The 288,358-nt window shown below is 37.5% G+C and overlaps 6 protein-coding genes, 2 long non-coding RNA genes and 3 pseudogenes across 38 annotated transcripts; 7 read left to right on the plus strand and 4 right to left on the minus strand.

The window, feature by feature from the left end:
• Positions 1-12,328: 12,328 nt before the first annotated feature.
• LOC125776948 (small nucleolar RNA U3) lies at positions 12,329-12,531 on the plus strand (annotated as a pseudogene).
• A 5,011-nt stretch (positions 12,532-17,542) lies between these two features.
• Positions 17,543-17,745, plus strand: LOC125776949 (small nucleolar RNA U3; annotated as a pseudogene).
• Positions 17,746-22,754: 5,009 nt separating this feature from the next.
• On the plus strand, positions 22,755-22,957 carry LOC125776950 (small nucleolar RNA U3; annotated as a pseudogene).
• A 64,502-nt stretch (positions 22,958-87,459) lies between these two features.
• LOC125776644 (uncharacterized) lies at positions 87,460-89,435 on the plus strand. 2 transcript variants are annotated; one of them, XM_049450106.1, is made up of 4 exons: positions 87,460-87,988; positions 88,048-88,415; positions 88,472-88,746; positions 88,850-88,987. In XM_049450106.1, the coding sequence occupies exons 1-4, from the start codon at positions 87,693-87,695 to the stop codon at positions 88,859-88,861; spliced, it is 951 nt and encodes a 316-aa protein (XP_049306063.1). In that variant the 5' UTR covers positions 87,460-87,692; the 3' UTR covers positions 88,862-88,987. The 2 variants fall into 2 exon arrangements, with proteins under 2 accessions (XP_049306063.1, XP_049306062.1); XM_049450105.1 differs by having other exon boundaries at positions 87,461-87,988; positions 88,472-89,435.
• A 935-nt stretch (positions 89,436-90,370) lies between these two features.
• Positions 90,371-127,253, minus strand: LOC109579428 (uncharacterized). Of its 2 annotated transcripts, none has more exons than XR_007421947.1 (6): positions 127,095-127,253; positions 126,871-127,033; positions 126,645-126,812; positions 126,430-126,556; positions 126,237-126,363; positions 90,371-90,383 (listed from the first exon to the last, which is right to left on the minus strand). It is a non-coding gene; the product is annotated as an uncharacterized LOC109579428 (long non-coding RNA). The 2 variants fall into 2 exon arrangements; XR_007421946.1 differs by lacking the exon at positions 90,371-90,383 and adding an exon at positions 121,885-126,151.
• On the minus strand, positions 90,564-93,504 carry LOC125776821 (uncharacterized). Its single transcript, XR_007421997.1, has 2 exons — positions 91,098-93,504; positions 90,564-90,741 (listed from the first exon to the last, which is right to left on the minus strand). It is a non-coding gene; the product is annotated as an uncharacterized LOC125776821 (long non-coding RNA).
• Positions 127,254-132,820: 5,567 nt separating the features above from the next.
• On the plus strand, positions 132,821-134,836 carry LOC125776726 (putative nuclease HARBI1). Its single transcript, XM_049450277.1, has 3 exons — positions 132,821-134,048; positions 134,104-134,251; positions 134,331-134,836. Exons 1-3 carry the CDS (start codon positions 133,636-133,638, stop codon positions 134,403-134,405), a joined length of 636 nt encoding a protein of 211 aa, XP_049306234.1. The 5' UTR covers positions 132,821-133,635; the 3' UTR covers positions 134,406-134,836.
• A 1,213-nt stretch (positions 134,837-136,049) lies between these two features.
• Positions 136,050-137,736, minus strand: LOC125776755 (uncharacterized). The gene is made up of 3 exons (XM_049450309.1): positions 136,900-137,736; positions 136,658-136,837; positions 136,050-136,573 (listed from the first exon to the last, which is right to left on the minus strand). The coding sequence occupies exons 1-3, from the start codon at positions 137,041-137,043 to the stop codon at positions 136,442-136,444; spliced, it is 456 nt and encodes a 151-aa protein (XP_049306266.1). The 5' UTR covers positions 137,044-137,736; the 3' UTR covers positions 136,050-136,441.
• Positions 137,737-148,828: 11,092 nt separating this feature from the next.
• LOC105227453 (putative hydroxypyruvate isomerase) lies at positions 148,829-215,220 on the plus strand. Its single transcript, XM_049450242.1, has 4 exons — positions 148,829-149,099; positions 149,174-149,276; positions 189,406-189,578; positions 214,786-215,220. The coding sequence occupies exons 1-4, from the start codon at positions 148,910-148,912 to the stop codon at positions 215,091-215,093; spliced, it is 774 nt and encodes a 257-aa protein (XP_049306199.1). The 5' UTR covers positions 148,829-148,909; the 3' UTR covers positions 215,094-215,220.
• A 20,172-nt stretch (positions 215,221-235,392) lies between these two features.
• Positions 235,393-240,989, plus strand: LOC125776681 (zinc finger MYM-type protein 1-like). Its single transcript, XM_049450204.1, has 2 exons — positions 235,393-236,939; positions 237,344-240,989. Exon 2 carries the CDS (start codon positions 237,711-237,713, stop codon positions 238,692-238,694), a length of 984 nt encoding a protein of 327 aa, XP_049306161.1. The 5' UTR covers positions 235,393-236,939; positions 237,344-237,710; the 3' UTR covers positions 238,695-240,989.
• A 4,384-nt stretch (positions 240,990-245,373) lies between these two features.
• Positions 245,374-256,635, minus strand: LOC105227464 (uncharacterized protein PF3D7_1120000). 29 transcript variants are annotated; one of them, XM_049449851.1, is made up of 10 exons: positions 255,171-256,634; positions 254,939-255,079; positions 254,695-254,847; positions 249,052-249,192; positions 248,808-248,960; positions 248,564-248,716; positions 248,320-248,472; positions 248,076-248,228; positions 247,765-247,984; positions 245,374-247,660 (listed from the first exon to the last, which is right to left on the minus strand). In XM_049449851.1, the coding sequence occupies exons 1-10, from the start codon at positions 255,176-255,178 to the stop codon at positions 247,439-247,441; spliced, it is 1,497 nt and encodes a 498-aa protein (XP_049305808.1). In that variant the 5' UTR covers positions 255,179-256,634; the 3' UTR covers positions 245,374-247,438. The 29 variants fall into 29 exon arrangements, with proteins under 29 accessions (XP_049305808.1, XP_049305786.1, XP_049305785.1 ...); XM_049449829.1 differs by lacking the exons at positions 254,695-254,847; positions 255,171-256,634 and adding exons at positions 249,284-254,279; positions 254,384-254,603; XM_049449828.1 differs by lacking the exons at positions 254,939-255,079; positions 255,171-256,634 and adding exons at positions 249,284-254,279; positions 254,384-254,603 and having other exon boundaries at positions 254,695-254,835.
• Between the last annotated feature and the right edge of the window lie 31,723 nt (positions 256,636-288,358).

Here is a 288,358-nt window from a genome sequence, read left to right on the forward strand (position 1 = left end):
TTTCTTATGTACACCCTCCAAACAGACCCCAATCACCCCTGAAAATTTCATTGAAATCGGGCAAGCCGTCTAGGAGGAGTATGCGAACAGGAAGTTTTGCCACTTAATTTTATATATATAGATAGCGCGCTGTTGTTGACTCGGCTATAATCGCGTAAGCGGTGTCTACGCCAGTAAAGAAGAAGAGAAGATAGGTATATATATATTAGGGCGGGTCGATTTAAAAATCGCTCATTTTTCTCGGAAAATCGTATTCTAGGGATCAAAATAAGAAACTTTGCCGGAGGAACCATACCTCTAAAACTTACTTTCAAGTCTGGGCAATTTCGCACGGCTCTCTAATGTCGTCGCCATAACAGCCTCTACATTTTCCGGTATAACCCGTTTGGAAACGCTAGCTAGCAATTGAACATGTCGTTCCGTTCCTTGTATGTGTGATGGAATTTTTGGATCATTAAACGGTGGATCATCTTGATTTAAATATTCTTTCAATGTATCGTACGGAATGCTTCGCGTGAATGGTGGTTCAAATACGATATTTATATCATTCAAATTGATCATTTCCGTATAACTTGTGCAATTAAAGTTTATATCTGGTTATTTATAAACTCTAAGTTCCATTGGCTCGTCAACATCGGTTCGATAGCGTAGAATTTTCTTGATGGCACAGTCGCGCTTTTCTTTCCTATCATCAAACAACATTGATAACAAGATATTTTCCGAATGCGCATAATATGAATTATCTTTAATTACTTGATTGACAATTTTGCGTAAACGAGGTTCTAGAAATCGTGACCAACCAATGTACTTGAAAAATAATGCACTGCCGTACACGACAGAGCTGTAATACTTGATATTGAAGTGCATTGGCACATAACATTTAATTATAAATTCAACCAGAATTCTTAAATTTGCATCTGGATTTTCCGTTGTCACATATAATCGCAATAATCTAGCGGCCTTGGTGAGCCACCGAGAATGTACAATTTTCCCTGGTTTGATGTTAGCCAGATCCACCGGAACCACGCCGCTAGAAATTGCATGGGCCATGCCGTATAAGTACTTCGAATCGGTGGAAAATTTGTTTTTTTCTGGAGCAGGGGGCATATTTTGCAACTCAATTTTCTGGAAGCCGTCCACCACCTAAAAATATATAATAATAAAATAATTAAAAATGGTTGACAATTATAATAAATGAGTGATAGCAATAACTTACCGGAAGAGTTTCACAAGTTTCGATTTGACGGCTCAGTTTTCCGGTTGCCCATCTTAGTCCAGTGCTGGTTGATTTATCCAAAGCTTCAAACAAATGCCGAAACGGCAAACAAACCAATGCAATGGTCTTTTTAACAGCAATTCGAATCGTCGTATAATAACACCGTGTGGGCCAGTGTTTGTTGGCTCACCGTTAGTGCATATTCCAATTAATGTATCCAGTGATATGTTTTTATCGTTGAAAAAACCATTTAATTTGGTTGTTTTGTATTCAGCGGTTTCATGTTCCAGTCTTACGTAACCAATCAATTCAGAATTGGTTCTCTCAAAATAACAAGATGAGGTTCTTTTACCATCCTAGTATGATACTTCTCATCAATTTTATCTATCGCTAAAGTATCATCTTTTCTACCATCAAATGAAAACGCTAACAAATTGGTATCATCTAACCGTTTGCGAAGCACTTCTTGTCTGCATTTCTCTTTTTCTCTGCGAACTTTCGATATATCCATGATGAGACGTTTCCCATGCTTATCTTTAATTTTAAAATTTTGCATAGGAGCGGTTCCCAATGCTGATGCTACTCTGTCAGGCACACCAAATCTGTCACATACCAAGGCAAAGTTAAAACAATCCTATCTCTCTGTGTATTGTGAACTTGTGCTTCTATCCATACCTTCTTGAACCGGTGGCGGTGCGTATGTTGAATCATCTGGATCTTGGTATGTTGGCATTGATGACAAAGACGTTGCTTCTTGCTCTTCAGTTTCCATCATAAATGCATTCATTGTTAGTCTTCTCTGATTATGTTGATCGTGCATGCCGCATGCACATGGAGCTGCCTTCAAATCGCATTTACATGTTCCAATGTAAAAAATTGTTTCCAGAGATTTTACATACTCTGTAAATTGTTGGGTGTTGTTTCTTCTCTTGATTTCCTCTTGATACTTGTCAAGCAATTTATTTAATTTATTACATACACTTTTTTTTTCAGCATTATTTCCTTACCAAGTTTTTCCCAAATTCCAATAAACTTATCTTGTACTTGCATAGTGAATGATTTATGGGAAAACTTTTTTTGTTCTGTTTTAGCACGTTCGCTTATGTAAAAATAATATCTCAAGATATCCAGATGGGTTAGTAAATTAAGATCAGTCAAATCAGTAGACACACCAACAACAGTAACATCATGCTTGGGTATATGACTCATTGGGTTTTCGATAGTTGTTGATGTAGTTGCATCATCTTGCGGTGTAGAGGATGTTAATATTATCATTAAGAACAGGACCAAGGCCTGTAATAATTTTCCATAGAAAATACACTACAATCGTGAGTTTTTATCTTTATATTCCTACAGCTCAGAGGTATTTTATGGCATCGCTTTTTTTAAATTCCTGATTTTTTTTTTTAAATATTAAAAACAAAAATTTTGGCACGATGCTGGTAGGAACGATAAAGGATTATATAAAGAAGGTTCACACAAAATTTCAAGTAAATCGGTTGTATAGAACTTGAGATAATGCCGGTACCGTGTGGAAAAAAGTAGTTTCGAGAAAAACGCGTTTAAAAAAGTGAATCCGGCCGGACCGGGCTAGGTACTGCGTCACTAAAGTAACTGTAGCTCTTAAAATAATTTTAATTTTTAAAAATCCTTTGGAGGATATGTTCTTAAGGGTCTAAACTTTAAATATATGAAAAAAATCGAATTTTTCAAAATTCTAGAGTAGAATACCCCCTCAATAAAACATTTAATTTTTAAGCAAAATACGAACTACCGCAACAGCATAACTCCTGCGGAAAGATTAATTATAACACTACGGAAAGTAAAAACAAATAGCTTTTTAAACTTAATATCAATGTATTTTTAATTCAAATAAGGGATGGTAAAATTTTATAATTATCAATATGAAAATATAAATTATTAATTACACAAATAATTCATATACTATATTAAATAATACCATGACCGACGATGACATTGAAGTAAATACTTAAATATTCATTTTCCTCTTCTTCTAGAAATTGATTCATTTTATTTATCATATACATCCTGAATATTCTTTGCCTTTTGCTGGAGAGTTTTTCATAATCAGACAGCAAACTTTTAAAAAATAATCCATTTCCATTTTCTTTTGGTTTCTCCTTCGTTTTGGAGTTTAGGAACTCAAGCATTGGTCCTGCTATCATCTCAGATATAGATATCTTACTCTTTTTTGCAGGTATTGGACTGCTTTTGTCAGTACTTACTGCATCGGTAAAATTATTTTGCGACATTTCGGTAGTTTGTTCTTCGACATCAGGGCTATTTACAGGTAAATTACTGCTCATTTCACGATGCTGATGTACAAATTCCTTTAACAAACACATTGCATCAGCCAAGTACCACTTCCGCTTCTGCTTACCACTCGATCCAGATGGTTTGTTTTTTTTTCTTCCCTCAAATACCTCGAATATGAGTTCCGTAAATTTGTCCATTTATTTTTGCATGTTGCTACTGCAAGATATACAATTTGGAATTTTTAAATTGTGATGGGTATACAAAAATTTTAATTAAATAAAATAATATTTTATATGTATTATATTTTATATAAATTATATTATAATTTCAGGTATTTGGCAACTGAGGAATCATTTAAGTCGCTTTCGTATTTTTTTCGATGTGGGGCTTCTACAATTGAAAACATTGTAATGGAAACCTGCAAAGCTGTCTGAGAAATATTATCACCGATTTACCTTCCAAAACTCGATGTTGCGAAATGGCTTTCTATAGCGGATGCGTTTGAAAAAATGTGAAACTTTCCTTATTGTGCAGGAGCTATAGATGGAAAACACATAAGAATAAAGTGCCCTCCAAACGCAAGATCAGATTATTTTAATTATAAAAAATTTCATTCAATACATTTACAAGCTGACGAAATTGCGATAATGGTGTTTTCAAACACTCTAATTTTTAAAAAAGACTTATTCAAAAACAATTGAATTTACCATATAACCAAAAGCTATATCCAGAAATCTGCGAATTAATACCTTTTTTTTTGTCGCCAATGAAGGCTATCCACTGCTTACGAATGTTCTAAGACCTTTTGCCGTTTATCAAGAGCAAAACGATTAGTGGAATGCGCATTTGTATGCTTGCAAACAAGTTTCGAACTTTTCATACAGAATTCTGTTGTCGTCTAATAAAGTAGAAACTATTATATTAGCTGCTTGTGCTTTACATAATATGATTCGGGAACGAGAACATTTGCTTCATGAAATACATAATGAACGCGATGCTTTGGAATATACTATGTATATAGTCCAAGAGCCTACAAATGAAAATATTGAAAACACAAGTCCATCAAATGGTGCGCGTTACATACGTGACCAGTTTCTATCATATTTTAACTCTACCACTGGATCAGTTTTTAGGCAAAATAAGTACGCTATCTAATTTTGCTTAGTTTTGTACTGTATATCTACAATTGATTTTCACATTTGGTGTGCGTTGGCGTTTGAAAATACATAAGAAGTTCGACAACAGCTCTTCAAACATGTCAAAGCAAAAACATGCGTTTTCGCTTCGTTTTGTTCGGTGTGGGTTGTCACATATGAAGCTATGGGCAGTTGCGTATGAGACAAGAAAAATTGTTTTGACTAACCCGGTGTAGGTTCAGCCTTATTTGTCTGTCAAATTCGTAAAATGACATTGGAGCAATTTTTTTTTTCATACCTAAGCCTTTCCCGCTGCATCTGAAGTTTCGTCAAAAATTATAGCGTAGAAGCCCGACTCATTAACACGTTTGAGAATTTTATTGACTATTACCATTCCACAACAGTCGATTATCTTATCTTGAATAATCTTACTTATAACGGGTGGGCCATCTAACGTTTTAAATTTGAATTATCTATATTTCGACATTGGAAACGTCAAATACCATTCGGAAAGTGACAGATTTTCTATAAAAAGTCGAAAATTTACGAAATGGGTCGCTATTCACTATTCTACAGTTCGCAGATTGGGCAGAAGATTGTTTGACCCAGGATGGTCAATTTTACCGAAAAATCATCTTTTCGGACGAGGTTCATTTCTACCTCGATGGTTACGTTAACAAGCAGAATTGTCGCATTTGGGGCACAGAATACCCGCACGTAATCGTCGAGAAGCCAATGCACCCAGCACGAATCACTGTATGGTGCGGATTTTGGTCTGGTGGAATCATTTTTCTTCAAAAATGAAGAAGGAACCGTAACCATCTATGGTGAGCGATATGGCGCAATGTTAACCGAATTTTTCTTCAAGCAAATTGAAGAGGAAGACTTGGACAACATTTGGTTCCAGCAGGACGGCGCTACATGCCATACAACAAACGCTACACTCAATCCTATCTTCGAAATTTAAAATTTGATATGGCCCACCATATATAAGTTGCTGGTGAACTTGAAGTTTTCAAAAGATTTTTCAAGACTTCATCGCCAGAATCTACTCTAAATCTAAGAAATCTTCTAAAATTGCCATCATTATTGTCTGGATAATTTTCGCTTGAAATTGGCCCATCGACTCGATGCCATCGTAGTGGAATATTTTGTTTGCCGAGGAAAATGGTAGTTTGGACTATATATGTACATCAATCTTTCTCTGCTTTCTTTTATACGGGATCGATAATTGTCATCTATGATACTTTGTACTTGCTTTTGAAGGTTGTCTTTTCCTGCAGCTATTGCATTTTTTGATTCAAGTTATTAGAATGTTTTTCCAGATCTCAACAACTTCCCGTCAGGTTCTTGAAAGTTTTTAATTGCTGTGTCACCAAAACACCTAAGGGAAGCCATTCTTTATGAGCTTCCAAAGTTCCTTTTTCGTGTAGTCATCAATTTTTTCCCACATAATTACCAGTATCAGTAGAAAGCTCCAAAGTGACAAATTCATTATAAAACGTTTCAGACTTCGGAACATTAGAGCTGTCAAGCATTGTAAAACTGGAATCAACCGATGTCACAGTTTCTTTCAATCCACTGTTTCAAATTGTTTGTCGGTTCTATCGACACAATATTCTTACAGATAATTGGGACTTCATTCTGGTAAATATATGAACAGCTGCATTACCAAAAAATCGTTACTTTTGTGGGAGCAATCGCTCTCATCGCGAAGAAAGTGCCCAACGTGACAACAAATGAAAGAATTTCTTACTACCCAATTTGCAGAAAAGGTACATAGATAAAAAACTGGTCAGAACAAAAACGTTCGAAACGACCTCAATAGAAGTTTCAATAGATTCCAAGCAACTAGCCACAGTAATTTAACCCTTTCGACCCCAATGTTGCCTGAGGGCAATTTCGCTAGTTCATAGGACTACCACCAGCGTTATTTTTGTTTTTGTTTATTGAACCGATATGATAACGGTAGTCTTATGAGTCAGCATGTAGTGTGATCAAAAAAAAAATCACTAGTAAATCATTTAGCAAAGCAATTTGATAAAGACTGCAGCAGTGTCGGCGAAAATTTATTTCTGCATGAAGGAGAACATTTTTAAAAGTGAGAGTTTTTAAAATAATTGAAACAAAAATTATCAATCTGTAAATGAACTACTTTTCAGCGATTGTTAACTGAAATATTTTTGCAAGAAAATTTCTTTAGTTTTAAACCAACATCAGGTGAGTAATTTTTACATATGCGAAGTTGCTTGTGAGCAACTTTGGGCAATTTTGGTATAAAATTTCTATGACTTTAGTTATGAGGCCTCAAGATAAAGGGTTGTCAAATGAGGAGGTACAACGAATTTTAAACTTCTATTGGGATGTTTCACTGATGAAGAAAGTGGTGATGAGATAGAGGATGTGTCTGCAGTGCTGGAGCAGAATTTGGAAGGGATTATGGAAAGAGGGGAAAGTATAGAAATCGGACTTCTTGACAATATAATTACGGAAGACAACGAGCATGAATCTTGTTCTAGTGAAGAGTTTTACATCGAAAAAATTGATTCGAAGGCATTAAAATGGAGATCAAAGCCATTTGAAGTTCCTAAAAGTGTGTGGAAGGCAGATGTCGACATTGTATGTGTAAGGTGGTTTGACAATAAGCCGGTTCAACTTATATCATCGCATATAAATCATCAACCAGTTGGCATTTGCAAACGTTGGAACCCAAAAGAAAAATCACACGTAGATGTCCAAAGACCTGCAATAGTTTCTAACTACAACAAAGGTATGGGAGGTGTGGATCTAGCGGACATGTTGATGGAACTTTACAAAGTTAACCACCGCTCAAGGAAGTGGTATATACGAATTTTTTATTGGTGTCTGGGAACGTCTGTTACAAATGCAAGGCTGCTTTATAGAAAACATTTAAATTTGCTTCATCCGAAACAGAAATACATTCCCCTAATAAAATTTCAACTGCAAATTGCTGATGCCCTTTTGCAACCTACGTCTTCTGCAGCGCCCTTTGTGCAAGACAGGAACTCCAATGTCCAAATGTCTTAAATGTAAGGTCCATCTTTGCTGCAATAACAATAAAAACTGTTTTTTGTTTTTTCATACCTAATTTTTCGTCAATAAATAAAATAAAATGCGATTAGAAAAAAAAATATTAATAAATTTTATACCACCATTGCCCAACGTTGCTCACAGGCAACATTCAGTTGCGCTCAAACGGGTGGGAGTGGCGAGTTGAATATTTGACTATACCTTTCTAGAATAAATGTAATGAGATTAAAACTAAAAAAAAAATTATAAGATTACAGGAACAAAATCGGGGTCGAAAGGGTTATATAGAAGGTTTTTTAAGAATCAATCGTTCGCATCCGAAAAATATAAACAAACGTCATGCGAACTTTGGAGAGGGGGTGACAAACTCAAATCGTGCGAGAAATTCAAAAAAAAAAAACGAATATTAGCGATCGAAACAATTTCGTAAAAACGAAAAAATTATGTACCAACTCTTTGTCACATGCGCGTACGCTTAAAGATTGCGAAAGCAAATTTAATTGCGTTTACTGCCATAAAAGACATCATTCAATGTTACATATAACAACTTATTCCAGCTCACCCCCAAACAGCGCAAACGTGAAAAGAGCAACAGGTTTAGTTGCAACAACAAATTCATGCTGCTCAAGTCGTTAATAACCCAAACGCTACATAGCGAAGATCAAAGTAGGGTACTACTACCCACAGCAGTCGTCTCCATCGAACATCGAGGAGAACTGTTTAAACTCAGGGCCTTAATAGACCAAAGATCACAACGATCATTTATAGCGTCTAGAGCACAAAACAGGCTACAGTTGCCAACAAAACTAGCCAATTATGAAATCACGGGAATGGGCGGAAGAGTTGTTCAAAACTCAAATAAAATCTGCTAAGCGCATACAAGCAGAAGCTATTTTATTACCGCAATTAACAAACATGCTACCCAGCTATCATATAAATAGCAAGCATTGGTATTGAGAAAATTACAAATACACATTCTGGCGCAAAATACCATTTTCGGAGGTGTCCTAACTGGCATAGTTGCGGAACCAGTCACAACAATGACTACTCAAGTTGAGGAAAGTCCAACGAGTGCCTCAATTCACAATTGAAAAAATTTTGGGAATTACAAGAAATCCGCCCCATTTCAGTCACATGATTATGTGTTAAAATAGTACCTTCATTTACATCACATGGAGGAAATAAACTCAGAGGAAAAATTGTCAACGGCAAATACTACTCCTTTTACTTGCCGCATCATGGAGTAGTAAAGCCAGACATAAAAACAACAAAAGTATGAGTTGTCTCCAATGGGTATCACACTCCAACCGGATTTAATGCACCTCATATTAAATTGGCGTTCATTCAAATACGTATTCAATGTTGACACAAACAATGTATCGGCAAACAGTCGTACATAAAGACGACAAAGATTTTCAACAAATTATGTTCCGAAGATCCCCCACCAGTCCACTACGCGACTACAAATTAAAAACAGTTACCTTTGGCGTTAACTGTGTACAATATCTAGCCACTCCACGATTTGGCAGAAAACACAAAGTCAGAATTTCCTGTGGCAACTGAAGTGTTAAAAACTGAAACTCATGTAGACGATATTCTGTCTGGAAGTCACACTCTTCCACAAGCATACGACGCCTTATCGCAGGTAATAAACGCCCGCAGGATTTCCATTAAAAAAGATTACGGCTAACCACCCAAATATACTCAAAAATATACCAAACGAAAATTTGTTGGACACTAATTTCCTTACATTCGAAAAGGAATGTACAACAAAAAATCTGGGCGGTCCAATAGAATGCGATATCCGACCAGTTTTCATACACGCCTGAGTCCATATCCGTATTATCTGCCATAACAAAAGGACAGATTTTATCCTAGGTTGCAAAACTTTTCGATCCAGCAGTATTGCTTTCGCCAATTACGATACAAACGAAGATCTTAATACAAGAATTATGGCTAGATGGAACCAACTGGGACGAACAAGTGAAACCTCTTCGCTTAGAAAAATGGTCCCAGTTCGCAAACAATCTGACATTTCTCAGATAAAAATTCCACGATGGGTAAACTACTCCCCCGAACACGAAGTTGAATTACGTACTGCATACTGCACGGTATGTGGTCACACCACGACCACAAGTCACTTATTGGTAGCAAAAGCAAAAGTGGCTCCTTTAAAATCGCTAAGTCTACCACGACTTGAGCTATGTGGCGCACTACTACTTTCTAAATTAGTAACCATGGTGCAAATGCATTTGAACATGACAAAATGCAAATTACATCTGTGGTCCGATTCCGAAATTATACCAGCCTGGTTGGAAAAACCACCACATGCATGGAAGACGTATATTTCTAATCGAACGTCTCAAATACGTGACCTAGTGGGATCAGCTAATTGGCGACACGTAGCCAGTGCTGATAATCCTGGCGATCAAAGTACAAGAGGGTGCAAGCCACTGCACCTTGCACCACCACTCTCTGCTGGAATGGCCCCCGATGGTTAACAGAATCTCTTGATTCTTGGCCACAATCGCTCATGCGCGAAATAATTGGCCCAGAAAGTCGAAAAATCGACACTTATCATACAACCCTGGATTATACTGACATCCTTGAACGATTTTCATCGTTCCCCCGAGCGCTCAGAGTAGTCGCCTATATGCTCAGATTCGTAGAACAACTCAGGCAACAAATTTCAGGGAGCGACCTATCCCCAATGCTACACTTTTACGCACCAAGATTTGCAAAAGGCAAAAGTCGCTCTTATTGCAGCAACCCAAATGCGCTACTTCAACCGCGACACATCATTATTAAGAGTACTGAAGCCGGTTGATTAAAGGAGCTCAGTCTTAGTTCTAAACACATTTCCGGATACGAAAGGTCCGCCTCGTGCCAATGGTCGGCTTGCTAATTCGAACCTGAACCTAACATACAATGAACGCCACCTCATAATAATACCTGAGAAGTCTCCATTTGCCACATTATTCCTGCATTCATATTAATGCCACACGCCGAACATCGCCGTATGCAATATATAGTACGCCAGGAGTATTATATCCCCCATTATGGCAGCACTTCCACCTGAACGCACGCAATATAGTACACCTTGAGCTATGTAGTAATCTGACGACGGAGGCAATTCTCGCGGCATTTGCTCACTTCGTCGCTCGACGTGGCTACCCATCAAAAATCATGAGCGACAATGGCAAAACATTCATTGAAGCTCAACAAGCCACAGAAAATTTTTTGTGCATTTTCTCAAAGAAGTGTCACCCGACATCGAACAAAACTACACCCTTCAAGGTATCAAGAGGCAATTTATACCCCCAAGCGCTCCTCATATGGGCGGTTTATTGAAGTCAACTGTAAAAAGCTCAAAATTCCATTTCAAACGGGTAGCTGGAAATTACAAATTCAATTACGAAGAGTTCACGGCGTTATTAAATTGAATTAAAGCCGTTCTCACTCAAGGCCACTCATAGTACTCTTGCAAGACCCCTGAGATTTCACCGTCTTAACTCCAGGGCATTTTCTAAGAGGAGCACCCATTTTGGCCATTCTTGAGAAAGGCGTAGAGTCGCTATCCCTATTAAACCGATGGGAAACAATTAATAATAAATAATAATAATAAATTAATTCTCGAGTACTAAAAGTAGTAAAGTTACGGTGGAGTTGGAGTACCACAAGGATCGGTGCTAGGCCCACTCCTAAGGAACATCCTCTATGATGGAATCCTTCGACTTCCAACACGGAAGGAAGTGGAAATATTAGGGTATGCCGGTGACATAGTGGTGACAATCGTGGCAAAAGAGCTGCACCAAATCGAGGACTTATGCAGCAATATTGCACAAAAAATAAAGAGATGGCTAACAACAGCGAAGGTTCAACTGGCAGGACAAAAGCTGAACTGAAGCAGTGATCACATCTACACGGGCATAAAATAACGTCACAGTCATTCCTAAAATACTTAGGCGTAATAATTGATAAGATGATGAACAACAAGATAAACATAGAGAAAGCTTGCAAAAAAGCGGCGTGAGTTAACATGGCTTTAAGTCGAATAATGGCTATGTAATACAGGCGGGCCAAGTCATGTAATAAGTCTGTACTTTAATTAAAACAATGTATTGAATAATCGACGCTTTATTTTATAAGTCCCAACACACGTCTTTCTTATTAAGCAGTTAACGCTGAATTGAAAAATGTGACAGCCAACAACCATTACAGGGTTGCCATAATGTGGCGTTTATTCTCACATTACATGCTCTTTTTTTTTTTTTTGAAGTTATACTTCTTATCCGAGTTCCGAAAAGGTTGCGTTAAATGCAAGTTGCGCCACCTTGTCTGCGAAGATGTTCGAGCAGCAAGCGAAGCGGTGACAATCGGCGATCGTTTGTTCGTTTCTTTTGGCACAGCTCGGCTTTTCTACCAACAACACAACGTTGCCATGCTTATGCTGTTGTTGTTTTTGTAGAACAATATTTCAATTTTTGGCTGGTGACATATTTACATGAGTGCGCATATGTACGTTTGTATGTTTGTGCATTATTGAAGTTATACTTCTTTTTCTTTCGTTTGTCTTTCATTTCTGCGAATTCTCAACTATTTTGTGTAACTTTTGGTTGAAATACTCTGCGTTGGCCGTTGAAAAATTAAGGCTATACTTTACAGGATCATTTCTGTAGTTAGACTTCATTTACATTTTTTGGAAATCGACCCGCGATGACGAGGTATATCGTTTTATCTGACATCGTGAGGTTTATGAACTTCATTTCTAATTTTGTCTTGTGGCATATTAGAAATGATGTTTCTTCGTAAATCGCTCACTTACAACGGATAAAACGACTTCTGAGTGGTGATTTTCATGAATAGATTCCAAGGTTTTACACAAAAAAAAAAAGGCGCGTGGAGTCCCTACGCGCGGAAGAAGTTATACTTCTTAGAGATATTCAGAAATGCATGTCATTTTGTATGAAAGAAAACACACAAAACACAAAAAAAAAGGCGCGTGGGGTCCCTAGGCGCGGAAGAAGTTATACTTCTTAGTGATATTCAGAAATGCATATCATTTTGTATGAAAGAAAACTAGAAAACTTAAATTCACATTTTATAAATTTATTATGCACATAAAATGAAGAATAAAGCAAAGTCTAATGAAGGAATTTTGACTCGGAAAGTAGTTTTGTCTCTTCGTTGCGGAAGAGAATATGCAGCGTAATCATCTCTCTTTTGTTCTTCGCCAATTTGGCTGCCTTGTGAAGATCAATTTTTTGTTGGTGACATATTCATATGTGTACGCATATGTATGTTTGTATGCTTATGCATTATTTGTTCGGCAATGTATGCAAATGTATGTACATATAGTATATTGATAAGTGATGAAAATATGATTTCAATTTCTGACCGCGCACATGCGTATACATACACTTACATGAGCATGTGCAGATACACAAGATAGGATAGAAGACGTATGCCTTTTAACATCGTATACTATACAAATAAATATTTTTCTTACTAATAGAAATTAAATTTATGACAGCAATATACATATACATAATATTGCTGTGATAAAATTAATTTCTATTAGTAAGAAAAATATTTATTTGTATTGTATACGATGTTAAAAGCAAAAAATTAAAAATTTATTCTGTCGAGATTCGAACCTGCGGTACTCGTATCATCTTGACTTTCCAAGCGCTTGCCACCAACACCACCATTGACGCGTAGGTTGCACTGACTTAAGTATGATTTGGTTATGCATGTAAGAAACATACGATGGTTCTAATAATTTTGTTTAAGTATAGAAATATGCTTTTGTAGAACATTTGCTTTTTGCAAACATACAGACAAATGTGCAAACGACAGAATATATGTATGTATGATTGTTTCACATTTTGCTTCTGAATATCAATAAGAAGTATAACTTCTTCCGCGCGTAGGGACTCCACCCACCTTATTAAAAAAAAAAAACAAAATAACAATAATCAATAAAGTAAATTAGACCGGGAACCACTAATAAGTGTTACAATTTTACCAGTCATACCGTTGCGGTAGTATAACAGCACGACCACTACGCGTTCTATGAGTATAAGGTTCTGGAATTGCCTCTACAGCGCTACTATCATTTGAATCTGAATCATCACTTTCAGCGGTTTCATATTCTGATGATGAATTATGATAATTCTCAATTTCACGCTCCACTGGAAGTACAGATTCGTCTGCAATTACATTGTTCATGGGTATTTTCCCATTTTGACTATTTTCTATAATCATTGGCCCTGCGATTTGTATTTCTGGAAAATTATCTAGCTGTCCGCTAGCTTGCTTTGTGGATATCTTGGACTTGAGTATTTAAATTTAACATTAAAATCCCGTAAAAAATTTTTAAATTCCGACGAGTTGAACGGAACATTGTCACTTTTAATGATCGATGGATATTCGATCGTGTTAAATATGGTACCAAATAGTTCAATTAAATGTCCAGAAGTTTTGCTGTTGACCCTGGTCGATACCAAAAAATTGGAAAATGCGTCCACTATTGAGATGCAGTCCCTACCGGCATGTTCAAATAAATCCACGGATGCAATATGATATGGATATTTGGGATTTATTTCCTGAACCAATGGTTCTTTTTGATTGTTACGTTTGAATTTCTCACAATTGTTGCATGATGCAATCATTTCTTTAATTTGAGTGCTCATTCCTGGCCAAAAGTATAACGTTCTAGCTCTCGCAAGTGTTTTTTTAATCCCGAGATGTGGTTCATGCAACCACTTGACTATTTTTCCCCGCAAACTAGTTGGAATCACCAATTTATGGTTCTTAAACAATAAACCAGTTTCAAAGTGTAGTTCCGATTTCACCTTATGAAACTTTCGACAAAAATCATTCAGGATTCGATATTCTGGTCATTCGTTTGTTACATATTTACACATTTGTTTGAGGTTTTCATACGAATTTAATGACCGCTTTAAGCATTCGTAATTGTCTTTTGACACGCAAGCCGATTTTGTAATCCGGTGAATAGCCGCACTCATTTCATCTCTAATCTCATCATCCTCCTCCCCTCCTGAGATCACGTCCAACTGTGCACGAGAAAGACAATCAGCTAACAACATAATTTTTCCGGGTTTATAAATGATTTTCATTTTCGGATATCTTAATAATACCATGAACATTCTTTGCAATCTTGGTGTGACACTATCGATATCACGCAAGTCTAATGTTTCAAGTGGTTTGTGATCACTTTCAATTATGAACTCGCGCCCATAAATAAAATTTTTAAAACGTGTGCATGCAAAAACCACGGCCAAAAGTTCCTTTTCAATTTGTGCCCACCTCTGTTCGCTTTTGCTTAGGGTCCTAGATGCAAAAGCAATTGGGTGACTGTCTTGCAATAGGGACGATCCAAGTCCATCTTTTGACGCATCTGTCTGAATGACAATCGGTTTCTCTGAATCAAATGTTTTTAAAACCGGGTCTGATGTGATAATCAATAATAACTTATCGAATTCGCGTCGGACTAAAAACTCAAACACAACATCTTTTCCAGTTAATTTTCTCAATTCTGCCGTGAGTTTTGATAGATTCGGAATAAACTTTGCCAAATACTTGCATAGGCCCAGCAAACGCATTACACCATGTTTATCAATTGGTTTCTTCATTTTAAGTATAGCTTCAATGTGCTTGTGAACCGGTTGAATCTTACCACTCGATAAAATGTGGCCCATAAATTTTACTTCAGATTTACGATACTGAATTTTTTTCGGGTTGAGTTTAACATTATATATACGTGCACGCCCAAGAACAATTGCCAAGGTTTTATCATGTTCCCCCTTATCTGACGCCATGACTCCAATATCATCAAAATAAACTAAGACTCCAGGAATATCACCAAAAATTTGAATTATGCGTCTTTAGAAAATTTCCGGAGAAATGTTCAACCCAAAAGGAAGTCTTTTGAATTTGTATCGACCAAAAGGTGTCATGAATGTTGTTAACTTTGAACTCCTTTCATCCAACTCTAATTGCCAAAACCCGTTTGAGCAATCCAAAACAGTGAATATTTCTTTATTTGCTAATTCCGAGGTGAGATTGTTAATAGTTGGAATCAAAAAATGTTCGCGCCTAAGGCACTTATTAAGTGGTTTTGGATCTATACAAATCCGCAAATCGCCGTTTGATTTTTCTACCACTTGCAAATTATTGACCCAGTCAGTTGGGTGAGATACCGGTGAAATGATTCCTTTGTCACCATCTCATCAAGCTTTGGTTTAAGTTTTTAACGATTGTATCCGGAAAACGCTTTCTATAATGAACAACAGGTTTTGAATTTTCCTGCAAATGTATCGTTATTTGCCCAGGAATTTTTCCCAGCCCAGTGAAAACATCGTTATGTTTACTCATAAACTGGTCCCTTTCATTCGCGAATCGAATCGATTCGATATCCAGTCTTTTAATTAATCCAAGTTCAATGCATGTTTCAAGACCCAGTATCGGTGCAAATGTACTATCAACAACAACAAACTCTACTATTCGCTCAAAATGAGATTTTACAGCCATAAGTTTAATCTTGACAATACCAAAAATTTTAACTTTATTTTTACTATAATCGAATACAGGGAAGTCATTTTGTTCATTGTTCATTTTGATTTTCATTTCATTGGCAATATTTAATGGAACGCAGTTGACATACGCTCCCGTATCAATTTTAAATTTAACTAGACTACTTCCTATTTGGTATGTCTTAGTCCATTTTTTTTATTTCCTCCAAATGAATTTATCCTAAAATTTGTATTTTTATTACTAAGAAACTTATTTTCTATATTTTGGAGTCTTGTTGACGCCTTACATGATAAATCAGCCCAACTAATATTGTCAACCCGTTGTTTTTCCTTTGATTTGGATTCCGATGTACTTGCCTCCGATCTGGCTCCCTTTTTACGTCACATCTTGCGAAAATTACCCTTTTTAACGCATTGGCTGAACATTTACTTTTGTGACCCGGCTTCCAATCACCACCACAGTTGAAACAAAATCGCCGATTGTAATTGACTGCCTTGACTGAGTTACGATAGTCTCACCATCTACCACAGCTGAAATCGACTGCTTTGACGTTAAAATACCCTTGTTCACTTTCTCTGCTTCAAATGTCTTGAACACATCAATTACGCGATCCAATTTTTCATCCCGTCCATCGAACAATTTTAGCTGAAGTTTCTTGTCAGAAACCCCAGTTATGATACGGTCACGTGAGTTAACATGGCTTTAAGTCGAATAATGGCTATGTAATACAGGCGGGCCAAGTCATGTAATAAGTCTGTACTTTAATTAAAACAATGTATTGAATAATCGACGCTTTATTTTATAAGTCCCAACACACGTCTTTCTTATTAAGCAGTTAACGCTGAATTGAAAAATGTGACAGCCAACAACCATTACAGGGTTGCCATAATGTGGCGTTTATTCTCACATTACATGCTCTTTTTTTTTTTTGAAGTTATACTTCTTATCCGAGTTCGGAAAAGGTTGCGTTAAATGCAAGTTGCGCCACCTTGTCTGCGAAGATGTTCGAGCAGCAAGCGAAGCGGTGACAATCGGCGATCGTTTGTTCGTTTCTTTCGGCACAGCTCGGCTTTTCTACCAACAACACAACGTTGCCATGCTTATGCTGTTGTTGTTTTTGTAGAACAATATTTCAATTTTTGGCTGGTGACATATTTACATGAGTGCGCATATGTACGTTTGTATGTTTGTGCATTATTGAAGTTATACTTCTTTTTCTTTCGTTTGTCTTTCATTTCTGCGAATTCTCAACTATTTTGTGTAACTTTTGGTTGAAATACTCTGCGTTGGCCGTTGAAAAATTAAGGCTATACTTTACAGGATCATTTCTGTAGTTAGACTTCATTTACATTTTTTGGAAATCGACCCGCGATGACGAGGTATATCGTTTTATCTGACATCGTGAGGTTTATGAACTTCATTTCTAATTTTGTCTTGTGGCATATTAGAAATGATGTTTCTTCGTAAATCGCTCACTTACAACGGATAAAACGACTTCTGAGTGGTGATTTTCATGAATAGATTCCAAGGTTTTACACAAAAAAAAAAAGGCGCGTGGAGTCCCTACGCGCGGAAGAAGTTATACTTCTTAGAGATATTCAGAAATGCATGTCATTTTGTATGAAAGAAAACACACAAAACACAAAAAAAAGGCGCGTGGAGTCCCTACGCGCGGAAGAAGTTATACTTCTTAGTGATATTCAGAAATGCATATCATTTTGTATGAAAGAAAACTAGAAAACTTAAATTCACATTTTATAAATTTATTATGCACATAAAATGAAGAATAAAGCAAAGTCTAATGAAGGAATTTTGACTCGGAAAGTAGTTTTGTCTCTTCGTTGCGGAAGAGAATATGCAGCGTAATCATCTCTCTTTTGTTCTTCGCCAATTTGGCTGCCTTGTGAAGATCAATTTTTTGTTGGTGACATATTCATATGTGTACGCATATGTATGTTTGTATGCTTATGCATTATTTGTTCGGCAATGTATGCAAATGTATGTACATATAGTATATTGATAAGTGATGAAAATATGATTTCAATTTCTGACCGCGCACATGCGTATACATACACTTACATGAGCATGTGCAGATACACAAGATAGGATAAAAGACGTATGCCTTTTAACATCGTATACTATACAAATAAATATTTTTCTTACTAATAGAAATTAAATTTATGACAGCAATATACATATACATAATATTGCTGTGATAAAATTAATTTCTATTAGTAAGAAAAATATTTATTTGTATTGTATACGATGTTAAAAGCAAAAAATTAAAAATTTATTCTGTCGAGATTCGAACCTGCGGTACTCGTATCATCTTGACTTTCCAAGCGCTTGCCACCAACACCACCATTGACGCGTAGGTTGCACTGACTTAAGTATGATTTGGTTATGCATGTAAGAAACATACGATGGTTCTAATAATTTTGTTTAAGTATAGAAATATGCTTTTGTAGAACATTTGCTTTTTGCAAACATACAGACAAATGTGCAAACGACAGAATATATGGATGTATGATTGTTTCACATTTTGCTTCTGAATATCAATAAGAAGTATAACTTCTTCCGCGCGTAGGGACTCCACCCACCTTATTAAAAAAAAAAAACAAAATAACAATAATCAATAAAGTAAATTAGACCGGGAACCACTAATAAGTGTTACAATTTTACCAGTCATACCGTTGCGGTAGTATAACAGCACGACCACTACGCGTTCTATGAGTATAAGGTTCTGGAATTGCCTCTACAGCGCTACTATCATTTGAATCTGAATCATCACTTTCAGCGGTTTCATATTCTGATGATGAATTATGATAATTCTCAATTTCACGCTCCACTGGAAGTACAGATTCGTCTGCAATTACATTGTTCATGGGTATTTTCCCATTTTGACTATTTTCTATAATCATTGGCCCTGCGATTTGTATTTCTGGAAAATTATCTAGCTGTCCGCTAGCTTGCTTTGTGGATATCTTGGACTTGAGTATTTAAATTTAACATTAAAATCCCGTAAAAAATTTTTAAATTCCGACGAGTTGAACGGAACATTGTCACTTTTAATGATCGATGGATATTCGATCGTGTTAAATATGGTACAAAATAGTTCAATTAAATGTCCAGAAGTTTTGCTGTTGACCCTGGTCGATACCAAAAAATTGGAAAATGCGTCCACTATTGAGATGTAGTCCCTACCGGCATGTTCAAATAAATCCACGGATGCAATATGATATGGATATTTGGGATTTATTTCCTGAACCAATGGTTCTTTTTGATTGTTACGTTTGAATTTCTCACAATTGTTGCATGATGCAATCATTTCTTTAATTTGAGTGCTCATTCCTGGCCAAAAGTATAACATTCTAGCTCTCGCAAGTGTTTTTTTAATCCCGAGATGTGGTTCATGCAACCACTTGACTATTTTTCCCCGCAAACTAGTTGGAATCACCAATTTATGGTTCTTAAACAATAAACCAGTTTCAAAGTGTAGTTCCGATTTCACCTTATGAAACTTTCGACAAAAATCATTCAGGATTCGATATTCTGGTCATTCGTTTGTTACATATTTACACATTTGTTTGAGGTTTTCGTACGAATTTAATGACCGCTTTAAGCATTCGTAATTGTCTTTTGACACGCAAGCCGATTTTGTAATCCGGTGAATAGCCGCACTCATTTCATCTCTAATCTCATCATCCTCCTCCCCTCCTGAGATCACGTCCAACTGTGCACGAGAAAGACAATCAGCTAACAACATAATTTTTCCGGGTTTATAAATGATTTTCATTTTCGGATATCTTAATAATACCATGAACATTCTTTGCAATCTTGGTGTGACACTATCGATATCACGCAAGTCTAATGTTTCAAGTGGTTTGTGATCACTTTCAATTATGAACTCGCGCCCATAAATAAAATTTTTAAAACGTGTGCATGCAAAAACCACGGCCAAAAGTTCCTTTTCAATTTGTGCCCACCTCTGTTCGCTTTTGCTTAGGGTCCTAGATGCAAAAGCAATTGGGTGACTGTCTTGCAATAGGGACGATCCAAGTCCATCTTTTGACGCATCTGTCTGAATGACAATCGGTTTCTCTGAATCAAATGTTTTTAAAACCGGGTCTGATGTGATAATCAATAATAACTTATCGAATTCGCGTCGGACTAAAAACTCAAACACAACATCTTTTCCAGTTAATTTTCTCAATTCTGCCGTGAGTTTTGATAGATTCGGAATAAACTTTGCCAAATACTTGCATAGGCCCAGCAAACGCATTACACCATGTTTATCAATTGGTTTCTTCATTTTAAGTATAGCTTCAATGTGCTTGTGAACCGGTTGAATCTTACCACTCGATAAAATGTGGCCCATAAATTTTACTTCAGATTTACGATACTGAATTTTTTTCGGGTTGAGTTTAACATTATATATACGTGCACGCCCAAGAACAATTGCCAAGGTTTTATCATGTTCCCCCTTATCTGACGCCATGACTCCAATATCATCAAAATAAACTAAGACTCCAGGAATATCACCAAAAATTTGAATTATGCGTCTTTAGAAAATTTCCGGAGAAATGTTCAACCCAAAAGGAAGTCTTTTGAATTTGTATCGACCAAAAGGTGTCATGAATGTTGTTAACTTTGAACTCCTTTCATCCAACTCTAATTGCCAAAACCCGTTTGAGCAATCCAAAACAGTGAATATTTCTTTATTTGCTAATTCCGAGGTGAGATTGTTAATAGTTGGAATCAAAAAATGTTCGCGCCTAAGGCACTTATTAAGTGGTTTTGGATCTATACAAATCCGCAAATCGCCGTTTGATTTTTCTACCACTTGCAAATTATTGACCCAGTCAGTTGGGTGAGATACCGGTGAAATGATTCCTTTGTCACCATCTCATCAAGCTTTGGTTTAAGTTTTTAACGATTGTATCCGGAAAACGCTTTCTATAATGAACAACAGGTTTTGAATTTTCCTGCAAATGTATCGTTATTTGCCCAGGAATTTTTCCCAGCCCAGTGAAAACATCGTTATGTTTACTCATAAACTGGTCCCTTTCATTCGCGAATCGAATCGATTCGATATCCAGTCTTTTAATTAATCCAAGTTCAATGCATGTTTCAAGACCCAGTATCGGTGCAAATGTACTATCAACAACAACAAACTCTACTATTCGCTCAAAATGAGATTTTACAGCCATAAGTTTAATCTTGACAATACCAAAAATTTTAACTTTATTTTTACTATAATCGAATACAGGGAAGTCATTTTGTTCATTGTTCATTTTGATTTTCATTTCATTGGCAATATTTAATGGAACGCAGTTGACATACGCTCCCGTATCAATTTTAAATTTAACTAGACTACTTCCTATTTGGTATGTCTTAGTCCATTTTTTTTATTTCCTCCAAATGAATTTATCCTAAAATTTGTATTTTTATTACTAAGAAACTTATTTTCTATATTTTGGAGTCTTGTTGACGCCTTACATGATAAATCAGCCCAACTAATATTGTCAACCCGTTGTTTTTCCTTTGATTTGGATTCCGATGTACTTGCCTCCGATCTGGCTCCCTTTTTACGTCACATCTTGCGAAAATTACCCTTTTTAACGCATTGGCTGAACATTTACTTTTGTGACCCGGCTTCCAATCACCACCACAGTTGAAACAAAATCGCCGATTGTAATTGACTGCCTTGACTGAGTTACGATAGTCTCACCATCTACCACAGCTGAAATCGACTGCTTTGACGTTAAAATACCCTTGTTCACTTTCTCTGCTTCAAATGTCTTGAACACATCAATTACGCGATCCAATTTTTCATCCCGTCCATCGAACAATTTTAGCTGAAGTTTCTTGTCAGAAACCCCAGTTATGATACGGTCACGTGAGTTAACATGGCTTTAAGTCGAATAATGGCTATGTAATACAGGCGGGCCAAGTCATGTAATAAGTCTGTACTTTAATTAAAACAATGTATTGAATAATCGACGCTTTATTTTATAAGTCCCAACACACGTCTTTCTTATTAAGCAGTTAACGCTGAATTGAAAAATGTGACAGCCAACAACCATTACAGGGTTGCCATAATGTGGCGTTTATACTCAAATTACAGGAACTTTTTTTTTTTGAAGTTATACTTCTTATCCGAGTTCGGAAAAGGTTGCGTTAAATGCAAGTTGCGCCACCTTGTCTGCGAAGATGTTCGAGCAGCAAGCGAAGCGGTGACAATCGGCGATCGTTTGTTCGTTTCTTTCGGCACAGCTCGGCTTTTCTACCAACAACACAACGTTGCCATGCTTATGCTGTTGTTGTTTTTGTAGAACAATATTTCAATTTTTGGCTGGTGACATATTTACATGAGTGCGCATATGTACGTTTGTATGTTTGTGCATTATTGAAGTTATACTTCTTTTTCTTTCGTTTGTCTTTCATTTCTGCGAATTCTCAACTATTTTGTGTAACTTTTGGTTGAAATACTCTGCGTTGGCCGTTGAAAAATTAAGGCTATACTTTACAGGATCATTTCTGTAGTTAGACTTCATTTACATTTTTTGGAAATCGACCCGCGATGACGAGGTATATCGTTTTATCTGACATCGTGAGGTTTATGAACTTCATTTCTAATTTTGTCTTGTGGCATATTAGAAATGATGTTTCTTCGTAAATCGCTCACTTACAACGGATAAAACGACTTCTGAGTGGTGATTTTCATGAATAGATTCCAAGGTTTTACACAAAAAAAAAAAGGCGCGTGGAGTCCCTACGCGCGGAAGAAGTTATACTTCTTAGAGATATTCAGAAATGCATGTCATTTTGTATGAAAGAAAACACACAAAACACAAAAAAAAGGCGCGTGGAGTCCCTACGCGCGGAAGAAGTTATACTTCTTAGTGATATTCAGAAATGCATATCATTTTGTATGAAAGAAAACTAGAAAACTTAAATTCACATTTTATAAATTTATTATGCACATAAAATGAAGAATAAAGCAAAGTCTAATGAAGGAATTTTGACTCGGAAAGTAGTTTTGTCTCTTCGTTGCGGAAGAGAATATGCAGCGTAATCATCTCTCTTTTGTTCTTCGCCAATTTGGCTGCCTTGTGAAGATCAATTTTTTGTTGGTGACATATTCATATGTGTACGCATATGTATGTTTGTATGCTTATGCATTATTTGTTCGGCAATGTATGCAAATGTATGTACATATAGTATATTGATAAGTGATGAAAATATGATTTCAATTTCTGACCGCGCACATGCGTATACATACACTTACATGAGCATGTGCAGATACACAAGATAGGATAGAAGACGTATGCCTTTTAACATCGTATACTATACAAATAAATATTTTTCTTACTAATAGAAATTAAATTTATGACAGCAATATACATATACATAATATTGCTGTGATAAAATTAATTTCTATTAGTAAGAAAAATATTTATTTGTATTGTATACGATGTTAAAAGCAAAAAATTAAAAATTTATTCTGTCGAGATTCGAACCTGCGGTACTCGTATCATCTTGACTTTCCAAGCGCTTGCCACCAACACCACCATTGACGCGTAGGTTGCACTGACTTAAGTATGATTTGGTTATGCATGTAAGAAACATACGATGGTTCTAATAATTTTGTTTAAGTATAGAAATATGCTTTTGTAGAACATTTGCTTTTTGCAAACATACAGACAAATGTGCAAACGACAGAATATATGTATGTATGATTGTTTCACATTTTGCTTCTGAATATCAATAAGAAGTATAACTTCTTCCGCGCGTAGGGACTCCACCCACCTTATTAAAAAAAAAAAACAAAATAACAATAATCAATAAAGTAAATTAGACCGGGAACCACTAATAAGTGTTACAATTTTACCAGTCATACCGTTGCGGTAGTATAACAGCACGACCACTACGCGTTCTATGAGTATAAGGTTCTGGAATTGCCTCTACAGCGCTACTATCATTTGAATCTGAATCATCACTTTCAGCGGTTTCATATTCTGATGATGAATTATGATAATTCTCAATTTCACGCTCCACTGGAAGTACAGATTCGTCTGCAATTACATTGTTCATGGGTATTTTCCCATTTTGACTATTTTCTATAATCATTGGCCCTGCGATTTGTATTTCTGGAAAATTATCTAGCTGTCCGCTAGCTTGCTTTGTGGATATCTTGGACTTGAGTATTTAAATTTAACATTAAAATCCCGTAAAAAATTTTTAAATTCCGACGAGTTGAACGGAACATTGTCACTTTTAATGATCGATGGATATTCGATCGTGTTAAATATGGTACAAAATAGTTCAATTAAATGTCCAGAAGTTTTGCTGTTGACCCTGGTCGATACCAAAAAATTGGAAAATGCGTCCACTATTGAGATGTAGTCCCTACCGGCATGTTCAAATAAATCCACGGATGCAATATGATATGGATATTTGGGATTTATTTCCTGAACCAATGGTTCTTTTTGATTGTTACGTTTGAATTTCTCACAATTGTTGCATGATGCAATCATTTCTTTAATTTGAGTGCTCATTCCTGGCCAAAAGTATAACATTCTAGCTCTCGCAAGTGTTTTTTTAATCCCGAGATGTGGTTCATGCAACCACTTGACTATTTTTCCCCGCAAACTAGTTGGAATCACCAATTTATGGTTCTTAAACAATAAACCAGTTTCAAAGTGTAGTTCCGATTTCACCTTATGAAACTTTCGACAAAAATCAGGATTCGATATTCTGGTCATTCGTTTGTTACATATTTACACATTTGTTTGAGGTTTTCATACGAATTTAATGACCGCTTTAAGCATTCGTAATTGTCTTTTGACACGCAAGCCGATTTTGTAATCCGGTGAATAGCCGCACTCATTTCATCTCTAATCTCATCATCCTCCTCCCCTCCTGAGATCACGTCCAACTGTGCACGAGAAAGACAATCAGCTAACAACATAATTTTTCCGGGTTTATAAATGATTTTCATTTTCGGATATCTTAATAATACCATGAACATTCTTTGCAATCTTGGTGTGACACTATCGATATCACGCAAGTCTAATGTTTCAAGTGGTTTGTGATCACTTTCAATTATGAACTCGCGCCCATAAATAAAATTTTTAAAACGTGTGCATGCAAAAACCACGGCCAAAAGTTCCTTTTCAATTTGTGCCCACCTCTGTTCGCTTTTGCTTAGGGTCCTAGATGCAAAAGCAATTGGGTGACTGTCTTGCAATAGGGACGATCCAAGTCCATCTTTTGACGCATCTGTCTGAATGACAATCGGTTTCTCTGAATCAAATGTTTTTAAAACCGGGTCTGATGTGATAATCAATAATAACTTATCGAATTCGCGTCGGACTAAAAACTCAAACACAACATCTTTTCCAGTTAATTTTCTCAATTCTGCCGTGAGTTTTGATAGATTCGGAATAAACTTTGCCAAATACTTGCATAGGCCCAGCAAACGCATTACACCATGTTTATCAATTGGTTTCTTCATTTTAAGTATAGCTTCAATGTGCTTGTGAACCGGTTGAATCTTACCACTCGATAAAATGTGGCCCATAAATTTTACTTCAGATTTACGATACTGAATTTTTTTCGGGTTGAGTTTAACATTATATATACGTGCACGCCCAAGAACAATTGCCAAGGTTTTATCATGTTCCCCCTTATCTGACGCCATGACTCCAATATCATCAAAATAAACTAAGACTCCAGGAATATCACCAAAAATTTGAATTATGCGTCTTTAGAAAATTTCCGGAGAAATGTTCAACCCAAAAGGAAGTCTTTTGAATTTGTATCGACCAAAAGGTGTCATGAATGTTGTTAACTTTGAACTCCTTTCATCCAACTCTAATTGCCAAAACCCGTTTGAGCAATCCAAAACAGTGAATATTTCTTTATTTGCTAATTCCGAGGTGAGATTGTTAATAGTTGGAATCAAAAAATGTTCGCGCCTAAGGCACTTATTAAGTGGTTTTGGATCTATACAAATCCGCAAATCGCCGTTTGATTTTTCTACCACTTGCAAATTATTGACCCAGTCAGTTGGGTGAGATACCGGTGAAATGATTCCTTTGTCACCATCTCATCAAGCTTTGGTTTAAGTTTTTAACGATTGTATCCGGAAAACGCTTTCTATAATGAACAACAGGTTTTGAATTTTCCTGCAAATGTATCGTTATTTGCCCAGGAATTTTTCCCAGCCCAGTGAAAACATCGTTATGTTTACTCATAAACTGGTCCCTTTCATTCGCGAATCGAATCGATTCGATATCCAGTCTTTTAATTAATCCAAGTTCAATGCATGTTTCAAGACCCAGTATCGGTGCAAATGTACTATCAACAACAACAAACTCTACTATTCGCTCAAAATGAGATTTTACAGCCATAAGTTTAATCTTGACAATACCAAAAATTTTAACTTTATTTTTACTATAATCGAATACAGGGAAGTCATTTTGTTCATTGTTCATTTTGATTTTCATTTCATTGGCAATATTTAATGGAACGCAGTTGACATACGCTCCCGTATCAATTTTAAATTTAACTAGACTACTTCCTATTTGGTATGTCTTAGTCCATTTTTTTTATTTCCTCCAAATGAATTTATCCTAAAATTTGTATTTTTAATACTAAGTAACTTATTTTCTATATTTTGGAGTCTTGTTGACGCCTTACATGATAAATCAGCCCAACTAATATTGTCAACCCGTTGTTTTTCCTTTGATTTGGATTCCGATGTACTTGCCTCCGATCTGGCTCCCTTTTTACGTCACATCTTGCGAAAATTACCCTTTTTAACGCATTGGCTGAACATTTACTTTTGTGACCCGGCTTCCAATCACCACCACAGTTGAAACAAAATCGCCGATTGTAATTGACTGCCTTGACTGAGTTACGATAGTCTCACCATCTACCACAGCTGAAATCGACTGCTTTGACGTTAAAATACCCTTGTTCACTTTCGCTGCTTCAAATGTCTTGCACACATCAATTACGCGATCCAATTTTTCATCCCGTCCATCGAACAATTTTAGCTGAAGTTTCTTGTCAGAAACCCCAGTTATGATACGGTCACGTAACATTCGATCTTCGTACGATAATTTGCAAGTGCAATTGAATTCACAAGGATCGACTTGAGTTCGCAGTTCGGTTAAGAATTCACTGAACGGTTGATGTTCTTTTTGCACCATGTTGTTAAATTTGTACGATTCCATTGTCAAATTCTTTTGCGGCAGACAATGTTCATCGAATGCTTTCATCACTTCACACAATGTGCGTTGCTTTATTTCATTGCCTGCTGCTGGTACATGTCTTTTTGTCGTGATTGTACCCAACAATGCCTTTTGAGACCCATCATTTCGAAACAAAGTGTCGTAGATGTTAGCACCTTTGGTCCCAATCAACCACAGAAAAATTTATATTTTTTTGTTCAGCTACGCTGTCCTTGTTGTTTGCCATCATGTAGGAAATCACGTTTCCAGTTCTTCCAATCCGATGATATATTTGCACAATCCAACTTTCGCAATGGTTTTCGTATATCCGCCATGCTCAATTTTTTTTTCCGATGAAATTGTTGTTTGCTTGACAACGCTAACTGTATATTCCAATGCACGCCGCAATGCAATGGCCCGATGATGAAATTCATAAAGTTTTAGAATTATTTCCAAATTCCAATTAAGTTTTTTTTTTTTCAGAAACAAAATAGATTTTTTTACTTCTGACACCATGTAACAAGTCTGTACTTGAATTAAAACAATGTATTTTGTAGAAAATGAATAATCGACGCTTTATTTTATAGGTCCCAATACACGTGTTTCTTATTAAGCAGTTAACGCTGAATTGAGTAAATGTGACAGCCAACAACCATTACAGGGTTGCCATAGTGTGGCGTTTATTCTCACATTTCAAGTCAGAGACGAAGGCTATTATTAGCAAAAGTGACTCAGTCAATAGTCATGCACCAGTGTGGGCTAATGCGCTAAAGCAAAAAACGTATGCGAAACCAGTAAGGTCTTTATTTCGATTAAGTTACCTGTCCTTTCCGTACGGTGCCGCAGGAGTTATTTCAAACATAATGCCACCTGAAATAATGGATCGTGAATTAAAAAAAGTGAACAGTAAAAGCAAAAGTAACGGAAAACCTCTAACAGCTAGAGAGCGCGAGGAAAAAAGACAGTACAGTCTAAAAGAATGTCAATCAATGTGGGATTCAACGCCCAAAGGACGAGGACAGGTTGATTGAAAATGTGGAAACCTGGGTTAGCAGAAAGCATGGCGACGTTGATTTTTACTTGACGCAGTTATTAAGTGGTCATGGCAGTTTTAGGGAATCATTTTCTTCTTCTTTACTGGCGTAGACACCGCTTACGCGATTATAGCCGAGTTAACAACAGCGCGCCAGTCGTTTCTTCTCTTCGCTACGTGGCGCCAATTGGATATTCCAAGCGAAGCCAGGCCCTTCTGCACTTGGTCCTTCCAACGGAGTGGAGGTCTTCCTCTTCCTCTGCTTCCCGCGGTGGGTACTGTGTCAAATACTTTCAGAACTGGAGTGTTTTCATCCATCCGGACAACATGACCTAGCCAGCGTAGCCGCTGTCTTTTAATTCACTGAACTATGTCAATCGAATCGAATCGAACGCGATATTCGCCGTGGCCAATGCGCAAAGGACCATAAATCTTTCGAAGAACCTTTCTCTCGAAAACTCGTAACGTCGACTCATCGGTTGTTGTCATCGTCCAAGCCTCTGCACCATAGAGCGGGACGGGAATTATGAGTGACTTATAGAGTTTGGATTTGTTTGTCGAGAGAGGACTTTATTTTCAATTGCCTACTTAATCCGAAGTAGTGGCTGTTAGCAAGAGATATTCTGCGTTGGATTTCTAGGCTGACATTGTTGTTGTTGTTAATGCTGGTTCCTAAATATACGAAATTATCCACAACTTCAAAGTTATGACTGTCAACAGTGACGTGAGAGCGACTGTTTGTTTGATGACAGGAGATATTTCGTCTTGCCCTCGTTCACTGCCGACCTATCTACTCTGCTTCCTTGTCCAGTATGGAGAAAGCAGAACTAACGGCGTGGGTGTTGAGGCCGATGATATCAATATCATCGGGATACGCCACCAGCTGTACACTCTTTTAAAAGATTGTACCTGCTCGATTAAGTTCTGCAGCTCGCCACACTGATAAGGTCCAATCAGTTTGTTGGCGGTAGACTTTAATCTTTCACATCTTTTAGGGAATACCTCCACAAATATGGCCATGATGAGGTAGAAATATGCTCATCTTGTGGTTATGGAAAAGAGAATGCTGAACATATCTTTTTCCATTGCACAAAATATGAGAAAGATAGGACGATCTTAGAAACGGAAATTTCTGAAAGAATAATGGCAGATAACATAGTGCCACACATGCTGCGGTCAAAGCAGGTGTGGAACCATGCTAAGCACTGGGCCGCTAAGGTTATTCAAGAGCAGCGAAGACTAGAGCGACTGCGATATAGCGAGGCAAACACCCAAAACCAGTTCGAAAATCCCCGAGACGTTATAGTGAATAGGTTTAGCTTGCTCTGCGATATAATACTTAATCGGTAGTTCCGCAAGGCAATTTATTACAGCTATGAGTCGTTATTGAGATGTTTTTTTTAGTGCGTTAAAATCCCACACAATTGTTGTAAGGGCAACAGTGTCTTTTGTTGAGTGTTTTACATCTCGCCGTAAAAAAAAAACTACAAAAAAAACATATGTTATGTAATATGTATCATTATGTATGTTATAAACATGCATTTGTTGTATACATACAACAAATGTATGTATAAATGTATGTACGTACTCGATGAAGTTTCCATTGTTTACGCATCGAAAATTTATAACATGCTCATATTTTCGAAGCGGAACCGCAATTTCACATCGATTCAAACAATCGTCGCAACGCTATGAACTTTCATGTCATAATACAATTTTAACCGAAGCCAGCCATACCGTTTACTTGATAGTAATTGCCGAAGAACACATTGTTCATGTTGCATCAAATCAGTTGACGCTGGCGGGTACTCGAATTGATCAACAATGTTGTCTATGATGAACTGAATTGATTTTATTGTGTTTTTGGCACGAGTGTTTGTTCTAATTTAATCATACTCGTCGCAGCTCTCTGGGGGGCATGTCAACAAAAAGAACAAAACGCATAATGTTTGTAAATTTGTCTACACACAACTTTGTATGTAAATATGAACACTTATTGTTTCATGCGAAATATCCCTTTTCACGAGCAATGAATGAAAATGTTGTTTTTGCTGGTTTGACTCTAAATTTGGCTATTTGGCTGCCATATTGACTTGTGACGCTACTGATGCTATATGAGACGATTGTTGTTTTTGTAGAACAATGTTTCCAGTTCTTGTGGATGACATATTTACATATGTACGCATATGTGTATGTAGGTACGTGTATACCATACACTACCATACATACACATTAGGGTGTCCGTTATTTACCAAATTGATTATTTTTGATGAGACGCCCCCTAAACTTTTAGTTTTCCATCTAAAAAAAAATATCAGACCATAAAAAGCCCTTAATTTTCATAATAAACCTTGCCCCAAACACGATACATTTCCCATGGAAATTACATGGGATTTTGCCACATTTTACAAATATTTTTTTTTCTCTGGAACTTTCTTGTTTGTAGGAATAAAAAAGTCATATTCTTATACAGAATTGAATGCTTTACAAAAACCGTCCGGACAATTTTTCGATATACTCACCCCTTTAAAAGTTATTCAAGGTTAAACTTCTGGGTAATTTCTGGAATTTTCGAGCTTTTACGGAAAATTGAAATTTTTTTTGTAAAATTCAATTGTTTTGTTCGACGTTTTTTGTAGAGCATTCAATTCTGTATAAGAATATGATTTTTTTATTCCTACAAACGAGAAAGTTCCAGAGAAAAAAAATATTTGTAAGAAGTGGCAAAATCCCATGTAATTTCCATGGGAAATGTATCGTGTTTGGTGCAAGGTTTATTATGAAATTTAAGGGCTTTTTATGGTCTGATATTTTTCTTTAGATGGAAAACTAAAAGTTTAGGGGGCGTCTCGTCAAAAATAATCAATTTGGTAAATAACGGACACCCTAATACACATGTACACATATCCCCGGTGGGCCTTTAAATTTCCCGTGGGAATAGTCACCGTCGCTGAGCTTTAAGAGACCGGGGGAGTCGGCAGGTCACGGATAGCCGGACAGCCTGTAGTAACAGATTAGTTGCGAAATAAATTTAAACGAATAAGCAATCCCTGACGAGAAGCGGAGGAAGTGGAGTTTGCGACAGCGGGCGAATCGACACCGCCCCTTTGAAGTATGTGTCCCCCGCAACACACAAGGGCACGTTGTGTAATAAAAAAATCCAGGCGCGACGGACCCATAATGGGCGGTTTCCTGGTTAGTGTCTGTTCACCATGTTAGGTGCGGCTGATATTACAACGTAACCGGTAAACAGCGCGGCGCACTGGGAGTCTCTGGATATCTTGACAGCAATGTCTCCGCTGGTAGGATGGAAAGGGAGATGTAAGCATGCTCTGCCGAGGTGTTAGCCGCGTGGTGTATCAGTAAACAGCCATTTCGGTCCCTGATCAGGGAGTGTGCATTCGACGCAGGAGTAGTAGCCTGCGTTGCCCCGGGTGAGCGCCGGGCCGTCTATGTCTTCCGGGACTGGTAAAGCGAAGGACAGGCCTCAGGGAACTGGGGTAGGAGCATAGTCTCCGATTGTATACCCATTCCTGTCTATTTTGGCCCGCCCCCCTACTCACGATGCGCTTGTTTGTGAAAATACACCAAAACCAATAGCATAGTGTACCTGACTGCATGATAAGCAACGGCACTCAAAGCCCTGGCAGCATGTTTTTAGAAACGGATTTATTCAGGAAAACGACGACCATTAAGGGATCTAGCGAAGCTGACCACTTCAACCGTGCACCAAGATTGATGCGATCACCAAAACTGGCGCTAGTTGTTGAAAAGCCTGTAAGAGCGAGGTCGTCACCACCTACGCTGCAAGACAGCACGCCTCAGTCGAAACCATCGCAACCGAAGGGTGACATTATGTCCGAACTAGGGGACACGATCAAGAGGCTAACAGAAGCAATAAAGCTGCCTCAACGATCGATTAATAATCAGATCCGTGACCTACTTACTTCTGTCACAAGACTCCACGCACGCGCCCAAAGTGAATACAACAGAGTCAAGGAAAGCAGACGAAATTCCCCCCTAAGGCTCACAGGAACAGACTCAACGCCGAAGAGACATCGCGAGGATGTGCAGCTATCCCGAAAGACGCCGCCTAAAAAAATTCTGCCAAGAGGAAGCCCAAAAGAGGAGCACCACGTGCAAGAGGAATGAAGGAAACATTCCTACAAAAGAACGGAAGGAAGAGGAAAAGGCAAATGAATGGAAGCAGGTGAAACGAAAACCACAAAACCCGATTAAAAGGGCTGGTTTTGTTCCACGTCCGAGGCCCGATGCAATTATCATTGCGCGCACTGGAAACATGTCGTACAGCGATATGCTTAGAGCCGTTAAAAAAGAAGATGCTCTGAAAGGGCTTGGCGAGAACGTTTGGCGGATTCGAAAAACGGTAAAAATCGAAATACTGCTTGAAATGAAGAACGCCCAGATGAAAAACACGGGAGCATATGAAAGGGAGATATGCAAAGAGACCTAGACGAAATAACCACCAAAGAAGACATTGCGGTGGCAATACGCTCACAAATTAAAGAGCTGAAATGCCATCAAAACCATCAGACAGGCGTACGCAGGCACGCAGACGGCAGTCATCAGCCTTCCCGCAGCGGACTCAAAACGGCTGCTTGATGCTCATAAGTTCAAGACTGGTTGGGTGGTCTGAAGAATAAGGGAAAACCCGTACCTCAGAAAATGTTTCAGTTGCCTGCAATACGGCCATCTGGCGAGGGCATGTACGAGTGAGGAAGATCGAAACACATGTTGTGCTAAATGTGGTGAAAAGGGACATTTCGCAAAGGAATGTGATAAAAGCCCATCGTGTGCAGCAAGCAAAAGCAGCGGGAAAAAGGAGACAGAACACCGGATCAGAATTTGGAAGTGTCTTCTATATCAAGCGGCGTGTAAAAAGCGTTGTCCAAATTAACCTAAACAACTGTGAAGCGGCTCAAGAGCTGCTGAAACAAACAATATTCGAAGAAAAGATGGATGTGGCGATATTGTGTGAGCACTATAAAAAATATAAACGCTGGCACGTGGATCTCCAACAAGGAACAACAAGGAAAGCAAAGCTGCCATATGGGCCTGTGGGGGGGCAACGCTTTCCAAGATAAGCCGCTTCTTGGAAGATCTTACTATACACGAGCGAAAATAGGTGGCATTTATTTCTACAGCTGCTATATTCCCCCGAGTGTGTTGCAAGGAAACTACGAAATAATTCTCGATGTACTAGTCCAAGACGCCCTCACTACCACGCCAAATGTGATAGTAGGCATGGGCAATTGAATGGGGTAGTAGCTACACAAACAGACGGGGTAAGGCTCTACTCAAAGCGTTTTCTGTGTTAGAGGCCGTGCTGCTCAATACCGGCGGTAGAAATACTTTTGAAAAGGATAGACGTGGATCGATAATATTTATATATCAAATTCGCTAGCAGCAGGCTGGTTCGATCTGCAAATTCTAAGGTGTGCGACTTTTACACACACAGCGATCACCTAGCAATCTTGCTAGAAATCCGTAAACAAATACAAACTCGAACCAGCGTAAAAAAACTGCTGAAAAAAGAATGGAAGGTGGAAACGTTCGATGAAGAAATTTTCAAACTTATGTTGGATGGGAATCTAGATGGTGCGATCAGCGTTGACCGACAGGCTGAAAAACTGGTGAAGCACATAAGTAAATCCTTTGATGCTGCTATGTGTAGGAAAAGGCACAACATAACCCAAAGCCCCGCATACTGGTGGAACGAGGATATCAGCAAATTGAGAAGCGAATGCCATAAAGCGAGATGCCTCTTCCAAAGAAGCCAAGGTACGCCACACCATACAAGATTACGAGAAAGTTTCGAAGGAAAACGTAAAGAACTCAAGAAGGCTATCAAAAGAAGTAAGTCTTCGAGTTTTAAAGAATGTTGTGAAAAGGTGGACGAGAATCCGTGGGGTGACGCGTATAAAATAGTGATGGCGAAAATCAGAGGGGGTAAAAGTCAAGCACCAACCTGTCCGACCCTCCTAAAAAAGGTGGTGAAAACACTTTTCCCAACGCAAGAACCACAATCGAGTAGAACGATACCAACCATGATAGAATCTCCAATTGTGGACGAGAAGGAGGTAATTGAAGTGGCAGAAAGATTTGGCAACGCAAAGGCTCCAGGACTTGATGGCATCCCGAACAAGGCACTGAAAATTTCCATCAGGCATAGCTAGAGGGCATTCGCCGAACTCTACACACGATGTCTGAATGATGGAGTTTTCCCGAAAGCACGGAAGAAACAGCGGCTGGTTCTTCTTCAAAACGCCGTGCTGCTCAATGCCGGCGCATCGCTCACTCTGCATAATCGACACGATAGCCAAAATACTGGAAAGACAGATTTGCACACGCCTAGAACGCCACCTAGAAGAAGAATCTCTTGGGTTATCGAAAACCAATTTGGATTCAAAAGACATCACTTCCCTTCAGACGCAGTTGGAAAAGTCGTTACGCTGGACGTGAAAAACGCTTTCAACTCGACATACTGGCCACATATACTGAGAGCATTAGAGGCAAGAAACACCCCGAAGTATCTTCTGAGGACAATTAGCAGCTATGTGTCTGACAGACTACTGCTGTACGATACCGATGCAGGTCCAAAAACCTACACGGTGACAGGTGGAGTACCACAAGGCTCCGTACTAGGTCCACTACCTTGAAATGTGCTGTACGACGGAGTGTTACGATTACCGCTGCCAAAAGAAGCACAGATAATTGGCTATGCAGACGACATTGCCGTAACGATCGTAGCTAAAGAAATCTTGCAGATACAGAACATATGCAATAAGACCGTGGCGAAAATTAAAGACTCTTTGAGGTACCTTGGCGTTATGATCGATACGAGACTCAATTTCAAGGCGCACATTGAAAAGGCCTGTGGTAAGATGGCTAAAGTGACTGCGGCCCTGTCGAGGATCATGGCAAATATTGGTGGCCCAAGTCAAAGTAGGAGAGCTCTATTGGCCAAAGTTAGCCAGTCAATGCTTATGTACGCAGCTCCCATATGGGGGACAGCCCTGTGTCAAAAAACTTGTGCCAGTGTTCAGGTTATGTGCCCTGAGAGTTGCCTATGCGTTTAGAACGGTGTCGCACGAGGCGAGTGCTATCATATCTGATCATATACCACCGGATATAATGGCCTCTGAGTTAAGTAGAGTCTACTGTAAAACAAAAGCCATGCATTGGCGCCTTACGGTCGACCAGCGCAAAAAGGAGAGGAAGACAAGTCTCGATGAGTGGCAAAAGCAATGGGATGCGGCACATAAAGGAAGATGGACCCATAGATTAATTAAGAATGTATCAGCCTGGATTGACAGACAACGCGGGTAGACAGATTTCTACTTAACGCAGATCTTATCGGGCCATGACTGTTTCAGGGAATACCTACACAAATTTGGCCACGATGACAAAACACAATGTTCCTTCTGCGGAAATGCCGCAGAAAACGCAAAGCACGTCTTTTGCTCCTGCTCGAAGTATATAGTAGAGAGAGACACCATAGAAAAGCTGACAAATGAAAGGATAACGCCCGACAACATAGGAAGTCACATGCTGCGATCACAGCTCGGCTAAAGTGAAAGAGTGGGCCGCAATAGCGCTCCTAAAACTCAGAACGAAATAAAGGCAGCGAAGAAGCATAAGAATGAATAACCCGAGAGATAGGCCGTGAAGAGGCGGTTATAGCCCAGCTTGGTCATGCGAAGTAGTGCTTAACGGTGGTCCCTCAGGTCCGAATACAAACTGCAGCAGCCGGAGTTATAGGCTTAGTACGTGCGTACGGGCGTGGTCCCGAAAACTGATTGTACTCTAGCGGACAATATGAATCGCTACCAGTCTCACTCTGGTACTATCGTTAGAAGATTCTCCCTTTGGAAACAAAAAAAAAATGTACGTATTGAGCAGTGGGCGGACATTAGATAAACGATAACATCCCTGCCAGCCACGGCTAACTACTTTTCTCAAATATTTCAATACACCTCCACATTTTTACTCTATACACTAACACCAACACACCTTTTCGGGTTATCTTTTGTTTACCTAAATGCGATGAAAAAAAGTTTCTTTCATTTCTTGATTTATTTGAATGAAAGCGAAGGAGAAAACATAATATTCAATAGTTCCAAAAGAAAATCCCAAAAAGGGTAATAAAAAACGATTGAAAGACGCATGTCATTCGTGCTCTTTCAACAAGAAGTAAGTGAATGAATTGTATGTAATTTTTTAACAATATTTTGCAAATAATTATAATTACTTCATTTGGTTTTTTAGTATTGGAAATCAGGAGAACAGTATTGGAAATAGCAGCAGCAGCAAATATAAATTGTTAAGTATGTGAAAATAAGTGTGTGGTTTGAAATTTGATTGCGCAGTCCAATATATTCTCTTCTTTACTGGCGTAGACACCGCTTACGCGATTATAGCCGAGTCAACAACAGCGCGCCAGTCGTTTCATCTCTTCGCTACGTGGCGCCAATTGGATATACCAAGCGAAGCAAGGTCCTTCTCCACTTGGTCCTTCCAACGGAGTGGAGGTCTTCCTCTTCCTCTGCTTCCCCCGGCGGGTACAGCGTCGAATACTTTCAGAGCTGGAGTGTTTTCGTCCATTCGGACAACATGACCTAGCCAGCGTAGCCGCTGTCTTTTAATTCGCTGAACTAAGTCAATGTCGTCGTATATCTCGTACAGCTCATCGTTCCATCGAATGCGATCGCAGAACTTTTCTCTCGAAAACTCGTAACGTCGACTCATCGGTTGTTGTCATCGTCCAAGCCTCTGCACCATAGAGCAGGACGGGTATTATGAGTGACTTATAGAGTTTGGTTTTTGTTCGTCAAGAGAGGACTTTGCTTCTCAATTGCCTACTCAGTCCGAAGTAGCACCTGTTGGCAAGAGTAATCCTGCGTTGGATATCCAGGCTGACATTGTTGGTGGTGTTTACGCTGGTTCCAAGATAGACGAAATTATCTACAACTTCGAAGTTATGACTGTCAACAGTGACGTGGGAGCCAAGTCGCGAGTGCGACGACTGTTTGTTTCATGACAGGAGATATTTCGTCTTGCCCTCGTTCACTGCCAGACCCACTTGTTTTGCTTCCTTATTCAGTCTGGAGAAAGCAGAACTAACGGCGCGGGTGTTGAGACCGATGATATCAACATCATCGGCATACGCCAGCAACTGTACACTCTTATAAAAGATTGTACCTGCTCGGTTAAGTTCTGCAGCTCGAACTATTTTCTCCAGCAGCAGATTGACGAAATCGCACGATAGGGAGTCGCCTTGTCTGAAACCTCGTTTGGTATCGAACGGCTCGGAGAGGTCCTTCCCGATCCTGACGGAGCTTTTCGTGTTGCTCAACGTCAGTTTACACAGCCGTATTAGTTTTGCGAATTCAGTCATCGCGGCAGCTCCTTTTCGTACTGTCGAAAGCAGCTTTGAAATCGACGAAGAGGTGATGTGTGTCGATTCTCCTTTCACGGGTCTTTTCCAAGATTTGGCGCATGGTGAATATCTGGTCAGTTGTTGATTTACCAGGTCTAAAGCCACACTGATAAGGTCCAATCAGTTTGTTGATGGTGGGCTTTAATCCTTCACACAATACGCTCGATAGAACCTTATACGCGATATTAAGGAGGCTAATCCAACGGTAGTTGGCGCAGATTATGGGGTCTCCTTTTTTATGGATTGGGCATAGCACACTTAAATTCCAATCGTTGGGCATGCTTTCGTCCGACCATATTTTACAAAGAAGCTGATGCATGCTCCTTATCAGTTCTTCGCCGCCGTGTTTGAATAGCTCGGCCGGCAATCCATCGGCCCCCGCCGCTTTGTTGTTCTTCAGGCGGGTAATTGCTATTCGAACTTCTTCTTGGTCGGGCAATGGAACGTCTTCTCCATCGTCATCGATTGGGGAATCGGGTTCGTCTTCTCCTGGCATTGTGTGTTCACTGCCATTCAGCAGGCTGGAGAAGTGTTCCCTCCATAATTTAAGTATGCTCTGGGCATCGGTGACTAGATCCCCTTGAGGGGTTCTACATGAGTATGCTCCGGTCTTGAAACCTTCTGTAAGCCGCCGCATCTTTTCGTAGAATTTTCGAGCATTACCCCTGTCGGCCAGCTTATCAAGCTGTTCATACTCACGCATTTCGGCCTCTTTCTTCTTCTGTCTGCAAATGCGTCTCACTTCCCTCTTCAACTCTCGGTATCTATCCCGTCCCGCACGTGTTGTGGTCGATCGTAACGTTGCGAGGTAGGCAGCCTGTTTCCTCTCCACTGCGACACGGCACCCCTCGTCGTACCAGCTGTTCTTTTGCACTTTCCGAAAACCAGCTGCAACCGCTGTACGTAAGGAGTTTGAAATGCCGTCCCACAGTTCCCTTATACCGAGTTGTTGACGAGTGCTCTCAGGGAGCAGGAGTGCAAGCCGAGTAGAAAATCTTTGGGCTGTCTGTTGTGGATGCAGCTTCTCGAATTCGAACCTTCCTTGTGTTTGTTGGCGTGCCTTTTTTGCTGCACAGAGGCGGGTGCGAATTTTGGCTGCAACAATATAGTGGTCCGAGTCGATGTTAGGACCTCGGAGCGCACGCACATCTAAAACACTGGAGACGTGTCTTCCGTCTATCACAACATGATCGATCTGGTTGGTGGTTTTTCGATCCGGAGACAGCCAGGTAGCTTGATGTATCTTCTTATGCTGGAATCTAGTACTACAGATAACCATATTTCGGGCCCCGGCGAAGTCGATCAGCCTCAGTCCATTTGGGGATGTTTCGTCGTGGAGGCTGAATTTACCGACCGCAGTGCCAAAGATACCTTCTTTGCCCACCCTGGCGTTAAAGTCGCCAAGCACGATTTTGACATCGTGGCGGGGGCATCTCTCATAAGTGCGCTCCAAGCACTCATAAAAGGCATCTTTGGTCACATCGTCCTTCTCTTCCGTCGGGGCGTGGGCGCAAATCAGCGATATGTTGAAGAACCTCGCTTTGATGCGGATTGTGGCTAGACGTTCATTCACCGCAGTGAATGATAGTTCTCGGCGACGGAGTCTCTCTCCTACCACGAATCTCACACCAAACTTGCGCTCCTTTATATGGCCACTGTAGTAAATGTCACAAGGACCTACTTGTCTCTGTCCTTGTCCCGTCCATCGCATTTCTTGGACGGCGGTGATGTCAGCCTTTATTTTCACGAGGACATCAACCAGCTGGGCAGCGGCACCTTCCCAATTAAGGGACCGGACATTCCAGGTGCATGCCCTCAATTCGTAGTCCTTATTTCGTTTTCCATGGTCGTCATCAAAAGGGGGGTCTCTCATCCGAGGCTGGTTGTTGCTATTCGCTGGGGTTGTTTTTTTTACGTGGCGGGTCCCAAACCCAGCGCACAACCCTATGTAGGGGATATTTCGCCTTCTCACCTTAGCTCGCCTTCAAACGAATGTTCTTAGGATATCCAGAGAATACTTGGTCAAAGACCGAAAGTCGTGAGCTGCTTGAGTCATATGTAAAAGAATCGTTTCTGGCCACTTCCAAGTGAATGGCGATCAGAGAACTTTCCTCACTTGCGTGAACTTCTACACATGACTCCATCCTCCAATATATTACGCAAAAATAATTACATATGTAAGCCGTAAGCCCTGGCAGCTAGTGCTTCTTACTCTGTAAGATAATAATTGTATTATTATTTTTCTTTTAATAAATAAATAAACATAAATAAATTACATATGTACATAAGTATGTATTTTACGCGTTTAAGGCGGTTTGCACAATCCAATATAATATGTGAAAACAATTGTTTGTTTTATATTTTAAATAATTAGATAATATTATTCTTTTCTTTTAGATATTATTATAATTTTTATATAAATAATCTTTCTTTCAGAGTCAATAAGATACAAATAGATGTATATATATTAAATGTTGTTTTTTCAGATAATAATAATCTTTTCTTTCAGGCATTATTATCATTTTAGGTAATTAATCTTTATTTTCAGATATTAATAATTTTTTATTGACCATATGTACATATTTGTAATTTTGTAAAAAATATTGTTACAAAAAGTAGTATTAAGTTGTATTTGTATTGCTATATGCATCCCTTATTATGAACAATAGCTGTAGGTATATGGAATAGCATTTGTCTTGTTGTAGACATCTGGCGCCACGGCTGTCTGCTTGTCGAAATAATAGACATCTGGCGCCGCACTGTCTGCTTGTCTACTTCAACAATTGCTGAGTCTGGCGCCGCGGCTGTCTGCTTGCGTCTGCCGCCGTATAGCATTATGTTCTGGTAATTTCCAGACGCAATATTCTAGAAGGACACGTCGGCATCAGCGAGAAGTGCGTGGCTATATAAGCCGTGGCAGCGCCAACGTAATCAATCAGTGCTAAGAGTAAACTGTTATAGTTTAACGAGTTGTAAAATAAAGAGTTGTTGAATTGAATTAAACAGTAAACGATTTTATTTGTCAATCCAGATATACGAACCTAGTAAAGTGAAACTAGCAAGGAGTAAATTCACAACAATATTTATTAATAAAGAAAAATAAAAAAAATAAATTTAAAGTGTATTGAATATTAAAAATATTTTAAAATTCTCAGTCTTAACAAGTTGGTGAAGAAATTTGTATATCTTACTTGGGTGAGTGCCAGCTGGAGCGTACAGTATTAAATAGTATATTATTAGCAGTATATTATTAGTATTTATTTTTAAAATTTAACCTTAACAAATACAAACTGAAAACAGTTAAGGAAGCACCAAGTTCGGGTGCAACCGAACATTTTATACTCTTGCAACTTACAAGAATCAAAGCCAGGGAAATACATTATGGTGTAAAACGTCAACCTGGGGATCGAAATCCAAGCAATTTTGGGTTTAGTAGATAAGTGAAGTTTTAGCTCTAATTTATCTCTTTTAAGAAAACAGTTACACAGTTGTTGGTATAACACGCTTCCTAATTTTCAGTGGTATAACTGATACATTGGCCGATATATGGGTACAAAATAACCTGGAAATTCGAAAATCTTTATATGAGGTATACGGGGTCTACAGAAAGTATTTTTGAAATACAGACATACCATTGTCAGAGGAGCACCATCGCTGCATTTCAACTATATACTTCAGACAATGACCGGTATTTTCGAATAAAAGACAACTATAGATATTGGGGTGCACATATTCGGTACTTAGGGCGTGAACAGTTTTTTGGAACAATGGATGGAGTCAATGGATGGAGTCATGTGTAGAAGTTCACGAAAGTGAGGAAAGTTCTCTGATCGCCATTCACTTGGGAGTGGCTAGAAACGATTCTTTTACATATGACTCAAGCAGCTCACGACTTCCGGTCTTTGACCAAGTATCCTCTGGGTAGCCTAAGAACATCCGTTTGAAGGCGAGCTAAAGTGAGAAGGCGAAACACCCCCTGCATAGGGTTGTGCGCTGGGCTTGGGACCCGCCACGTAAAAAACACTCCCAATGAAAAATAGACACCAGCCTCGGATGAGAGACGCCCCTTTTGATGACGACCATGACAAAGGAATTAAAGACTATGATTTGAGGGCATGCACCTGAAATGTCCGGTCCCTTAATTGGGAAGGTGCCGCTGCCCAGCTGGTTGATGTCCTCGTGAAAATAAAGGCTGACATCACCGCCGTCCAAGAAATACGATAGACGGGACAAGGACAGATACAAGTCCCACCTAAAGGAGTGCAAGTTTGGTGTGGGATTCGTGGTGGGAGAACGTCCAGCCACAATCCAAATCAAAGCGAGGTTCTTCAACATATCGCTGATTTGCGCCCACGCCCCGACGGAAGAGAAGGACGCTGTGACCAAAGATGCCTTTTATGAGTGCTTGGAGCGCACTTATGAGAGATTCCCCGCCACGATGTCAAAATCGACTTTAACGCCAGGGTGGGCAAAGAACTTATCTTTGGCACTTCGGTCGGTAAATTCAGCCTCCACGAGGAAACATTCCCAAATGGGTTGAGGCTGATAGACTTCGACGGGGCCCGAAATATGGTTATCTGTAGTACTAGATTCCAGCATAAGAAAAATCATCAACATCATCGAAAAACCACCAACCAGATCGATCATGTTGTGATAGACGGAAGACACGTCCCCAGTGTTCTAGACGTGCGTGTGCTTCGAGGTTATAACATCGACTTGGACCACTACCCTGTTGCAGCCAATATTTGCACCCGCCTCTGTGCAGCAAAAAACGCACGTCAAAGAACAGAAGGAAGGTTCGACTTCGAGAAGCTGCTTTCACAACGGAGAGCAGAACGATTTACTATTCGACAACTTGATATAAGGGAACTGTGGGACGGCATTTTAAACTCCTTACGTTCAGCTGCTACTGAAACCATTGGTTTTCGGAAAATGCAAAAGAACAGCTAGTACGACGAGGAGTGCCCTGTCGCAGCGGAGAGAAAACAGGCTGCCTACCTCGCGGCTTACAGAAGGTTTCAAGACCGGAGCATACTCTTTTAGAACCCCCCAAGGTGATCTAGTCACCGATGCCCAGAGCATACTTAAATTATGGAGGGAACACTTTTCCAGCCTGCTGAATAGCAGGGAGCGTACAACGCCAGGAGAAGGCGAACCCGATTCCCTAATCCATGACGACGGAGCAGACGTTCTATTTCCCGACCATGAAGAAGTTCTAACAGCAATTATCCGCCTGAAAAACAACAAAGCGGCGGGGGCCGTAGGATTGCCAGCCGAGCTTTTCAAACACGGCGGCGGAGCTGATAAAGAGCATGAATCAGCTTCTTTTTTAAACATGGTCGGTCGAAAGCATGCCCAACGATTTAAGTTAAAATGTGCTATGGCCAATCTATAAAAAGGAGACCCCACAATCTGCGCCAACTACCGTGGGATAAGCCTCCTCAACATCGCGTATAAGGTTCTATCTAGCGTATTGTGTGAAAGATTAAAGCCCACCGTCAACAGACTGATTGGATCTTATAAGGCTTTAGACCTGGAAAATCAACACTCGACCAGATATTCACCATGCGAGAGAATCGACATACACCACCTCTTCGTCTATTTCAAAGCTGTTTTCGACAGCACGAAAAGGAGCTGCCTTTATGCCGCGATGTCTGAATTTGGTTTCCCCGCAAAACAAATACGACTGTGTAAACTGACGTTGAGCAACACCAAAAAGTCCGTCAGGATCGGGAAGGACCTCTCCAGACGTCCGATACCAAACGAGGTTTCAGACAAGGCGACTCCCTATCGTGCGACTTCTTCAACCTGCTGCTGGAGAAAATTATTCGAGCTGCAGAACTTAATCGAGCAGGTGCAATCTTTTATAAGAGTGTACAGTTGCTGTCGTATGTCGATGATATTGATATCCTCGGTCTCAACACCTCAACACCCGCGCCGTTAGTTCTGTTTTCTCCAGACTGGACAAGGAAGCAAGGCAAATGGGTCTGGCAGTGAACGAGGGCAAGACGAAATATCTTATGTCATCACACAAACAGTCTTCGCACTTGCGACTTGGCTCTCACGTCTCACGCCGTTAGTTCTGTTTTCTCCAGACTGGACAAGGAAGCAAGGCAAATTGGTCTGGCAGTGAACGAGGGCAAGACGAAATATCTCATGTCATCACACAAACAGTCTTCGCACTTGCGACTTGGCTCTGACGTTTATAGTCATAACTTTGAAGTTGTAGATAATTTCGTCTATCTTGGAACCAGTGCAAACACCATCAACAATGTCAGCCTGGAAATCCAACGCAGGATAACTCGTGTCAACAGTTGCTACTTCGGATTGAGCAGGCAATTGAGAAGTAAAGTCCTCGAACAAAAAGCAAACTCTATAAGTCACTCATTATTCCAGTCCTGCTATATGGTGCAGAGGATTGGACAATTAAAACAACTGATGACGATACGAGTTTTCGAGAGAAAAGTTTGCGGAAGATTTATAGTCCTTTGACCACGGCAAATATCGCATTCGATGGAACGATTAGCGGTATGCGATATACGACGACATTGACATAGTTCAGCGAATTAAAAGCCGGCTACGCTGGCTAGGTCATGTTGTCTGAATGGACGAAAACACTCCGGTTCTGAAAGTATTCGACGCAGTACCCGCCGGGGGAAGCAGAGGAAGAAGAATAACTCCACTCCGTTGGAAGAACCGGGTGGAGAAGGACATGGCTTCGCTTAGAATATCCAATTGGCGCCACGTAGCGAAAAAAGAAACGACTGGCGCGCTGTTGTTAACTCGGCTATAATCGCGTAAGCAGTGTCTACGCCAGTAAAGAAGAAGATCTGTTGAGTTTAATATCTCCACCTTCACGTTTGATGACAATACTAAGGCTAAAGGACATTAGGTTTGCTTACAACTATTTGTACTATCGATAAAACATTCATGTTGTCCTGTTGTGCTCTTATTTAATGCTGATAAATATATTTGGATAATATGTGTAGGAATTTTATCTTTCTTAACTAGCTGGTGCGTCACAAACAAAAAGGCTAACACTAAACTCTTTTAAATTCTGCCTAGATCCTACTTCAACTCTGTTTTCTTGCAAGAACTTTATTTCTTCACAAAATCCCTAATAAAGTCTTTTACAATCGCTGGCTTACTCTTTCCTGAAAAGCAAGCGATTGTAAAGGTTTTGTATTAGGGAAGTCTACTGCATGACCTAAAATTGGCCGTAATGTCCTATTGGAATTTTATAAAATTTAAGTCCATATTTTCCTACATCTATAGAAACTCTTTCTACACCGTCTAGAAAATCAAAATCGGGAAATTTAAAATTATACTGTATTCCCACCCTCAACTACTATCTGCCGATTAGTACCTAAAAGAGTCCTTGCACTTAACGACAGTCCTTTAATACCTGCTCTATGTAAGGTTTGTAAAAGGTCCTTTAAACTATTTTGGGATTTGTTATTCTTAACAGTCTATATCTTCAATTCCTTGAGGAGTTTTTAAATAACATCTTTGCCCTTTGTTTCTACACCAACGTTAACCCCGTCATCATCAAACAAAAATCTGTCATTTTCCCTATCTCTACTATACTTTAGTTTCTCATCAATATCTAAACTACCTAATGTTTCCCTACAACTATCTGTTACTTCACAGAATCTGTCAGAAACTGCTTTCTTGCTTGTGGATGGTATGTATATCATCGCTTTCTAAAATACCACTATCTTCATTCAATTTGCGAAACTTCGCAACTGTAGCTCTAAAATTTGGCTTCTCCATACTCAAAAGATTCGAAAATGTTATTTTTTTTTATTTTAAGATTTAAAAATATGTCTATATGTATATGTATATGTGCATATATATAATATGATATAATATAGTATACCAATAATATAATATGATATAATATAAAATATGAATAATGAAATATATAATATAAAATTTTTGTCGGTTAGAATTATGAACACAAAATCTGAAAAACAAAATTAAATTAATTAATCAAAAAATTCACACGCGGCAAAATTTATTTATAATTTTACTAACACTAGAATTAACGAAAGCGACAAATTTCATTAAAAAAAATATTTGCAGGCCGCTTTAATAAAAATTGTCAACCGCCCGCACTGGTCATTTAATTTATTAACTACAATATGTATACATATATAGCAGGTTGTCGACTGAACACTAATTTCAAAATTCCCTGACTTTTCCCTGACCGAAAATAAAATTCCAGAACCCACAAAAAAATAATTGTCATTCAAAAACTCGTTATAATTGTAAATGATTTATTTTAAAAATAATTTTAGTTTGCTATAATTTACACCTAATACCCGGAATTGTGTAAGAATTTGGAACTATCAATTACAGTAGAACTCCAATTATCCGAACTCCGACTATCCGAATCGCCGATTATCCGAATCACAAAAAATTGTCCAAAAAAAGTCTGAGTGCGCTATTATTCTGAATGCTGAAGATGAAGAATTGGTTTTGACAAATCATAGCAAAATAAATTTAAAGGACTTTTTACATGGTAGCGGAAGCTTGAAGTTTGGTTACGCCAGTGACGTTAAGACGTGCGTGGAATAAACTGAAAGGCCTACCGTTGTACAGAAGTAAGTGCTGAAGATGTAGGAGAGTGGATGGCTTGTGACACGTCTGACCCTGGTTTTCAAATTCTCAATGACGATGAAATTGTTGTAAGTGTGAGAGAAGATGTTGAAGTGGAAGTGGAAGAAAAACTTTCTGCTGATGTTGAAGTAGACGGACCATCAGCTAGTGAAGCATTTGCCGGCCTCGAGACTGCTTTGAAGTGGATGGAGCGTCAGCCCGAGTGTGACCACTTGCAACTGCTCACCGTCAAGCGAATGCGTGACCTGGCTGCCCGAAAACGGTTGAAGACCGCAAAACAGCTTACATTGACGGAGATGTTTAAAAAACAATGATTTTTATTTCTAAACTTGTACATAAGTACATTTTATTCATATTTAAAACATGTGAAAACATGTTTCTTTCATTTAATTCAATAAAAAAATAGTGCAATATCAAAACGTAGCTCTTATTCTCTCCAATGGGTATTTAAAAAATAAAAATCCGATTATCCGAATATTTGATTATCCGAATGGGTCCCGGTCCCCATTAATTCGGATAATTGGAGTTCTACTGTATTTTATACTTTTTCTCAGATTACCAACTAGCCATAAAAGATCAGTTTCTTTCGATCAAATGTTTATAACTTTTGAAAATCCAATAATTACTATTATTATCAATTAGTTAGAAGTTAAACTTCTTTTTTGTTATTAATTCTCCATACAGTCAGTTTTTTCAATAATATTGATCACAAAAAAGAAGAAACATAAATTAAGAAATTAAATAACATCAAATAATATAATATTAAGCACTGTCTACAGTACGATTGACTAGCTTTCGAATGACTAAATTAGAGATAAATTACTGATGTTTGATTATTTTCATTTCCTCATCAACTTATCAACTTGTTCTATATTATATCATATTTTCAAGGATACCCTTTTTTTTTGCTTCCAATTCTTGTGCTTGAACCGTAGTTAATTTTCTTTTCTTCTCTAATAATTTCGTAGTCTTCTCATTTTTTTTTACTTTTCGCTGTTTTACTGTTTCAATATAACAAGCATGTGCGTTACGAGCTTCGAGAATAAGTTTTTTGGTAACCTCAACATTTTCAATTCCTCCACGGACAGCATCATATATACTTTTACATCTTTTAGCCGCTAAAGAATCTTCTTTAACATTTTCCATCAAGCATTCCTTATTTACTAAAAAACCTCTTTCCACATTAGCATTGTCGTGAGAAAGAGTAGTTACGATTTTCATTACTTTTTCAACATTTTCAGGTGGTGGAAAATCTTCAAAATATTTTAATCCAAAATCGATCCAGTCGTTCTTTTGGTGTTTTTTTTTTTCACGATTGACTTTATTGGCATTAACACTATCAATGTTAATAATACATTTTATCGTTATACAATATATCAATTTAGTAAAATTTGTTTATTAAACATCAGCTCTAAGTTAAAAAGTGTCGTTGTCGTAGATCTGAAAGTATAAGATGAAGAAAATGACACAATATTTATTTGAGTATTGGAAATCTTAGTAAAAAGGTTTATTTAACCTTTACATAAAAAACTATTACCAAATCGACGAATGAAGATAATTTAATAACTATAATAATTAAAAGATGACAATTAAATTAAACTATCTAATATAGCCACTTCAATCTGTCTGTTTACTTTGCATACATTTGCGAAGTATGTATAGAAATAATATCCGGTATTCAACGAAATTTCATGAGAACTTCGGTTTTTTAGTTCTTAGTCAGCTGTTTGGCAGCAGTGTAGCTGGTTTAAATAACGAGAGAATTTAAAACACCATCTCAATTTCGAATTGAAAAATTTTTAAAATGCTGCAGACATAACAAAAAATAAATTTTAAATTTCCCTGACCCAAGTTAAAATTCCCTGACTTTTCTCTGACTATTCCAGAAATTTCAAATTCCCTGACATTTCCAGGTTTTCCAGGTCAATCGCCAACCTGTATGGAATAATATTAAATTCACAAAACTCACCAATCAAAATTGCTGCTTTTGCTGCTGTATGAATTGAAGAGCAAAATGTTCCTTACTTTTTTAGATATTGATATTAAATGCTACAATGGAATAAAATTATTAATTTAAAATATATTTAGAATTTTTAAATTTAAAATATATTTAGAATATTTCTGCACTTACCTTTCTTTTTGCTAGAATTGCAATTGGCTCGCAATTTTCCCTCAATTTCCATTTCCCTTTTTGGGATATTCATTAGCACTATTAACACTTATATTTTATCTTTCGCACTCATTCAATAAGAACAACAAATGAAATGATAACTGCATTTTATTCTAAAGGGTGATTTTTTAAGAGCTTGATAACTTTTAAAAAAAAAAAACGCATAAAATTTGCAAAATCTCATCGGTTCTTTATTTGAAACGTTAGATTGGTTCATGACATTTACTTTTTGAAGATAATTTCATTTAAATGTTGACCGCGGCTGCGTCTTAGGTGATCCATTCGGAAAGTCCAATTTTGGGCAACTTTTTCGAGCATTTCGGCCGGAATAGCCCGAATTTCTTCGGAAATGTTGTCTTCCAAAGCTGGAATAGTTGCTGGCTTATTTCTGTAGACTTTAGACTTGACGTAGCCCCACAAAAAATAGTCTAAAGGCGTTAAATCGCATGATCTTGGTGGCCAACTTACGGGTCCATTTCTTGAGATGAATTGTTGTCCGAAGTTTTCCCTCAAAATGGCCATAGAATCGCGAGCTGTGTGGCATGTAGCGCCATCTTGTTGAAACCACATGTCAACCAAGTTCAGTTCTTCCATTTTTGGCAACAAAAAGTTTGTTAGCATCGAACGATAGCGATCGCCATTCACCGTAACGTTGCGTCCAACAGCATCTTTGAAAAAATACGGTCCAATGATTCCACCAGCGTACAAACCACACCAAACAGTGCATTTTTCGGGATGCATGGGCAGTTCTTGAACGGCTTCTGGTTGCTCTTCACCCCAAATGCGGCAATTTTGCTTATTTACGTAGCCATTCAACCAGAAATGAGCCTCATCGCTGAACAAAATTTGTCGATAAACACATTTCGAACCGAACACTGATTTTGGTAATAAAATTCAATGATTTGCAAGCGTTGCTCGTTAGTAAGTCTATTCATGATGAAATGTCAAAGCATACTGAGCATCTTTCTCTTTGACACCATGTCTGAAATCCCACGTGATCTGTCAAATACTAATGCATGAAAATCCTAACCTCAAAAAAATCACCCGTTATTTGGAAAATTCGAAATGAATTAACCCTAATATGACATGGTATGACTATTTCGACTATGGTGTAACACATTTTTTAATAATTTTAGACGATTCTTTCCCTTCGCGTAAAGGGTGAAACTTTACAAATTACTTGTCGATAAGTTATTTGTTTGGTTATTCATTGGTTACCACTGTCTATCGTATCGGTCACCTTTATCCTTATATATAAAACAATTGTAATTTTTTATTTTATTTCTTTTTATTTCATTTTTTTCTGTTTCATGTTTATACATAACAGTTAAATTTGTATTCTATTTTTTCAAATTTTCAGTAATTATTTAGGATTAGCTTTAAAATATTACCAACACCGCCACTCTTTTCGGAGTTAATTGTAATTGCAATTAACATGGTAACTCTACCTGCTACTTTGACATTCCGCTACGTATGATTTTATTTTCTTTTTATGTCGAACCTTTATGTCAAATAAAGTTCGAAGATCGTTCTCTTTTTTTTTGGAAACTCGTTGTATAAGGACGTGCCCACACGAACGCGCTACATTGGTGACGCCGCACTTTTTACTTTTTAATTATAAATTTTCTTAATTTTTGTTATGTGTCTCGACGAAAATCAATTGGTTTCTGAAGGAGGGAACATCTTAGAAAATGCTACAACACAGCATTTTGTAGCACGACTGCCGTTGCCCCAGATGCGAGAGGATAATATTGAGGCATATTTTTATTCTTTAAACTTTTGGTTCGATGCAGCGGGTATCGTGACTGACATAACAAAGTTTAATATCGTTTTGGCAAGCGTTCCTCCTTCAAAGTTAATGGAACTGCGCACCATAGTTGATGCTGGTCCGCGCACGAATAAATACGGCTACATTCTGACAAAACTGTCGGAAAACTTTACTGAAAGCGACACCTGCAGCGTGTACTTCGCGAGATGCCCTTGGGCGAACAGCGGGCCGCGGGAACCATGTTAAGCGAGAGCATTCTTCACGACTTATGGATCACTCGGTTACCTACATAAACCCAAGCGGCAATCATTGCTACAAATGTGCCAATCATCGAGAAGTTGAAAATCGCCGATTCCATTACAGAGTCCATTAAATTGCGCCAATGAGACTGCAACGAATTGTGCACCGTACAACATTCTACCGACAAAGATCTGAGAGCCGAAATAGCAGCGCTCAAGCAATGACTCGACCACGTACTAGGCAAAGACATCGACTTCGGCCTGGATCTAGGATCCCGGTAATTCACACAACAGCTCCAAAGAAACCAATTTCACCGTGCAAAATGGCTCATCCGCAGCCACCAACCTACCGAAATTAGGCCTGCTCAGCCAACTGTTTTTCAGAATCAGGCAAACGTTCTGAAAAACTTACGAACAAACGCCTTCACATATTTGACAATACTGCAAAAATGCGTTTCCTCGTCGACTCCGGCGCAGAGGTGTCGACTTTACCGAAGTGTTAAAGTTTGGCATCTAAATCGGATAGCAAATTGCTTGCTGCTAACTGTTCACCAATTCAATTGTTTGGTGAAGTCCTACTTAAATTAAATCTCAACTTACGTAGAGAGTTCGTGTGGAAGTTTGTAATTGCCGATGTTTCTCAGGCGACTATAGGCGCAGACTTCTTATCATTTTTCGATTTACTACCAGACCTCAATCGACATCGACTACTTGACCACCGCACCGCGATAAAAACAATGTGCTCGATAAAGTCAATTAATACACCGAATATTTCAACCATCCACGTAAATATGCCATTTATTTTGTTAAAATTTCCAGAAATAACTCATTAACCTCCTCTAGAAGTTTCAAGAAAATCTATAGTTGCCCACCGTATCGTTACGTCCGGACAACCAGTATTTAGCATACCAAGGCGGTTATCACCTCAAAAGCTTGCTGCAGCACGTGCTGAATTCGAGCTCTTAATGAAACTTGGCATACGTATGTCGACCGTCTTGTAGCGACTAGGCGAGCCCCTGCATATGATACGCAAAGAAGATGGTTATTGAAGACCGTGTGGTGATTACCGTGCCTTGAATGCTGTCACTGTACCGGACAAGTACCCAATTCCGTTTCTCCACGACTTCACGCACATAATATCAGGAAAAACTATTTTTTCAAAAATCGACCGTAAGCTTTTCACCAAATCACCACGACTTTATCGCCCAAATCACCACAGACATCCGCCACGTGTCTGCTCAACAAAATGTTGTTGCCGATATGATGTCTCGCATCGAAGAAATAACCTCGGAAACAACTCTCCAATCAATCAACTATGACGGCTTAGCCAGCGTACAAGCGACAGACGCAGAGCCCTATCTCATTCATTAAAACTAATTTCGTATGCTCTTCCCTTTAGCACAAAAAAGGTGTACTGTGATATTTCGACCGATCGCATCCGACCGTTCATCATCAAACGATTTCGCCAAGCAGTACTTCGAACAATCCACAACATTTCGCACCCCAGTACACGTACAACATAAAAGATGATGAGCGAACATTTCACCTGTCCCGAAATCCGTTCCATCGAATGCGATATTCGCCGTGGCGAACGCGCAAAGGACCATAAATCTTTCGCAGAACTTTTCTCTCGAAAACTCGCAACGTCGACTCATCCGTTGTTGACATCGTTTAAGCCTCTGCACCATATAGGCGGACGGGAATTATGAGCGACTTAAAGAGTTTTGTTTTTGTTCGTCGAGAGAGGACTTTGCTTCTCAATTGCCTACTCAGTCCGAAGTAGCACCTGTTGGCAAGAGTTATCCTGCGTTGGATTTCCAGGCTGACGTTGTTGGTGGTGTTATTACTGGTTTCTAAATAGACGAATGCGACGACTGTTTGTTTGAAGACAGGAAATATTTCGTCTTGCCATCGTTCACTGCCAGGCCCATTTAATTTGCTTCCTTGTCCAGTCTGGAGAAAGCAGAACTAACGGCGCGGGTGTTGAGGCCGATGATATCAATATCATCGGCATACGCCAGCAGTTGTACACTTTTATAGAAGATTGTTCCTTCTCTATTTAGTTCTGCAGCTTGAACTATTTTCTCCAGAAGCAGGTTGAAAAAGTCGCACGAAAGGAAATCGCCTTGTCTGAAACCTCGTTTGGTATCGAACGGCTCGGAGAGGTCCTTCCCGATTCTGACGGAGCTTTTGTTGTTCCTCAACGTCAGCTTACACAGCCGTATTAGTTTTGCGGGGATACCAAATTCAGACATCGCGGCATAAAGGTGGCTCCTTTTCGTGCTGTCGAAAGTAGCTTTGAAATCGACGAAGAGGTAGTGTGTGTCGATTCTCCTTTCACGGATCTTTTCCAAGATTTGGCGCATGGTGAATATCTGGTCGGTTGTTGATTTGCCATGTCTAAAGCCACACTGATAAGGTCCAATCAGTTTGTTGACAGTGGACTTTAATCTTTCACACAATAAGTTAAGGAGGCTAATCCCACGGAAGTTGGCGCAGATTGTGGGGTCTCCTTTTTTATGGATTCGCTATAACACACTTAAATTCCAATCGTTGGGCATGCTTTCGTCCGACCATATTTTACAAAAAAGCTGATGCATGCTCCTTATCAGTTCTTCGCCGCCGTGTTTGAATAGTTCGGCCGGCTATTCATCGGCTCCCGCCGCTTTGTTGTTCTCCAGACGGTTAATTGCTATTCGAACTTTTTCATGGTCGGGCAATGGAACGACTGCTCCATCGTCATCGATTGGGGAATCGGGATCGCCTTCTTCTGGCGTTGTGCGTTCACTGCCATTCAGCAGGCTGGAGAAGTGTTCCCTCCATAATTTAAGTATGCTCTGGGCATCGGTGACAAGATCTCCTTTGGGGTCAACTCTCGGTATCTATCCCTTCCCACACGTGTTGTGGTCGATCGTAATGATGCGAGGTAGGCAGCCTGTTGTCTCTCCGCTGCGACACGGCACTCCTCGGCATACCAGCTGTTCTTTTGCACTTTCCGAAAACAAATGGTTTCGGTTGCAGCTGTACGTAAGGAGTTTGAAATGCCGTGTGACGTGTCTTCCGTCTATCACAACATGATCGATCTGGTTGGTGGTTTTTCGATCCGGAGACAGCCAGGTAGCTTGATGAATTTTCTTATGCTGGAATCTAGTACTACAGGTAACCATATTTCGGGCCCCGATGAAGTCGATCAGCCTCGATCTATTTTGAGATTTTTTTCGTGAAAGCTGAATTTACTGGCCGTAGTGTCAAAGGTACTTTCTTTGCCCACCCTGCCGTTAAAGTTGCCAAGCACGATTTTGACATCGTGGCGGGGGAAGCTCTCAAAGGTGCTCTCCAAGCGCTCATAGAAAGCATCTTTAATAATATGGTCCTACTCTTCCCTGAGGGGGGTGAGTCCGGCGCGGGGTCGTAAATCAGCGATATGTTGAAAAACTTCCCTTTGATGCGGATTGTGGCTAGACGTTCATTCACTGAAGTGAATGATAGTACTCGGCGACGGAGTCTCTCTCCCACCACGAATTCCACACCAAACTTACGCTCCTGGGCAGCTGGGCAGCGGTACCTTCCGAATTTAGGGACCGGAAATTCCAGGTGCATGCCCTCAATTCGTAGTCCTTATTTCGTTTGCCATGGTCATCATCAAAAGGGAGGTCTCTCATCTGAGGCTGTTGGAAATTTTTTTATTTTACGTGGCGGGTCCAAAACCCAGCGCATAACCCTGTGGAGGGGATGTTTCGCCTTCAAACGGATGTTTTTTGGCTACCCATAGGATACTTGGTCAAAGACCAGAAGTCTTGAACTGCTTGAGCCATATGTAAAGGAATCGTTTCTGGCCACTCTCAAGTGAACGGCGATCAGAGATCTTTTTCTACACATGGCTCCATCCTCCCAACTCAAAAAATTGATAAGGTTATAAACATAATATTATTATTATTTAACTGGGGGCTCAACTGGGATCGCAACTTAACTTGCTTTCCAGCCAGTATTTGAAATATAAGACCTAACAAACCACGGTGTTAAAGAAACTTGCCTTTGAACAATTTGAACAAAAACGTAGTTCTGAGGAACCATTGAAAACTGGATCACATCAAAAACTTTCGGAAGGAAAAAAGGGCAAAAATCCACAGCAGTTCTAGAAAATCAGAAGCCATTACGATGGCATCAGAAATGGCTCAACTACTAACTGAAACTTTGCAGCAGCAAAGCAGTGAGAGCAGCAAAGCCTTGAGATGCAGTGGATTTAGCGATTGAATCAAACTAATCGTTTAAAGGAGTATCAATCAACACGAAGCAATACGCTTGCATGTTAATCACCCCTTGGAAATTAACCTGGAATTATTCAAGGCACTTCCACGGTTCGATGGAAACAAAGATCAACATAGATCCTGGAGATCGCAAGTATCGACCTTTATGAATGGTATAAAAGGATTTACCAACCACCCTAAATACTACAGTGCTCTTTTTATAGTACGCACAAAAATAACAGGAGTGGCAGCAGATATTCTTACACACCAAAACACGAAAAGGAATTTTTATTCCATAATAAATAGATTGGATTACACGTTTGCGGACCAAAGGCCACTCGACCTTTTAGAGGAAATGAAAAAGATCGTAAAGGAAGGAAAACCTTAGCAGAATTCCACAGTGAAATGAGCAAAGCGCATAATTTGGCATTATCAAAAATTGAGATGTCCGAAAATCAAAACAGTGGTTCTATGAAAGACTATGAGAATGAGGAAACTGTAATGACCTTCATCCTAGGGTTAAATAGCAAATATACAATTGGGACATTGTATAGTCATAACCCTAAAGATTTGTAAACAGCTTATGCAGTAGCTAGTACTATTTACCACGACAATGTGTATCGCCAATTCGAGGTACATTCTAACCTCCCAAGGGGGAACGAGCAATAAAGATTCCAGCAACCTGATGATAAAAGGAAATTTAATCCTCGCTTCAAAGAAGGCCAAGTTCATTCACATAGAGAGGACAGACAACATCATCAATACAGACCTCACTTTAGAATACAGAGGAGTTATCAGCCTAGAAATTATAATCAACCGCAACAACAACTTGCACCAGAACCAATGGAAGTGGACAATTCGCAACAGTACCGAAGGCCAACACATTATCAACCAACAAAAGAATCCGCCTCACCAACCAAATCCATTTAAAAAGGATGGGAACGTCTCGTCGCAAAATTTCAATCAACCAAAAATGCAGCGCATCAATCAAACCGCCCAAGTAGACTACGATGGACATTTTGAGACACGGAGTACTTTTTTAGGAGAGTAAACGGGTTGCCTTCTATCGAAAACACAATGTGATTAACTGGCACACCGGTTACAATTTTAGTGGACACAGGATCAACCAATAATATCAGCAACAAATGTGAAATCGGTAAGTCAACACAAATTATTCCTTTTAAAACAAAAACTTTACATGGCTTTTCAGTTCTTAATTCGAAAAAAGTGATTGGGACATATGGATATGATTTGGTATATTTTGAAATAGATAAGCTAATTGAATTCGATATGATATTAGAAGAACAAGAACTTAGAATTTTTAAAGCAGAAGTGAATTTATTTGAATATATGTAGTTTAAAGTACCACAGTACCATAACGGGGAGCAAAAAATTAATTTTACTATCAATAACTCTCAATGCGAAGAAAACATTAGAAAACTAATGCTAGAAAACGTTCAAATAAGTGAAACTCTTCTTTTCTCTACAACTATTCAGACGACAATTCGGACCCAGAGGATTCAATATGGACTAAACAATACCCATATCCCCTTGCAGATAACGACTTTGTGAATAAAGAAATTAGCAATTTATAAAAAAATAAAATTATTAAATCAAGTAAAAGCCCATACAATTCACTCATATGGACTGTTCCAAAAAAAAAAGGTACTGACGAACAAGATAAGCCAAAAAGGAGAATGGTAGTTGATTTAAAAAAATTAAAGCTCAGACAATCACATATAGATATCCAATACCTGATGTAAATATGACTATCCAAAATTTAGGAAAAGCAAAAATATTTTCAACTATAGGTTTAGAATCAGGATTCCATCAAATTTTAATAAAGGAATCCGATAGAGAAAATACCGCTGTTGCAGTCAATGGAACAAAGTATGAGTTTGATAGGATGCCGTTTGGGTTGAAAAACGCACCCTCAATCTTTCAACGATGCGTAGACTATATCTTACGAGAATATATTGGTAAATTTGCATATGTATATATAGACGATGTATTAATATTCTCTTCCTCACCCGAAGAACATACTGAACTTATTTCCATTCCATTTCCATTAAGATTCAACTATAATAAATCCACTACATAAAGCCAATATGAAAATTTCAGACGAAAAGTCACATTTTTTTCAAGACCCAGTCGAGTATCCTGGCCACATCATTAAGCATAGTAGGATTACTGTGAATTCAAACAAGATTGAAACAATAAAAAATTTCCCACTTCCAAAAACACGTAAAGAGCTAAGGTCATTTTTAGGATTAGCTAGTTATTATAGAAAATTTATTAGGAATTTTGCATCTATCACTAAACCCTTAACTATTCATTTAAGAGGAGATCAAGGAATGATAAGAAAAAATCAGAGCGCCAAAGTCGACATAAAATTAAACGAGGCAGCACTGGGTGCACTGCAAAAATAAAAATTGCACTTGGCAGCAAACAGAACTCCTTCAACCAGATTTCTCGAAACCATTTGATTTAACTACTGATGCAAGTAATTTGCTATTGGAGCAGTCCTAACTCAAAATACTTAAACAACCAATTGCCTTCATTTCAAGAACATTAAATCAGAGATAAAGAGATGTCCAACTCCTCTCTCACTGGAAGTGAGCGAGCAATTGCTAAACGTCAAAACCTACTGAACTTTGACAGCTAAACGAGTTCAGTAGGTTTTGACGTTTAGCAATTGGAAACGATCGATGGCCAGATTGAAAACTTTCCAAAAAAATATGTAAACGGAGAGATTTGTTGCACTTACAAAATATGTAAAACAATGAAAATTAAATAAATTTATCGAATCTAAATGTATTTGATGAAACATTTTGTAACATCAAGCATCATAGTATTATTTTCAATGGAAAATTATTAAAAACATTTATTGATTAAGAGCTTAAAAGCTTAAAACCTTTTATTGGGTATTGAAAAGTCAAAAGTCAGTTGTTTTAACATGCCATACAAAGATTTAAATAGATTCTCTATGTATTAAATAACCACTAAATAGTAATTTTTATTCTTACTAAATGTTGGGTGTTTTAATTTAAATGTCCAAATATTTGTATTTTGTCCAATCTGGCCATAATGGAAAATGTTATAAAAAACGCTTATTTTGAAGCGCTCTCACACTGGAATAAGTTTGACATCCCTTTATTCCTGATTAAATGATACTGAACAGAGTTATAGCACAAATGAAAAAGAACTATTAGCCATAGTTTGGTCACTTCAAACGTTACGAAACTACAGTCAGTAAAATTCGTATTCATACACCCTATTTTTTCAGTAAAAATATACATTTTCAAGCCAATTTTGAAATGAAAAACAAGATTTGGATGAAAAATTACAGCAGAAAGCGAAACGTATTGATTTTTATATAAAAGTAAATAATATTTCCATAAAAAGTAAAAGTATAATATTAACAATCGCAAAAATCGTACTCATACATCCCTAACTGAAACATATAGTCAATAGCATAAATTTAAATTAGTATTTAGTGGAATATCCTTTTTGTTTAATAACTGCGTGCAATCGTCGTTGCATTGATTTCACCAATTTTTTCGTTAGTTTTGGAGATATCTTATTCCACTCCTTTTGCAATGCTTCTTTTAGTTGTTTCTCATTCCTAATATTGTAATTTTTCAACCCTTTTTAACGATAGACCATAAATTTTCGATGGGGTTTATATCTGGGCTTTGCGGTGGTGTTTTTTAGGTAAAATGGACAATTGTACAAGATCCAAAGACGAGTATCAAGCGCAGTATGTTTGGAGTCATTACTTTGTTGAAACAGGTATCGACCCCCTAACTCAAGTTTATCAGCACTTTGATTCAAATTTTCTTTTAAAATATCAATGTACATATTTCTTGGCATTCATTATTCCTGTGATGGGGACAACTTTTCCTACTGCAGCTGCAGCAAAACATCCCCAGAACATGACGGAACCTCCACCGTGCTTAAATGTGGGCAAAAGGTTCTTGTAATGAAGACGTTTATTTTTCTCGCGCCATACTTTTACCCTTCCATCACTAGATATACATATTTAATATTAAATTTGGATTCATCTGTGAATATTACACGTCTCCAGAATCGAAAATCTTTATTTTTGTACATTCTGGCAAATTTTAAACGCTTCATTCTGTTCGTTGCATTTATGTAAGGTTTTCTTGCAGCGGATCTGCTGCTTATTTTTCATTTTCGAAGAGTGTTACGAACGGTCTGCGCTGTTACAGTCACGCCTTGGAATTCAGTTAATATTTTGCTAACTTTGGTGCCGAAATTGTTGGATCTTTACGTACCTCTCTCACTAAAAATTACACATTTCTACGTGAAAGTTTGTTTTTTACATTCATTTCGGCGCCTTTTTTTCACTGTTTTATACTTTTTAAATATATTAATTATATACTGAACTGTTGCATGGCTTCGGTTTATTACTTTTCCAATTTCTTGTAAAGATTTTCCGTTTTGATGCAAATTTAAAGCCAATTGTCGAATATCATTTGGAACTTCCGAACCTTTTCTGCCCATTTTAGAAAAACACTTTTCAGTTGACGATCAGATTCAAAATGATGCATAATTTATGACAAAAGAATACGGCCTATATTTCGGGGAACTGAAATATTTGCTCTAGCTAACGGTAATTTCTACGAATAGTGAGTTTGCAGACTATCGTTTAGTGTATGAATACGAATTTTGCGTTCACGCCAACTGAATTCTTCGAATGTATTGTTACAAAAGTAGTATTAAGTTGTATTTGTATTACTATATGCATCCCTGATTATGAACAATAGCTGTAGGTATATGGAATAGCATTTGTCTTGTTGTAGACATCTGGCGCCACGGCTGTCTGCTTGTCTAGTTAAACAATTGCTGAGTCTGGCGCCGCGACTGTCTGCTTGCGTCTGGCGCCGTATAGCCGTATGTTCTGGTAATTTCCAGACGCGATATTCTAAAAGGACACGTCGGCATCAGCGAGAAGTGCGTGGCTATATAAGCCGTGGCAGCGCCAACGTAATCAATCAGTGCTAAGAGTAAACTGCTATAGTGTAGACGAGTTGTGAAATAAAGAGTTGTTGAATTAAATTAAACAGTGTTGATTTTATTTGTCAATCCAGAGATACGAACCTAACAAAGTAAACTAGCAAGAGTAAATTCGTAACAATTGGTGTCAGAAGTGGGATTGTCAAATAATCCAAATTCAAGATGGTTAAATTCGGAGAATTGAGAATTCAGCAATTAAAAAAGGAACTGGAGGAGCGTAATTTGCCGATAAGCGGGCAAAAGGCGGATCTGCAGGCACGATTACGTGAAACAATGGAAGCGGATGGAATTAATGTGGACGAGTTCGAATTTGTTGGGCCAGAAACTCCTACAAAGGTAGAAGAGAAAGTAGAAGAACAACGAACATCATCAAGTGTAGACATGAACACGTTGTTAGTGGCTATTAAGCAAATGGAAGAAAATGTAGTGCAAACAGAAAATCGTCTGGCACAGCAAATAGCCGAAAATGCAGAAAATGCAGTGCAGGCAGAAAATCGTCTGGCACAGCAAATAACGGAAATAGCTGAAAATACATCACAGTTAGAGTCTCGTCTTACACAACAAATAACTGAAAATAATACGCAGTTAGAAAAGCGTTTGGTACAACAGATTACAGAAAATAATACACAAGTGCAAGAGAAATTTTCAAAATTTGAAGACGAATTAAGCACAATAAAAAATGACGAAGAAAATTTAAGATCAGAATTTCTTCAACTGAGTAATCGTGTGCGAGAACTGCAACTACATGGAACTGCACCATCAACAAATAATCAAAGATTGAAGGCACCCACATTCGATGGAAGTATTCCATTTCAAATTTTCAAACTTCAGTTTGAAAAGACAGCAATGGCCAATAACTGGAATGCAGCGGACAAAGTGGCGTCCTTGTTTGTATCATTGAAAGGACCTGCGGCAGAAATCCTTCAGACTATTCCAGACTGTGAACGGGACAACTATGAGGCATTGATGAGTGCGATAGAAAGACGATATGGTAGAGAGCACCGGAAACAAATATACCAGATCGAACTGCAAAATAGGGGTCAGAAGATGAACGAGTCATTGCAAGAGTTCGCAACTGAAATCGAACGACTGGCTCATTTGGCAAATGCAGATGCACCTGTGGATTACATTGAGAGGGTAAAAATTCAATGTTTCATAAATGGAATTCGTGATGTGGACACCAAACGCGCCACATATGCATTGCCAAAAAGAACGTTTGCTGAAACGGTTTCGCACGCCCTCACACAGGAAACAGCTTCGCTACTATGTAAACCAGCACACAAAGTACAAAGAGTTGAAATGGAACAACCAGCGCTGATGGAAGAAATATTGAAGACTCTGAAGACAATTGCTGCACAGCGAGTAAATACAACAGGCAGATGTTTCAACTGTGGAAAAGCGGGTGACTTTGCCCGAAATTGCAATATAAAGGTAAACCCATCAAAACGGAACCAACCAACAGAACACCGAAAGAGGATTCACCACAAAAATGCGGATGCATTATCGCGTCGCCCTTGTCCACCCGAACGTAAACATTGCTCCAAATCAGAGAGAAAAGAAGGTATAATCGACGTGCGATTACTAAATATAGAACCTGAAGATGATTGGACTCCTCACCGCATCAGAATCAATCAGCTGGAGGACCCTGATCTTGCAAAGCTGGTAATGGCCAAAGAAAATGGGGTACGACCACCAAAGGAACAAATAAGTAACGAGAGTCCAACGGCAAAAGCATATTGGGCCCAATGGAACAGCATAAACCTCGTTAATGGATACCTTCATCGTACCTGGGAAAGCGAAGATGGCAAACAGTCTCGTCTGCTGATCATAGTACCGAAGTCCATGCTCCCGAAAGTATTGAAAGAATATCACAGTGGACCTAGTGGAGGGCACCTTGGAATTACAAAAACTATAGAGAAGATTAAACAACGGTTCTACTGGATCGGTTGTCGAGATTCCATAGCAGAATGGATAAGTAATTGCGTAGAGTGCATGGCAGCTAAGGGCCCTAAAGCCAAAAGTCGCGGTAGGCTACAACAGTACAACGTGGGATCACCATTTGAACGAGTCGCAATGGATGTTGCAGGTCCGTTCCCAACCAGTACGGCCGGAAACAAATATCTACTGGTTGTCATGGCCTATTTCAGTAAATGGCCAGAAGTATATGCCTTACCAAACCAAGAAGCGAAGACAGTAGCCGAAGCGTTTGTAGAAAATTGGATAACAAGGTTCGGAGTGCCCGTCGAATTACACTCAGATCAAGGCAGGAATTTCGAATCTACCATTTTCCAAGAAGTCTGTACATTATTGGGCATCCACAAGACACGGACAACAGCGTTACACCCACAATCAGATGGGATGGTAGAGAGATTCAACCGAACGCTCGAAGAACATCTGCGGAAAATCGTTGATAAAGATCAACGGAATTGGGACAAGTGCATCCAGATGTTCCTGCTGGCGTATCGTTCAGCGAAGCACGAGACAACTGGTTACATGCCAGAAAAGATTATTTTTGGATCTGATCTGCGACTCCCTGCTGATCTTAAGTTTGGAACGAATCCTACAGCTGTAAGAAATGATGGAGATTATTGTTCTGCCTTAAAGGAAGAAATGAATGAATTGCATCTAATGGTAAGACAGCATACGCATCTGATGAGCAATAAGATGAAGGACCGGTTCGATCAAGCGGCAAATTCAAAAGGTTTTGAAGAAGGTGATCTGGTCCTGTTGTACAATCCACTTCGAAAGAAAGGCTTGTCCCCGAAACTGCAGACAGCCTGGGAAGGACCCTATACGGTGATGAAACGACTTAATGACGTGGTATACCGCATACAAAGAAATGGGAAAGCACGATGTAAAATGAAAGTAGTACATTTGGAGAGGCTCGCCCCATTTGGTTCAAGAGGATTTGTGCCTAATCGGGACGATTAGGCTTTAGTGGAGGGCAGTGTTACAAAAGTAGTATTAAGTTGTATTTGTATTACTATATGCATCCCTGATTATGAACAATAGCTGTAGGTATATGGAATAGCATTTGTCTTGTTGTAGACATCTGGCGCCACGGCTGTCTGCTTGCCTAGTTAAACAATTGCTGAGTCTGGCGCCGCGACTGTCTGCTTGCGTCTGGCGCCGTATAGCCGTATGTTCTGGTAATTTCCAGACGCGATATTCTAGAAGGACACGTCGGCATCAGCGAGAAGTGCGTGGCTATATAAGCCGTGGCAGCGCCAACGTAATCAATCAGTGCTAAGAGTAAACTGCTATAGTGTAGACGAGTTGTGAAATAAAGAGTTGTTGAATTAAATTAAACAGTGTTGATTTTATTTGTCAATCCAGAGATACGAACCTAACAAAGTAAACTAGCAAGAGTAAATTCGTAACAGTATGAATGTAAAACAGTTATATTCTATTGCTTCATATTTGTTTAAGTACAATTGGCGGATAAATTCAAATTTTTAGTTTTGATAATCTAATAGAAAAAAATATTTTACATGTAAAAATGGGATGTATGAATATGAATTTTGTTGACTGTATCTATATGGGGGAGCAAATTTAACTATTTGCGCAGACCATCCACTCCCTCATTATTCAATATCAGCCAAGAATCCGAATACGAAATTAAAAAGGTGGAAAAATTTAATTGAAGAATATGGAAAAAAACATGTTTATAAACCAGGACACCAATTTGTTGTAGAATAAGCTTTATCAAGGCAACAAATATATGCGACTACTGATTGTTCTCAACACTAAGCAGAAAGATCACCTGTAGAACACTTCAAAAGGGTAAAACAACCATTGAATTCATTTAAAAATAACATTGTATCTATTTATGACCCAGCAAACGTAGGCGTATCTACGATTTTAAATTTTTCCAAATACACTACGTCATACAATCCACCACAAAGACAAGAATGACTTAATAGAAAAATGAAAAGAAGAAGCAAGATCAACTGTCACGAAAGTTTTAAAAATAGATGAGAAAATATTATTTCATGTCAAAGATGACATTATTGCTAATTTTCCAACTTGGATATTTGTAATATCACAAAATCTATTGATGAATTGAATTTATATTATTATTATAATTATAAAAATACCACAGAGGAAGTTTTACTTACATATTTTGGCCCAAAGTGAAGGAAATGTATAGAACAGAAACAATAAAATGTGAAATTTATTTACAACACATGTATGAAAAACATTCAAACAAACAACCTATAGGAAAACTCCAATTCCAACAAAAGTAGGGGAATACATACAAATGAATATATTTTACATGAACAATAATATATGCATCAGCTCCATTGGTAAGTACTCAAAATATTGTTACTTACGAAAACTGGAAAACAAACTAAATTGTCATGAGTACATAAAGGAAATATTATCTCACTAGTACCAAACATCTTATGACTGATAACGAAAATGTGTTCGTAGGCAACGTAGTGAAGGCAGTGTGCTCGTATAACAGACTTCAAATTACACATGCAATGACTCTAATACACCATTCAACAACGGTCAAGTTAAATGGGTTCACAGTACGCAAACCGAAATTTCGACAAGCTTAGCTTACGACAACAAAACTATCCATTCAACTACAGAATACAAAACGGAAGACGTATTCTTCAATCGGGAAAACTATCCGGAAATAGAAGATATTTTACTCAAAAATTAAGGAAGAGTATTAAATTATCTCAATAAAGATAGAAAGACAATCACGAAATAGAAATTTAATGTATAAATACCTAATTCCTGTCGAGAAACGCCCTTTACCAGTTTTAAGCTATGCTATGCCTCAGTAAAGGCATGTAAATGTTACCAGATTAAACAAGATGCCACGAGCTGAAATGGAAGTACAGCGACTCTAAACACAGCGCTTTTGATATGAGAACATTTCATTTTAACAGAGGGGAGAGTTCAGGAAGATAAAAATCTTTATCATACTCAGGAACCCTAATATACACGTACAATATCAAAAAATCCTTATCAGCTGTAAACACAAAAACATGTATCATGACACATAATAATGTATTGTAATTATCAGTTATAGATAAGAACTTATCCAAATATATTTATCAGCTTAAAATAAAAACACAACAGAACAGCATTAATGTTCTGTCGAAAGTACAAATATTTGTAATCAAACCTGATGTCCTTAAGTCTTAGTATTGCCATCAAACGTGAAGGTGGAGATATTAAACTCAACAAATAGATAAAATAATAAACACAATATTATTATTATTTAACTAACTCGCGCATTTGTTACTGATGTAAAGTTACACGCCGGGAAGAATAGCTGCCCTAAATGCGTTCAGGAAGAAATTTTTAAAGTTTAGAGAGTTTAAAGTTTCTCACAAACCGTAGGAGTAAGAGTAGATGTAAGTCATCATTTAGACGAATTTAAACAGGAATCTGTAAATATTGGCATGGTTTCTCAATTTCGGTTAGATCCTATTCATTTAGTTGATTTAAATGTTACTAAGAAACTTCGTCAGTTGTTTTTTGAGAGATGGAACGTAACAAAAATGAAGACGTAGTAGAGATCTGGACGAAATAAGAAACTGGAAGCCTATAGAATACCGTCAATTTTACGGATTCTAGCAAAATTCCTCAAATAGATAAGTTTATTATTAATTACAAAAAAGATAGTTTATTTTTTAGCAATAAAATTGAGTATTTGAAAATTGTCAACCAACCAAACCAACCAGATACTTTTGGTTGTGCTATTTTGACAAAAGTTGGTCATGTTTTCAGAGAGGGTTTGGCATCCTCATCTGGTTTAGGTATTCTAGTAGGTGAAATTATAGATGAAGACATTCAAAATGTTAAAAAAAGTAGATTTAGAATTTAAGTATTTTTTCTATTCTAATAGGGAATAAATTTATTTTAATTCCTCTATTGCATAATTTATTTTATAATTTATATGCATAAATGGATTTTTCTTTTCTGGTTGACTCCTCTTCATCGGAGAGCATTAGTACAAGGCAGCGAAATGGTAAAATGACTTTATTTATAATTGTGACTTTCCTTATAGGAGAAGAAATGAGCCGTTTTCGTATCGCCGAACCCAAGCGCATGGCCACCCATGCGTTGGTACTGCAGAACATTCTTGAGAACCTTGGTAAAATAGAATCTCGGCAAGAAGATATATAAATCGGCTATCAGCTGTAGAAAGTGCTCTTGCTGAGAAGGTATTTATTGAAATAAAATTATTTCAATTATTTATTATTTTAAATTTCAGATGTCCGAACGTGCGGAGATGCAAGCACAAAGTTAATTGTTGCGGGAGTGTAAGGTACTCTCTGTAAAAACCCACCGCAGTGCAAGCCGCATTACTGGCAACGTGGTGAGTGAGGAGTAGCTTATGTTGCAAAGCTTGCTCCCCATGTCGTCAGAGGAAACAGTGCTGAAGAGGAGCACCTTTCACACCAAGCCTACACTGTGATAAGTTTGTCTTTCTTTCCATTTACATATACATATATAAATATTTATAGGCGGCCATAATCCTAAACCTAAAATCTACCAAGGGGTCGATAGAGAAGATAATGCAGTCATTATTTTGCGACGAATTGGTGTGGCTTTACACTGCGATGGGAAAGCTGGCAAAAGGCTTTAACAAAATAAAAATAGTGGATATCACTCTCGGTAAATATTAAACTATTTATATACGTTCATTATTAATATTAAATTATCAATATTTTTTATATAGCTTATTTTAGCTATAAGACATAATGTTACTTTAAGCCAGGGGTGGGCATATTAGCCGCATTTTGCACCGTTCGGGCACGCGTGCACACTTTGAGGGCTAGATGAGGGGATAATTAAAGTGTACGGTCAAAGTGAACGGTCAACAGTTGGGTGTGCTCCTTAAATTACCTTAATTAACGCGTAATCCAGGCTGTGAAAATTTGCAGACAGATTCGCCTGAGGTCCTCGACATCGTTGACATCACGGGGTACATTAACTATCTGCATTAAAGTTTGAAAACCATAAATAATTTAACACAAAATCATAAAAATTTAAAACAATAAAAAATAATAATAACAAAATAAAAAGCACTCAATCAGTTCCCGCGCTACGATTCTCCTTCGCACATCTCAAGTAGTTATCAGCTGTTCCTGTCACACGGCAAACCAGCTGTCTACGCAGAGTTGTAGGTGGCCAGGGACACTACATTATCTGCACAGTCGGTAAAGCAGTGGATAAGGCAGTTTATATTACGTAACGTAACCGCATTTCCATTAGATCGTAATGGACATACAAACCTCCTGGTGGGGGATCACCACGTAACCAATTAGGTATGTTGCTCGAACGTATCAAAAAAATAGAAGCATTGAACAATGAGCTAAAAAATGAAAATGCGACACTTTAAATCCAAAATGAAAATTTGAGGAAGTCGCTAATCAAATATACCAATGAAACGCCTTCTTCTTCACCAAAATCGACTTTTGTAGCCGAAACAGACGAAGAAGAGCTTAAAAATGAAACAAATTGGTTATTAAAAAAGAAAAAAAGTAGGGAGACTAAGAAACGCAAAGCGAATTATTCACCGGAAGTAACGCTGAAGTCTCCGAGTCCGGATAATACAACAAAAGATATAAAAGTAAGTCATCGCCCTCCGCCAATCATAATATCAGAAATTTTTAATCAACCCTTAGTGCGTTCTTTGATAAACGCAGAAGTTAAAAATTCTTACACACTTAAGCTCATTGGCCAAAGTTCATGCAAAATAAACCTTTCTGACAGTTCAGATTATAGAATACTTACAAGTAAATTAAACGAATCGCAAATTTCCTGGAACTCGTACGAGGACAAGCAATCGCGGGATATACGCGTAATGGTTAAAGACCTTCATCACTCATGTGAGCCGGAAAGCATTGTCTCAGATCTTCAAAGGCAGGGATTTAAAGTTACAAAAGTCATAAATAAACTTCAATACAAAACAAAAAATCCATTAAATATGTTTATCGTATGCTTCGAATCCACAGAGAACATAAAGAAAATTTATGAAATCAAACATATTTTAAACTCTGTCGTCAAACTCGAACCCATTAAGCCATCGAATCTGGTACCGCAGTGTAAGTCTTGTCAGGCATTCGATCACACCAGAAATTACTGTTGTAAACCGCCAAGGTGTGTGAAGTGCGCTGGAAATCATACAACTCTTAGTTGCACAAAACCTGCCGAACTACCGCCAAAATGCTGCAACTGCAATCAGAATCACCCTGCGAACTATAGGGGATGTGAAGTGGCAAAAGAACCTCAAAAAATTAAAAACGCGACCGAGAAAAATAAAGAGCATCAACAACCAAAACGTTTACTAATGAAACATTCGTTAAATTCAAAAACTACAAGACATATTGCTCAAACCACCCAAATAACAATGCAAGAGGGGGGAGTGCCGTAATTGTCAGAGACAATATTCCCCACGACGAAGAAATTAATATAAGTGTCCCAGAATTCCAAGCCACGACCATATCGGTCGAATCTAGTTTCGGAAGAATAAGTATTACCGCGATATATAGCCCACCTAGACACAATATCAAAATGGACTTGTACAAGGAACTTATACTAAAACACCATGGAAAATTCATCATGGGTGGTGACTTTAACGCAAAGCACTCCCAATGGGGTTCAAGAGTTACGACACCGAAGGGAAGAGAGCTATTTAAAGCTGCTATGGCTACTGGATGCGACTTTATGTCTACTGGCAAGCCGACTTACTGGCCTTCCGACACACGAAAACTACCTGACCTGATCGACTTTTTCATCACTCGACAAATATCTAAGAAATTCATTACCATGGAAAATAGCTTGGACTTAAATTCGGACCACTCGCCAGTATATCTAATCTTAAATGGTCATCTACAAGAAATCGACATACCACCTTATCTCTCTAATAGGCATACGGACTGGGAGTATTTCAAAGTTATGCTCGACAAAAATATTGATTGTAAAGTAAATATAACCACTAAAAATATATTAGAAGATGAAGTTCATACATTTACAAAAACTATTCAAGAATCGGCTTGGAAAAGTACTCCTCTTCCTAAACAAAAAAACTTTTATACTAAATATCCTTCCGATATTTTGGAACTCATAAAGAAAAAGAGAAAACTACGTAAAAAATGGCAAATCACGCGATTTCCTCAGTATAAAACAGAACTAAACAATTTAACTAAGACTCTCAGCACCAAAATAAAGTTATTTACAAATCAAAATATTTATAATTATATTGAAAAATTAACGCCAAACAAACATACGGATTATTCCCTTTGGAAAGCTATAAAAAATGATAGGAAACCAATATTGTCGAATGCACCCGTCAGGAAGCCAAACGGATCCTGGGCCAGAAGCGACGAAGAAATAGCGAAAGTTTTCTCACAGAAGCTAACTAAAACATTTAGTCCTTTTGCGCTACCACAGCTGGAAGAATCGCAATACGTGGGTGAAATCCAACCAACAACAAATAAAGAAGTTGAAAATATTATTAAAAGTAGATTTAAACCAAAAAAGGCTCCCGGCTTCGACTTGGTTATACTAAAAAACCTAACGCGAAAAGCAATAGCAAAGCTTACGGTGATAATAAACGCTTGCTAAAATCTCAGTCATGGAAAGTATCTGAAATTATTATGGTACAAAAACCTTGCAAAAGTGCACATGAAGCCTCGTCATATCGTCCAATTTCACTGTTGCCTATTTTATCCAAACTACTTGAAGCTGTAATCATAAGAAGACTTCAGAACGTAATTGAAGAAAAGGAACTTATACCCATTCATCAATTTGGATTTAGATCTCAACATTCCACAATCGATCAAGTTCATCGAATAACGAGCATAATTTAAGATGCGATGGAAAAAAGCACAATTGCACAGCTGTTTTTCTTGACGTATCGCAGGCGTTCGATAGAGTATGGCACCATGGCTTACTTCATAAATTAAGACTTCACTTTCCTCAGTATCTAACCGAACTAGTTGACTCTTACCTGAGCAACCGCTACTTTAGGATCAAGTAGGGTCAAGCATATACTACGTTACAGCCGATAAAAACAGGTGTACCCCAAGGAAGTGTCCTGGGACCAATCTTATATATTTTGTTTACTAGCGACATGCCTACGCCGCCAAACTGCGCAATCGCCACATTTGCAGATTGTACCTGCATCATTACGACCGGCAAAAATGTAGTTGAGTCATCGCACAGGATGCAATCTTCACTAAATCAAATCGTAGAATGGACACAGAAGTGGTACATTACTTTAAACGAGTTGAAGTCTATCCATGTAAACTTCACTAACAAAAGTGCTACATACGTCCCCTTACATATTGGAAACGAAGTAATCCCGTATTCCACCTCGGTGAAATATCTTGGTATGACGTTGGATGCAAAGTTGAATTGGAAGGAGCATATACAAAAAAAAAGTTTCAGAACTAAAACTAAAATACCACAAAATAAACTGGTTAATCGGCAAGAAATCACCCTTAACAACATCAAATAAACTCCTAGTCTACAACCAAACTTTGAAACCTATTTGGACATATGGAATTCAGCTATGGGGATGCGCTGCCCCGTTATACATCGAAGCGGTTCAAAGATTCCAAAACAAAGTTCTGCGAAAAATTGTAAATGCGCCGTGGTATATACGCAATTCTGATCTGCACCGTGATCTTCATTTAACCCTCTCATGCCCGAATTAAAATGGGCGGGGCTAAAAAATATTTGAGTACAGATATGTTTTAATCGCGACCTGAATATGAACTGACCAAAATTTCATAGTCCTAGTTGTCCTGGTTTGGGAGTTACAGGATGTTGCCTATAGGCAACACTGGGCAACAGTGTATAATAATTTTTTTTTAATTGACTTCTTTTATTGAAAACTGCGTATGACAGTACACAAACACATTACAAATTATGTATGGTATAATACGAAGCAATTTTTTTGTAGACTGCAGCACAAATATACGTTGCATTTGCTACAGTTAGATCTGGGAAATCCAGTGTGGCATAGCCTGCATCTGTCTTTTGATCCCCGTTGCTCTTGAAGGTTCTGCAACACACGCTCTTTTAGATGGGGTTTCTTCAGAGGCCATTGAAAGAGCCGGCGAGGACTGAGACGATGACATAGGTGATGAGGTTGTTGAGCTCATTGTTGCAAGAAGTGAAGGGCGTCCTCTTTTCCTTGGTACAACTGCTGTTTGACTTGCATTCAAAAGTTCAATCGCAATATTCAACTATAATAAAATGCCAACAAACTTTTTCACTTCTTCCACAGTATATTTCAATTCGGTGCTTTTTTTTTTTTGCAACGCATATAAATTCGTTTCGTCTCGGATTTTTTCCAACAGCTCATCCGCAAAGAACTCGGTAAAATATTCCAAAGGTTGTTTCACCTGATTGCAGCATAATGCACTTTTCCAAGTGACATCGCATTCTAATAGCTCTGTGCTGCTCCACTTCAAAGTCGCTAAATCAAATTTCTCTACCACCTCTTGTACAGTTTCAATATTTTCGTTTTGTTCTGCGTTTTCTTCTGTACCAAGTAATTCTTCGATCAAACCAACTTCGATGTTTTGTAACGCTATTTCGATCAATTCTTCCACATTTTCACCTTCTTCCTCCTCTTCTCTTTCCATTTCCTCATCCTCAGGCTCGTCCCAGTCAAAATTAGCGAACTCTTCGATTTCAGCTTGTGTCAAACCTTTTGGACGCATCTTAGTATGTAAACAAGTATATGCAAAATTTTATTACACACAATTGACCGATGTTGCCTAAAGGCAACTTAACTTTTACAAAATTATTGCACAGAAACGAAATAACTTTTTCCACTTTCTTTTTTTGTAAATTACTCACTTACCTTTCTTTATTTATATTATCAACGTTACTTTATGACGAAATAGTGTTTTTTAAGTTTTTGGGAACTTTTCCCATATGCACTTTTCTCCAAATTTATTTTTTTTATTTTCGTCTACGGAGATCAGTCACTGCATGAACACGCGCGAAAATTATAACGAACATGAGAACTAAAATGATGTAAAACACATACACCGACATTTTTGCAAAAGATCTCACATTAAAAAAATTCAAATTGCGGTACTTATGCGCTCATAAAGACAATGTTGCCTATAGGCAACACCGGGCATGAGAGGGTTAAAAATGGTTCGGGAAGTCATTCGCGAAACAGTGAAAGCCCGACAACTAGGAGACAACTAGGAGAGGCTAGAAATGGCAGGCGCAGACTGAAAAGAACAACGTTTCATGATCTATTACGAATCTAAGAAAATAACAAATATCATTACATTTAGTTATAAAATTTAGTTTAAAAAAGGAAAGCTTGCTATTACAGATTTTATTGTTTTGTATCGCAATGTATGAACATTGTATTGCTTGTTAGTTTAAATTTATCACTAGTTGCAATTTCAATGAAATGTAAACCCCTCATTTATTACGTTTCAATAACAAAAAAAAAAAATCCGGGCAAGCATGAAGGCGGAAATAAGAGCAACGAATTTTACCACTTCATGTTTACAAATGAGAGCGCGCGAGAAATGAGAAATGCCACCGTACTCTGCTGTGTCCAAATTATTTCTGAATCTTTATTAAATGAAAATGAAATTTCTTATTCTAATTCTTTGTTTACAAAATTGGTTTAGTTGGCATTTCATAAAATTTGTTTAGCTGATATTTCATACAATTTGTTTAATTGGCATTTTATAATGTAGAGCGATTTTCGTAACATGACCACCGTAGGTAAGTATTGTGTTACTTGAGTAATGAGAAGTGCTTTGGTTGCATTTATGCAGACCAGTCAATGTTGAAGTTGGGTGACGGCGACGTCGGCAGCGAACTGGCTTGCAACGACGGCGACGTAACTCCTCCTCCCTTTGATTGAGCTTTGTTGGTTATTTTAACATTGTTATTTTTGCTCTTTAATTTCTTTAATACAATTATTGATACAATGGTGATTAAAATTAAAGTTAATGTGGAGCCGTATATATAATGCGTTTTTTTTACATAGCTTATTTCATCTATTAATGCCGTATTTTTTAAGTTACTTAATACAATGTCTTCAAATATTAGTTTTTAATTTTTATTTTTGGTTATTTGAATGTGATTAATTTCTTTATTATAGAAAGTTTAGTTGCCACATTGATAGAGCAATTATTGAAATTTATTAAATAGTTGCCAGTTAGTTTTTGGGTTCTGTTGTTACAATCATTAAAAAAGTGTGTTCTTACTAGATTTTTTATTAGAACAATTCCTTGCTTTATCTGTATAATTTCTGATGCATTGTTAAAAATTTGCATACAATTTTTCTTTATTAAGCAGTTTTTAATGGCTTTAGTTTTTTCAATTCGATAGTACTTTCGTAAATAACGGGTGATTTTTTTGAGGTTAGGATTTTCATGCATTAGTATTTGACAGATCACGTGGGATTTCAGACATGGTGTCAAAGAGAAAGATGCTCAGTATGCTTTGACATTTCATCATGAATAGACTTACTAACGAGCAACGCTTGCAAATCATTGAATTTTATTACCAAAATCAGTGTTCGGTTCGAAAATTTTTTATCGACAAATTTTGTTCAGCGATGAGGCTCATTTCTGGTTGAATGGCTACGTAAATAAGCAAAATTGCCGCATTTGGGGTGAAGAGCAACCAGAAGCCGTTCAAGAACTGCCCATGCATCCCGAAAAATGCACTGTTTGGTGTGGTTTGTACGCTGGTGGAATCATTGGACCGTATTTTTTCAAAGATGCTGTTGGACGCAACGTTACGGTGAATGGCGATCGCTATCGTTCGATGCTAACAAACTTTTTGTTGCCAAAAATGGAAGAACTGAACTTGGTTGACATGTGGTTTCAACAAGATGGCGCTACATGCCACACAGCTCGCGATTCTATGGCCATTTTGAGGGAAAACTTCGGACAACAATTCATCTCAAGAAATGGACCCGTAAGTTGGCCACCAAGATCATGCGATTTAACGCCTTTAGACTATTTTTTGTGGGGCTACGTCAAGTCTAAAGTCTACAGAAATAAGCCAGCAACTATTCCAGCTTTGGAAGACAACATTTCCGAAGAAATTCGGGCTATTCCGGCCGAAATGCTCGAAAAAGTTGCCCAAAATTGGACCTTCCGAATGGACCACCTAAGACGCAGCCGCGGTCAACATTTAAATGAAATTATCTTCAAAAAGTAAATGTCATGAACCAATCTAACGTTTCAAATAAAGAACCGATGAGATTTTGCAAATTTTATGCGTTTTTTTTTTTAAAAAAAGTTATCAAGCTCTTAAAAAATCACCCTATATATGTATTATTATTATAATATAATGTAATTTGGGGTTCAAATAAAAGTTCCCTGTTATTTTCGTTTCCAATGGGTACAAGATAATTTATTGGAAGAGAGGTAGAATCCTTTGGTATTTTAATGGCGAATATTATATTGCCATTGCTATCAATAAGAGTTCCCAGTTTAATATTTTGCAGTTTATTGAAATCTATTCCGAACTTAGTTATCTCTTCTTTTGTCAACATGCTTCCGTAAAAAATTCCTAGCTTTGATGCAGCTATGTTTTCTTGAATGTGTTCGATATTGTCCTGTATAATTTTTAGTTTTAGTGTAAAGTCAGTGTATTGAATATGTCTTTGTATTTCGTTGTTAACCTTATTTATACTTGAGTTTAGAGAAAGTTTTATTAAAGTGTGTTTTAATGCTTATCTGACTATTAAGATTTTTAATTGCATTATGGTTATTTGTATCTATTGAATTCAGATGTGCTTCTATATCTTGTCTATCATTATCGTCCATAGTGCCGAATAACCATTTTTGAGCTGTTCCAAAAATATAAATTAGGCCTCTTCGCTGTCTGTGTGGTATTAGAGTTAAAGCTTTGCTTTTTATATTGTTAAGTTGCATTTCCAAAATTTCTGTTTTTCCCTGTAGGCCAGCATGTTCTATATTTTTGTGAATTGTGTCGATTATATCTAATATTTCCTCTATATTTATTATATGTAGTATAGTGTCGTAGGTTTCTGCAAGTTGGACGTCTTCGATCCATACTTCCATGTATCCAAGATTAGTTTCAATTTTTTCTATTGTGAGATGAGGTTGGATTGGTGTCAATGCCAGTAGCATCATCAAAGAGGTTAGGATCCATTTCACCTGAAAATTTCTTTTAATATTGGACGAGTGTATATTTTGTAAATTTAGTTTGCGATATCTTGGTTCGTATTTATGCCTAAGAGCCTTATAGTTCTTCACATACCCTTCCTGTTCCGTATTTTGAAAACTTTCGCGCTGTTCGTTCAATTTTTCAATTGTACGTTTTTTATTATCCTCTAGAGTTTTGTATATTTTGGCTTTATCTGTTATTCCTTCAATTACATCTATAGGTTTTGTTTTTATCGTGGAGTGGACTGAGTTGTTACACCATTCTATACTTTTAAAAACTCTTTCTTGAGTTGATAGTGGTGATTTCATGGCTTCCAGTGTTCTAAATTTTTCGGAAATAGTACTGTGTAGTCTTTCTACATCAGCGTTTCCTGTGTGATTATTTGGTTTTTGTAAAATGAACTTCAATGGATTCCTGTCTTAAGAGTTCTTTTATGTTTACTGAGTTAAATTCGTTGTCTGTTATAATTTTTGTTGGCTTACCTCTGAGAGAGAGATAAAGTCTAATTTTTTCTACGATTGTGAGGCTGTTTCTATCTTCTAAGGCTATTGCCATTGCATATTTTGAAAATTTATCAACAAAAGTGATAAAACTATGTTTCTTGTTGGTATAAACGTCCATATGTATTATTAGGTTAATATCCATCGGTGTTTCGGTTAGCTTGTATTTTTCCTTAATAGGTTTTCGGTCGTATTTCGCCTTATTGCATATTTCGCAGTTATTTATGTATTTTTGTATTAACTTGAGAAAATTCTTGAGAAATGCCACCGTACATTCTGTTGACTTTGCGAAGAATTTGCACTTATCTATCTGAATTTTTAGATTGTATTCTGCTAAATTGTTAAAAAATTTTTGGATACTTTCTGTGTGCTCATCGATATTTGTACAAAATATTAATATGTCGTCTAGGTAGACTACACAGATTTTATTTATATATTCCCTAAGTACTGAATTTATTAGGCGTTGGAAGGTGGCCGGGGCGTTTTTGAGCCCGAATGGCATTCTGATGAATTCATAGTGTCCTAAAGGGGTTGAGAATGCTGTTTTCTTTCTATCGCTTTCTTTAATTAGAACCTGGTGAAATCCTTTTGCAAGATCCAGGGTTGTGAAGTATTGAGCTCTTCCTAGTTTCTCCAAAATACTATCTATGTTTGGTATCGGGAATTTGTCATTAACAGTGATTTCATTAAGGCTCCTGTAATCGACGACTAGCCTACATTTTCTTTCGCCAGAATTGTCTATTTTCTTCGGTACTATCCAAAGGGGTGAGTTATATGGTGAATTACTTTCCTGTATTATTCCCTGTTCTAGCATATCTTTAATTTGTTTCTGTATTTCCTTCTCATGTATTTGGGGATAGCGATATATTTTTGCGTAAGATGGTCTGTCCGTTGTTGTAATTATTTCGTGTTTAATTTCATGTGTATGGGTTAACATCTGTCCTTCAGCAAGGAATAATTTATTATTTTTTTCACTAACTTTTTTAGTTTATTTACTTCCTCGTCATTCATATTTTCATGATATAATTTGTTTACAATTTCTGCAATAGAGTTTTCCTCTGGGTAGCTTTCAATATTGTGAATTTCCTCGTAGTTGGAGGGGCATTTATTTATAAAATGTGTTTTCACTTTATTAATTTCTATAAAACTTTCTCCTAAGTTAATGATTGCTTCCATTGGTTTCAGGATATTTTGTCCTATTATGGCGTCAAAATTCCTATCATTAAAACTTGTTACTTTCCAAGCAATATAACTATTTTCGTTGAATTCTTTTGGTAGTGGTGTTATTAGTTCATGTGTTATAACGGTTTTTTCGGACAGGGTATTAAAGAAAAGTGGTTTATTTAATTTGCTACGTTTGTAATGAGGGAAATTGTTTTTGTCAATCAACGAGGTGGTAGATCCGGTATCTACTAGGCATTTTATTTTGTTGTAACCAATGGTTAGTTCGACTATCGGTAAATCTGATTGTGACCTTGCAATGTAAAATTTGATTCTTGGATATGATCAACTTCCATAGGTTGTACTTGATTGTTACTGTAGCGTCCCGGCTGGTGTTGTCGGTTTTGTCCTGAGTTTCTGATTTGCCTAATGCAATTATTGGAGTTGAACCATTGCCTATCGTTTTGTCTTGTTACGCCTGATTCAAAGCTGATTCAAAGCGATTAGTAAAATTTCCGCTCCTTAACGTATAGGAATGATGTCAAATTATTCTCTCCATTTCCGAAGTATGGGCTGATTCTCGCCGCTTCTTTGATTAGCTCCATGACCGGGATTTGTTGTTGTTCTTGGTTGTTCATTTTTTTCGAATATTTTAAACTGATTTGTTACTAAGTTTTTTATTTATTTATTTTTTTCACTTAATAATCTTTAGAATATTTTTCGATAAGCATTAGATCTATGGTTCCGTACAATTCTTTGGAGTTGTACGCCGTTCGACTGCGCCAGAAATGAGAAATGCCACCGTACACTTCTGTGTCCAAATTATTTCTGAATCTTTATTAAAAAAAAATGAAATTTCTTATTCTAATTCTTTGTTTACAAAATTGGTTTAGTTGGCATTTCATAAAATTTGTTTAGCTGATATTTCATCAAATTGTTTAATTGGCATTTTATAATGTAGAGCGATTTTCGTAACATGACCACCGTAGGTAAGTATTGTGTTACTTGAGTAATGAGAAGTGCTTTGGTTGCATTTATGCAGACCAGTCAATGTTGAAGTTGGGTGACGGCGACGTCGGCAGCGAACTGGCTTGCAACGACGGCGACGTAACTCGCGCATATATGGGAAGTTGCACTGTGCAAGGTGTTGTTATAAATGCTGCCTGTTGATATTTTCATTATTGTTTTGGTGCTCAAAAGTGTAAGAAGTGAAAATATAAGTGAAAATAAATATAACTGAAACTATAAATAACTAGGTACAAAATGACTTCAAGAAGAAACGAATATTTATCAAGTGCAGCACATAGAAGGTAAAAAATGTAAAATAAGCAACAATGTAAACATATACTAATTTTTTTTATTATGCAGGCTAACTGAGGAACAGCGAGAATCATATATACAATCTTTATTTGGTGAAATTTGTGACGATGACGCTCCCTATGACTTTGACTCAGTAGACGAAGAAGAAATTCAAATCAATGACATTGAAATTGCTGATGACGATGCAGAAGTTTCGCAAAGTGCCACAGAAGTATTACCTGATTATGCGGACTATGAGGATGATGAAGAAGAGGAAGTAGAAGAAAATAATGAATTACCTGCTAGTGCCGAAAAATTTGTTGCACGTGATGGTACTGAGTGGATGAAAGAACCAAATGTAAGTCGTCAGGTACTCAGACAAAATATTATAAGAGAACGTTCTGGACCAGCTAGATGCACTGAAATGTTGTCAATAGAGCAAACATTCAAATGTTTCATGAACGTTGAAATGGCTGATATAATTATGCGCCACACAAATAAGTTAGCAAAAGAAGCTTATAATGCTTACAACAATGCGCATCCAAACACAACTCCTAAGTCATGGACGCCTGTGTCAATAACAGAGCTGTATGCATTTTTTGGCATACTTATAATGACTGGTGCGGACCATAGCAATGGAGAACATGTTCGAGATTTATGGAGCGTCAAAAACTATCCTTTATATCGCGCCGCAATGGGAGTCAACCGTTTCTGTTCGATATTGCGATTCCTAAGATTTGACGATAAAAACACTCGTGCAACACGCTTACTAACTGATAAAGCAGCACCGATCAGTGAGTTGTGGACGATGATGAACAATAATCTTGCTGCACATTACAAGCCCAGCTCATGCTTGACGATTGATGAACAATTATTTCCGTACCGTGGACGCACACGGTTTACGCAGTACATACCGTCAAAACCTGCTAAATATGATGTCAAGGTTTGGTGGATTTGCGATGCCACAAATGCATATCCACTGCATGGACAAATATGTATATACTGGCCAAGCAGAAACTGGTAGGGAAACGAACCAAGGCGAACGAGTGGTGAAGGATTTGTCTGCCAAATACCAAGGAAGTGCCCGAAACATTACAATGGACAATTTGTTTACGACCTTGCCGGTTGCAGAACTGCTTCACACCTGGACACTCACGATCGTTGGAACTTTGCGCAAAAACAAATCATATATTCCTCAAGAAATGAAGTAGAACAAAAACAGGACAATTGGTTCAACGACATTTGGCTTCAAAAATAATATAACAATGTGCTCTTATGTTCCCAAAAAAAAAAATATAGCAGTCATTTTGCTTTCGACCATGAATAATGATGCTGAAATAGCTGACAGTGGGAAACCTGAAATAATTGAATATTATAATCGTACCAAAGCTGGTGTTGATCGAATGGACCAAATGTTTGCGGAATATCCAACACAAAGACAAACAAAACGATGACCACTAGCGATGTTCTTCAACATGTTGGACATTACAGCTCTTGCAGCCTACATTGTCTACGATTTGAATAACCCTATGTTGCCTTGGAGAACAAACAACAAGCGTAAGCAGATCCTGCGCAGCTTGGTTGAAGCATTGTGTATGCCCATTATTGAAGCCGGAGCCATAAATCGTCAAGTGACGCGAAATGTTTCGACCAAAATTGCTATTGAAGCAAATTTCAACCGACCGGTGGAATCAATGGTGTCAACAGCAGCATCAACATCTGCCGCAGCGCGCACGCCAAAACCTGTGTCCGGATCTTGCTATTTATGTTACGCACAAGAGGAAAAACGCCGTAGAAAAACCAGAAAGCTGTGCGCCAAATGTAAGAAGCCAATGTGTCTTGAACATTTGGTCACATCAACAAATTGCTCTATTTGCCAAGATTTTCCTTAAATATAAGATGCATTTTTATAATGTTTATAATAAAAGTCAGTAATATAATGTGTGAAATGAATATTTTTAATTTTTCAAATAAAAAAATAATATAAAAAATGTTTTTTCTTGATTATTATGAGGATTTTTTCTACTGGGGTACAAATGTATCCTGGGTGTGTGTTTACGTATATAATGTGTTTGGAAGGCTGTAGCTCCTGAACCAATGGTCCGATCTGGTTCAAATTTTGAATTTGAACTCAAAACTAAATAATCTTCCTAGACCCGAAGTTATCGGTATAGAGGTATAGCGGTTCAAAAGTTATAACATTTCAAAGTTGAAAGTGGATACATTTGTACCCGGGTGTGTGTTCTAGGGATAATTACCCAACAACCCTTCTACCATCCACCAATCGTAGAATTTCCAACGACTTGGGGTTTTCCGCAGGGTTGCCAGGCTCGATATACTGTAGTAATTATAAAAATTGTCTTCAATATATTTGAAATTTTCTTAAAATAACTCAAAATCAGAGTCGAATGCTATTTGTAAATATATGTATAAACTATTTTTGATTGTTTGATTTCAGTTTTGAAAACAAAGAAGCGGAATTCAACGCTGTTTCTGCCTTTATCGTTTGTATTATATTTGTAACGCGCAAATATATTTTTATTTTTTTGAAAATATGTGTTCCCTTTCTAAAGTGCGTATTATTATAATGATACATTTCCGGAGGCAACTTAGATCTTTAAAATTTAACAAAACAATTATAGAAAAAAACCTCAATTCTTTAAATATTTTGGTAAAACAACCAAACTGAAAATATCACAAATTATATATTTATATAATCGTTTTCATTAAATGGAACTTTTATATGTTTAAAGAAAATATATATTATGGTCACAAGTATCTTTCCTTTTTTATACATGTAAATATATAAAACTGCCTCGCATGTGTAGGGTAGAAAAGGGAGCTTTCGCCACTGGGGCACATTCGCCACCCACGGTTATCTCTAAACTCAGTATAGCAATCGAACTTGAATTATCGATAATGTTTGCTTCATCTGACCACCTCTTGTTTAACTTACTTTGGAAGTTGAAGTTTGCAAGTGATCGTAAACAGTCGCGTTTATTCCGTTTTTTGTGTTGCAGTGGAAAGTTTTTAAAGTTCGTATATTTTGTAATAACTTTGTCAATTAAGGTGTTCAGTAAAAGATTTTCATAAGTGTGATACCGACTATATTGCTTTTAGTAAAAATACAAAAAAGGTTTTGATAAAGTGCTGGAGAGTGTAAAAACAAAGTGAGTTTTGAAGCATGCCTGCACCTGGGGCACATCCGCCACACTACAGGAGGGGTTGTTTCGCCGGCATATGTGCCCCATGGGGTAAATCCACCACCGGCATATGTATCCCATGGGGTAAATGCACCACAGGCATATGCACTAGGGTGGGTCGATTCCGGAATTTTCCGATCCGGGATTTCTAATAGTGCGGAAAAGTTGCCTTAGTACTTCCTGATTTCAATGCCAATTTTTGTTTTCAGACCGGATTGCATCTTCAACCCCAACTCCGGCCTTGAAATTTCGGAAACCGTTCCCGAGATACGAGCGAAAAGGCGGCGCGCCACAGCGCAAGGTGAAAATTGTTGCAGCTCTCAGCTAACCTGTATTGGTCACCCAGAACCCACCGCGTGGAGGTGGCTGCTCTTCGGGTTCCTCCCAAGCCCAACCCAACCAACCAACCATATGTCAAGCTTGTTTTAGTCTGAATCTGTGTCAAATTTATTGATAAAATCAGATTTTGTACTAAACTTTGGCACTTGTTGCCTAGATTTCAGTGTAGAGCGTATAAAACGATCACGAGATTGGGGGCCAATAACTTTAGAAGATGCCTCTGTCACCAGTTTGACGGTTCTCTCGACTGCCACGGTGTGAGAGGGGAATTTACTAAATTTCCATACCTCTGCAGTGTCTCCCGACAGCCCTTTTATGAGTTCTTCGTTAGAAACTGAACAAATAACTGGTGGAAAAGTCAAGGTAATAGTCTTCCAGTTAATCATATCGTAATAATTTTTAGCTTTGAAATTCAGCTTTGGCACTTTATTACGTCTAACCCTTCCATTTACAGCGTCAGACTCTGCTTCTCTGGCTGCCAGAAGACGGTCAAGGGCCAACTTTCTGACTTCTATCCGTTCGTCAGTCATCATACTAAGGAAAATGTTTTCTGGAAGAGCAAAGAAAGCATTCTGTTGAATGGATGAATCGACAACCTTGCGCAGTTTAGCGGGTAAGTATCTCGACCTTTGAATTGCAGCATAGAGATGGCGCGAGCCATCTTTGATTGAACTGTTGAATCTTATTGAGAACCACAAAGGTGAGTAAACTGTAAGTATGTACATACTTGACCAAAATCTTTATTTCCTTTGTTGGTTTGTCAGTAGAAATGTATAATCTCAGAATTCTATTTGCACAGGTGAGCCAGCGAGATTCGTACATGTTACCTGGATACATCGACGCTAAATCTGAGGAACATTGACCGGAAATAACAGCTTCTGATATTTTACACAGATAAGCTTGGTCTGTGCTAATTTAGGTCGGATTAATAACCTCAGAAAGTAATTGGCAGGATAGAAAACTTTCAAATTTGACAACAGGCAACTTCTCACAATCAGGGAGCAGTTTACCTATGTCGCCAGAGAATGTATTTGGAGTCTTTGAGATACCATCCATGTGTTCGAAAAGAGCACGAAATGGAAGTTCGTTGAAATGTACAAGACAAACAACCCACTCTAATGGCCTACCTATTCTTTCTTCTAGTTTCCGAATGATTCCACCTTTCCAACCTGTGTTCGTGTTTGACAGTATCGCGGTAGTACTTTTCACCTTCGCTGACTTGTGTAAGTGTATTGTCTTTGCGGCCGTCAAAATACAGCTCATATACAGAGTCAATACTTTCGGTGTTTTGGAGCTTAACTCCAACACTTTTTTTTGCCCGACTAATCTTGCATTTGTCAGTGACAAAGCTAGCCCGATTCTCTGTTATCAAACCTGCTTTTTTGGCATCCAGAATAGCAGTTGAAACAACAAGGCCGCTGCTCTATCACTTACTCCAAATCTTTGGGCAGCTAAAGCAGTGTGTTCTAATACTAGTGTGTTTTGTTTGATTTTAGAGGATAGAAGAGAAAATTCATCATCAGCATCGTTTTTGGAAGAATCCATGTGCGACGCACCTACATTGTTGTCGTCTGTATGAGAGTCTGGCTGATCTGAATGGTCACGTGTTCTCGCTGATACTTTTCTGGTAAGTGTTGATGTTGAATGATGTATTGAAAGCTTTTCTTTATGTTCATTTTTCTTTGTAATCTTTTTTGTTTCAGGTAGATCAACACTTCCAATGCGATCAATTCTTCTGGTTCTCTGGTCCAAGAGAAATGGTTGTTCATTGATAGGAGCTTTCCTTTCCTTTGGACAAGTAAAAGAAGAAAATTGAATGCATGTACCAACAGCGATGTCAAATAATTTTACGGCAGAAGAGACAAAGTCGTCTCTTTTATAGCTCAAACCTATTGGGTTCATTAAAAACATTTGTTTAAGAGTCAGAAATTTCTTATGGTATGTGGTGAGCATTTGTGCAACTCGGGTGTGTGAAACTATCGGAATAAATGACTTTTTGAAAGTATTTTCAACCTTTTTTGCAACTATTTCTGTAACGTCTTTACTCCTAGGTTCATAGTTGTCGCCTCGGAGTCGCCCCATACGAAATCTTTCAAACTGATAACACAAAATAGCATGCTGGTAAGTAGGTAACTGGGACTCAGAGAGATTGTAGGATATATGCCAAACACAGGACATTTCTGTCTAAATTTAAATTTAGATACAGACATTTTGAGTTCTGTGTTCTGTTGAGAGAATATAAGTGACAGCACTCGGCGAAATCACCGACAAGAGTGAAGGAACTCGATGAAATATATTTATGTGGAGACCTTTCCGAGAGTGTCCTTTGGAGTAGGTGAATGAATGTGAGTGATAGCACTCGGCGAAATCAACATCAAGAAGTGTGGCCGCAAGAAGATTTTTTTGCGCTGTGGCGCACCGCATTTTCGCTCGTATCTCGGGAACGGTTCGTCCTACGGACATGATCACATATACCATTTCGGTAGCAAATGACGTGACAAATAACTTTTGTTCTATACATTTTGCCATGAGATGCGTATTTCAGGCGCTAGGTAGACAATTTCACGATTTTAGACGAGTTTCAGAAATTTCAAGGACGGAGTTTTGGTTGAAGATGCAATCCGATCTCAAAACAAAAAGTTGCATTGGAATCAGGAAGTACTAAGGCAACTTTTCCGCAATATGTACCACGATGGGATAAATTTACCATACCCCATCTGGAAAATGAGCACATGAGTAGACATATTAAAACGTGGGAAATATTTTATAAACTGATAAGCGCATTTTGGTACTTGTATCTACATTTTCCACATAGGTTGTTATTAGCACCATGGTTCGAAACTATAAAAAAAAGATGGACCGAAGTGATTTGGATGAGAAACTTGCAATCAAGGATGTTCTTTCAAAGAAGTTCAATATAAGTGAATCTGCGCGAACCTATTGCTTGAAACGCACTACGTTACGAGACCGACTAGCGAAGATAAATAAGGAAAGAGCTAAAGCACTTGATGATTCCGGGTAATCCTCGGACGATGAGACATTTTTGTTCTCTTCGAAATATAGCTCAAAGCAGATATTTTCAAAAAAACTGGAAAATTAAATAGCAGAATACTTCAGAGTATGTTCAAACCTCCAACATGGATTCACGTACAGCGCTGCACGGAAGTTCGTTTTTGATTATGCTGAAATGAATGAAACTAAAATCCCTTTATCCTGGACAAATAATAAAATAGCAGGAGTTGATTGGATACAAGGCTTCATGAAACGACACAGTGATTTAAGTTTGAGAAAACCTGAAAACACCAGCCTTGCTCGTTCTATGTCTTTTACCAAAGCAGCTGTTATGGCATTTTTTGACAATGTGCACATTCTGTATAGTAAATTTTCGTTTGCTCCTGTCGACATTTATAATCTTGATGAAACAGGAATAACAACTGTTATGCCTCCTCCAAAGGTATTTTAGCACGTTTTCTTTACCTTTTTGCATTTGTACATACATCTTTAACCTAACATAATGTTTCTTGCTAGGTGATTTCGACGAAAGGAAAGCGTACTGTGTCTCAGTTTGCGTCCGCGGAAAAAGGTTCTTTAGTTACCATGGTGGGCATAATAAATGCTACTGGAAATGCACTTCCACCAGTATACGTTTTTCCGCGAGTTAAGTACAAAGATCACTTTGTTAATGGTGGTCCTAACGGCTGCGTAGGTATTGCTGCTAAAAGCGGGTGGATGTCAACGGACGGCTTCTGTAAAGTTCTGAAACATGTTCAAAAAAACACCCGATGTTCCTTAGAAAGACTGATTTTGCTTTTTTTGGACAATCATGTTTCGCACTGCAGCTTGGCTGCTTTAATATTTTGCAGGGAGAATGGCATCCACATGATAAGCTTCCCACCGCCCTTGGACATATCGGTATTTGGACCATTTAAAAAACATTTGGCCACGTCATATAGTGATTTCCTTTTATCCAATCCTGGACGAGCTAGTACGATTTACGATATACCTCAACTTTCGAAAATTCGTCTCTGAAAACATATGCAAAGGTTTTTCCACAGCTGGAATAAGTCCATTTAACAGACAAGCAATTCCTGAGGCAGACTTCATTAGCGTAGATGTCGAACATTAAACTGCTGATATTGACTTTGCATTAGAATTAGTTACAAACCAAAACAATGTTTCAATTGAGCCTGCTACTCCTTGCGAATCTTCACCCATACCATCTGTTGGCAAAACTCCAGAGCAAGTTCGCCCTATTCCTAGAATAATCAAACCTTTCGAAGTCAAGGAAAGGTTCATCTAAAATTCTTACATCTACACCTTCCTTGGAAGAAAAGGAGAAAATTAAATCGGGGAAGGTGCTGCCACGAAAAACTACCAAAAGGTCCTTGACTTTAAAAAAACGAGTATCCTCGGATGAATCATCAGATGATGATTCCTTAGTTACAAGTTTTGCAGATACCGATAAATCTATTGGATCATTCTTTGACTCCGAGAGCTTGGATTTGAATAATTACGTTCTTGTGCGGTTTGAAGGTCCACAAGATCAAGTTAACCGTTCCATCACACGTACAGTGGTGTGAACAAAGTAGGAACAACCGCAGGATATTGTGAAGTTTTAAAATGTCTAGTTTTCTTATTAAATAAAATTGTTTTTAGGTACATTTAATAATTTATAATTTAATTTTTTCCTAACACCATGCAAAGGTAAATAAAAACAAATATTAATGCGAAACTCTAAAAACTGCAAAATATTTTTACCTGTTTTTGTCCACACAACTGATATGACGTAAATTTCCGTTCTTTAATTTGTGTACAATGTCATTATTGCCGCAACCATTCTCCGAACCACGGCTAACCATTTTTATACTCTCGCAACAAAGTTTCTAGGGAGAGTATTATAGTTTTGTTCACATAACGGTTGTTTGTAAGTCCTAAAACTAAAAGAGTCAGATATAGGGTTATATATACCAAAGTGATCAGGGTGACGAGTAGAGTTGAAATCCGGATGTCTGTCTGTCCGTCCGTCTGTCCGTCCGCCCGTGCAAGCTGTAATTTGAGTAAAATTGAGATCTCATGATGAAACTTGGTACACGTATTACTTGGCTCCATAAGAAGGTTAAGTCCGAAAAAGGGCAAAATGCCACGCCCACAAAATGGCTAAAACCGAAAACCTATAAAGTGTCATAACTAAGCCATAAATAAAGATATTAAAGTGAAATTTGGTATAAATGATCGCATTAGGGAGGGGCATATTTGGACGTAATTTGTTTGGAAAAGCGGGCGTGGCCCCGCCACCTACTAAGTTTTTTGTACATATCTCGGAAACTACTATAGCTATTTCAACCAAACTCTATAGAGTCGTTTCCTTCAGGCAGTTCCGTATACAGTTCAAAAATGGACGAAATCGGATAGTAACCACGCCCACCTCCCATACAAAGGTCATGTTGAAAATCACTAAAAGTGCGTTAACCGACTAACAAAAAACGTCAGAAACACTAAATTTTACGGAAGAAATGGCAGAAGGAACTTGCACCCAAACTTTAAAAATTAAAAGTGGGCGTGGCGTCGCCCACTTATGGACCAAAAACCGTTTCTCAGGAACTACTAATCTAATTAATTTTACAGCAAAATTAAAAAATATGTAAATGACGGATAATGAAATCTCGATTATCACTTTATCATCCGAGAGTATACAATGTTCGGTGACACCCGAACTTAGCCCTTCCTTACTTGTTTCTCTCTGCACTAAAGCTCTAGTTATGCATGCTTGACTCAACTCAGCTTCGAAAAAGGTGACTTGTGAAACGTAACTGCTATTATACTAAACACAGCGCGTAGAAATCAGCTGTTTTTGAATGTTGAGAGAGCACACAAACGTGACATTTTACTTGATATGTGAAGCTTGTGAAAATTTAATCAATATTAAAACAAATTGTTTTGTTGAATATATTAACTTTAATAATGGATAGTGATTTATTCCATGAACTATTATATTTAAATATTCTTCGCCTTCAAAGAAGAAAAGTATTAAGAAGACGTAAACGCCGCTGGTCCGTTCATCCAGCAAATCGGGATAGAAACCCAAATGGTTTCTTCTGGAAGAACTTTTTAAAATTAAAAGAAGACGACCAAAAACTATTTGCTTTAACACGGATGAATCGGCCAGTATACAACCTTCTTTTAAATATTATTAGTCCGTTTTTAAAAAAACCAAAACAACAAATTGGCGTCGAGGAGCGAGTGGTTATAACTTTAATGTAAGTAAAATCCTTGAAGTACATATATTCATTTAATTGTATTCTCATTTATTTTTTAGGTACCTCGCTTATGGAACACCTTTTGAGATCATAGCCTCGATGCATAAATTAGGGAAAACAACAGTGCGGAATATCGTACTTGAAACGTGTGAAATATTTTGGTTACACCTGTGCCCGATATACCTTAGCGAGCCAACTACCGCACAATATAAAGACATTGCTGCAGATTTTTTAAAACTGTGGAATATACCCAACTGCGTCGGAGCAATTGACGGGAAGCATATAGCTATTATTCGTCCACAAAATTCAGGCTCGTTATTTTATAACTATAAAAAGTTTTATAGTATAGTTTTAATGGCATCCTGCGACGCTCGGTATACGTTCACCTCTGCCAGCATTGGTAGCTATGGCGGACAAAGTGACGGAGGTATTTTAAAAGATTTGCAATATTTCAATATTTACTTATTTTTATTTTATTTCAAGGTGTCTTTCAGCAAACTAAATTTGGTCAAGCACTCTTGGAAAACAAATTGCCACTACCACCAAGAGCTCCATTATGGAATGGATCCTCAACAGATTTTCCACATTTTTTTGTGGCCGACGCAGCGTTCCCATTGAAGGAAAACTTAATGCGACCTTACCCCGGTGCACAGCTGCCACGAAACAAAGCTATTTTCAATTACCGGTTATCCCGAGCTCGTAGAGTAATCGAAAATAGCTTTGGTATTTTAACTGCTCGATGGCGTGTTCTACGAAAGGTAATAGACTTTAGCCCAAAGAACTGCGAAACAATTGTGTTAACCTGTCTGGTTCTTCACAATTTTGTAATGTTGAATGACCATGATCGTTGGTATTGTCCAGATACATTTGTAGACACAGACACCGCAGACCATGGAATATTGGAGGGAGAATGGCGTGAAGATTTAGAGAGTGTTGGAGGTGCATTACATTCAATAAGTACAACTCGACGCAATGCATCTAGTTTCGCATTCCGTCTAAGGGATTTTTTGGCAGATTATTTTATAAATCAGGGAGCGGTTTCATTTCAAGAAGATCGTATTTAGTGTATAGCAATGTTTGTGTATTTTATGCATTTGAAATATATACATATTTTTATGTATAAAATTGTAATCTAAATATCTTTATACTATACTTTTTGTTACGTTAACTTTTTTGTGATATTTTATTAAACCATGGATATATCTATAAATATTGTTTTATTTACTGAAAAAGATGGTAATTATCTGTATTAGGAAGATTACACAGGCATATGGCAATATGGACACAATAAATAAAAGACATACAAAATTAAAGAGTTATAAAAACAAATTATTTTATTTTTTCAAAAACATTCTTAAAACCCTTTTGAACATTCTTAAAACTATTTTTGAAAAATGAGATACATTGTTGTTTCTTATGTCTAGGTAACAAGCGTTTTAAACATTTTAAAACTATTTTTGAAAAATGAGATACATTGTTGTTTCCTATGTCTAGGCAACAAGCGTTTTAAACATTTTTACATATTAATTCAATATCTGTATAAAACAACAAACAAATGATTTAAAAATAAAAAAAAAAAATTATTCGGGTTCCGATTTAATAGCAAATAACGAATTTGTTAAAACTTGTATTGCTTTCATTTGCTTTACCTCGCTCATACCGTTCATGATAGAGGTCAACATAACACCAAACGACCTCACCGCCTCGCTGCAATTGCTCCTCTCTGCACACATGCTTTTGTATAGCTCGCACGCTTCTTTGAAACAGCTGTCGTCATCGCTGTTTGTTTTTTTGACTCTTTTCCGGATCGGAGTTGAAGACGACAACTCCGAAGGTGACGATAAAATAGTCGGAGAACTTTCAAAAGTAAATGGCTCAAACAGCTCCTGCGAATATATATCTTCTAAAATGTTTGTGGTGCAGCGATTTCTGTAAAAGGGAAATAAATATTTAATACGTATAAAATATTAAAAAAAGATTAACTTACGGTCTGGGCTGTATATATAGTTTTAAAAAGCTCATATTATCGAACAATGGCCAGGTTTCGGTGTTACTCGCCCCACTTCCTGATGGTGACTCCATTTTCCTTACTTCCCTACTGAATCTCTCCCTTAGAGTCAGCCACCTCTTCGAACATTGCTCATCTGTAAAATAAACCCAACATAAACTATTAAATTCTACCTATATATATACATATATACAAAATATATTAAAATCTAATAAATAATAACAATTACTTACCAGTAGCACCTAGCTCCTTTGCCACGCTTACCCACGCAGCCTTCTTTTTGCTCGGCACCCGGTAGCCTACGCAGGCCTTGTTATATAAAATTTCACGCGCACGCACTTCTTCTATTAGTTTTTCGTCATTCATTGTGATTTTTTTGATTTATTTCTGGCAAATTAAATTTAGATTAAAATGAAATGATGAAAATGATGTGAATCGTTCAATTTGAAAAAGCGAGGGAAAGAACCGAGCTGACACTCTCTGAAATGTCAAAATAAAGGGAGAGAGCAAAGATGCCACTCTCTGAAATGTCAACGTAACTTGAAATTCTAAATTCAACAGACTTTCAAGTCAAGTCAAGCGTTCGGTAATCAAATACATGCAAGGCTCATTAAACAGATCTTTTATGTGACAGTTCTCAAGTCTGGCTAGGTCAAGTCAAGCATGCATAACTGGAGCTTAACACCAACGCACATTTTCGGGTTATTTTTTGTTTACCTAACGGAGCATCTCGACAGGCTAAAATCTATGTCTTACTAACTGTATTGCCGTGCCTATTGCCTGTGGAGACTCCAAATTGCTTATTGCTTACAATATATGGTATACTAATTAGTAAGCTGTCACTTCAGCAGTTTGACAGCGCAGATTTCATTTCTATGAAAATTTCGAAGAGGCAATATATCCCATTTGCACATATGCCGACGGCTTTTTCGTTTCGGTAATATGAGGAGGATGGAGTCATGTGTAGAAGTTCACGCAAGTGAGGAAAGTTCTCTGATCGCCATTCACTTGGGAGTGGCCAGAAACGATTCTTTTGCATATGACTCAAGCAGCTCACGACTTCCGGTCTTTGACCAAGTATCCTCTGGGTAGCCTAAGAACATCCGTTTGAAGGCGAGCTAACGTGAGAAGGCGAAACATCCCCTGCATAGGGTTGTGCGCTGGGTTTGGGACCCGCCACGTAAAAAAACACCCCCAATGAAAAGGAACAACAAGCCTCGGATGAGTGACCCCCCTTTTGATGACGACCATGGCAAACGAAATAAGGACTACGATTTGAGGGCATGCATTTGGAATGTCCGGTCCCTTAATTGGGAAGGTGCCGCTGCCCAGCTGGTTGATGTCCTCGTGAAAATAAAGGCTGACATCACCGCCGTCCAAGAAATGCGATGGACGGGACAAGGACAGAGACAAGTAGGTCCTTGTGACATTTACTACAGTGGCCATATAAAGGAGCGCAAGTTTGGTGTTGGATTCGTGGTGGGAGAGAGACTCCGTCGCCGAGTACTATCATTCACTGCGGTGAATGAACGTCTAGCCACAATCCGCATCAAAGCGAGGTTCTTCAACATATCGCTGATTTGCGCCCACGCCCCGACGGAAGAGAAGGACGATGTGACCAAAGATGCCTTTTATGAGTGCTTGGAGCGCACTTATGAGAGATGCCCCCGCCACGATGTCAAAATCGTGTTTGGCGACTTTAACGCCAGGGTGGGCAAAGAAGGTATCTTTGGCACTACGATCGGAAAATTCAGCCTCCACGACGAAACATCCCCAAATGGGTTGAGGCTGATCGACTTCGCCGGGGCCCGAAATATGGTTATCTGTAGTACTAGATTCCAGCATAAGAAGATACATCAAGCTACCTGGCTGTCTCCGGATCGAAAAACCACCAACCAGATCGATCATGTTGTGATAGACGGAAGACACGTCTCCAGTGTTTTAGATGTGCGTGCGCTCCGAGGTCCTAACATCGACTCGGACCACTATATTGTTGCAGCCAAAATTCGCACCCGCCTCTGTGCAGCAAAAAACGCACGCCAACAAACACAAGGAAGGTTCGACGTCGAGAAGCTGCAATCACAACAGACAGCCGAACGTTTTTCTACTCGGCTTGCACTCCTGCTCTCTGAGAGCACTCATCAACAATTCGGTATAAGGGAACTGTGGGACGGCATTTCAAACTCCTTACGTACAGCTGCAACCGAAACCATTGGCATTTGTGCAAAAAGAACAGCTGGTACGACGAGGAGTGCCGTGTCGCAGCGGAGAGAAAACAGGCTGCCTACCTCGCAACGTTACGATCGACCACAACACGTGCGGGATGGGATAGATACCGAGAGTTGAAGAGGGAAGCGAGACGCATTTGCAGACAGAAGAAGAAAGAGGCCGAAATGCGTGAGTATGAACAGCTTGATAAGCTGGCCGACAGGGGTAATGCTCGAAAATTCTACGAAAAGATGCGGCGGCTTACAGAAGGTTTCAAGACCGGAGCATACTCTTGTAGAACCCCCAAAGGTGATCTAGTTACTGATGCCCAGAGCATACTTAAATTATGGAGGGAACACTTCTTCAGCCTGCTGAATGGTAGTGAAAGCACAACACCGGGAGAAGGCGATCCCGATTCCCCAATCGATGACGATGGAGCAGACGTTCCATTACCCGACCATGAAGAAGTTCGAATAGCAATCACCCGCCTGAAGAACAACAAAGCGGCAGGGGCCGATGGATTGCCGGGCGAGCTATTCAAACACGGCGGCGAAGAACTGATAAGGAGCATGCATCAGCTTCTTTGTAAAATATGGTCGGACGAAAGCATGCCCAACGACTGGAATTTAAGTGTGCTATGCCCAATCCATAAACAAGGAGACCCACAATCTGCGCCAACTACCGTGGGATTAGCCTCCTCAACATCGCATATAAGGTTCTATCGGGCGTATTGTGTGAAAGATTAAAGCCCACCGTCAACAAGCTGATTGGACCCTATCAGTGTGGCTTCAGACCTGGTAAATCAACAACCGTTCACCATGCGCCAAATCTTGGAAAAGACCCGTGAAAGGAGAATCGACACACACCACCTCTTCGTCGATTTCAAAGCTGCTTTCGACAGCACGAAAAGGAGCTGCCTTTATGCCGCGATGTCTGAATTTGGTATCCCCGCAAAACTGATACGGCTGTGTAAACTGACGTTGAGCGGCACGAAAAGCTCCGGAAGGACCTCTCCGAGCCGTTCGATACCAAACGAGGTTTCAGACAAGGCGACTCCCTATCGTGCGACTTTTTCAATCTGCTGCTGGAGAAAATAGTTCGAGCTGCAGAACTTAATCGAGCAGGTACAATCTTCTATAAGAGTGTACAGCTGCTGGCGTATGCCGATGATATTGATATCATCGGCCTCAACACCCGCGCCGTTAGTTCTGCTTTCTCCAGGCTGGACAAGGAAGCAAAACGAATGGGTCTGGCAGTGAACGAGGGCAAGACGAAATATCTCCTGTCATCAAACAAACAGTCGTCGCACTCGCGACTTGGCTCCCACGTCACTGTTGACAGTCATAACTTTGAAGTTGTAGATAATTTCGTCTATCTTGGAACCAGCGTAAACACCACCAACAATATCAGCCTAGAAATCCAACGCAGGATAACTCTTGCCAAAAGGTGCTACTTCGGACTGAGTAGGCAATTGAGAAGCAAAGTCCTCTCTCGACAGACAAAAACCAAACTCTATAAGTCTCTCATAATTCCCGTCCTGCTATATGGTGCAGAGGCTTGGACGATGTCAACAGCGGATGAGTCGACGTTGCGAGTTTTCGAGAGAAAAATTCTGCGAAAGATTTATGGTCCTTTGCGCGTTGGCCACGGCGAATACCGCATTCGATGGAACGATGAGCTGTACGAGATATACGACGACATTGACATAGTTCAGCGAATTAAAAGACAGCGGCTACGCTGGCTAGGTCATGTTGTCCGGATGGATGAAAACACTCCAGCTCTGAAAGTATTCGACGCAGTACCCGCCGGGGGAAGCAGAGGAAGAGGAAGACCTCCACTCCGTTGAAAGGACCAAGTGGAGAAGGACCTGGCTTCGCATGGAATATCCAATTGGCGCCACGTAGCGAAAAGAAGAAACGACTGGCGCGCGGTTGTTAACTCGGCTATAATCGCGTTAACGGTGTCTACACCACTTAAGAAGAAGAATATGAAACTTAGTAGAGCGAGTATTAAGACGACATACATTTTCAAAATAACATTTTCCCAAAAATTAATATTTATTTATATTAATATTGTTGATTTACAGAAAAATTATGCAAATTGGGTTGGGAATTGGAATCTTAAATTTAATAAACTTGTACAAGCATAAATCAAAATATCATTGCTCATATTAAATTTATTATATTAATTGGTATATAAAATTTATGCCACAATTATTATATAGTAGTTCAAAAATATGAATTCTTATTTTTCCCAGAAATACATTTGAAAAAAATGGATCGTAATCCTATTTTTATTTTCCTCATAAAAGATTTAAACAGTTCAAGAGTTCAAAACATTCGCTACATCAGCTACCTACCCGACGGCATTTAGCAATGTGATAAAATAAATTTTTCAAGAGCTCAAAGCATGCGCTACATCAGCTCGAACCTACCTACCCTACGCCTTTGCGCAAGTGATTATGTTATGATAACAAATGCTCACATACAGGTTTGGCAATGGCAATAGCAATAGATTTGACAGTTAGTAAGACATACATAAATTTTATCCTGTCGAGATGCCCCGTAAATGTCATGAAAAAAAGTATCTTTCATTTCTTGATTTACTTGAATGAGCGCGAAGAAGAAAACATAATTGTCAATAGTGCTAAAAGAAAATCTAAAAAATGGTAATAATATAACGATTGAAAGACGCATGTCATTCGTGATCCTACCATCGTAAAGGAGGCTCGTACAGCAAGAAGGTAAGTGAACGACTTTTATCTGAGTTTTTTTTTTTAATAATTTGCAAATAATTACTTCATTTGTTTTTATAGCATTGAAAATCAGAACTAAATTGTAAATAGCAGCAGCAATATCATCAGAACCAGCAAATATAAATTGTTAAGTAAGTATGTGAAAATAAGTGTGTGTACCTTGAAATTGGACTGCGCAGTCCAATATAATACGCAAAAATAAATACATACATATGTATGTATTTTATGCGTTTAAGGCGGCCTGCACAATCCAATGTAGGGGAGCTTCTCCAGAGGAGGAATATGCTAAAATAATGTAGCTAATACTTAAATTTTTTAAAACATTCCCGATTAAATATTCTAAAATTTGTATCAATAACACATAGTATTTCACAATAACTAACTAAATTTTTTGACATTTTCACTTTGTATATTTAAATATACACTCTAAACATAGAAATAAGTTCATATTTCACTTTTATTTTGTTATATCTTAGCTATATTTATTAATTTAAAAATCACTTTGCACACTCACCGTCCAAGGGGTTAGATTCTTTACAATTATGAATAAAACGAGCGTTGCCATAGGATTTTCAACGATTTTTCTTTGCTTGCATTTTCGCGTGATTCTTCTTTCTATATTAACTATAGTTTTATTATAGTTTCCAACATTTTTCAAGCTATAATTCCTTTTTCCATATATTTATATTAACAAAAAAATAAAGGAATTGGAAAGCATGATGGCGGGTCAAAGACACATTAACCAAACCATGCGCGAACTTGTGAGCAGTATTGTGGCGTTACACGCAAATCGGAAAAAGTAGAAAACCCATCGAGAAGAGTGAAAATAGGAAAATCATCTCAAATCACCATTGGTAGAGATGATAATACCCCAAAAAGAATGCGAGAGGCATCGGGCTTTCTACCACCCACAAAAAAGCCAAAAAACGTAGCTGAGAAAGAAAAATTATCGTATAGTGGAGCAGTAAAAAACACCCAAAGGGTTACCACAACCCTTCAGAGCGCAAATGAAAGATGGGTAGACATGGTTAAAAAAAGGAAACCTATGGAAAAGAAACTTAAAACCAAACCGGATGGTATTATAATCACGAAGAAAGAAAGGGCGTCGTATGCAGATATTCTGCGGAAAATAAAAAGTGACAGCAGGCTTGAGGAGTTGGGTTCGAACGTAACCTATGTTCGGAAAACACTCAAAGGAGTCCTGCTTTTAGAACTGAAAAATGGAGGAGACACGAAAGCTGAATCCTTTCAAAGCGTCTTGGAAGGAGTGGTTGGAGAAATGGCTATGATACAGCCTAAAACCCACAACGTGACCAAACGTCAAAAGTCTACGAAAAACACGTAGCGGCACACAAATAGCACTTATATGCATGCGCGCTCAAGATGCTAAGGCCGCACTCAAAGTGGGAAAGATTAAGATTGGTTGGTCAATATGTCGCCTTCGGGAATACTCGCCTATCCCCAGGTGTTATACGTGTTTCCATTTGGGTCACATGGCTCGTAAATTCAGCCAGCCAGCCATAAGCTTAAAACCCCGAGTTTTCGCTAAAATGTACAACGCTTGTTTAAAGGAAGAGGTATTCCCCGCCTCTTGGAAAGTACAGCGATTGGTTCTGCTCCCAAAACCAAAGAAACCACCGGAAGAACCCTCATCGTACCGACCACTGTGTATGCTCAACACAATGGGTAAAGTGTACGAAAATATAATAAGAAACCGCCTGGAGTTAGCAATCCAGAAAGCCGGCGGATTATCAGAGAGACAATACGGCTTTATAAAAAAGAGATCCGCTATTGACGCACTACGAGAAGTCGTTGATACTGCGAAATGTGCAGTAAGTGGCAAAAGATGGAAAGGTGGCACAAAAAAGTACTGCGCGCTGATTACCCTGGATGTCAAGAACGCGTTTAACTCGGCAAAATGGGCACACATAATCGAAGCCCTGGATGAAATACACGCCCCTGAATACCTCATAAACATTATATTGAGCTATTTTAAAAACAGAAGGCTACTTTTACCAAGGGTCAGTGTTAGGCCCACTATTATGGAACCTCATGTACGACGTGGTGCTAAAAAGACAGCAACCAACAGACGTGAAACTAATAGCGTATGCGGAGGATCTCATTGTGGTAGCAATGGCCAAACACTTAGCCGACCTAAGAAACAAATGCAATGAGTGCTTAAATGGCCTACGCCATTGGTTCTCATTTGTGAGTCTGGAGCTGGCGGAGCAAAAAACTGAAGTTTTGCTCATAAGCTCCAGGAAGGTAGAAGAACAAATAGAGCTCTCCATAGGGGAGTGCGAGATTACTTCGCCGCCGCAACTAAAGTATCTGGGAGTAATATTAGATTCTAAATTAAAATTTAAAGAACACCTGGAATATTCATCCAGTAAAGCAAACAAAATTTACAATGCGCTATCGAGAATGATGACCAATACAGGCTGTGTGCGTTCCAGCCGGCGATTCCTTATAGCGAAGGCAATGAGCTCCGTAATACTGTATGCAGCACCAGCATGGATACAGGCAATGGATATAAAAGCATATGCTACACAAATAATTGCAGTGCATAGGCTTTCTGCAATTCGAGTAATAAGTGCTTTCCGGACTACATCTACCGACGCTGCTGAAGTATTAGCCAGCATGCCGCCCATTGACATCCAGGGAGATGAACTCGAGCGTTTATATCATCTATCGGCGCCTAAAACAGTATCGGCAAAGACAAAGGAGAGGAATAAAAGCATTAAAATGTGGTAGGAGCGGTGGAATTCCTCATCCAAAGGGCGTTGGACCCACCGACTGATACCTGACATCCACTCGTGGATAGACAGACGACATGGGGACCTAGACTTTCATATGACCCAAATTCTTAGTGGACATGTATGCTTTAGAAGCTACCTTTTCAGATTCCACAACGACATCAGTCCGAATTGTCCGACATGCGCAGAATATATAGAAGACTCTGAGCATGTATTATTTTATTGCCCTCGATTTACGAATACAAGGGAAAAGCTAAAAACCACACTCGGTGGTAGTTTTACGGTCGATAATTTAACGACACTCATGTGTCAGTCGACTGATAAATGGAAAGCTGTCAGTGAAGCGTCAGCATTCATAATGACCAAACTGAGATCTTTTCAACAGAATAGGCGTCCGTCAGTCCGTGCAATAGAGGAGACTTAAATGTCTTGTCCCTCCCACGAAGTAATACTTAATCCGTGGGAGAGTCTTGAGTTGTGAGTAGGTTAGGTTTAGCGGATTAAAGTTCCGCACTCCGGCTTTCGATGCTTCCCCCTACTATAAAAAAAAAAAAATATATAGATATATTTACATACATACATATGTACGAGAAGTGTTCAAAAAGTATGGCAAATTTTGAATTTTCACGGGTTACGTATATTCGAATTTCGATTTTTTTGTGGCGTTATGTTGGTACTCATGTCTCTCACTTATGCCGACAATCTCGGCCATTTTGAATGTTCATTTAATTGTTGACAGCTGCTTTGCTTGTACGTGTTTTGGATCACCTTCGATTTTTACCTATCAAAAAAATTGCACCGCGATAACGCCCCTGCTCAAACATCGTTGCTTGTGCGCGAATTTTTGGCCAAAAACAACACACTAATGATGCCGCAGCCACCGCATTCCCCAGACCTGGCCCCCTGTGACTTTTTCTTGTTCCCTAAACTGAAGAGGCCCATGAAAGGACGACGTTACGCTTCTCTTGACGAGATAAAGACGACATCGAAGGAGGAGCTGAAGAAGATAAAAAAAATGATTTTTTGAAGTGCTTCGAAGATTGGAAAAACCGTTGGCACAAGTGTATAATATCTCATGGGGATTACTTTGAAGGGGACACAATAGATATTCAGGAATAAATAAATAATTGTTGAAAAAACACAAAATTCGCGATACTTTTTGAACACACCTCGTATATGTAAAATATGTGATTTATATTTAAAACTAAACCTACCGACAATTCTTGTATACCTATTCCTACCGCGCGAGTTACATGTACGACTACACCTGACATTGCATTTGACAAATACGATGAACTGTTAAAGCAAATTGCAACATAACACCATTTCCGGCTTTTGCAATTCGCTTAAACAAATAAAGTCATCAAAATATAATTTAACAAGTGAAATTCCTAAGAATTATCAAAATTAATAAAAGTATGCTTATTCAGCAATAATAAGTTAAAAGTAAGTTAATATTATTAATAAGCAATTTGTAATTAGAATAAGCTTCATTTTAAGTCAATCTTATTAAATAAAGCAGTCTGTTCTTGATCGCCATCAACGTCACCTCGTTGCAATACAATTTGATTTTTTTGACTTTTTTAAAAACCCATTCACCGCGACTCAACATGTAATTCGCGCGATGAAATTGATCGGTCATTAAAAATGTTGTGCATTTTATTATTCAATGCAGAGAATTGTTGATTTATTGCTGAATGTATATAAAAAAAAAGTTTTCATGAAAATTCGTAAAATAAGTTTATATAATTTCTAAAATGTATTATAAAAGAAAAAATAAGACTAAATGAATAAAGAATGTTATGCATATATACCTAATATACTCTATTTGGCTTCCTCACATTTTTTAGTCTGGAATGTGCATTTTCCACAAATATATTTTTCGCACTTCGATCAAGTTTTTGTTGTTTTATAACCTTTACAAAATTTGATTTGGTAAGCTTTTCATACAGGCAAATCAGAGCTTGAAGACTGTCTTTATAAACGCATTTTTTTCTTGAGATTCTATATATGCATCTCCGAGTTCTGAAGCTAGCTGAAACAAATATTCTTGCCTCGAAATATTTTCACCCGTTATTTCTTTGTACAACATCCAAGCATTTATTCCAGCTAGGTCCAATATATTGAAAAACACCTAAGATTTTTCGACTTCACGCTGCATTTTTTTGACATGTGGTCTGCCACATGTACACCAAATTTTGTACGATTATAAAATCTAAAAGTTTCCGGTATACTTTTGTTGCTTTTTTCTATTTCATATTGAGTTATATTTAGAGCTTAGAACAAGCACTTTTTTCGGCTTACTTTTATACACTGTCAAAGTAATGTAATTCGATTTGTACAATTTGCTTGAAAGTCTAGACATTTTATCTTTTCTTTCTTTGGCTAACTTTGGCAACTCTCTCTTGTTTCTACGAATTGTTCCAACAATTGTAGTTTTTTTAAGTAATTTCTTGGCTAATGAAACACTCAGAACAAAATTATCCGTTGTTATTCTGTAAATGGATCCATTAACTTTGGGAGAATGTACTCCCCAAGGGGCATTGAACGGTCTCTCCGTTCACCTTTTCCCAAATAGGGAAACCCATTTATTATGTAGTTACTATTGAAGTCACACGCCAACCAGAACTTTATTCCAACTTTGTCTGGTTTGGTACATTGGGTAAATCTGCTCATTGGTTTTGAAAAAAGCGGTTCTCCAATTTTTATTCCACAAATGTGAGATATCCAAATTTTTTGCCTCATATGCGCCACGAGCAAACATTAAAGCTATAAATGCATATATTTTTTTTGCATTTAGCTCCCCCTTAGTCCCTAACATTCTAAATGCTTCTTCTGTACATTTTATAATATGATACATTATACTCTAATCCAGTGGTTCCCAAACTTATTTTGTCTACCGCCCACTTTGAGAATAAATATTTGTTTAGCGCCCCCATTTTTTCACCTATTTAAAAACCACTCTAACTTCGAATTAATTATTGTAACCTATACATATATGTATATTAACGGAGAATTCAAAACGAAACTTTTACTATAACCAGCAACTTGAAACCTGAGCGCAGTAGGTAACCTACAACGGCGTTTAGGTCTCAAGTTAACTCTTACGGGCTCCACCTGCAATAAGAATGATTATTGAAAGACACAACTTTATAGTATTGTGAAGGATGAATCTGATGCTGTTTAATACGTTTGTTAATATCAGGTTCCAATTTACTCAAGAACTGTCGCAAGTCGCCACGGTCAGTAACAAGCAAACGATTTCTATTTTTAGTAAGCAGTGTTGTCACAGCACTAAATCCACGTTCACACAAATATGACGATGGGAATGCTATCAAAAATCGTTGAACGATTGACCACAATCCAGGGTACAATTGCGTGATCGGTTTTTGTAGTCAAAATTCTTGGTAACCATTTTTGAACTTGATTTTTATTTCCTCGATTGTTGTCAATTCTATAAGTTCTTCTTCCAGCTGAGGTGACATTGCTGTGTTGACATTTGAAAACGGATCCAACACCCAGTCTGGTATTTCCAAGTTCAAAGTGTCCTGGTATCGTTCGGTGAAGTCAATGTGGAGGTTTTCCAAATGTTGGCAGTCGGCAATCAATTCGTCGTTACTGCATGATACTGATAAATTCGGAAAATTGTGAAACTCACGTCTGCCCAGATTCTTTTTGTGTAGAAGCAGTTTGGCTGCGAAAGCAGCAACGACGTTTTTTGTTTTAATTAAATTTAGTTTATCGCCTTGCAGTTGGAGATTCATGTCGTTGAACAATTTATACATGTCTGTCATGTAAGCTATATCATTTTTTGGTGTTATGAGCTTGTCTTGAAATTCTGTATCTTTAGTTTCCAAGAACTCTATAACAGAGTCAAACAGGTTGTAGAATCGAGTCAGACAATTGCCTGTTGATAGTTAACGAACTTCAGTATGAAACAACAAACGATTGAAATCCTCGTCAATAGTAACACAAAGCTGATGAAATAATCTATCATTCAAAGAGCTGTTGCGGATTTTATTGACTGCTTTGATGACATATTGCAGTGATTGAAATAGTGTTTCACTAAGTTTCTAGCAACTAAATGTTGTCCAGATTGTCCAAGGACATCTGGAATTTTATTTTTTAAGTGCGCTATTAAGCCATAGCAATTGAAATAATATTTTTCAAAGGAATCTCTTTCTCATCGCAAAACTTTTCCAATATATTGCATATGGTTTCGCCTTTTGTATCGGTCTCTAAATTTCTAGCAAATAATAGTTCTTCACATATTTTCTCATCTTTAATAAACCTCACGTAAGACAACAAAAATGCTTCATTAGTTGGTAAAGTGGACTCATCGAGCTGAATTGACTCTTCTCCGATGTTATGTGGTTTGCCTTTTTGAGCAATTAACAAAGAGATATTGTACGAAGCTCGAAGTCCGTCGTCATCTTGCTTAGCAGCCGCCGAAAATAGTTTTGCTACACTTGGCTGAGTATTATGCTTCTTCTCTAGGTCTTGAAAATATGCTACATTATTGTCTCTCTAATCTGGATGCATTTTATTCAAATGATCTTGCAGTCTTGAAGCCTTCATTACTTCATTCGAAAATGTTTATAGACATAGAAAACACAAAGGCGAGGATGGGTTTGTGGGATTTTCAATGAATCCGAATTTAATGTATTCCGCACAGTATTGCCGTCTCTTCTTTTTTACTTCCGAAATTGTTTTGCTTTGAGAAATACGTTCGCGAGTAGTGTAAAGGAGGCGTAAGTAATGCTCATCTATTGCGCGCAAAACCACAAATGAATATAAAATAAATATTACATTGCTTATATAAGAATGCTTAAGCACAATTATTATATAGTAGTCCAAAAATATGAATTCATATTTTTCCTAGAAATACAATTGGAAAAAAAAGATCTTTCACCTTTTCGTATTATCTTATTTTTCCCAGAAATACATTTGTGAAAAAAGGATCTTTCTCTTTTTCTTATTATCTTATTTTTATCAGAAATACATTTGTGAAAAAAGGATCTTTCTCCTTTTCTTATTCTCCCCAGAAATACATTTGTAAGAAAGGATAAAGATCATTTTTTTATTTTCCACATAAAACATTTAATGAGTTCAAAAGCTCAAAACGTGCGCTACATCAGCTACCTACCCGACGTCATTTCGCAAGTAAAATAAATTTTTCAAGAGCTCAAAGCATGCGCTACATCAGCTCGAACCTACCTACCATACACCTTTGCGCAAATGATTATATTATGATAGCAAATGCCCACATACAGATTTGGCAATGGCAATAGCAATACGTTTGACAGTTAGTATTGTATAAATTCTATCCTGTTGAGATGCCCCGTTATGAAACACAGCGACCGATTGACATGATTTTCATTTTTTCTATATTCAATAAAATAGGACAGATATATGAACTACGCGGAGAGAAATATAGAACCGAGTTTGAGCAATCTTTTAATTCATATTAGTTGATGTTCGCAAGTTGTTGTTGAGAGTCGAGAGCTCATGTAGTCGTTGTCTAAGAGGCCTCCTAGCTAAATAAAATTACAAATAACCCTCCAGGCCTCCACACAACGCCCTCATTTTCTTTCTGGGTCTCTTACCGCCCCCCTTGACACCTGCAGCGCCCACTAGGGGGCGTTATCGCCCACTTTGGGAAACACTGCTCTAATCAATGATAAGAGCAACTGCCGTCTTCATTTGTCCCTTCATTATATATCGTTTACCATATCCCGTTGACCCTGACGTATCCCTAAAAATATTAGTTTGTCAAAAAAGTCTTGCGGTATTTTCGCTAGTTGGCGCTGAAAGCGCGTAGTTCTAGTTTTATTCGTCGCATCGGGTAATGCTATACCTTTTCGGAAAGCTCATTTCACGCGCTAACACGCGTTTGATTGATTGTCGTTTCTTTTAAGTCATTCGTGAGTTATAGCATCGCAAACATGGAGCAAAATAAAGAGAAAATACGGCGTATTTTACAGTACTACTACGATAAATGCAAAAATGCATCTCAAGCCATCAATAAAATTTGTGCAGTTTATGGACCCGATGGGTTTCCATTCCCACCGCACAACGATGGTTTCAACGTTTCCGTTCTGGTTTAGAGGTGATCGAAGATGCGCCACGCTCCGGAAGGCCTGTCGTCGAAAATTGTGATAAAATCGCTGAATTGGTCGAAAGAGACCGGCATAGTAGTCATGAAACCGTTATAAACCATTTAAAGAAGCTTGGAGTCACTAAGAAGCTCGATGTATGGGTGCCTAACGAATTGATCCATTAAAAATAAAGCAAGACTTTTTTGACAACCAATATTATGCACTGGTAACCTGCCAGGGTTGGAACTTCCGTTTATTTCTTCCCGACTGTTCCATTAGCAGCTTTTTCGATGTGTTGATCCTCTAAGTTTGTCTCATTTTCGGATGTCAAAAAACTCTTTTTCTTTTCTTTCCTGGACGCTTGTTTCATGTTCATCATATTCTGAATCCTTTCTTTTATTTCCGTTATATTCATTAGGTAATTTGTAATTTTTCAATTTAATTTTTAGGGTTATTATCTACAACAAATTATTACACTATGTAAGGAATAAAAAATTTATATCCAAGTATTGATGCTTTACCTTATCTCCTTCAAATAAACAGTTGTAAAAGAATTGCAAAATAAACTCTTTAGAAGTGCACTATTTCACACAGTTATCAATACTACTAATTATCAAGTCCTTTCCATTGAAACTCGCGCTGAGATAATTATAGAACATTTTACTCTGAGATAACAGGATAATATTTTTGCCCACCGCGGTAGGTAGGCCACATGACAAATTTTTCTAGGAAAATAAAGCAAATAACTAAAACTGAAGTATTAAGAAAATATTATATGCATATTCTAAGATTTTCATACAGTTTGATAAGGGTGTTATAACGTTTAACCCTTTCAGCCCCAAAGTTGCTTATAAGCAACTTCGATGTTTGACATCGTCTAAAAAGTCGAAAACGCAAACACCTCATTAAAATACACATCTTGTTGATCAATTTGAATTCGGGGAATACCAAATGTTTAAATGAGTTAAGCCTCCCCCCACTCTACCCGGGAGAAACTGGCGCACCCTAAGGACGAACTCACATACACCACATCCGATGACACCATACACTCACATCACCACACCACACCAACACAACTCACCACACATGTACCCACTCAACAAAAAGGATGGACATCGGGATGGAAGATTCATTCGTCCTAAACAATTCGAAAGGTCAACTCGCAACCTCAATTCGTTCGATACACTGCGCCGCGATAACACCTCAAGCTATTCTACAATCAAACATTTCACCGATCCTGTGCGCGTTAATTCGAATCGTCAACCATCCAGCGCGCTACATCACTTCATCTATACACCTGAATCAATCCGAACGGCAGCGCGGGCAAGTTGAAATTGGATTCTCGCCGCCTTACTCGTCGATATTTCTTGTTAATTCTTCACCATTAATTTTTTGTTGATTAAATGATATTGTTCGTGAAACAACATACATAATTGATTTTTTTATTTTAATTAAGGCAGTACTGAGTACTATCTTAAGCATGGTCCTTCGAGCCTTACAGAAAGGCACTATTGGTTTACACAAAACTTCATAAAAAAAAAAAATTAAACATTTTGACATACATACATATATGGTGCGGTGAAAGAAATTAAACATTCAGTTACATAAATATAAGGAAGAAAAGTTCAGTGTCACGCAAATATACATATACAACTTAAAAAGAGGTGACAAAAAGTGATTAATGTGAAAACACAAATAAATAAAAAACATAAAGTGCAGTGACCCAAACAGAAAAAACAAAATATGCCCATATACAAGTACATACCTTCGTACATACGTATGTAAATATGTAAAGATTCACGGTGGGTAACAGGAATGGTGAAGTGATAAAAAACAAAACCAAGTTCAGTAAAAAGGTGCACTAACACAAATTGTAGAAGCTAACAAAATATAATAAACAATTTCAACAAACAAAAAACACTAAAAACCACAAAAGACAAAGACAATCGGGCGCGAAAACTTATAGCAAAACATAAATAAAAACAAAGTAAAACAAATAAATCGGGCGCGAAATCTAAAAATGCCTAAACATTAAAACAACGAAAAAACACAAAAACGGATCAAACGGATCAAACGGGCGCGAACAATTAAAACAAATATTCAAGATAACAACAGCAAGGAGGAAGCCAGCTGGAACATAGAACGGGGAACGCAGAAGGCAGGCAACATTTGCGCAGACATACACCCTACAAAATATAGTACCATTCCAAGTACCAAGTGAGCGTATTATGTTCATCTTAATTTAATATGTGCAAATATGTATGACCAATATTACAGTTTTATCCGATATAAAACTTGTAATAAATATGCTTGATAAAATAAATACTCAAGAATTTACTTGCACTTGTATCCGGCAATACCTCTTATACTTTATCAAGTAATAAGCAGGATTGCTTAAAACTTGTAAGCGAAGGCAAACTTTAATATCATTACATAAAAAGTAACACATAAAATAAATTTAAGGCACAGATACATACATATTCGCATATTTACCCAATGAAAATATACATATTTCTCCGCTATACATATTTTTAATATATTTTCATACTATGTATATACATATATAAATGTTCATATCAGCAACATAAACAAAGTGGATAATAATCAGAAATCTAACTTCTTACAAATTAACAAACAACATACAAAGCGCATACGGGAGCATACCTGCACGGTACCCACTTCGCTTTCGTGCTCTCGTTCTAGTGCGAACTTACATACATAGTATACATATATAGTCATACGGCATAGAATCTGCCTGTAATTTTATACCCTACACTGGGTACCACAAGCTAAATTATTAAAATTATAATTTTAATAAATTTTCCAAAGAAAAGGTTTATCTTAATTTTCCGTAAAAAACTAAGCGGTAAGGCAAAGTAAAATTAACTTTTACAAAATACATTTATTGGAACGAATGCAAAATTAAATATCAGAATATCGAAATACATATGTATACTAAATTAGTTGCATAGTTCCTAATGCCGACATAATCCCACATTTGTGAGCCACTAATTTAACAACAAAAAGGAACAAGTATTTATTTGCAAATACTTTCCAGCAATCTTATTTTAAACAAAAACAATAAGAAGGATTGCATAAATCAAAATACGAAAAGAGAAACAAAACCAAACATACATACATATATGCAAAATTTCGTACTTTTCAAAACATAATACATAATACATAATACATACATATATATGCATGTATATACAAAAATATATACATATTTACAAAAGTGCAAAAGGAACATACCTGGACCTCATTTCGCTTTCGCGCGTTCTTCTCAGTACGAACACACATATATATAGGGTGATTTTTTAAGAGCTTGATAACTTTTTTTTAAAAAAAAACGCATAAAATTTGCAAAATCTCATCGGTTCTTTATTTGAAACGTTAGATTGGTTCATGACATTTACTTTTTGAAGATAATTTCATTTAAATGTTGACCGCGGCTGCGTCTTAGGTGGTCCATTCGGAAAGTCCAATTTTGGACAACTTTTTCGAGCATTTCGGCCGGAATAGCCCGAATTTCTTCGGAAATGTTGTCTTCCAAAGCTGGAATAGTTGCTGGCTTATTTCTGTAGACTTTAGACTTGACGTAGCCCCACAAAAAATAGTCTAAAGGCGTTAAATCGCATGATCTTGGTGGCCAACTTACGGGTCCATTTCTTGAGATGAATTGTTGTCCGAAGTTTTCCCTCAAAATGGCCATAGAATCGCGAGCTGTGTGGCATGTAGCGCCATCTTGTTGAAACCACATGTCAACCAAGTTCAGTTCTTCCATTTTTGGCAACAAAAAGTTTGTTAGCATCGAACGATAGCGATCGCCATTCACCGTAACGTTGCGTCCAACAGCATCTTTGAAAAAATACGGTCCAATGATTCCACCAGCGTACAAACCACACCAAACAGTGCATTTTTCGGGATGCATGGGCAGTTCTTGAACGGCTTCTGGTTGCTCTTCACCCCAAATGCGGCAATTTTGCTTATTTACGTAGCCATTCAACCAGAAATGAGCCTCATCGCTGAACAAAACACGCGCGCGAAACACATTTCGAACCGAACACTGATTTTGGTAATAAAATTCAATGATTTGCAAGCGTTGCTCGTTAGTAAGTCTATTCATGATGAAATGTCAAAGCATACTGAGCATCTTTCTCTTTGACACCATGTCTGAAATCCCACGTGATCTGTCAAATACTAATGCATGAAAATCCTAACCTCAAAAAAATCACCCGTTACATGTACCACCGTATATGCAAACGTATATCTATACTTACTAATATTATAAAGAGGAAATGTTTGTTTTTTTGTTTGTTTGTTTCGAATAGGCTCCGAAACTACTGAACCGATTTGAAAAATTCTTTCACCGTTAGAAAGCTATACTATCCCTGAGTGACATAGGCTATATTTAGTTAAAAAAAAAATAGGGTTCCTTACCAAAACTCCGATAATGTAAAAAAAATACCAAACAACTTTCTTTAATCGCGAATGCTGCGAATACGATTGAAGATATAACAAAGTGATATACTACAATTTTGTAGAACTTATCATTATCTACAAAAAACGTCGCGACATCATACCTCTAACTATTATAGTTTTGTCACAATAAGCGATTTTATATAAAAAAATTAATTAAAATACCACTACTTGAAAAGGCTCTTTATTTACACCTTAGTATTGATCCTTATCGAAATAAATGATTTATTATTTAAGATCGCTTCAAAACCTTTATATAACTTTTTGAATTATTAGATTCTGACATTCCATTCAAAAGATATCACGAGTTAAAAATTTTTAAAAGTCGCTCGGCGGCGAACTATGCGTTGTAGAGTTGTAGGCGTCAGGGTTAAGACAAAGAATGTATAATAATAAGAAGGAGCAAATGTTAGCTGTGCTAAAATGTTATTTGACATTAGGGAACATCGAAAAAATTTCGAAGAGTAATCGAAAAAATTTCGAACAGTATGAAGGAACACACCATTCAAAAGGGGAGGCAAGCCAATGTTTACCACTCTATAAGGGAACTTGCCAATTGCGTGCATCACGATATAAAGGAACATGAGAACAGAAAATGAGAATAAAATAAATAGTAATTAAAATGGAAATAAAACAAAATGAAATAAAAAAACAAAAAAGTAAAAAAATATATACATATTTTAGAAGTTCATGTAGGCTTTGAACCCGAACAAAATATTTGGAGTTGCAAAATGTTGATCAGCTAAGCACACAGCACCAAAGCCAACTTTGGAAGTAGAGAATTTATTGTGGTATACGTACAATAAAAGCGATATATACTCCTCTACCCAAATTTTCCACCACTTTATGAAGGAACACGACAAACCACACCACATTAATAAAGAGCATGAAAAATGTCAATGTCAATATGTATGCAAAAATTCAATGCCCTGGGTTGGGTGAAGTTGCGCCAAAATAAGAATAGGAGAAATGAGAATACTGATTTCAATGAGAATGTTGACTTTATGCATATGCCAAAATCCAATGAAAGAGAGTATGCTTTGGATTGGTTAATTTTTAACGGCTAAAACTGTTGTAATAATTGGAAATGGTTAAAAAGCAATAAATTGGTGTGAAATTGCGCCAAAATAAGAATAGGAGAGAGAAATGAGAATATTGATTTCAATGAAAATGTTGATCTCAATGTTGCAATAATGTACATATGTATTATAAAGGGTGATTTTTTAAGAGCTTGATAACTTTTTTTAAAAAAAAAACGCATAAAATTCAAAAAATCTCATCGGTTCTTTATTTGAAACGTTAGATTGGTTCATGACATTTACTTTTTGAAGATAATTTCATTTAAATGTTGACCGCGGCTGCGTCTTAGGTGGTCCATTCGGAAAGTCCAATTTTGGGCAACTTTTTCGAGCATTTCGGCCGGAATAGCCCGAATTTCTTCGGAAATGTTGTCTTCCAAAGCTGGAATAGTTGCTGGCTTATTTCTGTAGACTTTAGACTTGACGTAGCCCCACAAAAAATAGTCTAAAGGCGTTAAATCGCATGATCTTGGTGGCCAACTTACGGGTCCATTTCTTGAGATGAATTGTTGTCCGAAGTTTTCCCTCAAAATGGCCATAGAATCGCGAGCTGTGTGGCATGTAGCGCCATCTTGTTGAAACCACATGTCAACCAAGTTCAGTTCTTCCATTTTTGGCAACAAAAAGTTTGTTAGCATCGAACGATAGCGATCGCCATTCACCGTAACGTTGCGTCCAACAGCATCTTTGAAAAAATACGGTCCAATGATTCCACCAGCGTACAAACCACACCAAACAGTGCATTTTTCGGGATGCATGGGCAGTTCTTGAACGGCTTCTGGTTGCTCTTCACCCCAAATGCGGCAATTTTGCTTATTTACGTAGCCATTCAACCAGAAATGAGCCTCATCGCTGAACAAAATTTGTCGCGAAACACATTTCGAACCGAACACTGATTTTGGTAATAAAATTCAATGATTTGCAAGCGTTGCTCGTTAGTAAGTCTATTCATGATGAAATGTCAAAGCATACTGAGCATCTTTCTCTTTGACACCATGTCTGAAATCCCACGTGATCTGTCAAATACTAATGCATGAAAATCCTAACCTCAAAAAAATCACCCGTTATGTTATGTATATGCCGTGTTATTATACATTCTTTGGTTAAGATCACTCGCGCGGTCGGCTCCCTACTGAATGGTCATGTGCGGAATTAAAAAAAATTGTCGCTTGATAATATTTTGTCGCTTGATAATACTTCGTTTAGTAGGTAACTAAACCCATTCAAAAAGTTCTTTTCAGATCTAGACCCATATATATATAGCACAGACATTGTACATTTAGTTATCCTAAGAAATGAATTGAATAAGTTTTATGATTTAATTTTAATAAATAGGTTGTAGTTTTGTATGTTGTTATAGTAGGTAGTTGTAAGAACCTCAAAGATTAGTTTAAAGACTTTTTTCTTTTATCATTTAAAAAAAAATGCTCAAAAGATCAAGATCTCAACTTTCTAGAAATAATTCCTATGCCAGGGCCACAAAAATATGTCGAAATAAAGAATCTTCATCTGAAACTGAAAAGCATCTTTTAAGTCAGAGAGAATATGTGGCGCAATCGCGTGCCAGAGAGTCGAGTACCGAGCGTTCGCAACGGCTCGCTGAACAAAACATGAGAACCTCTCAAAGACGCGCGCGGGAGTCCAGTCTTGAGCGTTCGCAGCGCCTAGCTGAAGAAAATTTAAGAACTTCTCATGTGCACGCGCGAGAGTCAAGTACTGAGCGTTTGCAGCGGCTTTAAGAGCAAAATTTCAGAAGTATACAATCCCGCACTAGGGAATCAAGCTCTGAGCGTTCCCAACGCCTTCAAGACCAGAGAGAACGACAACAGAATTCAAGAGCTAGAGTTCGCAATCGAGTTGTAGCTCACAGTAACAGATCGGCTTTTAAATACGATCCACAGATTGATTATGCTCAACAGTCTTCCGCCCAAATCGGCGACATGAATAAGATTTGCCCTAAGTGTTCTGCCAAAAAATGGGTCGATGAAACTAATGGTATGTGTTGTGCTTCTGGAAAAGTTATTATCCCCAATATTCAAGAACCACCACAGCCAATAAAAAATCTTTTGATAAATAATCATTCGCTATCTAGACATTTCCTAACCAACATCCGTAAGTACAATAGCCTTTTTCAAATGACTTCGTTTGGCGCCAAAGAAATAAGAGAAGGTAATTTTATGCCAACTTTCAAAATAGAGGGCCAGGTATATCATCTTATTGGTAGCCTTTTACCACCATCAGGCCAAAATCCACAATGCTTAGAGATATATTTTATTTCAGACGCAGATCAGCTTTCGTTGAGGGCAAACATAGCTCCAACGCTAAAAATAGATTTAATTAATGGACTACAGACAGCACTGAAAAGCCACAACGTATATATACGAAGCTTTAAACAAAATATTGAACGCAACTCTTCGGATAATTTAAAGCTAATTATTCTTTCCGACCGCCCACCGCAGACTGCTCACCCGGGTAGATACAATTCTCCAGCTGTAAACGAGGTAGCTGTTCTCTTGGTTGACGAAGAAAAAGGCCCCAGAGACATAGTGCTGCACGGAAGAGACGGCCAACTTAAAAGGGTATCCGAGTTACATCGATCATATGATCCACTACAGTATCCCTTAATGTTCGTTAAAGGAGAAGACGGTTATTATTTAACCATTCCACAGGAAGGTACAGCGCGTAACAAAACTGTGACGTGCATGCAATTTTATGCATTCAGGTTGATGGTTAGAGCAAACAGTTTTAATCCATTACATTATTACAGGGACTTATTTAACCAATATATTGTCGATATGATGGCAAAAATGATATCGGAACGATTGAATTACATATGTCGTAAACAACAGAGACTAAGGGCTGAAGAATACATTCATCTCAGAGACGCTTTAAATCAAGACGGAAATGTTGACCCATCAAATATCGGTCAGCGCGTAATCTTACCATCTTCATTTACAGGTTCTCCACGTTACCTGCATGAAAAAACATAAGACGCGATGACGTATGTCCGAAACTACGGGAGACCAGACTTATTTGTCACGTTTACGTGCAATCCTGAATGGCCTGAAATTAAAGCGGAACTACTACCTGGTCAGCGATCTTTCGATCGTCATGACATCATTTCAAGGGTGTTTCACTTAAAAATGAAGAAATTCATAAAATTATTCAACAAAGATGAAATATTCGGCAAAGTGAAATGTTACATGTTGAGTGTGGAGTGGCAGAAGCGAGATTTACCACACTGTCATATGCTGTTTTGGTAGAGACAAAAATCCAACCAGGCGAAATTGATAGGGTCATAGTTGCGGAACTTCCCAACCAACAAAACGATGCAATATTGTACGATATCGTAACTAAAAATATGGTGCACGGACCATGCGGAGAACATAACTTAACAGCACCATGTATGAAAAACGGAATTTGCACAAAAAAATACCCGCGACGTTTGATCAACGAAACTCAAACCGGAGATGACGGATATCCAGTATATCGTCGTCGTGATGCCGCAAATGGAGGTCAGAGCGCTTCGCTCAATATCAGAGGCAGTAATTTCACTATAGATAATAGCTGGTCTGTCCCTTATTCTCCACTTTTGTTCAGGACGTTCAATGCTCACATAAATGTTGAGTACTGTCACTCAGTTCAAGCCATCAAATACATTTGTAAATACATAAATAAAGGATCGGATCAAGCCACATTTGGCGTCAGAAACCCAAATGATGAAGTGGAAAACTACATGAATGGCCGCTACATAAGTACTTCCGAAGCTGCCTGGCGATTATTGGAATTTCCGATCCACGAGCGACATCGTACAGTCTTGCATTTAGCTGTTCACTTAGAAAATGGCCAAAGGGTGTATTTTACCGCAGAAACGGCAGAACAAGTGACCCAAAATCCACGTAAAACAACTTTGCTGGCTTTTTTTGAGCTATGTAATGAAGATGAATTCACAAAAACACTTCTATACCACGAAGTCTCGCAATACTATACATGGGCCAATAATAAGTTCACAAGAAGGAAGAATAGTGAGAACGTAGTTGGCCATCCAGGAATAAAAAAAGATGCAGCTTTAGGCAGAGTCTACTGTGTCCATCTTTCTCAATCCGAGTGTTTCTCTCTTAGGATGTTGCTATATCACGTACGGGGTCCAACCTCATTCCAGTACTTGAAAACCGTTGACGGAGTTCTCAAAGAAACATATCAAGCTGCTTGCCGTGCTAGAGGTTTGCTAGAAAACGATGACCATTGAGAAAATACTCTGAGAGAAGCTTTGCTTTCTCAATGTTCACAACAACTGAGAGAATTGTTTGTAGTCATACTTTTATTTTGTCAGCCATCGGAACCATTAAAATTATGGGACATTTTCAAAGACAATTTATGTGAAGATATTAGACACAGAATTAGACAGCAAAATCTAAACTTCACCTTACCATACAATGCGGAAATTTACAACCAAGGTCTGATACAAATAGAAAATAAACTGATGCAATTATATGACAAAAGCCTAAGGGACTTTGGATTACCATGTTCAGTTCGTACAGAAAATAATGGAGCCGGACAATGACTAATCGCTATGATACACATAATTTGACCGCTTTTGTTAATGAAAAACTACCAAAATTAGTCCCAGATCAAAGAGATGCTTTTGAAACTATAGTCGATAGCGTCATTAATGACAAAAGAAAAGTTTTCTTTTTGGATGCACCCGGTGGAACAGGAAAGACGTTTCTTGCTAATTTGATACTTGCTAAGATAAGAGAATCGGGGAAGATAGTAATAGCAGTTGCTTCCTCAGCAATTGCTGCAACTCTCTTGACGGATGGAAAAACTGCTCATTCTACTTTTAAACTTCCGCTATCCGTAAATCTTGAGCAACAATCTACATGTTCTATCCGCGAAAATGGGTATGTTGGTAAATTAGTACAAGACGCCTCATTGATTATGTGGGACGAATGCACGATGAGCCATAGAGCACATATAGAGGCCGTGAACAGAACCTTAGAGGATCTAAGGAACTCCTCTGCAGTCATGGGCGGGATTACTTTTGTTTTTGCGGGAGATTTTCGACAAACTCTCCCCGTTATTAACAGAGGTACGCGAGCAGATATCATCGAGGCATGATTGAAATCGTCACCCTTATGGGCTTCAATTGAAACATTGAAATTACGAACGAATATGAGAGCTCATGTTCATGGAATCACTGATAGCGATTTCCCACAACAACTGCTAAAACTTGGAGAAGGAATTTTTCCCACTCCAAATTTAAGCGATCATTGTGACATTCTCTGGATGAGTCCCTAGGTCAAATACTCCATAATTTGGAAAACTTAATAGATGCTATATACTTTCATTGGCTATGTTCTAGGGCTATAGTGTCTCCTAAGAATGATACTGTTAATGAAATAAACAATCTAATATTTCAAAAAGTCCCCGGCCAAATTAAAACATACAAATCAATCGACAATGTGACTAATATCGAAGACGCAGTCCATTATCCACAGGAATTTTTAAATTCGTTGAACCCTTCTGGACTGCCACCACATGAGTTGTCGCTAAAAATCGGAATCCCAATAATGCTTTTAAGAAATTTAAGCCCCCCGAACATGTGTAATGGGACGAGGCTGCTTATTAAAGAGTTAAAGGACAATTTAATTGTAGCAACTATTATTACTGGCCCAGCAGCTGGTCAACTGGCTCATATACCGAGGATACCGATGATCCCGACTGATCTGCCAATCCCATTTACACGGCTTCAATTTCCGGTAAAAACATCTTTCGCATTAACGATTAACAAGTCCCAAGGTCAAACCTTCGAATTAGTAGGGATCGACCTGCGAAAGAAATGTTTTACTCACGGTTAAATGTATGTTGGACTATCGCGGGTCGGAGCCCCTGAAAATCAATTTATTTTGTTGCCACAGAATAAAACAACATCAAATATAGTTCATAGGGAAGCTCTAGCACAATAAAAAGTTTTTCTTTTGGGATTATGACCTCTTTGCAATAATTAAAAATATAAACAAAAAAACCTGATATTGAGAAAAAACAAACAAAAGAAATGTATTAAACAAAAAAATTAAAACGTAAAAAAATATAAAAAACACTAATAAAAAATACAAAAACAAAAACAAAAACAAAAAAATATAAAACAATGAAAAAAGTACAAAAAAATCTTAAATAATATATAAGAATTAAATTTCATATTTTTTTTTTAAATTCGACGCAAAAAATTGTGAATATTTGTGTAAATGTCATGTTGAGTGCCCGTGCGAAGCCGCTATGTGTATGTAACAACATCCACTGCAATGTTCACAGTTTTTCTGTAATGTCTTTAGCATCACCATTGCATCCGTGCGAAGCCGGGGCGGGTCGCTCCTAGTCTTATAATAAAACATAAAAGTTCAAAGTCCACATTGCAATTATCCGGCATACCTCTTGTTCTTTGACAAACAAAAACAAGCAGCATTGTGGACAAAAAGCTAATTGATCTCTCTAACGAGCTCTCAATTGCTTACGAACAAATCATAACAAACAATTCGTGCATACTTATGTACAAAGCATATTGATCTCCTCAGCGAGCTCTCAATTGCACAAAACATAAGTACCTTCATAAGCACATACATACTTACATACACACAGGTCCAAGTATTAGGGTGTACCTAAATACTAACATAAGGACGTAAAAGTTGGTAATAAAGTAAAAGTGCGGATATTTTAAAACTTAAAGCTAAAATAAAATAAATAAATAATATTACTTCGCAAAAATGGTTAACAACAACAATAATCAAAATACACCTGTAGGAGCTACACGCTCAAATCAGGTTGTTAAATTCATTTCACAAAGTGACAGTTTATTAAGATACTGCACTAGATTTGCCTCTTTGCCGATTCATGAAAACTCTGAGTCGTTATTAGAAATCAAAATTCAAAATCTTGAAAACTTTTGGACTCGGCTCCAAGTGGCTCATGACGCCATTCTAGATTCTAACGATTCAGATACACATAATTTTAAATCATCGGCTTACGATATTTACGAAAACTGCTTGGACCAATATGAAGAAACGAAAGCTATGATCTCTGATCAATTAAAGCTCATTAAAGCAATCGCACCTACTCCCCACAGTAGAGTAGAGCTGCCACAAATAGACAATCAAGAGGCAAGTTCAGGCATCCAACTCGAGTTGCCTGCATGTGATACAGAGACCTTTTACGGAGGTTATGAAGAATGGCCGTCATTCCGGGACATGTTCACAGCCGTTTACATCAACCATTCACAACTATCAAAGGCACAAAAACTGTATCACCTCCGATACAAAACAAAAGGTCAAGCAGGCGAAATAGTTAAACAGTTCGCATTAAATGACGACAATTTCAATTTGGCTTGGGAAGCTCTAAAAGCTAGATATGAAAACGAAAGAATACTGGTCGATAAACAAGTAACGACACTATTAAACTTGCCTAAAATCAAGAAAGGAACAAGTGAAGAATTTGTAACACTACAATCCACTGTTTCTAATTGTTTGTCGATTCTATCGACGCTAAATATTCCCACAGACAGCTGGGACCCAATTCTGGTAAACATTTGCACCTCCGCATTACCAGAAAAGTCGTTACTTCTATGGGAGCAATCGCTCTCATCACGAAAAAAGTGCCCAACGTGGCACCAAATGAAAGATTTTCTCACCACCCAATATGAAATTGCGGAAAGGTTAGAAGAAAAAATAATCAAAACTAAGAATAAACACGACCAAAATGGAAGCTTAAATAGACCCCAAGTTAGGAACAAAAACAATCCAAACAGAAACTTTTACAAAACGCAATCGTTCACATCCGAACTGAAAAAACAAACGTCATGCGAACTATGCACAAGAGGGCACAAGCTAAAATCTTGCGAAAAGTTTAAAAAACTTAAAATAAATGAAAGGAACAACTTTGTCAGATCAAAAAGACTCTGTACAAACTGCTTGTCCCATACACATAATCTTAAAAATTGCAAAAGCAAATTTAACTGCTTACATTGTCATAAAAGACATCATACAATGCTTCATTACAGCAGATATCCCATCTCACCCCAAAGAAGCGCATTTATAAAACAAACCAAGAGTATAATTGCAAAAGCAAATCAGGAAACTGAAAATACTAAAAATTGCCAACAGACACCATGCTGCTCAAAGGCACAAAAATCTCAAACGCTGCACAGTGAAACACAAAGTGGACCAGTTGCAGAACCAGTTTCCACCATACCAACTCAAGTTGGGGACAAATACCTTAATTCACAATTAAGGAAATTACAAAAGTTAAGGAAACTTCCAATAACAAACAAAACTATACAAGATGAGTATTGTGAGCACTTCTCTAAAGTCTCAACTACTCGATCAAATAATGGCCGGTACGTCGTACGACTACCACTAGAGCCACAATTATCCAATACCCCTCATAAAGGTAGAAAAAGCAAGGTCAGATTCCCTCTGACTACCTCATTTATAAACACAAGTATATGTTCGTAACTTTTCGACCCCGCAGGATGGCCTTCGCCAATAATGATACATAAATCCTGCTTAAAAAATCTCAACCCCAAATTAGTGTATAGACGCTAAAACATAACAAAACTATTTCAAAAAGTAAAAAAAAAAAAAAAAAAAAAAATCGACACTTTTCTTACAATATTGCCCCACAGAGGCTTAAACTTTCAAAAATAAATAAAATCTCAAAAGAAAATCAAGGGATTACCATACTCCCAATGCGATACAGTGGGGCACCTAGACTTAACCAAAGCAAAGGTAGCTCTTATCGCACCTACATTAGCGCTTCTCATAAGGGTAGTTGGTGAGAATCTGCTGTACAACTTGAACATACCACTTAAAAAATTATTATTCTAATGAAGCCGTTCGCAATAACCGGCCACTCTCTCGCAAGAATCCTCTAATTCCACAGCTCAAAACTGAAGGCTAAAGAGCACGCACTCTGGCCATATCTGAGTCAGTCGTGGCGTCGCTATATTTCATAAAAATAAAAAAAAAATAAAAAAATTAAAACCATTTCAAAAAAGCCCTAACCTCAGGGAAAGTTTTCAAAGGAGCACCCATTCTGGCCATACTTGAGCCAGGCGTGGAGTACCTGTCCTTAATAAACCATAATCGATCATACAAAAAAAATTGCAACAATTCCAAATAACATGGAAAAGACAATAATAAATAATCCACATATTAAACCGGTATGTCGTCCGCAAAATAAAGTTGCTTATCTCAAACGTACTATGTATATTAAAATTCATATCAAACGAAAGCCGTTTCTACACAAAGGTATAAATATGATTAGAGCCCCAACACCAAATATCCGACGGTCGCCATGCTACATCACTAGCAGTACGTCGACATATGTACATGAAATCGCATATACATACATATAGTACTAGGCAAAATATTCGCCTAGGGGGCCCAGGATGTTTAAATGAGTTAAGCCTCCCCCCACTCTACCCGGGAGAAACTGGCGCACCCTAAGGACGAACTCACATACACCACATCCGATGACACCATACACTCACATCACCACACCACACCAACACAACTCACCACACATGTACCCACTCAACAAAAAGGATGGACATCGGGATGGAAGATTCATTCGTCCTAAACAATTCGAAAGGTCAACTCGCAACCTCAATTCGTTCGATACACTGCGCCGCGATAACACCTCAAGCTATTCTACAATCAAACATTTCACCGATCCTGTGCGCGTTAATTCGAATCGTCAACCATCCAGCGCGCTACATCACTTCATCTATACACCTGAATCAATCCGAACGGCAGCGCGGGCAAGTTGAAATTGGATTCTCGCCGCCTTACTCGTCGATATTTCTTGTTAATTCTTCACCATTAATTTTTTGTTGATTAAATGATATTGTTCGTGAAACAACATACATAATTGATTTTTTTATTTTAATTAAGGCAGTACTGAGTACTATCTTAAGCACCAAAGTAACAAGAACGTAACGGTTGTGTCATATTCAATCATGTTATGGCTTATTAGTCGAAGCGAAGTTGAGCGTGTCGGCCGTGCGAAATTTTCGAAGCATATTATTAAAAAATAATTAAAAGATAAATTTGAAAAAAATATTTACACAGTTTTACGAACAAATAGTGAAAATACAAGTGAAAAAATTTGAAAATATTTTTCTATTGTACAGCTAGAATTTTTTGTTTGTGCGGTTGGGCGTTTGGGTCATTCAAATATTACAATGAGTAAAGCACGAAGAGGGCGGTGTAATGAAGTCATACAGCAGATTTTGAAGATAGACTGGGACAAATCTTCTGACGAAGAGTGTGATGCAGACGATGAAGAGTTTTTGGAGAAGGATTGAAAAGAATTTTTAGAAAATGATGAAGAATTAGAAATCGGTATACTAAAAACTGCCAACCAAGAAATTTTTAAAAGATCAGAAAATATGGATGACTTTATTATTGAAAAAGTTGATGTTTCCCAATTGAACTGGAGAAAAAGACCAATCGACTTTCAAGACGTTACTTGGAAAGAGTCAGAAGAAAACTTTAAAATAGTAAATAAGCCGGTTCAATATTTCAACAGTTTTTTTGATGATGCTTTAATCCAATTGCGGAACAGACCAATATGTATTCCCTCCAAGAGTCCGGTAGTGAAGTCAATTGCTCAAATGATGATATTCGTCGCTTTCTTGGAGTTTGGTTCTACTTGGGCGTAGTCCAGTTGCCGGTTTTTAGAATGGCATGGTCGCAAGAATTCAAATTAATAGCAATAACAGATTCGATGCCGAGAAATAAATTTGAGAAAATAAAGAAATGTATCCATTTTTCTGATAAGTCGAAACAACCATCTAAAAGCGCTAATAATTATGACAAATGATACAAAATTCGTCCACTATTATCCTTGCACAAAGAAAAATTCAACAATCTACCTCAAGAGGAACACCAAAGCATTGATGAGCAGGTCATAGCATATGAAGGTTGTTATACTTAGCATCCGCAGTACCAAAATTTAAAAATCACAAACTGTATTTTGATAATTGGTTCACTTCAGTAAGCCTTCTTGTGGTTCTAAAAGAAATGGGAATATTTTGCATCGGAACGGTGCGAAAAAGTCGAATGGGAAAGTGTGAACTAAAGTCTGAGTCAGATTTGAAAAAGCTTGGCAGGGGATCATATGAAATAAAATGTGAATCTAATCTTGGCATTGCTGCAGTGCGCTGGCTAGATAATAAGCCAGTTCAGTTATTGTCCACATTTGTGGGAGATAAACTAATCGAGACATGTAAGCGTTTGAATGGAAAAGAAAAAAAATTGTTGATGTTCCGAGACCGGCTATTGTTTCAAAATATAATAAACACATGGGAGGAGTTGATCTTGCCAACATGCTTATGGAGCTGTATAAAATGAAATATCGCTCCAATAAGTGGTACATGAAAATAATTCATTGGAGCCTAAGCACAGTAGTTATCAATTCCTGGTTTATGTGTCGGAGACATCTCAAAATCATTAATGCAAACATCAAGCATATGCCACTTATAAAATTCCAGATGGATATCGCAATTGAGCTCTTAAGCTCTACGCCGGTTGTTTCCAGTTCTACTCAAAAGAAGAGGGGACGCCCTAGTTCTATGCAAAATGTAGAAACCGTCTCAACTCTGGACTCATTTTCTTTCTCAGAAGCGTCTAGTTCGAAACGCCGTCATGTTGTTGAAGATCATCTATGCTGCAATACGCACAAGAACTGTTTTTTATCTTATCACACTTAAAATACAAAACAAACATATATGTATTTATATCACTCAAATACTGCCCTAAACGCCTAAAGTTGCTTATAAGCAACTTTTAATATCTTTTGATCGGATCACGCTATTGACCTTTTTATGGCAGTTAATTGAGCCATTTTAAGTCAGAAAATCAAGAAAAAAATTTTTCTGGTGGTTGGTTTAAGTGCGGTCTTGAAAGGGTTAAGAACATGTAAGTTTTACTCGTACAAAAGTTTGAAAACGGTTAATTTGACCTGTACTGGAAGGTTTAGTGTTAATATACACAAATAAGTAATACTGTATGATAATATAAAATTTATACCATATTGGGGTCACTGAAGTACTTTCGCATATTACTCCTTCTTGCGTTGCTTTAAAAAAATAAACCTGGTCGAGCCAATACATGGAGTGGCTGAAGTACTTTTTCGTAGTACTCCCTTTAAAAAAATAACCTTGGTAGAGCAAATTCCTAGGGTGACTGAAGATCTTTTGCGTAGTACTCTTTAAAAATCTAAGTATTTTATTACGTAATATTATTATTTAATATTACTTAGTTGTATTAAATTTAAGTAAGAAAATATCCATACGCATGGAATGGATTGTTTATACTCATTTTAATTTGAAATATAATTTATAGACACACTTGTTTTTATTAGAACTAAGATTGCTAAATAAAGAAAGAGAAACTATATGAAAATAGAGAAATTCAACGAATTGCTTATATTTGCTTATTATCGTATGGCAGCGTTCCATTTCCTCATAATTGTTAGCACATAAATGGTGCTCACTACAAGTGTAAAAAGTGATTTTTAAAATATAGATTTCTTGCATATAAAACTTTCAAAAAGGGTAAATTGTGAATTTCTTTAAATGTTTACATGTTTAATTAAATGAATTTGAAATAAAAAAATTTGTATAACAAGAGTTAAATGTAGTGATATAGCTTGTTGAAATGTTCGAATTTTGAGAATGTTTGAACTTTAAAGTCGAATATCTCGTAAACTAAGCGTTTAAGGTACCTATAACTTCACATATTTTTTAATCAGGAGGACTTCCTCTTCCCAACGGTACCTTCAAAGCGGCGCCAAAGAATCGGAAAGTAAAATGGTGTCAATAGCGTTATTAAATTCGACGTTTAAATGCGATTAGACTCCACAACTAGACAGCAGGAGCGGAGATTTAAGTCTGGCTTGGACTACGACAGCAGAAAGAGTGCAGAGATGGAAGTGGATGAAGAAAAGGTAGAGAAGCAGTGTCAGAACTGTATTGGGGTAAATAAGAAATTCTTGGCGGAGCAATGAAGATCCACGGATGAGGCTGTTAACCTCATGATGAATAGAGTTTTTATAAAAGTTACCAGAAGAAGCGCCAGAGGAGATTCTAAAAATATTTGTGTAATGTATATTATTAACTTACATACCTTGTGCTATCTTTTAGTGATCAACCAGTAGACGGAGGTCATACTCGAAAGGACGAGGCAACAAAATAATTACGTGAAAACATGGAGAGAGTTAAAAGTGAACAAGAACCTATATTGCTTTTTCACGCATACGACACTCACCCAATAAATACATCGAATGAAACATAGGGTGGTGTAGGTAGGTGTAAATAAATAACTTGAACTTTTTTCAACATTTTCGATATTTTCAGAAAAATGCATTAACCTGGAACTGGTACAATAAAGTTAATTGTTCGTTTAATAGACTTACATGTATAAACAAAGAATATTTTCTCCAGTCATAATCCTTCCAATCACTTTTAGTGAATACAGAACAAAATATACATACATATGTACTATATATCACAAAATGTTGGGGGACCACTTTGAACAACAAACGGAACAACTTTTTGTAGCATTTTCTATAGCATTTACGGATGCGCAATTAGCTGCTGTAAGTGTAATGTTCCCGAAAATTGGTTAACATATTTTTAAGTATTTCCCTTTAGCTCACCAACGCGGAGACTTTTAAGACATTAATGGGTACGAATGGCATAAATACTCAGGACTTTGTGACGAGTCCGTTGACGGAATGGGTGAAAAAAGTAAGTGATTTGCCAATTCCTGAAGCTGATAAGACACTTGACGAATATATTGATAAAGTTTGCAATAAAATGGGAGAATATAAGCTAACAACAATTTGTTAATATTTAAATTACGTATTATTATTTCACACATACATACATGTAATCATTAAAGTCGCGGGAGGGTTTCTCAACACTGAGGGTGCCGGAATTTATCTACTTCAAAGCAAGATTAATCATCATCCGACATTTCCTTATTCAAACGACATAGTTGTATTGAAAGAGGAGGCACAACAAGTTGGTGAAAATAAATAGTAATATTATTAGTAGTTACAGTATTAATTTTTAAAATTTAATCCCATATCTCGGGACCCGATTGACCAATTTCGACAAAATTTGGAACATAACATTATTTTCATCTTCCTGTGTCCTGAGCGAAATCGGACTACAATCACGCCTACTTCCCATCTAACACAATTTAAAATTCCATTTGATTCTTTCACTTTCCAATACATAAATAAAGAATTAATTAATATAACGGAATACAATTTTGCGGTAATAATTTCCTTAAAGTAAGCTACCTTTTGACCAATAAATGTCTCAATCCATCCAAAACTGTTCAAGCCCTTGGTACCGAATATGTGAAGCCGATACCAGTAGTTGACTTTTGACCGAAAATATCGTTCAATTTGTGAGATATAAAATTGAAATTCACGCAGAATCATTTTCTGACAATAGTATTTCATTGTGTGAAAAATGGGTTGAATCGGGTAAATACTTTCCGGATGGGCAAAAATAAATCAAATCTGGTCGGCACTACCCCCTTCTCAAATATATTCAATATAAAATGTTCGGTTGCACACTTCCTTACTTGTTTTATTTTAATATATTGCATTATTATATTTAATCATGCATTTTCACTCATAAAATTACTTTAAATAATTTTGTCCGGTTTTTGAGACCAAATGCTCCTATGTGCGCTGGTGGGGAAAAGTAAAAACCTTATTGAGCTGGAAATATTTCATTCATTGAGTGCATGCGTATATATAAGTACTTGTATATGTATACGTGTCTCAAATAAACATATTTGAGCCGAAAGACATCTAATTTGGTGGAAGTTTATGGTGAGCATGCACCATTGTATAAACCTACAAGTAATAAATCCTATCATTTTCACCCATACATACACAGGCGAAAGCTTGTAGAATGAAAGAAATTACATTAAGAATGCAATAGAACGAGGGAAGACTCAGGGCAAAAGCCCAGGCAGTTCGTTTGGACTTCCTAAATATTCTACTTCTAAAACGGCCAAATGTCTTAGAAAAGGAACGAGTGTGTTGCCGTGTTATGGTATCCAATTTATTATTTTAATTACATTATAGTTAAATTTTCAAATACATTTCGATTACTAAAATTCATAAAGATTAAATTTACCTAGTTTTTATTAAAATTTTATTTATTGTATCAAAATATTGGTAAATATTTTCTATTTTATTAAAAATATTTGAAGAATCTATCTATTTTTGTTTAAATTATTACAAATAGTTTTGTTTAGTATTGTATATTTTATATTTGACCTCTTGGGGAACCTAACACCCAAAAAAATATTGCTAACGCGCCTATACTGCAACCTCTTTACTATTTTTAAGTATTTTTATTTAAATCTCTGTGCCGAAAAATCAACTATTTAGATCAAGTGATCTCAGCTGTTGACGACCATATAATTCCTTTGTTACTTGTATGTTTCTACAATGGCATGCACCACCTGAGCTTGCGGGCTAAAAGTGGTGTGTACGATTTTGAAGTTGAGATGTTGAATTAATAGATTAAGAACGTCCTGGGCGGCCTTACTCGATAAAGATGACTACAAACCTAAAAAACCCTCACAGAATCTCTGAGCGTCGCAGAAGCAGCCATATGAAAATGCTTAAATGCTGTTTGAACGCAATATAAATAACAGAGTTTTGCGTGTTTGTGACTGGTGATGAAGCAGGAATAAAGAAATGTCCAACTTATTCCAGTGTGAGAGCAAAATAAGCGTTTTTTATATAATTTTCCATTGATCGGGCAAAATAATAATTTTTAGGCATTTAAATTAAAATACCCAACAATTATTACAATTAAAAATTATTTTATATTGGACTTCTAATATACCGCGAAATTATTTAAATCTTTTTTTATAATATATTATAATAACTGACTTTTGAACTTTTCAGTACTTAATAAGGTGAATTAAGCCTACATTTTTTTACGTGTTTTTAATCATTGGTAATTGAAAATTAATATTACTATGTATCACATTGCAAAACGTTTCATGAAATATATTTCAATTTCGCATTTTCTTTAGTTTTCTCTGTTTTACATTTTTTATTAGCGGTATTAAACGGTGGCAACAAATCCCTCTGTTCACATATATTTTTGTAGCACATGAAAATTTTAATTAGCTCTACTCTCATATCGCTCCCAATTTTTTGCTACCGCTACGCCAGAGCAAAGCTCTTCTTTTTTGGCTATTGCTACAGCTATAGTTTTTTACCTAACAAGACTCCGAGCAGAGAAGAGCACATACTTTTACATTGAGAGAGCAATAGCAAAAAGAAATACTACGAGAGTATCAGCTTTTCAAACGCTGAACAAATACTTTTGTTAGGGAAAAGGTTATTTATGTGTTACCTATAACATATTTATTTTTTAACGAATAGGTTAATCATGTTAGCATGTTTGTTACGAGTTGTTAATACGGACTGTTATTAACTGCCTTATCGTTTTTAACTCAAATATATATTATATGTATAAACAGAAAAAAACGAAGAACCTATACCTGACACAATAACAATATTAAATTTCTTTTCAAAACTTTTGGCCCTTGCTACTACTGTATGTTCGTTGTTCTGTAACTCTTTTCTTACTTTTCTTGTTTCACACACATCCAAAAACCACCGCAATACTTTGCCATCTCAGCCAAAATAACTTCGCCGATAAAGACCATATCTTTTCGTTGTAGGGAATCAAGATTAATTTTAAATTTCTGAAAATTAGAATATTTTTTCCTCTGTTACATTTTTTCATTACTTACCCTTAATTTACCACATCATTCTTGAGCACACGTATCACTAGATGCCTAGTGATGTCTTGTCCTTAAACGTTTATTAATAGCAGTTAGACTAGCGCCTCAAAACCTTTATCACACAAACATCGGGTAACTGTAGCAAAGAAAAAAATATTATATTTGTAAAATTCGTTAGTTGAAAACAATTGGTGATAAGCACAGTTGTTTCCAATACAACTCGCTGTTCCATCTCGATGTCATAGGCAATACAGCAAAGTTTGTCTTTCATCTTGCATAATTTCAAAGGCAGCGGTTTGATTAAACGTATAACCACCAAACAGCTGCAACTGTAAAAAAAAACTAATTTCATTATTTCATTAATCTTAAACAACAGGTGATATAACGGCCATGTCCAGTCGTTTTTAATAAACTTACTTCAATAATTTTTTCTCGATGTTCTGTTATCAGTATTTTGGTGTTTTTTGCCTCACCATTCTCCTATGCATAGGAGTTCTCTAAGAGCTGTGGAGCTTCATCATCCTAAGGTTCTGTGAGTTTTGTTTTGTGGCACCAATAAAAGAAGTATTTCGTAAACGAAGCATACTAAACAAAATTACAATTTATAGATCAATTTCTTATAAAGAAAACTTGTTTATCTAACAGTGATATCTGCATAAAATCTATCACGATTTATATTGTTGTTGTTGTTGTGGCCGGCTAATAATCCGGGGAATATACGGTGCGGTATATTCGCAGGCAAAGGTGCAATCTCCAAAGAAATTATCAGTGTACGCAGTTTTATTTAAAAAACTTTCGGCTTTTTTCTATCATAGGTTCATTTAAAAAATTATTCATAATTAAAACATTTATCAAACAAAAGCTTACCAGTTGAAACGTCAAAATTAAGCACAAAATTGCGTTTTTTGCTGCTTCTGTTATGGATTCTTCTTTTTGAAAAATTGTGTATCGACTTTTCTCTTTTATAGCGTGATCAGCGAAAAACGCTACTCGCTTCCTCAGTTGCCTTCCTTAATGAGCATAATGTGTCAAAATTTGAGCCCGTGGTAAAAACACAGAAAGCTGTCATCTTGTTTTGTTTTCATTTGAACAATGTTGCCATTGCTCAATACACATATACAGTTTTGTACACATCTAAGTTTACAATTACAATTTTTCATAATATAAAATATCAAAACTGAAAACAAACTGTTAAAAATAATTTATATCTTTATTAATAATAGCTTTCGACTCTGATTTTGAGTTAGTTTAAGAAAATTACAAACATATTGAAGACAATTTTTATAATTAATACAGTATATCGAGATTGGCAACCCTACGTTGTGGGAGAGCAATCAGCTGACACGTTTTGACGGCAAAAATCCGAATGCCGTGGAAATCTACGGAAGGGAGAAGCGGTGTTGGCTGATCACTTACATTGCGCTGCCATAAGATAGATCGTATCAGTTGACACGGGTTACGGGTTTACGTTGTTCCCTGTTTGCGCTTTTAACATAAAAGTATTTCGATAGTTTTTCACTTTCTTACTTACGCTAATTCCCATTAATAGCAGGATTCTGTAACCTGTCTCTAGTCTCTTTTTGAGATATTTTGAGGTACAGTCTCAATTTGTGACTAGTTACTATTCACTAAACAGTCGTTAGTCTCAAAATATTGCTTCAAATTTGAGACCTGATAGTTAGCAGCTCACAAAACTAAAAAGAAAGAGGTTAGTAAACTTTTTTTTAATAAAATTATTATTTAAAATATATGTAAATTTGTTAATTTTTCAGGAAAAAGAGATCAAGGTGGGATAAAGAGGAAGTTGAACTTCTTCTATGCTTGTGGGAGGACAAGTTGCCACAGCTTCGTGGTGTAAAACGTAATTCTCACGTTTAGAGGATATGTCTGTAGAAATGCCCACAAAGGGGCATGTATATTCCGCGAATGAAATTCGTGTGAAAATACATAATTCGACAAATAAATACAGGTAAGTTTATTTAATATGCATGTGCATTTAATCATAAAATTTTACAGAGATGAGAGGAAATCTATAAAATAAATGGTATCCTCGGGAGCTATAAAAGCTTCAATTTGGAAACATTGGTGGAGAAGAGCACAGGTTAGTAAAACAAAACAGAAATTTGAAAAGTTTATATTAATAAACTATTATAAACTAATTTATTACAATTCACGAAGTTGTAGACTGTGCATCACTCCTTAACAGCTCTTCCATTACGCTGGATTCCCAAGAAGAATTGCCGTTTGTAGACGAGGAAAAAGAAAAAAACATATTTCAAATAATATTCAAAATGAATGTTTGGAGGAATTCCGGGCTTCAAATAGAAAAATTGTGGCGGAAATTGAAGCAATTAAAGAGGATGGCAGGGAGGCCCATCAAATTGAAAGAAAAAGAAATGACATCCTCGAAAAATTCTTAGAAGCATTTAAGGAAAGCATATAACAACATGGAGGATGGAGTCCTCACGCAAGTGAGGAAAGTTCTCTGATCGCCATTCACTTGGGAGTGGCCAGAAACGATTCTTTTGCATATGACTCAAGCAGCTCACGACTTCCGGTCTTTGACCAAGTATCCTCTGGGTAGCCTCAGAACATCCGTTTGAAGGCGAGCTAACGTGAGAAGGCGAAACATCCCCTGCATAGGGTTGTGCGCTGGGTTTGGGACCCGACACGTAAAAAAACACCCCCAATGAAAAGGAACAACAAGCCTCGGATGAGTGACCCCCCTTTTGATGATGACCATGGCAAACGAAATAAGGACTACGAATTGAGGGCATGCACCTGGAATGTCCGGTCCCTTAATTGGGAAGGTGCCGCTGCCCAGCTGGTTGATGTCCTCGTGAAAATAAAGGCTGACATCACCGCCGTCCAAGAAATGCGATGGACGGGACAAGGACAGAGACAAGTAGGTCCTTGTGACATTTACTACAGTGGCCATATAAAGGAGCGCAAGTTTGGTGTGGGATTCGTGGTGGGAGAGAGACTCCGTCGCCGAGTACTACCATTCACTGCGGTGAATGAACGTCTAGCCAAAATCCGCATCAAAGCGAGGTTCTTAAACATATCGCTGACTTGCGCCCACGCCCCGACGGAAGAGAAGGACGATGTGACCAAAGATGCCTTTTATGAGTGCTTGGAGCGCACTTATGAGAGATGCCCCCGCCACGATGTCAAAATCGTGCTTGGCGACTTCAACGCCAAGGTGGGCAAAGAAGGTATCTTTGGCACTACAGTCGGTAAATTCAGCCTCCACGACGAAACATCCCCAAATGGGTTGAGGCTGATCGACTTCGCCGGGGCCCGAAATATGGTTATCTGTAGTACTAGATTCCAGCATAAGAAGATACATCAAGCTACCTGGCTGTCTCCGGATCGAAAAACCACCAACCAGATCGATCATGTTGTGATAGACGGAAGACACGTCTCCAGTGTTTTAGATGTTCGTGCGCTCCGAGGTCCTAACATCGACTCGGACCACTATATTGTTGCCGCCAAAATTCGCACCCGCCGCTGTGCAGCAAAAAACGCACGCCAACAAACACAAGGAAGGTTCGACGTCGGGAAGCTGCAATCACAACAGACAGCCGAACGATCCTCTACTCGGCTTGCACTCCTGCTCTCTGAGAGCACTCGTCAACAACTCGGTATAAGGGAACTGTGTGACGGCATTTCAAACTCCTTACGTACAGCGGTTGCAGCTGGTTTTCGGAAAGTGCAAAAGAACAGCTGGTACGACGAGGAGTGCCGTGTCGCAGCGGAGAGATAACAGGCTGCCTACCTCGCAACGTTACGATCGACCACAACACGTGCGGGATGGGATAGATACCGAGAGTTGAAGAGGGAAGCGAGACGCATTTGCAGACAGAAGAAGAAAGAGGCCGAAATGCGTGAGTATGAACAGCTTGATAAGCTGGCCGACAGGGGTAATGCTCGAAAATTCTACGAAAAAATGCGGCGGCTTACAGAAGGTTTCAAGACCGGAGCATACTCCTGTAGAACCCCCAAAGGTGATCTAGCCACCGATGCCCAGAGCATACTTAGATTATGGAGGGAACACTTCTCCAGACTGCTAAATGGCAGTGAACACACAACACCAGGAGAAAGCGAACCCGATTCCCCAATCGATGACGATGGAGCAGACGTTCCATTACCCGACCATGAAGAAGTTCGAATAGCAGTTGCTCGCCTGAAGAACAACAAAGCGGCAGGGGCCGACGGATTGCCGGCCGAGCTATTGAAACATGGCGGCGAAGAACTGATAAGGAGCATGCATCAGCTTCTTTGCAAAATATGGTCGGACGAAAGTATGCCCAACGATTGGAATTTAAGTGTGCTATGTCCAATCCATAAAAAAGGAGACCCCACAATCTGCGCCAACTACCGTGGGATAAGCCTCCTCAACATCGCATATAAGGTTCTGTCGAGCGTATTGTGTGAAAGATTAAAGCCCACCGTCAACAAACTGATTGGACCTTATCAGTGTGGCTTCAGACCTGGTAAATCAACAATCGACCAGATATTCACCATGCGCCAAATTTTGGTAAAAACCCGTGAAAGGAGAATCGACACTCACCACCTATTCGTTGATTTCAAAGCTGCTTTCGACAGCACGAAAAGGAGCTGCCTTTATGCCGCGATGTCTGAATTTGGTTTCCCCGCAAAACAAATACGACTGTGTAAACTGACGTTGAGCAACACCAAAAAGTCCGTCAGGATCGGGAAGGACCTCTCCAGACGTCCGATACCAAACGAGGTTTCAGACAAGGCGACTCCCTATCGTGCGATTTCGTCAATCTGCTGCTGGAGAAAATAGTTCGAGCTGCAGAACTTAACCGAGCAGGTACAATCTTTTATAAGAGTGTACAGTTGCTGGCGTATGCCGATGATGTTGATATCATCGGTCTCAACACCCGCGCCGTTAGTTCTGCTTTCTCCAGACTGAATAAGGAAGCAAAACAAGTGGGTCTGGCAGTGAACGAGGGCAAGACGAAATATCTCCTGTCATCAAACAAACAGTCGTCGCACTCGCGACTTGGCACTCACGTCACTGTTGACAGTCATAACTTCGAAGTTGTAGATAATTTCGTCTATCTTGGAACCAGCGTAAACACCACCAACAATGTCAGCCTGGATATCCAACGCAGGATTACTCTTGCCAACAGGTGCTACTTCGGACTGAGTAGGCAATTGAGAAGCAAAGTCCTCTCTTGACGAACAAAAACCAAACTCTATAAGTCACTCATAATACCCGTCCTGCTCTATGGTGCAGAGGCTTGGACGATGACAACAACCGATGAGTCGACGTTACGAGTTTTCGAGAGAAAAGTTCTGCGATCGCATTCGATGGAACGATGAGCTGTACGAGATATACGACGACATTGACTTACTTCAGCGAATTAAAAGACAGCGGCTACGCTGGCTAGGTCACGTTGTTCGAATGGACGAAAACACTCCAGCTCTGAAAGTATCCGACGCAGTACCCGCCGCGGGAAGCAGAGGAAGAGGAAGACCTCCACTCCGGTGGAAGGACCAAGTGGAGAAGGACCTGGCCTCGCTTGGAATATCCAATTGGCGCCACGTAGCGAAGAGAAGAAACGACTGGCGCGCTGTTGTTGACTCGGCTATAATCGCGTAAGCGGTGTCCACGCTAGTAAAGAAGAAGAAGGGATATAACAACATATCCTTGAAAACATGAGAACTACGTTTTGCACCACGAAGCATATATCTAGTCCAGGAGAATATTTTTATATTATATATATATATATTTTTATTATATATATATATATATATATTAGTTTGCATTTGCAACCATTTCTTGTTTATGCTATCATTCATTTCGTTTACAAAATTGAGCAAGACGAAAGAACATTTTATTATTAATATAGCGTTTTTAATATCGTTGTCAATTCCCTATCCTTCTAAACCTTGCCTTCAGGTGGCCAAAAGCGTTCTCCACAACCCTTCGAGATTTAGATAAGTGGTAATTGAAAATATTCTCGTGATCCTAAGCGGCTTGGTTATAGGGATAGGGCTTCATTAGTAACGGAGTAAAGCGAAACGCCGAGTGTCCAAGAACTACAATTGGGACATTAGTGTCACAAAGTTTTTCCGCATTCTCTTTAAGCAGAGGGTTTTGCAAAATTCTTTTCAAGTCGCATTTTTCAAATATTTGGGAACCATTGCAACGACAAGGTGCTCCAACATTAATGTACATAAACCTATATCTAAAAAAAATGTTTTAAGTATTTTCCAAAACATGCATATTGTTAACTTACCTGTAGTCTACGAGGGCTAGTAAAACCATTGAGTACCAACCTTTGTAGTTGAAATAGTCAACAGCATCAGATGCGGAGGGCCTAATCTCAATATGACATCCATCTGAAATAAATTTTATTTGCATGTTATGGGTAAAATATTTCAAATTCATAAACTTACCTGCTGCGCCCAGACATTGGGGAAATCCAATTTTTCTAAGAAATGAGCTGGCTAAATATTTAGGCGATAGTATGTCCCACACCGCTCTGCAAAAGTCTGTAAGGATAAAACATGCAGACGCTTTGGAAACCCCGAATAGTCTTCCAACTGTTCTGTATTCAGCAGAAGAACCAAGGGCATACAAAGCGATAGCTAATCTTTTTTCTAATGGAATACATTGCCTGTATGTAGTATCACGTTTGCCAATGTTTGTTAGCTCATTACATACAATTTTCGAATGATTCCCGACTCATTCTGAAGCTCTCTTTGAAGAATTGGTCACTATTGAAAGCAACGTCGAGCTCCCAAAAATTCCCGTGCCTTTCCTACAATACAACGTCAAGTGGGAATTTTATAAAATGATGTAATTGCTTACGTGTTTCCACAAACGTTTTGGACTATTGTTATTTATTACAAAAACCAATAAAGAATTTTGCATTTTTATCTCAGTTAATATTTTTTCCAATCTAAGTTGTCGTCTTTTCCGTATTTCTGCCAACTTCTTATTACTGGCAGCAATCTGCATAATCAAGTATACAATCGCGTTCTTTTGTTTTTCTTCCATATCTTTAATTTTTATTATTTTTTCTTTTTTAGTTCACGAGTAAAAATATTGATTCACGAAACTTTACAATTCACCAAGAAGAATACAAATACAACAAATTTGACAGTTGATAATCTCATTTGCCTATGTAAACGGGTAGATTATTGATGCCCTCATGCCCTCACAAAAGTCACCAACCTCACTACAGTGATGTTTCTCACTGTAGTGAGGGTTACCTTATTCTGGCGAAAATTCAAAAGCTCAAATGCTCACTATTCTCACAAATATCTGTGACGTGTGAAAGCAGGCATCATAATACAAAACATCTATGTTTGTTTTGTTTTGCATATTTGACATTTTTTAAAATATTGAGAATTGAGTGTTATTAGCATGGAGGAACTCTTATTTGTATATGCGGCAATTGTTGAGGAGGAGGAATCGGGAGGTAGGAGAAAAATTTTAAAGGGTTTGCGAGACAAAAGCGATCCCTTTACTATGCAAGACACTGCATTTATTAACACATTTCGATTCCCAAAATCGCTATGTAAATTGCTGATAAGTGAATTGGAGCCGCATGATGTGCAGAAGTCAAATATTCCTTTTGATCTGCGTTTCCTGACGAGTTTATATTTTTACGGGCATGGCTCTTATCAAAAATGCGTTGGTAATAATTATATGCTCTCTATGAGCCAATCCTCAGTATCAAGAGCTCTGCACTTTATTTCAAAACTAATTGTTGATGTTAAGGGAAGTGAAATTTATTTCCCTTCAAGCGCGCAGGATGTGTCAGATGCAAAGAAGGGGTAAGATAAATAAATAAAAATAAATATAAATAAATAAATAAATTTTTTCTTACAGATTTTACACGAAATTTGGGATCAAGGGCACCATCGGCGCAATCGATTGTACCCATATTGGGATTGTTTCACCCTCAAGCACAGACGCCACTACTCCTCTCTCACTTTTTATGAACCGGAAAGGATTTTACAGCCTTAATGTAGAAGCAGTACGTAATGTTCTATATTATACAAACTATTTACCAATCTTTCTATTAATACATATGTATATATTTGCATTTTTGGCAGGTTTGTGATCATCGACTTCTGTTCACCGCTGTCAACGCGAGATATCCCGGGTCTTGCCATGATTCTGGTATTTAGACCACATCCCCAACATGTATGCACCTCACAAATACCTATAACACGCAAAGTGATTCGTGGTTGTTAGGCGACCAAGGATATCCATTGGAGCCATGGGTGTTAACGCCAGTCGCTGAACCTTCAAACGCAAGGGAAGTGCGTTACAATAAGTTGCACGCCAAAGCACGTAATACCATTGAAAGGGCCTTTGGTGTTTTGAAGTCACGATTCCGGTGCCTCTCAAAACACCGCATTCTTCATTACAGCCCTGAAAAAGCGCCTTTGATTATTTACGCGTGTACAATTCTTCACAACATATTACTGAAGCATGGTGTGGCTGCAGACCTTGGCTTCGAAGAAGTTTTAGAAGAATCACAAGACACCGAAATTGTTTTCGAAAACTCCAATTTTAGGGAGGGTGCTAGAGTAAGAGAACGTTACATTATGTCTTTATAATATAAATATGTATGTTAGGGTGATTCAAAAAAAAAAAAAATTTTTTTTTTCGATTGGTACTCGGAAAAATGGGTTCCTAGACACCTCTAAGAAATCTTCTCCAAATATGAGTTTTTAATTGTAACGGGAAGGTCCTCCGCCTAACGGTTTTCTATTTTTTCTTATTATCAGATAGAAAAATTTATATCTCGCTTCCAACTACTTGAAAAAATATCTTGTTAATTAGGTTTTGTAGGAAATTGAATGCTCTAAAATATGGTCTCTTATGATTTTTTCGTAAACACAACCGTTTAAAAGATATTAACGGTTGAAATTTGACTATTTTTGGAAAAATTCTTTATTTCTTATTATTTTTATAACTCAATGAAAAAAAATTATTATGAATGATGAAACACATAGTTTTGTAGGAAATTTACTGCTCTATAAAAATGGTCTACTATGATTTTTCGATTAAGTTAAGCGTTTACGAGATATTCATCGTCAAACATCAATGCATATTAGGGTGGATCAAAAAAAAATTTTTTTTTTCGTTTGGTACTCTGAAAAATAGGTTCCTAGACACCTCTAATAAATCCTCTCCAAAAACCTATTCATAATAATTTTTTTTCATTGAGTTATAAAATTTATAAGAAATAAAAAATTTTACCAAAAATAATCAAACTTTAACTGTTAATATCTTTTAAACGGTTGGGTTTACGAAAAATTCATAAGAGACCATATTTTAGAGCATTCAATTTCCTACAAAACCTAATTAACAAGATATTTTTTCAAGTAGTTGGAAGCGAGATATAAATTTTTCTATCTGATAATAAGAAAAAATAGAAAACCGTTAGGCGGAGGACCTTCCCGTTACAATTAAAAACTCATATTTGGAGAAGATTTCTTAGAGGTGTCTAGGAACCCATTTTTCCGAGTACCAATCGAAAAAAACAAAAAAATTTTTTTTTGAATCGCCCTAATGTATGTATATATTTCCAGTGGCGTTATGTACTATAAATATATATATATAAATATATATACATATATGTAAGTTACTTACTGTCTCTGTACATTTTACTTCCTCTAAGAATGAATAAAAAGACATCTACATATGTTTAAATAATTCATTTTATTTTATTTAATTTTTTTACATTTTTATTTCATTTTTTACATTTTTATTTCATTTTTTACATTTTTATTTCATTTTTTACATTTCTATTTCATTTTTTACATTTTTATTATTATTTATCCAATTTTTGGGACAACTTAGCCATAACCTCTGACAGGGAGGTTAGTGCCTGTGTCATTTGAGTCAGCACCCCTGTCATCTGCGCATTTTGCTCTACAATTTGCCTTTGTAGAGCAATGGCCTCCTCCTCTCGCTTTTCTCTGTCCTCCATTTTCTTTAGCACTGTTCCAAGCATCTTCGCTGCAGTCAATTTTTCGGGAGGGATATAAGAAGGCGATGGCATAGAAGAAGATAATATGGGAGGAAATAAGAAAGAAGATGGAGGTGATGGTGAAGAAGAAAAATGAGGTGATGGCGAGGAAGAAAAATTTATTGATAAAGCAGGAAAAGCTGGAGCAGGCGATGTGACTGCTAGTGAAGATGCTGGAACAGGCTATGCGACTGTTGGTGTTGGCGCTAAAGCAGGCGATGCGACTGCTAGTGAGGGTGCTGGAGCAGGCGATGCGACTGTTGGTGTTGGCGAGGAAGCTGGAGCTTCAAGTGTATTTATATACAACGGCAAAACCTGTAAGTATAAAACGGACCAATTATTGCCTCATGTAATTAAAAAAAAATAAATAGTCCGACAAATATTAAATTAAAATATTACCTGATGACCCAAAGTCGCAACACCCAGCAATCCATCTACCGCTGCTGCCCCAAATGTTGTTATGGCTTGCTCCTCGAATGGAGTCATTCCACTTATCGGAGGGCCTCCACCAGTCGCTTGCGCATGTGTTTTCAGTTTGCGCGCTCGCGATCGCAACTGGTGTTTCCAATGCATTAATGACTATGGAAATATATGTATGTATTTTAATAATGTGACACAAACACAAGCATTTATTAACTTACCTCCTTCCACTTGGCTGCCGACCGAGTTGGGCCTCTTAAGGCATTTAAATTGTCTGCTAACTCCGACCAAAGTATTTGCAGCCCTTGAGGGTTGGTCGGAGTTAGCTTCCCGCGTTGCAACTCAGGATGCTGCTTGCAAAACATTATGTAATGTTGCAGCTGCTCCTGAGTTGTTCTCTCCGTTTTTGTATGCCTAGGAATATATAAAATTATTGTATACAGTATACTCTCGAAAAGTAAATCGATTGGTATTTTGGGTAATTTACTTTTTCGAATAATTTACTTTTCCAAATATATACATAAATTATCTGTTTTTATAATATTAAATGCATTTTTAAACTTAAAAAATTCATTCATTTATTTGCTTCAATAAAACATATGGATTTACATGAAAAACATATTTACATTTTCATACATACATATGTATTTACTATGAAGAGAAAAAATCTTGAATATTCTTTTGTTTTTTTTCTTTTGCATTATATTTTCTGACCATTTTTGTACGACAATTCAAAAAGTCTGACACCTGATTTGCATCGTTTTCATTTTTAAACCAGTGGATCAAGTTGTTTACGCTTTGAAATGCTTCCCCATATGTCACTTTGGGTTCCTGGCTGACTTCTTCTCCATCTGAAGTGTCTGACAAAATTTCTATTTCATTAGCAGTTTCTGTGTTTACTAAAAAGACGCGATAAACAAGAAAGTAAGTGTTTTTGCAACATCGTAAAAAACGCTGCTTGCTTCGTTTCGAATTTTTTATCACACTCTCTGAAAAGTAAATTAAAAAATTTACTTTTTCGAGGTGTATGTGTAATCTTTTTGACAGCAAAAAGCTTTTTACCTCACGTGGTGACTTTTTTAAGCTTTTTTCTTATGAGGTTTGAGCAAAAATAGCCTCACAAATTATGCCTCACAAGAAATCTCTCAAATATTTTTTTTCAGAATAGGGCTGTAAGTTCATATGTAAACATACTATTATAGCACAACTACTGAAAAACGCTACTACCTCCCTTCCTTTTCCTTCCTCATCGGCAAAATGTGTGAACAGTGAAAAACGTGGTAAAAACGCAGAAATCAGCCACCTTTGCTTTGTTTTCATTTGAACAATGTTGCCATTGCCCAATACGCATATATAGTTTTGAGCACATCTTTGTTTTCAATTACAATTTTTTACAATATGAAATATCAAAACTGAAAACAAACTATTAAAAATAGTTTACATATTTATAAATAAGAGCATTCGACTCTGATTTTGAGTTATTTTAAGAAAATTTCAAACATATTGAACAGATTGAATTATAAAAGTTGATAATTACTGCAGTATCTAGATATTGGCAACCCTGCGTTGTGAGAGAGCAATCAGCTGCCACGTTTGCCGCGGCAAAAATCCAAATGTCGTGAATTCTCACGTCATCCCACGTCAAAGAGAGAAGTAGTAGCGTTTTTCACTGTTCAGTTACATTGCGCGCCCATAAGATAGGTCGTGCCTGCCGACTCGGGCCACTACTTTACGTTTTTCACTGGCTGTGCTATTAGTCTGAAAATATTGCCTCAAATGTAAGACCTGATAGTTAGCAGGTCACAAAATTAAAAAGAACTCTTGTATGCCATTTTTAATACCTATGTATATATATAAAAGAAAGTTGTTGTTAGTTACATCATTTATAACTCAAGAACGGCTGAACCGATTTGGCTGAAAATTGGTGGAGAGGTAGCTTAGGTAAGGATAGGATACCATTTATCTCTTTCATCATCGGCTGAAAATTGGAAAATTTAACACAACATTTGCGTACAGTTTTAAACAGTCATTAAGTTGTATTATACCACGCGCATCCCAAAAGAATGATATCATAAGCTTTCCAGTCGACTTTTTCCTCTTTCCTCGCCTGAGAACCGGTTCATAATGTGCATGTGTGATTGAACTCCAGTGGAAAATGATGGAGCTATGTTTCTATAAACACACACCGACGTTCGGTTTTATTACAATTAAAGAACACTCAAACACTTCTCAGAATCAGTTATTCATTGTTTTGTTGCATTATGAACTTGCGAGGCACCCACTTTGAACAGAGTTTTCGCCTCTTTAAGGCATCATTGTCTTCGCTGCTCATTTCGCCTGTTTCCAGCTTAGCAAATATCTTTTCAACAGTGGATTTCCGTCATCATACAAGTAGATATTAATCGATTGTCGGTTTTTTATAGTTTGTAAGCAACTCACACACGAAAACGTTAAAAATAAATAAATTTTACATAAATTTCGTAAATATTATGAAACAAAGTCAACATATATTTTTATTTTTATTGATAATTATGTTTTATGACTATGTTATAGAAAATTTAATATTTGTTATCGACATTTTTGTTTTCATTCAAGTGTAAAAACATCTCTGAATAATGAAATGTAATACATTTTGTGACTTACACTTACAGAATAGCAAAACCACCTCAAGTCTCAAAAATTGTCTCTAGAGACTTCGAATGCGAATATCCCAAAACCCTTAAGTCCCTGGCAACCATTTATATATAATTTTTGTTTTTTATTTTAAGGACCTTTTCTATTCGTACATACCCATTTTAACCATCGAAATCGGGGATGCTATTCTAACCGAGCAATTCTGTAGAGACAATTTTTGTTACCTGAGACGATTTTGCAATTCTGTAAGTGTAAGTCACAAAAATCTATTACATTTCATTATTTAGAGGTGTAATTACACTTGAATCAAAATATATATGTCGACAACAAATATTAAATTTTCAAAAAAAAAACATAACTACAAATAAAAATTAAAATATTTGTTGAATTTGTTTCATAATATTTACGAAATTTATACAAAATTCATTTATTTTTAACTTTTTCACGTTTGAATTGCTTACAAAATATAAAAAAACGACAATCGTTCAAAAATTCGAATATTTCAACAAGCTATTTTACTACATTTAACACACTTAATGCACATTTTTCACTTAAAATTTACACTTTTTGTAGGATTTATAAGGGGCCATACATAAATTACGTCACACCTTTGAGGGTATCATTCCGAAGTGACATTGTGTGACAAGGGACAGGGGGGTTCAAAAGCTTTATGACATCACATTTCAAAAGACAACGACGGAAAGTTTGCTCCATTATTACCACAGATATTATTAAATCTCCAAGCATCATCCCATCTGAAACAAGTTCCATATGATGGTTATTGCCCTAGTGTCGAGTCATACTTATTTAAAAGATCGTATAGCAAATGTGGCCTATATTTTTTCAAACCACCAATCAACACAAACAATCACATAAAAAACAAGAGCTATTACCTATCGCGAAAATTCGTCCTCAAAAAATTGCGGCTAGAGGTGTCCGAGAGATTCTCTGTTTAATAAATGATGACGATGCTTTATGGATGGAAGAAGACGATGTTCCTGACATCCAAATTCAGAACGAAAATGAAGTGCCTGATTTACCAGTAATAAATGATATAAAGGAGTGGGTCAAAAGTCAATGGACACAAGATGATTAAGTTTTGTATTTTTAATTAGCATAATTAAGTAGCAATTCTTTCTTGACTAGTCATTCGTTGCCTCTGTACTTTAATATTTAACTAAATGTTGCTTTTATTAAAGATCATTGATTAAATATAAGAATAAATAGAATAACCTGTTTTTTTTTATTTTTTGATAAATCCATAAAATTGGAAAATGTGTGACGTCACGACAGGGGAGGAGTTCAAAATGTGACAACTTGTGACAAGGACGGAGGGAGGGGTTAAAAAGTCCTTAAATTCGTGGGACGTAGTTAATGGATGACCCCTAAGCAAAAAATCTATATTTTAAAAATCACTTTTTACACTCGTAGTGAGCATAATTTATGTGCTAACAATTATGAAGAAATGGAGAGCTGGGCGCGATTCCGATTACTTTGGCGGAGAGGTAAAAGAGACGTATTTCCGTATAAGTGGGGTATGTGAGAACAGGCGTAACTTCTCCAGAAAGGATCGAAAAGAATGCAAAAATAACTTGTAGTTTTTAAAATATTCACGATTAAAAATCGAGATTTTGTACTAGTAACACATGAGGATTATTCTGTTGGCTTTGCAAAACTCTTGCATAGTGCACGAATTGCAGACATTTCAGCATGGTGCAGCGGCACAACAACAAACACACGCAGAAAATTATTTGCAATGGCTGTGAAATATGTCAGACCAAAACCCATGTTTATTCTTGTGTAATGACACGTAAATAAATAATGTCAGCCCTGTGCTAGTTGTCCTTTTACTTAAATACATATTTTGACGTTAAATTAATGAGGAAGGTAAATTTTAAATAGATTTTATAATTTCTATTTAAATTATACAGATTTTTTTACAGTTTTTTTTTGTTAAGAATGAATTCACAATAGCCATGCACAATTGTCATTTACAATGAATTGACCGAACCAGCCGATCATATATCAATAAATTCTGCAATGGGTGATCTCGTGCCCTTGTATATTTCGGTATAGGAATTTTGCAATCTGCAATCTTGCAAGAGCAAGAGAATCCCACAATGGTATTTCTCTATGTTTCACTACGAGTATTAAATGTAATTTTTAAAATAAAGATCTCTTAGATACACAACCTGCTAAAAGTGTAAAATGTGGACTTATTTAAAATTTAATAGTTTAATTCAATTAATTTGAAGTAAAAATTTGAGTAAATTGTGTTTAATGTGGTAAAATAGCTTCTTTAAATTTTAAATTTTTGAAATGTCGAATATCTCGTAAACTAAGCTTTTGCGGAACCGGAATTGTGCGGAGCACTGCCATACGATAGTAAGCACATATGTATGAGCAATCCGCTGAATTTCTCTATTTCGATATAATTCCTCTTTCTTTATTTAGCAATCTTAGTTCTAATAATACCAAGTGTGTCTATAAATTATATTTCATATTAAAATGTGTAGACACCGCTTACGCGATTCTTCTTCTTCTTAGTTGGCGTAGAAACCGCTTACGCGATTATGGCCTAGTTAACAACAGCGCGCCAGCCGTGTCTTCCTTCCGCTACGTGGCGCCATGCGGATATTCCAAGCGAAGCCAGGTCCTTATCCACCTGGTCCCGAAGTGTAGATCTTCCTCTTCCTTTGCATCCCCCGGCGGATACAGCGTCGAATATTTTCAGAGCTGCAGTGTTCTCGTCCATTCGGACAACATGATCATAAATCTTTCGCAAACCCTTTCTCTCTAAGGTCAATTCTCGCGACGTCAATTCATCAGTTTTTGTCATCGTCCAAGCCTCTGCACTATATAGCAGGGCGGGAATTATGAGTGACTTATATAGTTTGGCTTTTGTTCGTCGAGAGAGGACGTTACTTTTCAATTGCCTACTTAGCACCTGTTGGCAAGAGTAATCCTGCGTTGGATTTCCAGGCTGACATTGTTGGTGGTGTTAATGCTGGTTCCTATGTAGACGAAATTATCTACAACTTCAAAGATATGACTGTCAACAGCGACGTGGGAGCCAAGTCGCGAGTGCAACGAACGTTTGTTTGATGACAGGAGATATTTCGTCTTGCCCTCGTTCACTGTCTTCGCGAAAGTACTTCAGTCACCCTGGGTCAATCCAGAAAGGAGAAAATACAAACAAATAATAAGCGTTGAAAATCCTAGTTTTCTGCATAATTGTAAACAATCTAACCTCCTCAACGGTGAGTGTACTAAATTAATAAATTTAACTAAAATATAAGAAAATAGAAGTGAAATGTTAACTTATTTCAATGCTTAGAGTGTATATTTAAGTTATTATTAAAAAATGTTGATGTTTTAATCAGAATATTTTAATAAATATAAGTGTTAGAAACATTATTTTCGTATATTCCTCCTCTAGAATGCTCCCCTATCCGTACATACCCCATTTTTAACGAAACTTTTTTTTTACCCGACCGCCAAAGTAATCGGAACCGTGCCGACGAACATGGGCGCATTTGGTCTCAAAAACCGGACAAAATTATTTAAAATGATTTTATTAATATAAATTAATAAATATGCATGCTTAAATATAATAATACAATATATTAAAATAAAACAAGTAAGGAAGGACTAAGTTTGGGTGCAACTGAAAATTTTATCCGACCAACCGACCAGAATTTATCTACTTTTGCTCATCCCACATACTACTAATATGCCATATACTCAAAGAAATGTTCCCTCGGTTTCATTTAGGTACCTTACATACAATCAGCAATCATTTGGAGCAAGATCAAGTGGATATCCGAAAATCTTGGTAATAGTTATATAGGTGGGGGGTTGCGTTGGAGGGGTCAAGCTTTCGCGCAATTGTATCTATTTTAGGCACAAAGATGCACTGTTATGAATAAAATATGTTCTGCAATTTTCATTGAGACTTGACTCAAATATTGGCTGATATATTGCATCTAACATAAAGTGACCTAGAAGTTCTAAAATCTTTATATTAGGTATCTGGGGGATCAGGAAAATATTGACCTGATTCAACCTATTTTTGACATATTGAAATACTATTGTCAGAAAAGGATTCTGTGTGAATTTCAATTTCATATCTCCTACATTGAACGATATTTTCGGTTTCGGTATCAGGTTCACATATTCGGTACCTAGGGGCTTGAACAGTTTTGGATGGATTTAGACAATTATTGGTCGAAAGGTGGCTTACTTTAAGCAAATTATTACCGCGACATTTTATTCCGTTTTAATTATTAATTCTCTATTTGTGTACTAGAAATTGAAAGAATCAAATGCAATTTTAAAGTGTTTTATATGGGAAGTAGGCGGGTTGTAGTCCGATTTCGCTCAGTGACACAGAGTGACACAGGAAAATGAAAATAATGTTACGTTCCAAATTTTGTCGAAATCAGTCAGTCGGGTACCGAGATATGGGATTTCACCAGAAAGTGGGCGGTGCCACGCCCATTGTCAAATTTTCACACCGGCTCCGATAGAGCCCCCTTACCATCTATATACCACCTGTATAAAATAAAATAATTAAGCAGGATTTCGGTATTTAATTAAAAAAAAAAAATAAATAAAGCAGTACCCGTTTTATGGAACTGACAAACTTTTTTCAACGAGTTTTTTTAAAAGGGGGGAAAGAGGACTTTGCTTCTCAGTTGCCTACTCAGTCTGAAATAGCACCTGTTGGCAAGAGTTATCCTGCGTTGGATTTCTATGCTGACATTGTTGGAGGTGCTAATACTGGTTCCTAAATAGACAAAATTATCTACGACTTCAAAGTTATGACTGTCAACAGTGACGTGAGAGCCAAGTCGCGAATGCGACGACTGTTTGTTTGATGACAGGAGATATTTCGTCTTGCCCTTGTTTACTGTCGACCTATCTGCTCTGCTTCCTTGTCTAGTATGGAGAAAGCAGAACTAACGGCGTGGGTGTTGAGGCCGATGATATCAATATCATCGGCATACGCCACAAGCTGTACACTCTTTTAAAAGATTGTACCTGCTCGATTAAGTTCTGCAGCTCGAACTATTTTCTCCAGCAGCAGGTTGAAGAAGTCGCACGATAGAGAGTCCTGATACTGACGGAGCTTTGGATGTTGCTCAACGTCAGTTTACACAGCCGTATTAGTTTTGCGGGGATACCAAATTCAGACATCGCGGCATAGAGGCAGCTCCTTTTCGTGCTGTCGAAAGCAGCTTTGAAATTGATGAAGAGGTGATGTGTGTCGATTCTCTTTTCACGGGTCTTCTCCAAGATACGGCGCATGGTGAATATCTGGTCGGTTGTTGATTTTCCAGGTTTTAAGCCACACTGATAAGGCCCAATCAGTTTGTTGACGGTGGGCTTTAATATTTCACACAATACGCGCGATAGAACCTTATATGCGATGTTGAGTAGGCTTATCGCAAGGTAGTTGGCGCAGATTGTGGGGTCTCCTTTTTATGAATTGGGCAGAGCACACTTAAATTCCAATCGTTGGGCATGCTTTCGTCCGACCACATTTTACAAAAGAAGCTGATGCATGGCCCTTATCAGTTCTTCGCCGCCTTGTTTGAATAGCTCGGCCGGCAATCCATCGGCCCTCCCCGCTTTATTGTTCTTCAGGCGGGTAATTGCTATTCGAACTTCTTCATGGTCGGGTAATGGAACCTCTGCTCCATCGTCATCGATTGCGGAATCGGGTTCGCCTTCTCCGAGCGTTGTACGTTCACTACCATTCAGCAGGCTGGAGAAGTGTTCCCTCCATAATTTAAGTATGCTCTGGGCATCGGTGACTAGATCACCTTTGCGGGTATGATCCCGTCTTGAAACCTTTTGTAAGCTGCCGCAATTTTTCGTAGAATTTTCGAGCATTACCCCTGTCGGGCAGCTTATGAAGCTCTTCGTACTCACGCGCCCAAGCGCTTATAAAAGGTATTTTTGGTCACATCGTCCTTCTGTTCCGTCGGAGCCTGCGCACAAATTACCGATATGTTGAAGAACCTCGCTTTGATGCCGATTGTGTCTAGATGTTCATACACCGGAGTGAATGGTAGTACTCGGCGATGGAGTCTCTATCCCACCACGAATCCGACACCAAATTTGCGCTACTTTACATGGCCACTGTAGTAAATGCCACAAGGACCTACTTGTATCTGTCCTTGTCCCGTCCATCGCATTTCTTGGACGGCGGTGATGTCAGCCTTTATTTTCACGAGGACATCAACCAGCTGGGCAGCGGCACTTTCCCAATTAGGGGACCGGACATTCCAGCTGCGTGCCCTCAATTCGTAGTCCTTATTTCGTTTGCCATGGTCGTCATCAATATTGGGGTCTCTCATACGAGTCTGATTGCTACTTTTCATTGGGAGTGTTTTTTTACGTGGCGGCTCCCAAACCCAGCGCACAACCCTATGCAGGGGATGCTTCGCCTTCAAACGTATGTTCTTAGGCTACCCAGAGGATACTTGGTCAAAGACCGGAAGTTGTGAGCTGCTTTAGCCATATGTAAAAGAATCGTTTCTGGCCACTCCCAAGTGAATGGCAATCAGAGAACTTTCCTCACTTTCGTGAACTTCTACACATGACTCCATCCTCCCTGTAGTTTACTAGAAAAAATAATTAATAACTCGACATCGCCCGACACTATAACAAAAACACTAATTCCTAAAAAATTAAAAAAAAAAATTTGTTTTTTATATGATTCATTTTTTTCCCGAAAAAACATAATAATACATTAACTAATTTAATTTTTATATCATTAATATTAAATACATATCGCTGATCGATATCGCCGGGGGCCCGAAATATGGTTATCTGTAGTACTAGATTCCAACATAAGAAGATTAATCAAGCTACCTGGCAGTCTCCGGATCGAAAAACCACCAACCAGATCGATCATGTTGTGGTAGACGGAAGACACGTCTCCAGTGTTTTAGATGTGCGTGCGCTCCGAGGTCCTAACATCGACTCGGACCACTATATTGTTGCAGCTAAGATTCGCACCCGCCTCTGTGCAGCAAAAAACGCACGCCAACAAACACAAGGAAGGTTCGATGTCGAGAAGCTGCAATCACAAGAGACAGCCGAACGCTTTTCTACTCGGCTTGCACTCCTGCTCTCTGAGAGCACTCGTCAACAACTCGGTATAAGGGAACTGTGTGACGGCATTTCAAACTCCTTACGTACAGCGGTTGCAGCTGGTTTTCGGAAAGTGCAAAAGAACAGCTGGTACGACGAGGAGTGCCGTGTCGCAGCGGAGAGAAAACAGGCTGCCTACCTCGCAACGTTACGATCGACCACAACACGTGCGGGATGGGATAGATACCGAGAGTTGAAGAGGGAAGCGAGACGCATTTGCAGACAGAAGAAGAAAGAGGCCGAAATGCGTGAGTATGAACAGCTTGATAAGCTGGCCGACAGGGGTAATGCTCGAAAATTCTACGAAAAAATGCGGCGGCTTACAGAAGGTTTCAAGACCGGAGCATACTCCTGTAGAACCCCCAAAGGTGATCTAGCCACCGATGCCCAGAGCATACTTAGATTATGGAGGGAACACTTCTCCAGACTGCTAAATGGCAGTGAACACACAACACCAGGAGAAGGCGAACCCGATTCCCCAATCGATGACGATGGAGCAGAGGTTCCATTACCCGACCATGAAGAAGTTCGAATAGCAGTTGCTCGCCTGAAGAACAACAAAGCGGAGGAAGCCGATGGATTGCCGGCCGAGCTATTCAAACAAGGCGGCGAAGAACTGATAATGCATCATCTTCTTTGTAAAATGTGGTCGGACGAAAGCATGCCCAACGATTGGAATTTAAGTGTGCTCTGCCCAATTCATAAAAAAGGAGACCCCACAATCTGCGCCAACTACCGTGGGATAAGCCTCCTCAACATCGCATATAAGGTTCTGTCGAGCGTATTGTGTGAAAGATTAAAGCCCACCGTCAACAAACTGATTGGACCTTATCAGTGTGGCTTCAGACCTGGTAAATCAACAATCGACCAGATATTCACCATGCGCCAAATCTTGGAAAAGACCCGTGAAAGGAGAATCGACACTCACCACCTATTCGTTGATTTCAAAGCTGCTTTCGACAGCACGAAAAGGAGCTGCCTTTATGCCGCGATGTCTGAATTTGGTATCCCCGCAAAACTAATACGGCTGTGTGAACTGACGTTGAGCAGCACCAAAAGCTCCGTCCGAATCGGGAAGGACCTCTCCAGCCGTTCGATACCAAACGAGGTTTTAGACAAGGCGACTCCCTATCGCGCGACTTCTTCAAGCTGTTGCTGGAGAAAATTATTCGAGCTGCAGAACTTAATCGGGCAGGTACAATCTTTTAAAAGAGTGTACAGCTTGTGGCGTATGCCGATGATATTGATATCATCCGCCTCAACACTCGCGCCGTTAGTTCTGCTATCTCCAGACTGAACACGGAGGCAACGCAAATGGGTTTGGCAGTGAACGAGAGCAAGACGAAAAATCTCCTGTCATCAAACAGACAGTCGTCGCACTCGCGACTTAGCTCTCACGTCACTGTTGACAGTCATATCTTTGAAGTTGTAGATAATTTCGTCTATATAGGAACCAGCATTAACACCACCAACAATGTCAGCCTGGATATCCAACGCAGGATTACTCTTGCCAACAGGTGCTACTTCGGACTGAGTAGGCAATTGAAAAGTAAAGTCCTCTCTCGACGAACAAAAACCAAACTCTATAAGTCGCTCATAATTCCCGTCCTGCTATATGGTGCAGAGGCTTGGACGATGACAACAACCGATGAGTCGACGTTACGAGTTTTCGAGAGAAAGGTTCTGCGAAAGATTTATGATCCTTTGCGCATTGGCCACGGCGAATATCGCATTCGATGGAACGATGAGCTGTACGAGATATACGACGACATTGACATAGTTCAGCGAATTGAAAGACAGCGGCTATGCTGGCTAGGTCATGTTGTCCGGATGGATGAAAACACTCCAGCTCTGAAAGTATCCGACGCAGTACCCGCCGCGGAAAGCAGAGGAAGAGGAAGACCTCCACTCCGTTGGAAAGATCAAGTGGAGAAGGACCTGGCTTCGCTTGGAATATTCTGAAAGGTCATTCATTTAATCGGATCATTGTAAAACGGTAATTGCTACCAAAAACAAAAAAAAAAACAATTTTGAGTACCATCGCTGAGTTTGTAATTTTCAATTTTGTCCGGTTTTTGAGGATAAATGCTCCTATATGCGACGTTAGGATTTTCCACTTAAAATGTCAACATTTCACTTTTATCTGTCAGAATTTTCATTTCTCTGTCGTTTGGCACATTGCCACAACGGACCAATTTTCAGGCGGTCTCATCCTAGAAATCATCGTAAATCATCATTGTAGCATGCTAGCAAGATGTGGGAGTTCCTTTATCCCTGCTGTAAACACTTAATTATTATATATTTGTGCGTGTGTTATTAGTATAATTGAATTATCTTCTAATCTAACATAGATATTCACACATTAAATATGAGAAATTTATTATATGTGAGGAGTGTCACATGCAGTGCTCATAGTTATCTACTGAAGTCATAATGAAGCTGTCAGCGAACTTAAACTTTTTATTTACCGAAGGTGGTAAGACCATATCTGAACGGATTTATATGGCACATGGAGCTGGATTTAATGCTGTAGAAATACCTTTTCCAAGTTGTGAATTGGAAGATGTATTACATGCAAAAGAGTCAACTGGAATACAAATTGGACTAATTAATATTAGCTTGGGCAAGTTTTATCCAATAAGAAATCAGACCTCTTTACAATTCTTATCATGTCCCATTTCATATATATTATTTCAGGCGATTCGAAGTTTGGTAATGGTAGTGTTCCAAACAATCAGGAAAAGTTTAAGAAAGAACTGAAGGATACAATTGAATTTGCTAAGAAAGTACGATGTAGAAAGTAAGTTCAAAATACGAAAAATATATTGCCTATATTAATACAATAATAGTAATACGTCACTAATTTATATTTTAAAGTTTCATAAACTTAAGAACACTTATCTTTAATCAGATAAGATATAGTCTACCACATGACTAAATTGCAATTGTTTTTTAACCTTGAAAATCCTATGCCTACTATTTGACGATTTCTCATGATCTCTAAATATTTATTGAAAATTTTCGGTAATACATTTGATTTTCCATTATGACCAGCCTCTTACGGGGCATCTCGACAGGATAGAATTTATAGATTACTAGCTGCCAAACGAATTGCTATTACCATTGCCAAATCTGTATGTGGGCATTCGCTATCATGATAGTATCATTTGCGCAAAGGCGTAGAGTAGGTAGGTTCCAGCTGATGTAGCGCATGCTTTGAGCTCTTGAAAAATTTATTGTATCATTTGCGAAATACCGTCGGGTAGGTAGCTGATGTAGCGCACGTTTGCAGTCTTTTATGTGAAAAATAAAAAAGAATTAAGATCCTTTTTTTACAAATGTATTTCTGGGAAAAATAAGATAATAAGAAAAGGAGAAAGATCTGTTTTTTACAAATGTACTTCTGGGAAAAATAAGAATTCATATTTTTGGATTATTATATAATAATTGCGGCATAAATTTTATATACCAATTGAAATAATAAATTTAAAATATTAAACTAAATATTAATTTTTTGGAAAAATTTTATTTTGAAAATGTACTTTTAGCTCTTCTAAATTTCATATTACCAAATTGAAAATGCCGTCGGCATATGTATGTGCAAATGGGATATGTTGCCTCTTCAAAATTTTCATAGAAATGAAAACTGCGTTGTCAAACTGCTGAAGTGACAGCTTCTAGCTTACTATACAAGTCAAACTAGATAGTATTCTATCCGTGCGATTCTGTAACTTGAGACAGTCTCAAGTCTCTAAATTTGAGATTTTAAGTTAGAGACATTTTTGATACTTGAGACGATATTGCTATTCTGTAAGTGACAGTCACAAAATCTATTACATTTCATTATTCAGAGATTCTTTTATACTTGAATGAAAATAAATATGTCGATAACAAATATTAAATTTCCTATAACATAGTCAAAAAACATAATTATCAATAAAAATAAAAATATATGTTGACTTTGTTTCATAATGTATACGAAATTTATGTAAAATTAATTTATTTTTCATTTTTTCGTGTTTGAGTTGCTTACAAAATATAAAGAAACGACAATCGATTAATATCTATGATGATCTCTATTCAGTATATTCAAAATGGCAGACCAGAGCTCTTTTTAGTTTTATGACCTGCTAACTACCAAGTCTCAATATTTTGAGACTAACGCTAGAGACTGTTTAGTGAATAGTAACTAATCTCAAATTGAGACTTTCCCTGCAAGACGGGTAGCTGTTAGCAAACGTGTAAGCGAATTGTTATTGTTCACTTTTGCATTCGTTAAAATATTTGTTACTTTTGTTCAGAGAGTGGGAAAAAAGTAACACATAGCTATTTGATGTTCAATGGTTATCTCGCTCTAACCAATGGTAAATATCGCATGCTGCCTTGTTCTAACAGAATACACACATTTGTTAGCAAATCTCTTCACAGTATGTTACGGGTAACAAATTATTTTGTTAGCGCTTAGCTTACCCATGTGTTATGGATAACAAAAAGTATTTGTTACCCGAATATCTGTTAGTGTTATTATTTTGGTTATCAGTTTGTTACCTTTAACATATAAGCATGTTAGGAAGAACAAGCAGTAACAAGATTATCTGTTACCCATTTGTTGCTTCTAGCAAATTAAATTCTTTTAAATAAAACTCAGTTTTTTATTATTTCTCTTTATTTAATAACAAAATCAAAATAAAATGCACAATCTATAACAAATATTTGAATGAAATATACACTATTTAACTTTAATAATTTAAAACATACTCCATTATTTGGTTGCTGCACGCAATAGATTTGAATTTTACCAATGGTCCAAATGATTTCTGTAATATTAAAGTTTTTAATTATACACACAACATTAAATTCACAATGCTTACCTTTTTCTCCTTGTTAACCTCTTTCGTTTTCTCTATATAAAAGAAATTAATAATATATATATATAAATTAGAAATTAATTATAAAATATCATATTATCAAATAGCGAACTTACCTCTTTAAAATCCAAAATAAACTGCGCTTTTCGTTTATTCTTCTTGAAATATTGGGTATTCGCCTCTCCTATTCTAACAAGTTAACATTACAATATGTTTATAATTTCGATAGTTTTTCTCTATCTTACTTACGTATTCTCCCATTCCATTGAAAATTCCAGAAAATGTAACAGTGTTAGTGAACAGCTGAAAATGTTTCAATGTGTTTGTGCAATCTGTTACCTCCGTCTTGCAGGGTTGCCTCAAAATGTCTCAAATAGAGACGAGAGACTGGTTACAGAATCCCGCTATATATCTAGTAAGCTATGAGCAATGTGGAGTCTCCACAGGCTATGTGCACGGCAATGCAGCTAGCTAGCTAGCTTCTATAAATTCTATCGTGTCGAGATGCCCCGTTAGGTTAACAATACATTTTACTAAACTTCTGGTTATACCCAATGAACATTTTTGTTGATTCTCAAATTGAGATGCGTTTGAGAATCAACCTTAATTTCAAATCTCAAACGTTTGTTCTCTAAGTCATTTCAATTTGAAAACAAAGCCATTCTCAAACAAAAAGGCACATTTTTAATATGAAATTTTCTTTTGTTCTAATTTGAGAATGTCAAAATCTCAAACATTTTCTCAAATATGAAACGAGAGGAATGGAACGAATTCCAATTACATTAAATGAAGTTGCCACTGATTTAAAAATAAGATCTGGTTGAAATTAATTTTTATTTATATAAGAATTTATAGAGGTATATTGTACGCAGTACATATGTATATGTACATATTATACATAAATTTTATTAAGCAATAAATAACATGGTAACGTAACAAAAATTCATTTTTTAATTTAAATTAACGAAAATAATGCACATTCTTAGGATAAGGAAACAAACGAAAAAGTTAATTTCAGTGCAAAACTTAAGAATAATCCAATTACAACTTACAAAATTAAATTTAAAATTGTCGCGCAATAATATAAGAACTAATTAATCTACGATTACCGATAACATATTCTTTTTGTTTTCGTATTCAATTCCTTTTTTTATTCTGTTGCTGGCGCGTTGGAAAAAGTTCAATGTGGTCCGCTCGAATTCCATATCCGTGGCAGCGGTAGGGAATTTTTGATGGTATGCCTCTATAATAGAAAAAAATTACAAATAAGCATAAAGCAATAAAATAGATATTACGCCTTAATGCTGTCGTCACACTAAGTGCGCTTGCCGGGTTTTTCGTCTTCGTTCCTTTCCAGGAGTATATCTCGGCAACATCGTCCGTAAAAACTTTTCGCCAAGCCATTTTAACAAATTTGTTCGAATTGGATGCTATTATCATTTGCAATTATATAAATATATAGACAAATTATTGATATAATAATATAAATGAGAATTTACCAAATCGTTAAATTTTGTTTCGGAAGATTGAATTTTGTCTTCAAAAGTAGCGAAATCATGCGCTTCTGCAAAAGGTTTTTGTGGCAAAATTTTATCTTTTTTTTGTAGCATTGTGTGAGGTCGATTTAACGGGTTGGGTTTAGTATCGCGCCGGTTAGTTTTGGCTTACTGTACCTAAACGAAAGAACCAAATTGAAAATTTTAAACACGCTTGTATGCTTAAATTATCGAACTTTATTTTAAAATATATTTTATAAAAATCGGTTCACAAATTCACTTCAAAAAATGCTATTTTTTGCAAATTTCTAAATATATGCAAGTGTATTTTCATCTGTTGTGCATTGTACGAAACCAATTATGGATACATTTTCACGCACATATATTACTTATGAATTATAAAAACCACTAGTAATGTTTTTAATTACTTTGAATTGTTAATTTCTTTGTAAATCTTTACATAAAATACACCTTTTTCTGCATTGAGTTCAAAAATGAGAAAAACCGAAATGATTGCCTAATTTGAACTGTCAGATTACCGAGAAAGCACGAACAAAAGGGAATCAATTAAACTCACTTAGCAATAAATGTTTGAAGTGAACGCGAAAAGGTGTTCAATGCTAAAATACTGTGGATGGCGTAGCCGGTGTTGGGCCGGCCAGGGTTATTTTTTTTAAAGCGCGGCCGAAGGCCGCCAACGCAGAAAGGAGTACTACACGGAAGTACATCGGTCACCCCGGGTATTCGCTCGACCAGGGTTATTTTTTTAGAGCGCGACCGAAGGCCGGCAACGCAGAAAGGAGTACTATACGAAAGTACTTCGGTCACCCCGGATCCCTTTGTATATATGTATATACATTGCACTGAAACATTTTGGTTTTCTTTATTTTGATTTCTTGTCCATACAAAAATGTTGGCTGGGTTGCATTGCTTTCAGTTTGTATGGAAAAATGAGCAAAAACACTGATTTTTGGTAATTTTCAAAGGGCTCCCTACAGGTCTATAGGGGCTCTAGGCGGTCGAGGGGAGGTTTATTAAAAAGTTCGATCCTTCCTATTTCCAATAAGGGGACGTGAGGGGGGTGTACATATGTATGTATCACAAAAATAATATGTATATGCGTACGCATGTAAATCAAAAAATACAAATATTCTTCTGAAAAAACAACAAAAGTCTCAAAAATCATCATACATACTTACAATATGAGTATACATGTAAATATGTGCGTATGACAATCCCACACAAACAATGCATACACAACATACATACACACATGCATTCACATGTGAATATGTCACCCGCAAAAATTACAAATATTGTTCTACAAAAACAAAATCGTTTGAAAAAGCATCAGAAACCAATATGGCCGACGTCAAAATTTATAGTAAATTATACAACAACAAAATTTTCATTCATGAACGCAAACGTACTTTCAAAAATCATATTCGATTCATTCATAAAAACGGACGCCATTACATCTCCCCGAGCATGCCTAGCCTACAAGCGTCTTTTCGCGACGATTTCAAAAGCTAAAAATCATAAATTGAATATATTTCTGAAATGTATGAGAAGGAAAAAGTGTCAACCCCGCAAAAATAAGTATTAAAATATATTATAATAAAACTGACAACATAGTTTACTTGTCGATTTTCAATTTAAGAAATGTTTTTAAGAAAATATTCAATATTCCTCTGATTCATGTGTACAGTCCATCCCGGTTAAGTAGTACTCCGCTTAAATGAAAATCAAATGCCCCTCTTCACTTTTAACAGTTTATATTATATGTTGCTGCATCTCACGATTTGTTTTTTAAAATACCTAGAAATTATTGTTTAAGTCATTGAAGTATCCGCAGTCGTTTATGTACCATATTATATTTTTATTTTTAACTAACTACAAATATCTGCTTCTTTGATTGTGGCACATAACCGGGATTGACTGTATTTGTCAAGGAATGTAAAAAATATTTTGTAATTCTGAAATATTTTTACGCAGCTGCGTCAATATGTATGGAAGCTCACGCACAAACATACATATTTACGCTGGTTTGTAGGCGGAGCTGTACAGCGGCAAGGAAAGCGGTGACAATCGGCGACCATTCGTTTATTTTTTTCGGCACAGCTTGGATTTTTTACCAACATCACAATGTTTGACTTTTTAACAAGACGTGAAGTTCGGCAATTTGTTGTCAGTGGCAGCGGAGTTTTTGTATGAGACAATGGTTGTATATATTTACACACAAATTGGTGTGTAGACAAATTTACAAACATGCGAATGATTCTTTCAAATTTGTTTCCATGAACACAAAATTACATTCATACATATGTATGTGAATATGTGAACTTTATGCGTACGGTTTTTGAAATCTGTTTACATGTACACATAATTATATGCATACATACATATGTATGACTTTTAAGATTTTATCAAAACGGGATTTTATCAAAAAAAAAATTACGGGTATGATTTTTAAAAATCTGTTTATATGTACACATAATTACATCCATATGCGAATATGTGCGTCGGCTGGTCTTCAAATGTTATCAAAACCTCTAATGCCTAATATATACTCGTACATATGTATCAGAGACCTGCATTGAGTATGATCGATCCGGTTTGATCAGCCACGCTCAAAACGGTCAAACTCAGCACAGCTGTTCGCTACAAAATTGTTCGATCGAGTTTCGTGCTCAAAACGAAGGAGTTCGATCAGTTGATTTGATTGCTCTGTTTACTGATTGAAACTGATTGGTTGGTTCCGGTATGATGATTGGAAATGATTGTACAGAAAAGGACGATCAAGTCCAACAATGCACGAAAACTCAGGCATCGATCAACTATGCGTTTGAATTGATTGTGATTGAACCAATCAGATCGAGAATTGCCCTGCGAATATGTATGTATGTGCATAATTTGTATGAACATATTTGTGTGTTTTAACGGAAACAAGTTGCGATGCATAAAATCAACCAAAACATAACTGCATATACGTATTTCTTCATTTTTAACTGAAATTCAATTAATGCTTAAAATTAATAAACAAAGGTAATGCTTAAAATATTAGGGAACACAAATTTCAAATTTTTATCACTTCTTCATTGAGATCAACAAAAATTTAAAATTAAAAGAAGGTAATAAACTTGGTTTCTTAATCGCTAAAACTTTTAAAAAATGCATTTAAAAACAATAAATTATCAACTGAACATGGTCCGAGCCTATTTCTTTTTTCAGTTATAATATTTCCAGCTAAAGAAAAAGAACGCTCAGCGATTGCGCTGCTGGCATTAACCACCCGGTATGACCAAACGGTATGATTGTGATCGATCGGAATGCAAGCAGCATTCTCGAACATTCTTTGCTGCTCACACAAGGCGTTCGATCGAGAAAAATCATTACGAAACAAGCAACAGTGATTGAAACTGACTGTTCGCTTTGATCACGCTCGCTTACGATCATTCAAAGTTTTCCATCACAACAAATCTGAGTCAATGATCGGGTATGATTGAAAAAATTGTGATCGTTGCAGCTCTCTGTTGTATATTGTGAATAACTTTTTCACTTATATATATTATGCACTTTTCACTTACTAACACTTCACTATAACGTTTCCGTATATTAATTTTTTTAATATTTGTTGTAAATATTAATTATGTAATAATATTACGGGCACAATTCCGATTTCTTTGGCGCCGCGATGTGAAGGTACCGTTGGAAAAAGGTATTCCTCCTGAAAAATAACATATGTATATGTAGGTACCGCAAACGCTTATTTTACGACTGTCACTTGTGCTGAGTGGTTCTCTTTTTTTCGCAGCGCGTTTTCTCATAGTGTTCGTATACACGTGTTTTCAGTTTTTCAGTTTACATTATCTTTTTCTTCTTTAAACTCCTACCTGATTTGGATTTTGTGTTAAATTTCTTGACATCTGGTAATTAAAGCTAAAATGCCCTCTGGGCCCCCCATCATTGGGGTTAATCGGTTCGCCTTGCTAGCCGAAAACTCCAAAGTTAAAAAGAAAAAAAAGAAAGCTTCAATTTGCAAAAATATAGATCTTTTCCCTGAACTCCCCACGGTGCAAAAAAGTAATCCTAAGTTTGTGGTGCTAGAATCCCTTGATACGAATAAAACTCTATCTCAACATTCGTGTTTCACAGTCCACCGGTCTATCAATATAATTAGCAAAGAAATTCTTTCAATCTCCGAACTTCGCGATGGCAATCTACTCTTGTTGGTTAATAGTGTAAGTGTTGCAGAGAAATTCCTAGCCTTAAAAGATTTATACGGCATCTACCCAGTCAAAGCAAAATATCACGAGCACTTGAATTACAACAAGGGAACTGTTTACGCACCTTTCCTTAACAACGTACCCGAAAATGAAATAGTGAATGAATTGGCAGCCCAAGGCGTGGTGGCCGTGTACACATTTCAAAAGAAAATTAATGAACGAATGCAACCGTCCGGTGTTGTACTTCTTACATTCGATCGTTTTCATATTCCTGAAAAATTAGAAATTGCTTGGCGCAACGTGCGAGTGAGACAATACGTTCCTTCCCCAATGCGCTGCAAAAATTGTCAAATTCTCGGACATACCACCAAATACTGCAAGCGAGCCCCAGCATGTGAAAACTGCAGTCTACCCCCTCACTCCCCTGAAATTTGCAAGCGCACATTTTGCGCCAACTGCTCCTCCGACCACCCGTCTTCGTCCAACAAATGCGAAAAATACATTCAAGCCAAAGAAATATTAAAGATAAAAGTAACAAAAAAATGCACCATGAGAGAAGCCATCAACATTCACAAAAACTCTTCGCCTTTATTTTCGGAATCATCTCCTTCATTCTCTTCTGTCGTTATACAACCTGAATCAAACACGCAGCACATGCAAAATCATACAATAACTAACCCATCCAACCTCCAACAACATCCCAATAATAACCCCAAGCAACAAAAAACACAACCTTCATTCTCTCTCAACTCATCGCAATCACCTCAGTCCAACACAATTGTACCCAACAATAACATCATTGCTTCACACTCTCACCCACACACCATCAATAGCACGACTAACAATGATCCACCACGCCTTATAACTCAAAACAAAGAATCACTCAATAGCTACTCGCAAAACCAATATTCACCACAGTCCAACGATCAGCCGCAAAATATTCTCCCACAAGAAATCGATATATCGTCTCTTATTTCGGTATACAATTCTCTCGCTAACTCTTCTCTTGACATAACAAACATTGATGACAATTTCCAAATTAACTTCGACAATTACAATATGAATCTCCGTAACTCGTCAGACGCCGCAATGGCATCTGACGAAGACTCTTAAATTTACCTCAACAAAAAAAACATTTATACTAACTCTTATATACCTTTATATAACTTTACAACAAAACTCTTACTTTTTCTTTCACAATGACTTCCATAATGCAATGGAATATAAAAGGATACTCTAATAATTATGAAGAACTTCAACTTATACTGAAGCAATACAATCCGTCTATTATATGCTTACAGGAAACCCACATACCCTCGAATGTAGCACCTTACCCACCTAAAGCATATACAGGCTATTTCCACAACTTAGCGCAAAACACGACAGGCAAGCAAGGTATTTGCGTGCTCATTAAAAAAGACATACCCCACAAACAAATTAGCATAGTGTCAAATATCTCTACAATTGTGCTGGAAATAAACATAGGGTTTAAACTTTCACTGATATCAATGTACATCCCTCCATACCAGAACTTCAATTCGAAAGATCTGTTCTCAATAATTGATAATATTCCAATCCCTATGTTAGTATTAGGAGATCTAAATTCCTGGAGTCCTCTCTGGGGCTCATCTGTAGCAAACTCAAGAGGTAAAGCACTTGAAGATGTTATACTAGCTTCAAACCTGACGGTTCTTAACGACGACTCGCCTACACATTTTTCAACCCACCAAACCTTTACAAACATAGATATCACACTTTGTTCAGCGAGTCTTGTACCTAAATGCAAATGGACAATTTTAAATAACTTACATGGAAGTGATCACTTTCCAATTTTCACGACGGTAAATTCTAGCATATATGTCAAGCAAACAACTAAAAGACCAAGATTTATCACCGAACTAGCCGACTGGTCGATGTTCCAAGAAAGCTGCGTTTCAGAGTCATCCAAAATACCAGTATCAAGTAACGTAAATAAAGAAGCAGCAAATATAAAAACTATTATTAGATCTTCTGCTCATCTGTGCATACCACAAACGAAGACAACTTTTCACAGACCCGCCGTTCCGTGGTGGAACCGAAATCTAGCTATACTTAGAGCTAAGAAACAAGAATTGTGGGCAATATATAAGAAGAAAAGAACTGAATCCAACTTTATTAATTACAAGAAAGCCAACGCGGCTTTCAGATACCAAGTAAAGGCAAACAAAAGAACTAGGTTAGAAGAATTTACATCTGCAATCAACCCCAATTCTCTCCCTAAGCAAATTTGGCGTAACGTTAGGACGCTGACAGGCGATTTACGACAAAGCAAAATCTCTGTGATGTACACAGAAAACGGCATTATCTCCTCTACGGAAGAGATAGCGAAACATTTTTCTTCTACTTGGTCTGAATATTCCAAAGACCAGAACTTTGCACCAGATTTCATTGCAGATAAATTAGATTTTGTATCGGAATATAACCCATCTAAAATCTCAGCTTCCGCTAAAATGATTGAAAAGGATATCACAATGACAGAGTTCGATGAAGCTGTTCAATCGGCTAAGGGGAAAACCCCCGGTTACGACAGAGTATCCTACCCAATGCTTAAAAATCTACCAATCAGCACAAAAAATAGGGTACTTAAACTTTTCAATACTATTTTTGAAACAGGCGTCTACCCACAGAGTTGGAAAAATGCAGACATCATCCCCATTTTAAAACCTAGCAAGCCCTTAGACCAAATTAGCAGTTATCGACCAATTTCATTGTTGTCATGTCTCAGCAAAACGTTAGAAAAGATAGTAGCAAAGCGAATCATGTGGCTCGCTTTAAGAGATAAACATATCAGTCACAACCAGGTAGCCTTTAAAAAAGGGCAAGGTACATCTGACGCACTTCTCCACTTTGAACATTACTTGTCAACCGCCCTCTCGAACCGAAATCATGTATCAGTTTTAAGCTTAGATTTCGAGAAAGCGTTTGATAGAATCGGTGCTCACGTAGTTCTTAGGCAACTCAAAAGTTGGCAAACGGGCAGAAAAATCTACAACATAGTGAAAAGTCTGTTAAATCATCGCACGTTTAGGGCCAAAATAAACAACAAGTACTCTGATAGAGTACATCTATATAACGGCATACCTCAGGGCTCGCCTATCTCCGTAATTCTTTTTATCATTGCCTTCAATGAAATTAGCAAAATAATAAGCAAACAGGGACTAGAACATACTCTTTACGCAGATGATGTCTTGATTTTTTCAAAAACAAACTGCGTATCCCAAACCCTGAATAGGCTATCGATTGTTATGGATGAAATCTATATCTGGTCAAAAAGGTCAGGAGCTAGTCTATCTTACGGAAAATCAAATTTTCTACACATATGTAGAAAGAAAAATTGTCAAAACTTTAATTTTGTATATAGAAATTACAATATTACTAACGTTAAATATCTCAAAATTTTAGGTATTATTTTTGATAAGTCTCTTAACTTTAAGGAACATTGTAAATATATAAGAAAAAAGCTTAACGCTAGATTAAACATCATAAAGTACTTAACCTCTAAGCACAGTAAAATACACCCGGATACTCTTATAAATATAACAAAATCTTTGCTATTGTCAGTGATTGACTACGGTCTACCTATTTATGGACAGTGCGCTAAAAGTACAATATCGATTTTATCTGCACCCTATCACAATGCGATTCGTAGGAGTCTTCGTGCCTTTCCTACAACACCAATAAAAAACCTGCTGGCAGAGTCTGGTCTCCCTTTCATTGGCGAACGTTATAAGCAAAGCCTTCTCAGCTTAATAAGTAAACTATACTTCACAAACAACGCGATTCTGCACAAAGACGTAGCAAATGTAGCCAAAAGAAGACGTCGGATGAAGACACCTTCAGCTATATATAATGCATTACAGAACGCGAAGGAAGCTAACATCCTTTACAATCCTACGCTTACTAAATCAACAAAATTTCCTCAGTGGATGCTCCCTCCATCCGTTTTTATCTCGGTACTTTTAGACTACCCTAAACAATCAACGAGCCTCACAATATATCAAAAAACTTTTTTGGAATTGAAAAGCAACTCAGAGAGAAAAGGCTGGAAGTTCTTATTTACGGATGGCTCCAAAACAACTCAATCGACGTCCTTTGCAGTAGTATCTGAAAAGGGGAAGGTTATCAAGATGGGACTACTTTTCCCGCACAGCTCGGTTTTCGGGGCTGAATTAATCGCCATATACCATGCTATTATGCACTCTACAACAGCTAAGGGAAAATATATAATCTGCTCCGACAGCAAGTCGTCCGTCGCTGCGCTGCAAAACCCACACAATAAAGAGCCTCTTATAGAAAGGTCAAGAGATCTGTTGATACAACACTCTTCAAAAATAAAAATCATGTGGGTACCTGGCCATTGTGGCATCATCGGAAACGAATATGCAGACATCGCAGCTAAAGAAGTCTACCAGACACCCTGTATATACTTCGAGCCTCTGGTAAAAACAGACATCATTCGACAAATAAACAACCACGTTAGGAAACTAACTGCGACTAACTGGCAAACGTATCAACATGGATACAAAGTTTACAATCAAAATCGCATCAAGCCAAAACCCCCCGTTCTCAGCGACGGCAGATCAACTTCGTATTACCACCAGATTACGACTGGGTCACACAAAGTTAACGCACGAATATTTGTTAAAAGGGGAACCGCCTCCTTATTGTGCAGCGTGCAACTGCGCACTGTCCATAAAACATATCCTCGATGAGTGTATAAAATATAATAATGCGCGAGTCAATATATTTGGAAATGAATTGCCCACAAATATGCTAAAGACCTTAGATATTGAAAACATAAAAAAAATCTTTAACTTAGTTTACCAAACTAACCTTTTGCACCTTGTTTAATCATTTATTTACTTCGATACTTATTTTTTAATATTATCTTATTCTAGAGTATTTTATAATAAAATATAAAATCTTTTAGTAATAAGTCAGGCCGATGGTCTCAGTTACTAGTTGCCTTGTTAAATGTAATGTAATTATTTATAATTATAGTTCATAAAAATAAATAAATAAAAATAAATAAATATTTTACGACTTTAAAGATTCTCAAAATTTGAACATATCAAAAAGCTATTTCAGTACACTTTATGCACAATTTTCCCTTTAAATTCAGTTAAATAAACTGTAAACATTTAAACAAATTCACAATTAACACTTTTTACTGGTTTTGTTTAAGTAAGCAATCCATTTTTATACTCTCGCAACAAAGTTGCTAAGGAGAGTATTATAGTTTTGTTCACATAACGGTTGTTTGTAAGTCCTTAAACTAAAAGAGTCAGATGTAGGGTTATATATACCAAAGTGATCAGGGTGACGAGTTCAGGTGAAATCCGGATGTCTGTCTGTCCGTCCGTCCGTCTGTCCGTCCGTCCGTGCAAGCTGTAACTTGAGTAAAAATTGAGATATCATGATGAAACTTGGTACACGTATTTCTTGGCTCCATAAGAAGGTTAAGTTCGAAGATGGGCAAAATCGGCCCACTGCCACGCCCACAAAATGGCGGAAGCCGAAAACCTATAAGGTGTCATAACTAAGCCATAAATAAAGATATTAAGTGAAATTTGGCACAAAGGATCGCATTAGGGAGGGGCATATTTGGACGTAATTCTTTTGGAAAAGTGGGCGTGGCCCCGCCCCCTACTAAGTTTTTTGTACATATCTCAGAAACTACTATAGCTATGTCAACCAAACTCTATAGAGTCGTTTCCTTCAGGCATTTCCATATACAGTTCAACAATGGAAGAAATCGGATAATAACCACGCCCACCTCCTATACAAAGGTTATGTTGAAAATTACTAAAAGTGCGTTAACCGACTAACAAAAAACGTCAGAAACACTAAATTTTACGGAAGAAATGGCAGAAGGAAGCCGCACCAGGATTTTTTTTTCAATTAAAAATGGACTTATGGACTAAAAACCATATCTCAGGAACCACTCTACCGATTTCAATGAAATTCGGTATATAATATTTTCTTAACACCCTGATGACATGTACGAAATATGGTGAAATCGGTTCACAACCACGCCTTCTTCCAATATAACGCTATTTTGAAATCCATCTGATGCCTTCTCTGTATAATATATACATTAGGAACCAATGATGATAGCGGAATAAAACTTTACACAAATACGGTATTTGAGCTGAGGTATCCCTTGTGGAAAAATTGTCGTGATCGGACTATAACTTTTCAAGGTCCCCGATATCGAACACGAAGGACTCAGTGCCTAACCTAACCTAACCTAATTTTTCACCGAAAATATCGGTAAATCTCTCAGAATTTAATTCTAAATAATTTTACAGCAAAATAAAAAAATATGTAAATGACGGATAATGAAATCTCGATTATCACTTTATCATGCGAGAGTATAAAATGTTTGGTGACACCCGAACTTAGCCCTTCCTTACTTGTCTTTAATTACTTTTTACACTCGTAGCGAATGTGCTAAGAATTATGAGGGAAAGGAGCGCTGCCATATGAAAATAAGCAAATATGAGCAATTAACTGAAATTTCTCTTTTTCGCTATAATTTCTTTTTCATTATTTCGTTCTCCAGTCGTTTCTTTTTTCCGTCAGTCGGCTAAATTTGAAGATTCCAAGCGACGCCAGGTCCTTCTTTACCAGGTCTTTCCAATAGTGTGAAGGTCTTCTTCCTCTGCTTCTCCCGGCGGGTACTGCGTCGAGTACTTTCAGAGTTGGGACGTTTTCGTCCATTCCGAAGACATGACCTACCTACGGCTACGCTGCCGGTGTCTTTTAATTCGCTGAACTATGTCAATGTCCTCGTATATCTCATACAGCTCATTGTTTCATCGAGTGCGATATTCGGCGTGGCTAATGCGCCATATAGCAGGACGAGAAGAATGAGGGACTTATAGAGTTTGGTTTATGTTCGTCGAGAGAGGACTTTATTTCTCAATTGCTCATTTTGTCCAAGAGGTATCCTGCGTTGGATTTCGAGGCTGACGTTATTGTTGGTGTTGATGCTGGTATAAAAATAGGCGAAATTATCTACAACTTCGATGTTATGACTGTCAATAGTGACGTGGGAGCCAAGTCACTAGAGCAACGCCTTTTGCCTTGTTCTCATTCACCGCCAGACCCATGTGCTTCGCTTCCCTTCCTTATCCGTTCTGGAGAAAGCAGAACTAACGGCGCGGATGTTGATCAATATCAGCGGCGTAGGCCAGCAGCTGTATACTCTTATAGAAGATTGTACCTTAACGATTGAGCGCTGCAGCTTTAATAATTTTCTACTGAAGTAGATTGAAGAAGTCATACGATTATGATTCGCCTTGTCTAAAACCTCGTTTGGTATCGAACGACTCGGATAGGTCCTTCCCCATTCTTATGTAACTTTTAGTATAGCTCTAAGTCACTGTACACAGCCGTAGTAGTTTTGTGGGGATTAGATTAATGAATATGCGACTAGCCCCAGCAAATTGATAAAGTCCGCTCCGATTAGCAGGTGTTCTGCTGTTTCAGGATAGATTATATATTAGGATTCATGAGGATAAGCCCATGTTATGTAAATGCTTATTCAGCTTGCAGTGGCCGCTACCAGTAGCCTGAGTTTGTCCCTAGGGAGGTTTATTGCAAATTTAAACCTGCTGTGCTTGTACCCCCCATTAGCAACTTGGCATGTCGCATGCATTTGTTGCCAATGCCTTTCTCTGCCTACTCCTTCTTCCTTGCGGAGTAACTCCTTTATGGTATGGGGGCCCACTCCAGGGAAGGGTTCGGATCGTACCATGTTCCTGGAAGTTGCGGAGCGGGCGAGGTCATCAGCCAGTTCGTTACCAGCTATACCTCTGCGACCGGACACCCAGATGAGGTGCACCTAGTTACGTTCCGCTAGGATGTTCAGCCGTTCTCTGCACTCCTGCACCAGTAGCGATTTGATCTCGTTGGAGGATATCGCTCTCAGTGCCGCTTGACTATCGCTAAGTATGGTTATCGGCTCATTGTGATGGAGGTTTATCTCTATGCACCGACTTATGGTAAATACTTCTGCCTGAAAAATGCTCGGAAAACTTCCCACAGGTATGGAGAGCTTAGTGCGTGGACCCACAATCCCTGCACCGATTTCCGACGTTTCCGAGCCGTCAGTGTACCACTTGATGGTACTATTCCTCAGCAGCCGAGAGGGGAATCGTTCCACTCCTCCTTGATTGAGGGTAACCTTGAACTTCTTTTCGAAGTTAACCTTTTTGGTAACGCTGTATCTCGTGAGAAGGGCCAATGGTATAGTGCCATTTAACTCTTTCATTCTCTCGGACGAGATTAACTTAACTTTGCCACACCCCTCTGCCGTTATTTGCTGAAGTGTATGCTTGGCTACTTGACCGATCACTAAATGAAGTTGTATGAGCTCAAGCAGGACTTCAAGTGCTGCCGTCGGACAAGTGCGCATTGCCCTCGACATGGAGACACAAGCTAGTCGTTGCAGCTTCGATAGTTGGAGCCCTACCGAAGTCTGCGAAGCTTTTGAGGCCCAAGCCACCGCTCCGCACGTCATTATCGGTCGCACAATCATGGTGTATAACCACACCTGACAATCCTTGGCTTACAGCACCAGGATTTTCCCGCCAGCCGATTGCAAGGTCAGTATGCTGCTTCCACCGCAAAGTGGAATCCAGCATGAGACCAAAATATTTGACCTCGTTGGTCATCTCTATCTCTCTACTCCCAAGTATAAGGTTCCTGAGACCGGGTAGGGACCCATGTCTCGTGAACGGGACTACGGTCGTCTTGGAGGGGTTGATATTCAATTCAACCCCACTACATCCCCCTTTTGCCAGGTTTAAACCTCTTTGTATTAGGTCGCGGAGAGTGTGCTCTATCCATCTGCGCACCGGTGCTGCTTTCCCCAGTGCCTTGCCTATACTTCTGTTAAACGTGTTGTCAAAAGCACCTTCGATGTCTAGGAAGGCGCAAAGCATCACTTCTCTCTCCAGCGAACTCTCTATCTCAGAGGTTAACTGGTACAGAGCAGTATTGGTCGATCTGTCTGCTCTGTATGCATGCTGAGCAGCATGCAGGGGTGCACTTTTCAGCGCCTTCGACCTTATTTCATGATCTACAATCTTCTCCATAGTTTTTAGTAAGAAAGAAGTTAGTTTTCGTGCTGTCAAAAGTTAGTCTAATTGGTCTGAAGGACTTAGCTAGTGAATAGTCCTTCCTTCCTACTTTAGGGATGAAGATCACATTCGCGGTCTTCCATAATTCAGGGATATACGCTATTGCGAGGCTATCCCTCATCAGCCAAACAAGGTATGGCAGTAAATCCCACTCTCCCTGTTGTAGCAGAGCTGGAAAGATGCCATCCATTCCCGGATACTCGAATTTCTCGAACGAAGCCATTGCTCACATGATCGAATCCGCGGTATATAATTGCCTTGCGATTCTCCAATCCGAACGAGATGGCCTGTGTTCGACCAAGGGTAGACACTGGTCTTTCCGAATTGTTTCCGGGAGGTGCGGCCGCAGTAGCGTCGTAGCTCTTCAGCGCTGAACGTAAATGTCCCATGGCTTCTTTTGATTGCTAGTACTGTGTCAGTCTTGCCTCTTGCCAGTGCTTTATGCAGCCTAGCTGTTTCTGGAGTAGAGGTGATATTTTTACAGAATCTCCTAAAGATTGCCTGCTCTGCAGACCTAATATCCTTATTATATAAGGTTAGGTTGTCCCTATATTTCTGCAGCTGCAGTGATACGTGTTTATGATGGAGTCATTTAACGCAGACAACCTGCTCTCCATTCCTGGATCCGTAACACTAATTCCAGGCTGCCCCTGCCTGCTCAAATTCCCACTTAGCAAATCCCGTAAGGTATCCCAGTTTGCCTTCTGAGGGTTACGCCTGGAGGGGAGGTGCCTGACCTCTACCTTTAGCGCGAACCTTATGATTCTGTGATCTGACAAGGAGGGCTCCGTCGACATCCTCCATTGTGAGACCAATCCATTCACAGGCTCGTTGCTCAAGGTGATGTCAAGCACCTCTCTCCTGTTTATTGTAATGAATGCGGGTTTACACCCCACATTCCCTATAGCTAAGTTACTACTTATTACATACTCTAAAAGAGACTCACCTCGTGCAATGCAGTCCGTACTGTCTCATTCCATGTGATGAGCGTTCGCATCACAACCAATGATTAGGGGCAACCTGTGTTTCCTGCAGTACCTTACCAGTCTATCCGCAGTCTCTGGGGGAGGCTGATGCCAGGACGAAGTCTGTGCCTTCATAGTCCCTGGCTTGTACCGCCCCCAGATCCTGCGTCAGGAACTCTGAAATGCAAAAGAAGTCAATATGGTTCCTGACAACTACACAAGCTCTATGTCTCTCGCTAAAGAGATCCCAGATTAGAATGATGTCTGATGCGAATGATTAGAATGCCCAAGCATAAGTCGGAAGGGTTGGTCACTCGTCCTCATATCGGATATGCGTACGTCCGACGTCGCCCGGACATCGGAGGGGACCGTTAGCAATTAGCTATTCTATTACCGACAGCTGAACATTCAGCCATGGGCGTGGGTATTTGTTGTTGTTTTAACGGATATGCTAATCCCCGTTAGGATGGTAAGGGTTATCTGTGTTGTCGTCGAGGTCATCTAACGGTAGGCCCAGGAAACGCGCTGTTTCGACGGGGTCGGACCAAAGGGAGGAAGGTGTTAGATGGGTTGGGTTTGTGGGGCATGCAAAGAGGTGGCCAGTGTCATGCGGAGACTCGTTGCACGCAGGACATATATTGGATATGTCGGGGTCAATTCTGGATAAGTAGGAGTTTAACCTGCTACAGTACCCAGAACGAAGTTGCGCTAGGGTCACTCGCGTTTCTCGCGGCAACTGGAGCTCTTCATCTGCAATAGGTGGTGCTTTGACTCCAAGAACGCCATTCACGGGAAGGGAGTCGGTGAAGGTGTTAATGGCTCCACCGTGAATGGCGGTCAGTGCCTGTCTGAAGTCTGTAGCGTCCGAAGTGCGGTCGGCGTACTGTACGATGTCGTCGACGTAGTCGAGGAATGACCTCTTGATGCTCCTAGGAGGCGGCTCCGCTGCAAGCAGATGGCTGCAAGGGTGATTCCTATGGAAACATCCCAGCAGGAACTGCCTGGAGAGGAGTTCATTATGCTCCTTTACAGGAAGCATGCGCGTCTCACTATGGAGGTGTTCGATGGGAGACATCAAGAGACATCCCGTCGTAGTCCGGAGTGCTGTGTTCTGGCAGGTCTGTAGTTTCCTCATCTGTGTGCCACTGCATCCAGGCGACCATATCGGTGCTGCGTAGTTGAGGACCGGCCGGCCGATTGCCTTGTAAGTTGCCAACAACGTTTCTTTGTCTTTTCCCCATGTGCTGCCGGCTAGCGACTTGAGGATCTTGTTGTGGCTCTGTACTTTGGCGATAATCGCGGTCGTATGGGGAGAGAAGGAGCATAGACTATCAAGGGTTACGCCTAAAATTTTAGGGTTATTGACAGTCGGAATTTTGACGCCATCGACTGCAATATCAAGCTCAAGTCTATACTCCTTCGTCCAGTTTGTGAATATGGTCGCTGTGGATTTGGTGGGGGAAAGTTGGAGATTCCGTGCAGTGAGGAAACGAGAAAGGTCGGAGAGGTAGCTGTTCACTTTCGAACACATGCCATCGATTCCATTGCCCGACGTCAATATCGTGCAATCATCAGCGTACGAGGTTATGGAAACCCCCTCTGGTGGTTGTGGGAGTTTCGAGATGTAGAAATTAAACAGTAACGGGGAGAGGACACCACCCTGCGGAACCCCCTGTTTAATTCTTCTAAGTTTAGATGTTTCACCTCGAAATAGTACGGATGACTGACGACCGTTCAGATAATTCATGGTCCACCTCTTAAGCCCTGGAGGGAGAGTGGTTTTTTCAATGTCCTGCAGTAGCGTTGTGTGGTTGACCGTGTCAAAAGCTTTTGACAGGTCCAACGCTACGAGGATCGTTCTTTCGCAGGGTGGTTTCTGGTTGAGGCCACGAACTATCTGGGCGTTTATGACGCTAAGTGCTGTGGTGGTGCTGTGCACTTTGCGGAAACCATGCTGGTGGCTGGCTAGGCTCAGGTGGTGAGTGAAGGTCGGGAGTAACAAGGCCTCTAGTGTCTTCACTACTGGGGAGAGGAGAGTTATCGGTCAATAAGATTCCCCTTTGTTGGCGGGTTTCCCAGGTTTCAGTAGTGGGACCACTCTTCCGACTTTCCACACATCGGGTATTTGAAGAGTGGTGAGCGACAGGTTGAGGACCTTGGTGAGATATTTTACTCCCGTCGAGCCTAGATGCTTTAACATTAGCATGTTGATTCCGTCTGGGCCGATGGATCTGGAGGATTTTGCCTTGTTGAAGACACCCTGAACCTCCTCATCGGTGAAAGTAAGTGGCGCGCAGTTGTTTGGCATTTTGCGCAGCCGTCGGTTAACACATCTCTTGGCCTTGTCTACCGAAGGGTGCAGTGTAAACTGCCGGCTAAAGTAGCTAGCGCACTTCTTCGGGTCCGAAGAGGCATGACCATTGAATTGAACTTCAACTCGGTCGTCACGTCTCTTCGGATTAGACAAAGCTTTGACAGTAGCCCAAAGCTTACTCACACCGGTGGAGAGGTTGCAGGACTTCAGGTGCTCTATCCATTTCGTCCGCTTATGTTGATTTACCATTTGCCGAATCTCCAAATTGAGATCCCTTATTCGGGGATCCCCGGGATCGGCATGGCGTAAGGTGTCGCGCTCATTAGCTAGAACTGCTGCTTCGGCTGGGAAATTGGGGCGGATTTCCGCTATTCTTCCAGCCGGGATGAAGCGAGCGGTAGCTGCTGCGATCACCTTGCGGAATTGACGCTCGCCAACGCATACGTCCGTAGGAATGTGTAGAGCGTTGAAGGTGCTCTCGGTAAATTCTGTGAAGCCGACCCAATCAGCTTTTTTAAAGTTAATGAAGGTGCGGTTGTCCACAGAAACGAAATCAGGAGGCTTCTCGATCGAGATAATTATGGGCAGATGGTCTGATGCAAGAGTTAGCATAGGTCGCCAGGTTATGCTGTTTATCAGGCCACCGCTAGCAATGGTAATATCCGGCGAGCTATTACAGGTGCCCATAACTCTGGTGGGGGCTTCGTCATTCATTATGCAGAATGTCGAATCGTCAATCTGTTCCGCCAGCTCCATTCCCCTACGATCGTTTGACAGGCAGGAATGCCAAAGATCGTGGTGCGCGTTAAAATCGCCTAGTACCAAACGGTTTTCACCACGAAGTAGCGCGCCTATATTCGGGTGATATCCTGTAGGGCAACATGTAACTGGGGGAATGTATATATTAAATATTTCGAGCTCGACATCGCCTGACCGGATAGCTATGCCCTGACATTCTAGGGTAGTATCCCTGGGGTCGATGTCTTCATCGATTTCTTGGACCGCAGCTATCGATATACGTTCCCGATTCATGAGTGCAACTATCTCCTCGATCTTGCTCTGGAGTCCGTTGCAGTTGAATTGAAGTAGTCTCGTTTGTCGCGGGTGTCCGTGAATGATCATGGGGGTGAGGGAGTGACGTGTTGGTGGTGGTTGTTGCAGCTGCAGAACCCGCGGGGGCGGTTGTCGCACTGGGGTGTTGGTTGGCGACGCCACTGTTGTGAGTTGCGGGGGCAGACTCCTGCAGCATGGGGCAACGTAGGTGCCACTCCACTCACGTGTGGTGCGCAGGCCGGAACACGTCGGGAAGTGGCACCAGCCAGTGCAGGAATTGCACTTAACTGATGCGACGTTCCGACGTATGACGGTCTGACACACGGAACAGACTGTGCGAGGAAGCAAGAGGATGAAGGGGGGGGGGGGCTGGGGGTGTTGGGGGTGGTTGACAAGTCAGAGTGGGAGCTGTGTTGCCTGTTTGAGCTCCTGACCGTAGAGGTCCTTTGTTGGCCACTCTGATTGAGTGGCGGCGCGGCGCGCGAACAGTGTGCAAGTTGAACAGCCGTAGAGGCTTGTATCGCATTATTGCGCAGACAACACGGGGCCACGTAACGCGTGGTCCACTCCCTGTGGGTCTTAAGGCCTGAGCAGGTCTTAAGATGGCTCCATCCATTGCATGTATTGCACCTGACCGAGGTGGAGTTTGGATGGAGCCTTTTAGCGCAGACGCAGCAGAAAAATTCCTCCGGGCCCGGGTTGGACTCAATGCCAGCACGAGTCAGGAGGATACGGAGCAACCCTGCTGCAAGGCGTTGCTCTAAGGACGACAAACACAGATTAATACTCCAAACGGGGTTAGATCGCCGAAAGAACAGCCCTTGGTCGGATAAAATCCGAGTCAATTCCGGTGCGTAGAACCGGCTGTCGTGGGAATTGGGCGTGGGTATTTGGACTCCTTAGCTTAGGGTGATGCGGGCGTCCTCATACTTCCACAAAGAAGATGGGCGCAAAACCGAAGGTTTGTTCATCCATATCCCCATCGTGGCAATTATGTAACGGGTGATTTTTTTGAGGTTAGGATTTTCATGCATTAGTATTTGACAGATCACGTGGGATTTCAGACATGGTGTCAAAGAGAAAGATGCTCAGTATGCTTTGACATTTCATCATGAATAGACTTACTAACGAGCAACGCTTGCAAATCATTGAATTTTATTACCAAAATCAGTGTTCGGTTCGAAATGTGTTTCGCGCTCGTGTTTTGTTCAGCGATGAGGCTCATTTCTGGTTGAATGGCTACGTAAATAAGCAAAATTGCCGCATTTGGGGTGAAGAGCAACCAGAAGCCATTCAAGAACTGCCCATGCATCCCGAAAAATGCACTGTTTGGTGTGGTTTGTACGCTGGTGGAATCATTGGACCGTATTTTTTCAAAGATGCTGTTGGACGCAACGTTACGGTGAATGGCGATCGCTATCGTTCGATGCTAACAAACTTTTTGTTGCCAAAAATGGAAGAACTGAACTTGGTTGACTTGTGGTTTCAACAAGATGGCGCTACATGCCACACAGCTCGCGATTCTATGGCCATTTTGAGGGAAAACTTCGGACAACAATTCATCTCAAGAAATGGACCCGTAAGTTGGCCACCAAGATCATGCGATTTAACGCCTTTAGACTATTTTTTGTGGGGCTACGTCAAGTCTAAAGTCTACAGAAATAAGCCAGCAACTATTCCAGCTTTGGAAGACAACATTTCCGAAGAAATTAGGGCTATTCCGGCCGAAATGCTCGAAAAAGTTGCCCAAAATTGGACTTTCCGAATGGACCACCTAAGACGCAGCCGCGGTCAACATTTAAATGAAATTATCTTCAAAAAGTAAATGTCATGAACCAATCTAACGTCAAATAAAGAACCGATGAGATTTTGCAAATTTTATGCGTTTTTTTTTTTTAAAAAAGTTATCAAGCTCTTAAAAAATCACCCTTTAGTACCTTCCTTAGTTCGTCAAAGTAATGCGTGTACCCATTGGTGTTGCACCCATTTTTATACTCTTGCAACCAGTTGCTACAGAGTATTATAGTTTTGTTCACCTAACGTATGTATTACCTAAAACTAATCGAGATAGATATATACTAAAACAGACAGTTGTCCGCCCGTCCGTCCATCCGTGAAAGCTGTAACTTGAGTAAAAATTGAGATATCTTGATGAAACTTGGTATGCAGGTTAGTACAAAAAGATTACGAGTTCGTAGACGGGCGTAATCCGAACATTGCCACGCCCATAACTCACCACTAACTGAAAACCTATAAAGTGCCATAACTTAGCACTAAATTAAGATATGAAACTGTAATTTGACCGAGGGTATCGCAGTAGCAAGGGACATCTGTGGAAAAAAATTAAAAGTGGGCGTGGCTCCGCCTTCTAATAAGTTTAATGTGTATATCTCCTAAACTACTAAAGCTACAACAACCAAATTCGCCCAGCGCGAATACTATAAGAACTCCTACCGATAGTGTGCGCTAACACCACCACTTACTTTTTGAAATCACTTGGAAAAAAATGTTCATAATTCCAGTTTATGTGTGGTGTGTGGGTATTGCTGTCTTCAAGTGTGGTGTGTGTGCCAGTGTTGCTTTGTGAGTGGTGTGTTGTAGTGCGGTGCATAGTGTGAAAATGGATGAAATCGGGTAAAAAAACCCGTTCGGTCCTCAACGGTACTGTTCAAAACTACTAAAAGCGCGATAAATCAATAACTAAATGCGTCAGAAACATAGAAATTTGCTGCCGGGATGGTATGACAAGGCTTTACATGAGCCGAGGTAAAAGTTGAACATTAGGTGAGGCACCGCCCACTTTTTGGTGAAATCACATAACAGGATCAAACTATGCACGAATAATTCCTTTAGTGTATACCACCTGAATAAACGGGGGAAAGATAAAAAGAAATGCTTCGTGTTTGTATATAACAAAATTTAATGTTACAATGTTGGCTTAAAAAGATTTTGATATTTTTAACAATTAAATTTTTTAAAATGTAAATAGCCTCGCTACGGGAGAATGTCCGATGGAAATCCACGGCGAGCTGGCGAGACAGTATCCCGATGAAGCTAGGTGATCGTTCGTATTATGCGCAGGATAGACCCGATCGAAGTAGATTAGATAGAGTGGGTGTCGACGCGGCGTAGTGTATGTGTTAACGTGTTGATGATCGAATTATGAGTGTCGAATTGTGTTCGCTATCCACCACCTTATGACCAAAAATTGTTCAAATTTAACAAAAACTGTTCAAGCTCCTAGGTACCGAATATTTGGACCCCAGTACCTATAATTGACTTTTGATCGAAAATATACATATATAATATATATATAATATGTAGATATAAATAAAAATTTAGAGTTAGTGCTTTTCTGACATTTGTATGTATGTTGAAAATGGTTGGAATCGCACCAATACCTCTCTTAGCCCCCATATACCTAATATAAAGATAATCGAGCTTCCGTGTGACTTTGTACCGCACATATCGGCCAAAATGTGAATAATCTCAATGAAAATGAGCTAGCGTGTTTTACTCATAACAGTATATCTTTGTGCCTAAAATAGATAAATTTGAACGAAAACTTGACTTACCCCCCATATAACTAATATCAGGATTTTCGAAAATCCGGTTGAATTTACTCTATATTTATTATATTATTGGTTTATTAGTATGTGGTGTGAGGTATTGAGTAAAATAGATAAAATCTGGTCGATAATACCCCAACTGCCATGTACACATATAATGGGTTCCGTTTTTTAACCTTATGTGTCTGTTAGTATAGAAGTTAAATATAATATCTGAATATATAAAATTGCTTGGATTTCGATCCCCAGGTTGACGTTTACACCATAAATTATTTCCTTGGTTTTAATTCTTGTAAGTTGCAAGAATATAAAATGTTCGGTTACACCCGAACCTAACCCTTAACATTATATCGTTCAGCGCCTAATTAGTATGGAATTGGTCTAAACAAGAAATCTCTAATGTAATGTATTGCTGCCTTCGGAGGTGCCAAAAAAAAAGTGCCCCAACTGCTGACATGATTACGGCCGAATGCGTAGCTGAAACAAAAAAATTCAAAAAGTTTATTAAACTTAAAAATATTTCCTATCCAATGACCTACGATCTTTGTAAAATATCAAAAATTAACCAAATGGCGTAAATTTGAAAAAAAAAATCGTTTTTATAGGTAAAAAATGGTGGTTTTTTTTAATGCCAAATTCACAATTTTTAACCAATTAAAAAGATCGTAGGCCATTGTATAGTAAGTGTATTCAACAATACTCAATTTTAGTTGAGTTTTTAGTCGATCGGTTAATTTATTGTTGAGTTATGAGTCAGCAATTTTAAAAATGTCGTTTCGAGAAAAACGCGTTTAAAGTTTCACTTATATATGTTTGCATCTCCGAGCGGGTCGCTACTTAGAACGCTGCCATCCGAAAAATATTCAAGACACAACCTTGCCGATTTCACAGAATATTTTTGGAAATATAAGCTATCGAAAAAACAAAAACAAAAAAAAAAAAAACACTGGTATAGCCCCTTAACATACATACATTAAATTTCACATCTTCGGTCGAGTTGATATTACATTCCTGTATCTTATTTGAAGATGTTCTTAGTCGAAGTCTAACTTTATAACCTTCAATATAAGTCAAGAAAAGATACCAACTTTGATTGTAATGTATTTTTGATTTCATTGAACAATGGATGTTTAATGCTTTCGCGGCTTTGTGCTTTGTAAGTTGCAAGAGTATAAAATATTCGGTTGCCCCCGAAGTTAGCTCTTCCTTACTTGTTATTCCTTGCTTTTTACTAAACGGTAGATTTAACTTAGTTGAATGTTTTGATGATAATGGACCTAATAACTTACCAGAGTAAGTATATACATATACATATATATATAAGGTTGAACATTTTTTCAATCTATTTTAGAAATAGATTTTTTTTGGATATTAGGGGCCATCCATAAATTCTTCTTCTTCTTAATTGGCGTAGACACCGCTTACGCGATTATAGCCGAGTTAGCAACCGCGCGCCAGTCGCCAATTGGATATTCCAAGCGAAGCCAGGTCCTTCTCCACTTGGTCCTTCCAACGGAGTGGAGGTCTTCCTCTTCCTCTGCATCCCCGGCGGGTACTGCGTCGGATACTTTCAGAGCTGGAGTGTTTTCATCCATCCGGACAACATGACCTAGCCAGCGTAGCCGCTGTCTTTTAATTCGCTGAACTATGTCAATGTCGTCATATATCTCGTACAGCTCATCGTTCCATCGAATGCGATATTCGCCGTGGCCAACGCGCAAAGGACCATAAATCTTTCGCAGAATTTTTCTCTCGAAAACTCGCAACGTCGATTCATCCGCTGTTGACATCGTCCAAGCCTCTGCACCATATAGCAGGACGGGAATTATGAGTGACTTATAGAGTTTGGTTTTTGTCTGTCGAGAGAGGACTTTGCTTCTCAATTGCCTACTCAGTCCGAAGTAGCACCTGTTGGCAAGAGTTATCCTGCGTTGGATTTCTAGGCTGACATTGTTGGTGGTGTTTACGCTGGTTCCAAGATAGACGAAATTATCTACAACTTCAAAGTTATGACTGTCAACAGTGACGTGAGTGACAAGTCGTGAGTGCGACGAATGTTTGTTTGATGACAGGAGATATTTCGTCTTGCCCTCGTTCACTGCCAGACCCATTCGTTTTGCTTCCTTGTCCAGCCTGGAGAAAGCAGAACTATCGGCGCGGGTGTTGAGGCCGATGATATCAATATCATCGGCATACGCCAGCAGCTGTACACTCTTATAAAAGACTGTACCTGCTCGATTAAGTTCTGCAGCTCGAACTATTTTCTCCAGCAGCAGATTGAAAAGGTCGCACGATAGGGAGTCGCCTTGTCTGAAACCTCGTTTGGTATCGAACGGCTCGGAGAGGTTCTTCCCGATCCTGACGGAGCTTTTGGTGCCGCTCAACGTCAGTTTACACAGCCGTATCAGTTTTGCGGGGCTACCAAATTCAGACATCGCGGCATAACGGCAGCTCCTTTTCGTGCTGTCGAAAGCAGCTTTGAAATCGACGAAGAGATGGTGTGTGTCGATTCTCCTCTCACGGGTCTTTTCCAAGATTTGGCGCATGGTGAATATCTGGTCGGTTGTTGATTTGCCAGGTCTAAAGCCACACTGATAAGGTCCAATCAGTTCGTTGACGGTGGGCTTTAATCTTTCACACAATACGCTCGATAGAACCTTATATGCGATGTTGAAGAGGCTAATCCCACGGTAGTTGGCGCAGATTGTGGGGTCTCCTTTTTTATGGATTGGGCATAGCACACTTAAATTCCAGTCGTTGGGCATGCTTTCGTCCGACCATATTTTACAAAGAAGCTGATGCATGCTCCTTATCAGTTCTTCGCCGCCGTGTTTGAATAGCTCGGCCGGCAATCCATCGGCCCCTACCGCTTTGTTGTTCTTCAGGCGGGTAATTGCTATTCGAACTTCTTCATGGTCGGTTAATGGAACGTCTGCTCCATCGTCATCGATTGGGGAATCGGGTTCGCCTTCTCCCGGTGTTGTGCTTTCACTGCCATTCAGCAGGCTGGAGAAGTGTTCCCTCCATAATTTAAGTATGCTCTGGGCATCGGTAACTAGATCACCTTTGGGGGTTCTACAAGAGTATGCTCCGGTCTTGAAACCTTCTACCGCCGCATTTTTTCGTAGAATCCTTTTCATTGGGGGTGTTTTTTTACGTGGCGGGTCCCAAACCCAGCGCACAACCCTATGCAGGGGATGTTTCGCCTTCTCACTTTAGCTCGCCTTCAAACGGATGTTCTTAGGCTACCCAGAGGATACTTGGTCAAAGACCGGAAGTCGTGAGCTGCGTGAGACATATGCAAAAGAATCGTTTCTGGCCACTCCCAAGTGAATGGCGATCAGAGAACTTTACTCACTTGCGTGAACTTCTACACATGACTCCATCCTCCAATTACGTCACACAAATTTAAGGACTTTTTAACCCCTCCCCCCGTCCTTGTCACAAGTTGTCACATTTTGAACCAACCAAAAATATTCTTACTATCCATTTTTTTATTTTGTTTTTATTGATATCTTAAGAATTCTGTATTCTTAAAAAATTTTACAAAAAAATATTAAAAATTAAAATAATTAGAGGTGGGAGAGACAGGTGTAAAAAAAAATGGCGCATCCTGGTGACATGGATCCTGACTCCCCTGGTGGTCTTAAAAAAAATCAAAAGAAATTCTTAATCAGTAAGGATGCTGTTGCCTGAAAATAAAAATCATTTTTTTACGCTTTTTTTTTTTGAAATTCCTGAATTTTTTTTTTTACTAAAAACAAAGGATTAAGGATTATATAAAGATAAAGGATTATATAAAGAAGGTTCACACAAAATTTCAAGTAAATCGGTTGTATAGAACTTGAGATAATGCCGGTACCGTTTGGAAAAAAGTAGTTTCGAGAAAAACGCGTTTAAAAAAGTGAGTCTACCTACCTACCGGGCTAGATACTGCGTCACTAAACTAACTGTAGCTCTTAAAATAATTTAAATTTTTTAAAAATCATTTGGAGGATATGTTCTTAAGGGTCTAAACTTTAAATATATAAAAAAAAATCGAATTTTTCAAAATTCTAGAGTAGAATACCCCCTTAAATGCACACCTTCTTGGGGCATTTGTAGCTATATAAATTGCATCTAAATGAAAATCTTTAAAACGTTGTAAAGCTGAAACTATAACGCGGGAGAAAATTTTGTAACTTTGATTATAATATAAAATAAAGTACGATTCGCAGAAGAGCCCCAATGTTTACAAATTTATTGTAACGAACCCTGGACACGGCGAGTATACCCTAGCAAGTTATACTTGTAAGAAGCAGATGCAGTAAAAAGCTTCGTTACAACTTAAATATTAAAAAACAAATATTGTGTTTATAAATGTTTAATATTTTTTTTACCTATAAATTTTACGTTTGTACATCACAAATTTTGAAATGTGATGTCACAAAGCTTTTGATCCCCTGGCCCTTGTCACATAATGTCACTTCTGAATGATAGCCTCCCCCCTTCAAGGTGTGACGTAATTTATGGATGGCGCCTTAGAAATACAAAGATGAATTGTTATTTTTAAATAAATGATAAAAACTTCGGAGAAAAAATGTGGTATTAACCACTTAAAAGAGGACGTAAAAACAAAAAAATATGTAGATCACAGGAAACAATCATAAATTACTATTTCAACGAATTGGCGAACACTTCTTTTATCTAAATACTACTTATCCAAAATCGACCTCGACCCCATTAGAATGTGTATTTAAAATTATATTAGATACTAAACATCAAATTATTACTTTAAAATAAACAAATTGGTAACTATTTGAATATAAATGTAGGAACTATCTTTTGTAATAATTAGGATAAACAGAATAACTTCTTTCAAGAAAATCCGTTTATTTTGAACGGCAATACTAGTAATAAACTTAATAAAAATTTTGGAACTCAAAAAAATCTGCGCTCTTTAAATCAACAATAGACAAGATAATTCCAATCAGTTTAATTATACCGGAGGTAGTTCCAATTTAACCGGTCAAGCGAAAATGACACATTACTCACAAGCCACGAGTAAAAATTATCAACATTTTAATAATAGTAACAGTTCCTATCAATTTAAAAGGGTTGTCCTTTGTAAAAAATCGAAATTTACATAATTTCAAAAACTTTAACGAACAGAACGACAAAATAGAAATGGGAAATTCGAACGTAAATTTTCCCTTTTTATACAATAAATTCAAAATATAGCAAATTTCTTCATTATTTTCGCTCATTTTTAAACTGTTGTAACTTTTTTCAACTTCTCCGAATTTAATTTTTTGGTTTAATGAAGCTTAAAGTCTCACATTTCCAACACTATATGGTTGACACAATGTGATTGGTAGCACTGGAGATATACGACATCAACTGACAAAATACGAAAACACTTTTTTTCGACCCAATATTATTTGACATTACATTAAAGTAACAAATAATGATTCTGTTTTGGACTTCATTTCTTCTCACATGATCTTATGATGGAGAGATTCGTAATAATTTCAGTGATCAGCTTGCTCTACGGTTCCCTCCAAATTCTCCCTACTTCCTGTTTATTTTTATACTCTGGTAACATGTTGAAACAGTGTATAATAGTTTTTTTAGTAGTAGTACCAGGAAGTTTCAAATAACATGCAAATTCATCAGTATTTATTTTGTCACCTTGAACTTAATCCCTACGAGATTTAATACACTTATGCCAACGATTTTCCAGTCTTCGTAAGCGCTTTTTGGGATGGCCTACAGCTATTTCAACGAAATCTGTTTTATGTTGTTCTTGCTGCAGATGTAGAATTCTTCCGAGATGACAGTCCTTGGCCGGATAAAAATCCGGGTCAGTTTCGGTTACGTAGACCCGACTTTCGTTGGAACGGCATCTCTTTGATCGACTGGAAACGGGTTCCAAACAGCGGCCATTTCAGTTTGGGGAACAAGAAAAAATCACATGGAACCAATTCTGAATCCAGAACTAGGCATGACTTCAATGTTCTTAAGCCTTTTGCAACAATTCCACGCTCAAAATTTGGTTAGAAATACAAAATTTTAGACAAATTCTTTGTTCGACATTTTTGTCCGACTTAAGAAGCTGTTGGTTGACAGTTTGATCTCATATTCTGGCATAGTAATTAAGGACAGTCGTACCAGCTTAGCAAAATACATTTTTTTGAAATACCCGTCCTATAAGATGCTCAATGTACACATCTCATAAATCACTTAAGATACTGTATCCAAGTTTGCTAATCACTTAAGCACTGCTACTGACACTAAAAGTAGATGAAATTTTATACCAAGGATAATATAAGAGGCTTTTATAGCCACCGCCTACATTTAGGTGAAAACCAATATCACAAGACCTACTTGACTAGTATTAATATCGATATGTAATATTATCTTAACATTCCTATGTTCCAGTGCAGTAATGGGCGAAATCGGACTACAACCACGCCTATTTCCCATATAACACAATTTTAAATTCCACCTTATTCTTTCCAGTTTGTCAATCGAGGACCAATGAATGTATAAAATTAAACTTTGCCCGAATAGTGCACGGTTACGACCAAAAATTGTCCTAATCGAACCAAAACTGCCCAAGCCCCTAGCTACTGAATATGTGTCTGTAGCTTAATATAAAAAAATCATTTTCTGACAATATCAAAAATGTGTTGAATTGGATACAAAGTTTATCAAACTTCTGGTTTATTTTGTGCCGACTGCATATATCGTGTTTTACTGTAAATAATGTATATTTGTGCCTAAAATGTATAAAAACGGGTGGAAACTTATCCTAGTCGCCATATAATATCACGATTTTCTACTTTACTACATAACCTGGTGATGATAAGTGTTCCTTAATGAAACTCAGGAACCATATTAAAAGTATGTGGTATTGCCACAAATAGATAAAAGTAACTAATACATCTTGTATACCCATTATTCTATATTTTATATACGAATTACTCTCACTCAAGAATACTACATAAAATTATTTTCGTTTTTCTAAGAATTTTTATGCCGAAATCAGTCAATGAGTATTATTTATCATATATATAAAGTTCCTTGCATATATGTTCTCAGGTATATCTGAAATTCATGCAATGAAAGTTTTGAGCCCGCCAACAAACTAATTGGACCTTATGAGTGTAGCTTTAGACCTGGAAAATCCAGAACCGACCAGATATTCACCATGCGCCAAATCTTGGAAAATACCCGTGAAAAGAGAGTCCGCACACATCACCTCTTCGTCGATTTCAAAACTGCTTTTGACAGCACGAAAAGGACCTGCCTTTATGTCGGGATGTCTGCTGGAGAAAATAATTCTAGTTGCTTACTGAATTTAATCGAGCATTAGCCTCAACACCCGCGCCGTTAGTTCTGCTTTCTCCAAACTACATAAGGAAGCAAAGCAAAAGGTTCTGGCAGTGAACTAGGGCAAGACGAAATATCTCCTGTCTCCCACGTCACTGTTGACAGTCAGAACTTCGAAGTTGTCGATAATTTCGCCTATCCTGGAACCAGCATTAACAACAACAACAATGTCCGCCTTGAAATCCAACGCAGAATATCTCTTGCTAACAGCTGCTACTTCGGATTAAGTAGGAAATTGAGAAGTAAAGTCCTCTCTCGACGAACAAAAACAAAACTCTATAAGTCACTCATTATTCCCGTCCTGCTATATGGTGCAGAGGCATGGACGATGACAACATCTGATGAGTCGACGTTACAAGTTTTCGAGAGAAAGGTTCTGCGAAAGATTTATGATCCTTTGCGCATTGGCCACGGCGAATATCGCATTCGATGGAACGATGAGCTGTATGAGATATACGACGACATTGACATAGTTCAGCGAATTAAAAGACAGCAGCTACGCTGGCAAGGTCATGTTGTCCGAATGTACGAAAACACTCCAGCTCTGAAAGTATTCGACGCAGTACCCGCGGGCGGAAGCAGAGAAAGAGGAAGACCAGACAGAGAAGGACCTGGCTTCGCTTGGAATCTTCAATTGGCGCCCCCTTGAGAAAAAAAGAAACATCTGGTGCGCTGTTGCTAACTCGGTTATAACCGCATATGTGGTTTCTCCGCCAGTAAAGGAGAAAAGAAGATAAGTCACTCAATATTGCCATCCTTCTATGTCGAAAATCGCATTCGATGGAATAATGACTTGTATGAGATATACAAGGTACTTTCTAAAGTAAACAGGCCTTTTTGAATCTAGATCCCTGCCCCTATATGTCGACTGGTGCGTTAGAATCTATCTATTTTTATCGATTGTCCAGTGAGAATTTCATGACATTTCATATATTGGAAGTGAAGTTATTGCGTTTTAATTGGCAGTATATTTGTGTTATTGGTGCGAAAATGAGCTTCGAACGATGAGCCAACATTAAATCTTGTTTTAAAATTGGTAAAACTTTTACCGAAACATTTCAATGGATGAAACAGGTTTATGTAGTGATTGCCTATTCCGTAGCAGAGTTCACGAGTGGTTTCAACGGTTTCAAAGTGGTCGTGAGGACATAAATGACGATCAACATTGGCCCACTGCGTCAATTCATCAAAAATCATCATTTAAATACATGGAAATGGAATTGAACATCTCCAAAACATCCATTTGTCGCATTTTGACCGAGCATTTGGGCTTACGAAAGGTGTGTGCACATTTTGTTCCGCACAAATTGACTGACGACCACAAAATGCTCTCATCGATCGACGCTTGTGACCGATTATTTGACCAAAAATCACATTTTAACCATTAACCACTCCTCGTATTCACCTGATATAGCACCGTGGGGCTTCTACCTTTCGAAAAAAGCATTTGCCCTTGAAAATAAAACGTTATGCAGACGTAGAGGCCATTCAAAAGGCTTGCAAAATAAATTGATTTTGCCGAAAAAGACATTTATGTGTTTTTTAAGTTCTGCTTACTTTGGAACGCACTTTGTGAAATTGAGATAGTTCAGCGAATTAAGAGACAGCGACTTGGCTGATACATATTATTAACAAACTAAATATTTTAATTACCCTTTCATTAATCGCAAATCCAGTATAAATATTAAAAATAAACTGATTATTTTTATATAATTTTTGGGACAATACTATAGCAAGTTATGGCTTAAGGAAATTGCAAGTGACACAAATGAAACTTAAAAATGATACTGATCCTGCCCTGGACCCACTCCTCTGTGAATCTGCAGTTTCTGGCTAACATAGCGCTAGTTTCGGACAGAATTCATAAACTAACGCAAAATTATAACACCAAATGTTGTAATTCAGTTTATGAGCGCATAATTCAACTTCGTTCATAACCATAGTAAGCGTTACAAATGTAGTATTCTTAGTTTTTCTTTGTAATTTTTCTTCAAATGGGTTTTATTACTCAATTGCGCCCTTTAATTATATATTGTTATAACTAAGTTTATATTACAAAAATAATTGTTATAGTGAAGTAGATACCACAATTATGTCTAAACTTATTTTAATTATTAATCGACACATAAATTTTAAGCAAATAAAATAATTTTTAGCATACACATGTAAATATATTTATGAACAAAATGTGGGCAGTTCCACTGGTCATGAGTGTGCAACCACGCACCCTGAATTTTATTAAAACTTTCTCAGTAAAAATTAGAATTGTAAAAGTGTTTGGTTTTTTGAACATAATGCACATAATACAAAAGATATGTACAAAGTCTGTCGCAAAAGAAACAGAACTTTTTAAATATAACTGTTTCTGTTGGCGCCACCTATTGGTGGGTATCTTATATATAAAAATGAATCGCAAAATCTGTTGGTAAGCGCATAACTCAACAACGCCTGGACCAATTTTTTTTTTACGGCAAGAAAAATCCGAATAATTGCCGGAAAACACCTAAAACCAGCCCTCCTCTTTTTCTCATACTGATACAAATGAATGAATGTTGGTTTATTAGTAACGCTGAGAGAACGGCTGAACCAATCTTGATGAAATTTTAAGAGAATGTTCTGTGGGGATCGGGGAAGGTTTAGAAATAAAAAACCTGTATGCTTTTTGTGAGGAAAATTCGGATTATTGAACAATTCCAAAAAGTTAATTTTTTCCATACAATTTTTTTTTTTCAATTTTTTTGTTTTGTTTTTTAATTATTTGAATCGTTCAAATTTGTCGTTTGTTTCAAAAACTTTTAAAAATTATTCGGTGAAAATGTTATGTGTGTTGCACACAAAGTGATCAACTACAGATTGAAATTTGCTGCGGTCGGCGTTCTTTTTGGCATCAACTTACATTAGCAGCCCAAGGCACATGACCGAGTACTCCCAGGATGCGATGCCATATGTGCGGTATTATGAATCGCGGTCAATTAGCAAGCGATCGTCACGACTTTTCAAACAACAGTTACGATGTTTCATGGACTTTATCTTGGAGTAATGTAGGTATATGTGGTGCTGTTAGATGCTAGATGTACTCTGTTGAGTGGCAAAATAGAAGAATGGCGCACGCACACATTCTTCTTTGGATGGTGGTTACACCAGATCAAATTGATGAGATCATTTCTGCGGAAATTCCTAATGCAGAGAAAGATCCAATATTATAGGAAGTGATGAAAACCAATATGGTTCATGGGCTTTGCGGACACCACAATCCTACTTCGGTTTGTTTGTCTGACAATAATGCACGAAACACTATCTACGTGCTTTTCTTTCGGAAACGCAAACTAGAAAAGATGGATATCCACTGTATCGGCGTCGCTTACCAGACGACAATGGCAGAACATTTAGCATTCAATTTAGTGGCTTGAATATCAAAGTTAACAACACATCGAAGTTGACAACACATGGATCGTACCATATTCGCCACTGTGTCTAATTCACATCCAAAAGTCATGTCAATGTTACTTATTGCAGTTTGGTATAATCCATAAAATACGTTTGTAATTACGACACCATTGGAAGCAACATGGCAATTATTGGTCTTGAACGATACGGTCGATACGTGAACTGCAATAAAGCACTTTGTAGGATATTTACTTTTGCAATTCATGAACGTTTTCCGACTGTTGTGCGTCTCGCAGTTAATATGGAGAATGACCAAAGAGTCTATTTGTGCCCAGAGAATACAGTACAGTCAGTGGAAACACCGCCAGCAACAAAATTAACTTTTACGAGTTTTTTTCTCAACTTTCGTCAGTGAACCGTTTGCGAGAACTTTCTCTATTCGAAAATGCCTTGATATTATACATACAGGGTGGCTGATGAATTTTGCTACATTAAGAAACTCAAATAATTTTTTTTTTTCAGTATATGGAAAACATTTTTCTTTTATTCATGTTAAAGCTCATTCAATTTTATTAAGTATAGCTTAATTAGTTTTAAAAATAATGGAATTTAAATTTAAAAAAAGTTGTTCATTACTGCTTGGAGAGTTGAGACAGGAACAGCCGCAATTGTTTCTCGAATGGATTGCCTTAGTTCATTCAAATTTGTTGGTTTTGCTTTGTAGACTTCCTGTTTGCAATAACCCCACAAGAAAAAGTCAGGTGCAGTAGTCAGGCGACCTGCGTGGCCAACGGAATGTGGAGTTTCTGGATATCAGCTTATTGGGAAATTTTCGTCGCAATTCTGTCATAACAGGTTGGGCTATGTGAGGAGCTGCACCATCTTGCTGAAACCACACAGAGTTGAAAGAAATTCTCATTCGGTGTAATTCTGGATAGAAAAACTCTCTCAACATGCTCAAGTAACGGTCTCCAGTAACCGTAACGGTGTGACCGTTTTCTTCGAAGAAGTAGGGCCCGACAATGCAGCGTGATGAAACTGCACACCACATTCTGACACGAAGTAGATGCAATTCCGTCTCATGGAGTATCTGTGGGTTGGAAGCACTCCATATTCGACAATTTTGTTTGTTTATGTTGCCGTTTAAATCGAAATGGGCCTCGTCAGACATGAAAAGACAGTTCAACATGTTTCCATCCTCTTCCACCATTTGAAGCATCTTCTGGCAAAATTCCAAACGAATCCGCAAGTCTGCAGCGTTCAGTTTGTTGGCCATTTGAATTTTATATGGGAACAAGAGAACCCACTTACGTTTTACTGTGGCTCATACATAGATAGTACTACTAATACAATCTATATGATTTCTATTAGTTAGATTATAAGTATTAGTTAAGGAATAATCGCATTTTTGATGAAGCAACAAAAATGAATCAAAAAGCATTTCGTACGTTAAGAAGGAATTGGTTTATGGGGTAAAAATACTACTGAATTTGGGCTGTGCATCAGTGAAATCAATCGAGTCCAATCCATTGTCAGCCTGGTGGACTGCATATTAAGAAACGGTTCTCAAGCGTGGAAAGACAAAAAAAATCGGCTGGCAAGGTTATGGCATCAGTCTTTTGGGATGTCCGTGGTATATTCATCGAATGATAAATGAGCCAGTTTTAATTCATTGCATTGTGTATTTGATTGCAGTTATATTCTACCATTCCCAATATTTAGCAATTTTATTATTTTTCAGGAAGGATCAGTTTGAAATTGTACGCATATACATATGTATTCATCGCTCCCGTTTAAATATTGCATTGCTCTGTGCAATGCTTCGAAAAGATTTCTGTATATCTCAAATTTTTTATCAACACTTCAGTTATGCCGCTATTTTTTTATGGCAGACCTTTTGCAATTTTAAATTGCCTGTCAAGATACCCCCTCCAATAGTTAGCAGGTGTGAAAAAAATGTTATAGCTACCCATAGATGTATTGAATCACCCAATTTATTACTTAAGAACGAACAACTCTGTCCACAATATAAAAACTTGATCCACAGATGTCGCCTTTTATATTGGCATCGTTTTCTTTAATGCACGTTTACGCCAATTTAAGGTTTGAATATTGGATACTGCGATGGTAGCGCCATCTATCGGTCAAACATTCCAAAATTAACCATTGATTTAAAATGAAAAAATAATTTAAAAAACATTTCCCAGTGGACCAAATTGTAAATCTAAACCATTCTCGAATCTTCTTGAACATACACACAAAATTTCATCAAAATCGGTCCATCCGTTTAGGAGCAGTTCAAATGCAAACACACGGTCAGAATATTTATATATATACAGATAAGTCCAAATCTTTGTGCATAATTGACTGTCTGCTTCCACCCATTTGAGCAGATAAGCTTCTTGTCGAAACACGTGGATTGTTTTGTATGGCAGCAGCTACAACAGCGATTGTTTCCTCCGTTCGAACTGAAGGGTTTCGATGGTAAGGTCTTCTGTTGACTGTCCCATGCTCGGCAAAATTGTTTACAAGTCTCATTATGGTCCATCTGCTCGGAGGATTGCCGCCAAACGTACGCCTATACTCTCTTTAAACTGAAACTAGGGACTCCAGTACGTGATTGCGGCGGACAATCCAAATTCTTGTTTCAGTGTCCCAGTTATCCATTTTTGTTAAATGTAAAAGTCAATCTGCAAAATAAAAAAAAAAAAAAATTAACCAGATTCATTAAATAGAAAAAAAGTTATTTATTTTTTTTTTGGTAGCGACTTTCATCAGCCACCCAGTAGAATGCATCGTAGAAGAAATATTTACGCAGAAAGCAAGGCCAGCCAGTAGATTGACATCCAGGTGTGTTTGAGAAGCAAGCCAACAATTACAATTGCTGGAAAATGATAATCACTGGAATGCAAATGAAGTTCGCACACTTTTCGCGATAATAATATCGACATGTCAGCCTTCAAATCCGCGTCTATTATGCGATACGAACAAAAATGAAAATGCCGAAGACATTCTACATCGTCTTCGCTAAAAATTGAAAAGGGATCAATTCCGGTTGATACTTCCGGTGGTTTGATATCAATTCCATCTGCCGTTTATCAACTCACGAAAGATAACTCATCACGAATGTTCCGGCATTTGCCAAATTATCGTAACTACGATTTCTTAAGTGTACGCGCAATGTTAGCTGCCAAAAATACCGATATTGTTGACTTAAACTGGAAGATTCAAAGTCAAATTGCGCTCATACAAATCGATGATTCGTCTTGACAATGAAAACGATGTCGTGAATTATCCAGTGGAATTTCTAAATTCTTTGGAGAGGCTTGGTATGCCACCGCAGCATTTGCGTCTCAAAGTTGGATCTGTCGTTGTTATGTTTCACAATCTGCATGCGCCGAAACTGTGTAATGGAACCTGACTGATTGTGACGCACCTATCGAGTAGAATGCTTGATTCTACGAATTCCTTTGAGTTCTATCGATTTACCATTTCAGTTCAAACGTATTCCGTTTCCAGTGAAAATTGCATTTGAGATGACAGGACACAAGGATATTCGCATAGTGTGTGGCATAAATTTGGAAATGCTATGTTTTTCACACGGTCAGATATAAGTGGCGTGCTCACGAGTTGGAAAACCATCTTTTCTGTACACCGGAACAGAAACCAAAAAAATTTTGTTTATCAAGCCGTGTTGCATTGAAAAAAATGAAATGATAAATTTAACTTTCTATTCATTTCAAAACACATATTTTCACGCAGGACAACGGCTGCGGGGTAAGCTAGTATTAAATAAATAGTTTGATCTCTTGTTGACATTTTGTGAAAATTTTTAGACAATTGGATAACTAAAATCGATGTTATCGATCAAAAAGTGACAGCAGCTTTTGGTCATCGGTCGTAAAATGCATATAAAGACAATGCTGATTTGTTTTTACGATTCCGAGGGTATTGTACACCGAGAGTTCGTCCCACCTGGCCAAACGATTAATGCTGTGTTTTACCTTGGTGTTATGAAGCGTCTTTTGTCACGCATTCGTCGTAATTTTTACCAATTTGGAAAACTTCATTTGCCCATGAAAGGACACTGGTTTCAGGACATTTCAGCTATCCAAAAGGCGACGACCGATATTCTCAAGAGCATTCCGAAAAATTACCTTAAACACTCATTTGAAATACTAATTGACCGGGCTAAACGCTGTATCGAAGCACAAGGAAACTACTTTTAATAAAAAAATATAACTTTTGAAAAATATTAATTTTTTGTTGTTTTTTTAACAGTCCTGTTTCTTTTGCGACAGACCTTGTATATCGAAATTATAGCAACGACATTCAGATACGCTATATTGCATTTAAACAAAGTTTAATCCATAATAAAACCTAACATAAGTTAGACTTAAAGTTAGAGTTTAGATATCATAGTAATTAATTTTCGGAATACCGAAGTAAGCATTGGCGTAATTGTATATTTCTTACTTATATATTTTAGGATTCATATAATGGCAGGACTCACTGAAGGAGATTCAAACGAACATTTGGTTATCTACAAAAGCAATTTAAAATATTCAGCAGACATTTTAGAAAAGGAGGACATGGTGGGCTTGATTGAACCGATCAACAAATATGCCTTGCCGTCATACTTTATGAACTCATACGAAACAGGTGAATTAAAATAAATTTAAAACATTAGTAACAATACCAATTTTATTCTATGAATTACAAATGCCTTTCGTATCTACCCATGAGGAAACGTATTTGATGCAATTCCAGAAATCAATTATAAATATAATTAGATACATATTGTTAAAGGATACACAATTTAGGTAGAGCAAGCGCTTTTAAATAAATTTAAATTTAGTTTTATTTGAAGAATATAAATTAACGTATTTATAATTTAAATGTTATACATTTAATAAACTTTATTTTTGAAAGAAATGTTCATAAGCGGGGCGGCGAGAAACCAATACCGAAGATCGAATTTCCACTTATCGAGATCACAATGTAGAATTGCTTTTGAGTAGCGAAGGCAGTAGGCAGTGTATACGCGAATGTGTCTCAACGATGATTCTCTGATGAATTGTGTTCGCTATCCTTTTTCCCATCCTTTTTGTTGAGTGGGTTGATTGATGTCGAAGTGTGGTGAGTTGCGTTGAGTGGTATTGTATTATTAGTGTGGTGGCCACTTGCTGGGTGATGTTCTCAATTGTGGTGTGATATAGAGTCATCAGCTGTGGTAAATTAAGCTGTCTTATTAGTGTCGGGTAAAAGGGGTGGATGCTTAACTCATTTAAACATCCTGGGCCCCCTAGGCGAATATTTTGCCTAGTATAACACGTTGTTGCATGTATTTCTGCTTGTGGAGTTGCCGAGGGCTCAGAATACATGCTGTAAATTCTGAAAACGCCTTTGGTTTTAAACATAGGTGTGTATGGCAAGGAACTATATTTTGCGGGTTTATCCGACTTATTATTATAGTGAACATGTGTATGCGTTGTTTGCTCTTATTAACTTTCTTTGTGGTTATTTACAATTTCTTATTTTATTGATTTGGTATATCATTTATTTTTATTTTTATGAAATATAGTGACGCCACGCCTGACTCAGATATCGCCAGAGTGCATGCTCTTCAGCCTTGAGTTTTGAGCTGTGGAATTAGAGGGTTCTTGCGAGAGAGTGGCCGGTTATTGCGAACGGCTTCATTAGAATAATAATTTTTTAGTGGGGTGTTCAAGTTGTACAACAGATTCTCACCACTTTGGCGTTTAGTAGCCCGCCACCGCTCTAGGATTGGTTCACAATTGTGTTTTTTCCATTATTGGCGAAAGCCATCCTGCGAGGTCGAAAAGTAACATATGTTTGAGTTCTTAATATTGTTAGACCGAAATCTTACTTTGTTTTTTCTACCAATATGTGAGGTATTGGAATATTGTGGCTCTAGGGGTAGTCGTTAGACGTACCGGCCATTGTTTGATTGAGTAGTTATTGGGGGAAGTTTCCTTAACTCTTGACATTTCCTTAATTGTGAATTAAGGTATTTGTTTTTATTATACTCAACTTGAGTTGGTATGGTTGTAACTAGTTCGGTAACTAGTCCACTTTGTGTTTCGCTGTGCAGCGTTTGAACTTTTTGTGCCTTCGAGCAACATGGTGTCTCTTGGCAATTTTTATAATTTTGGTTTTCGGGACTTGCATTAGCAATTAAACCCGTGGTTCTTTGTGTATAAGAGCTTCTTTGAGGTGAGATGGGATATCTGCTGTAATGAAGCATTGAGTTGTGTCTTTTGTGACAATATAAGCAATTAAATTTGCTTTTGCAATTTTTAAAATTGTGTGCATTGGACAAGCAGTTTGTACAGAGTCTTTTTGATCTGACAAAGTTGTTCCTTTCATTTATATTAAGTTTTTTAAACTTTTCGCAAGATTTTAGCTTGTGCCCTCTTGTGCATAGTTCGCATGACGTATGTTTTCTTTGTTCGGATGTGAACGATTGTGTATTGTTAAAAATTCTGTTTGATTTGTTTTTGCTTCTAACTTGGGGTCTATTTAAGCTTCCATTTTGGTCGTTTTTGTTCTTAGTTTTGAATAGTTTTGCTTCTAACCTTTCCGCAATTTCATATTGGGTGGTGAGAAAATCTTTCATTTGTTGCCATGTTGGGCACTTTTTTCGTGATGAGAGCGATTGCTCCCATAGAAGTAACGACTTTTCTGGTAATGCGGCGGTGCAAATGTTTACCAGAATTGGGTCCCAGCTGTCTGTGGGAATATTAAGTGTCGATAGAACCGACAAACAATTTGAAACAGTGGATTCTAGGTTGATGAATTCTACACTTGTTCCTTTATTAATTTTTGGCAAGTTCATTAGTGTCGTTACTTGTTTATCGACCAGTATTCTATTGTTTTCGTATCTAGCTTTTAGAGCTTCCCAAGCCAAATTGAAATTATCGTCATTAAGAGCGAACTGTTTTACTATGACGCCTGCTTGACCTTTTGTCTTGTATCGTAGGTGATACAGTTTTTGTGCTTTTGATAGTTCTGGATGGTTGATGTAAACGGCTGTAAACATGTCCCGGAAGGACGGCCATTCTTCATAACCTCCGTAGAATGTTTCTGTATCACATGGCGGCACCTCGAGGTGGATGCCGAAACTTGCCTTTTGACTTTCTATTTGTGGCAGCTCTACTCTACTGTGGGGAGTAGGTGCAATTGCTTTAATGAGCTTTATTTGATCGGAGATCATAGCTTTTGTTTCTTCGAACTGGTCTAAGCAGTTTTCGTATATGGCATAAGCAGATAATTTAAAATTTTGTGGCAGATCTGAATCGTCAGAATCTACAATGGCGTCATGAGCCGTTTGGAGGCGAGTCCAAAAATTTTTAAGATTTTGGCCTTTTACTTCTAATAACGATTCCGAGTGTTCGTGAATCGGTGAAGAGGCAAATCTAGTGCAGTATCTTGTTAAACTGTCACTTTCTGAAATGAATTTAATAGCCTGTTTTGAGCGTGTAGCTCCTACAGGTGTGTTTTGATTTGTTGCGTTATTAACCATTTTGATTTTATTTTAATTTTTTATCTGTAAATAATTAAACTTTTTTTTTTCTCTCAGTGTAACTGATTTAAATGAGGCAATAGAGTATTGCTTGAAACCGAATACTCTTTCAGGTAAACAGATTGAATTTCGATTATCTTGCTAAAAAAAAATTTTTTTTTTTTGCTTTAATTAATTTATATTTCTTATGTCCTAATGTTGTGTAATTAGGCACACCCTAATACGTGTACTTGTATTTACATGCGTATGTAGGTACTTATGTTTTGTGCGATTGAGAGCTCGTTGAAGAGATCAATGCGCTATTTACATAAGCATGCACGAATTGTTTGTGCTTTTATGATTATTCTTATATTCTTAAGCAATTGAGAGCTCGTTAGAGAGATCAATTCACTTTTTTAAATCTTTCCTTGGCCGTATGTTTGTTTATAATTGTTATTGAAAGAGTGAGAGCGAGATTTAAAACGAAATTGAAAAAAGATGCGCACTTTTATATGTGAATATGCACTTTCGTAAATATGTTTTGCATACATATATGTACATATATGTATGTATATGCAGATATAATATATTTGTTTTTCCGTTTTTGTCTTTTATTTTATATTTTCGACTATATTTGCTTTTGCTTACTTGTTGTATGCAGTCGTGTTTAATGCTTTATGAAGCATAAGTACTGCCGGAAATTTATTACAAGAAAACACTTGATTCCTTTTTTTTATAATTTTGTGCGTTTTTAGAACACAAAGTTAGTATTTTTCTTTTTGAAAAAATTTTAATAGCCGTTGAGTCGGATTTTAATTATAATAATAATATTAAATTCGACTGTATATTTTAGGCATAAACATGCGTGCATAAATTAAATAAATAATGGACATAATACGCTCACTCTGTTTTCCAAGGAGGGTTTTTAAGGATAATTCGGATGTAAATATACAATGTATGCATGTGCCTGTGGGTATTCGGGCCGTTGATGCCAACTCCTTCTCCTCGGCTTCCACTTGGTTGTTCCTGGTTTTAGTACTTATGTTTGTTGTTGTTTTTTTTTGTTTATTTTAGTTTGGTTTAAAAATTCGCGCCCGTTTCTTTGTTTTTATTTATGTTTTGTTTTATCGTTTCGCGCCCGATTTTCTGTGTGTTGTCGTTTTGATTTTTTTTTGCTTTTGCAGTATTTATTAGGTAGATTTACATATATTTTCACCTACGTTACTTTCTTTCTGTTTGTGCTTTTAAAATTGTAACTAATTGTCACCTCTTTTTTTGGTTTTCCACATAATGTTATTGTTTTATTTATACATATGAATGTGTAGGTATATATTTTATAAATTTTTGTTGCCGCTCTACTTTTGTTGTTTTGTCTTTTTTGTTTGAACTGTTTTAATTTTTGTTTTGGTTGACACTCACTTTTAGTAAATGTTGATGAAGTTTATAATTAGAATTTGGTTTGCGTGTCACCGCATTATTTTAATATATGTATGTGTATTCTGGTTTTCAGCACTTTTTTGATTTTGTTTACGCCTTTCGTAAAACAAAATTTTATTTGAAAATTTATTTATTTTTTTTTTTTTTTTTTAAGATCAGCAGCAATGCACTATTTTTAACTATACGTGAACACTTTTTGAACTCACTGTACTTTTAACATATATTTAGTGTGTCAGAAACTGTTTACTTTTTATTACCGCACTCTTGGTCATATATACATACGTATGTGAGTATGTATGTCTTTTTTTTTTTTATTTACACTGTTTTCGTCACCACACTTTTGTTCTGTTTTAAGATTTTTACTTTAAAATCCAATAGTGCCTTTCTGTAAGGCTCGAAGGACCATATGTTAAAGGATACACAATTTAGGTAGAGCAAGCGCTTTTAAATAAATTTAAATTTAGTTTTATTTGAAGAATATAAATTAACGTATTTATAATTTAAATGTTATACATTTAATAAACTTTATTTTTGAAAGAAATGTCCATAAGCGGGGCGGCGAGAAACCAATACCGAAGATCGAATTTCCACTTATCGAGATCACAATGTAGAATTGCTTTTGAGTAGCGAAGGCAGTAGGCAGTGTATACGCGAATGTGTCTCAACGATGATTCTCTGATGAATTGTGTTCGCTATCCTTTTTCCCATCCTTTTTGTTGAGTGGGTTGATTGATGTCGAAGTGTGGTGAGTTGCGTTGAGTGGTATTGTATTATTAGTGTGGTGGCCACTTGCTGGGTGATGTTCTCAATTGTGGTGTGATATAGAGTCATCAGCTGTGGTAAATTAAGCTGTCTTATTAGTGTCGGGTAAAAGGGGTGGATGCTTAACTCATTTAAACACATATGAACACATATTATTTACATAATACATACATATTTATATCTCATTCTCGTTGAGTTGTTCAAATTGGAAACTGGAACATTCAGAAATATCTCGTGCATTGTGACAAATTTAAAATAAAACGCAAAATATTTAAGTATTCATCAATATTTATTTTGTCGCCTTGCAAGTAATTCCCACCATATGTTATACACTTATGCCAACGATTTTTCTAATGTTCGAAACACTTCATAAGCAGTTTTTGGGATGGTCTTCAGCTCCTTTACCGTAAATCGTTTTAACGGGTTCCACGGCGCGGCAATTTCAGTTTTGGGAGCAAGAAGAAATCACACGGGCCAAATCAGGTTGATCGGTGGTATTCATTGCGTTTTTGGCTTTAAATTCAATCACAATCGTACTCTTTTTGAAAAAAGTCAGCTTTAACGAAACGAGTTGAGCAAGAACGTGTTTCATACCCAAAATATTTACCAAAAGAATTGATTGGACCCGAGAGATGTCGAGCTCTGGTTAGAAATACAAGAGACAAATTCTTAGTTCGATATTTTTATCCATTGTAAAAATCGCAACGCACTACTAAGGTGTACCAACTTAAGCAACTGCTGTAAACGAACTGGTTGACGACAATTTCCCAGTGCTTTTTTTTTGTCAGAATGTGGGTGTAGCGACCTATTCTGAATTTTATGAGGCTTATATACACATTTTAATGGATTAATAAGAATTATAAAAAAAGTCATTATCATTGAATGTATTTCGTTAGACTAACAAAAAAAAGAATTGTCCTCAATTTCCTCCGAACACGTAGGCTTCTAAAGCACTCGTATCCATTTGTGTTACTATCGGTTGTATTTTTGTTCCGTGTAATAGGAACCAGAGTTATGAATTTTATAATTAAACTAGAGGACCCGCCCACGCTTCACTATGGCTGATACATAGATAATATACTACTACCATCTACAGTACTTGTCCAATAAATTACGAACGAAGTAGAAAATAGTTCTAACTTTAATCATTAATAAAAACATAAATATTTGGCTAATTTTAGAAAAAAATTATTTTTTATATGCTATATACATTAAACTTAAATTATTATATTTTTGTATTGAATCATATTCAATATTTTGTCGCCATATATATATATATATATTTTTGTTTTTTTGCTCTCGTTCGTAATTTATTGGAAAGGTACTGTATGTATATGATTTCTATTAGTTGGATTACAACTATTAGTTAATGAGATATAGCATTTTTGCGAAGCAACTTGTGTTAGTTTACAAAAAAGTGGATCTAAAGCATTTCGTGTGTTTATAAAGCATTGTTTTTTTGGGGGAAAATACTGTTGAATTTGGGCTCAGGAAAGTCCACCGTTGAAAAGATATTTGCTAAGCTGGAAACAGGCGAAACGAGCACCTAGGACAATTATGCTCTAAAGAGGCGAAAGCTCTGTACAAAGTGGGTGCCTCGCAAGTTCATAATCCAACAAAAGCAGCGAATAACTGATTCTAAGAAGTATTTGAGTGCTCTTTAATCGTAATAAAACCCAATTTTGGCAATGGTGTGTGACAATAGAAACATAGCTCCATCATTTCCCACTGGAGTCCAATCGACAGTCATTCTAGTGGACTGCACATGTGGAACCGCTTCTCAGGCGTGGAAAGACGAAAAAGTCGGCTGGAAAGGTTATGACATCAGTGTTTTGGGATGGACGTGGTTTTTGAGGAAGAATCTGTTTAAAATTATACGCATATATATGTATGTACAAATGATTCCTAAAAACATGAATTTTGAATAAATGCTTATGATTTGAAATATATTTTTGGATTTATGAGTTATATTTGACATAAAGAGTTAAAAGGTATCCTATGTCCTTACCCTGGTTCTAAGCTACCTCCCCACCAATTTCCAGCCAAATCGGTTCAGCCGTTCTAGAGTTATAAACGGTGTAACAACACAACTTTCTTTTACACATATAACGGGTGATTTTTTTGAGGTTAGGATTTTCATGCATTAGTATTTGACAGATCACGTGGGATTTCAGACATGGTGTCAAAGAGAAAGATGCTCAGTATGCTTTGACATTTCATCATGAATAGACTTACTAACGAGCAACGCTTGCAAATCATTGAATTTTATTACCAAAATCAGTGTTCGGTTCGAAATGTGTTTCGCGCTTTATTTTGTTCAGCGATGAGGCTCATTTCTGGTTGAATGGCTACGTAAATAAGCAAAATTGCCGCATTTGGGGTGAAGAGCAACCAGAAGCCGTTCAAGAACTGCCCATGCATCCCGAAAAATGCACTGTTTGGTGTGGTTTGTACGCTGGTGGAATCATTGGACCGTATTTTTTCAAAGATGCTGTTGGACGCAACGTTACGGTGAATGGCGATCGCTATCGTTCGATGCTAACAAACTTTTTGTTGCCAAAAATGGAAGAACTGAACTTGGTTGACATGTGGTTTCAACAAGATGGCGCTACATGCCACACAGCTCGCGATTCTATGGCCATTTTGAGGGAAAACTTCGGACAACAATTCATCTCAAGAAATGGACCCGTAAGTTGGCCACCAAGATCATGCGATTTAACGCCTTTAGACTATTTTTTGTGGGACTACGTCAAGTCTAAAGTCTACAGAAATAAGCCAGCAACTATTCCAGCTTTGGAAGACAACATTTCCGAAGAAATTCGGGCTATTCCGGCCGAAATGCTCGAAAAAGTTGCCCAAAATTGGACTTTCCGAATGGACCACCTAAGACGCAGCCGCGGTCAACATTTAAATGAAATTATCTTCAAAAAGTAAATGTCATGAACCAATCTAACGTTTCAAATAAAGAACCGATGAGATTTTGCAAATTTTATGCGTTTTTTTTTAAAAAAAGTTATCAAGCTCTTAAAAAATCACCCTTTATATAGATAATTAAGGGTTATAAATTGAGTTCAAACTATTAATTTTGATTTTGGGATAAGAATAGAGAATTTTATACTTTAATTTCATGATAAAAATTATAAATTTAATCCTTAACTATCTTAGATTAAAAATTAATAAAATATTTTTTTTATATAAAAATTGGAATAACAAATAAGAAAATGGACTTACAAATTTAGGTTTAAAGGGAAAGGAATATAAAATTTAAAAATTTACAAATATCTGAAACCCTATAATTAGCATTAAGTTTTATTTTCGTATTTGGGACTAAAGTTTTTTTTATTTTTCAATTCAAATTAATTAAGGTTTTTGTTATTACAAAATTGAGAAACAACGTTTTTTAATTTCGCCCTATCAAATATCGATTTCCTGATATTAGTTATATAGGGTGTAAGTAAAGTTATCGCTTACTTATTTTAGGCATAAAGATACACTGTTTTGAGTAAAACACGTTCTCTTGTTTTTTTCAATAATATGACTGCGGTACAAAGTCACCCGAATGTCCGAAAATTTTTAACTTAAGTATATGGACAAATAGACCATTATAAAAATAATATCCCTTTATTCCAGTTATATATATCACACATTGACCGACATTTTCGATTAAAAGTCAGCTGTAGGTACTGGTGTATAAATATTCGATACCTAGGTGCTTGGAACAGTTTTTATTGGATTTTAAATATTTTTGATAATGATGTGGCACACACTAAAGAAATTATTCGTGTTTTATCCCGTTATATTAATTACTTCTAATTAATGCACTGGAAACTGATCGAAGTGGAATTTAAAATTGTACTATATGGGAAGAAGGCGTGCTTGTTGTCCGATTTCGTCCATTTTTACAATTAATATAAGAATGTTAAAAAAAATGTCACGTACTAAATTTTGCCGAAATCGGTTCGTCGAGTCTCGTGATATGACTAAAAAGTGGTCCCATCGTCCAATTTTCACACCGTCTCTGATAAAGCTCTCCTGTACCATGTCGGTAGTAAAATTTAATGTCTTTGGCGTATTCAGTTATATATTTATCGCGCTTTTAGTAGTTTTTAACAGTATCGTTATATGGGTAGTGAGCGGGGTTATCCGATTTCATCCATTTTCACACTATCGGTAGAAATTTTTATAAGATTTATACTCAGCAAATTTGGTTGTTGTAGCTTAAATGGCTTAGGAGATATGTACATTAAACTTGTTACGCCCACTTTTTAAAAAAAAGTTTTCCCACAGGGGCGCTACTGCGATCCCCTGTACCAAACTACAGTTTTATATCCTAATTTAGTGCTTAGATATGGCACTTTATATGTTTTCGGTTAATGGCGATTTGTAGCCGTGGCAGTAGTCCGGTTACGCCCATCTACGAACTCGAAATTTTTTTGTACTAGGAACCTGCGTACCAAGTTTCATCAAGATATCTTAATTTTTACTCAAGTTACAACTTGCACGGACGGACGGACAGACAGACAGTCAACCGGATTTCAACTTTTCTCGTCACCCTGATCATTTATATATGTATAACCCTATATTTTTCTCGTTTAGTTTTAGGTGATACGTACAACCGTTAGGTGAACAAAACTATAATACTCTGTAACAACTGGTGGCAAGAGTATAAAATATTGAATATGCTATTGTTTTTATGATATTTCTTATACATATAATGACCGAATATAGAATTATTTGTTAAGTTTTTTCTCTAATAATGTCAACGTTCTGCGCTTATATTTCGCGCATACAAGCTTGACGTGAGTGGTCCCCATTCTCAAGCTTACAATCTACTAAATGTATTTTTTGAAAATGAACCCATTGATTATGTATGTGATGAAGTTACGGTTGATAAAGCAATTTGTCAAAGCGTTGGATGTGTTTTTATACCCTGAACAGGGTGTATTAAGTTTGTTACGAAGTTTGTAACACCCAGTAAACCGTCGGAAACCTTTTAAATCAGTATGTTGAACTGAGTCGATTTAGCTATGTTTATCTGTCTGTCTGTCCGTCCGTCTGTCCGTCTGTATATATACGAACAAGTCCCTCAGTTTTTAAGATATTGTTTTGAAATTTTGCAACCGTCATTTTCTCTTCAAAAAATTGCTACCGATATCGGACCACATAACATATAGCTGCCATACAAACTGAACGATCGGAATCAAGTTCTTGTATGGAAAACTTTCGCATTTGACGTGGTATCTTCACCAAATTTGACATGGATCGGATTATACTATATATTTGCACCTGTGAAGTGTTATTACATACTACTGTGATCAAATTGAAAGGTGAATTTTGTACATTTAATTTCCTTCAAAGTAATCCCCTCCCACTGCAATACACTTATGCCAACGAATTTTCTAGTCATCATTGCACTTGGAAAAATCCTCGGTCAAGATGGCCATCAGATCCTTCTTCCATAGATTCAGCTTTTATATCTGCAATTGAGTCAAAACGGTATTGTCGGAGTAGTCATATGAATTTTCTGAATAGCCAGAGGTTACACGAAGGTAAATCAGGCAACTTAGTATGGAAAAGCTAAAAATTGCAATATGTGTTGGTCCTCAAATACGGAAATTTATGAGATACAAATCTTATCAAAGTTGCATTGAAAAGTTTAGTATTAATAATTTTCCTTAGGAACTATACTTAAAAAAAATATGAAGATTTTGCAGATTTTTTTAGGCAATATTTATTAAAATAAATAAGAATAAATAAATAAAATAAAAATAAAAAATTATAAAAATGTTTACTTCATTTTTTTAGTAGTTTATGTAGTTTTTTTTCTTAATTTTTCTAAATTTGTTTCATCAAAATCGGACAAGTGGTTCGCGAAAAAACATCAAGATAAGGAAAAAATTTAAAAGGTCATAAAAAAAACTGACATACGAACGCCAAACCCTTTAAGGGTTTTACTATACTGACCTAGTACCATCACCCTGACTTAGAATTTCTCAGCCCCCAGACAATAATCCCAAAAATGTTCCACGGTGTAATAATAATAATAATAATATTTTTTTTTTTTTTTTTTTGCCTTCCGCATCATCAGTACTATCGTCACAGCAGCGGTATGTGCCACTTGCAGGTCACTAAAAACCCCCCTCTAAGGAACCGTCGCCCACCCTGGGACCGCATTCGCATTACTTCAGGGTGGCGTTCCATTTTTCTCATTGAGAGATTTACATCTGCGCACCTGCGGAGCAAGATTGCTGCGAAATTCTTGATAGTTTCCCAATTTGCTTCACTCTCCAACATCACGCTGACTAAATTGTCCGCGTTTATTGGGCCAACCAAGTTTTCTGCGGCGGCGCGTTCTTGTCGCCAGCGCACACATTCGAAAAAGGTGTGTTCAGCGTCGTCTTCTGTCGCGTCGTTATATAGGCATGACGGCTCTTCGACTTTTCCCATTCTGTGGAGGTACTTTTTGAAGTATCCGTGACCGGATAAAAACTGGGTTATGTAAAAATCGACTTCTCCGAATTTACGGCTTGTCTATAAGTCTAGATTTTTTATTAGCCTGGCCGTCCATCTGCCGCGACTTTCATTCTCCCATCTTTGTTGCCTTGCTGTTATTGTATCTTTCCTTATTTGTTGTATTGCGCTCTTGTTATGATCGGATGATTTCTTTAACTCCCACAGCTTTTTCCTTTCGTATGCTAGTAGGTCGATTGGGGCATTACCGGTTATAACTAATATTGCATCGTCGGATACTGTCCGGTAGGCTGATGCAACTCTGACGGCTGCGGTGCGGTGCACTCTGGCCATTACCTTACGCCGGTTTTCCTTTTTAAGCGCGTCTGCCCAGATCTCGGCTCCGTATAGTAAGACGCTGATTGTCGTCGACATTAGGAGCTTTCACTTTTCTTCGCTGGGGCCTCCTATGTTGGCCATTAATCGGCTCAGTTGAGAAGTGATCTTCGCTGCCTTTCCTGCGGCGTGCTGAATTTGTACCCAGAAAGTTAGTCTGGGGTCCAGTCTTACGCCTAGGTAGTTTACTGCTCTTTGTGTCCTAAGAATGTCCGTAGTTGTGTGTATGCTTATCTGGAGAGGTATGTGCTTGTTTGTTAACAGTAGCAGCTCTGTTTTTTCCGTAGCTAGCTGGAGGTTGTGGGTGTCAAGCCATGTTTGCGTCCGTATCATGACCTGATTCAGCTTTCTTCGCGCTTCTTCTGTATCCCTTGCTGTGATTACTGCCGCGATGTCGTCCGCGTAGCCAATTAAATATGATTCGTCTGGCATTTCTAGTTTTAATATAGCGTCGTAGCTAATGTTTCATAAGTCTGGGCCTAGAATAGATCCTTGTGCTGCTCCTGACGTAACCGCTATTTGTTGTGACCCTTCTTTGGTTTCGTACAGCAGTTTTCTGTTGCTGAGGTAGCTCCGCACCACAGCCCTGAGGTAGCGGACTACGTTTTTTAAGCTTTTTTCGAGAGCGTCGATCATGTCCACCCATCTAGTACTGTTGAAGGCGTTCCGGACATCTAGAGTCGCCAGTAATACTATTCTTTTTTATTTATGCTATCTACGCTGTACTGCTTCTACGCTTTCAATGATGCATATGGCTCCTTTAGTTGATCTGCCGGGTCTAAAGCCGAGTTGTCTAGGGGACAGTCCTCCAGCTTAGTTAATAGCCGTTTCGAGTCTGGGTTTTATTAGGCTTTCATATAGCTTTCCCGCTGTATCAAGCATGCATAGAGGACGGTATGCTGATGGCGAGTTGGGATCTCCTTTTCCCTTACTGATTAGCACCAGCCGTTGCTTTTTCCATGGTTCAGGAAATATCCCGGTTTTAAGGCAGGCGTTATACATGCTTAGTAGTACTGTCGGGCGCTCTGCTGCGATTATTTTGAGGATTTCTGCTGGGATCCCGTCCGGGCCAGGTGATTTGTTGGCCTTGAGCTTGCCAGTGGCTAGCTGTAGCTCTTCAAGGCTGAAGTGGGGAATTTGCGCAGATCTTAATGTTTGTTCTGGATCACTAGCCCTGCTTTCGTGTGTGGGGAACAGTGCGTTCACGATGTGATCTACAATGTGATGTCAGAGTCTTCCCAAAAGATAATCTGACAATTATATAGAGGCATATTGTTAATCTGACGATTTAAAAGTGGAAGAATTCTGTTTGGTTCTTGTTTTTGTTACAGGATGTAATAAAAACAGTGTATACATATATATGTATAGAAAATTTAATAATTCATTAATATGAAAATTGAAAAAATAAAATAAAAAAAAACATGTCAATTTTCGTCATTCGAATCATCGTCGAAGTTGGTTTCCTTTTCTTGAACTTACTGACAACCGACTTCTCTTTGCGATACTCCAAAACAGTTATACACTTATTTAGAGTTTGTGGAGTAAACTTTTTGATTTTTTCATATGTTTCTTCGCCACAGAAAACACATTTTATACTAACGTCACTCATTTTTACAATGGATGTAAAACTGATCGCTGTAAACGGAAAAAAATATTTTATTTATTTATTTATAATAATTCATATAACAAAAGGAGTTTTATTATATAAATACATAAACGCAGGACTGGCTACGAGGCCTTCAGCCGCGGAAAAAAATAGAAAACACACAAACAAACAAAAGTGTCAAGCACTAACAACAACCACGCTATGGTGATCAGCTGAGATGTCATCATTGCGGCAGATGTTAGTATGAGAACGGTGCGAGAGAGTGAGAACCAAACAAAAGTGTCAAGAATCTACTAACAACAACCACGCTATGGTGATCAGTACACTTGACCTTTTATCGACGATTTTACCTGTATCGCCCCACGGAAACTGTCACATTATTTGATTTTCGTGATTCTGACAGAATTACATTTAAAATGAAAAACAATCTATCGCGCTCGAGTATTTCAAGGTGACGTTTTTTTTACAAATTTGTCACCCTGCTATTTCTCTAAGTCACCCTCAAACTGTCAGAATATTGAAATATACACTCGTCTTCATGTATTTAATATACCATCTCTTAATCTTACGCGCTCGAGTTTCCCGAAGGATCGATTTTTTTTTCTCTTTTTTTCTCCCCCCAACGCACGCCTCCATATTAAGGGCTCATATTTGGTAGCGGTACATAAAAAGGTGCAATGTTTCTCCCCAAAAAGTTTTCTGACACGCTTGAGTAAATGCAAAAATCCCCTCTTGGGCTCCCCTACTATAAGCAGATGTATGTGGGAAAAGACGATTACGAATCGAGAATATTTTAATTTTAAGCATATGTTTCGCGCTCATATAATGTTTTCGCGCTACTGCGCGGGAGAGCTCGGACGATCTCGCGGATTGCGCGCCCCTCGCATCGGTTGGGCGGGAGGAGGGTAATCGTTGGGTGTTATTAAGTCTGAAGAGTGTTTTACTACACAATGGGATGAAATTTCCATGTACGTATTCCATTCGCATATTTTGTTTATATTAAAGAGAATTATGTGAATATTAAAATGTTATTAACTGAAATTAAATATATGAAATACATGTGGAAGATATTGAAGACTGACAGATGGTTTTTTTTGCTGGAATACAAGGTGGGTGTACTAAATACACCTCTTATCGTTCGTTGCGGTATAATAGGAATGAATGAATGCTACTCACTACCGCCAAAAACATTGGCCAGTATTACTATATTTTAAATTTGGTCTGAACCTTTAACATATATGAAAAACTTTTTTCCGCAGCTTTCAGAGGCGAAAACAAACGCTAGAATTTAGAATGGAAAAATATCGAAAAAAGTCTTAAACAGTTTTAAGGTACTTGTATTAGTGCATATCTTCCAAGGAAAGCGGATGGCTGGCTATATTGACAAACTGGACACTGACATGATAACGATTTTTTTCATCATTGGGTGTTGAATGTCTCTAAAAATGCGTATGTAATTCGAAAGAAAAAATTTAACGCTTCCATCAAAATAACGGGTGATTTTTTTGAGGTTAGGATTTTCATGCATTAGTATTTGACAGATCACGTGGGATTTCAGACATGGTGTCAAAGAGAAAGATGCTCAGTATGCTTTGACATTTCATCATGAATAGACTTACTAACGAGCAACGCTTGCAAATCATTGAATTTTATTACCAAAATCAGTGTTCGGTTCGAAATGTGTTTCGCGCTTTTTTATCGACAAATTTTGTTCAGCGATGAGGCTCATTTCTGGTTGAATGGCTACGTAAATAAGCAAAATTGCATTGGGGTGAAGAGCAACCAGAAGCCGTTCAAGAACTGCCCATGCATCCCGAAAAATGCACTGTTTGGTGTGGTTTGTACGCTGGTGGAATCATTGGACCGTATTTTTTCAAAGATGCTGTTGGACGCAACGTTACGGTGAATGGCGATCGCTATCGTTCGATGCTAACAAACTTTTTGTTGCCAAAAATGGAAGAACTGAACTTGGTTGACATGTGGTTTCAACAAGATGGCGCTACATGCCACACAGCTCGCGATTCTATGGCCATTTTGAGGGAAAACTTCGGACAACAATTCATCTCAAGAAATGGACCCGTAAGTTGGCCACCAAGATCATGCGATTTAACGCCTTTAGACTATTTTTTGTGGGGCTACGTCAAGTCTAAAGTCTACAGAAATAAGCCAGCAACTATTCCAGCTTTGGAAGACAACATTTCCGAAGAAATTCGGGCTATTCCGGCCGAAATGCTCGAAAAAGTTGCCCAAAATTGGACTTTCCGAATGGACCACCTAAGACGCAGCCGCGGTCAACATTTAAATGAAATTATCTTCAAAAAGTAAATGTCATGAACCAATCTAACGTTTCAAATAAAGAACCGATGAGATTTTGCAAATTTTATGCGTTTTTTTTTTAAAAAAAGTTATCAAGCTCTTAAAAAATCACCCTTTATAATGGAATTCGAGAGACATTAACAAGGCCAGTATGAGATAAATAAATATATTGGAAACGTAAAGATTATACCTAAAGTAAACAAGTAAGGAAGGGTTATGTTCGGGTGGTGCTGTATCAGTTTGTGTAGCACAACAATGGTTCGCTCGCTTCCGTTCTGAAAATTTCGAATTAATAGATGCACCTCGCTCTAGTGGACCTATCGTTAGAAAAATCGATGAAATTGTGGAAAATATTAACAGGGCCGTCACATAAGCAGCCATGACATCACTAACGAACTTAACATTCATCATCAAACAGTTTGGAACCATTTAAAAAAAAGCTGGCTACAAAAAGAAACTCGATGTTTGGATAGCATATGAATTGTCTGTGAAAAATTTAATGGACCGAATTAAGCTCTGCGAGTCTCTGCTGAAACGAAATGAAATCGAATCATTTCTTAAGGGGGGTTAGGTATTTTTGTTTTTTTTTTTTTGCATTTTTTTTATATTATTTTATGTTACTGTACAATATATTCTGTGAAAAATTGAGATTAATTAAAGCAAAATTGTCGGAGATATACACTTGTAAGTCTCCGCTCTCCGATTTGATTGTGAGCGTATGTGAAACTTTAAACGTTATTTTCCCACAACTCACGTTTTCAAAGTCAGTGCCCCTCATAACTTCAAAACTACTGCACCGATCCTTTTTTATTTTAAACACTATTTCTGTACATATTTTACGAGGTAACGCTGGAGAGTTTTTTGTTCATAATTTTGTTTTCGCAATAACAAATTAGCCTATTTTTTCCGAAAAAATTGTGTGTTTTCAATTCAAAGTCTTCGAAAAAATTCAAAAATTGGAATTTCAAAAAAACCTTTACAGCGATATCTCGTAAAATACGAGGGCTGTCTGATAAATAACCGACCTCAACGTGAAGCTAGCGGCACATCTGAAAAAAAAGTTTCAAATTGTGCATATTATAATAGCTACTCGCCAAAATTTCAGAAATTTATCTTGAGCAATTATCTGTTGACAGTCGTTTTTGTGAGTCTATTTCGGTGATTTCCCCAAAATGGAAAAAAATTGAATATCGAGCTGTAATTAAATTTTTATTTTTGAAAGGCAATACGCCTGCACGAATCAAAGATGAGTTGGACTCTGTGTATGGTGACTCTGCACCATCGTTTACCACCGCAAAATTTTGGGCAGCTGAATTTAAACGTGGTCGCAGGAGCTTGGAAGATGATGAACGTCCTGGGCGTCCAAAAACTGTAACCACTAACGATAACATCGCTAAAGTTCATCAATTGGTACTAGACGACCGCCGGATTAAAGTTAGGGAAATAGCTGAGATTATGAAGATGTCAAAAGAACGTGTTTGTCACATATTAAACCAAGATTTGGGCATGAAAAAGCTGTCCGCGCATTGGGTGCCGCGTGTGCTTACGCTAGACTACAAACGTGCGCGCATGAACATTTCCAGCGCTCTGTTTGGAAGGGTTGCGGAGATGGGAGCATCGCTGGGAGAAGTGTGTGGAGTTACAAGGAGACTATGTAGAAAAATAAAAATTGAAAAAGTCGCGTGCATCATGGTTAGGTCGGTTATTTATCAGACAGCCCTCGTATGTACAGAAATAGTGTTTAAAATTTCAAAAGATCGATGCAGTAGCTTAGAAGTTATGAGGGGCACCGCAATTCAACTTTTTGACATTGCCGTATTTTTTAATATTTCTTTGTAAAAAATTGATAAGACATTTTTCGAATGCCATACTTCAATGTATACCATTGGTTGGATAAATAAATTTTAACGGTGTCGTCAGGAAAAAAATCACAAAAACATGGCTTTTTTCGTATGATTTGACCTTAAGCGATTGGTAACAGGAGATGAAAAGTGGGTCATAACGACAAAAATGTACGAAAATATTATAGTCATAGTGAAGCTCTACAAATGGTCGCAAAGCCAGCCTTTACGCTTCGAAATGTTACGCTGAGTCTTTGGTGGGATTGGAAAGGAATCACCCACTATGAACTGCTCTAGCCTGGTCAAACGATTAATTCTACATTTTACTGTCAGCAACTGATGAGATTGAAGCAAGCAATAGAAAAAAATGGCCACAACTGATCAACCAAAAGGGCTTCGTCTTCCAGACCACAAACATCTTTGATGACGGCGAAAACTGAGAGAGTTTGGCTGGGAAATTTTGATTGACTACCATTCGTATCGGTCGTTGCAGAACTCCCTTAATGGATCAATTTTGGCTTCAAGAGAAGTCTGTGAAAATTGCTTGCCGCAGTTTTTCGCCGAGAAACCAGAAAAGTTTTTCACTAATTTAATAATGTCTAGCGGAAAATGGCAAAAAGTGGACGACCAAAATGGTACATATTCGGTTCAATAAAGTTCATTATAAATATACTCGTAGTATAAAAAAATTAGTTGAAGTTTGATTGGAAATACGAAAAGACTTTTTAGATTACCCAATATATTGAGTGAGAATCGAAATTCATTAGATTAGGGATATAAAAGTAAGACCAAGTTCTTGACCAACTGTATACATATTCAAACCTAAATTATTAATATAATTAAAAAATAACTTGTCTTCTCATTTAATTTCATTAAAATATCATACATTGACCAATCTAAATAATATTCAGGATATATAGGATTTGATTACGCATCAGCCGTCTCACAAGGTGTCGGAAAAACGTTGACAGGCGATTGACATTTTGTGTCATCCATCGTGATCAAATTTTATTTACTATGCAGCTCCCACTGGAGTCTTCTCGATCTATCAGCGGGCGTGTGTTGCCACCGTACAGTCACCAGTTAGTATTCCCATGATGCTCCTACAGTCTCTTCTCTCGAGTTCCAATAGGACTAATGTGTACGTCCGATCTACCGTTTTGCATATGACATTTGTAGTTTTGCACCCTAGTAGCTCGTTCCATTTGGTTTTAATTTTCTATGTCGTGGTCGTCGTTTAGACAATGCATGGGTTTCCCAATTTTGATCACATTTCCAGATGTTAGCCTTACACCATTCTTGGCAATCTCGTCTACTATTTCATTGCCCTCGATGTCTTTGTGGTCTGGCACCCAGTAGAAGTTAAGTTTCTTACTTCTGGCAACACTTTTCGCCACTACCTTGGTTGTTGCTTGCCTGTCTACATAGATGTTGACTCTTGAATTGCCTGCAGGTGCATTAGAGGCAAGCTCCGCTGCTTTCGCAACAGCAAGAACCGCAGCCTGAAATATACTGCAGTAGTCCGGCTACTTAAAAAGTTACCTTATCCCTAACTCTGGACAATATATTTCCGCACCAACTCCATCATCCATTTTCGAGCCGTCAGTATAGACGTTGATGCCAGTCATTTCTATGTAACGGGTGATTTTTTTGAGGTTAGGATTTTCATGCATTAGTATTTGACAGATCACGTGGGATTTCAGACATGGTGTCAAAGAGAAAGATGCTCAGTATGCTTTGACATTTCATCATGAATAGACTTACTAACGAGCAACGCTTGCAAATCATTGAATTTTATTACCAAAATCAGTGTTCGGTTCGAAATGTGTTTCGCGCGCGTGTTTTGTTCAGCGATGAGGCTCATTTCTGGTTGAATGGCTACGTAAATAAGCAAAATTGCCGCATTTGGGGTGAAGAGCAACCAGAAGCCGTTCAAGAACTGCCCATGCATCCCGAAAAATGCACTGTTTGGTGTGGTTTGTACGCTGGTGGAATCATTGGACCGTATTTTTTCAAAGATGCTGTTGGACGCAACGTTACGGTGAATGGCGATCGCTATCGTTCGATGCTAACAAGCTTTTTGTTGCCAAAAATGGAAGAACTGAACTTGGTTGACATGTGGTTTCAACAAGATGGCGCTACATGCCACACAGCTCGCGATTCTATGGCCATTTTGAGGGAAAACTTCGGACAACAATTCATCTCAAGAAATGGACCCGTAAGTTGGCCACCAAGATCATGCGATTTAACGCCTTTAGACTATTTTTTGTGGGGCTACGTCAAGTCTAAAGTCTACAGAAATAAGCCAGCAACTATTCCAGCTTTGGAAGACAACATTTCCGAAGAAATTCGGGCTATTCCGGCCGAAATGCTCGAAAAAGTTGCCCAAAATTGGACTTTCCGAATGGACCACCTAAGACGCAGCCGCGGTCAACATTTAAATGAAATTATCTTCAAAAAGTAAATGTCATGAACCAATCTAACGTTTCAAATAAAGAACCGATGAGATTTTGCAAATTTTATGCGTTTTTTTTTTTAAAAAAGTTATCAAGCTCTTAAAAAATCACCCTTTATAATTTGACCCTTTTTCTCAGTTGAAAAGTGGGGTCATGTAGTCGGTGTTTGACCAACCACCATTACCCACCGAGCTGTACTCGAATGTTTTATATGTAAATTCTCCTGCAGTTAGTAGTCGCCCCGCTGATTTTTTTGCGCATTCTTCAGCCAAAAGCTATATAGGTGACAGGTTTAGTGACGGTTCAAGAGCCGCTGTTTGTTGTTCTTAAAGCCCCAGAAAGAGTACAGCGCAAGGAGCCGAAGTGTGCTGCCCAAGACAACCCCAAGGTACTTGGTCCGGTCCAAGAGAGAGTTGTGTCCCATTTATAGAAGGGAACCTCTATAGAGGAATTTTGTGCTTTTTTGTAAACACCAGCACGTCCGTTTTCTCCGAGTTCAACCCTAGACCCGGTCGCGATGCCCAATTCTGGACTGTATTGAGAGTGGTGGTCATAATACTGCTACTATCTTAGGGGCTTTACCTTTCAGGTTCTTTCGCAGTTTAATTTAGCGTCGTTCCATTCTGCTCTTATCCGTCTAGATGTCAAAACACTTATGATCCAGCGTTGTATAGAAGGATCAACACTTATTGACTGGATACTGTTCAGAATAGAATGCTCCAAGAGCGTATTTTTTATATTCAAGAGCCCTTTCGACATTAGATACCAGTGCGTGGAGTGCAGTCTCTACTGATCTGCCTTTCATATATGCGTGTTACACCTTGGACAAGCTTCTAAAAGGCGCTGCGGCCCTAATGTACGCGTCGAAGAGTGAGTGTTATTTTGCAGCATGGCTAGAATGATTCCGTCCGTACCGGGAGATTTCTATGTGTCGAACGAACGGATTGCCCATTCTATTTTGTTTTCTGTAAAGATATGTTCGGGAACTTTTACTGCACTACTCCCTTCGCAGCGAGGACTTACAGCCTGGAAAGTGCACACTGACTAGGTTTTCAAATGAGTCTTGGCAGTTGTCCGTCCACTCTCCCCTACTCCAGCGAATTAGCCCGGGCGAGGCGGAGCTTTGGATAATAGTTTCCTAAGTCTCAGTTTTTCTTGGATTCTCGCTTTGTCCTGCGCACCAATTTCTTGTAGTGTTTAAAGTCTTTATATTCATTCTAACAGTCCTCGCTTTCTGCTAGCTGGGCCCAGTTGAAGCATTCCCGTACTTTGCGTCTGCAAGCTCCTTGTTCCACCAGGGAGGCTTCGTTTTGTGCTTGAGTCGCAGCATAGGGCTTAACACTCTCCAGTTTTCTACCAATGCACCTCTACTTGTGTATAGAGTTATGTCTAGAACGTTTCTGGAAGTGGGTCCTATGTAGGTAGGTTCCTCACCTCGATTCGCTACCACTATACAACTTTGTAAAATATAAATATGTAGAAACTCACCTCGATGATTGATGTCGGCAATGCCCCAAACTGTATGATGAGCGTTAGCATCGGCGGCGCCAAGCTGGGAAAACGTCTGCTTCCTTCTGCTGGATGTAGCCGCCAGCCTTTGGAGCTCTGCCGTTGGCGCCTCGCAATCATGTGGCATGTATCAGGATGCAAGGAGTAAAAATTCATCCTTGCCACCCTTCACCGCAGCAACTGATTTTGGACGACCTTTCTCAATTTCGTCTTGGAGTGATCTACGATCTCGATTGAATTCACCATACCATCGATAAACGCTGGTCCTTCATCGTCAAAATATGCTCGCATATGTTTCATAAGGGTACCTCTCATATCATCGCTAATATATGCAGAATAAACTCAACTTGATGTTCAAAAATCCAGATTTTAGTTATGTGCACCGCTATTAGAAAGGCACGCTAATTAACTTTAAATAACTCAAATATTGGCCGATATATGCGGAATAAGTCTATCCGCAGTTCTTACCGTTAAGTGGAGCTAAGAGAAGTATTCATCCGATTCAATCTATTTTTGACATACAGACACACTGTTATCTTCGAATTTCAATTATACATCTCACACATTTACCGGCATTTTCTGTAGAAAATGTTAACACAATCCAAAGTAAACAGGACATTTTGAATCTAGCGCCACTGGTGCTTTAAAATCTGCTATCATTATCGATTGTCCAGTAAGAATTTCATGACATTTCGTAGATTGGAAGTGAAGTTATTGCATTTTAAGTGTGAGTATGTTTGTGTTATCGGTGCGAGAATGAGCTTCGAATAAAGAGCCAACATTAAATTTTGTTTTAAAATTGGTAAAACTGTTACCAAAACGTTTCAATGGATGAAACAAGTTTATGGAGATGATTGCCTATACCGTAGCATGGTGCACGAGCGGTTTCAACGGCTTCGAAGTGGTCGGGAGGACATAAATGACGATCACCATTACCCCCTGCGTGAATTCATCAAAAATCAGCCGAAATCATTTAAATACATGGAAATGGAATTGAACATCTCAAACACATCTACTTATCTCATTTTGACCGAACATTTGGGCTTACGAAAGGTGTGTGCACATTTTGTTCCGCACAAATTGACTGACGACCAAAAATTGCTCTCATCGATCGACGCTTGTGACCGATTATTTGACCAAAAATCACATTTTAACTATTAACCACTCCCCGTATTCATCTGATATGGCACCGTGGGACTTCTACCTTTTCGGAAAAAAGCATTTGCTCATGAAAGGAAAGCGTTATGCAGACGTAGAGGCCATTCTAAAGGCTTGCAAAATAAATTTATTTTTCCGAAAAAAACATTTTTTCTGTCGTATATCTCATACAGCTCATCGTTTCATCGAATGCGATATTCGCCGTGGTCAACGCGCAAAGGACCATAAATCTTTCGCAGAATTTTTCCCTCGAAAACTCGCAACGTCGACTCATCAGATGTTGTCATTGTCCATGCCTCTGCATCATATAGCCGGACGGAAATAATGAGTCGTTCACCACCAGACCCATTTGCTTCTCTGCCTTATCCATTCTGGAGAAAACAGAACTAACGGCGCGGTTGTTGAGGCCAATGACATACACATCATCAGCATACGCAACCAGCTGTACACTCTTATAGAAGATTGTACCTTCTCGGGAGGATGGAGTCCTGTGCAGAAGTTCACGCAAGTGAGGAAAGTTCTCTAATCGCCATTCACTTGGGAGTGGCCAGAAATGATACTTTTACGTATGGCTCAAGCAGCTCACAACTTCTGGTCTTTGTCCAAGTATCCTCTGGGTAGCCTAAGCCGTTCGCAGGCGAGCTAAAGCGAGAAGGCGAAACATCCCCTACACAGGGTTGTGCACTGGGTTTAGGACCCGCCACGTAAAAAAGCCCCGAATGAAAAAGTTTTAACAATATCGGATGATGACCATGGCAAACGAATTAAGAATAAAGATTTAAGATCATTAACCTGGAATGTCCGGTCCCTTACATAGGAAGGTACGGCCGCCCCCAGCTGGTTGATGCCCTCGTTAGAGTGAAGGCCGACAGCACCGCCGTTCAAGAAATGCGATGGACGGGACAAGGGCTGAGGCGAATAGGTCTTTGTGGCATTTACTACAGTGGTCATATAAAGGAGCGCAAATTTGGTGTGGGATTCGTGGTGGTAGAGACTCCGTCGCTGAGTACTGTCATTCCCCCGGTGGATGAACGTCTAGCCACAATCTGCATCAAAGCGAAGTTCTTTAACATATCGCTGTTTTGCGCCACCGCCCCGACGGAAAAGAAGGACGATGTGACCAAAGATGCCTAAGTAATTTTATATTAATTTGCAAGGTATCTTAATTAAATGAAATGCATTTCTGATAATAATGTTGGCTTACAGGCATATATATTATGTATAAATATATCTGTAATCATAGCTCATACGTACTATTTTCTTTTTGATAATTTATCCTGGGTTTACGTTTTTTGCCAGTGTCGGTGACCTTTTTCAGCATCTCGTTGAGCTTGACGAATTTAATTTAGGTATTTGAAACATTATTTCTATCCGTTTCGATGTTTCCCTTTCAAATTGAAACCAAGTCAGTGACTAAATTTTTGGTTTTTGCTAATATCGACCTGAACCGCCAAAATGAAAAAATAAGTCTAGACCGGCAAAAATCGGGAAATTAATTCATATTGTATTGTATCGTGCAAAAACAGGCACGTTTATGAAAATTTTTGGTGGCGACGCAGTAAAAATATTTTCATTGAAATAATAAAAAATACGGCAAGGGCTGCAACGAATGTTTCTTGGAAAAAATATGGCTGCCGTGGCCCTTATAACTTGGTGCTATATCATCCGAAATGGAAAAATCAACGTTTGTTCGTTACATAGTAGTAGTTTTTCTCCAGGTAATGCCGAGAGAAATTGTTTTGGAACACTTTGAAGTAAAAACGGGATATTTTTCGAAAATCGCTTATTGTAAAACAAAAATTAAAGTTTGTTATTGTGAAATAAAATTAACGTAAAATCTTTAACCCTGCTTTCATAACGTACGTCTGAGAGGCGCACGACCTCTTTACATTTTGCTCTCCCTCCTACAATTTTTTTCACAACGCATCCATATTTTAATTTAACAAATAAATTATCAAAGTATAAAGTTTCGTGGTATCCAATGAAAGCCCAAAAGAAACGATACATCTACCAGACGTATCATTATGACTGAAAGGGTTAAAAATAACGTTATGACGGCAGGGTTAATGGTGCTACATCGTAAATTATGAACAGAAAAAACATTCAAAAGGTGCCGTGCAGTAGTTTTGAAGTTATGAGGGCCGCCGACATTGACATGTGTGAGTTATGGAGAAAATCTGATTTAAAACGTTAATAATACATATACATATAGAAATATTGACAACTTCGTCAATTTTGCTTAATTCTTCATTCTTTCACCTGCATTCATTTACGATAAAAAAATTAAAAACCCTACTCCCCTCTTGACCATGGCATAGTTACATAAGTTATTTATGTCGGATAAAATAACACCATTGCGAAACCAAATGTATGCTTTATTGAACTGATTGAACCAATTTTATCCTCATTTCAGCATGTAGCATAATAAGAGAAATAAACAGCAACCATATCAGATTATTGGTGGATCTATATCATTTGCAACACATTACGGGTAATATAACACATGCCTTCGCTGACTTCAAAGACATAATAGGACATATTCAAATTGCTCAAGTTCCTCATCGGCATGAACCTGATGTTACCGGAGAACTAGATTTTACTTATATTTTCGACTTACTAAAAATGATTGGATATGATGGCTGGATTGGATGCGAGTATAAACCAAAAACTAACACCTTGGAAGGCTTGAAATGGATAAAAAACTATAATATACAATTATAAATAAATTCGTTATATTCCATAATTTGTATACTTCTGCAACAGAATACAAAAATTTTGTTCGTCTAAGGTTGGTTTTATGACCTAAACGAAATCTGCGAAAATAAATACATAATTATATACGAGTAAATGATTTGGATACAGAGTTGAATTCCGGGTAATTTGAGGGCTAATTAATATACATAATTAGATGAAACTTAAAATGTGTTCCTTCGCACCGTAAAAAGGGTGGCAGGCGGAATGGAAGTAATGTAAAGCCCGCAAAATGCGGTTCCAAAAATTTTTAAGTTATATAAATAAGCTACAAATTACGATAAAAAAAATCATTTAGTATGGGAATCTGCGGTTTAAAATTGTTTTTAACTTTAATTTACAATTAATAAGTTAGTGGCTAACAGTATTGGTAATTCTATAAAATATTATATATTTAAATATCGTGACTTTTGACTGCACCTTATGAGTTTCTATATAAAACTGAATACTGATATTTAAAAGAACTTATGTAAGAGTTTAACAGAAGCTATTCTCAGTTCCTCATCAAGTGAGTAGTGCATTTCATTGACTCAGGCCACTTCCTCATATTATGAAGATTTGCGTCTGGTTTCTGTAAGTTTTTGATGAATTTTCAAAATAGAGAATACCAACGCTATGATGATAAGACAGACATTCTGGATTATGATGTGCAGCGTTTGCAGGTAAGGTAGACTCGGACTCGTGAACAGCCTCTTCATGGAATGTCAATGAATAGTTTTCCTCGAAAAGTTATCTGTTTTTATACTAATACTTTTGCAACCAGTTGCTACAGAGTATTATAGTTTTGTTCACCTAACGATTGTACCTATCATATAAAACTAATCGAGATAGATATAGTTCTATGTATATATATATATATATATATATATAAATGATTGGCATGACTAGAAAAGTTGATATCCGGTTGACTGTATTTCTGTCCGTCCTTGCAAGCTGTAACTTTAATAAAAATTACGATATCTCGATGGGCGTAATGGGACGGGAGTTTAATGTGCATATCTCGTAAACCGCTTAAGCTATAACAATCAAATTTGCTGAGCAAAAATCTTATAAGAATCTCTACCGACAGTGAAAATGGATGAAATCGGATAACCCCGCTCACTCACTACCCATATAACGATACTATTAAAAACTACTAAAAGCACGATAAATCAATAACTGCATACGCCAGAGACGTTAAATTTTACTACCAAGATATGGTACAAGAGAGGCTTATCAGAGGCGATGTGAAAATTGGACGATGGCGTGGCATTGCCCACTTTTTGGTGAAATCCCATATCACGGGACATGATCAACCGATTTCGACAAAACTTAGTACGTGGCATTTTTTTACATTCTTATGTCACATTGTGAAAATGGACGAAATCGGACAACAACCACGCCCACTTGTCACATAGCACAACTTTAAATTCCTTTTGAATCGTTAGGTTTCCAGTACCCAAATCATTCACCTACGCCAAAGGACACGTTCGGATAGGTCTCCACACAAATATTTTTTCATCGAGTTCCTTCACTCTTGTCGTTGATTTCGCCGAGTGCTATCACTTATATTCTCTCAACAGAACACAGAACTGAAAATGTCTGTATCTAAATTTAAATTTAGACAGAAATGTCCTGTGTTTGGCATATATCCGTACAATCTCTCTGAGTCCCAGTTACCTACTTACCAGGATGTTCTTTTGTGTTATCAGTTTGAAAGATTTCATATAGGGCGACTCCGAGGCGACACCTATGAACCTAGGAGTAAAGAGGTTACAGAAATAGTTGCTAAAAAGGTTGAAAATACTTTCAAAAATTCATATATTCCGATAGTTTCACACACCAGAGTTGTACAAATGAATTGGTCGCATTGAAAGTGTTGATCTACCTGAAACAAAAAAGATTACAAAGAAAACTGAACGTAAAGAAAAGCTTTCAAAACGTCATTCAACATCAACACTTACCAGAAAAGTATCAGCTAGAACACGTGACCATTCAGATCAGCCAGACTCTCATACAGACGACAACAATGTAGGTACGTCGCACATTGATTCTTCCAAAAACGATGCTGATGATGAATTTTCTCTTCCATCCTCTAAAACCAAACAAAACACACTAGTATTAGAACACACTGCTTTAGCTGCCCAAAGATTTGGAGTAAGTGATAGAGCAGCGGCCTTGATTGTTTCATCTGCTTTTCTGGATGCCAAAAAAGCAGGTTTGATAACAGAGGATCAGGCTAGCTTTGTCACTGACAAATGCAAGATTAGTCGGGCAAAAAAACTGTTGGAGTTAAGCTCCAAAACACCGAAAGTATTGACTCTGTATATGGGCTGCATTTTGACGGCCGCAAAAACAATACACTTACGCAAGTCAGCGAAGGTGAAAAGTACTACCGCGACACTGTCAAAGAGGAACATATTTCTCTTATAGCGGACTATGGTTGTCATTATTTTGGCCACGTCATCTCTCCTTCCGGGTCAGTTGAGGATGAGACGCAAGCTATATGGCAACATTTACAAGACAATTCAGTTGATGTGGAACATCTAGAAGTTGTCGGTGCTGATGGCACCAACACGAACACAGGTTAGAAAGGTGGAATCATTCGGAAACTAGAAGAAAGAATAGGTAGGCCATTACAGTGGGTTGTTTGTCTTCTACATTTCAACGAACTTCCATTTCGTGCTCTTTTCGAACACATAGATGGTGTCTCAAAGAGGCCATATACATTCTCTGGCGACATAGGTAAACTGCTCCCTGATTGTGAGAAGTTGCCTGTTCTCAAATTTGAAAGTTTTCCATCCTGCCAATTACCTTTTGAGGTTATTAATCCGACCCAACTTAGCACAGATCAAGCTTATCTCTATAAAATATCCGGTCAATGTTCCTCAGAGTTAGCGTCGATGCATCCAGGTAACATGTGCAAATCTCGCTGGCTCACCTGTGCAAATAGAATTCTGAGATTATACATTTCTACTGACAAACCAACAAAGGAAATAAAGATTTTGGTCAAGTACATACTTACAGTTTACTCACCTTTGTGGTTCTCAATAAGATTCAACAGTTCAATCAAAGATGGCTCGCGCCATCTCTATGCTGCAATTCAAAGGTCGAGATACTTACCTGCTAAACTGCGCAAGGTTGTCGATTCATCCATTCAACAGAATGCTTTCTTTGCTCTTCCAGAAAACATTCTCCTTAGAATTATGACTGACAAACGGATAAAAGTCAAAAAGTTGGCCCTTAACCGTCTTCTGGCAGCCAGAGAAGCAGAGTCTGACACTGTAAATGGAAGGGTTAGATGTAATAAAGTGCCAAAGCTGAATATCAAAGCTAATAATTATTACGATATGATTAACTGGAAGACTATTACCTTGACTTTTCCACCAGTTATTTGTTCAGTTTCTAACGAAGAACTCATAAAAGGGCTGTCGGGAGACACTGCAGAGGTATGGAAATTTAGTGAATTCCCCTCTCACACCGTGGCAGTCGAGAGAACCGTCAAACTGGTGACAGAGGCATCTTCTAAAGTTATTGGCCCCCAATCTCGTGATCGTTTTATACGCTCTACACTGAAATCTAGGCAACAAGTGCCAAAGTTTAGTACAAAATCTGATTTTATCAATGAATTTGACACAGATTCAGACTAAAACAAGCCTGACATATGGTTGGTTGGTTGGGTTGGGCTTGGGAGGAACTCGAAGAGCAGCCACCTTCACGTGGTTGGTTCTGGGTGACCAATACAGGTTAGCTGAGAGCTGCAACAATTTTCACCTTGCGCTGTGGCGCGCCGCCTTTTCGCTCGTATCTCGGGAACGGTTCGTCCTACGGCCGGTAGCAAATGACGTGACAAATAACTTTTATTTTATACATTTTGCCATGAGATGCGTATTTCAGGCGCTAGGTAGACAATTTCACGATTTTAGGCGAATTTCCGAAATTGCAAGGCCGGAGTTGGGGTTGAAGATGCAATCCGATCTCAAAACAAAAAGTTGCATTGGAATCAGGAAGTACTAAGGCAACTTTTTCGCACTATTAGAAATCGCGAATCGAAAAAAGTCCGGAATCGACCCACCCTAGTGTGCAAGGTTTGTTCCGCACAAATTGATTGACGATCAAAAATTGATAGAATCCAACATTCGAAGGACATCTTGCGACCGATTATTTGACAAAAAATCACATTTTAACCATTAACCACTCCTCGTATTCACCTGATATTGCACCGTGCGACTTCTACCTTTTCGGAATAATGCATTTGCCCATGAAAGGAAAGCGTTATGCAGGCGTAGAGGTCATTCAAATGGCTGACACCGACATACTGGCGGCCATACCGGCCAACCAGCTAAAACACATGCTTCGACATGCTTTTGGACCGTACAAAAAGCGGTATTGAAGGAAAAGGAGACTATTTTGAATAAAATAAATCAATTTTGCCGAAAAATTTGTTCTGTTTTTTTTTTTAAGTCCTGTTTACTTTGGAACGCACCTTGTATTGTAACTTCTTGGTACTGAGACGTAAGTTTGTTGCTTAGCATTTTATAATATAGAACTTCCATGCTTTCGACCTCCGTAAAATTGATGCCAGCACATTTTAAACACTGGATTGTTTCTGAACCGGATGCTGTTTGTTATATTTTATTTTTGAAGCCCAATTTTGCACATGAATCGGTTGTTTCATATTCTAATCCCTCTTGAGTAAGATAACTTTTATTTTGTGAAATGTTATTTAACCTTAGTTGTTTTGAATTCATTTGAAGCTGATATATAGGGAGTGAAACTAAAACTGTTTGCTGGATAGGATGTCTGAATCGAGATGAACTGTCAATGTCCATTGGTTATGAATAAGCTCCTATTTTCTGTCTCTGGTTCGTCAAAAAATGGAATTTTAATTGGGTGCAGATTTTTATTAACCAAGTCTAATAATTCGAACAAATAGCGACAACACCCAAAAAATAATAGGGGTATTCAGACCAGCCTTGTTAATTCGTTAGTCGTTATTTGGTAGTTTTTTACATGTATTTTGTTTTTGTAAAATTAACAGACTATCGTTCTACCGAGTAACGAACTATCCATCTGACAAGCTTGATAATTGTTTCGTTATTCGGTAATATCACATCAGCGTTTCTCCTGCTCCTCTGTATATCAATTTAAAGTACTTACCAGTAATTAATTTAAAATTTTCAATTAAATGACTGACAATTTTTGATTTTGCACTTTGTTGAGGCATTTTTACTCTTTAATAAAATTGAATCAGCTGTTTCGGAATAAAATTTACCTTACTACAGAGGTAGAACAAAAAGTATGTTCACAGTTAAGCCTTTTAACGAAGTATCAACTAACGAATTACCAAATTAACAGGCTTCGGTCTGAATACCCCTAATAAAAAGACTGGCATTACGAATATCGTTTCCTAAACCATAGAAATGTCTAAAAGGGAACATACACGACACACATGTGCGTTCGATCTGTATGAAATCGTTTCGCCATACGCGACATACAACTCCATTTCGCGTTCGTTCTTCAATAAGTTAATAAGTTATTCGAACTTTATTTTTCTCAATTTTATTTTTATATTTATCATTTTTCCTTTGCCAAATTGCCATTTCATTTTTTATGAGATCATTAAATTCTGATACGAAATCTTTATTTAGGGGGGGAGCCTGCCTTAGAAGCTTCAAACAGTCGATTTTTTTTAATCTCTTTGAAAATTATCTAAGAATATGTCCCCAAAGTTATAGATGAGAATTCGAAATATTATCGAAGAAAGAAGAGAAATATTGACCGAGCGTCTAGCAGATATTTGAGCGCTTGGGCAAAAAGCGAAAACTTTGAAGCGCGATTTCTCGGTTTTTCATTTTTACGATTATTCTTAATTAGCGGGCAGGATAGAAAAAAAACTAAACGTCATATGGAATTGGGCCAACGTTTATTATCTTTGGCATAAAATTATCTTCTATTTAAACTAAAAAAAAACTAAGAAAAGTCAAGTTTGAACATATTTTTAAACAACATAAAGTAAAACTTTTTTGGTCAAAAGCCATTTTTTTCAATTTTTAAAAGTTTTAAGTTTAATCCACATGCTTAAACAATTTTTGACAACGAGTGCATAAACGGCTTACGAATTGAGTTGAACGTCAACTCAGCTGTTTTTTTGTGCCGGTGTGTATTGTTTTGATAAATTGTCGGTTAGCGTTTAAATTGTGTTTGTTGTTTTTATAAATTGCATTGAAATTAAAAACAATATAATAAATGAAACAAAAGTAACGAAATATTTGGAGGAAGTGCTTAATAAAAGAAAAATATTTTTATAAAATTTTAGATGGTAAAACCAAACAAAATAAAAATGTTTTTGAGATAGTTGCAAAAGAAATGGAGCCAATAGGACATATCGCTCATTTGCTGCAAAACCGGCATAAATCAAAAAAAGTGATTTTTGAGTTAATGCTGCAATATTGTTCGTTATATCATACTTCATGTTGAGTGAAAAATTCATATGAATACCTCTTATATGCTCCGCTTGAGAAGAGGTGTAAGGTAGGAGTCACCGTGTAAGGTTGAAGTCAGTTGAAAACTTTAAACGCGTTTTCTGGAAAATCGATTTTTTTGACTTATGCCGGTCTTGCAGCAAATGAGCGATATAAAGAATACGGCACAAGTTCGGGACAAGTTTAAAAACTTAAAAGTTAAACGGAACAACATAAAAAGTGGTAGTCAACGCCACTGTAGCAAATTTTTTAATTTACTGGATGACCAATTGGGGCACCGACCATGGTCCCACTGCTGATAGTGTAGACACATCTCTTGATGTTTACTTGGATGAATGGGAAATGGACCATTCAAGTAAGCACATACAAGTACATATATGTAGTTACATATATACAATAATGGGTATTTAATGTACATATTTTATTTCACTAGTGGATACAGTAAATGTAGAACCATCAACTACTGAATTAACGAAACAACATTATTGGATGCGAAGACAACTGATATGTTTGATGAGCCACAATTTTCCAAATCCACATTCCAACAATCTGTTATAACGGGTGATTTTTTTGAGGTTAGGATTTTCATGCATTAGTATTTGACAGATCACGTGGGATTTCAGACATGGTGTCAAAGAGAAAGATGCTCAGTATGCTTTGACATTTCATCATGAATAGACTTACTAACGAGCAACGCTTGCAAATCATTGAATTTTATTACCAAAATCAGTGTTCGGTTCGAAATGTGTTTTATCGACAAATTTTGTTCAGCGATGAGGCTCATTTCTGGTTGAATGGCTACGTAAATAAGCAAAATTGCCGCATTTGGGGTGAAGAGCAACCAGAAGCCGTTCAAGAACTGCCCATGCATCCCGAAAAATGCACTGTTTGGTGTGGTTTGTACGCTGGTGGAATCATTGGACCGTATTTTTTCAAAGATGCTGTTGGACGCAACGTTACGGTGAATGGCGATCGCTATCGTTCGATGCTAACAAACTTTTTGTTGCCAAAAATGGAAGAACTGAACTTGGTTGACATGTGGTTTCAACAAGATGGCGCTACATGCCACACAGCTCGCGATTCTATGGCCATTTTGAGGGAAAACTTCGGACAACAATTCATCTCAAGAAATGGACCCGTAAGTTGGCCACCAAGATCATGCGATTTAACGCCTTTAGACTATTTTTTGTGGGGCTACGTCAAGTCTAAAGTCTACAGAAATAAGCCAGCAACTATTCCAGCTTTGGAAGACAACATTCCCGAAGAAATTCGGGCTATTCCGGCCGAAATGCTCGAAAAAGTTGCCCAAAATTGGACTTTCCGAATGGACCACCTTAGACGCAGCCGCGGTCAACATTTAAATGAAATTATCTTCAAAAAGTAAATGTCATGAACCAATCTAACGTTTCAAATAAAGAACCGATGAGATTTTGCAAATTTTATGCGTTTTTTTTTTTAAAAAGTTATCAAGCTCTTAAAAAATCACCCTTTAATTAGTATTAAATTGTAACTTTAAGTAGTTAGATTTATACTTCCATTTTACTTCAAAGAAAAAATTCATATAAGAAAGTTGTGGGAAAGTTTTCAGAAGAGTGGAAAGAAATGTCCAAGACGAAATAATATGATAATATGGATAATAATATAGAACGCGAAATTCTCAAAGAACATAGAGATGAGATATCCAAAATGATGGAAAAAGATAGCTTCGAAATAATGGGTATGTTCAATTCGATGATGGCGACAATCATCATCTTCAAATGAATGTTAAATAAATTTCAGAGTTATTTTATGAACAAAAACAGAAACGTATATACAAGGTAGTTTTTAATTGATCTCTCATTTCTTTAGGATTCAAATAGTTTTCTTGAATAATTTGTAATGGAGTTCTATCCTGAGTCTGGATATATTCATGCTGCATTCCAACTTCATGTGACCAAATAAGGAGATATTCAGCCTTATCGTGAACTTCACGTGAACGCCGTTCCCAATGAAAGAGTTCCCAAATTTGTGTTTTTCTTATCGGGAACTTCACATAGGAAATATTTTCCATATTCGAAAATGTTCCCTTACTGTAATGTATTTTTTTCTTGTGAAATCACAAAATTCATTTACAAAGTAGAGAGGGAACAAACTTTCATTTAAATGTAAGTATACTTCATTAAGAATTTGTTTAATCTAAAAAACTGTTTTTATGACATAAGGTAGTTATAAGGTCCAGTTAAAATATTTGGTCAACACTATGTCGGAAATCATAGGAAACGGATTTCAGAAAGAGAATAAAGAAAATGTAAATGCATATTGGAAGAATTTGTTGATTGCCTCAACGTCATAGGGCCAACATTGAAATCAATTGTAGAATGGAAAAAAAGTAAATGTTGAAAACTTAGATGTGTACATAATAGAGATGAGCGATATTGCGATTTTTAAATCACTGTGATTTCAGTGATTGCTATTTTTAAATCACTGTGATTTTATATTGCTATTGCGATCGCAACTAAGTCGACGTTAAAACGGAGACCTTTTGTTGTTGTTGTTGTAGCGGCAGATTCTGCCGATTTGACAGTGTTTGGCCGAATACAAGTCCGGGTCCCGTCCAGTTATGTACACCCGACTGTCGTGGGAACGACTGAACCCTTTGTCGTTATTGGCGGTAAATTCTCTTTTGGTTCCTGTAATTCGAGTCAAGTTTTTACGCCTTTCTTTTCACTACATTTTCGAAAATGTTGGAGCGGTTCGGCTACCTGACACTTAGAGCGTATTGCATAGTTCATTTGTATGTTGGTATGATGGTTTCAAACATTTCTTAGAAGGAATTACTATTAGTGTGGTTGATAATTTGTTTGTTTAGAATACCCGCTTTTAATATTTTCAAGACCAAATAATTAACGCGAGTTTCCTAATCTTTGGGAAAATATTAAAAACCCGTAATTTTTTTATTCCATATTTTTTCTGAAATTAATTATTACAATTCTTGTTTTCAGCACAAAAAGCTTTCAAATTTGGTTTTAACAATAAGTAAAATTAAAAATTTTATTAAAACAAATTAAAATATTCCATTTTGATTATATTTCATCTTCACTTCTTTTCCTTGATACATTTTCTGCCATTATTAAAAATTATAAGAACGTTACACCCAAAATTTCAAACCGCTATGACGAAAAATAGCATATACGATATATACAATACCCTGAAGAAAGTTGTTACTTTTCTGCTATTTGCTTTGTGATCGTAATTCACAGGTTCGAACTGCTATCGTAAATCACAGGTTCGAACTGCGATCACAGTTTCGAACTGCGATCGCTATTCACTGGTTCGAACTGCGATCACAGTTTCGAACTGCGATCGCAATTCACTGGTTCGAACTGCGATCACAGGATCGAACTGCGATCGCAATCGCAGTTCATAGAAGCGAACTGCTATTTATAAAAAGTGATCGCAGTTGCGATTTGTGATTTTTCAATCACAGTGAAAAAATCACCGGTAGTGAAATATCGCTCATCACTAGTACATAACTATTATTATGTTCAGACCGACAATGAAAACATGTTTTCGTGGGAAAAACTGGCTTTCGCCCTAAAACTTGTGTGTTTGGTCCATTTAAAATCTGTCAAACGAAAACACATTGAAAGCCAGTTTTCGCTGATCGGAGCCTGCTAGTTTACTCGATTTTATTGGAAGACATATTTTGCCGGACCTAAATTGTCACTTGATATTTGTTTACATTCTGTATAGAAATACAGCTGTCACTTGATATTGTCATATTAGGGGGATTCTCTTGCAAAAATACAAAAAAAGAAATTTGTTGAGTGATTGGGAGAAGCCCTACTCATTGAATTGTGGCAAAAGAAAATTAGTGCTCTTCTGAGTTGGTTTTTTCTATGGCTTTTAAAAAGATGTATTGTAAATTTACTATCAATTTCCTCAAAACCCGTATTGTGAGAATTATGGAAATTTCAGAATTTGCGTGGCTTCTAGTTCCCAAATTTTATATACTTAATATCGAAGATATTTTGTAAAAATTCACTTTTGTTCGAACCACCTCATGAAACTTCTAGGTAGGTAGATAAAAGGTGGCGGCAGAACATCCTTGGCACCAGGCGCCCGAAGTTGTAGCTACGCCACTGCTGCTATTATTCACGCGAATTACCCAATAAGAGTGATTGTTTTTTATTTTGTTCTAAAAACTTAAGTAGCATCGCACAAGCTAGTACTGCTTTCGAAACGAAGGTGCTACGTCAATTTCTTTGCAAATAGCTCTCCACCGGTCTTTTAACCACTCAAATGCATTTTCCATGACAATTCGAGCACTACTTATGTAGATAACAATTAAAATATTCTTCTTCGTTACTTAAATGTGCCGATGTACGGTTTCGACAATTTCGGCAAAAAAGGGTACGCTGCATCACCATCATATACTAATGGCATTTCGATATCAGAAGCAACCGTAACGTCCTTTGGTATCAGCTTGAAATAATGTTTGTAGAGTCCTGATTGTTGGAAAACCGGTGCATCGTGTTCACTTCCTGGGCATTAAATACATACGTCTCTGAACATACAAGTGCTTATGTATTTCTATATAATTTTATTTTACAATATATATGTAATAGTAAGTAGTATATTCTAAAACGACTGGCATGTAATGCAAACTGCGTAGTATGCTTAATGCTACCAGTTCGAAAATGCTGTTCTGTGACAGCAAAACTCGCATTAAAGAAATCTTGGTTGCAGTTCATTTTGGCGTAAAATTCAGTTGGATCGGTTCGGTTATTTTAAGTTAATTTATTTTTTTATTTATTATAATGTTTAATAAAGATAAATTTGGTGTCAATTTTAACTGGTCATTTCATTCAACTCGGATTTGATTATTAAATTATAAATACAATCAAAAAGATTCCGGCTAGTATGTAGTTGTAAGTAGTGATTTTTATAAATTTGTATTTAGTACAAACAGTTATTTTTTAATCCAATAGATAAGATAACGAGGAAGTTTGCAACGAGTACTTTGATGTTTCTAGTGAGAGTTTTGCTAGACGTGGAAGGTTTATTTTATTTTATTAAATCTAAGATGTCAACAAAGTTGCCAAATTAGTTCTCATTTAAATATCAACACAGTCTTTGCTATCATCAATGTTTTGTTAGGAACTTTGGTCTTGGATTCCATTATCAATATTATCATGCACATGATAATATTATGGATGACACTTTTATTTCATAGACCTGACATTAATGAATAATAAATTTTATATTTTTGTTTAAAAATACCGAAAGCGTGCTCTTGTTGAGGTAAGATAATAATTAAAAGTTCTCTGTTCCGGTCAGGTTTCCGTTGTTTTTATATGGAGTAATTAGAAACTTTGAAATAGGTTAAGCAGAGTCGCTTAAAATAACTGCATTCTCAGTCAGTTCAACTTGGCCAGTAGTGATAGCTTTGAAAATTTGGCTATTATTCCATACTTTCGTGTCAAGGCAACTTCCTGGGTAGCCAATAAATACATCCAAAAAACGAAATTTATTGTCAGAAATGGCATAAAGATAATATTTCTTTAAAAATACTCGGAATATATGTATCTAATTGCAAAATTAAGCTCATCGGCATTATTATGGAATGGATGCCTTTTCGATTGTAATAACTAATAGGTTGGTATCTTAAAATGAGTACCATCTAGACAACTAATTGCGAACGAAAACGGATAGCTTCTACTGTTCTGAATTGTTTCCATTATCTCATATTGTCATTCAGCGGAAGGCCACATTATATCATTCTTTAACGCTAAACAAATAATACTCATGATGCTAAAAAATATTTTATGAACTGTAGCTTCAGATATGTGAAAGCGGCCCCTTAATTGCCTGCATATTAATCCTCCACAAAGTAACAGATAAACAGTCTTCTCGACTGTTAGTACGCCCGCACCGATTGCTAGTTCAAAATTGTTGAATGGGTACATTCAATTCCTCTGGAAAAATTTATGAGTTGATATATTTAGATTCACGAATTTACTTTATACATATATAACCATAAAAGAGTCGCGTGACATTTAAAAATAGCTAAAAAAAAAGACGTCATCTGGACAACTTTCTATGATTTTGAAGTAGTTCGCTACTTTAGGAATCAACCGTTTAACTTTACAGTTTTTCGACAAATACGTATAACTTCCTCATTTGCAGTATATGGCGTTTTATTTTCCAAAGTTGTCAGAAATTTCTGTATTATCGAAAAGACCTGTATTTGCTATCTACTCGTACAACTACTTACATTATAATTGAAGGTCAGACTTTCCTGTTAATATAATCCAAAAAACCTAGTTGTCTTCGGTGGCAGCACCTGGTAATAAAGACTTGATATGAATCTTTTCAAATTCCGCAGCAATATCTAATGCTTCTCCTTTTGGAAATTTTATGTGCTCGCTTTTCAATGCTAAAATAGCGTCAATTACCCGATAGAAATATTTATGTATGGTGTTTTCAGAGACTCCAAAAATATCGCCTCCTACTCGGTACTCTGCGCAAGTAGCCTATATATAAATACATATTGCCACTTGTTTCGCAACCGGAAGAGGTGGTGTTCTACAATAATCTGTATTTTGAAGTAATAGCTCGTACTTGGAGGATGGAGGCATGTGTAGAAGTTCACGCAAGTGAGGAAAGTTCTCTGATCGCCATTCACTTGGGAGTGGCCAGAAACGATTCTTTTACATATGACTCAAGCAGCTCACGACTTCCGGTCTTTGACCAAGTATCCTCTGGGTAGCCTAAGAATATCCGTTTGAAGGCGAGCTAAAGTGAGGAGGCAAAATATTCCCTACTTAGGGTTGTGCGCTGGGTTTGGAACCCGCCATGTAAAAAAAACACTCCCAATGAAAGAAAACAACAAGCCTCGGATGAGTGACCCCCCTTTGGATGACGACCATGGCAAACGAATTAAGGACTATGATTTGAGGGCATGCACCTGGAATGTCCGGTCCCTTAATTGGCAAGGTGCCGCTGCCCAGCTGGTTGATGTCCTCGTGCAAATAAAGGCTGACATCACCGCCGTCCAAGAAATGCGATGGACGGGACAAGGACAGATACAAGTAGGTCCTTGTGGCATTTACTACAGTGGCCATATAAAGGAGCGCAGGTTTGGTGTGGGGTTCGTGGTGGGAGAGAGACTCTGTCGCCGAGCACTATCATTCACTCCGGAGAATGAACCTCTAGCCACAATCCGCATCAAAGCGAGGTTCTTCAACGTATCGCTGATTTGTGCCCATGCCCCGACGGAAGAGAAGGACGATGTGACCAAAGATGCTTTTTATGAGTGCTTGGAGCGCACTTATGAGAGATGCCCCCGCCACGATATCAAAAACGTGCTTGGCGACTTCAACGCCAGGGTGGGCAAAGAAGGTTTCTTTGGCACTACGGTCGGTAAATTCAGGAGGTCCTAACATCGACTCGGACCACTATCTTGTTGCAGCTAAGATTCGCACCCGCCTCTGTGCAGCAAAAAACGCACGCCAACAAACACAAGGAAGGTTCGACGTCGAGAAGCTGCAATCACAACAGACAGCCGAACGTTTTTCTACTCGGCTTGCACTCTTGCTCTCTGAGAGCACTCGTCAACAACTCGGTATAAGGGAACTGTGGCACGGCATTTTAAACTCCTTACGTACAGCTGCAACCGAAACCATTGGTTTTCGGAAAGTGCAAAAGAACAGCTGGTACGACGAGGAGTGCCGTGTCGCAGCGGAGAGAAAACAGGCTGCCTACCTCGCAACGTTACGATCGACCACAACACGTGCGGGATGGGATAGATACCGAGTGTTGAAGAGGGAAGCGAGACGCATTTGCAGACAGAAGAAGAAAGAGGCCGCAATGCGTGAGTGCGAACAGCTCGATAAGCTGGCCGACAGGGGTAATGCTCGAAAATTCTACGAAAAGATGCGGCGGCTTACAGAAGGTTCCAAGACCGGAGCATACTCCTGTAGAACCCCCCAAGGTGATCTAGTTACCGATGCCCAGAGCATACTTAAATTATGGAGAGAACACTTCTCCAACCTGCTGAATGGCAGTGATAGCACAACACCGGGAGAAGGCGAACCCGATTCCCCAATCGATGACGATGGAGCAGACGTTCCATTGCCCGATCATGAAGAAGTTCGAATAGCAATTGCCCGCCTGAAAAACAACAAAGCGGCAGGGGCCGATGGATTGCCGGCCGAGCTATTCAAACACGGCGGCGAAGAACTGATAAGGAGCATGCATCAGCTTCTTTGTAAAATATGGTCGGACGAAAGCATGCCCAACGATTGGAATCTAAGTGTGCTCTGCCCAATCCATAAAAAAGGAGACCCCACAATCTGCGCCAACTACCGTGGGATAAGCCTCCTCAACATCGCATATAAGGTTCTGTCGAGCGTATTGTGTGAAAGATTAAAGCCCACCGTCAACAAACTGATTGGACCTTATCAGTGTGGCTTCAGAGCTGGTAAATCAACAACCGACCAGATATTCACCATGCGCCAAATCTTGGAAAAGACCCGTGAAAGGAGAATCGACACTCACCACCTATTCGTCGATTTCAAGGCTGCTTTCGACAGCACGAAAAGGAGCTGCCTTTATGCCGCGATGTCTGAATTTGGTATCCCCGCAAAACTAATACGGCTGTGTAAACTGACGTTGAGCAACACGAAAAGCTCCGTCAGGATCGGGAAGGACCTCTCCGAGCCGTTCGATACCAAAAGAGGTTTCAGACAAGGTGATTCCCTATCGTGCGACTTTTTCAACCTGCTTCTGGAGAAAATAGTTCGAGCTGCAGAACTCAACAGAGAAGGTACCATCTTCTACAAGAGTGTACAACTGCTGGCGTATGCCGATGATATTGATATCAATAAGTAATAAAGTCTTAAACCTATTTAAAAACTAGACACGCTCAAGCAAGTTATTGAGCTGTTTTGGTGAAACATTGCTTCTCAGTACGCGGTCATATCTCTTCTTTTAAGGCGTGTTTGATCGCAGGAATGTACCAAAGCATTAGCCAAAGGGTTTGGGTGATCACGAAGTTTAGATATATATTTAATTCTGCTGCCTTCTACTTCTTTCCTTACCATAGAAATACCAAGGTCTTTATGGATATTTTCATTACGCATGTACCATGGTGAACACGTGATTGATCTAAGCATTTTTGATTGGAACCTTTGTATTATGTCTATATTAGTTGCACAGGTCGTACCCCACAGTTGAATGCCATGCATCCAAATCGGCTTTATGACCGAATTATATAAAAGCACTTTGTTGTCTAGGCTAAGTTTGGAGTTTTTATTTAATAGCCAATTTAAATTTGCAGCTCTTATCTTCATACATGTTATTTTACTAGATATGTGTTTTCTCCATGTAAGTCTTCTATCTAGGCGAATACCAAGATAAGTTACTTCATTCGCTTGGGGTACTAAAATATTGTTAATTTTTACTGCCGGACACATTTTTGGTCTAAGCGAAAATGTAACATGCTTACACTTTTGTTCATTTACCTTTATACGCCAGTTGGCTAGCCATTCTTCGACAAACCTTAAGTGCTCGGTTAATATTCTTGATGCTATTATGTGGCATTTGTTACGGCTCTATATTGCTGTGTCGTCCGCAAAAGTAGAAGTTAATACATTGTTAGCTGTTGGAAGATCTGCTGTATATATTATGTATAGTGTTGGGCCTAGAACACTGCCCTGGGGTACACCAGCCCTTATCTGTCTTTCATCAGATATGAAATCTCCCACTTTTACCATAAATTTTCTATTTTTTAAATAAGATACCAATGTTTTATATTATTCTGAAGGTAAAATATTTTTAATCTTGTATAAAAGGCCCTCATGCCATACCTTATCAAACGCCTGAGATACGTCTAGAAATATATTTCTTATTTCGTTAGTAATTCTATTTACTTGCTCAACCGTGCTATGTTTTTCACGAAACCCAAATTGGTGCGTTGGTATTATATTATTTTCGTGGAGGAAAGGAGTCATCTTTGATAGTAACAATTTTTCAAATATCTTAGAAAGACAGGGTAGAAGACTGATTGGTCTGTATGAAGACGGCTGTGTTAAGTATTTCCAAGGTTTGTCTATTAAGATGATCTGCGACTTTTTCCATGAATTTGGATAGTGTCCGAGATTAAGAATTGCATTGAAGAGAGCACCTTTACGGCAATATTTGGTAGCTCAATTAGCATTTTTGGGGTAATATTATCATGTCATGGTGATTTTTTGGGGTTAAGTTCTTTTATTATTCTAGTAACTTCAGAAGTAGAAGTCCTAATAGACACATGTGACTCGTTTGCGGTATTGGGCAAGGTTGGCAACTCAAAGTTGTTTTTTAGGCAGTTGGGTTGAAATACCTTTTCTAGGTGATTTGCAAAGCAATTTGCCTTATCCTCATCACTACGTGCCCAATTACCATTCAACTGTCTTAGAGGCATGTTGGAATCTACTGGTGGCTTGAAAGACTTTTGTGCTTTCCAAAGAGAGTTTTGCTTGCGAGAATTTGGACACAGTTTCTTTATATTTTTCAGTGTTGTGTTCCTCTTCGCGTTTACGCGCTTTTTTAACTTTCGTACAGCAGATTTCAGTTGAAGCAGAGTTGAAGGGGATCGATTTAACTGCCATTCCCGCCTAGCTCGCCTTTTCTCATTTACAAGTTTCTCTATTTCATTATTGGTGATCTTTCTAAAACCAACTGGTTTGTTGTTTCTTTTTGGTGTTGCCAATACATCTGCATTAGTTATTACGTCATTAATTTCTCTTATATTTTCATCAATGTCTCTACCTGTATTTATTTTGCAATCAATATTGATGTGGGTGCTGATATAAGTTAACACACCGTAGTAGCCAACAACGAAAGAACAAGAGCAACAACACGCTTCCGGACAACATTTCAATTCCACCGAAATCGCTGACGATGCGTATGGAGCTGAGCGTGCGGAAATTATTTTTCAAACTACAGAAGCCAGGTACTCCACTGCCAACGACATTGCTGACGACGCGCTCAACGAGTTGCGCGTGACCACAACAAACACCTATCGCTGCTACTGCGCTGGCAAGTCACGCGGCTACCGACTACCAGGGTCTCATTAAATGCATTATAACTGGTGATGAGACTTGGACTATGCTTACGGCCCCGAAACAACCGATCAATCGAGCGAATATCGTGCTAAAAGACAGTCGAGACCAAAAAAATCGCGCCAAAGTCGTTCAAAAATCAAGGCCATGTTGACTGTTTTCTTCGATTATCGTGGTGTTGTACATTATGAATTCCTTCCAACCGGTCAAACAGCCAACAAGGAATATTATTTGAACGTTATGCGTCGTTTGCGTAATGCTATCCCCCTAAAAAGGCCGTAATTGTGGAAAGACAATTCTTGGTTTTTACACCACGATAATGCACCATCCCATACTGCCCTCATAATTCGTGATAATTTCGCCAAAAACTCAACCCATATCGTTCCACAACCACCGTATTCACCTGATCTGGCACCGTGCGACTTCTGGCTATTCACCAAGGTCAAAAGACCGCTCCGGGGACACCGTTTTTATACGATAGAGGAGATTCAAGCCGCAGCGAAGACGGTACTGAAAGCCATCCCGGGAAATGACTACAACCAGTGTGTCGAAGATTGGAAAATCCGTTGGCATAAGTGCATTGCATTGGGAGGGGATTTCTTTGAAGGGGAGGAAATTGATTTGGAAGAATAAATAAAGACTTTTCAAAATAAATACAATGTCACCTTATTTTTTGGCTTCGTTGTATTTAACATTTCGTTTGGTGATTAAAAGATGGAGAAAATTTTTTTTGTTTTATATTTGAAAAGGAAAAATTATATTTCATTTCACAACAGTAATGAATTCATTTCGATTACAAAAATGAAGTGTGTTATTTAGTTGAACTTCTCTAAGTAAACGAAAGTGAATCCAAAGTAAATATTGAATCGAAGCGTTATACGTGTCTGCAAATTATCCACTTCATTGAAGTGCTCTTTGGTAAACCACATTTTTTGTTTTTTGGTCTGACGTTAACACAAACAAAGCGGACGGTTTCCCCACTCGTGAACACGCAACGTATAACTGCCCATGTGAAAAACAATGATTTTCTAAATTCATCCCGCAAACACTAAGCGATTGGCCTTGCGACTTGTTAATTGTCATTGCGTACGCAAGGCGAACTGGAAATTGCAATCGTTTGAAGACAAACGGAAGATCAGTCGAAATCATTGGTATTCGAGGAATACATACATTTTCACCTGGTTACTTTCCGTTAATAATGGTTGCCTCAATCAAATTCGGCATAAGTCTTTTTACCGAAAATCGAGTACAGTTGCAAAGTCGGGAAGGATTTAAATTACGCAATCTCATAATAACTGTACCAACTTTGAGTTGGATTTGTTATGGAATCAACGGATTTGTTTGTCACCAAATCGCCAACAATTTTTGATTGAATGGTGAAATTCAGTGCGTGTACATCATTATTCTTTGCGGCAAGAATTGCTCGTTGACTTAACCAAGCACAATTCTGATAATTCTCACTAATGTTTGGGAAAACATTTTCAATAAGAGCTAATTGAGAGTCTACAAATCGGCAGAAGTCGTTTGTAAGAGTAATTAATCCAGATATCGCACCAACTGGGACTTTTCCATTTCCAACAGCTAACAATTGTGTGGAAAATTGTGCAGCACTTTGATCATTTTGAAGTTGAACTCTCATATTAGTGGTTAGCGACAATGTTTTTACGTTATTTCATACAGATGATGCCTTCAGGCAAGCATTCAATTCATCTGCAGGCGTTTCACGGGGAATTACTGGCAACGTCTTCCTGAAATCGCCTGCCAACAATATCATCAAGCCGTCAAAGATGTTGTTATTTCGCCGAAGATTCTTCAGTGTGAAGTTAAGTACTTCAAGTGATTTCTTATGTGTCATTGTGCACTCATCCCACACAATGAGCTTGCATTGCATCAGCAATTTTCCCATTGCACTGGATCGGGAAATATTGCATGTTGGAGTATCAATTGTGTTTAAATTTAGTCGCAACTTAAGCGCAGAATGTGCAGTACGACCGCCATCAAGAAGAGTCGCCGCAATTCCAGATGATGCTAACGCCAAAGCTATGTCACATCTTGATCGAATAGTGGCCAAAATCAATGAAATTACAATTGCTTTCCCTGTTGCTCCAGATGCGTCCAGGAAGAATAGCCCACCGGTATTATTGTCCACCGCTTGCATTAATGTCTCGTATTCTTGTTTTTGCTGTTCATTCAGCAACGGCACATTATTTCGAACGAATACTTCAATGTATCTACATTGCATTGCAGCTCTCGATTTAATTGAATCGATTAAATTGTTAATGGAAACCAATAATAGCAATAATAAGTGTGTGAATATTGTATCTGTAACTGGATCGACCATCTTCAGCGTGATGTCGTATCCGTCTTGCCCTTGCCAATAAATGATTGGATATTGTAACGCATCGTACAAACGATGTGTCTCGTTTACAAGAGGCATTATATTGCTTCTTCGCTGAACGACAATGTCTCGCCATTTAGTTGGATCGCCAACAATAATTGCAGCAACATCATTAACGGTGGATGCATTGAACCTTCGCACATGTTCACCTATTGGGGTACAATCCGCTCTTATGATAAATTTGTGCGTGTCAGATGGCATTCGTTCCAATGCTCTTTTGAACACATTAACCACAGCATTATTAGCGTGAAAAAATGATTGCAACTGTTCAATAATTCGTCTCTTTAACTGTTGAGTTCCCTGTATATTGCACCGCACATTCAGCTGATCCACCATCGATGAAATGAAATATATTTGTAGAAATTGATGCGGTTCATCTGGTGTTGGCACCATTGAACAATGGAAATGATACATATATTTGTCCTTGTATTTGTAATTGCAAACAATCATTTGTTGAAGAATGCTGTGTAACTTCTGATCGTGTGATGGTGCAGTGTATGGTGTATATGTATGTAGCTGTTATGTGTTGCAATTCATTGTGTTGGTGTGAGTGATTGGTTAAGTGTGTTGTATTTTTTACCTTGCAAGTTGGCATGAAGCCAACTCGAATGATATTAGCTCCAAAGGCAGTGGCGTAACTACAGGGTGGCAAGTCGGCAAAATGCCACGGGCCCCCAGCCCGAAGGGGCCCCCGGTCAGAGGAAATCTCAATTCCCAACATTTATTATTACACATACACATTACTTAAGTAAAAAAAAAGTTTTGTCTTTAATTTATTTGTTACCTTCTTAGTTGCATACATAGCTAAAAAAAATATACCTAGGTATTAAACTTTCAATGCATTAGTAAAAAAAAATTTAACCCAGTTTTAGAAAGAATGGTCAAAATCCAATTACTCGTAATAATTTCGGAAACATGTGTGGACAAACATACCTCAAAAATTTGTTTATTGGTTTATATTTATATTCACTGGGCATGTCTCAGGGTGTCTCGCTGAGACTAGGTATATTGCCGCCATTAAAATCAGTGTTGCCGTTTAAGCGCATTTCGCGCTAGATAGCGCAATTCTAGACTCTTCAGCGCTTTTTTTCTCAATACAATGCGCTAACAAATATTTTTCGGAATCTAGTAGAAAATTGTAAAAATTATTGACGATCGTAAATTTAAGCCAATAAGTTAATTGTCAGAGCCGTAAAACGTTAGGAAAATAACGAGCTGGGAATTCCCCAAAGGGTTTAGTATTCGCCGACAACAATGTTATTGATGCGTTTAATATTTTGTCTCTTTTTTACATTAAAGTGTTATGTTATGACTGTCTCTGATCTTACTAACAGAGTTCAATTATAATGATACGTCATCAGTTGAAAGTTCTTAAGAAAAATTGCCACACTTTTATGTTGCCTGAACACGGTTTGAAGAAAATGACTAAAACTGTAAAAAAAGAAACGGCATCTGGTGAAGGCACACCAATCGCACCCGAACGTAATGATGACCAGAAAGATATTCAGTTATTTAATTTAGTTGATTTTGATAAATGTAATAATGGTTAAATAAATTCACATAAAAGCACATCTTCTCTTATTGCCATTAAAAATGCACAGCTAAAATTTAGCGCAATTTTGAAATGAGTTTGGTGTATTTTTTTCTTTCTCAAACGGCAACACTGCTTAAAATTTATGTTGGTAATACTTGCTGATGCTTGGGGAATCCCCGATTCGAGTTTGTATATATGAAAAACTCCACTATTGTATTACGCAAGAACTCACCAAGCAATTAGCAGTTTATTGTTGTAAGATTTGGTTGTTTGTTGCAAGTGAAGATATATTTAATTAGTTAATTGTGAAAATAGGTTGACAATGTCTACTGGGTAAGAATTTTATTCTAATATTTAAATTAATTTATACTATTACAATTATTTTAATTTTTAATCTACCCATAAAATTAATCATTTACATCGTCGGTAGGTATCGGTAGTAAAGTTTGAAATCACAAGTTACGAAATTATTATTTAAAATAATGATTCTCATCGCGCATTTCAAAATCAATTCACTATTTTGACATTCGTAACCACCAAAACTATTTCGGTACCTATGTTCATCGTTCTTTCAAAACTTACAAAATTTGACACTTGAATTGAACTTTGAACAATCGGTGGACTTTCGTTATAAACATTTTTACGGTCGCTTTTTTGGCATTTGTTAGCAATTAAGTAGATTTTTCAATAAATAAAAGCTATAGTATTATTACAAACTTTTTGCGGTTTTGTTCTAGAAAGTATCAGAGTGGAAGCGAAAAAAGAAAGCGAAAGAAGGAGTCTGAAGAACAAAATAAAAAGTTACCTAAAATAAGTCAGTACTTTAATAATCAAGATAGTATACAAGAAGAAGTGGCAATATCGCAGGGCCCGATAACAGTGAATATTTATATTCAGAGCAACCACAACTGTAAACCAAAAGGCCCCTTGTTAAGGGATAGTAACAATAGATCTTTCTTAGATAAATATTATTACACTGTTTCTAAATCTGGCGTAAAGTTAGAACGTACATGGCTGTCCTATTCTCTATTGCTTCAAAAAGCATATTGTGCACCATGTTGGTTATTCGCAAATAGGGCGTCTAAAAATATACAAAATATTTGAATGGAAGGCAATGATGATTGGAAACATATTGTGGAAGCCATAGAAAGACATGAGACATCGAAAGAACATTTGCATTCATGTTTTGTACATCGACAGTGGCAGTTACATGGAACACTAGATGAAGAGCAAGAGTCCATTATCAAGAGAGAAAATTTTTTTTGGCGCCAGGTACTCACTAGACTTCTTGATGTTACTCTGATACTTTCAATCTGTAATTTAGCTTTTCGTGGTCATAAAGAAACGGTATATGGCAACGATTCTGGTCCAAAAGGAAATTTTTTGAGTATTGTTGAGTTATTAGCCAAATACGAACCTATTTTACAAGAGTTGCTAAGCAAACCTAAGGACCAGATTAAATACTTAAGTCCAAAAATACAAAATGACCTCATTGCTGTTCTGGTTCAAAAAGTGGAAAATGCCCTGGTAAATGAAATAGTCACCGCGCCGTTTTATTCCATTTTGTTTGATACTACTCAAGATATTTCCAAAACAGATCAATTGTGTGAACTTTACCGTTACTGTGTAATCGAGAAAGATGAAAATGGAACTCCAAAGGCTCTCGTAATTAAAGAGTCATTTTTAAGATTTCATGAGGATCAAACTGCCTTAGCAATGTCCAAGCAGATAATAAAATCCATAAATGGCAAAAGTATTTCTCTGAATAAGTGCCGTGGACAAGGGTACGATGGAGCTAATACTATGAAAGGTACTTATGGCGGAATTCAAAAACTCATAAGAGATATAGAGCCAAATGCAGTGTATGTCCATTGTGCTGCTCATAATTTAAACTTGGTAGTAAATGATGCAGTAAAAGAGGTCATAGAAATACAAACATTATTCGAAACTGTGCAACAAATTTATAATTTTTTTGGCCATAGTATTAGACGATGGAATATATTATCTAGTTTTATATCTGACAACAAAAAAGGAGAAACCGTTATATCATCAAATTCAGTAACATTAAAAACAATGAATCCAACTTGATGGGCAGGACGCTTTGATGCCATGTTTGCTTTAAAGGTTCGATTTGTTGATGTTCAAAAAGCGCTAACAAAAACCATTTTATCAAATTCCAAATCAGATGAGAGAAATGAAGCTATCTTGCTAAAGAAGAAGGTAGAGAACTACAATTTTATTATGTTGCTGGTTTTCCATTGCAAAGTCTTACAAACCATAGACGCGGCTTCTAAAGCACTTCAATCTAAAGCCGTCGATCTTTCAAATGCTTCAAAGCGTTTGCAAGTCTGTCTAGAAGAACTTGAAAAGTATCGACATGAATTTGAAGATTTAAAAACGGAAGCAAATAGTATTGCAGTTAAATGGTCTATAAACCCTGAATTTCCTAAAACTCGTCAGAGAAAAGTGAAACGTCATTTTGATGAAATTTGTGAGGATGAACGTCTCCAAGATCCTGAAAGCTTGTTTAAAGTGAACGTATTCTATCGTGTATTAGACATCATCATTAATCAACTTAGATCGCGTTTCCTTGGAATGATTGAAATTGTTTCCAATTTTAGTGTCTTGCAGCCTGCCACTTTGCAAAACTTGAATGATACTGATTTATTGGAAAAGGCTTTAGCATTTGTCCATTTATATAAAAAAGATATATCTATGTCGTTTTCCAAAGAAATTCTCAGTTTTCGATCCTCTTTTAAACACGAAATAGAAAGGTCGTCTTATTAATAATAAAGAATCATTTTATATCTTCAAGCTTTCCTGAAGTGTGCACTGCATTTCTGTTATTTCTCACCATTCCTGTAACTACGGCTAGTGCCGAGCGATCATTTTCAAAACTGAAATTGATAAAAACTTATTTAAGAAATTCTATGGGACAAGAAAGGTTAAGCAATTTGGCTATTCTATCCATCGAAAATTCTATGGCCCGAAATTTGAACTTTGATGATGTCAATAACACTTTTGCTGAACAGAAAGTCCGAAGAAAGGAATTTTAATAATTAAAATTGTGTACTTAAAATAAAATTGTGATTTCAGTTCAATATGTACTTTAAATTAGGTACCTTTAATTAAAAGTGAATAATTAGCAAATCAAGAAATTATAATTATAAAGTTTGTATGTACCTACTTCACGTAGTGATTTATTAGTTAACTCTTACAAATAAAAGTGTATAAATAAATATTATAAAATAAAAAATACTATTGTTGTTGGTTCAGCTTCTTTATATATTGGGGAAGTGGGAGGGCAGGGGGCCCATTCGATGAATTTGCCACGGGCCTCGAACGGTATAGTTACGCCACTGTGTTGAACCCATGGGAATCCACGAAGCACTTAAAGATCACGGTTTTAACCCCAAAAATTTTGCAAATCTACACTAATGTTATAAGGAGGACAGATTTGTACCTATGTTTGTATGTTTGTAATGAATAGGCTCAAAACGTACTGGGCCGATTTAAAAAATTTTTTCACCAATAGAATGCTATAGTCTTCCAATTTGACATAAGCTACAATTCATTTTGAAAAAAATTAGTAATCCTTGGTAAAATTTGAACAATGTAACCGAAGGTGTAGAAAAATGAGTATTAAAATGTCTTTCGTCGAATGCGCTGCCGAAACTATTAGCGATTGAACAAAATAATGTACAACAATATTGAAGAACATCATAATGTCTACAAAATATTGTATTTATTGTTGTTGTGATAAATTCAATTTCTATTACTACTATTAGTATAGTATATTATGTAAAAATCAAATGAAACTATCAAATATTCAAGTCCAAATTGACTGTAAATAGGAGTATGCATGCATTCATACAAAATTATACTCATATAATAATTATTTTTACATGACAATATGGAAATGCCGACGGCAAGACGCAAAAGCATACATATTAGGGGTATTCTCTTGCTCTTGCAAAACCCTTGCACGGTGCAAGAATTGCATATATTTCCTCTTGGTGCACCGGCACAACAACAAACACATACAGAAAATTATTTGCAGTGGCTGTAAAATATGTCAGACCAAAACCCATCTATATTTGCGTGCAATGTCAGGCAAAAATATAATTGCAACCCTGTTTTAGCTGACATTTTACGTAAAGACATATTACGTCGTTAAATTGTTGAGGAAGGTAAGTTTTAAATAGATTTTATAATTTCTATTTAAATTATAAAGCTTTGTTACAGTTTTTTTTGTTAAAAATGTATGCAGAAGGTGCGCCAATTCACAATAGCCATGCATAATAGTCATTCACAATAAATTTACCCAATCAGCCGTTCATATATCACTAGATTCTGCAATGGGTGCTCTCGTGCCCTTGTATATTTCGGTATAGTAGTTTTGCAATCTGCAATCTTGCAAGAGCAAGCGAATACCCCTATTATATTTGCATACATTGCGAAAATTGAAGCATGAAAATATCACAATGCTGTTGTTGGGAGTATCATAAGGAGCATGCATTCATATATTTATGACTCTTCATATTCTTGGGTATGTGAGACAGAGAACACAATAAAAAATGTCTTTAGGTTGTCTGTGTGAGAGGTGTGTTTTGTACACATTTTTCGCTGTCAAAAGTGAAACAAAATATAAACAAGCAAAACGAAATTCTTCGTTAGGAGTGTAATCATGGGCATGCATACATATATTTCTGTCTCTTCATATTCTCTGCTTCGGCATATATGCCAAGTCATCATATGCCGTAAATCAATGGTCGGCATTTCTTAGCATAATTGTGCAAACTAACTTCACACGTACGTTTACGCTCTATCGTTCAGTCGTTGTCGAGCCAGCAACGAATTTACATCGCGCAAGACTATAGCGCAAAACCAAATATGCCCTGCGAGAAATATTTTATGATATTACATGAATGCCTTTAGTACCTTTTATGTTCCAAGTCTTTAAAAGATAATAGGGAATATATCCTTAAAAGACATTTTGTTAATTTTCATTATACTATTAATTATTTATAAAATTTGCTTAATTTTAATTCCAATTTCTCACTGGGCTACTTTTTTTCGTGCTTGTCGTAAATACATATATTTATTTCTCTTCATATTCTCGGTTAGAATATGTGAGAGAATTGTAAAAAATATTAAAATTGTGAGGCAAATTCCGACCTACAATGTTAACTAATGCGGCGAATTCCTTACTTTGAATCTAACAAATGTTCGACATCGAACCTGCACCTTCTCTATACTTTACATTCTCTGGCTCAGTCGCGCGTTCGGCTCCTTACGCAGCGAACGCTACCGATATTCAACATTTAGATTTTTCCATAGAACACATTTCAGATAGAGCACATTTTCTTTCTACCGATTAGGAGTTATTTTCAAAACTGCGCATAAATTACTTGATTAAACCGTGACAATTTATTTTTATAGCAGTGTCACACTCTTTTTTAAGCACCTATTTATGTATTGTATGTATTTTTTTATGAAAACTTCTATTCAATAAAGTGTTCATATTAAAATCAAATTAATTCTTATTTATTTTACTTGAAAAACAAAATTTCCAAACAATTATGCATAAAAAAAGGTCCCAATTATCTCAACATAGCTCCCAAGCGAGATTAGCAAAGATTCGGCGTGTTGGAGAATCATCTTCAGAACATTCTGATCGACTCGAAAGTCAAAGAGAATATGCATCACAATCACGGGACAGAGAATCTAGCGCCGAACGCTCGCAGCGACTTGCTGAGAATAGAGAGCGAACCTCGCAAGCTCGCACAAGGGAAAGTAGCGCCGATCGTTTGATTCGTCTTGCAAATCAAAATGTCAGATCGTCAGAGGTTCGCGAAAAACTGTCGAGCTCTGAATGTTCACAACGCCTTGCTGGAAACAAAGATAGAGACTCGCGGGCACGTGCCAGAGAATATAGCACCGAACGCTGGCAGCGGCTTGCTGGACTGAGAGCCAGAAACTCACAGGCACGTGCCCGAGAATCTAGCGGTGACCGCTTGCAACGACTTACGGCACAGAGAGAGAGACATCGTGCAGTAGCAATTAGAAGGCGTGACACAGCAATAAATCGGCATTCAGTTACGATCCACAAAAAAGCATTCAAATTGGAGCGATGGATAAGATATGCCCTAAATGTTCCGCGAAAAAATGGAGAGACGAAGCAATTGGTATGTGTTGCGCGGCTGGAAAAGTAATACTTCCCAGTATTGGAGCCTCCAGAACCAATCAAAAGCCTTCTGACGAACAATAGTACACTATCCGTGCATTTTTAAAAAAAACGGCCTCCTGCCTATGAGGACAAAGCCCACAATTTCTGCAGATATATTTTATTTCTGATGCTGACCAACTATCTTTGCGCTCTAACATGGCTCCTATGCTAAAACTGGATACTGGATTTGATCAGTCACAACGTTTACATACGAAGTTTTAAACAAAGTATCGAATCGACATCTCCAGAGAATTTAAAATTAATTATTCACGCTGACCGCACACCTCAAGCAGAACACCGAGGCAGATACAACGCGCCTTCCGTCAACGAAGTGGCCGTTCTCTTGGTTGATGAAGACAAAGGCCCCAGAGATATAATCCTGCACGGTAGAGACGGACAGCTGAAGCGAATGTCGGAATTGCACAGGGCTTATGATCCGTTACAATATCCGCTAATGTTTGTATCAGGAGACGACGGATATTACTTAACTATTCCTCAGCAGGATTCCCTAAGAAATAAAACTGTATCATGCATGCAATATTACGCATACCGCTTAATGATTAGGACCAGTCAATTTAATTCGCTGCACTATTACAAGGATTTGTTTCGTCAGTATTGTGTGGATATGATGGCAAAGATGATTTCAGAACGATTAAATTTTATAAGGCGAAACCAACAAAAACTTAGAGCAGATGACTATATTCATCTGAGAGATGCTTTTAACCAAGACGCAAGCGTGAATGCCGCCGACATCGGACAGCGCGTCATCTTACCGTCATCATTTACTGGATGTGCGAAGTTTCTAAACGAAAAGACGCATGATGCTATGTCCTATGTGCACAACCACGGCCGGCCAGATCTATTCGTCACTTTTACGTGCAACCCTGAATGGGAAGAGATAAAGCAGGAACTTTTCCCCGGCCAACGGTCTTTCGACCGACATGACATCATTGCTTGAGTATTCCATCTAAAAATTATAAAAATATTCACGAAAGACGCGATTTTTGGACCGGTCAAATGTTATATGCATAGTGTCGAATGGTAAAAAAGAGGATTTTCGCATTGTCATATGTTGTTTTGGCTGGAGACAAAAATACAGCCCGATCAGATCGACGAAATAATCGTCGCTGAGCTGCCTAAAAAAGGCGAAGTCCCAGTGTTATTTGACAAAAAATGGTGCACGGGCCATGTGGGCAAGAAAATTTGAATTCACCATGCATAAAGAATGGCATATGCTCAAAAAAATACCCACGACGATTTATAAATGAGACCCAGGCCGGTGAGGACGGATATCCCGTATATCGACGTCGCGGCTCCAGCAACGGAGGTCAGGTCGCTACTTTAAACATCCGAGGCAGAACGGCCAACATAGACAACAGGTGGATCGTTCTTTCATTCCGTCCAAGCAATTAAGTATATTTGCAAATACATCAACAAAGGATCGGACCAAGCCACTCTCGGTGTCAGAAATGCTCACGACGAAGTGGAAAATTATTTGAACGGACGGTACATTAGTACATCGGAGGGAGTGTGGAGATTGTTAGAGTTTCCAATTCACGATCGACACCCCACCGTTTTACACTTGGCTGTACACTTAGAAAATGGGCAACGGGTATATTTTTCAGCTGAAAATATACAACGTGTATTTGAAAATCCATCAAATACGACTGTCATTATTATGGAAAAAGTAGTGGTGAATTTAAGTCATACAAATCTATTGACACAGTTTGCAACATCGAAGATACAGTGCACTATCCACAAGAATTTTTAAATTCCCTGAATCCTTCCGGCTTGCCGTCCAACGAACTACAATTAAAGGTAGGCATTCCCATAATGCTGCTGAGGAACCTATGCCCTCCCAGCGGGAGAACGTCATAGTAGCCACTATAATCACCGGGGCCGCGGCCGGACAGCTCGCCCACATACCGCGGATCCCCATGATTCCCACGGACTTGCCTATATCTTTTAAGAGGTTACAGTTTCCTTTAAAAACATCATTTGCCCTCACAATAAATAAGTCCCAGGGTCAAACATTTTCGATAATTGGCATCGATCTAAGAAAAGAATGCTTTTCTTATGGACAACTATATGTTCCCCTTTCTCGAGTGGGATCTCCTGAAAATCAATATATTTTGTTGCCATCTACAAATACTACTTCCAACGTAGTTTACAGTGAAGCTTTAGGATAAAAATTGACAAATATAAAAGTAAAAAACGTAAATCTACCTTAATATTATATCTGTAAAGTAAACCTGTAAAATAAAAAATATTAAAAATGTAAATTATTAAGTAATAATAATAATGAAAATGATTAATGACAAACCCTTTTTTAATAAAAAAATAAAAAACAAAAATAAAACAAAAAAAATATATAAAACCAAAATAAAAAGCACAAAACAACAAAACCAAACAAAAGATAGTAATTTTGTAAGGAAATTAATAAAAAATGATAGGCAAGTTTCTACTGACACGAACAAAAATTTCTTTGAAATACCTAGATGTATAGGTAGACACATTTTTAGTTGAAAGTTGTCAACGTTTAATTTAGACTGTATATATTTTATTCGACTCTGCTTTTAATCTAATTACTTAAAAAAACATAGTAAAAATGTATATAATATCCTATGTAAATATTACTTATTTAAGTGCCCGCCACTTAAACCATCAAAGAAATTGAACATAAATAGACTTACATACAAATATAACTGTGGGATTTTTTTTAATACAAATAAAAATATTTGTGAAAAAAAGTGTTTTATATCCAAATTTCCAAAAGTAAGTAATTGTCTACACCGTGCGAAACCAGGACGGGCTGCTAGTATTTTTAATAAAAAAAAAATCCCACTGCCTATGTTCAAAGAACCAGAAAAACAATAACTTAGAAAAAATTGTGTGCACCCCATCAACAAACTTCAATATTTGATACGTCGTAGGATCACTGTGGAGGAACCGCATAAAATAAACGGCCCTGTACAATGCACAAATTGCCAAGAGTATGGGCACACCAGGTCTTACTGCACACTTCGCGCAGTATATGTAGCTTGTGGAGAGTTGCATGACTTTGCCACTTGCACATCAAACAAAAAAGACCCAAATACATGCCATTTTTCTGTAGGACTGCGTTTATAGAATATTTTGGGTCTCTTAATTCCAGCACGAAGTATGTTGCCGTATTCATCGTCCGACTGAATATTATTTTTTTCGTAAAAGTCATCGATATTATCGTAATCTGTGCTTTCTAAATTGGATCTGATTTCGGCATATTTCTTAGCATATCGTTGAAAATGTTCGTCTGTTTTTTGCATGGGTGTAAGATTCAATGTTTTGCGACATGGCATAAAAGGTGCTTCAAATCTGCATTTTTGTGGTTTATTAGCAACTATCTTCTTATAGCATGTAAATGTGTGTTTATGAGTCTGTAATTTAATATTTCCTGATGCTTGAGATGCTGAAACTGATACTAAACTGTCTATTAAATGTATAACTTCACTGTTATTTTCATCAATCATATTATCTGGAGCATTTTCGAGCCACAATAAAACATGTGCATGCGGACTACAATACGTTTAAAGTATTCAGCAACTCTGTAGCAACCGAAAGGACTGCATGCTTTGGATTGTAATATTGTGAGCAATACGTTAACCAATTTATTAAAGTAGATAGCGCAAGTCACAGCATCTTCATTGATAAGTGTGCTTTTTTCAATGAAACTTAGTTCCGACGCAGCACGCTCGGAAATGTCCGCTCCCTTGTTCGCTAATTTATACAACAGCTGTATCAGATTCGTCCATCCTATTTCATTGGCGCTAAGAGTCATGAAAGCTGTTGGTCTGCCGTTCTGTCGAATCATTGCGAAAAGATCTTTCTTTCTTTGTGCCCAATACCAAGTTGAATTTGGTATTGAACGTAGGAAAGCAAGATTCGATTCAATACAATTGTTTATGTACTCATCTGATTGGATTTGTTCTCTTGTTATGTTGGTATTAGGACCAATATGCTTGAACGCCACAGTGAAACAATCTCGAATCCTCAATCTCATAATCTTCACAGCGATATACAACAAATGGTAGGGAGTAATTGCTCGACGGTCAGTACGACGCAATTCACTGGAAGCTATCATGAATGGTGTAGCTTTAATGTTTTCTTTGAATGTTCTAAATTGTCCCAAATAGATAGTTGGAAATGACAATTCTTCCGCGTATTCATCGAATAATAAACTACGAGGTACATTGTATTCTCCAGGTGCGATCCTTAAATATTTTTCGTCGTTCCACAGAAGAGTATGTTGCTGAGCTGTAAGACTCTCCTCGATGGGGATATCTTCACTGACTTCATCTATGTTACTTATTCGTTGAGTTTCTTCATTATCATCACTGAGGAATCCATGATTAATTGTGATATTGTAGTAAGTATAAAGAGGCGTGTTTACCAAATATTGTAACCATGCCTTAATATTTTTTTTATTAATTAATCCTTGTAAATAGCTTGACTTGTGGATTCGTTTCTTTTTTATATGAACATAAATGCAATGATCATCGCTGATATCTCTTGGAAGTTGATTGACCATTGTATCCACAGATACTGGCACATTTATAACCTGACCCTATATACCAAACTGCCCATGCACAAGCCGTAGTCTTCGTATCTGCATAAATGGGAGACGAGGAGAAATTAATCTTTCCGTAACTAGGTCAAGTTTCGGTAATTGTGCAGGAATTTCTGGATATTTAAATCCATTGTACCATGACAATATTGGAATATTTTGCTTTTCAAGACTAACTTTACATGTCGAACAAATCATTGCATCTTTAATGTTGTTGATATTCTGGAAATTATAAAAGTTATATTTGTTAATTTCTTCATAGTGATCAAGTATGTGCATACTTCGATATTATTTCAAAATAATTTCAAAATAATATTATTTCTTACCGTTATTTTCTTCAATAGATCTTTATAATTGTCAGATGCCTTTTTTAAGTCATTTTTGAACCATAATCTATCACAGATTGTACATGAATAACCAAATGGATTTTTCCGAAATTTTCTATCGAAATTTTCATGAGCCTTTTTATGTTTTGCAATGTCGTCGTACTTCAAAGTTAAATCACAGAGGTCTAATTGTTCTTCATTATTTCCCGATGGATTATTGCTATGAACAGAAAAAGATATATATTAAAATATTTTTATCAAAAACACAACATATATAATTTCAAAATTTTAATAGTTTCAATGATAATTACGATTCCATGTTGACATTATCTTTTCTTCTCTCACGATATTCTCGTATGCGTTGAACTGCAGTTTTCGCCTGTTTTTTCGCCTGTTTTTTTGATGATGGACCAGCACTTTGAATATCATCTGATTGTTCTTCATTATTTCCCGATGGATTATTGCTATGAACAGAAAAAGATATATATTAAAATATTTTTATCAAAAACACAACATATATAATTTCAAAATTTTAATAATTTCAATGATAATTACGATTCCATGTTGACATTATCTTTTCTTCTCTCACGATATTCTCGTATGCGTTGAACTGCAGTTTTCGCCTGTTTTTTCGCCTGTTTTTTTGATGATGGACCAGCACTTTGAATATCATCTGATTGTTCTTCATTATTTCCCGATGGATTATTGCTATGAACAGAAAAAGATATATATTAAAATATTTTTATCAAAAACACAACATATATAATTTCAAAATTTTAATAATTTCAATGATAATTACGATTCCATGTTGACATTATCTTTTCTTCTCTCACGATATTCTCGTATGCGTTGAACTGCAGTTTTCGCCTGTTTTTTCGCCTGTTTTTTTGATGATGGACCAGCACTTTGAATATCATCTGATTGTTCTTCATTATTTCCCGATGGATTATTGCTATGAACAGAAAAAGATATATATTAAAATATTTTTATCAAAAACACAACATATATAATTTCAAAATTTTAATAGTTTCAATGATAATTACGATTCCATGTTGACATTATCTTTTCTTCTCTCACGATATTCTCGTATGCGTTGAACTGCAGTTTTCGCCTGTTTTTTCGCCTGTTTTTTTGATGATGGACCAGCACTTTGAATATCATCTGATTGTTCTTCATTATTTCCCGATGGATTATTGCTATGAACAGAAAAAGATATATATTAAAATATTTTTATCAAAAACATAACATATATAATTTCAAAATTTTAATAATTTCAATGATAATTACGATTCCATGTTGACATTATCTTTTCTTCTCTCACGATATTCTCGTATGCGTTGAACTGCAGTTTTCGCCTGTTTTTTTGATGATGGACCAGCACTTTGAATATCATCTGATTGTTCTTCATTATTTCCCGATGGATTATTGCTATGAACAGAAAAAGATATATATTAAAATATTTTTATCAAAAACACAACATATATAATTTCAAAATTTTAATAATTTCAATGATAATTACGATTTCATGTTGACATTATCATTCCTTCTCTCACGATATTCTCGTATGCGTCGAGCTGCAGTTTTCGCCTGTTTTTTCGCCTGTTTTTCGTTATTTTCATTATTGGGTGCATCAGTAATTACTGTGGTTGATTGTAAAACCGAGACAATAGGCTTATGATACGAGAAATACGATACATATATTTTAGAATTAAAATTAGACAGAAATCTAGAAAAAACTGCATCGATTGTTGTTCCATGTCTTGTAGTTGGCTCATTACGGTCATTATTCATTTGTAATTCTAATTTATCTCGTAGAAAGTTTATCAAGAGTTGTCCATTTCCGGATGCGAAATTGATATTGAAATCTCCTGCTAAGATTAGTGGCAACGTATGATAGTTTTCTCCTAGTTCTTCAGAACCTACTCGACCATAAATCATAAGTCTTCTGTATATAAACTTTATGATATTATTAACTGTGTTATTGGGCGAAATGTAAACATTTACCATTATGATGTTTGTTCCATCGTCCAAAAAACAGTGAGCAGCACATATATCACCAATTGATGACTGACCAATATCAACTTCACGAATATGTCGTAATAGAATGTCCATGTTCGAAGTTACTATATTCGAGGTATCATTCGATTTCTGATAAATTGCCACTCCTGCTGATCTAACATTTTTACGCTTGAATTTCGCAATGCAATCAAAATTCGGGATGTCAATATTTTCATCGTCGTTTAACCAGGTTTCTGATAAAAACAGGATATTGCTTGAATCAATTGCGGGATCGCTTAAGTCCGATACGTGTTTTCTGAGACTTTGGCAATTAAAAGTAACCATGGACAACTTTTTTCTGTCATTCATAAAATCGAGAATTGTTCTACCTATTGTTGACAATGTGTTCAACGATAATCGGCGAAATTCATCTTGTAAAGATATGATCGATGTATCATTTTTTCGCCCATGATAAAATCTATTATCATTGTTTTTTGGTACTATGTAGAGTCCGTTAATACTGGTAACTCGTGATAGAGCAACATTAAGTAATGATAAAGAATGAGTCCTTTCATATTCATAAACTACTTCATCGAATGTTCCACCTTGAGATTTGTGAATTGTCATGGCCCATCCTGATACTAAAGGAAAATGATTACGTTTTGCATTTATTGTTTTGTTATTATTCATGGCAATGGTAGATGTTCTGCGTTCTATTGGGACGGCATGTTTATCAATATTATGTACCGCAACGTAAGCGGAAGCTTTTTGTCGAAGTTTTTTACCAACTTTTTGTGAATTTTCAAAAGTTAACCACACTCGTGTAACTTCATTTTGTTCGTTTTGTTCAATATGTACCAATTTACCAACTGCACCATTTGCCAATCCATCTGATACATCAATGTTTGTGGTGATAATGTACGATTTGTACGGAACGAAAACAATTTCGTACGGCAAACCGCCAGTATCAATAACTGACATTTTGTGAAATTTCTGTTTGAGAAAAGCTTCTTGTTCAGTACTTTGACATCCAAAAAATAAATCCGTAGCTATTGATGCTATTTTATTATCTGCACGTTGCAATATCGTATTATTGTATTCATTGACGGAATTATTAGTAAGAAAAATACGAATTCCATGTGGACATAATTGATCAGCCTGCTCCTTTGTAAAGAATCGTGATTCAATAATTGCTAATTCGTCATCTGTTAATATCATGCCATTACCGATTTTTGTGAGTAATGTTGAAAATATTGAATTACTTTGTCGCATCACTTCTGTCAATTGGTAAAATTTTAATCCTCGCCATAGTACTGGTCCTGCCATACGCTGTTTTGGCTGTTTGTATATTGGTGTCGCGCGATCAGGCGGCAGTTGCCGTAAATCACCAATAAAAATCATGTCCAATCCACCGAAATTCGTTTCAAAATTCCCTGTTATTTGTTTTAGTCTAGCATCGATTTGAGCTAATAATTCTGCACCAATCATGCTTACTTCATCTATGATCAAGACTTTTACATATCTGAACAGTGTACGATATTGATTTGCCGTCTCTGTTGATAATGGAAGAAGTTTTGATAGCGATATTTTCAACGCAGTGTGTACAGTCGATCCGTCGATAGCAACTGCAGCCTTGCCAGTGGATGCACATGTGATGTATGCATTGCAATATCCATCATTATCTGAATATCTATTGTAAATTTCCATTACAAGTTTTATGGTAAAAGTTTTTCCACATCCAGCAGGTCCAGTGAAGAATACTTGTAGTGGTGATGAAGTTAAAGATAGGATGTGGTCGATGACATGAAGAAGGAATTCTTTTTGTTTTTCATTTGCAGATCTCATTAGTTGACAGAATTGATCTAGTTCCATAATATTTTCTTTCTTCTTCGCAATAACACCTAACTTATTCAATGTTGCTAAGTGAAGATCTATATTAACATCTGCATTTGGATTACAATACAATTGTTGAAAAGGATTGGGCTCTGGGAAGCGATTCGCAACATCTTGAATTTCAGTCTCATCATCGTCTAGATTCCCGTCTTCACGGCACAATTGTCGACAGATTTCAATCGTTTTTTCGACATCTAAGTTTGATTCAAATTCTTTTCTTCTTTCCAAAATTAGAGCTTCATTTTCATCGTAGATATTAATAAATTTCATTTCAGCTAAAATTTCAGCATCTTCATTTCTAAATGGAATGTGTAACGTGACCATTTCTCGTCTATATTCATTGTAATCTTGTGCAATATCATAATTTCGATATCGAATAACTTTGGGCACTACTCTTTCAGCGTAAACACCATTTTTGTTTTTATAATATTTAGAAACAAATTGTGCTAGAGTAATGTCACATAATTCATCGGGTCGTCGTTGATATTTATCGAACCAATCTTCCTTCCAAATATCTGTGGAATTTTCGTCAAGTTCACTTAGTTCTTTTTGAGTCTTTCGAATTCTTTGTCGTTCAATTGGCCACACTGTGTTTATATAAATGACAACAACTGAGCTCTTTGACATTGGCTCTCTGAGCAGATACCAAGCAGCCTCTTGACTACTCATTTCTACACTATTTAATATATCTACACTCATTTTTCTCGTAATATCCACTATATCGAACTCCGGATGTTCATTCATTATTTCTATAATTTTTCGTTGTAAGTTACTAACACCTCTATTAGTTTTGTTCACATACTCAACAACATAGGCGGCACAGGAATACTCCTCAGTGATAATTTGAAAATCCATGTTCGACCTTAGAATATTAAAAACAAAAGGGTTGAATGGATTATGCCATTTTTCTGTAGGACTGCGTTTATAGAATATTTTGGGTCTCGTAATTCCAGCACGAAGTATGTTGCCGTATTCATCGTCCGATTGAATATTATTTTTTTCGTAAAAGTCATCGATATTATCGTAATCTGTGCTTTCTAAATTGGATATGATTTCGGCATATTTCTTAGCATATCGTTGAAAATGTTCGTCTGTTTTTTGCATCGGTGTAAGATTCAATGTATTGCGACATGGCATAAAAGGTGCTTCAAATCTGCATTTTTGTGGTTTATTAGCAACTATCTTCTTATAGCATGTAAATGTGTGTTTATGAGTCTGTAATTTAATATTTCCTGATGCTTGAGATGCTGAAACTGATACTAAACTGTCTATTAAATGTATAACTTCACTGTTATTTTCATCAATCATATTATCTGGAGCATTTTCGAGCCACAATAAAACATGTGCATGCGGACTACAATACGTTTAAAGTATTCAGCAACTCTGTAGCAACCGAAAGGACTGCATGCTTTGGATTGTAATATTGTGAGCAATACGTTAACCAATTTATTAAAGTAGATAGCGCAAGTCACAGCATCTTCATTGATAAGTGTGCTTTTTTCAATGAAACTTAGTTCCGACGCAGCACGCTCGGAAATGCCCGCTCCCTTGTTCGCTAATTTATACAACAGCTGTATCAGATTCGTCCATCCTATTTCATTGGCGCTAAGAGTCATGAAAGCTGTTGGTCTGCCGTTCTGTCGAATCATTGCGAAAAGATCTTTCTTTCTTTGTGCCCAATACCAAGTTGAATTTGGTATTGAACGTAGGAAAGCAAGATTCGATTCAATACAATTGTTTATGTACTCATCTGATTGGATTTGTTCTCTTGTTATGTTGGTATTAGGACCAATATGCTTGAACGCCACAGTGAAACAATCTCGAATCCTCAATCTCATAATCTTCACAGCGATATACAACAAATGGTAGGGAGTAATTGCTCGACGGTCAGTACGACGCAATTCACTGGAAGCTATCATGAATGGTGTAGCTTTAATGTTTTCTTTGAATGTTCTAAATTGTCCCAAATAGATAGTTGGAAATGACAATTCTTCCGCGTATTCATCGAATAATAAACTACGAGGTACATTGTATTCTCCAGGTGCGATCCTTAAATATTTTTCGTCGTTCCACAGAAGAGTATGTTGCTGAGCTGTAAGACTCTCCTCGATGGGGATATCTTCACTGACTTCATCTATGTTACTTATTCGTTGAGTTTCTTCATTATCATCACTGAGGAATCCATGATTAATTGTGATATTGTAGTAAGTATAAAGAGGCGTGTTTACCAAATATTGTAACCATGCCTTAATATTTTTTTTATTAATTAATCCTTGTAAATAGCTTGACTTGTGGATTCGTTTCTTTTTTATATGAACATAAATGCAATGATCATCGCTGATATCTCTTGGAAGTTGATTGACCATTGTATCCACAGATACTGGCACATTTATAACCTGACCCTATATACCAAACTGCCCATGCACAAGCCGTAGTCTTCGTATCTGCATAAATGGGAGACGAGGAGAAATTAATCTTTCCGTAACTAGGTCAAGTTTCGGTAATTGTGCAGGAATTTCTGGATATTTAAATCCATTGTACCATGACAATATTGGAATATTTTGCTTTTCAAGACTAACTTTACATGTCGAACAAATCATTGCATCTTTAATGTTGTTGATATTCTGGAAATTATAAAAGTTATATTTGTTAATTTCTTCATAGTGATCAAGTATGTGCATACTTCGATATTATTTCAAAATAATTTCAAAATAATATTATTTCTTACCGTTATTTTCTTCAATAGATCTTTATAATTGTCAGATGCCTTTTTTAAGTCATTTTTGAACCATAATCTATCACAGATTGTACATGAATAACCAAATGGATTTTTCCGAAATTTTCTATCGAAATTTTCATGAGCCTTTTTATGTTTTGCAATGTCGTCGTACTTCAAAGTTAAATCACAGAGGTCTAATTGTTCTTCATTATTTCCCGATGGATTATTGCTATGAACAGAAAAAGATATATATTAAAATATTTTTATCAAAAACACAACATATATAATTTCAAAATTTTAATAGTTTCAATGATAATTACGATTCCATGTTGACATTATCTTTTCTTCTCTCACGATATTCTCGTATGCGTTGAACTGCAGTTTTCGCCTGTTTTTTCGCCTGTTTTTTTGATGATGGACCAGCACTTTGAATATCATCTGATTGTTCTTCATTATTTCCCGATGGATTATTGCTATGAACAGAAAAAGATATATATTAAAATATTTTTATCAAAAACATAACATATATAATTTCAAAATTTTAATAATTTCAATGATAATTACGATTCCATGTTGACATTATCTTTTCTTCTCTCACGATATTCTCGTATGCGTTGAACTGCAGTTTTCGCCTGTTTTTTTGATGATGGACCAGCACTTTGAATATCATCTGATTGTTCTTCATTATTTCCCGATGGATTATTGCTATGAACAGAAAAAGATATATATTAAAATATTTTTATCAAAAACACAACATATATAATTTCAAAATTTTAATAATTTCAATGATAATTACGATTTCATGTTGACATTATCATTCCTTCTCTCACGATATTCTCGTATGCGTCGAGCTGCAGTTTTCGCCTGTTTTTTCGCCTGTTTTTTGATGATTCACTTTTTGGTTTTACTCGTCACAGGCAGCCATTTCACAAAATCAGTTGCATTTGCCAAAAATTGTGTTTGTTCACGCACACACAACAACACTTTAAGATTATTATTTTAACAAAATATGGTTTTCAATTTGCGCTAAACATTTACCAACTATTTATCAAGTTACTGTGGTAACAACGCTTGCAGTATTTGTATTTTAATTTTATTGTATTTTAATATTTTTGCTTTTACTCGTCACAGGCAGCCATTTCACAAAATCAGTTGCAAATAGTTGGCAATTCGGCTCGCTCGTGTTTGTTCATGCACACACAACAACACTTGATGATTATTATTTTACCAAAATATGTTTTTCAATTTGCGCTAAACATTTACCAACTATTTATCAAGTTACTGTGGTAACAACGCTTGCAGTATTTGTATTTTAATATTTTTGCTTTTACTCGTCACAGGCAGCCATTTCACAAAACCAGTTGCAAAAAGTTGGCAATTCGGCTCGCTCGTGTTTGTTCACGCACACACAACAACACTTTACAATTATTATTTTACCAAAATATGTTTTTCAATTTGCGCTAAACATTTACCAACTATTTATCAAGTTACTGTGGTAACAACGCTTGCAGTATTTGTATTTTAATTTTATTGTATTTTTTGTATTTTAATTTTTTTAATAATTTTGCTTTTACTCGTCACAGGCAGCCATTTCACAAAATCAGTTGCATTTGCCGAAAATTTATCTTTTTACTCGTCACAGGCAGCCATTTAACAAAATCAGTTGCAAATAGTTGGCAATTCGGCTCGCTCGTGTTTGTTCACGCACACACAACAACAATTTATGATTATTATTTTACCAAAATATTTTTACCAAAATATGGTTTTCAATTTGCGCTAAACATTTACCAACTATTTATCAAGTTACTGTGGTAACAACGCTTGCAGTATTTGTATTTTAATTTTATTGTATTTTAATATTTTTGCTTTTACTCGTCACAGGCAGCCATTTCACAAAATCAGTTGCATTTGCCGAAAATGTATGTACCTTTTTACCTTTACTCGCGCACGTCTGCCGACAAACTGTGCTCATACAGCTCATGTGCAAAAGTTTCTATTTAACTCGCTTATTACACGCAGCAACTTTTGTCTCGGCAACTCTAGATTTATAGGCGAGGGGGCGACGAGGAGAGGAGAATCGCGCCGAGTTTCCAGTGTTCAGCAACTCGCTTTGTGTTCTTATTCGTAGCAGTTCGCTGCGACGATTTTCGGCATTCGTGTTCTTTCTTTCGTAGTACATAGTTGCATTTGAGTATATTTTTTGAAATTAATATTTTGAATATATTTAAAAAATTTAATTTCATCTTTTGGCAAGTAATTTGCAAATATGTATACAAATATACATAATATAATTTAAATATTTTAGAAAATGGAGTATGACGAAAAACTCGAATTAATTAAAGATATTGTGAAATGTATGGAGAAAGCCATACAAATTGATTCAGACGATAGTTAAAAGGGTGACATATGTATGTGAAATTCTGTCATATAATCTTTGTTTTCATTTTGAATTATAAATAAAATGTATTTCTTAATTGTCAGAACTGATTAATATATGTGATAGAGTGGCCCAAATAGCCATAAGGAAAAAGAAACGACAATGGGTTAAAGTAAAGAGTAGACAATGGGTTAAAGTAAAGTGAAAGAGAATGAGAAAAAAACTCGAACAGAGTTGCGCAACACAAATTGCTCGTGTGAAGGTAATGGGCGACAGCAAAAGAGAATCGCCCGAGAATTAGCAACTTTTGTCGCCTCGTGTAATAATAGACTAAGTTCAATCAGCAAAACTAAAATTTTAACATTTTTTACCATTCACTCACATATTCTAAGCGAGAATATGAAGAGAATATGTATTAAAGGCATATGATGACATAGCATATATGTACATGTCGAAGCAGAAAATATGAAGAGACTCGCAACGAAGAATTTCGTTTTGCTTGTTTATATTTTGTTTCATTTTGACACCGAAAAATGTGTACAAAATACATGATGTTCTCTGTCTCACATACGCAAGAATATGAAGAGACATAAATATATGTATGCATGAATATGAATATTAAGCCATATGTAAACATATGCATGCATTGAATATGAATATGAAGACATAAACATATGCATGCTACTTCTTATGATCTCCCAATTTTGTTATATTTTCAGCTCCAATTTTTCAACTTGGGAATCGCAATGCATACTTATTTGCATATATAAGCATTACATACTTATTAGCATATATGTACATGTCGAAGCAGAAAATATGAAGAGACTCGCAACGAAGAATTTCGTTTTGCTTGTTTATATTTTGTTTCATTTTGACACCGAAAAATTTGTACAAAATACATGATGTTCTCTGTCTCACATACTCAAGAATATGAAGAGACATAAATATATGTATGCATGAATATGAATATTAAGCCATATGTAAACATATGCATGCATTGAATATGAATATGAAGCAGCGTTGTCCACGGCCTATGCGCACAATAGAGCACGGACAGTGCCAGGCACCTCACACCAACATGTCGCGACAAATGTCTGTGAAACTGTACTGTATTCAACTTTGTAGGCAAGCAAAGCAGAATTTTGCGATCAGTTGACGCTAGAATAACCAACACAAGTATAACGTGCACACAGTCACGTTGGACAACACTGATATGAAGACATAAACATATGCATGCTACTCCTTATGATCTCCCAATTTTGTTATATTTTCAGCTCCAATTTTTCAACTTGGGAATCGCAATGCATACTTATTTGCATATATAAGCATTACATACTTATTAGCATATATGTACATGTCCAAGCAGAAAATATGAAGAGACTCGCAACGAAGAATTTCGTTTTGCTTGTTGATATTTTGTTTCATTTTGACACCGAAAAATGTGTACAAAATACATGATGTTCTCTATCTCACATACGCAAGAATATGAAGAGACATAAATATATGTATGCATGAATATGAATATTAAGACATATGTAAACATATGCATGCATTGAATATGAATATGAAGACATAAACATACGCATGCTACTCCTTATGATCTCCCAACTTTGTTATATTTTCAGCTTCAATTTTTCAACTTGTGCAAATAAGTATGTAATGCTTTTACGTTTTGCCGTCGGCAATTTAATATTGACTTGTACACATAATTATGACATGAGTACAATTTTATATGAATGCATGCATAGTAATATTTATAGTCAATTTGGACTTGCATATTTAATAATTATCTTTGATTTTTACATAATAGACTATACTAATAAATATTTTTGTATTACATTTCCTACTAATAGAAATTAAATTTATCACAACAATATATAAATACTTATTTATGTATGTATATCGTCTATCATATTAATCTTATTATCTGCCCATATGAATATATGTACATACATACATAAGTATGTATACGCATGTGCGCGCATTAATCTGCATGCTCATACATTCACATATACTTATATGTACATATGTATATTTGTTTACACTTCCGAACAAATAATGCACAAGAATACAAACAAACATATGCAGACACATGTCAATATGTGCTTCAACAAAAAATTGAAGCATTGTTCTACAACAACAAAACAACAATTGTCTAAATAGCATATGCATGGCAAGTCTCTGCGTTCGTCTCGCCAGATCACACTTTTTTTCGTTACACGATTTCGTTACACGTTCGTCAGTTCACTCCCCAAGCCAAGCGCGCCTAAAGAAGTTTTACTTCAATTTCGTTACACGTTCGGCGAATCACACTTCTTCGTTACACGATTTCGTTACACGTTTGTCAGTTCACTCCCCATGCCAAGCGCGCCTAAAGAAGTTTTACTTCAAAAAAGTGTGGAAACAGCGGTGGAAACTACACAGCAAACTACAGAATTCCGGTCTGCCCGGTCTATAAGGAGCTGAAAAATCGGATCAACCAACGTGTAGTCTCCAAACGCAATAATGATGTACCTAATGTTGTATACTCAAATATGAATCCGCTGATAGCTCCATCAAAAACCGTCAAGGGCATATCGTTAGCAAACGTCCCAAAATCAGGCCTAGGAAAACTCACAACCACAGTAACAGCGAGTCTTATTGAGCCGCAAGGACAGCAGCCTCACGTTCAATCTGGTAGTCAATCGAATATCGAAGCAATGATAGCGTCAATGCAGAATATAATGCCAGAACTCATGCGAAGTCAAACTACACTGCTGCATTTCTCAACGGCAAGGAAATTGATGTAATGCTCCTTGCAGAAACTCACCTAACTAATAAATACAATTTTAATGTACCGGGATATGTCTTCTATTGTACTAACCATACAGATGGAAAGGAGCATTTTGGAACTGGTATCTTAATCAGGAGTCGCATTAAACACCATTGTTTAACTGGAACTGCTGAGAGTTATCTGCAAGCAACATCAATATGCGTTGTCAGCACGGTGACATTACTTTGTCCGCCGTTTATTGTCCCCCACGTTTCACGATTACAGAAAAACAATTTAAAGATTTCTTCAGCTCGCTGGGAGAGTGCTTTCTTGCTGCAGATGATTATAATGCGAAACACCCTCACTGGGGTTCCCGGTTATGTTACCCTAAAGGTAAGCAATTATATAACGCCCTTACATGTAAAAGAAACAAACAGCACTACGTCTCTCCTGGAAAGCCTTCATATTGGCCGGCAGACCCGAAAAAGCTGCCAGATTTAATTGACTTCGCAGTAACTAGGAAAATTCCTCACAGTCTTATTACTGCAGAAACAGAAGCAGATCTCTCATCAGACCACTCACCAGTTCTCTTCACTTTGCGGCATCAGTCACATTATAAAGAGTTACCCTATATGCTCACGACAAAAGCTACAAACTGGTTAAAGTACAAAACACAAATCAGCACACACATAGAACTTGAACCAAATTTAGATTCACCGGGAAATATTGAAAACACCATCACAGCATTCGAATCAACCATTATAACAGCCGCCAAAATTTCAACTCCTGGAAATGGAAAACAAAAAGCACAGCTTAACTAATTAAATTGAAATACTAGTATTACAAAAACGACGCTTACAAAAGGAGTGGCAGGTTCATACATCACCAGCCTCAAAACAACTGTTGAAAGCAGTCGCACATGCACTTACGAGAGCCCTCAGAAGCGAGGAACAGCCTGCGCATTACCAGTATATTCAAAAACTGTCACCGACTAGTACAATCCACCCGTTGTGGAAAGCACATCAAACTCTAAGTGCGCCAATAAAGTATGAAATGCCAATACGTGACTATAATGGCAAATGGGCTCAGAGTGATGCAGAAAAGTCAGCAACCTTCGCAGCTCATCTAAAAAATATCTTCCAGCCAAACCCAGACACTAATGACTTTACACTTCCAACCGTACCCTATTTGATGGAATCGGATCCAGTGAAATTCGTACCTGCAGAGATATCAAAAATAATTATGGAGAAATTGAAACCAAGAAAAGCTCCTGGGCACGACTTAATTACTCCAAAAATGATTATTGAGCTACCAAATTGTGCTATAATCTGCATCTGTATGTTTTTCAATGCAATCACAAAACAAGCTCACTTTCCTCAACAATGGGAAAAGTCACCTATAGTGATGATACCTAAACCTGGAAAGGGCAAAACGCAGCCATCCTCCTATAGGCCCATCAGCTTGTTACCCTGTATGTCGAAATTATTTGAAAGACTTCTTATGCTCCGCATTAAGCCATATCTTGAAACCCACAACATAATACCATCTCACCAATTTGGCTTCAGGGAAAAGCATGAAACAATAGAGCAAGTACATAGGATCACATCTGAAATTCGAACAGCTTTTGAAAATCGGGAATATTTCTCTGCAATATTTCTTGATGTCGCACAGGCTTTAGATCGAGTATGGTTAGATGGTCTGATGTACAAAATAAAACGCTACTCCCGCAAAACACCCTCGAACTGTTTAAGTCCTATCTTTATGATCGAAATTTTGTAGTTCGATGTAACACCACTACATCTGAAGCCCAAACGATTGAAGCTGGTGTACCACAAGGCAGTGTTCTCGGCCCAATGTTACATGTTTTATACGCTTCAGATATCCCAGTAAACGACCGCTTGACTATGTCTGCTTTTGCCGATGACCCTGCAATAATCAGCCGCTCCAAGTGCCCAATTCATGCAAATGCGCTTCTAGGAAATCATATTGAAGCTGTGGCCAACTAGCTCGAAAACTGGAGGATAAAGGTTAACGAACAAAAATGTTAGCACTCTACATTTACCCTAAACAAGAGCAGCTGTTCGCCTTTGACACTGAACAACGTACAAATGCCACAAAGCAATCATGCTACTTACCTAGGAGTCCATCTGGATAGACGACTTACTTGGCGAAACCACATAGAGGCTAAAAGGACTTACTTAAGTTAAAGGCAGGTTCTTTGCACTGGATTATTAACTCCCGCTCAGCCCTGAGTCTGGAGTATAAAGTCATTATATACAACACACTTTTAAAACCAATCTGGACCTTTGGGTGTGAGCTGTGGGACAACGCGAGTAGCAGCAACATCGAAATTCTTCATCGTGCGCAGTCAAAAATTATTCGTACAATCACCGCAGCACCGTAGTATTGTATATCCGAAATAAGAACATCCAACACGACTTAAGAATTCCAGACGTACGAACTGAAATAGAGCAACGAAGCGCGAAATATGTATTGAAAATATCGGTTCACCCAAACCAACTAGCAAGATCGTTATTGCGTGTGAAAAGGAGCTCGAGATTACGTAGAAACGACTTACCAACCCAGACGTAATATATTTTAAGCTCAGTTTAAAAAAAAAATAATCATAAATAATAATAATAGTGAGTAGTTTAAGATTCGCAAACTAATTGTTACGCTCTTAAGTAGGGTAGATTCAATAAATAATAGAAAAGTTAATAAAAAAAAATGTTACCATGTGTCTGAGAATTAATTATAGCATTTACTTCTATGTATGTTATTGAAGGCGCCCTCTATGTTTAGAAAAGCAGCCATGGTGTATAGTTTGTAGTGTAGTGATGTTTCAATTACACTTATCACCTGGTGAAGGTCAGTTTGGGTTTGATCGGCCCTTTATGTACGCATGTTGGGACTTCGATAGCTTATCCGCCATTATTATTCTTACATGTAAGTCTATTAGCCTTTCTAATACTTTCAGCATAAAGGAGGTGAGGCTTATAGGTCTAAACTCCTTGGCATTATCATGTGTTCTTCTGCCTGGGTTTGGAAGGAACACAACTTTAATTCTTTTCCAATTTCTTGGGTTGTAAGATAGTTGAATGCGAGCTTTGTATAAATATATCTTCACGCCTTTGAACCACTGGTTCTACCAGTTTTTGCAGCATAATGGGCATAGTCCCGTCAGGACCTGCCGCTTTAAATTGTGCAAAACTATTTATGGCATATTTGATTTTGCTTTTGTCTACTATTTGGCTTTGATAATCAGCTGCGTTTATCGGTGGTTCTGATTGAACCGTCGTTAAAGGTGTTTGCTGACTACCGGCGAAGTGCGTTGTAATTAGTATCTCCAGAGACTCTTTTGCCGAGGAGGTCCAATCACTTCCCTCCGCCCTAATGTAGGCAGTATTAGTATGATCTTTGGATAGCATTTTGCTCAGCCTTGCGGTTTCTCTGCAACCTTCTATCGATGTGCAGAAAGATGACAAGAGTCGTTTTTAGCTTTCCTGACTGCCTTTTTGTATCTTTTCACAATATCTTTATATGACTGGGCAAAAAACTGCCAGATTTTGGTTCTAAAACTCTCATTGAAAGCTTTCCTTAGTTGTGTTCTCAAATTCTTGAGTTCACTGTTTCACCAAGGGAGACACTTTTTTGTTTTCAGAACTGTTAGCGAAATGGATTTATTGAAAGTTGTGGTTAGGAGTTTTTCCAACTTCTCTACTTCTGAATCTAGTTCCTGAGGATTACTAATACTATTATTGCCTCCCTTCTCTAGGCAATTTTTTGCTATACTGGTAAATTTTTTCCACGCTGTTCTTCTAGGGTTCCGATATATGAGAGAAGTACTGTATTTCTCACGGATGCTGAAGAGTATCCAGGAGTGATCCGACATGGAAGGCTCATCGGATACCCTCCAGTTATCCACAACGAGACTGTCTGTGTCTGTTGATAGCGTGAGGTGCAGCACTTCCTCCCACCCCGGAAACCTATCAGAGCTTGAGAAAATAAAGGTTGGCTTATCGCCCTTGTTGCATATACTTAGATTTCTATTCAGAATATACCACAAGAGTAACTCACCTCTGGTGTTTATACTGGAGCTACCCCATAAAGCGTGCCTTGCGTTTTCATCACACCCTATTAGGAAATCTTCCTTCCTGTTGTCCTCTACTAGTCTGGAACGAAGAAGAAGGGATTTTCATTCTGTTTCACCTTTACCACTGTGATATCTGCTGTGCTGTAATTAGGACAAAGAAATGCATTTATACTATACTATTGATAAGAATGCATGCCCGAGGTTTACCTTTGTTTCGTGAGTAAAATAGGTCATAGTTGCTGCTGTTTAATGGTGTCTTCATTGACCCAGGGCTCGTGTATTAGGCTGATGTCGATGCCCCCTCGTTTATGAGGGTTGTCATATTCGCTGTAGCACTTTTCGAGTGCTGCAGGTTTATCTGTACGCATCTTAGTTATTGGACATCTCGGATTTCTTTGATGCCCACATTCCACAGCAACTGGCTGGCATCGTCGACCTCTTCCGGGTCGCAACTTGATGCACCTCAGGTGTTTTTTGCTCGGCTCCTCTAGAGGGGTAGCTAAATGCGCGCACGAGGTCTCTTCGGTATGTCCCTGGCGGGTATAACCCCCAATTGGAGGCCTTCAAAGGCGTTGCTTATTTTGATAACACTACCCGTCAGGAAATATAGCGAGGCCTAGTCCGCGCACTTGATGACCCTGTAACCCCTGAGGATCTCAGAGGAGTCAAACTCCGGGTGAGGATCCGCAGAATTGTCGAATACGAAGTTTAGCACCGTACTCGACAATCTGACGTCGATCTCCACCCATTTTTCCTGTATTGCGCTCGGGGAGCAGGAGTTTCTGTGTATAATGGCCACTTGTAGGCTCTCCCGGGCTAAATCCCAGAAATTCCTTGCCGTTGCTATACTGCTGTGTTCACCTTCACTCCGCCTAGGTTTTTTGGGCAGAGTTTCTTATAGTTCTGTAATAGAGCGATTCCTTTTTTGTGAATTTCTCGGATTTTTGCTCTTTTCTAGAGGTTCTGATGCCTTCCTTTTTAGGAAGCTTTCATATTCCTCTAAAATGGATTTGATGCGCTTTGTTTCATCAACTGGGATACCGGCTGCCTGTTCTTTGGCCATCTTTCCCAGTATGAATACTGCCCTCTGGTACCGGTTTTTCCTCAGATGATTCTGGGATTTCTTGCGCTTTTTCTTGTACTCTCCTTAGCCGCCAGTGCACTTTGGTTTGTGCTCATGGCCGCTTTGGAGGTGGACCCTTCATAGATTTGCTGTTTTCGCTACTGAATCTACCGGAATATTTTGGCTGGTATGTCCGTCAGTACTCTTACTCGTCTCCTGGCTGGAGGCGAGTAATTCGTCCGCCTCGGATTCCGTTATATGATTCCTATAAGTCATGTCATTAGTCGTCGATGTTGTCGTCAATTTGGTTGTTGTTGTTGTATTGTTGGTTACGTTCATATTTGGTCCCTCGAGTAAGCCGGAAAAAGTTGGTCACTCGTCCGCAGAGCCGGAATGCATAGAGAAGGCATTTATATCTCCGATCTCGCCCGGGCGGATCGTTCACGACCAGCTGTTCATTACCGCTCGCTGACCATTCAGCTATCGGCACGGGTACCTCAACACCTTGGCTTAGGGTGGTGTTGGTGCTGGTATCCTCATACTTCCACTATAGGAGATGGCCGTAAATCCTAGGGTTTATTCAGCCATATCACTATTGTGGGAATTATGACGTGTCCCTCTTAGTTCGTAAGAGTAGAATGCGTTTCCTTTGGGATGCACACTTTACTCTTACTTAAGCCCCTTCGCCACGACAAAAGAGGATTTTGAATGTAGAATTGTATTGTTGACCATTAGCATTAGTATTTCGAACTATTTCTGTTCGAATTGACTTCATGAATACGTTAGAATCTGGATCCGTGCGGATATCAATGGTACAGGTGGTGTTTCAATTTCAGATAGTTGCACTTTTCCTGACGGCTGGAACCAGAGTAAGGGCATAGGATACTTTTTTTTAACTCTTTATGTTAAAATGCATTGCACTTCATAAATTCAAAAATTATATTTTACATCATAAGAAATAAAGAAAATATCATATCTATCTAATACATATGGGCCATTCCATCAATTGGCGACATGGTTTTGTACCCGTGGTTCTCCGATTTTGACCAAACTTTAGAATATCATAATATAGACCAAAAGAAGAATATCTGTTAAGTTTTTAGTGGTCACAGTTGTTCCATTGCTTTTGGGCGCGCAATTCAAATTGAGATCAAACAAAAAAATTAGTATTTCTTTTATTTTTTAACGGCCTCAAAATTGAATGAAAAAAATTTTAAGTTATCCAATTTTATGTAAAAAAATCTCAAAATGGCCCATATGTATTAGATAGATATGAGATTTTCTTTATTTCTTATGATGTAAAATATAATTTTTGAATTTATGAAGTGTATTGAATTTTAACATAAAGAGTTAAAAAAAAGTATCCTATGCCCTTACCCTGGTTCCAATCCACCTCCCAACCAATTTTCAGCCAAATCGGTTCAGCCATTTTCAGTTATAAATAGTGTAACAAAGACGGTTTTTTTTATATATATATAGAAGTGAGTTTTTTTATTGTTGTTATTTTTTGTTTTTTTTTTTTCAAAGAAATTAAATTTTAAAATGATTCTTACATCAATTTTTAATACAATTTTTGTATTAATGAATTGTATTAATATTTAACATAAAGAAATGAAAAGAATTCTTTGACCTTACCCTGATTGTAACCTACCTCCCCATCAATTTTCAGCCAAATCGGTTCAGCCTTTCCTGAGTTATAAATGGTGTGTCACAGACAGTTTTAACGAGTGAGAGGCATTCGTTGGTGAACAAGCAAACGGAGCAGCCGCAAGCAGGCGTATAAAAAATATTTAATTTCTTTTGAATACATTTTGGTATTCGTCCAAAAATAATTTTAAAATAAACTTTGTATTGGTTTGATAATAATTTGAAATAAACAATTTGGACATTCTTGACATCTCAGAAGTGGGATTACAAATGCCTAGAATTATACGAATTTGTGGAAAAGAATACGTTTTGGGAAATAATTTTGCAAGCGATGAGAGCGCCGGCGTAACTAGCGAACAAACAAAGAAGAGAGGAAGAAATTATTTGTAGCGACACACATAGGAGCATTTATCCTCAAAAACCGGACAAAATTGAAAATTACAAACTTCAGCGATGGTACTCAAAATTGATTTTCTTTGGTACCGAAATAACCGTTCTACAATGAACCGATTAAATGAATGACCTTCAGGCCGCTGTATTGCCACACAAGTAGTCGGAATCTAGACTTCGTTCAGAACGCACGAGTTGCATATTGTATTATTCACCCTATTATTTATGGTCATCACTTTTTGTACTTATTCACTACTCATAAGTTACATATTGTACTATTCACCCTATTATTCATGGGCATTACTTTCGTACTTATTCAGCACATCATATTCTCACACATTCATTCTTATTTCGTTCTTGAAAGCAAGTGGACATATATTGTAAACGGTATCAACCAAATTTTGTAAATTCTATATTATAAATAAATTAATATTATTAATTTCGTGTTTGATCAATTAACTAAAGTTATAACTGGCGCAGTCTTTAAACAAAAGTACCTACGTCAATTTAAAGTAAATTAACTAAAGTTAAATTGAAAAAAAGCCATCGTACAGTTTTGCGGCATAAGTTTATATATGTATATGAGAGTTAAGCTAACGGATTTTGAAAATACTGCTAACACAAAAAAAGCAACGTGAAACACTCTTTAAAGCGAATAGAATTTTATGGAAATAGAACAGTGACGATTGAAGAAAAAAAAAAGAGGAAGAGATTTAAGAAAGAAGCGGTGACAGAGAAAGCAGCTAGAGTGAGAAAAAGGTGATTGCGAAAAGACGAAAAAAAAACAGAAACAACGAACACACAAAATAAAAATTGACATTTCGGAAAAGATGTTGCCAGTGTTAATGAAGAGCAGCGTAAAATATAAGAAACACAATTAATTTAAAAGCAGTGTTATAAAGTTTCGATTAAATATAATTCATTCAAAGAAAAACAAACTTCATAAAAAAATAAAATCGTAAAAGAGTATTGAATAAAATTTTGAATATTGGAAAATACATAAAATCTAAAGTAGTAATTAAAACAGAAAGTGGGTCCTCTCACACAGTTTTATCACGTAAAAAACGAACTTGGAACGTAAAGCAAACGGGAAACATTAAAAAATCTGGGTACAGCAGCCAGATTCGGTGTGTATATTTCCAATGGTGTTGTACAAAGCAAGACAAATAGTTGTGTGCCGGTTTTTGTGTTATTCGCATTTTGAACGTATCAGCAGCAGAGGCAACAGTACAAAACAGCATAGGCACAATAGCGGCAACGGTAGCAGCGCAGCTACAGCAACATTGTGCACGAGTGTATCAACGACGACAACGACGACCGCTGTTCCAAAAATTCAAACGTACACGAACACAATTATTAGCGCAACGACGTTTATTTAGCGAACTGGTTGGAAAAGCAGCAAAATATTGGAATTACCAGTGCATCAAGGCATTTCAGCTAACTGCGAGCGACATCATCAAAGATGTACAATCAATCGTTATATTTGAAGACGACAATACATATGCGTTATCATCATTCATAAGAGAAGTGGAGTCAATACAAACTCTAGTGAGAGAGCAACCTACTCTCCAAACGTATATATCTCGCCTATTACACGCGGCAACAAAAGTTGCAGCAACTCTTGGTTTATAGGCGAGGGGGCGACAAGGAGAGGAGAACCGCGCCGAGTTTCCAGTGTTCAGCAACTCGCTTTGTGTTCTTATTCGTAACAGTTCGCTGCGACGTTTTTCGGCATTCGTGTTCTTTCTTTCGTAGTACATAGTTGCATTTGCGTATATTTTTTTGAAATTAATATTTCGAATATATTTAAAAAATTTAATTTCATCTTTTGGTAAGTAATTTGCAAATATGTATACAGATATACATAATATAATATAAATATTTTAGAAAATGGAGTATGTCGAAAAAATCGAATTAATTAAAGATATTGTGAAATGTATGGAGGAAGCCGTACAAGTTGATTCAGACGATAGTGAAAAGGGTGATATATGTATGTGAAGGACTGTTATATAATCTTTGTTTTAATTTTGAATTATAAATAAAATGTATTTCTTAATTGACAGAACTGATTAATGTATGTGATAGTGTGGAACAAATATCTATAAGAAAAAAGAAACGACAATGGGTTAAAGTAAAGAGTAGACAATGGGTTAAAGTAAACTGAAAGAGAATGAAAAAAAAACTCGAACAGAGTTGCGCAACACAAGTTGCTCGTGTGAAGGTAATGGGCGACAGCAAAAGAGAATCGCCCGAGAATTAGCAACTTTTGTTGCCGCGTGTAATAATAGACTATATGAACGCGTAATTCTTAATAAATTACAAGGTTCCGCTCTTCACATTTTACGAACGCTGGGTGGATCGCCAACGTGGGAGTGTGTGAAACGAGCGCTAATAAAAAACTTTGGTGTTTAGGAGACATACGACGAACTATTCAAACGTGCACATACAACTATCAATAAGAATACTGTAGGGGTATTCTCTTGCTCTTGCAAAACCCGGTGCACGGTGCAAGCATTGCAAATTTACAACGGCACAACAACAAACACACGCAGAAAAATATTTGCAAGGGCTGTGAAATATGTCAGACCAAAACCCGTGTATATTAGCGTGCAATGTCACGCAAAAATTAAATTGCAACCCTGTTGTAGTTGCCATTTTACATAAAGACATATTACGTCGTTAAACTGTTGAGAAAGGTAAATTTTAATTAGATTTTATAATTTCTATTTAAATTATAAAGTTTTGTTACAGTTTTTTTTGTTAAAAATGTATGCAGAAGGTGCGCCAATTCACAATAGCCATGCACAATAGTCATTTACAATAAATTGACTGAATCAGTCGCTCATATATCACTAGATTCTGCAATGGGTGCTCTCGTGCCCTTGTATATTTCGGTGTAGTATTTTTGCAATCTGCAATCTTGCAAGAGCAAGAGAATACCCCTTGTAAGTTATTATACACAGCTTTGTAATATTTGTAGCAAAATCAACGAAAAATTTGAATTTGACATTGAAAAGCCAGTGGAGTATGAACCACAACGTATTGATAAATTTATTTTGCGTACTTTTTTAAATAATATTGTTGCAAACCGAGCTTCGGTTATAATTAATTCTAAAGTTACTAATATTAGGGATGGTTTTCAGATATTAGAAGAAAATGATTTGATTCGTACTGAAAGTAAAACTAATTTAAGAAATCCTGATAAGTTTAATACTAATCAGTGTAATCAACATTTGCAATATCCTAATTCAATGTTTCCTAGCAAGTTTTTTATAAACAACCTTCTCAAACATTTAATAATCAAAATTCGAATAGGTATACACATTTTCGAAGATTTTCCAACTCTCACAAAAATAATGTCAAACGAAACGAGAAATAATGGTAATTTCCGGAATAATAATGCACAAACCCACTCCGCTCAATTTCGTAACAGAAATAATGATGTGAATAACATGTCACCTATGGAAGTAGATCATTTACAAGCAGATGCAGGAACTTGGGTTTCCGACTATGAGGACATTTTTTTTTTTTTTTACATCTGCCTCAAGAAATCATTACCGTTAGTAGAATTAACTATTGACAATGAAAAAATTTTAGCATTGATAGATACTGGTGCAACAACATCGCTACTTGATACAAATAAATTAGTAAAATATAAAAGAATACAACTTATACAAAATGTTCGCCTTAATTCATTGAATAATAGTACTTATATTACAGAAGAAATAATCACAAATCTTCCTTTTGAATTTAATGAAAATGCAACTATGACTTGAAAACTAGTGGACTTTAAGGGTAAATATTTCAATGCAATTATTGGACAGAATATACTGACTCCAATGCGTAGTGTTATCGATATGTACAATCGAACCGTTACATTTAATGGTAATAAAATAAAATTTTTTCAACCATTAATGTTTAGTGAAATTCATACCTTAGAAGAAATCAATGTGGATAAGTAAGTCCTTGACAATTTATTTCGCGGCTTACACAAACAAGAAAAATCAGTTTTAAAAAAATCCTTAATAAGTATAAAGACCTAATTTACATAGAAGGACAGACTCTAACAAATACTAATATAATAAATCTTGAAATTAAAACTGTATCAGACAGGCCGGTATATTCGAAAATATATCGTTATCCTCAGATACACAAACAAGAAATATGTAGGCAAATCGACGACATGCTTAAACAAGGTATAATCCGAGAATGTAATTCACCATACAATAGTCCCTTATGGGTTGTTCCGAAGAAATTAGACAACTCAGGTGAAAAGAAATGGAGGCTTGTTGTCGACTATAGGGCATTAAACAATATTACAATCCACGATAAATTCCCCATACCAAATATTGAAAATATTTTGGATAAATTGGGTCGAGCGCAATATTTCACTACAATTGATTTGGCAAAAGGGTTTCACCAAATTCTTGTTAAACAAGAAGACCGGTCGAAAACTGTCTTTTCCACTCCATATGGACATTTCGAGTTCAACCGAATGCCATTTGGACTAAAAAATGCGCCTGCCACATTTTAAAGATTCATCAACAAACTACTGAAGGATTTTATTTATTTTGATATACTCCACAAGTCTTCAAGAGCACTTCAATGATATAAACCCAGTTCTAACGAAACTTCGTGAGGCAAATTTAAAGATCCAAATAAATAAATGCAAGTTATTTACAAAAGAAACTTTGTACTTAGGTCATATATTAACCCCTGAAGGAGTTAGACCAAATCCTAGTAAAATCGATAAAATTTTGAAATTGGGATTGCCAAAATCTGTGAAACAGATTAAGTCGTTTCTTAGTGTTACTAGTTATTACCGAAAATTTATAAAAGATTTTTTCAAAAGTAGCTTACCCAATGATTAGATACTTGAAAAAGGGTGTTAAATTAAATGTAAATGACCCAAATTATATTAATTCATTTGAAAAGCTTAAGAGAGTAATAACGGAGTCCCCGGTACTTAAGTACCCAAATTTTGAAAAACAGTTTCAGCTCGTCACAGATGCAAGTTCAGATGCTCTTGGTGCTGTTTTACAACAGGATAATCATTCACTATGTTATGCGAGTAGAACGTTAAACGATCACGTAAAAAATTATTCAGCTACTGAACGAGAACTGCTTGCTATTGTTTGGGCTACTAATTATTTTAGACCAGGGATGGGCACATTTTTAGCCCGCAAAGTTAGCAAAGTGCGCACGGGGGCTAGATGAGGGGAATATCAGTTTACGGAGAGAAGGGCATAACAAGTTGAGAAAAATTGCGAAAAAAATGAATTACATTCCTCCGTAACTTGATGTTCATCGCAGAGTGGTTGCGGCAATACTGACATTGTACACAAATTTAAGGGTGGAAGTTTACTTCGTATCGGAAGCATATTTTAAAACTTCACAATACCTTATGGTTGTTTCTATTTTGTTCACACCACTGTACATGTGATAGATCAGTCAATGGTGGTGGAAAATACGTTGCTCTCATTTGTAAATATGGAGTGGTAAAATGTTGCTCTCACTTCCCTCTTCTTGTTTGCCCGCGATGATCCCCTCACCTAGCCCTCAAAATGTGCACTCGTGCCCGCACGGGCAAAATGCCACTGAGGGCTAATGTGCCCATCCCTGTTTTAGACCATAATTGTATGGTGTCAAATTTGATATTCTATCAGATCATCAGCCCTTAAAATGGCTTTTCATTAAATCGCAGGGGAAAATGAGTCCAAGGTTACATCGTTGGTTAATCAAGGTAAGTGAATTCAACATAAATATTTCCTACATTAAAGGTAAAAACAACTCAGTAGGGGACTTTCTTAGTAGAATTAATGCAGACACTAACGAAATTAACATGATAAATGCATCTACTGGTTCTCTATATAATAATGTATCTGACGATTTAGATACCGTTCACTCACAGTCTGAAGATTTTCACGACTCACATTCCAGTTTTGGAAACCGTCGTAAATAGATTTAAAACTCAAATTATTTTAACACAACATAAAACTAAGGATATGGAATTAAAACATAAAAATAAAAAGATTTATATTAACCTTTTCGATTTAGAAAATAATTTAGAATCAATTTTAAAAGAACATTTAACAAAAGGAAAAGTTGGAATATATACAGAGTTAGATGAAAATCATTATAATATTTTACAAAATAAGTTAATAGAATTATTTGCAGGATTTAGAAAAATCAGATTCGTTCGTTGTTCATATCAGGCAAAAGATGTTGAAACAGAAGAAGAACCTTTTAAACTAATTAATAATTACCATAAAAATGAAACTGGTCATACCGGTATTGACGAAAATTACTTTGGTCTAAAAAAGATAATTTATATTCCGAATTTGAAATTTTTAATCCAAAAATACATTAATAATTGCTCCACTTGTACCAAATCTAAATTTGATAGAAATCCAATTAAAGCCAAATTCTATCCAACAGACATAAAACAAATAATACATATGGATGTATACACAAATACAAAATCAAATTTTCTGACATTTATTGATCGTTTTTCAAAATTTGCTGTTGCTTATTATCTTGAAGACAGAACCAATCAAACAATAATAGAAAAACTTAGACTTTATAAATCTCAAAAGGGACATTTTAATAAATTAATTTGCGATAATGAATTCAAAAGTGTAAACATTAAAGATTATTTAAAAAACCGAAAATATAAGTCTTCATCTAGTGAAGCCTAATAACCACTCTGGCAATGCCGATATTGAGAGATTGCATATCACTATTTCTGAAAAAATTCGAGTTTTAATGATTGAACAAAAATCTCTTAATATAAAAGAAAAAATTAGTAGAGCAATAGAATATTATAACAATTCCTACCATTCAGTTACAAAAGAAAAACCAATAAATATTGAACAAGGAAATTGTAATAAAAGAAAAATTTATGAAAACATTTTAATAAGAAAAAATAAATGTATAAATAAAAGAAATGAAAAGAGAAAATTTTACAAAGAACAAAGGTGTAATGGATACATAAAAAATTATAAATCTTTAAGACATAAAGAACAACCGAAATATAAATATTCTAATTTAGAAAATATTCATAGCTCTAATATTAAGAGAAAACTGAAATTCGAAAATTCTATTAGAATTTAAGATATATCTTCAATTCTAGCGATGGAGAAGTTACATATTGTATTATTCACCCTATTATTTATGGTCATCACTTTTTGTACTTATTCACTACTCATAAGTTACATATTGTAGTTACTATTCACCCTATTACTCATGGGCATTATTTTCGTACTTATTCAGCACATCATATTCTCACACATTCATTCTTATTTCGTTCTTGAAAGCAAGTGGACTTATATTGTACACGGTATCAACCAAATTTTGTAAATTCTATATTATAAATAAATTAATATTATAAATTTCGTGTTTGATCAATTAACTAAAGTTATAACTCACGTGCTTATTCGCGAAACTGTTCTCGAAATTGCAAGTGGTTTTTTTATTGCATGAACGGAATTCTTGAAAATATTTTTTATGGATTCAAGACAATATGGTATGTATTTAATATTATTGATATAAAAATTAATTTAGTTAATGTATTATTATGTTTTTTTTTGGGTAGAAAACAATTAATCATTAAAAACACTATTTTTTTTTTTTAATTTTTTAGAAATTAGTGTTTTTGTTATAGTGTCGGGCGAGGTCGAGCTATAAATTATTTTCCCTAGTAAACTACAGGGTTTCCACTTATCATATAAGCTTAAACATTTTCCCTGTCTTTCCCCCCTTTAAAAAAAGCGCGTTGAAAAAATTGCTCAATTGCATAAAATAAGTACTGCTTTATTTATTTTTCTTGTTTAATTAAATACTGAAATCACACTTAATTATTTTATACAGGTGGTGTGTAGATGGTATAAGGGGGCTCTATCGGAGCCGGTGTGAAAATTGGACAATGGGCGTGACACCGCCCACTTTCTGGTGAAATCCTATATCTTGGGACCCGACTGACCGATTTCGACAAAATTTAGAACGTAACATTATTTTCATTTCCTGTGGCACTCTGTGAAAATGAGCGAAATCGGACGTGGTTGTACGCCTACTTCCCATATAACACAATTTAAAATTTCATTTGATTCTTTCACTTTCCAGTACACAAATAAAGAATTAATTAACATAACGGAATACAATATTGCGATAATAATTTCCTTACAGTGAGCTACCTTTTGACCAATAATTGTCTAAATCCATCTAAAACTGTTCAAGCCCCTTAATACCGAATATGTGAACCCGATACCAACAGTTGACTTTTGACCGAAAATATCATTCAATCTGTGAGATATGAAATTGAAATTCACACAGAATCCTTTTCTGACAATAGTATTTCATTGTGTCAAAAATGTGTTGAATCGGGTAAATACTTTCCTGAGCCCCCATATACCTAATATAAAGATTTTAGAACTTCTAGGACACTTTATGTTGGATATATGCGCCAATATTTGAAAATTTCTCATTGAAAATTGCAGAACATATACAAGATAGATACAATTGCGCTAAAAAATTGATCCCTCCAACACAACCCCCACCTATATAACTATTACCAAGATTTTCGGATATTCACTTGATCTTGCTCCATATGATTGCTGATTGTATGTAAGGTACCTAAATGAAACCGAGGGAATATTTTTTTGAGTAGTGACATATTAGAAGTATGCGGGATGAGCAAAAATAAATAAAATCTGGTCGGCACTACCCCTTTCTCAAATATATTCAATATAAAATATTCGGTTGCAACCGAACTTAGTCCTTCATTACTTGTTTTATTTTAATATTTTGCATTATTATATTTAATAATGCATTACCTTAAATAATTTTGTCCGGTTTTTGAGACCAAATGCTCCTATGTGGGACAGTGGGAAATTATCAAATTCAACGAGTACTGCAAACGTTTCAATGCCAACGAGAAACGTAAATTCTCAACGGGCAAATAGTGAACGTAATTCAGTGCAAACGATTCTACATGTTTTAAGAGAATATCGCAGAGAGTTATGCATGGAAACAGAAAAAGTTCCAACAAATAAGCTGAAAAACGAATACAACGTAATCGAAGTAAGCTTTGAAAAAATAAAAACAAAGGCAACTAGTTTTGTTTTTTTTTCAATTGTAACAACGTTTGAGAATTTTTGAAAAAAAACTGTAAATAGAATTGTCAGCAGAATTATTAAATTTTTGGGAGTCGACGAATAAAGTCACGAAAGCGACAGCATTTTATGACGAAGGCAAACGGATTTCATCATTTTTTTTCAACGTTTATGGCAAAGAGTTCAACTGCTAAAGGAAATATGGTGCGACGGTTATGGGCAATAAAGCGGCGAAAGTTTTGCAGTTGATAAAGACATACGGTTCGGAAGAAGTTGATGCTGAAGAAGTTTAAAAAAGCTGTGAAATGTCTGCTATGCAGATATGATTTCGGGGCTTGCCAAGTCTGTGAGTGATCTTGTGGCAGTTCAGTTAACTGCGGAGCAATTTATATAAAAGGTAATGCAACTCCAACAGGCATATGGTTGATGTGAGCGAGAAGTTTAGCTCAATCTAAGCTAAAAGGTGTCGTCAAAGAATGGCTTGATGCACAAAATGTGTTCCAGCGTTGGCCTGCTTTCGTAGAAGCATTCCAACATGATTTCCCTTTTACAATGAGCGCAGCGGAAGTGCAGACGGAAATGTTGAAGCGCAAGCGAACTCTTATGGCAATAAGATTACCAACGTGCAATGTTTTGTTGCGGTCACTAGAGAGCTTGTCGAATTTACCATGGTCACCAAAGAATATAGAGAGTCATATGCGTTTCAACAACGATTCTGCTCAAAAAACGAATGCAGGCGAGAATTTGATCAAATGTTTTAATTGCAATGAATTTGGGCATATCGCAGCAAAATGTTGCAAGCCGCAACGTAATGCTAGGTGCAGTAAATGCAACAAGGTAGGGCATGAAGCAAAGTTTTGTCGTTCTGACAAGCCAACAATTGCTACAGTTTTAAGTGAGAATAAATATCCAGCACTAGTGTCAAACGTGGAATTAAACGGTCATCAATACTTAGCTTTTATTGATACGGGCAGCGCTACTTCACTCATAACAGAGTCGAAAGTTCCAGCCAATGTTTCTAAGAAGGTTTGCAATAAGAGATTAAGAGGTTTTGGGGATGCAACAGTTTGTAGCACTGCGGATATCGGTGACTTAGTGGTCATCGATTATTTTCATAATGCGACAGGCGAGTCGCATAAACTAGATCCAGTATTCAAAGGTCCATATATCGTTACGAAGGTACACAACTACGATAGATACATCATTGAAGACCTACCAGATTCAACGCAGACTCAAGGACGTTATTTTAACACTTGTAGTGGATATCATGTAAAACCATGGTGTACAGGGTGGCTGATGAATTTTGTTACATTAAGAAACTCAAATAATTTTTTTTTCAGTGTATGGAATTCATGTTAAAGCTCATTCAATTTTATTAAATATAGCTTAGTTAGTTTTAAAAATAATGGAATTTAAATAATAATGGAGTTTAAACAGTTCAACATGTTTCCATCCTCTTCCACCATTTGAAGCCTCTTCTGGCAAAATTCCAAACGAATCGGCAAGTCTGCAGCGTTCAGTTTGTTGGCCATTTGAATTTTATATGGGAATAAATCCAAATCTTTGTGCATAATTGACTGTAATGACTGTCTGCTTACACCCATTTGAGCAGATAAGCTTCTTGTCGAAACACATGGATTGTTTTTTATGGCAGCAGCTACTCCTCCTTCCTCCGTTCGAACTGAAGGGTTTCGATGGTAATGTCTTCTGTTAACTGTCCCATGCTCGGCAAAATTGTTTACAAGTCCCATTATGGTCCATCTGCTCGGAGGATTGCCGCCAAACGTGCGCCTATACTCTCTTTGAACCGAAACTACGGACTCCAGTGCGTGATTGCGGCGGACAATCCGAATTCTTGTTTCAGTGTCCCAGTTATCCATTTTTGTTAAATGTAAAACTCAATCTGCAAAATAAAAATAATTAACCAGATTCATTAAATAGAAAAAAAGTTATTTATTTTTCTTTTTGGTAGCGGCTTTCATCAGCCACCCTGTAGATTGAGCCCTGAATTAGATGGCGACGATGAAGACGACGAATCGTCCTTGCAGGACGACATGTCAGGAGAGGCCGAGCTGTCACAGACAGTTTTAACGAGTGAGAGGCATTCGTTAGTATGGAGTTTATATAATGAATGTTTTTTATCAACTCCAGGAAACACACCAGCCCTATTTGCCAAAATAGTAAAATGAAAAACACTTTAATTGTCGTTTTAAATATTTATTTCTTTAACACAACCGCACGCTCTCGTTGTCTGCAAGTAAGTAAAAAGGGCACGCATGTGCATACAAAAATGAAGCAAAAATGTTCTTAGGCAGAGAGGGAGAGAACAAAGAGAAGAGAGAGCTTTGCCTCTCTCTGTGATCTTCATTGTTCATTCCCTTTCCACACACACACAATGTGTATGTGTACAAGTGTGACTTTTGGTATTCTCAACACGCCACCTCAAAAGTTACACTGATACAAAATTAAGGAATAACAAAAGATACATAATTTTCAGACGAGTGCGTGCATATTCAAATGATTGTATTATTTTTCTTCTCTGGGGACTCTTTCTTTTTTGATCCAGCATTTGCTGCAAAGAATTGGGGAAACCCAGTAAAACCCAATCAGATCAATAAAAAAAATATAAATTAACAAGATTCGTTTATATAAACAGCAATGGTTAGACTAGAAATTATTTTAGTTTGATTATTGTTAAATATATCTATATATATATGTATATGCCAAGAGATCCAGTTTGACTTGGTTTTAAAGGTGAATTATGTTCAGGCTGAAGGTCCAGTTAGTCCCAGTTGGTCTCGCAGTGCAGTGAATCTAGTTGTTGGTAGTGGCTTCGTTAGAATATCTGCCAATTGGAAATCTGTGGAAATATACTTGACGCAGATTAGTTTGTTTTCAATTTGTTCCCTGGTAAAATGATATTTAATATCTATGTGCTTAGTTCTCTTGTGGCAAGTAGGATTATTGGCTATACTAATACAACCTTGGTTGTCTTCAAAAATATCTATTGGGCCATTTAATTTTAACTTAATTTCATTTATTAATGACTTTAGCCATAATGCTTCTCTAACACCTTCAAATAAGGCCATATATTCGGCTTCGGTAGATGAAGCAGCTACTGATTTTTGTTTCATAGTACTCCAGGAAATTGAACAATTTCCAAACATTTTAAATATATATCCTGTAGTACTTCTCCTATCAGTCTCATTTCCAGCCCAATCAGAATCGACATACCCTATAAGAATATTATTCACTTTAAGATTCCTTTTGAACGATAACTTTAAGTCAACAGTTCCTTTTAGGTATCTTAAAACTCGTTTAAGACATTGCCATAATTCTTTATTATTATTATTAGTGTACCGGCTTAAGATACTTATTGATGTACTCAAGTCCGGACGTGTGCACAACATTATATACATTAAACAGCCAATTAAATTCCTACATGGTGCCTCACACGGTTCTTCAGCTTGCAAGTCCTCATAATTTAGTTTACTTGGAAGAGGGGTACTAACTGGATTACAATCTTCCATTTTGAATTTCTTTAAAATATTTTTAATATATGCAGATTGACTGAGACAAATTTGATCATCTTTTCGATCAATTTTTATTCCAAGGAAATGTCGTATTTCACATAAGTCAGTCATTTGAAACGTACTTGAAAGATAAGTTTTAAATTTAGACATACTTTCGGAACTACTGGTGGCAATTACCACATCGTCAACATATAATAGTATATATATATTTTTACTTATATCTCCCTTATTTAAAATATATATACATCGGTCTACTTCTAGATTCTGAAAACCAAAATTTTTAAGTGCACTTTCAAAAACCTCAAACCAGCATCGTGCAGCTTGCTTAAGGCCATAAATAGCTTTATTTAGTTTACATACTTTATTTCCATCATACTGGTTTAAACCTTTTGGAACCTTCATATAAATTTCATCCTTTAAAGTTCCATATAAAAATGCTGTTTTTACATCCATATGATGGATCAGTAAATTATATTGATTAGAAAATGCTAAAAGAAATCTGAAACTAGAAATTCGTGCAACAGGTGCAAAGGTCTCATCATAATCCATCATATATTCTTGGGTGAAGCCCCTTGCTACCAGTCTTGCCTTATATTTTAGTAAATTACCATTTTCATCTTGCTTCAAACTAAAAACCCACTTGCAATCTACTATGTTTTTATCCATAGGCCTTTGCACTAAGCACCATGTATTATTTACAAAATGAGAATTTAGTTCATCTTGAATGGCTTCCTCCCACAAGGTTCTGTCATCGCGAAATTTAATTTCCTCATATGTATTGGGAATATCACTTAAACATAATTGGGTATTCATAAGACATTTTTCTAAAAATTTATATGATAATTTTGGTTTATCTTTATTTCTCTCACTGCGTCTGACTTGTTGATTTTCATTTTCTTGTATATTATCATCAGTTTCAACTACTGGATCGGTATTCTCGAGACAAGTGGAATTTTCATTTGAGTTTTCACCAGACTTTGAATCCATTGATTCATTCATTTCCTGTGATGAAAAATTTGACTCTTCATTCTCTTCAATTGGAGAATCATGACTTCTGCTAACAACACTATGTTTTACCACAGAGTCATTTTCATTTAAGGTCATAGATTTTATATTTTTTTCGTCCACCACTACATCTCTAGCTATCATAAATTTTCTCGATTCCTCATTCCACAATTTATAGCCTTTTGGCTCATACCCAACGAGTATAGTCTTGATAGATTTCTCATCAAATTTTCGCTTACGCACTTTATTTAGTGCGTATACAGTTGATCCAAAAATTTTTAAATATTTTAATATTGGCTTCTTTTTATGCCACATCTCATATGGTGTTTTTCTTATATTTTCCAAAGCTCTACTTGGGGACCTATTAACTAAATAAGTTGCTGTTAAAACAGTTTCACCCCAAAAACTTTTATTAAGTTTAGTACAGTTAATCATAGAACGAGCTTTTTCGGTGATTGTTCTAATCATCCGTTCTGCAGCAACACCATTCAATTGTGGGGTATGAGGAACCGTTAAATGATAGCTGATACCTTTTTCTACACAAAATTCACGCATTTCATTAGAGAGGTATTCCCTACCATTATCAATATATAGATTTACCATTTTTAAGTTGAAATGAGCCTCACTTTTCGCCACAAAGTCTTTGAATACAAAAAACACGTCTGATTTATAAGTTATTAAATATGTCACACAGTAATGTGTGAACTGATCAATAAATACTACATAGTAGTTTTTATTATCAATAGTTGAGGGCGTAATCGGACCACACACGTCAGAATGAACTACGAACAATGGGCGGTCAATATTTTCTTTGTTTTTAGATTTTTCGAATTTTAGCCTAGATTGCTTTCCGTTAATACACGCCTCACATATTTCATTTCTATTTAGCTGTACGTTTTTTATAAGTTCAACATCTTCAAACAAGCTATTCCGTTTAATTTCTAAGAATTTTCCTACACTGATATGGCCTAACCTTTCATGCCACAAGCGATATTCAGCATCATTTAAAATTTTGGATGTATATACTTTACTATTTAAATAAAATTTCATAATCGGTACATTATACTTACATACCCCTTCAAATGCCAAGTTACCATTTTTGATTACTTTTATACCATCCGGATTAAATTCGACGGACATTCCAGCATCTAGCATCTTCTTCACGGATAGTAAATTGTGCGGGATTTCCTTGCAATACAGTACATTTTGTAATGTAATGTTTTTCCCAGAACTGTTAAGACTAACTTGTCCTTTAGCAGTAGCATACACAAATTCTCCACGCTTTGCAATCTCAATCGCCACACTTGGATTTATATTCTCATACTCGGAAAATACAGTTATGTCATTTACTATATGATCTGACGCCCCTGAATCTAATATAAAATCTACGCCATCTGTCTTTTCACTGGAATTAGCTAATTTCATCAGAAATGCGAAAGCACAGTCCAGCTGCGTTGCTGCCTTCTGAGTCTGTTTCTCACTAACCGTTACGTTCATCATAAATGCAAACGAGCGTTCTGGCTGCGTTGCTGTTGCCATCTGAGCCTGTCTCTCTCTAACATTACTCTGCACATGAACATTCTGGTTGCCACCTGCCTGCCTTTTTAGGAAGAAACAGTCTTTCTTTATATGACCTAATTTGCCGCAATGAAAACACTTCAGCCTAAGCTTTGCTTTATTCTGAAATTGTTTCTTCACAAATTTTGTTATCTTGTTTTTGTATGTGCTATCCCTAGACTCTCGATTGCCTATAGCCTGCAAAACTTTTGCACTTGTGTCCTTGCTAACTCCTTTTAGTTTAATTTCGTGATCGAGAAGCCGAGTCTTTACAAAGCCTAATGTTAAATTGCTCTCAGAGAGAGTTTCTATCGCTGTTATTACCCCATCATAGCTAGTTGGAAGTGTTAGAAGCAAATGAGACACTTTGTCCATTTCATCTATCTTGGCTCCCGCCGCAACTAACTCAGTAACCAAATCATCAAATAAACGAAAGTGGTTTAATAGCGGAGTATCACCCTTCAATTTTAAAGACAATAGTTGTTTGCGTAATGAAAGCTGAGATGCCAGGCTTTTACGCTCGTAAATAGTGTCCAAATTTTCAAAAATCTCCCTAGCCGAGTTCCCATTGTTGGCAAAAACTAAAAAATAGTCACTCAAATATTCAATTACAAGACTCTTTGCATTTCTTTCTGCTCGCTTCACTTCATCACTTTCCTTATCACTTGGTTCCTCATCAATCACTTTTAACAACTCGTTTTCCTCTAAAAAAGCCCTGACTCTAAATTTCCATATAGAATACTTTTCCCCGTTAAAGGGTGTTATGTTTCTCTTTCCTTTTTCCATCTTCCGAGAATAACTGTTCTTCCTTTTTGACTGTTATGCGCTTCTTAGAATTTGTGTTGCTAGTCTGCTTAACACTCGCATAGAAACTGAAAGAAAAAAAAGTGCTCCAATTTGGTGCGTTGTTATATGTACAAATAAGCACAAATTTCAATATTAATTATTTTCTTTTTTTTTTTTTTTTTTTTTTTATTTCACTTTAATTATTTAATTTAATATTCAAAGCACTTCACTATAGCACTTAGCTGCAAATTGTGACTGGGCCCATAACCTATGGAGTTTATATAATGAATGTTTTTTATCAACTCCAGGAAACACACCAGCCCTATTTGCCAAAATAGTAAAATGAAAAACACTTTAATTGTCGTTTTAAATATTTATTTCTTTAACACAACCGCACGCTCTCGTTGTCTGCAAGTAAGTAAAAAGGGCACGCATGTGCATACAAAAATGAAGCAAAAATGTTCTTAGGCAGAGAGGGAGAGAACAAAGAGAAGAGAGAGCTTTGCCTCTCTCTGTGATCTTCATTGTTCATTCCCTTTCCACACACACACAATGTGTATGTGTACAAGTGTGACTTTTGGTATTCTCAACAGTTAGTGAACAAGCAAACGGAGCAGTCGCAAGCATTCGTATAAAAATTATTTAATTTCTTTTGAATACATTTTGGTATTCGTTCAATAATTATTTTAAAATAAACTTTGTATTCGTTTGATAATAATTTGAAATAAAAAATGTGGACATTCTTGACAGGGGAAAATAACACGACTTTCTTTTATATGTACAGATGTGAGGTTCGAAGATTGAGTAATGTGTAGAAGTTCCCGCAAGTGAGAAAAGTTCTCTGATCACCATTCACTTGATAGAAACGATTCTTTTACACATGGCACAAGCAGCTCACGACTTCCGGCCTTTGACCAAGTAACCTTTGATAGCCTAAAAAGTACTAGATTCCAGCACAGAAAAATTCATCAAGCTACCTGGCTGTCTCTGGATCGAAATACCACCAACCATATTTATGAATTGTATTGAACTTTAACATGAAAAGATAAAAAGTATCATATGCTCTTATCCTGGTTCCAAGCTACCTACCCGTTGATTTCCAGCCAAATCAGTTCTGCCGTTCTTGAATTATAAATGGAGTAACAAACACGACATTCTTTTATATATATAGATGAGAGGTTTTCTTAATTTTCTATTACTGTTATTTTATGAAGAAATGAAATTTTCAAATGATTTTTACATGAATCTTGAACAAATGGTTGTGATTTTTAATATAACTTTTGTATTTATGAATTGTATTGAATTTTAACATAAAGAGATACAAAAGTATTCCATTTCCTTAGCCTGGTTCTAAGCTACTTCCCCACCAATTTATAGCCCAATCGTTTCAGTCGTTCTTGAGTTATAAAAATGGTATAACTAACACGACTTTCTTTTATATATATAGATATAATATAAAACACGCTCTCTCATTTTCATTGGGATGACACATACATTCGAAGATATATGCGGTATAAGGTACCCGGAAGTTCGATAATACTTATGTTAGGTATAAGGAGGATAAAGGAATTTAACCTATTTCTATAATTTTAAGCTATTTGTAGCACACAGACATATTGTATTTATTACTATCAAGAAGGAATACTCTCTGAATTTCAATTGTGTATCACATGTATTGATTGATATTTTTAGTAGAAAGTCAATTAAAGGTATGGGGGTCCAAATATTCGGTACTAGGGGCTTGAACAATTAGATTTAGAGAACTTCTGGCCATAAAGTGAGATACTCTAAATGCATTATTCGTATAAAGTTTTATCTCGTTATATTAATTAAAGCAGATGGCATTTGAAATTGTGTTATATGAGAAATAGGCGTGGACGCAATTTTCACACTGTTAAATACAAATGTCAAAGGAATGTCACATACCAAATTTGGTTCCGCGCTAGGCGAATTTGGTTATTGTTGTTTAAGTGGTTTAAGAGATATGTACATTATACTTATAATTTTCAAAAAAATTTTCCACAAGTGCGCCTTGCTACGTCCACTGTACCAAATTAGATTTCTATATCTTAATTTAGTGTGTTTTAGATTAATGTCGTTAGGTGGGCGTGGCAGTGGTCCCTTTACGCCCATCTGCAAACTCGTTCTTTATTTTACCATTGAACGCGCATACCAAGTTTCATCAACATATCTCAATTTTTACTAAAATTACAGCTTTCCTCGGACGGACAGACAGACAATCATCCCGATTTCAAAACGTGATCATTTATATACAGATATGTATAAATCTATATCCATTGTCTTTTAAGTGATACATATAATAACATGTATGATAAATGTACGATTAAAAATATCTTTCCGGCGTTATCTCGTAAATTATAAACTGAATTATGTTCAAAATTTCAAGACAATTAATACAGTAGTTTTGAAGTTATAGGGGGTACCGACTTTGAAAAAAATAGAAGTTGGAAAACGACTTAAATTTTTAAATCAGAAAGACATGGCTAAACAGACTCAGTTTGTTATACTGGTCAATTATATAAATTGTTACAAGGTCTCTTTCTGTTGGGTGTTACAAACAATGTGGCAAACTTGATTTATCCCATTCAGGGTAAAACAAACCACCCCACTGGTCAAAACCAAAAATGCGTTTCTTCTTTTCGCTACGTGGCGCCAATTGGATATTCCAGCGAAGCCAGGTCCTTCTCCACCTGGTCCTTTCAACGGAGTGGACAGCGTAGCTGCGGTCTTTTAATTCGCTGAACTTCGTTCCATCAAATGCGATAATCGCCGTGGCCAATGCGCAAAGTACCATAAATATTTCGCAGAACTTTTCTCTCGAAAACTCACAACGTCGATTCATCAGTTGTTGTCATCGTCCGAGCCTCTGCACCGTATAGCAGGACGGCAATTATGAGCGACTTATAGAGTTTGGTTTTTGTTGGTCGAGAGAGGACTTTACTTTTCAATTGACTACTCAGTCCGAAGTAGCACAGGTTGGCAAGAGTTATCCTGCGTTGGATTTCCAGGCTGACATTATTGGTGGTGTTTACGCTGGTTCCAAGATAGACGACATTATCTACGACTTCAAAGTTATGACTGTCAACAGTTACGTGAGTACCAAGTCGCGAGTGCGACGACAGTTGTTTGATGATAAGGGATATTCCGTCTTGCCCTCGTTCACTGCCAGACCCATTTGTTTTGCTTCCCTTTCTAGTCTGGAGAAAGCAGAACTAACGGCGCGGGTGTTGAGGCCGATGATATCAATATCGTCGGCATACGCCAGCAGCTGTACACTCTTATAGAAGATGGTACTTTTTCTATTTAGTTCTGCAGCTCGAACTATTTTCTCCAGAAGCAGGTTAAAGAAGTCGCACGATAGGGAATCACCTTGTCTGAAACCTCGTTTGGTATCGAACGGCTACGAGAGGTCCTTCCCGATCCTGACAGAGCTTTTGCTGTTGCTCAACATCAGTTTACACAGCCGTATTAGTTTTGCGGGGATACCAAATTCAGACATCGCGGCATTAAAGCAGCTCCTTTTCGTGCTGTCGAAAGCAGCTTTGAAATCGACAAAGAAGTGGTGTGTGTCGATTCTCCTTTCACGGGTCTTTTCCGAAATTTGGGGCATGGTGAATATCTGGTCGGTTGTTGATTTTCCAAGTCTAAGGCCACACTGATAAGATCCAATCAGTTTGTCGACGGTGGACTTTAATCTTTCACATAATACCCTCGATAGAACTTTATATGCGATGTTGAGGAGACTAATCCCACGGTAGTTGGCACAGATTGTGGGGCCTGCTTTTTTATGGATTGGACATATCACATTTAAATTCCAATCGTTGGGCACGCTTTCGTCCGACCACATTTTACAAAGAAGCTGATGCATGATTTGAATAGCTCGGCCGGCAATTCATCGGTCCCTGCCCCTTTGGTGTTCTTCAGGCGGGTAATTTCTATTCGAACTTCTTCATGGTCGGGCAATGGAACGTCTGCTCCATCGTCATTGATTAGGGAATCGGGTTCGCCTTCTGCTGGCGTTGTGCGTTCACTGCCATTCAGCAGGCTGGAGAAGTTTTACCTACATGATTTTATTATGCTCTGGGCAACGGTGACTAGATCACCTTTGGGGGCTCTACAAGAGTATACTCCGGTCTTGAAACGTTCTGTAAGCCGCCGCAATTTTTCGTAGAATTTTCAAGCATTATCAAGGTTATCTAGCTCTTCGTACTCACGCATTTCGGCCTCTTTCTTTTTCTGTCTACAAATGCGTCTCGCTTCCCACTTCAACTCTCGGTATTTATCCCATCCCGCTTGTGTTGTGGTCGATCGTAACGTCGCGAGGTAGGCAGTCTGTTTTCTCTCCGCTACGACATGGCACTCCTCGTCGTACCAGCTATTCTTTTGCACTTTCCGAAAACCAATGGTTTCGGTTGCAGCTGTACGTAAGGAGTTTGAAATGCCGTCCCACAGTTCCCTTATACCCAGTTGTTGATGAGTGCTCTCAGAGAGCAGGAGTGCAAGCCGAGTAAAAATCGTTCGGCTGTCTGTTGTGATTGCAGCTTTTCGACGTCGAACCTTCACCTGCACAGAGGCGGGTGCGAATCTTAGCTGCAAGAAGATAGTGGTCGGAGTCGATGTTAGGACCTCGGAGCGCACGGACATCTAAAACACTGGAGACGTGTCTTCCGTCTATCACAACATGATCGATCTGGTTGGTGGTTTTTCGATCCGGAGACAGCCAGGTAGCTTGATGTATCTTCTTATGCTGGAATCTAGTACTACAGATAACCATATTTCGGGCCCCGGCGAAGTCGATCAGCCTCAACCCATTTGGGGATGTTTCCTCGTGGAGGCTGAATTTACCTACCATAGTGCCAAAGATACCTTCTTTGCCCACCCTGGCGTTAAAGTCGCCAAGCACGATTTTGACATCGTGGCGGGGGCATCTCTCATAAGTGCGCTCCAAGCATTCATAAAAGGCATCTTTGGTCACATCGTCCTTCTCTTCCGTCGGATCGTGGGCGCAAATCAGCAATATGTTAAAGAACCTCGCTTTGATGCGGATTGTGGCTAGACGTTCATTCATAGAAGTGAATGATAGTACTCGGCGACGGAGTCTCTCTCTCACCACGAATCCAACACCAAACTTGCGCTCTTTTATATGGCCACTGTAGTAAATGCCACAAGGACCTACTTGTATCTGTCCTTGTCCCGTCAATCGCATTTCTTGGACGGCGGTGATGTCAGCCTTTATTTGCACGAGGACATCAACTAGCTGGGCAGCGACACCTTCCCAATTAAGGGACGGGACATTCCAGGTGCATGCCCTCAAAACATAGTCCTTAATTCGTTTGCCATGGTCGTCATCAAAAGGGGGGTCACTCATCCGCGGCTGGTTACAACTATTGACTGGGAGTGTTTTTTTACGTAGCGGGTCCCAAACCCAGCGCACAACCCTATGCGGGAGATGTTTCGCCTTCTCACTTTAGCTCGCCTTCAAACGGATGTTCTTAGGCTACCCAGAGGATACTTGGTCAAAGACCGGAAGTCGTGAGCTGCTTGAGTCATATGTAAAGAAACGTTTCTGACCACTCTCAAGTAAATGGCGATCAGAAAACTTTCCTCACTTGCGTGAACTTCTACACATGACTCCATCCTTTTTCGAAAT

The sequence above is a fragment of the Bactrocera dorsalis genome, chromosome 2, assembly GCF_023373825.1.
Source record: "Bactrocera dorsalis isolate Fly_Bdor chromosome 2, ASM2337382v1, whole genome shotgun sequence".
Taxonomy (NCBI): Eukaryota; Metazoa; Arthropoda; class Insecta; order Diptera; family Tephritidae; genus Bactrocera; species Bactrocera dorsalis.

Bases quoted from the DNA above. Each gene is read 5' to 3' on its own strand.
- LOC125776644 (XM_049450105.1), top strand. From the start codon at position 87,693: ATGGATAGTGATTTATTCCATGAACTATTATATTTAAATATTCTTCGC. The intron at 87,989-88,047 runs GTAAGTAAAATC...TTTATTTTTTAG, and splicing joins CGAGTGGTTATAACTTTAAT to GTACCTCGCTTATGGAACAC. The intron at 88,416-88,471 runs GTATTTTAAAAG...TTTTATTTCAAG, and splicing joins TGGCGGACAAAGTGACGGAG to GTGTCTTTCAGCAAACTAAA.
- LOC125776726 (XM_049450277.1), top strand. From the start codon at position 133,636: ATGGAGGAACTCTTATTTGTATATGCGGCAATTGTTGAGGAGGAGGAA. The intron at 134,049-134,103 runs GTAAGATAAATA...TTTTTCTTACAG, and splicing joins GTGTCAGATGCAAAGAAGGG to ATTTTACACGAAATTTGGGA. The intron at 134,252-134,330 runs GTACGTAATGTT...CATTTTTGGCAG, and splicing joins ACAGCCTTAATGTAGAAGCA to GTTTGTGATCATCGACTTCT.
- LOC125776755 (XM_049450309.1), bottom strand. From the start codon at position 137,043: ATGTTTTGCAAGCAGCATCCTGAGTTGCAACGCGGGAAGCTAACTCCG. The intron at 136,838-136,899 runs GTAAGTTAATAA...ATATTTCCATAG, and splicing joins CGGCAGCCAAGTGGAAGGAG to TCATTAATGCATTGGAAACA. The intron at 136,574-136,657 runs GTAATATTTTAA...TTATACTTACAG, and splicing joins TTGCGACTTTGGGTCATCAG to GTTTTGCCGTTGTATATAAA.
- LOC105227453 (XM_049450242.1), top strand. From the start codon at position 148,910: ATGAAGCTGTCAGCGAACTTAAACTTTTTATTTACCGAAGGTGGTAAG. The intron at 149,277-189,405 runs GTAAGTTCAAAA...TATATATTTTAG, and splicing joins AAGAAAGTACGATGTAGAAA to GATTCATATAATGGCAGGAC. The intron at 189,579-214,785 runs GTGAATTAAAAT...TCCTCATTTCAG, and splicing joins TATGAACTCATACGAAACAG to CATGTAGCATAATAAGAGAA.
- LOC125776681 (XM_049450204.1), top strand. From the start codon at position 237,711: ATGGAAGGCAATGATGATTGGAAACATATTGTGGAAGCCATAGAAAGA.
- LOC105227464 (XM_049449829.1), bottom strand. From the start codon at position 252,963: ATGATTGATGAAAATAACAGTGAAGTTATACATTTAATAGACAGTTTA. The intron at 248,961-249,051 runs GTAATTATCATT...TTCTGTTCATAG, and splicing joins GATAATGTCAACATGGAATC to CAATAATCCATCGGGAAATA. The intron at 248,229-248,319 runs GTAATTATCATT...TTCTGTTCATAG, and splicing joins GATAATGTCAACATGGAATC to CAATAATCCATCGGGAAATA.